The 288,358-nt window shown below is 38.9% G+C and overlaps 5 protein-coding genes across 22 annotated transcripts in view; 3 read left to right on the forward strand and 2 right to left on the reverse strand.

The window, feature by feature from the left end:
- Window positions 1-60,163: 60,163 nt before the first annotated feature.
- GAPVD1 (GTPase activating protein and VPS9 domains 1) lies at window positions 60,164-161,236 on the reverse strand. 5 transcript variants are annotated; one of them, XM_069082747.1, is made up of 27 exons: window positions 161,064-161,236; window positions 127,646-127,862; window positions 125,923-126,766; window positions 119,317-119,403; window positions 118,692-118,826; window positions 116,515-116,704; window positions 114,480-114,560; window positions 107,108-107,268; window positions 103,371-103,500; window positions 102,423-102,548; window positions 101,752-101,925; window positions 100,327-100,467; window positions 97,522-97,656; window positions 96,452-96,571; window positions 93,266-93,343; window positions 92,215-92,582; window positions 90,268-90,355; window positions 89,179-89,259; window positions 84,540-84,662; window positions 81,951-82,080; window positions 78,782-78,891; window positions 76,661-76,820; window positions 74,950-75,137; window positions 73,879-74,092; window positions 72,239-72,311; window positions 68,384-68,581; window positions 60,164-65,129 (listed from the first exon to the last, which is right to left on the reverse strand). In XM_069082747.1, the coding sequence occupies exons 2-27, from the start codon at window positions 127,828-127,830 to the stop codon at window positions 64,989-64,991; spliced, it is 4,461 nt and encodes a 1,486-aa protein (XP_068938848.1). In that variant the 5' UTR covers window positions 127,831-127,862; window positions 161,064-161,236; the 3' UTR covers window positions 60,164-64,988. The 5 variants fall into 5 exon arrangements, with proteins under 5 accessions (XP_068938848.1, XP_068938844.1, XP_068938843.1 ...); XM_069082743.1 differs by lacking the exon at window positions 114,480-114,560 and having other exon boundaries at window positions 103,434-103,500; window positions 161,064-161,234; XM_069082742.1 differs by lacking the exon at window positions 114,480-114,560 and having other exon boundaries at window positions 161,064-161,234.
- A 26,845-nt stretch (window positions 161,237-188,081) lies between these two features.
- On the forward strand, window positions 188,082-193,836 carry HSPA5 (heat shock protein family A (Hsp70) member 5). Its single transcript, XM_069082748.1, has 9 exons — window positions 188,082-188,231; window positions 188,435-188,679; window positions 189,072-189,303; window positions 189,965-190,102; window positions 190,801-190,913; window positions 190,997-191,387; window positions 191,515-191,752; window positions 191,973-192,140; window positions 192,913-193,836. The coding sequence occupies exons 2-9, from the start codon at window positions 188,546-188,548 to the stop codon at window positions 193,470-193,472; spliced, it is 1,974 nt and encodes a 657-aa protein (XP_068938849.1). The 5' UTR covers window positions 188,082-188,231; window positions 188,435-188,545; the 3' UTR covers window positions 193,473-193,836.
- Window positions 193,837-199,476: 5,640 nt separating this feature from the next.
- On the reverse strand, window positions 199,477-232,361 carry RABEPK (Rab9 effector protein with kelch motifs). Of its 6 annotated transcripts, none has more exons than XM_069082750.1 (9): window positions 231,921-232,358; window positions 225,275-225,318; window positions 222,507-222,565; window positions 218,933-219,090; window positions 215,508-215,660; window positions 209,429-209,590; window positions 205,733-205,882; window positions 202,799-202,948; window positions 199,477-199,783 (listed from the first exon to the last, which is right to left on the reverse strand). In XM_069082750.1, the coding sequence occupies exons 3-9, from the start codon at window positions 222,557-222,559 to the stop codon at window positions 199,497-199,499; spliced, it is 1,113 nt and encodes a 370-aa protein (XP_068938851.1). In that variant the 5' UTR covers window positions 222,560-222,565; window positions 225,275-225,318; window positions 231,921-232,358; the 3' UTR covers window positions 199,477-199,496. The 6 variants fall into 6 exon arrangements, with proteins under 6 accessions (XP_068938851.1, XP_068938850.1, XP_068938854.1 ...); XM_069082749.1 differs by having other exon boundaries at window positions 225,275-225,321; XM_069082753.1 differs by lacking the exon at window positions 209,429-209,590 and having other exon boundaries at window positions 225,275-225,321; window positions 231,921-232,361.
- A 353-nt stretch (window positions 232,362-232,714) lies between these two features.
- PPP6C (protein phosphatase 6 catalytic subunit) lies at window positions 232,715-280,853 on the forward strand. 5 transcript variants are annotated; one of them, XM_069082755.1, is made up of 9 exons: window positions 232,715-232,852; window positions 233,008-233,155; window positions 259,445-259,540; window positions 264,856-264,921; window positions 266,598-266,739; window positions 272,471-272,550; window positions 275,296-275,505; window positions 277,380-277,500; window positions 278,079-280,853. In XM_069082755.1, exons 2-9 carry the CDS (start codon window positions 233,081-233,083, stop codon window positions 278,213-278,215), a joined length of 927 nt encoding a protein of 308 aa, XP_068938856.1. In that variant the 5' UTR covers window positions 232,715-232,852; window positions 233,008-233,080; the 3' UTR covers window positions 278,216-280,853. The 5 variants fall into 5 exon arrangements, with proteins under 5 accessions (XP_068938856.1, XP_068938858.1, XP_068938861.1 ...); XM_069082757.1 differs by having other exon boundaries at window positions 277,380-277,554; window positions 278,063-278,192; XM_069082758.1 differs by lacking the exon at window positions 232,715-232,852 and adding an exon at window positions 254,965-255,070 and having other exon boundaries at window positions 233,011-233,155.
- A 3,382-nt stretch (window positions 280,854-284,235) lies between these two features.
- SCAI (suppressor of cancer cell invasion) overlaps window positions 284,236-288,358 on the forward strand; it is a 206,783-nt gene continuing 202,660 nt past the window's right edge. For 3 of the 5 annotated variants that reach the window (XM_069082772.1, XM_069082773.1, XM_069082774.1), the window contains exon 1: window positions 284,259-284,377. Coding sequence is in view for 2 of the 5 variants with exons in the window: in XM_069082770.1 (XP_068938871.1) it covers window positions 284,328-284,377 (50 nt within the window). In the remaining 3 variants the exon portion in view is untranslated. Of the gene's footprint in view, window positions 284,378-288,358 lie in introns of all 5 variants that reach the window. The other 2 variants (XM_069082770.1, XM_069082771.1) reach the window with 1 other exon arrangement.

Genomic DNA, 288,358 nt, shown 5'->3' on the forward strand with positions numbered 1-288,358 from the left:
GTGTGTCAAGTATCTAAGGTCTGATTTGAACTCAAACTCTCCTGACTCCAGGGCCTCTATTCACTGCACCACCTAGCTGCCCCTTTCTCCAGCTCATCTTACAAATAAGGAACTGGGGCAAACCTTGCCCAGGGTCACAGTTGGTAAGTGTCTAAGCTTGGATTTGAACTCAGAAAGATGAGTATTCCTGCCTCCAGGCCCAGCACTCTATCTACTATGCCACCTAGCTGCCCTATTTCCATATTAGCTATATTGAAGAAAAAATAGAGAAAGTGAAAAATTATATTTTAATTTGTACTAAGAGTCCATCAGTTCTCTCCCTGGAGATGGATAGTATTTTTCCATCAAGAGTCCTTCCTAATTGTCTTTGGATCACTGTATAGAGCAGAGGAGCTAAGTCTTTCCTAGCTGAGCATTATTACAAAATGGCTGTTTACTATGTAAATGTTCTCCTGGTTCTGCTCACTTCACTTTGCTTCACTTCATATAAGTCTTCCCATGTTTTCCTAAAACCATCCCCACCAGGGGACTTTGGAACATGTCCAGATTACCTAACATAGAGGCCCTCTGTATCCCCTACCATATAAGTAGGTAAAACCTCCTTGATGGGCTGCCTGAGTTCTTAAAAATGGTAAGACTAAAGCTCTCAGTCTCTTTTGGGCCACTCTCTTTTTCTGCCACTCTTTCCTGCTTTGTCTAGCAGATGAAGATCCCAGTTCACCCACAACATGAGTGCCATGAACTGAGTTAATAAAAAGGAAAGGACTTCTTTCTTCAGCTCTCCCTTTTTTTACCTCAATTCCTGGGCCTGGGGATGCTTGTTTCTGTTCTGTGTTATTCCTCAGTTTCAGATGCCATAGGTGATCCTTACTAGAACAGGGAGTTTGAGCTATGGTGACCTTGGAGCCTGGAAACCAGGCAGGCTGGTGCAACCATCATGGAAGCCCTGAGAAGTTAGGAGACCTGGGACTTGGGCCCAAAGGGAATTTTGGACTTGGAACTAGGACTATGCTCTATAGGAACTTATATAAACTATGAACCTAATTCCCTTACTCTCCCCAAAGACTGATGGGATGCAAGGCAAGGGCAGGAGTGATGATGGCAGGATTCTCTCCCACATTGTGGGAAAGTATGTTTGTATATTTGTGATCATATCTTAAATGCAAATGAATGTTTCTTTGTAAAAACTAATCTGATTGTCAGTGACTGGGGTGCAAAGGACCATGGCCTACAATTAAGGGAATAACATCAAGAAGGGCTGGAGCCATTTGCAGAAAGCCTAGATACCTCTATACAGTCTCCTTAAGGATTCCAGAGAACCCTGGAGAAGCAACAAAATGTATATACCTGGCCTTTGGGTGGAGTAACAAAAATAAATCCAACTGGTACCACCAACTGGTACCACTATGAAGCAGGAACCACAGAAATAAGAATTTGGTCTGAAGCTGTGTCTCATGGTTAAGCACCTTGGACAGCATGTGTTAAGCAGCAGTGGCAAAATTACCAGTTCAGCCGGCTTCCTCCATAGTAATTATTGAGGATCCCACAGCCCACATGGAAGATGGAAGGGGGGGAGGCAAGAGTGAGAGAGAGAAGCTCACAGAACCCTAGAAAGGGGTTGACAGCAATCCTAATGAGGAAGCCTTAGTATAGTCACTTTAGATCACAGCAACAAGAATCTGCCAAATCTAATGTACAGGCAGGCAGAACAACAGAACAGCATGTGTGGAAGCAGAGAGATCAGAACTCTGCTCCTGGGGCTAAGACTTACTAGCCGTGAGACCTTGCACAAGTCACCTAACCTCACTGAGTTTTAGTTCTCTTTACTGAAAAATTAGGATAACAATGAGTGGCACTGCTTACCTCTAGGGACTGTGATAAGGAAGTATCTTTGTAAACAATAACATGCGATAGAAAAGAGTCATTGCCAGTTACCCAGCTCAGACTATAGAAAGGCCTAAAATGTCACCTCGGCTAGAATCACAATAACTCATTCCTATTGCTAAATGCACTTTCCTTCCTAATATCCCAGTCATGGGAGGATTGTTAGGTAGGTAGGTGGGACAGTTCACGAAGCATTGGTCTTGGAGGTCAGAAGATACCCACCCCACTCCCACTACCACCCAGTTCAAATCCTGCCTCAGACACTTACTAGTTGTGAGTACCTGACCAAGTCATTTGACTTCTCTCAAATTTGGCTTCTTCATCCATAATGGAGATAATAAAAGTAGTACTGATCTCACAGAGTCGTGAGGCTCAGTTTGTTAACAGCACTTGGCAAGTTTTAAATGTCAATTGATGTAATAATGATGATGACAGATAACAGATACCACTCTAACATACAATATCCTAATATTCCATATTCTAAGGTCCCTTCCAGTTCTAACATTCTATTAGCCTCTTTTTTTATTCTATTCTAAGATTCACACTGGTCCCTGTCACCCTTAATTGGTCTGCCTTAGTCTGGACCAATGCTCTTTCTCGCAGTGTTAAGACCCAGGCTAGCTTATGCTCCCTCTGCTGGTATAGGAAAGCTCTGTCTCTCTGGCTGCTTTTCCATCAATTTTGTTCCTGGAAGTTTGGGTCATTTCATTTGAGGAATCAGAAATATGGGTAGCCTCTCCTCATTCTAGCCCCCAGACTAGTTGTAAGCCTGAGGGATGGAACCTTTAGCTAACTTTACTGGGCCTTACAACCTAGGAATCCCAGCCCATTCCCTGTCACTAATTTCAAATGATATTTTGAAATATACTTTAAGGCCTCCTGAAATACCTATTTCTCCTGGAGTCTGTAATTATTTCCTATTGGTTAATATATAATTAGAAGGCTTCAGAGAGGCATATTTTTTGACATGATAGACGGAGCTATTATGACCTATTGTGTTGAGACCTTCAGCTCCTAGCGACTTTTCTGTTCACGGATCATTGACTCAATAGACCATAATGGCTCCATCTACCGAGGTCAATACAGGGACTTGTGACACATGATAGACAATAATTGCTTCTGCTTAGAGACTTTTTAGTTCATGGATCACTGACCTGAGGAGCCCTACCTAAGAGGTCTGGGCGGGGGGAGCCTTCAAAGCAAGTCAACCTAGAAATCTTCAGAGATTCATCGAGGAAAAAGAGGCAAGGCAGGCCTGCCAGCCCTGGCCCACCAATCAGCTCAGCCCATATCTAGAACCCTGGTTCTGGTGCTAACTAGTTGTGTGGCCCTGGGCAAGTCACTGCATACCTCTTCTGTAAAATGGAGCTGATGTTATTTGCACTAGTTACCTTACAAGATTGTCACACACACACACAAAAAGAGCTTTAGAAGTCTGAAAACACTAGAAAAACTGTGAGTTGCTATCACTATTATTTTTATCTTCCAATCCCTGGCAGCTATCTAGGAAAGAGAAGAGGAACTCTAGGAGAGGGAAAAAATAACTGTTGCCTGTCCTCTTCCCCTCCATTCACCCCCTGATCAGCACAGAAGGGGTTCCCTTTCCAGCTAAGGATATCTCTGAGGTCATAAAATCATAGATTTAAGGCCAAAAGGGTCCTACGAGGTCATTTGGTCCAACCCCGTGATTTTATAGGAAACGGAAGCCCAGAAAGATTAAACAATTTGCCCCAGGTGACACAGATAGTAAGTAGCAGGGCCAAGAATGAAGCCTGGGTCCAGGGCTCTTTCCCCTACACCACACTGCCTCCAAAGTTCCCTTTCAACCTAGAGATTCTGTGAGTCTGTAACCCTGCCACCCCCAAGGCCTGGATCCCACCACCCTGATCTCTGTCATCAAATGGCCAGTGAAGTGGTAGACTCTGGAGGAAGGGCACCCCCACAGAGGGCATTTTGGATGCATGGGAAGTCTATGGGTGGAGGGCTAAGTACCCACTACATTCATCTTCAGGATGTCGCACTTGCTCATTGGCCAAGAGTGAGCCGGATAGTGGAGAATAGACCAGTGATAGGGATCTTGAGAGTCCACAAACTCTAATACTAAATTCAATGAGAGGCATGTTCTGAGAATAAAGCTATCATTCTTTTCTGGGGGCTAGCTCTGCCTGACCTGGTAGGAATGAGGATGAAAATGTTCCTTAGTTTTGCTGAACAGTTTTTTTTTTTTGATTATTCTTTGTTATAAGGGATCATGCTCTGAAGGGGGAGGGCAGTGGAATATAGGGATATAAAAAACAGAAAATATCAATAATTTTTAATAACCAAATGTTCTCTGCATGAATAAGAGAATTTATTTTATCCCCTGTTCCATGGGGTAATCTCCATTAGGCCAGGGATTGTGTTTTATCTAAGCTTTTCATCTCACCCTCTGTTGATTCAAGTTGGATAGAATTCATTCACACAATGCTATACTACATACCTAATACGTGTAGAGCCCTGTGCTAGACCATATAGATAAGGACTGATCACTACCCTCCTGATACTTACAATCTAGCCTGGGAAATGAGAAAGTGATACAGATACACAGAAGATATAAGAGGGGAGAGATTGGGGGAGGAGAAGGAAGGAAGGGAGGACAAGAAAGAGGGAAGGAAGGAAGGAAGGAAGGAAGGAAGGAAGGAAGGAAGGAAGGAAGGAAGGAAGGAAGGAAGGGAAGGAAGGAAGGAAAGAAGCATCTTCTATGTGTCAGGCACTGTGCTAAGCACTTTACAAACATCATCTTTAATCTTCACAACAACCCTTAGAGGCAGTTGCTGTTATTATCCCCTTTTTACAGTTGAAGAACTGAGGCAGACAGAAGTTAAGTGACTTGCCTAGGGTCACATAGCTAGTAAGTGCCTGAAGCCAGATTCCCATTCAGGCCTTCCTGACCCCAGGCCCAGCACTCCACCCTCTGCACCACCGAACACTAACATTAACAGAGGCAGGATTTTGATTTTTCAAGGTTTACTCATCACAGAATTGCATTTACAAGGGTTGCAAGCACAGACTCGCATGCACCCACCTCATGTGGGTATGCTCACACATTCACACACACAGTTACCAGTCTTCATCCCCGTGGAAAACCTCATGTTTTCTGCAAGAATAACCCTGGATATTCTTGTGTCCAACAAAGGAAATCCCCAAATCGGGTTGAATGGACATTCGCGATATGGCCTTACAAGCTGAGTGACCTTTGCAAGCCATTTGCCCCAGCTGGACTAGGTTTTTTCTGTAAAATAAGGATGTGGGACAGGATGGGCTTTAAGATCCTTTCCAGTTCTTAAGTCATACTCTATGACACAAATATAAAACACACTAAAGGTATCAAAGAACTATATGCACTGTCTCCTGTAAGGTCTGAATCAGGAAAAGATGCTGCCAATGCCAAAGGTGGGAGTGGAGGCACAGGAGGTGTGGTTCAAGTTGAGCTTTGAAGGCTAAGAGGAATTCAGCAGAGGAAGAGGGAGCCCATGCTAGACAAGAGGAACTTTATAAACCAAGGCACAGAGGGAGGAGTATGTGGGATGTAGTTGGAGGTCAGCAAATGCTGCAGCTCAGCTCTAGGGCAAAGTGAAAAGAGGATTGGGATGAAATGAAGCTAAAAGGCTGGATGGTGCCAGATCATGAGGGACCTCGATTACCAGGGACAGAAGAATAAACTTTACTCAGGAGGTTTTGATGAATTTTAAGTAAGGGAACAGACCATCAGAACCACATGTGGAAGATGAGTCTGGATCTCAAAGCAAGTCTTGGGATGGGTCAACAACAAAAATAGTGTATCTACTGTGTGCAGAAGACTATTCTCAGAGTTGGGGGCAGGGGTGTGCTGGAGTCAGGTCAAATGCTTGTTAAATTTTTTATTATATTTATACCTTGGAAATAGATTAATGCTTGCTTTATTGTTTTGTGCAAGGCACTAAGGAGACAAATTATTTCAATCAATCAGTAATCATTTATGAAGCACCTACTATGTGCTAGGTACTGTGCTAAATGCTAGGGATACAAATAAGAAAAAACAACTCTACCCTACCCTGAAGAAGCTAACGATCTGATGAGGGGAAGCAACACACAAAAGGCCAAAGGAAGCTGAAAGGGGGCGAGGGGAGGACTCAGGAAGGTAACACACCCCAGGGGCACGATGGAAAAGTCAGAGAAGTCCCAGAGAAGTGCAGCCAGGCAGGTAAGAAATCAGGAGTCTTATTCAGTATTATCACAATACTTTGTGATACAGTATTATTTCAATACTTTCAAGCATTTGTATTCTCATAGATGTAGGTACTTCTTCTAGTGATACAGATTGCAATCCAGAGTCAGGAAGACCTGTATTCAAATCCAGCTTCATACTTATTAGCTGTGGAACCCTGGTCAAGTCACTGAATCACTGAACCTCAGCTTCCTAGCCTATAAAACAGGGATCATAATAGCTCCTACTTCCAACCTCCACAACAAGGGTTATTATAAGGATAAAATGAGATAATATTTGTAAAGCATTTAGTACCAGCCACACAATAGGTACTAAATTAATAAGTATTAAATAGGTATTAAATTAATGCTTACTTCTTCCCTTCCTTGTGATCTTGTTCTTATGATTCCATAACTCCTCCCCACAGGGTCCAGTTAACATGCTGGGGGACTTCCTTCAGTTTTCTTGATACTGAGTGAATACTAAGGGGGCACATGGACTGTGAGATGCCCCTTGCCTGCATCATGTAATTGGTCCTGCTTATACACATCCTTAATGATATCTTTTATGCTGTTTTTCTTGAGCAAACCTCAATGCGTAATGTCATAGCCCACTCCCAGGCACCATGATCCCCTCCACTACCTTTTAAGGGACCCTCAGTTTCATGGTCTTCCATGACACATGGCACACATTCATGAAAAAGCATTGATGGGCCAGGTATTGTCCTCAGCTCTGAGAATGCAAAGGCAAAAATTAAACAGTTGCTGCTTTAGCTCATGTTCTGTAGTGGGAAACAATAGGAACACAGATCAACAATTACAAAATAGCTAAGAATAAAATACAAGTAATTTGAGGAGGGGTGAGGATAGGCAATACTAGCAACTGGGAGAAACAGGATAGCTCTCAAGTAAGAGGTGGCATTTGAGATATGCCATGAAAGAAGCTAAGGATTTCGGCAAGGCAAAGGTGAAGAGCGAATGCACTCCAGGCACAGGGCACAGCTTGAGCGAAAGTATGGAGATGAAAGATGGAAGGCCAGGGGGGCAGCTAGGTGGCACAATGAATAGAACACCAGCCCTGGAGTCAGGAGGACCTGAGTTCAAATGCGACCTCAGACACTTGACATTTACTAGCCGTGTGACCTTGGGCAAGTCACTTAACCCCAATTGCCCTCCAAAAAGCAAACAAACAAACAAAAACAAAAGATGGAAGGCCATAGAAGGGGAACAGCAAGTATGTTCATATGTCTGGACATATCCTGGCCCTAAACAGAGCTTAAATCAGACTGAGGGGATACAAAAAATTGTAAAGGGCATTAAATGCCAAACATGCAGACAGGTTTGGATAATAAAAAGTGGGAACAATGAGGCAAAGGAGGAATCATTCCATCACCTTGCATTAATTCTGCCTTCTGAAAGTCCCTTTCCTTCTCTCAGTCTGTTTCCTCATCTACAAAATGAGAGCCATACTATGCCCTCTCACAAGGTTGCTGCAAGAATAGTGCTTTGTGTTCCAGAAAAGGAACTATGAAGTCTGAATACAGATTGAAGCATATTATTTGCTCTCTCTCTCTTTTTTCCTTTTTTGTTTGTTTCTTCTTTCTCCTGGTGTCTCCCATTGGTTCTAATTCTTCTTTGCAACATGACTAATGTGAAAATAGCTTCAATACGAATGTATGTGTACAGCCTATATCAAATTACACGCCATCTTGGGAGGTGAGAAATGGGAAGAAAATTTGCAACTTAAAATCTTATAGAAGTGAATATTGAAAACTAAAAATAAATAAAGAAAATTTAAAAAAAATAAAAGTGCTTTGTGAACTTAAAAGTTCAATTAAAATATAATTTTTTGCACGTATACATGTAGCAAATATTCTGGCCCTATTTTCTCACAGTCAAGACAGTTACATTTTCCCCTCAGCTTTCTAGGGGTGCCCATGAGGGGTTAGGGTGTTCTTCTCTAACATTATTGCTCTAGCTCCCATTTAGGTATATTCCTCCCACCACCACTGTGAGCTGCCAGTGATTAGTAAGTATCCCACTTCCATTTCAGCAAATAACATAAATCAACATTCACAAAGAGATGTTCACTTTGAAAATATAGCAAGAACAGAAGCTCCGGCATTTCCCCCAACACCGTGGGCACACACTGTTTGTTATACCACTTTGGTCTCTAGGAAGAGTGGGCTCAAACTTAACACCATTTCTGTTACTGGTCCCACCAAGTTCATGTCCAAATGCTGCATCGCAACTGAATGAACCCTTGTCTCATCTGCGGCTAAGCTGGTCTCAAAGGTTGCTCCTCACTCCTTGAGACCTAAAAGTTGGACCAGCTGGCTGCAAACCCCAGCATGAAGTACACACCCAGATCCATTGGCAGCTCACTCCCTTGACCCTTTGAAATTCACACTGTTATAACTTCTAATCTCTTTCACCCAAAACAAAAGAACAAACACCAAGGCAAAGAACCAAGGCCCATATTCACAGGGCATATATCAGTCTTGGATAGGAAGGGCCCAAGGCCTCTACCCTTACAATATAGTGTCTCTTCTTTCATTTTGGTCCCAGAGGAGTGGGGGCCTCAAACTTGGAGCATCTGGATGAGACAGTGGATAAAATGATAGACTTGTTATCAGGTAGACTTGAGTTCAAATCCTACCTCAGACATTCACTAACTGTGTGATTCTGGGCAAGTGATTTATCCTCAATTTTTCAGGTGAAGGCATCAGGGCTTTACTCTCCCCACAATGGTTGAGTCAATATAGAGCACCAGCATTTCTGTTCCTGTTGTGGGTATGCTTTCCTCCTTTAGGTGAAAAAGTATTGGAGACAAAATGGATTAGACCAGGGGTGGGGAACTTGTGGCCTTGAGGCCACATGTGGCCTTCTAAGTCCTTGGGTGTGGCCTTTTGACTGAGTTCAAGTTTTACAGAACAAATCCTTTTATTAAGGAACCTAGGTCTTCCGACTCCAAGTCCAAGGCCTCTTCCACAGCCCCACACTGCCTGCCTCCCTAGAACTCCAAAGTTTTGGAATTCAGCAAGTAAAAGAAAATGAGTTGTAGGGAATCATGCAGTACTTTCAATTAGCCTAAGCTGTCTCTTGATACAGATACATCTTTAATCAATATTCTCCCAGGGGTATTATTTGACTATAAATTATGGAATACCATGATCACTGAGCAATCAATCAATCAAAAAGCATTTCTTATATACGTGTCATGTGTTCTATATTGTGCTAGAATTATTTAGTCAAAAACAAAACAATCTTTGTCCTCAAGGAGGTCACATCCTATCAGAATGCCCACATAATATGCACATATATTTATCCAAAGTAAAGGTGATGTTGTGGGCTCTCAGAGAAGATAAAATAACAGCCCCACCAGCTGTTGGGGCAGAAGGGGCTCAGGAAAGGTCTCAGGTAGAAGATGGCACTTGAACTTAGTTTTAATGGAAGCTAGGGTATCTAAGAGATTGAGGTGAGGAAGGAATGTATTTGAGGCAAGAGGGTTGACCCATACAGCAGTGTGGAGATGGATTAAATGAGAGGAACACAAGATTAGCTGTACTGGAATAGAGAATATATGAAGAGCAATAATGTATAACAAGACTAGATTGGAGTCAGGTCAAGGACTTTAAAAAACAAATAGAAAAGTTTATATTTGATCTAGAGGTAAAAGGGAGCCATTGGAGTGAAGTGAGCAGTGGAACGACACAATGCTTCGGGAATATTATTTTGGCAGTTGTGTGAAAGTTGATCAACGTGGGGCAGGGGACTGAGTCAGAAAAACCAATTAGGAGGCTAATCCAAGAGTCTAGGTGAGTACTAAGGAGGGCCTAAAGTAAGATGGTGGTCATGATCAGGAGAGAGAAGGGTATAAATACAAGTGCTGTTGTGAAGGTAGAACTGACAAGATAGGAGTGGATATAGGAGATAAGAGAAATATGATTGGATCTATGGGGCAACTTTTTAGGTAAACGGGGTAAGAAAGAATGAGGAACCAAGGCTGTGAGCCTACACAACTGGAAGCACGGTGGTACCCTCAACAGAAACAGAGAAATCTGAAAGAAGGGTGGATCGGGTCGAGACAGAGCACGAGTCTGGTTTGGAGTGGGGTGAGTTTAAGATTCTGACAAGACATCAAATGAGGAATTACATAGATAGTTGGTTATATGGGACTTTTGGAGGTGATCCAAATGGCAACGAAAAGAGTTAATGGTGGGTACAAATAGATTGCATATCAGTTATCAGTGAAGGCCTCCAAACAAGAAGTAGCATCAACAACATCAGCAAAGACATGGAATACTGGGAAAGAGATAACCACATAGGAAGAGTGAGGCAAAACTGCAGCATAAGTATTCATGAAATATTAAAAGACTTTGAGGAAAGTTGTCAGTAGGTTAGAGATATCTTCCATGAAGACTGATGACAAAATGTGAACAAGAATGTGGGAAGGTGGTGATGTATTACCATCTGCCTTGGTGGGGGGAATACCCATTAGTATCATTGAGATAGCAGGTCTCTCAAAGTATCCTGGGATGATGATGATGGTGGTGATGGTGATGATGATGATGATGAAGAAGAAGAAGAAGAAATAACAATAATAGCTAGAATTTATATAGTGCCTTAAAGTAATATTATCTAATTTTATTCTCATGACAATGAGGGGTGGGGAGGGTAGGTGCCGTTATTATCCCCATTTTTACAGATAAGGAAACTGAGGCAGGCAGAAGCCAAGTGATTTGCCTAGGATCACACCACTTGTAAATATCTGAGGCTGGATTTGAACTTGGATCATGTAGTGCTCTACCCATTGCTGCACCTAGTTGCCTGAAAGCAATACATTGTCATGGAAAGAAGACTAGACTTGGTGTCAGAAGACCTAAGTATATATTCAGACTTTCTGGTTAAACCTGCCAAATGGCTTTTAGAAATTATAGCACATTTTCCCAACTATGAAATGGGGGGTGGGATGAGATCATATGCATGTATGTAAGTACACTTAAGTACACTAACATTCTATGTGCTAAGGTCCCTGGCAGCTCTAAAATTCTACAATCTTAATAATATGAATAATCCTCCATTGGCATAGGGGAAGGAGTATTAGATTTAGAATCAAAGGACCTGGGTTCAAATTCTGCCTGTTATTTACTGTGTTACCTTAGGCAGATCACTTAATCTCCCTGGGCCTTGGTTTCCTCATCTGTAAAAAAAGAGGGGGTTGGACTGGATGGCCTCTGAGGTCTCTTTCAGCCTCAAATCTATGATGCCTTTCTTATTACTCAGATTCCAAGTCCAATGCTTTTCCTACTACTCCATAATGCCTCTCACCTGTACTGAAAATGCTGATTGTCCATGAAGCTTAGAGACGCAGATGTTCTCCTTCCCAATTTCCTCTCAACCTTCTCTTAGATTGGTTGGGCTGGTTCCAGCCCCAGTTCCCCTCCTTGGTCCCCCCTGACCCTTCCTCACTCCCATGTTTGGCCCCAGCCTGAGTGATTGGGGTGTCACGGAAGGCGCCTGTGGGGTCAAACTGCTCTTCTTGGCAGCCTGGCAGGGGCAGCCGCCTGCCTGTCTGCTCAGCATGGGCACGACGGTCACAGCTGCAAGAGCCATGGGGGACCAGTCATTAATGACAGGGCTCATTATTAGGACAGCAGGTGATGCTCTGGAGTGGGGAGCCTTCCGCCCAGCTCCCACACTCATCAACTCCAAAAGGAGAATCTATTAATATTAGCATCTGTTGAGTCCCCTCCCCACCCCAAGCATGGTGAGAACATCTTGGTTGGGGCAGAAATGATGAAATAAGTAAATGATTGGTGGTTTCATATATGAGGCCACATTGGGGGGTTGGAGGGAGAGGAAAGACCATGGACCCTGTTTCCTCTCTGGTCCAGGGGCCAGCTGTGATTGACAGGTCTAAGGATTCATGAGCCACAATGGCTGCCAAGTTGTGTGATGGCTCCCAGGAATACAGCCAAATGTGGTCCGTGAAAGTGAGAAGCAGCTTTGGGTTTTTCCTTAGCCCCATGTGATTTTACTTCTCACCTGACTTTCTAACTACAGTGTCATTTTCAGGGAGAAGGAACCCAAGATCATTGGACAAAAATACCTATGGGAATCAGGGTTCAAATTCCAAATCACACCTTACACATCTGCTTTCATTCTGGAATAGTCGGGTAGTTCCCTTGAGAGCAGAAATTCAGGAAGTTTTACTCAGAGGAAAGCAAAGTAAAAGAATGTTAGAGCTGGGAGAGACCTTAGAACAAAAAAAGTTGAGGCTGAAAAGGACCTTAGAACCTAGAATGTAAAAACATAAAGTTAAGTAGAACACAGAATGTCAGCACATTGGACACAGAATGTTTGTTACAGCTGGAAGGGACATTGGAACACGGAATGTTAGAACACAGGACACCGAATGGATCTTTTCCTTCCTGTTTTCTTGCCACAAACATCTTCTAGCTTAATGTGTTTGGCTCTGTCAAATGAGCCAATGGGTCTAAAAGTCAGCCAATTCCAGTGTGCTGGACATGGGAATAGACTGGGAAATGCCTAACAGGAAGACATAGAAAAGCAGAGACTAATTTTCTAGCTTGGTGATAATAATAGTATTAAAAATTCATATTTATAGAGTGTTCTGAGAAGCAGCATTGTCTAGTGGTTGGAGAGCTGGCCTGGGAGTCAGGAAGGCTTAGGTTCAAGTCTGATCTCTGTCAAGGACTAAATGTGATCCTGGACATTCGACTTAACTGCTCAGTGCCCCAGGCACCTTAATAAAATGATAAATAGCAGAAAGGGGTCTGCAGTGGTAGAAGTTCTTCACATGGAGCTCCCTATACAGCTGAAATTACAAACATGACTTTAAAAAAAAAAGGAAGGAAGGAAGAAATGCAAATAAAAGGAAAAGAAAATTTCTTTAAATCTTACAAACTACATTTTTCACAATAACCTTGTGAAGCAGGAAATTACTGTTATATATTACTACATATTATTGCACCCATTTTACAGGAAATGGAGGCTCAGTCAAAGAAGTTAAGTGACTTGCCCAGGATTATACCTAGAAAGTAAAAGTCAGGATTCAGTCTTGTTCTGGGATCAAGGTGGCATTTACTTTGTGAAGAGTTATGTATTCTTATTATAACCAGGATATTTCAGCAAACATTTATTGAGTGTCCAGTTTGTGCAGGACCCTGTGTTGGACCCTAGGGGAAATACAACATTTAGATGCCCATCATGGAATAGCCAGATCAACAGATAAAGCATTTATTGAGGACTTACTGTGTACCAGGAAATGTGCTAAGTGCTGGGAATACCAAAAAAAGCAAGGAAATAAGGCAGTCATTACTCTCAAGGAACTGATATTCTAATAGAGGCAGACCAAAATAAAGAGAAGTTGGAAAATGGGGGGCAGGGAATGGAGAGGAAGACAGCTCCCACAGGCAGAGGTCAAGCAGATAGGAGAGGGAATACACACAAACACAAATAACTGGAATATCCAACATTCATTCAATTCAATCAGCCTTTATTAAGCGCCTACTATGGGCCAGCCACTGTGTCAAGTACTTGCAGTACAAAGGCAAAACCCAGTTATTAGAATGCTGTGTAGTCTATACAAAACATGGTGTAGTGATAGAGAAGTAGTCTCAGAATCAGGAACACCAGGATCCAATCCTGCCTTTCACCCCTAGCTGGCTGTGGGAACTTAAGTAATTCAGTGCCCCAGGCAACTCCTGTTTTGTTGACATTTGTGATTTCTTCTGTTCTGGGGAACTCAAGGCTGAAACTTTCTTCACCCTTGTAGAGCTTTGCAAATTATTGACCCAGGTGGTTGCCTGGAGCACTGAGAGATTATATGACCTTGCCCAGAGTCACACACCGGTCCATCACAGAGTAAGATTTGCACCCTGATCTTCCTCATTGGAAGGTCAGTCCTCCATCTTCTAAAACACATTGTCTCTTCAAAAGATCCTTACAAAAATGGAAGAAATATAAAATGTCTTTTGAGATCCAAGGAGAGGGGGAAATCATTTTCAGCTAACAGGATCGGGAAATTATCCAATCTTCTATTTTATTGGCATTTTGTTATTTCGTTGGAGACGCACAACACTCTGATGAGGTAGGTAGAACAAGTATTGTTATACCCCTTGCATATGGAAGGAAACAGACACAGAGAATCTAAGTGACAAGCCCAGTAAGTGACAAGTAGCTGATAACTAGTAAAAGCTACTGGACGTAAGCTCCATGAAGCCAGGAGCTGTGCCTTCTCTAAAAGCAGTATTCTCCCCAATTCCCGGCTCTACAAGTAGTAGGTGCTTAACGTTTGTTGAATTTGACTATAGTCTTAGAATTGAATGGAGCAGCTAGGTAACCCAGCAGACAGAGCACCAGGCCTGAAGTCAGGAAGACCTGAGTTCAAATATGGCCTCCAACACTTACTGGGTGTGTGACCATGGGCAAGTCACTTAACCCTAATTGTCTCAGTTTCAAATGAGCTGGAGAAGGAAAGGGCAAACCGCTCTAGAATCTTTGCCAAGAAAAGGCACAATAAAGAGAATGAAAGGCAGAATAAAGAGGCAAGATAATTATGATTTCTAGCTCATTATCATGGTATCCTTATTAGTCAAATTTTTGTTTTGAATTTGAATCCAGGTCTTTTGACTCCAAATTCAGGGTTCTTTCTAAACTTATGGTTGCCTAAAATAGTCAAAAAATTAATAAAAGGTAATATTTCAACAGATCCTTGAAGAATGTGGATGGGGCTATTCCAGGCCTAGGAAAAAGTGTAAACCAAAGCAGAAAGATAATAAATCAGGAAACTGAGTGGAAAACAGGAGAGTCAGTATGGCTCTTTAAAGATTAAACAGAGGCTGTTGAGAAGACAAAGAGCTGTCCTTTTGGATTGGAGCATATTGGACATGGAAGAAAATTATATGAAACAAGGCTGGAAAGGAATGGTGCCTTGAATGCCAAAGGATACTTTGTCTTGTTCATAATAGGGAGTCACTGGAGAGGTTGGGTTTTGTTTTGTTTTTTCCATTTTTTAGATCCTACTTTTTTTCTTTTTTTTCTTTGCCAATTACATGTAAAAACCAATTTTTAACATCTGGGAGTTTTTAGTTCCACATTCACCTCCTCTCTCTGTCTCCGTCTCCCTCCTTGAGAAAGTAAGCAATTTGGTATAGATTATACATGTGTAGTCATGCAAAATATATTTTCATATTAGTCATGTTACAAAACACAGATCAAAAAACAAACAAGAAAAATTTAAAAAGTAAAAAAAGTATGCTTCAATCTACATTCAGATTCCATCACTTCTTTCTTTGGAGGTGGATAATATGATTCATTATAAGTCCTTCAGAACTGTCTTGGATCATTGTATTGTTGAGAACAGCTAAGTCATTCACAGCTGATCCTCATATAATGTTGCTATTACTGTGCACTGTAATCTCCCAGTTCTTCTTACTTCATTTTGCATCAGTTCATATAAGTCTTCCCAGGTTTTTCTGAAATCATCCAACTCACCATTTCATATAGCACATTAAGTATTCCATCACAATCATATACCACAACTTGTTCAGTCACTCCCCAGTTGATGGGCATTCCTTCAATTCCCAATACTTTGCCACCACAAAAAGAGCTGCTATATTTTCATACATGTAGATCTCTTTTCCTTTTCTTTTAACTATTTGGGGTAGAGACCTAGTAATGTATTGCTGCATCAAAAGGTATGCACAATTTTATAGCCCTTTGGGCATAGTTTCAAATTGGTCTCCAGAAGAGTTGGACCAGATCACAACTCTACCAACAATGCATTAGTGTCCCAGTTTTCACTGAAGGTTGTCATGCATGTGAAGAAAGATATTATAGAATAATTGTTCTAGGGGCATGCATTTCAGAGAACAAAAGCAAGAAATCCCAGTGTATGTACTGGGGAAGGTAAAGAGTCTGGTTTGACTGGAGCATTGGAGGGTAGGCTAGGAAAAGATTGGCGAAGGCCCTGAATGGCATGCTAAGAACTTTACATGGCCATAGAAGCCATTGAAACCTTTGAAGAAGAATAGGGACATGATCAAATCTGCGTGAGGAAGATTAATCCAGCCATGATGGGAAGAGATGATAACAATTTATAGTGTATAGGATTGTAAGGTTTAAGAAGCACTTTCCTCACAACAACCCAGTGAGAGAGGAAGGACAAGGATTATTGTCTTCAATTTTGGGGGATAAAGGACCCAGACCTTCAACCATAGGGAACAGAACTTCCCATGAGGCACTTCTTCCAAAGCAGACCCATACCTTCTCTGGGACTCCAGAGTTACCTTCACTTTACACTTGATGGAAGGGAAATTGAGGCTCCTAAAGGGAAAGTGACTCATCCAGGGTCACTCATCAAGTGTCAAGGCCTCCTTTGTAACCCAGATCCCCTGCCCCAGTGCCTTTTATTACACTAGGAGAAGCCCTCATACAAATGGGGACAGGTCCATCCTATATGTCTTCTCATGACCCAAACTTTTCGGATAGCAAAGAAATCCAAAATGGTGAGGGGAAGATTCTGTTTTTGTCTTTTCCTTTTGCAATCACAATCAGTTTAGACAATCCTGTGCCAATTACATGATCTCAAAGGCCTTTTCCTGCTCTAAAAACCAATGATCCTCCAATCCTCCTTTCCCAGGTTTAAAACGCAACTGGAATTCTGTCTGGTGCTCACCAGCTTGTGACCGAATTCCAGGTATAGGATTAAATGAAAGGCACAATAAAAAGGGAAACAATTAGAATTTCTGCCTCATTATCATGGTAATCTTATCAGTCGGATAATGAGGTATTAATGGAGATTTAATGTGCATCTCATAACAGAACCCCTTGGAGAAAACACACAGGGAAATGGCTGTAAATCCACTTAATGATGGAAAGGTCCCAAAACACCATATTCCAAAGGATGAAAAATGTTGGATGCAAATGAGAGAGAATCAAGGTCAATAACACCGCAGGGACCAAAATAATGGCAATTTGGGAGATCGACGTAATAAAAATTGCATGTTGCTTTTAAACCTCACCCTCTGTTGTTTTCAAATGTACATTTCAACTAATGAAATAAAGAGCTGGACCCAGAATGATTTGTATGTTTTAGAAACAATGAGGGGAGGGAAAACACTGTTCCTGGGCCCCCTGTCCCTCACAGGAAAGGAATGGGAAATGTAGTAATGCCGAACCCTGGAACATTAGAGCTGAAAGGGACCTTGGCAATCATAATAACAGCCCCCATTTCTACAATGCTTTACAGATTACAAAGTACTTTCCCCACAACAGCCCTGTCGGGGGCGATACTAACAATATTATTACATACAACCTTAGAACCTCAGAACATGAAATGTTAGAACATAGAAATGTTAGGGCTGGAAGGGACCTCAGAGACCATCCACCCCAAGCCCTTTCTGAGCATAAAGCCCCTGTCCATTATCTCTCAACAGGAGTTATCTGGCCTCTCCTTAAAGGCCTCCAGAGATGGGACATTCATCATTTCCCAAGGCAGCCCACTCACTATACTTTGGGGCAACTCTGATTGGTAGGAAGTCCTCCCTCACATGGAGCCAAAATGTGCTGGGCTATAACTGCCACCCATCCCTCTAGTTCTGTCCTCTGGGGGAAAAACAGAATAAGCCTAATTCCTCTTCTCTATGACATTTCTTCAAATGCTTAAAGAGAGCAACCATGTTTCCCCTAGGTCTTCTCTTCTCCAGGATAAATATCCCCATTTCCTTCAACCAGTCCCTGAATGATGTGGTTTCCAGTCTCTCTCCGTTCCCCCGCCCCCATCCTAGATAACAGATTCATAAAGAGCTGTAAAGGGAAACTAGGGATGTTTGAATTTTTTGAGCAGATGCCAGAGAGGAGCATCAGGCCTTTCCCTAGACCAAATATCACTGTTTCACAGACCAGAGGTCTGATCCAGTGGGACTATTCTGGTGGTCTCACTTGGGGCTGACTCTCACTCTAAATACTCCTCAACCCCACATGCTTCAGGACCATGTGGGCCCCTGAGAGCCAGATAACCTGCCCTAGATGCATCCTGATCCCTCATCCTTGAACTCTGATGAGTTCCCTCCTTCTCCCTCCTATGTGACAAGTTCTTGTACACACAGGCACCAGTTCCTTGGTAAAGACAGAGAAGAAATATGATGGGCGTCTTTGAGTAGCTAGAGGACTCCCATATAGAAGAGAGATTAGGTTTGTTCTACATGGCCCCAAAGGAGAGAATACAGAATTGTGGGTAGAAGTTGCAGAGGCAGATGTCAATTCAAAATAAAGATCCAAATAAAACAATCAAAATTCATTTGCTTTTATGCAATTTGAATGTAAGCTTCAGTCCTCTCTGACATTCCCTGGTTGTGTGACTCTGGGCAAGTCACTTAGCCTCAGCTTCCTAATCCATTAAATGGGGGTGATAATACTAGCACCTGACTCACAGGGGTTATGGTGAGGATCAAATGAGTTAACATATGTTAAAGAGTTTTTTGAACCTTTAAGTTACATAAAGGGGTGCACCAGCCCTGGAGTCAGGAGGACCTGAGTTCAAATCCAACCCCACACACTTAGCACTTACTAGCTGTGTGATCTTGGGCAAGTCACTTAATGCCAATTGCCCTGCCTTCCCTCTCCAAAAAGCAAAAAAAAAATAGAATAATAAAGTTACATACAAATGATAGTTGTGATGATGATGATGATGATGATGATGATATGGTGCCAGGAACTAGGCATACAAAGATGAAAATTAAATAATCAAGGAGCTTGCATTCTTGAAGGGCGGGGATTGGAGGGGAAGGAAGAACAGCATGTGCATGTATAAGTAAGTAGAAAATATAGACAAAATAAATATAAGGTGATTTCTGGAGCAGGAAGCACTAGCAGCTGGGAGTGGGGGAAATCAGGAAAGTCGCCACCTAGGAAGTGATGCTTTGGCTGAGCTTGAAAGGAAGAAGGTAAGGTATTCAGGAGGGAGAGGTGAGGATGGAGTACATTCCAGGCATGAGGAGCAGGCTGTACAAATGGATGGGGAATGAAATGTCACAGAAGGTGAACTGAGAGTGGATCAGTTTAGCCAGAATATAGAGTGTATGATGGGGATTAATGTGTAAAAAAAAATCTGAAAAAAAATGAAGTCAAATTGTGAAGTTGTGTTTGATTGTAGTGTCGAAGGAATCTGTACTTGATCTCACAGGCAAGAGGGAGCTACTGAAGTTTCTTAAGTGAGGGTGACATGGTCAGATGAACACTTAAGAAACAACACTTTGCTGCTCTATGGAGAATGGGTTACAGAGAGAAGAGATTGAAGGCAAGGGGCCCAGTGAGGAGGCTGCTAAAACCTTCCAGGTAAGAGGTTATGAGGGCTCAAACTAGGCGATGGTTATAGTAAGTGGAGAGGAGAGCCACGCGAGAGAAGTGATGAAGGTAGAATCTACAGGACTTGGCAACAGATTGGATAGAGGGAGTGAGGAAGAGGGAAGAGTGGAAGATTTCACAATTAGGAACCCAAGGGCCTGTACCCTATGGTGGGACCTTTGGCAGATAAAACAAAGATGGGAAGAGGCATGGATTTGGGAGCAAAGATAATGAGTTCTGTTTGAGATGTACTCAGTTGGAAATGCCTATGAGACAGCCAGCTGGAAATATCCAAGAATCAGAAGTGTACAAAAAGGTTATGAGACATTTTATAAAGTAGTGAGTTCCCTGTCACTGGTGGTCTTCAGGTATGGACTATCTGACTACTTGTCAAACATGTTGCAAAAGGGATCTCTCCTCGGGTACTGTTTGAACTAGATGCCCCCGCCAACCCCCTCCTGCCTGGATTCTGTGGGATGCACACAGTCCATGCACCCTCAGATTCAACCTGGGGACCATTAAACCTTAGCAGACAGCTTGGTGTACTGGAAAATGCCTTGGCCTTGGAATCAAAAGAACTAGGTTCGAATTCTGGTTCTGTTATCTGTCAACTGTGGATCCCCAAGAAAGTCACTTCACTTCTCCATATGTCAGTGTTCTAATGTTTAAAATGAGGACAATAATATTTACATTCACTACTTCATTCAACAAACATTCCAGAAACATTTATGACTCATCACATGTGCCAGGCATAGTGTGAAGCATACAAACATGGAAATGATCAAGTCTCTGCCCTCAAGGCAGGTAAGAAAGTCTCCTGGAGGTGAGGAAGGGAGGAAAATAGAACAGCTAAACAAACAAGTGTGGGTTGTTGGGTACTTTCAGCTGCGGGAATCAGAGGTTTCACAGAGCATGTGGTGACTGAACTGAGTCTTAGAGGAAGATGATGATGATTCTGAAAGAGTGATGGGGGAGAAAGTGCTTTCCAAGAAAATACATGGACGTGAGAAATGGTATAACAAGTTAGAAGAACCATGTGTATTATTACAGGTTGACTGGGACTTTGAGTTCATGAAAAGGAGTAAAGGAAAATAAGAAGTGAGTAAATGATGAGGAATTGGGAGGGAGAACAGACTTTCTTTCTAAAGGTTTAGCAGAGAAAAGAAATATCAAAGACAAAGGCTTAAGGAGAAAAGCAAGGTCAAGGAAAAGTGGTTTTTCTGTTTTCGTTTTTAAGCAAGGGTAACCTGAGCATATCTGTAGGTCATGGAGAAAAAGCCACATAAGAAAAGTTGGAACCTGAGACACAGAGAGAAAGAGAAAAATGCAGAAACAGAGGCAGAGATAGAGATGATGGAGTAAGTTCCAGAAAGAGATGGGAGGGGGAAGGATCAAGGGTAAAAGTGGAAGGGTTAGCTTTGATGGAGAAAAAAGACATCTCCTTCTCAGAGACTGGAGGAGAAGAGTAAAAGATGATGGGTAAAGAGGCAGAGAAGTTTGGGGGTGAGGAGCAGAGAGGGAGGAGCTCAGGGTGGACGAATTCCTCACTCTGGCATTTGAAGACCTCTGCACTTTGGCTTATCAGCCTTTCCAGACCTATTTCTTATCACTTCCTTTCATGCCCTCCACATTTTTAGCCAAATTGGCCTCCTTTCTGTTTCTTGAACTCCACATTCCATCTCCAGCTTCTCCCCATGCTTGAAATGCTTTCTCTTCACTTCCAGCTCTTACAGTGTCTTTAATTTTCCTCAAGGTTTAGTTCATGAGCCACTTCATCAGAGCTGTCTTTCCTGATTCCTGGAAGTCATTCATACTTATTGTTTCCTCAAATTATCTTGAAATTATTTATCTGTAACTAATATTCTTTCTTTTTGTTTACTTATTGCCAACCTTTTTTTTTTAGCATTCTTTCCTTTTTAAATTTTGAGCTCCAAATTCTCTCCCTCCTACCCACCAAGAAAGCAAGAAGTATCATCTCAATTATACATGTGAAATCATGCAAAACATTTCCTTATTAGTCATATTTTTTAAAAGCAAGAAAAATTAAAAAGGAAAAAAAGTTATACTTCAATTTGTACTCAGTTCATCAGTTCTCTTTCTGGAAGTGAATAGTAATTTTTCATCATGAATCCTTTGGAACTATCTTAGATAATTGTATTGATTAGAGTAGCCAAAGGGCCGGCCAGGTGGCTCAGCGAGTAAGAGCACTGGCTCCAGTATCAGGATGACCTGGGGGAACGAATCCGGGCTCAGATACTTAGCACCACACCCAGAAATAACTGGCCGTGTAACCTTGAGCAAGTTACTTAACCCCGATTGCTTTAAAAAAAAAAAAAGAGAGAGAGAGATTAGAGTAGCCAAGTCTTTCACAGTTGATCATCGTTACAACATTGCCATTACTGTGCACAATGAGCTTCTGGTTCTTTTCGCTTCACTTTGCATCAGCTCATATATGTCTTGCCCTGTTTTTCTGAACGCGCTCCCCTCATCATTTTTTTTTTTAATTAAGCAATCAGGGTTATAAGTAACTTGCTCAAGGTTACACGGCCAGTTATTATTTCTGGGTGTGGTGCTGAGTGTCTGAGCCCGGGATTCGATCTCCAGGTCGTCCCAACACTGGAGCCGGTGCTCTTACTCGCTGAGCCACCTGGCCACCCCTAAGCAATTGGGGTTAAGTAACTTGCTCAAGGTTACACGGCCAGGTGTTTCTGGGTGGGTGCTAAGTGTCTGAGCCCGGGATTCAATCTCCAGGTCAGTCTGACACTGGAGCCGGTGCTCTTACTCTCTGTGCTAGCTGGCCGCCCCCCCCCCCATCATTTCTTATAGCACGATAGTATTCCATCACAATCATATGCCACAACTTGTTCAGCCATCCCCTAGTTGATGAGTATCCTCTCAATTTCCAATTCTTTGCCACCACTAAAAGAGCTGCTGTAAGTATTTTTGTACATGTAGATCCTTTTCGTTTTTCTTTGATCGCCCTGGGATACAGATCTAATAGTGGTATTGTCTGGTCAAAGGGTACGTACAACTTGTTCACCCTTTGGGCATAGCTCCAAATTGCTCTCCAGAATGGTTGGATCAGTTCACGACTTGATCAAGAGTGCATTAGTGTCCCAGTGGATATTAAATAACATGAACTTATAGTGGAACAAGGTAGCACAGTTAACAAAGGGAACAAGTGTGTCAATTGTATCAAATAACACGATAATTTTTAATAATTTGTTATAATTTTTACAACTTATAACTTCTCCCATCTGTTCAAATGCATTTTAAATATAAATAATTATAAGTAGATATTAAGATTTGGACTTGAAATAAATTTTTTTTCTCTTACTATCACTAATATATGCAAATGCACTTCATCAATTGATAACTTGGTCCTACAAGGTATTCTTAAATTCTGGTTCCTCTAGTAAATATCTTCCTCCAGAGGGTAAGAAGCAAAAGGTAGATGGTGGAGGTGAGGCAGCACTGAGGACGTCCAGCAGTGAATACCCTAAGGATAAGGAGACAAAGGAATCTAAGGTGGGGGACAGTGCCCTCCCAGGGCTTCCCTGTGCTTTGTAAACTATAAAGGCTCACAGATGTGGAGTATCCTTACTCCAAAACAGAAGCAGGTTTTAATCAGCAAAGGGGCTGCTCAGCAAATCAAGGTAGATGTTTTCAGGACCAGTCTTCGAGGTTGGGAATGGGGAAGGGGGATAGAAGTATCAGGGTTGCGTTTTCTAGAAGATGGCTTCTCATCTAGACATCCCAACGACTTCCAAATGGTATCTCTTTCCATTTATTTTTTCAAACTGATCATCTTCAAGTAGGCATGGGCAGGATGCAGTAACTACATAAAGGTTCTTCATCAGGTCGCAGAACTTGGAGCTAGAAGGAACCTCAGAGATTACATAGGTCCCTCTCTCAGTTTCAAATCAATTCAACAAACATTAAGAAACCTGCTGTGGGGGAGGCTAGGTGGCGCAGTGAATAGAGCACTGGCCCTGGAGTCAGGAGGACCTGCATTCAAATCTGGCCTCAGACACTTAACACAAAAACTAGCCGAGTGACCTTGGGCAAGTCACTTAATCCCAATTGCCCTACCTTCCCCCCTCCAAAAAGCAAAAACCAAAAACCTACTGTGAGCAAAGTCCTGGGACAGGCTAAACTGAAGAAACACAAAATTCAGATGAGACAAAGAAATTCAGAGCTTAAATGTCTATTAGTCCACAAAACACAGCCCTTGCCCTTATGGAGCTCACAATCTAGTAAAGGTCTAAGTTGTTATTGTTTAGTTGTTTCAGTCATGTCCAGTTCTTTGTAACCCCATTTTTTATTTTCTTGGCAAAGAAAGTAATTTGTCATTTCCTTCTGAAGTTCATTTTACAGATGAGGAAACTGAGGCAAACAGGTTGAGTGACTTGCCCAGGGTAATACAGCTAGTAAATATCTGAGACCTGATTTGAATTTCATAAGATGAGTCTTCCTGACTTCAGGCCTGGAACTCTATTCGCTTCAGACCTAGAACTCTATTCACTGTGTCACCTAGCTGCCCAAAGGTATAAGAACACCCAGATAAATAACTATAATACACAACATTACATGAGAAATGTAAGTCTGCACTGTATGAGATCTGAAGGGAAAGGTGGTTACTGGTAGGAAAAAAGGGAATCAGGGAAAGATTCATAGAAAAGTTGACTGTTGAATTGGGCTTTCAAGGATGGCAGGAATTATTCAAGTGGAGAACTGGGGATTCCAAGAAAAGGTGATAGCCAAGGTCTAATGGCAGTAAGGCTATTATGGCCAACCCCTCACCTTAATTCTATGAAACCCATGTAACATACCAAATTCCATTTACCAGGGACCAAGACGAGCCCATTGATCCTTGCTTCCTTCTCTGATTGACCCTGTTCCTTTCCTCAAATTCATTTCCCCTGTCCCCCCACTCAAAGCCATCCCAGGCCCTGACTCCTCTTATTGTTCTTGTGCCCTGTTTGGACCATGACCACCCCCCAGGACCACCACTGACCCTTCCCCTTTGAAGGAATCCCTTCCCAAAATGTTGTTCTTAAGGCACTAACCGTCTCCTTTAGGCTCCCCCTAAAGTCTTATTTTAAAGGAAAGGAAAAATGATGGACCTGCTGAGCAAGTGAGGGAGGCACTCTGAAGCAGCCAATTCCTGCCAAAATACCATGTATCATTTTATTCTTTAATGAGAGTCTGGTGATTTTCATTTTTTTCCCCTTGTTTCAGCACTAACAAGGCGGCTCTCACTGCAAAGCCTTATCCTAATGTTTCCCTGAGCAAGGGCTGGCGGGAGGCCTCTCTGAACAGGTATCAGCCTTGATTATCCACAGATTTTCTGCCAAAGGGGTTTCCATTTATCTTCATCACTGTTTCAATCTGCAGTCCTTAGTGGAGGCAGCCACCACCGAGCACCCCCTCTTTCCTTCTCCCTCCCGCAACAACTCGGTCACCTGGCAGCCAGCTCATCTGTTGTCTCCGATTCCTAATTCCATTCATATTCCGCAGGGGGAATCTCTCCAGCTTGCTTCCCCAAGGCTTGGCAAAGGGCCCTCACAGCCAAGCCCCTATTCCCAGCACTGCCTCCTATCCCCTGATTCTTGAGGGAGGGCCACTCCCTTGCTGCGTGACCTTGGTTGGGCAAGTCATTCCCCCTTTCTCAGCCTTGAATAACCTTTGGGAAATGAAGCAGGGTGGACTAAGTGATCTCTAAAGTTCCTTCCCTCCAGCCTCAGCTTCTCTGCTACAATTAAAAATAATGACAAAGAGAATAAATAAGAACTGCTCCCATCTCTCCAGTATTTTTTTTTTGGAGGGGAAAGGGCAGGGCAATTGGGGGTAAGTGACTTGTCCAAGGTCACACAGCTAGTAAGTGTTGTGTCTGAGTCCAAATTTGAACTCAGGTCCTCCTGACTCCAGGGCTGGTGCTCTATTCACTGTGCCACCTAGCCACCCCTCTCCAGTACTTTTAATATTTGTAAAAACACTCCCCTGTCAAACACCCTACATGATAGACAATTTGATGATCTTAATCCCCATTTTGCTCCAAAACTTCAGTCTTCAATGGATCTAGGTCCAAGGGTGGGGAACCTGAGGCCTCTAGGCCACATGTGGCCCTCTAGGTCCTCAAATGCAGCCCTCTGACCAAAACCAAACTTTACAGAACAAACAACAGAAGGATTGGGAATTTGTTCTGTGAAGTTTGGAGTCAGTCAGAGGGCCATCCTTAAGCACCTAGAGGGCCACATGTGGCCTCAAAGCTGCAGGTTCCCCACTCCTGGTCTAGGATCCCCTTCACTCAACCAGCCCCTCCAACAATGTGGATCCCAGTGGACCCTGGCCTCCTCATCTGGTGAAGCCCTTGTCCAGCTCCTCCCATAAATTCACCACACAAGACCCACCCAACATGACAGTGGCCTTCTCACTTTCTTTTCATGTTTCCTGACTTTGCACTGGCACATCAATGCTGTCCACTGCTTATCCCCAGCTCTCACCCCATCACCAATCCTTTTTTTCCCTTTCTTATGCATTTTTTGGTGACATCAGCATCTTCTGTATAACCCCTTTTTTTGTAAAGTGTTGCAGCCTGAGCACATGGACCACATGCTTTTCCATTGCCGTTTTAGTGATTGTCAACATCAGTTCTTTGGAGGATGTAGTGTTTCATGACTCGCTGACATCTACCATCACTTGTGGTTTCAGAGAATTCCTAGATAGGAAAACTCCTTCAGTCAACACAAGTTGTCCTCTTCCCTACAACTTAAAATCTTAGAGGGTTACCCAGCACATTATGCAATGAAATGACTTACCCAGAGTCACATGGCCAGTACACGTCTGAAGTGGGACTTCAGTCCAGGTTTCACTGGCTCCAAGCCAACTCTCAATACAATATTGTCATTCTGTCTCCACCACTAGAAGCATACTGGCATTTTTAAAATGTGTCTTTGGGGGCGGCCAGGTAGCACAGCGAGTAAGAGCATCAGCTCCAGTGTCGGGATGACCTGGGGATCGAATCCCGGGCTCAGACACTTAGCACCCACCCAGAAACACCTGGCCGTGTAACCTTGAGCAAGTTACTTAACCCCAATTTCTTTAAATAAATAAATGAATGAATGAATAAATAAAATGGGTCTTTGTCAGGGAAAAACTTAGAATCATTTGTGATTTCCCCAAAGGCAATTCAATCCACACTCCTCTTTTTAAATTCCGGGTGTAACTCACTGTCCATTTGCAATATATGACCAAGAAATATATAATGATGGATGAGTTCTATTGGTTACCTGTCCAATTGCGTATTACAGTCTAGACAATAGGTTCTCTTCATCCATTTGGTTTTCTCTGTGTAAACAGTTCAAATAAAATCTTCAGAGTAAGGCTCTTCTGAGTTTCTCATTTAAGAGGCTCTACAATGTTCTGGGAGGTGATACAATAAACATAATATCAATTAAAGCTCAAAAAAAGGAAAATGGATGTATGAACTGATGCAAAGCCAACTGAGCAGAACCAGTAGAACATTACACACAGTAACAGCAACACTGTACAAAGATCAACTATGAATGACTTAGCTGCTCTCAGCAATACAATGAAGCCAAGACAATTCCAAAGGATTCATGATGAAAAATGCTGTCCACATCCAGAAGAAGAACTGATGGAGTCTGAATGCATATTGAGGCATACTTTTTTCTTTTTCTTTATTTTCTTCATGTTTTCCCCCTTTCGTTTGTTTCTTCTTTCATGAAGTGATTAATATGGAAATATGTTTTGCAAGATTGAACATATTTAACCTATATCAAATTGCTTATCATCTGAGGGAGGGAGGAGGAGGAAAGTTTGGAGCTCAAATTTTTTTAAATGGATGTTAATATTTGTCTTGACATATAATTGGAAAAAATAAAATACTATTTTAAAAAAATATTCATTAGAGGGAAAAAAAGGAAAATTGAGAAGTTCAAAATCACAAAGCCAGGATTCGAACCCATCTCTTTATTCCCACTTTAGAGCTGAAAGCGACCTTCAAAGTCACCTATTCCAACCCCTTCATCTGAGAGATAAAGAAACTGAGGCTCAGAAAGGGTCATGCACAAATAAACACAAATAATGAGTATCAAAGTCAGGTTTCAAAATCAGGTCTCCTAACTCCAAGGAGAGAAGAAGAGAGGAACAGAGAGAGAGGCAGAGGGATTCAAAGACACAGTGATAGAAAAACATACTACTAACAAAGAGTCAGAGAGAGAAAGGTGGAGGAGAGACAGAAAAAAGGAGGGAAGGAGAGAGAGAAAGAAGGAGAGAGGGAGGGAGGGACAGAGAGAGAGAGTACTTTTTCCATGATGCCACTGACAAATGCACTAAAGAGCTGCTTGTTGATTGGAATTGAAAATATTCCTCAGATGAGGAACTAATAATGGAAGGAAGCTAACAATAATGTCCAGACCCTATCACAACTCCAGAAACAATAAATAGGGAAGGGTCCTTGGAGGTCATCTTGTCTAATAGGCCTTAAAGGTCTCCATCCCTTCCCAGTCTAAACCCACGTAATGAAGTAGAAGGGTACTTGAATTTCTTGGAATCAAGAAATCTGAGTTTGAATGCCAGTTCTAACACTCATTGGCTGGGTAGCAACAGGCAAGTCTCTTCCACTTTCCAAGACTTGGTTTCCCCATCTGCAAAATGAATTGTTGGGTGAAGCCAAGTTGGTAGAGTGGTAAGAAGCTATGCAGTGAACTCCCTTCCAAAAAACTTGGAACAGATCTAGAAAATGAGCCTGACTGAATCCTGATGGGGAATTCAGAAAAAGTCACATTTGTCCAGCCCAGCTCAGCATAGGAAAACAGGGAAGTCTGAGGACACAGAAGATCAGTAGACACGCTGCTTCAGCCAGAGCACTGCAGCTCCCAAGGAAAGCCTGTACACCAGGACATAGAAGATCTCAGATTCATCCTAGGGCCCTCCACAACCACAACAGAGCATTGCAACAGGGAAAGGTGTCAACCGGTAGTTTGGTCGACCACTACCCAGTTCCAAGCCACAGATCCAGGGCAGAATAAGAAGGGGAGGGGTGGCCAGGTAGCACAGCGAGTAAGAGCACCGGCTCCAGTGTTGAGAAAACCTAGAGATCGAATCCCGGGCTCAGACACTTAGCACCCACCCAGAAACACCTGGCCGTGTAACCTTGAGCAAGTTACTTAACCCCAATTGCTTAAGGGCGGCCAGGTGGCTCAGCGAGTAAGAGCACCGGCTCTGGCTCCAGTGTTGGGATGACCTGGATCAAATCCGGGCTCAGATACTCAGCACCACACCCAGAAATAACTGGCCGTGTAACCTTGAGCAAGTTACTTAACCCCAATTGCTTTAAAAAAAAAAAAAAAGAATAAGAAGGGGACTTGCACAAAGACATAATATCCAGCTCCCAACAAGACGGCTATGTATGGAATGAAAAAGGAGAAAGATCAAAAGCAGTGATATTACTCAGAACTTAAGCTCAAAGTAGTATTTTACTTTTCCTAGCCCAGCCTTCAAAGGAACATCCAAGGCAGAAATCTCAGACCAAAAGGGAGCCTATAAGTCTGTGATTCTGAACAAACAGAACTTTCTAGCTGGTAGATACAAGCAGCGTCCAGAAGCAATCTACTATTGCTCAGATCCAAACACAGACCAGAAACCTGGAAGCTCAGACCAGCGAGGCAGCAAGCAGACTTTACCCCAAATCAGACCACTTTGGGAGCACTGAAAGTTCATGGTTCCCCAGTCCATTCCCAAGATGCTCTCAGGGTTGATACTCAATACCCCAAGAAAACAGCGAAAGGACCAATCCAGACCCTCCCTCCAGAATTATGGCAGAGACCATCCCTAACATCAAATCCAACATTAGGAATTAGACTGAAAGAATGGACAAACAAACAAATAAGGATCCCACTATAACTACTACGGCAGGATGCCCAAGACCAAATACAGAAGAGAAGAAGGACTCTAAAACATCTACAAGCAAAGTCTCAGAGAAAAACACAACATGGGCTCAGCTAGAATTCCTGGAAGAAAGGAATCAAGAATTTTAAAATATTTTTATAAATGGAAAAAAGAGCACTTAAAGGGAAAATGGAAAAGAAATGAGAGCTATGGAATAAGAGTTAGAAAGGGAATTAGTAGCTTGACATTAGAGGTTTAAAAAACTTTACCCAAACAACAAACCTCCTAAAAATTAGAATGGATCAAATAGAAGCCAATGACTCCATGAGGCAAAAAAAAATTTTTTAAGTAAAAAACATGAAAAATATAAAAGAAAACAAAATATCTCATAGCAAAAACAATTGACTTGGAAAATAGTTCAAGGAGAAAAATTTAGGAATCACTGGACTCTCTAAAAACCACAGCCAAACAAAGGAAGCTAGACATGTTATTTCAAGAAAGCTGGAAAGAAAACTGCCCAGATCTCTTAGAATCAGAGAGCAAAGGTGGTTGGTTGGCTTTTGTCTTTTGTTCTTAAAGAGGACCAAAATGGCCTCACTATGTTAGAGCCACGTTTCGGTGTAAACAATTGTAGCTGGTCAGACCAATAGGAGCTCGTAATGCTCTACCACAAGCCAGACACAAATAGTCCATGTGAACATTTGGGGGGGACTCTCTAAATTTGCACATCTCACATTTCTTTTGAGCTACTTCAATTCTACTTTGCTCATACACCTTCTCTGATGAGGACATTGTTTTATACTAGGCAGTCCTATGCCAGTGTCTCCCAAGTCACACAATCAATTCCAAAGTTCTTAAGACGGACCTTGTATCACTGTTTCTGACCACCATGTGAAGGCTTGCTCTGTGTGAGTTCTTCATAAAACAGTCTCTTTGTCAAGCACACATTTGGCAGCCCATCAGAGTAGAAATAGAAAGAAATCACTAACCACCTCCTGAAAGAAAACCCAAAATGAAAACTCCTAGGAGCATCATAGCAAAAATCCATATTTTCCAGGGCAAACAAAAAATGCTGCAAGCAGTTAGAAAAGGAAAAAAAAAGACTTCAAATGCTAAGGACTCACAATCAGGATCATACACAATTTAGCAGCCACAACTATAAAGGAGTGGCAGATTTAGAATATTATATCCCAGAAGGCAAAGGACATAGGCTTACAGCCAAGAACAACAAAATAGTATAATGCTTCATAGAAGTGGGAGGAAGACCCATGTGTACAAAAATATTTACAGCAGCTCTTTATGTGGTAGGAAAAAATTGGAAATTAAGGGGGTGCCCATCAATTGGGGAATGGCTGAACAAGTTGTGGTATATGCATGTTATGGAATACTATTGTGCAATAAGAAACGAGGAGCAGATGGACTTCATATTTACCTGGAGAGGCTTATAGGAACTGATGCTGAGTGAGAAGAGTAGAGCCAGGAGGAATTTGTACACAATTACAGACACAACGTATGTGTGATGATCAACTTTGATGAACTGGACTCTTCTCAGAAATCCAGAGTCACAAGTAAACCCCAAAAGACTCATGATGGAGAAAGATATTTACATCCAGAGAAAGAACTGAGATTGAACCCAGATTGAAGCAAACTACCTGCCCTTTTTCGTTTTATTGTTTGGTTTTGTTTCCTCTTTCCTGTTCTTCATTCCATCTGTTACAATCCTTCTTTATAACCTGACTAATGCCTAATGTGAAAGTATTTGCAGATACTATACTTGATTGTATGCCTCCATGGTGGGTGGGGAGGGAGAGAAAATTTAAAACACAAGGAACTGTGGTGATGAATCTTGTAAACTAAAAGTAAACAAATTAATAAAGACCAAAAAAAAAATAGTATAATGCTCAGGAGGGGAAATGGGAATTTAATAAAATAGAAGACTTCCAAGCATTCCTGAAGAAAAAACCAGAACTGGAGAGATATTTTGAAGTTCAAATACAGGAGTGAAGAGAAACATTAAAAAGTTAACATGAAGGAATAAAGATAAAAGGACTAAGAAAGATAATACTGCTTACATTCATCATGGGGAAATGATACAAGTGTCCCCTCCAAATCCTGTTATCATCAGTGTTCACTAATGGTTCTGCTATGTCTTGGTGATCTTAAGAAAAGAATGAAAAGAAAGAAGAGAAATACTTGGGGAAAAGGAAAGGAAGGTTAGGGGAAATTACTTCACACATCCAAGTGAACACAGATAGACCTTTATACAAAAAGTAGGAAGTTGGAGAGAGGCTGACACTTGAAACTCACTCTTATTTGAACTGATCAAAAAAAGAAAGACATCACACACACATACACACACACACATTATTGAGTAAAGAAATATATTTCACTCATCCAGAAAATAAGAAGGAAAGAGGAGAAGAGAAGAGGGAGAAGAATTAAAGCATAGATAAGGGAGGAATTAGTCCTAAGAAAAACAAACTCTAAAGAGATATATAGTCTTTATATATAAATATATAAAGATATAGAATATATATAAGTGTGTATTTATATATATTATTTATATATAAATATAAATAAATATAGATAGATAGATAGATAAAAACATATAAAGATATAAATAGTTCTTTTTGAGGTGATAAAGAATGGGAATTTGAGGGAGCTCCCATAAATTAAGGAATGGATAAACAAATTATAAATATGATGCAATACTACTGGGCTGAAGTCTTATCAATACCATAGCCAACCAGGATTCCAGAGGACTAATGATGAAACATACTACTCACCTCCTGATATAGACATAAAAGTCTCATAATGCAGAATAAGACAACTTTTTAAAAATATGGCCAATATGGAAATTTATTTTTATTGATTATACATATTTATAAAGAGTTTTGTTTTTCTTTTATTCTCAATTAAGGGTTTAGAGTAGGAGAGCAAAAAGGCTTGGATGATTAAAATGAAACTTTTTTTTAAAAAATGAACATTTAAAATAAATGCTCTAAAATATTCCCGTTCAGCACTTTTTTAAAAAAACATTCAATAGTAATTTATTTTCCAATTACATGTAAAGATAGTTTTCAACATTCATCTTTATAAGATTTTGAGTTCCAAATTTTTCTCCCTCCCATCCTTCCCTCCCCCTTCCCCAAGACAGCAAGCAATCTGATATAGGTTATCCATGTACAGTTATGTTAAACATATTTTGTACAATTCGTGTTACACATATTTCCTTTTAGTTCTAAAGTCTATGATTTATGTGATCTGTAAAACTAGATAATAATGCTAGTCCCCATAGGGGTGGTCTGTCTAAAGCAGTGGAGTGTAGTAGAAAGGACCCCACTACTAAGACTCAGAGGACTTATGTTTCCAGTACCTAATCTGCCATTTACTGTCATTGTGACCATAGGTAAGTTACTTCCCTTGTCTGTGTTATTTGTAAAATAAGAATAAAAATCTACTGCCCCTCTCACAGATATGTTGTGAGGAAAGCACTTCGCAAACTGTAGTACTATACAAATGGGAGTGACTATCATTTTTTATTGAATAAATAACATGTTGAAGACCCTGGACCTGCCCAATGAGGCTACAACCACAGGAACAGGCAATAAAAAAATAGAGTGCTCATTTGGGTAGAAGTCTATGAATTTCAGAATGACTGAATTAAACTGTCAATACATACATGAATATATTGGGATATAATTGTAAAGTAAAAAATGAAAAATAAAAGGAATTCAGAGACACATGGGAAGATTTTCTCATACTGCTGCAGAGTAAACTAAACAAAATCAAGAAAAATTATAAGATGATTACAATAATGTAAATGAACAGATCACTAAAAGGAAGCTACACTCTGAATTAACTGAAAAACCAGTAATAGTCCTAGACAAGGAAGAATGAAATATACTTCCATCCTCTTATTAGAGAAGCAGGGAACACTGTGGCAGAATGCCATATACTCTATATCTAATGTGGTTACTTATGTACCCATGTTTTTTAAGGGAGAGGGAGGGAGAAGAGAAAGGTGGAAGGGAGGGGGAAAGGAAAGAGGGAAGGAAGGAGGGAGGGAGAAAAGAAAGAAAGGGAGGAAGGGAGAGAGGGAGAAGAGGATGAGGGAGAAAAGACTCAAAAGCAGGAGAGAGGGAAGGAAGGAAGGAAGGAAGGAAGGAAGGAAGGAAGGAAGGAAGGAAGGAAGGAAGGAAGGAAGGAAGGAAGGAAGGAAGGAAGGAAGAAAGGAAGGAAGGAAGGAAGGGAGGAAGGGAGGAAGGAAAAGAAGGGAGGAGGGGGGAAGAAAAGAGAGAAGAAAGGAATACAGTAAGCATGCAGGCCACAATAATAGTACAAATAATAAAGGTAGAATAATATAGAGAGAAAGTTGTTGTATCTCTGCAAAATGCCAAAAAAAAAAAACCTCATTTGAAATTCTGGCATAACTTTAGGGTGGTTGGGAATAGACATATGTTCATAATACTGACAGGCAGTCCAAAAAAGAGAAAACACTATGGTCATTGATGCGTTTCCTATAGATTATTATAGAACTGGAAGGGCTTCAAAGGGCACGTAGCCCACACTAAACCTGAGCAGGAATCCCCCCTCCACCCTCAGACAAATGGCCGTCTGTCTTTCAATTTAAAACCTCCAGGGAGGGAGAACTCCTGCTGTAATGTAAGGAACATTGTCTGGAGTCAGGAAGTTGGGAGTACTCAATTCGATGCTGACAGTTAATAGTGGTGTGACCTTGGGTAAATCATTTTCCTTCTCTAGGCTTCAGTTTCCTCAAGAAAAGTAAGGGTAATAATAGCTATACTCTACCTTGCCCATCCCCACCCCCCTCCCCCAACCAGGCTATTGTGAGGAAAATGGATTGCAAACTTTAAAGCTTCCATAGAAATCATCACTATACTTCTTTCTTCCCTGAAGTTCCATTTCAATCTGACTATTCTGATTGCTGATACCAAGTCTTTCTTTATATTGAAGAGAAACCTATCTTTGCTGGAACACCTTCCATTTTTATTCTTGTGTATTCTTCATATTTGTGGCTCCTGGCTGAAAATATCAGTTCCCAGGAGAAGGCTTCCCCAAATGCCACCCCAGAGTCACCTTCTGATAGAAACCTCCAAATCCCTCCTTCCCTCTCCCTGCCACATGCAGAAGAGCCCTTCCTGGGGACTGAACTTGTCATTTACAAACTTGGCCACAAGATGTCGCCCCAGGAAAAGCTAAGGTGAAAAGCAATAGGAAATGTGTATGGAAATTAAAATGGGAGAAAAAAAAACACAGCAACACATGACACTGGTTCCGTTTCTATGGTGCTTTGCAATTTACAAAGCACTTTCAGTCAAATAGTATTTATTAATCACTTCCTATGTGCCAAGCACCATGGGGAGCACTAGAGGAGACAAAGGCAAAAATAGTCCCTGCCCTCGCGGAGCTCATGGTCTAATGGGCAGTGGGGTGGTGCCTGCCAGTGGAGAACGTGCACATGACCGTAACAAACAAGTCATGTATAGAATAAATCGGGGGGGGGGGGGGGTGGTCTCAGAGAGAAGGGCACTAAGATTAAGGAGGACTGGGAAAGGATGCTTGCAAAAGGTGGGTCGTTAGCCAAGACTTGAAGGAAGCCAGGAAAGCCAGGAGGCAGAGGTGAGGAAGAGAAGCCCAGGGAAAATGTCCAGAGTCAGGAGATGGATGATGATGTTTGAGAAGCAGCCAGGAGACCAGAGTCACTGAATCCAAGAGTTCATGGAGGGGAGAATAAGGTATAATACAAAGACCAGGAAGGTAGGAAGAGCCAAGTTATGAAGGGCTTTGAAAGTTAGAGGATTTTATATTTGATCCTGGAAGTAATAGGGAGCTAGGGAGTTTATTGAATGGGGGTAGGAGGACAGAAAGTTGATTAGACCTGAACTTTAGAAAGATCACTTTGATAACTGAGTGGAGGGTGGATTGGAGTGGAGAAAGATGAGGCAGGGAAACCAATCACTAGGCTGTTGCAATAGTCATGAGGTGACAAGGGTGGTGGCAGCCAGGAGAGAGAAGTGGGCAAAGAGAAGAAATGTTATGAAGGTAGAAAGGACAAGAATTGACTACTGATTGGATGTAAGGGGTGAGAGCGAGTGAGGAGCTGAGGATGGTACTTAGGTTGTAAAAGTATGTGAACCTCAGCAGCACTAGGGAAGTCAGAACAAAGGAGGGTTTTGAGGAAAAGATAGTGAGTTCAGTTTTGGACATGGGTTTAAGATGTCTATGAGAGAGACCTCCAGTTCAAGAAGTCTAAGAAGTAGTCAGAGATCGGAGGTCAGAAGAGAAGTTAGAGCTGAACAAGCAGATCTGAGAGCCATCCGCATAGAGATAATAATTTAAACCATAGGAGTTGATGAGATCAAGTAAAATAGTGGAATAGGGGGAAAAGAGAAGAAAGCCCAGAACAGAGCCACCATTAGTGGGCATTACCTGGAAGAAGATCAGCGAAGGGAGGCTGAAGAGTGGTCAGAAAGGCAGGGGAGAAGCAGGAGAGAGGAGTATCATGAAAACCTAACAGAAGAGAATATCCAGGAGAAGAGGGTGCAAGATATTGTAAAAAAATGCTACTTTCCTCAAAACAAGCTGTAAATGGAAATAAAGTATCTGTAAAGTTCATAACATAAGTATTATTATTCCTTCCCTCTTTCTAGACAAGAAATGGGTTCAGAGAAGGAATGTGACTTGCTCAGGGTCACATAGGTAGAAAATACTAACAAGCACAATACTAATAAATAATTATAACAAAAAATTCATTACTCTCATGCGCTAAGATTCACACAACACTTGCCTGAGATGCAGTGGATAGAGGGCTGGATCTAGAAGCAGAGAATTAGGTTAAAATCCCAGCTCTGCTCCTTACTATCTGGATGACCTTAGGCAAGTAATTGGCCTTTCTGGGCCACAGCTGGTCTCAGCTGTTAAATGGGAATAATAACATATACCTCCACACTGTTGTTGTGAAGATCAAATGAAATAAAACTTTGCACATTTAAAGTGCTACAGAAATGATCATTGTTATCATTCATCATCATTAGTATTACTACCACCACCACAATCTGGGTGTCTTCAGGACCAGGTGACTCCTGAGGTCTCTTCCAGTTCTGAGTCTCTGCTCCTATGAATTTATATTTCACTGACACTTCCAGGTTTATAAAACACTTTCTTCGCATTAATCTTCTGAGGTAAAGAAATCATTTTGCCCACTTTAATGGTGAGGTGAAGGGTCAGAAAAGTGAATTGCCCAAGATCATATGGCTAGTAAGTGTAATAATAAAAGGAACAACTTATGTTTCTATATGTGTCCCTAAAGTCTGGATACATAGGAAATCTCATTAACTATGCATATTTTCAAGAAATGAAATGAATGATATTTTCAACAATATTTTATTTAATTAGCATAAATTTTAGCCATAACAATTTCATATGGAATAAAAGCTTTCATTAGCTATTGGGGACTATTTTTCCATATTAATGAGATTAATTTAATTAATTAATGAGATTTCATATGTGTTTCGTATGTCTTCCTATGAAATCTCATTTATGCTAATTAATCAGTCCATTGCCAGGGACTCTGCATCAATCTAGGGATATAAAGACAGACAGACAGAGAAAGAGAGAGAGAGAGAGAGAGAGAGCCCCTGTTCTCAATGAGTATACATTCTGTAGAGGAGGAAATAGGTACATATACAAACACCCATATATGTGGCTCATGGGCTCTAGGACTCTCTCCCAAATGACACTCAGATTAGCAGGTTGGATCCCCAAATCATAGCTGGCATCATCTCCCTGTAGAATTCAAGGGGTAACCCGGAGAAGCTGGCAGAGGGGAGCCTCGAAGACTGGCACTCACGAGCCCCGTCTGGTGTGTTCTCCCCAATATCGATTGTTAGTTAATATCTTCCCGATATCATTAAACCAATTAATATCTTTAATTAACTTATTTATTTTTAATAATTAATTAATTTATTATTAACAATTTAATAACTTTAATTAACTTTAAATTAAATTTAATTTAATAAATTTAATTAATAATTTAATTAATACCAATAGCTTTTACAAAAGAACATTCACTGAGAAGGTATAGCAAAAAGGAAAGAACAACGAGCTCTAAAACGACTTTCCTTCACCACCTTGGGTCTGCTAGATGTGGCACAGCCAATATAGCGATGCACTCCCCTCCTTACAGGTCGACATGTCTCAGCTGCTGGGTCAGTTCGATGTTGGGTTGGGGCAGGCAGATCAATCCTTGGGGCTGGCTCCTTATCAGTCTCAGTTGCTGGGGAGACAGACTCCGCCAGGGACACTAGTTGCTGGACTTCTGGTGGTTCTTCTGAGCTTTCACATTTCACAAAGTTGTAACCTGGCTTGTGCTGTCTCGGACACTCACCGAAGAGGGAGAATTAAACACAATGGTGATTGAGGCACTTTCGTGGCCATGTGCAGCCAGGTTGGGAGAGAAGAGAGACAATCACTACCTCTCCTCCATCCTAAAGGCTCCCAAAGGTTATCATGTCTCTCAATGCCAGGATGGGAAAGAGAGTTTGTCTATCCAAGCCTTTTGTATGTATTCAGTTCCATTTAGCAGACAAGTAGAAGGCTTCTTCTCACTACTCAAGGTCAACAGAAAAGAGAGAAAAAATGTGCCCCTCTGAAGCAGAGAGAGGAAGAGTCCTTTCACCACACGTTTCCAAAAGCAGGCTCACCAAGGCATCACTGGATTAATAATAGAAAGAATATATTGCACATGCTCTAAGGACTACAAGCTCTCACTGACCTGTCCCATCCCTCATTACATTTTCAAAATATATATTTATCCCCAATTGATCAATGGTCAAGGGATATGAATAGACAATTTTCACTGGAAGAAATCAAAACTATCAATTTTGTTCAGGCATTTTTCATTTGTGTCCCACTCTTTATAACCCTATTTGGGTTTGAGGTTTTGGTTTTTTTTTTTTTTGCTTTTTGGAGGGCAATTGGGGTTAAGTGACTTGCCTAAGGTCACATGGCTAGTTTTTGTGTTAAGTGTCTGAGGCTGGATTTGAACTCAGGTCCTCCTGACTCCAGGGCTGGTGTTCTATTCACTGTGCCACCTAACTTCCCTCTATTTGGGGGTCTTCTTGGCCAAGATACTGGAGTGGTTTTCCATTTCCTTCCTTAGCTGTCTAAGATGAGGAAACTGAGGCAAACAGGGTTAAGTGACTTGCACAGGGTGATGCAGCTAGTAAGTGCCTGAGGCCAGATTTGAATTCAAGAAGATGAGTTTTTAGGGCGGCCAGGTAGCACAGCCAGTAAGAGCACCGGCTCCAGTGTCGGGATGACCTGGAGATTGAATCCCAGGCTCAGATACTCAGCACCACACCCAGAAATAACTGGCTGTGTAACCTTGAGCAAGTTACTTAACCCCGATTGATTAAAAAAAAAAAAAAGAAGATGAGTTTTTCTGTCTTCAGGCCTGGCATTCATCCACTCTATCCACTGTGCCACCCAGCTGACCAAAAGCTCTCATATGGAAAAAAATGTCCTAAACCACTAATAATTAGAGAAATGCACATTAAAACAACTTTGAAGTGCCACCTCACACCTATCAGATTGGTTAAGATAACAGAAAAGGAAAATCACAAATGCTAGAAGGGATGTAGGAAAAATGGTACACTAATACACGGTTGGCGAAACTGTGAACTAGTCCAACCATTCTGGAAAGCAATTTGAAACCGTTCCCCTAAAAGCTATAAAACAGTACATACTTTTTGACCCAGCAATATTGCTAGAGGGTCTATACTCCAAAGAGATATAAAGAGAAGGACTCCTATGTAAAAAATATTTATAGCTACTCTTTTTGTGGTGGCAAAGAATTGGAAACTGGAGGGATAGCCATCAGCTGGAAAATGACTGAACAACTTATGGCATACAAACGTTATGGAATAGTATTCTACCTTAAGAAATGATGGAGAGGATGGTTTCGGAAAAACCTGGGAAGACTCGTCTGAACTGAGGCAAAGTGAAGTTAGCAGAATCCGGAGAACAATTTACACAGTAACAGCAATATTGTAAATATAATCAGTTAGGAAAGATTTCATAACCCTGATTGTTGTATTCAATGACCCACTACACTTCCAGAGGCCTCAAGATGAAAAGTGCTATCCACCTCCAGATAGAGAACTAATGGGCTCCAAGTGCAGATTAAAGCACATTTTGTTCTCTTTCTCTTTCTTTCTTTTTTTTGGGGGGGAGGGAGGGAGGGAAATATGGCTAATATGGAAATATATTTTACATGATTTAATATGTGTAATGAACATATACTCTGCCTTCTCAATGGGTGGGGAGGGGTAGAGGAAAGGAGAAAATTTGGAACTGAAAATAAAATAAAATATTTTAAAACTACATATACATATGTATGTAATATGTGCATATATATTTAATACATATATACACACACATAAATAGATAGATTCCCAAACAAAGTAACTTTGCACTAGTAACTTTGGGGATCAGGAAAGGTTTCACATAGGAGGTGTTGCTAGAATTGAGTTTTTAAGGAAATGCGTGATTCTAAAAATTAGGGATTCTCTCAGTCTCAATTTGCTCTTTGTAATTAGGGATTCTGAATTAGGGATTCTAATTAGGATTTCTAAAAAAAAAAATAGGGATTCATCTAAAGATGAGGAGGGAATGAAGTCAAAGCCTGGGGGACAGCCTGGACAAAGGCAGAGTAATGGGAGATGTGTGATGGATAGCAAGAAAGTCAGTTTGACCAGACTATAGAGTGTGTAAAGGGTTTTAATGGAACGGAAAAAGCATCTATTGTTACCAAGCACTGTGCTAAGTACTGGAACATGAGAGTCCCTCCTCCCAAGGAGCTCTTTCTGATTGGAGGTTTCTTGTTCTTATTCAGTTCATAGCAGATAGAAAGGTCGGACAGTACTGAAGGGACAGTAATAGGCAAAGTAGGGGTTTGGTGTCAGCATCCAGCAGACAGTGGACTACTGGACAACGGGACACTAAGGGTCAAGTGGGGAAAGAAAGGGTCCATAGCGCCTCTCAGTTGCAGCGGGCAGTGCTGGTCCATCTCTAGATCTATTGTGAAGTGAGAGCATAAGGCTTTTCTTCATGCTCCACAGGGCCAGAAGTGATGATATACAATAAAGCTGGAAAGGCAGGTTAGCAATTATTGGGAAGCACTTTAAATGCCAAAAGAGTTTGTACTTGATCCTTAATATAATAGGTAGCCCTGGCTTTCCTCAGTGTCTTTTAGCCACCACCCTTCTCCACAATCAATACTTAATTCTAGTCCCTGTTAGCACATACAAGTAAATTATTCAGCTGGTGTAAGTTCAGACCTCCCAAAAGAGATATTTCATTCTTTTTCCAAACCTTAAAGTGCTCTGGCAGTGTGAGCGGTTGCTATTCTGTCTCAGAGGAGACAGCAGTAACCCCCAAAGAGTTTGGAGCAGGAATTAGAAGACTCCATTTCCAATTCTGGCTCTGACATTTACCCCATTTGAAACTGAACACATCGGGGCAGCCAGGTGGCTCAGCGAGTAAGAGCACCGGCCCCAGTGTTGGGATGACCTGGGGATCAAATCCGGGTTCAGATACTTAGCACCACACCCAGAAATAACTGGCTGTGTGACCTTGAGCAAGTTACTTAACCCCAATTCCTTAAAAGAAAAAAAGAAACTGAACACATCACTTGCCTCCTCCAGACCTCCCTCGGGTAGCTTGTACCACCTACCATACAGGGTTGTTGTGAGGCTCAAATGAAGGAGGGAGGATTGTGGACACTAGTGATGAACTTGGGGTCAGGAAGCTTTGGTTTGGAATCTTGACTCTATTGATACTACTGTGTGACCCTGGGCTAGTCATTGAATATCTCTCAGTCTCAATTTGCCCTCTGTAAATTGGGAATAACAATACCACTTATGTCACCAGATTGATATAAGAAATAAATTATACAATATAGGTAAAATGACTTGCAAATCTGAAGTATTATATCAATATGGATTATTGTTATTATTAGCCCATTGAACATAAGCTCCTTATGGACACCCCTAAAATGGTGCTTTGAACATAATGGTTGCGAAGAAATTTTTTGTTGAAATATGTCCAACAAACATAAATTAAAAAGCTCTTTTTAAATGCCAGATATTGTTAAAGGCCCTGCCAACTCTAAAATTCTATGATCCCAACAATTCTTGGTTATTTCAGTATGATGCATGATCCTTGAGGGAAAAGATGGTGTTGATTTTATTTCTGCATCCCCAGCACTTAGCTCAGCACCCAGGACACACTAGGAGCTTAAAAAAATGTTTGTTGATTGATTAGAATCATAGAATTTTCAAGTTGCAAGGGACTTCGGGCAGCAATTATTCAGTTGGTAGCATGATGTCATGAAAAGAGCATTGGGAGGGGCAGCTAGGTGGTGCAATGAGTAGAGTACTGGTCCTGGAGTCAGGAGGACCTGAGTTCAAATCAGACCTCAGACACTTAACACTTACTAGCTGTGCAACCTTGGGCAAGTCACTTAACCCCAATTGCCCTTCCTTCTCCCCTCCAAAAAGCAAAAAAAATTTTTAAAGTTTTTTTTTAAAAAAGAAAGAAAAAGAGTCCTGGGCTTGGGAGTCAGGAGACTTGGGCTCAATCTAGCTGTATGACCCTTGGCAAGTAATTTCATCCTTCTGAATTTCAGTTTCCTCATCTGTGAACAGAAGGGATAATAATATTTGCATTACCTGTATCACTTGAAGCAATCTGGAGCTTTAAAATGCTAGAATGGGAAGGCTTTAGAAACAGAAGTAGATAGAACTAGATATAAAGATATATATCAATATATACAGATATATACATATCAAGCTAGCCAACAGGAAGTAGTTGCCAGGCTGGGTTGTCACAGAAATCACTCCAAGGAGGTTTTACTGATATAGTTAATTTTAGCTTGTATCCTTGTTCCAGATTTTACTATCTGTATGACCTTTTAAAAAGTCACTTAACCCAGAAAAGGAAAATGATAAATATTGGAGGGGAAATGGGAAAATTAGGACACTAATGCACTGTTAGTGAAGTTGTGAACTGATCCAACCATTCTGTAGAGTAATTTGGAACTAAGCCCAAAGGGCTATAAAACCATGCATACCCTTTGATCTAGCAATACTACTACTAGGTCGGTATCCTAAAAAGTTTTCTTTTTTAAAAGGCGGGGGGAGAGAGACAGGAGAGGGGTTATGTATACAAAAATATTTATAGCAGCTCTTTTTGTGGTGGCAAAGAATTGGAAGTTGAAGGAATACCATTAATTAAATAAATGGCTGAACAAGTTGCAGCATGGGATTGTGATGGAATATTATTGTGCTATAAGAAATGACAAGCAGCTCCCCAGTTGATAAATGGTCAAAGGATATGAACAGGTAGCTTTCAGATGAATAAATTAAGGCTATCTATAGTTATATGAAAAAATGTTCTAAATCACTATTGATTAGAGAAATGCAAATCAAAACAACTCTGAGGTACCACATCACACCTATCAGATTTGCTAACATGACAAAACAGGAAAATGATAAATGCTGGAGAAGATGTGGGAAAGTTGCAACACTAATTCAGTGTTGGTGGTGCTGTGAATTGATCCAACCATTCTGGAGAGCAATTTGGAACTATACCCAAAGGGCTATAAAAATGTGCATACCCTTTAACCCAACAATACCACTTCTAGGGCTGTATCCCAAAGAGATCATAAAAATGGTAAAAGAACCCACATGTACAAAAATATTTATAGCAGCTCTCTTTGTGGTAGCCAAGAACTGGAAATCAAGGGGATGCCCATCAATTGGGGAATGGCTGAACAAGCCATATATATATATGGCATATAAATGTAATGAAATACTATTGTGCTATAGGAAAAGATGAACAGGCAGACTTCAGAAAAACCTGGAAAGATTTATATGAACTGATGCTGAGTGAAGTGAGTAGAACTAGGAGAACATTATACACAGTAACAGCCAGAGTCTGCAATGACTGATTTTGATAGACTTAGCTGTCCTCAGTAATGCAAGGCTAAAGCACTTCCAAAGGACTCATAATGAAAAATTCTATCCACATCCAGAGAAAGAACTATCGAGTCTGAATGCAGAGTAAAGAAAGCTATTTTCTTTTTTGTTTTGTCTTTTCTTTCTGATGGTTTCTCTCATTCATTATAATTCTTCTATGACTAATGTGAAAATGTTTAATAGGAATGTATATGTAAAGCTTATATCAGATTGCAGGCCATCTTGGGAAGGGAGGGGGAAAATTTAAAATTTGTAGAAGTAAATGTTGAAAACTAAAAATAAATAAATTAAATTTAAAAAAAAAGAAATGACAAACAGGATGCTTTCAGAAAAACCTGGAAAGACACAAACTGCTGCGAAGTGAAGTAAACAGAGCCAGAACACTGTACACAGTAACAACAATACTGTACAATGATCAACTGTGAGTGACTTAGCTAGTCTTAGTACTACAATGATCCGAGACAATTCCAAAGGACTCTAAAGGAAGAATTCATGGAGTTTGAATGCAGATCGAAGCATACTATTTTTTTTTTTTATGGTTTGGGTGTGTTGTCTATTACATGATGACTAACATGGAAATATATTTTGCATGATTGCACATGTATAACCTATATCCAATTGCTTACTTTCTCAGGGAGAAGAAAGGGAATGAAGGGAGTGAGAGAACTGGGAACTCAAAATTTTTTTTTTCTTTTTGGAGGGCAATTGGGGTTAAATGACTTGCCCAAGGTGACACGGCTAGCTTTTGTGTTGTGTCTGAGGCCAGATTTGAACTCAGGTCCTCCTGACTCCAGGGCCAGTGCTCTATTCACTGTGCCACCTCACTGCCCCAAAATTTTTTTGAAAAACAAACACTAAAATTTGGTTTTATATGCAATAGGGAAAAAAAAAAAGAAAACATTGTTATTGTTAAAAAATAAGTCACCTAACCTCTCTGGGTCTCAGTTTCTTCATTTGTAAAATGCAGATAATTTACACTTTACTACTTATCTCATGGGGTTATTGTAAGAAAAGTACTTTGTAAACCTTAAAGTGCTGTGGACTTTACAGAGGCTATTATTTTTCTTTTTTAGCAAAGAAACATCTAAATAGGCACTTGGAATTCAGCCTTTCTTTTCTGTAGAGACGGCCAAGGGGTGGAGGGATGTGTATCTGTGTGTCTGTGTTTATCTGGGGCTCAGATCACAGTAAATTATATACCTGGACAAAGGGTGGGGTCTCACTCAGTCAGTCTTCAATGGAATCTTCCGGTGAGCAAGAGAGTGGGGAAGTCAGCAGGGAAGACTACTGAATAGAACATGGCCTGGAGTCAGGAAGACCTGAGTTCTAATTGGGCCTCAGACACTTATCAGCTGTGTAACCCTGGGCTAGTCATCCTAAAGCAAGTCCTGTAGCCCCTCTCTCCCTCCCTCCCAGAGCCTGTGCTTTAGTATGGTGGAAAGAACACTTGGAGATCCTGGGTTCAAATCCTGCCTCTGACACTCCCTCTGTGATCTTGGGCAGGTTACTTCTCCCTGGGTCTCAGTTTACTCACTCATAAAATGAGAGGATTGAACTAGGAGATCTCTTTCAGGTCTAAATCTCATCATATGGTAGAACTGAAGGGGAAATGAAGAGAGAATGTCAAGGTCAATTCAAACCCCAGTTCCTGGGGGAAGCTGGAAAAGTATAGATGTTATGGTGGGATTTCAGACTTGAAAGGGACCTCTAATACAACCACACATGAGTAAAAGACCCTTCTACACCTCTAAGTCATCATTCAACCCTTGAAAGACCTCTAACAAAGGAAAAACTCATTGAGTCCAGAAGCATCCCCTTCCAATTTTAGGTACCTTTAATTGTTAGGAAGTTTTACTTTTACAATTATCCTAAATCTGCCTCCCTACATACATGCACCCAGGAGAGCTAACATACCATTTCCCTCATGAGAAGCTGTTAGCACAATGAAACAGGAGCATAGTGGATAGAGCCCTCCTCTTGGAGTGAGGAAGACCTGAGTTCAAATCTGTCCTCAGACACTTACTTGCTGTGTAGGCCTGGGCAAGTCACTTAACCTTTTGTCTGACTTAGTTTTCTCATCCATAAAATGGGCACCTACCTACCAAAGTTGTTCTGAGGATCAAATTAGATAATATCTGTAAAGCACTTTACATAGTAAGCAAGCACTTCATAAATACTTAAAAACAGTAACTACAACGGCAAGTTTAAGACCTAATCTCCCAGGCCACTGAAATTTGCTATCAACTCATTTGTACGTGGTATTTGGCACTGCTGATTGAAACAAAAAGATACTACAAGATGGAGTTTCTTTTTGAATTCAGGGTTCAACTTGGCAGCAACTTGGCAGCCTGAGACAGCTGCCTGCTTGTCACTTGCTAGTTCCTTAGCAGTCCAGCTCATGGCTGCCATTTGCAAAATATCAGAGTCCTGGATTCCAAACACCCAGGTGAGAGAGACAAGGCAAGCTTCATCATAGTCATTTTACAGATGATGATTAAGGTTAGAGTAAGAAATGAGGCAGAGAATGGCCTCTTTTACCTAGCCCCCCCCCCCAAAAAAAAAGTCAATCTCGGTGGGGAAGACCCTCAGGGCTTCTGGACAAAACAGAAACAATTGTTATTCAGTCAGCTTGTAGCCTCAATCAAATCAAGACTCGTTGAAGACCTTAGTTTAAAAAGGTCAATGTCTCCCACTACATCCAGGGCCATCCCATCATCCTGATTGAAATCTCACCGCTGGACTCAGATGGCTCTGGAGGAGAAAGTGAGGCTGGTGACTTTGCACAGCCCTTCCTCACTTAAATCCAATTCACTTGAGTGTTGTGGCATCACCTCCCTGATGTCATGACCCTGCTGGAGGACTATTTGTATTACATTCCTCAGGGGGTTATTGTGAGGATCAATGAGACACATCGTGGAGGTAATGTAGTTTGTGACCACAAATGTAAAGGGTTATTCCTTGTTATCCTTCAGATGCTTCAAATATTAATTCTTCTAGGGAAATAAGAGGGTCTTTCGCTTCTCTAGTCACTGCAGATGAATCATAGATTTAGAGACAGAAGCAGCCCCTCCTATAAACTACCATTTTACAGATGACAAAACTAAGGCCTTGGGGAAGCCACTGTAGGCCTCAGTTTCTGTAACTATAAAATGAGGAGGTTGAACTTGGCTTCAAAAATCCCTTCCATCTTTAAACCTATGACCCCTGGAATGGAGCTTAGAGCAGAATTTTCGACCTTGGGGCAGCTAGGTAATGCAGTGAATAGAGCACCGGGCCTGTGAGTGAAAGAAGTGAAAACTTCTCAGACTATACTCTAAAACCTAGTAAGGCCCGAGTTCCCCTTCACCGGAAATCACATGATCTACAAGGACTCAAAACTCAGAGCAGTAGGGAGTCACCCCTCTCCTCAGTGACACCTCAGCATAAGATATGCCAAATAAGGACAGAAGAGCTTTCTCAAATGTACATTGGGTGGTCTACTGCTTCCTTATTCCGGTACTTGAGGTAGATTGCCGTACTTAGATTGTGTACCTGACTTCCAGCCAATGGAAGAAAAGGGTCAGAAGGAGGGTGGGGGAGAATTCTGCATTAGGGCTTTATAACTTTGCCATTTCCTTTTGTAAATTGCTTCTCCTCCCTGACCATTTGTCAGGAGGGTGGCCCTTTCTCAAGATCGTAATAAACCATTCTTTTCTGCTTCCTAGAAGCCTCTGAGTATTATTTGGGTAAGGATCTCTGTTGCACAGTTTTTGGGTGCACACACCTGGAATCAGGAGGACCTGAGTTCAAATCTGGTCTCAGATACTTAACACTAGCCATGTGACCTTGGGCAAGTCACTTAACCCCAATTGCCCTGCCTTCCCCCCTCCAAAAAAGCAAAACAAAGGAATTTTTGACCTAAAAAGGGCTTTAGGAATCATCCTCCTTAGTTGAGGAACCTAAGGAGATACAGAAAGCTAGGGACAAGGTCAGGATTTGAACCTAGGTGTCCTGACTCTCCATCCAATGCTGTTCATACTACACCACCTCACAGCCTCTGTGTTGACTGATCCCTTAGCAGGCTGAGATCCCAAGATGGGGCTCTCAGACAAGTCTGTGGCTTCTTCAGTCTAATAACAGGAGGGCGGCAATGGCAGACAGCTCATCTGTGCATTTTTTACCTATCGGTTTGAAAAGTTCCCTGTGCACCTGGAGACATGCTATTAGTTTCTGCTTTGGTTCAGTCTGTGGTCAGGGAAAGTTTCCATCTCAGTCAGCTAACACTAAAGCTTGGTGCTTTCTCACTATGATGAAAGTGAGAAGAAAAAAAATCAGGAGAGCAGTTAAGCTAAAAAAAGACCACATTAACAGCCGTATTGAGCGACAATGTGCTACTATGAGGTGCAGGAGACCATAAACAAAGCACTGTTTGGGGATCAGGGAAGGCTACCCAGAGAATCCCTCAAGCTCAGCTTTAAAGAATGCATAGAGGGGGCAGCTAGGTGGCCCAGTGATAGAGCACTGATCCGGGAGTCAGGAGGACCTGAGTTCAAATCCTGTCTCAGACATTTGACACACTAGCTGTGTGACCTTGGGAAAGTCACTTAAATCCTGCCTTCCCCCTCAAAAAAAAGAATGAATAGAAATTCAGCAAGTATGGTTAGACCTCCTCTCTAAGGCTCATTTTACATTCAATAACATTCATTCATTTGTTAAGCATCTACTGTGTGCAAAGTATGACACCAGACATCTAGGATGATATCTGATTAAGTAAAACAATTAGCTACTGCCTGTAGAGATGACAATAGAGGAGAAAAAGATAAGACTAGGTAAGACATAGATCAATTGATGAGGAGGAAGAGGATATGGGTCCAAATCCTTTGCCACTCGGTGTGACTGACCATGGACAAATCGCTTAACTTGTCTGGGCCTCAGTTTACTCTCCTGTAAAACAGAAGTTAAGGGCGGCCAGGTAGCACAGAGAGTAAGAGCACCGGCTCCAGTGTCGGGATGACCTGGGGATCAAATCTGGGCTCTGATACTCAGCACCACACCCAGAAATAACTGGCTGTGTAACCTTGAGCAAGTTACTTAACCCTGATTGCTTTAAAAAAAACAAAACAGAAGTTAAACTAAAATGATCTCTGAGTTCTCTTCTAGCTTCTATGAATAGCCCCTGAAGAATTGTGAGAAATATACTTAATCTAGAAATATCAATATTTGTTGGAAAACCAGGAAGTTTTCCATTACCTTTATTTGACATTTATTCTTTCTGAATAAATGGGTAGTCTCTTTCAACAGACTACAGAGAATCAGACAAATATGAGTCTTTATGTTGCTAGTCCTGCCTGGTCCCTCCCTTCAGAACTGGGACTGGTTCCAGCTCTTCTGGGTTACAATCTTTCTGACCTGTCCACTACCCATGACTCCTTCACATGTCCGCTCCTCCCTAACATGGGCTGCATGTTCGAATAATGAGGCTCTAATTCTATTGAGGGTATGTCAGTCAGTGTGCATGAGGCTAGTTAAGCATTCGTCTTAATAAAAAGTCAATGACCATCCCTTGACCCTGGTCAATTTGGGCCAGTTTAGCCTGGACCTCCTCCAAGAAGAATTCACATATTTCTTCCAGCTATATGATTGGACAGGGTTGCTTTGCCCTTTCTTCCCTCATCCTGATTTACACCTTCCTTCAGGTGCTGTGCAACATCTGTCTTTGCAACATCCATTGTTCCTACAGAATTTGTGGAAACCAAACTGTTAGCATTTCTCACAGAATGCCGAGTGTGGGCATGAAGTGCTGAGAGAATAAGAGGGACATCAGGTGCAGCTATCTGAGTCTTAGATGTCTATCATTCCCCATGAAAAACAGAAGCAGATTAGGAAAAAGTTAAGCACTTTAACCAATTAATATATGACGGTCTTCCTATAATCTCAGGTCGAGCAGGGACCTAAGAACCCATTTAGTTCAACTATCTCCTCACCAGGATTCATCACTTCTACTGTGACTCCCACAAATGGTCATTCAACCTCTGCTGGGAGCCAGTTGGGAGCAAGGCAGCCCATTCCATTTTTGGTCAGCTCTCATTGATAGGGACTAGAATATTTTTCCTCCCTTTTGCTGTTTTTGAGTCATTTTTCTGGTTGTGTCTGACTCCTTGTGACCCCATTTGGGGTTTTCTTGGCAGAGATGGTAGAACGGTTTGCCATTTCCTTCTGTAGCTCATTTTACAGATGAGGAAAATGAGGCAAACAGGGTTGAGTGATCTCTCCAGGTCACACAGCTGTTAGTGCCAGAGGTTTTTGGACTCAGGAAAATGAGTCTTTTTCACACTTTATCCATTGCACCACCTAGCTGTCTTACTTTAGTTCTTGTTTTTCCTCCCGTCCTCGACTAAATTGAACTGAATTTACTCGCCCTCCCTTCAAGTGGGTCTCAGAGGTCTCCCTCCCTTTCCCTTTCCAGACACCGATTCTGGCACTTTACAATCGTTTTGTAACACTCATAACCCTCAGGCTGCCAACACCAACAGTTTTAGATCCTGGAATAGATTGTACGACCTAGTGACTGAGACCTAGTCACCATCCGAGGAAAATGACCCGAGGGTTCCATCCAACAGGTGCGTCTCCCAGCTATGCAGGCAGCTTGAACATGCATGAACGATTCCCCTTTTCCCTTCTTCTGCCCCCAACCCGAGGCCCTAGAAGCGCAGGCAGCACCCCCTTTCCTTGCCACCATGCCCATAGCCTAGCTCCAGTCGTCCGTGTGGTCCTGGCTCCTACAGAAGACCCCAGCTACAGCCCTAGAAGTGAAGCAACCAGCCCACGGAGGTCTGACTGACCGCTACCCGGGGCAGGGGCCAGGACCGCGGGAGCTCTCAGAAGCTGGATTCATGCCCCAAAGCCCGGGGCTGCGATCACCAAAGGAAGGCGGCTTCTTCCATCTTTGCCGTTTTTGGTGAGTGCAAAAGAAGGTTAGCCTTTCCCTAAGCCTCCCTCTTCCCCCCCCCCCCCCCCCCCCCCCCACTTGAGCCCTTAACAGAATCGCTGTTATCCCTTCCTCCCTCTGCGCCCAGGCTCTGTGTAGTCCGGCTCTGCAGGAGGCCTCTGGCCGCCGCTCGGGTGACTCAGGGAGCCGCGAAGCGTACAGACTGATCCGCAGGGTTCGGTGAGAGGGCCAGACAATTGGGTTGGAGGCGCGGGGAGAGCTGATAGGGTAATAAATTTTAGAGCTGGAAGGCATCTCAGTCCCCAAACGCGAGTCTTACTGAGAAGGCATTTATAGCCTGGGGGGTTATGTGATTGACCCAGTCACCCGGGTAGGGAAGGTGGGATTTGAACTCGGGGCCTGTTACTCCAAATCCATTGCACTTTTCACTGTGCCCGAGGATTCACCACCCTTGTAGTAGTGACGGAAACAAATGGGGCCAGCGCTGGGAGCACTTGGGTCTTGCAAGAAGGCGGAAGCACCAGGCCCCTTTTGGAAAGTGGGCCACAGGCTTGGGCATCAAAGAAGACGGTACGGTTCCTGACCCACCTGTACCCGCGGGAGCTGAAGAACCCGGAGCGGACTCCCTTCCCACTGCCCAGACCCCGCCCACAGACAGGTAATCTGGGGATTGTGGGTAGGGGAGAAGCCTTGCCTGCTTCTTTCTTATATGTTAATGAACTGTTTACTGGAAAGGCTTCAGCTCAATTCAACAAACATTAATTAAATGCATAACTGAACTGAGAGCAATAGAAAATTCGAAGGTCTGCCTCCTGATTTCATGGCGTTTACATGCTGGTGGCAGAATACACAACAGCCACAAAACTACACTCCTGTAAACCAGTGTGCCAGGTTTGGAGTTAGAGGTCCTGGGTTCAAATCCCAGCTCTGTGCTTACTATGTCTATTACCAAGGAAATCCTCCTTGAACCAAGTGTAAAATAAGGGGGATGGGCTAGATGAATTTATACAACAAGAGCTTATTAGCAGTTATGTTCCAGGCACTGTGCTAGAAAATGAAAGCCCCTAACCCTCAAGGAGCTGACATTCTATGGGAAATAACATGAACCCATGACTACATATAAAGTAATGGGGGGAGGGATGAAGAGGGGAAAGGGGATGTTTTCCAAACATGGGAGATAGTTTGTGCCTGACGCACTGAGGCTTGGGGGATGGAACGTTGTGTAAAGTGAACAGAAAGGCCAGATCCACTACAACTTAGTGTGCAGGGAAAAGTAATCAGGGACCAGATTGTAAAGGGTTTTAAAAGTCAAACAAAAGAGATTATATTTGTCTAGAGAGGAGAAAGCCACTGGAGTTTCCTGAGCAGAGGAGTGACTCAGTCAGACCTGATATCGATTTGGACTGATCTGAGAAGGGAAAAGACAGGAAGCAGGGAGATAGGCAAGTTGTTAGTCATGTCTGACTTCTTGTGACCCCATTTGGGGTATTCTTGGCAAAGATGCTGGAGTGGTTTGTCATTTTCTTCTCCAGCTCATTTTGCCGGTGAGAAACTGAGGCAAACAGGGTTAAATGACTTGCCCAGAGTCACACAGCTAAGTAAGTGTCTGAGGCCGGATTTGAACTAAGGGAAGATGAGTCTTCCTGACTCTAGGCCCACCATTCTATCATGTCCAGTTGTGTCACTTGGCTGATGAAGTCATCTTGATGACAGGTGATTAGGGCCTGAATTAAGGCAGGTGTATGTGACTTTGAGCAGAGAAAGAAGAGGATGGAAATGAGAAATGTTCTAGAGGAGGAACCAAGACTGGGTGACTGGATGATCCCTAATGTACCTTCCAGCTCTAAATCTATGACCCAAAGTACACAGTGGTACCTAATAAATGCATTTGAAAGGTGGGGGTTGAGTAAGGGGAGGTAGTAGGCCTAGGGAATTAGGGAAGTCTTACTGGAGAAGGGGGCTTGGGTGTTAGAAGGGTGCCTGGGAATTCAGGTCCTACTCTGAAGCCTGACCTGAGTTCTTGAGGGCTATACTAGCAAAATAAACACTGCCAGGTCCTACCAAGATGGAAAGAACAAATTGGAGATCATGAACACCCACAAAGGTGTGCAAAGATTGTGATCTATAGATAGGTTGTCATATCCAGACCAAATAAAGTCACAGGTCTTTTTAAGTCTTGAACAAGCTTCTTTGCTTTTGCACTCTCCTGGCCTTTGCACAGACACAGGGTCTATAGCTGAGACTCTCCTTGAAACTGCAACTCAAATGACATCTCATCAATGAAGTCTTTGCCTGAAGTTAATGACCTGCACCCTTAGACCTCACATAACCCTTAGTTTTGCATTCTGATGCACCTACTCCAATATTCTGGAACTGGATTTAGAGCCAAAGGACCTGGTTCAAATCCAATCCCTTCCATTTAACTTCTCTGGATCTGTTTTTTCATCTGTAAAATGAGGCTGTACTCCCATGACTTCCAAAGCCCCTTGTAACAATAAATGTGTTCTCACTGATGTGAGTATTCTCTCCCACAACATAGAACCCAGTCATCTCTGCTTAATCAATTTGTGCAATTGCTGTCTTTCCCTAAGCTTGCCAAATGGGGTTCACCCAACAAGCTGGTGAATTATCTGACCAGTGTAAAACATGAAACAACTGATTGACTAACTCTACGATATTGTGTATTATATTCTTCTCTGTCTTATCCCTCTGACTTCAGATCCCATGTGGGCAGGTAATATTTTTATCTTTGTATACGAAGTCAATTGCAGTCCCTTGCACATAGTAAGTCCTCAATGAATGTTGACTTTGAAAATAAACTTAGTATCTCCCCCAGTCATTTGCACAGTGCCTTCCTTCTACATGGTAAGGGCTTATCAAATGCTTAATGAATGGTAGGACCTGACAGCTTGGCCACCTAGATTTCTCATTTAAAATGAACATATGGGCTGAGAGGCCATGCACATAGTGATTGGATAGGGGTTCATCTGGAGGTCAGGAAGGCCTGGCTCAAGTTCTGCCTCTAAGACATACCAGCTGTGTGACTTCCAGCAAGTTATTTAACCTCTTGGTACCCCCTAGGCAACTCTCTAAGACTTTGGGCACATTAAAGTTGCTGGACTGCATCAGTGGGAGATTCAAGACCAAAATACAAAAATTACCCTGTGGAAATGAGAGGAACAAGGAGTCACTGGAGAAATGAAGGAGGTTGCCCAAGTTCAGAGAGTTAAGTAAGATCTGTGAGGTAGGAAATCTACTCCTGGCATACCAAGATGATCTGGACAGTGGGCTGCTGGAAGGTAAGAATGCTAACTGAACTACATTCTTCTTCTTAAAGGCCTGTCCTTGGGGCGGCTAGGACACATGGACTTATTCCCTAGAAATAGTTAGTTATATATAATAATAAATATTATTTTAAATAAAAAATAAATAAGTCTATTCTAATGAATAGAGCACCAGCCCTGGAGTCAGGAGGACCTGAGTTCAAATCTGGCCTAAGTCACTTAACACTTGTTAAGCTTGTAAAGCCATGTGACCTTGGGCAAGTCACTTAACCCCAATTGCCCTCCAAAAAATTATAAATTAAAGGCCTGTCCTTTCTGTTAGCATGGGTTGAATTGTTCAAACTGTCGTCATGTGTATTCTTGCAAACACAGAATCTGGATGTTACAAACTGAATGATTCATAATGGAAATAAAATAAACTTGATGTATACAAGTTAAGATTTCCCTCTCGGCAAGTTCTGTACCACTTCTGTCACTCACTTCAGCCAAATAATTTTCCACAAAATGTAATGTGATGTAATGATAAAAATTCACATTTGCATAGCACTGTAAGGTTGGCAAAGCACTTTCCTCACAACCACTCTGTGAGACAGTGTAATTGTTATCTCCATTTTATAGAGGATGGAACTGAGGCTTAGACAAGTCCCCCCACTTGCATGTGATCTCATTCCATCTGTTCTAGAAGACTGCCCCCCTCTGTCACCTCCATGCTTACTTATCATCAATCTCTCCTTGTTACTGGATGCTTCCCTACAACCTACAGATAAACCTGTTGCCTCCATATTCAAAAAACCCTCACTTGATCCATTCATCTCTACTAGCTATTGTCCCATTTCTCCACTTCCATACAGCCTAGCTTCTGACATCATTAATTAAAACTACTCTCAGCAAATTACCACTGATCTCTTAATTGCCGGATCTAAAGGCCTCTTCTCTACCCTTCTCTGCAGTCTTCTTCTTGATGCTCTCTCCCCTCTAGGATTTCATGACATTCCTCTTTTCTAATTCTCCTCCTACCTACCTCACTTGTCCCCCGGCTCCTCTGGTCAATCTTCATCCACATCACACCCATTAACAGTGAGGCTCTGCCCTGAGCCCTCTCTCCCTCTATACTGCTTTACTTGGTGGTCTCATCAGTTCCCAGGGATTCAAGATGGTGTATCTGCTGGTAATTCTCGAATCTACTTGTCCAGCCCTAAGCACTCTGCTGCCCTCCAGATGCCTACCAGAAGTCTCAAACTGGACGTCCTGTAGGCAGCATACCCAAAATTAAATCTTTCTTCCCCAAACACTCCCCTCTTCTTACTTTCTCTATTACAGTTGAAGGTGCCATCATCCTCCAAGTCACCCCGCCGGAAAGCAGGTTGTTGTCCTTGGCTGCCTTTCCCTTCCCCGGGATGAATTTTGCTCCTGTAACGTGTCACGTGTGCCCTTCCCTGTTGTTCCCACATTAGAATGCGGGCTCCCTGTCTTTTGTTCTTCTTTGTACCCCCAGTCCTGCTTGATCCATAGAGGACACTTAATAAAAGCTTATTGACTGACAAGTGATACACCATGGTTACACCCTTCCCAACTCCCAGGTTAAGAGCAGTGAGTGGGTCAGGGATCAGAGAACTTGTGCTCCCAGCAAGGTCATTTAACGACCCTGGGCCAAAGTTTCTGCAGCTGTAAAACAAGGGGGTTGGACTAGATATTCTTTAAAGTCTTTTTTATCACTACATCCCTTGAACTTCCTCCATTCCTTGCCTTTTTAGAGGCAGCATGCTGAACTTTTGTCCCGAGTACCCCTTTGCCCATCATTGTACAACTTAAGTCCTTCTCTAGCTCTCCATCAAAAAAGTGATACTGGGTTCCTTCAAGTGTTTCCTTATAAAGATGCCATTGCTTTGAAAAGATTACATATTCTCCTAGTGTCAGCCTCCCTGCCACTACTGAGACTGTGGGGGAATTCAATGCCTTTATAGATTCCATGGTAGGATTAAACTCATTTGGGGGTTTGGTTTTGTTTTCTTCAAGATGGATTTTTATTCTGAACTTTCTACTTGGTTCTTAAGAATTACTTTATACCTACCTCCCTTCCCTTGCTATCTGAAGCCACAAAGGCATAGGGGGAAGTAAAAGTTGTTCCAGGTAGCATGTTTTACTGCAGATACATATCAATATGCTTCATTAAAGTCCTTATTTCAATATTTAAGTGAACCTGGGTTCTTGAAGGTTCTGCCAGACAAACTTGGGCCCTGTCAGATTTGATTTTTTTTCTTAATTGTTGAATGAATGATTCATGTCCAGCAACTGTGGACATCAGGTAAACCAGAGACAAAAGGGGAATGAGGGTTTTTGAAGAGCTAAGCAAAAGTACAAAGGTAGGACACACTAATAACACCTCTATCCATACCTGCTTCAAATTACATAATAATAGCAGGCAACATTTCCATAGTGCCTACTATTGCAGGCACTAGGCTAAGTGCTTTATAAATATCATTTAATTATCTCCTCACAACCTGACAAGCAGGTATTATCCCAATTTGATGGCTGAGGAAACTAAGGCAAAGCTTATGGCCAAAAGCCCTAAGTGTCTGAGGGCAGATTTTATCCAGGTCTTTCTGACTCCATGCCCAGCACTATTCACTTGCACCACCAAGAACTCGTCCCAGAAATTAAATTACCTTCCTTCAATGCCTTTTATCAGCAAGTCTCAAATGAAATGAATCCCATACTCACAGTAACTTTTAAACTGTTCTTGGGTACACTGGCGGGTTGAACACTGGAGTTGGAATAAGAAGACTTGAACTGGAGTCCCAGCCCAACCATTTAGTCCATTGCCTATCACAGGCCTGGCCCCATCAACTAAATTATGTGCCCACAAGCAAGTTACTTCACCCTTCCAATCCTGTTTCTTCTGACGAGGTTGTTACCTACACTATTTATTTCATATGGCTTTTGTGATGGCAGCACCTTACATATTCTAAAGTATGAAGTAAATGATTGCTACTACAATACAATTTCCTCTGCAGTGTGGTGTAGTAAAAACAGCATTGGTCAGAAGACTCAGGTTCAGGCCCCATTCTCAGACTAACTGGTTAACACTTCAGCACTTCCACCTCGGAAATCAGCAAATGCTATAAATCAGGTATTTCTTGTTTTGTTGATTATCTAGATTTAAGAAAGTAGAGAATGTTAGTAATGCAGAATAAACTTTAAGGTATTTGCAGCACATCTCCCCCACCCACCCACGAGCTGGTTTTTAAACATTTACTAGCACAATTCTGACTAGAATCATAGGGCTTTGCATATCATAGGTGCTCAACATGTATTAAATAGAACAACTGCAGTCCTCAGAGCTCCAGCAGAAAGAATCTACCTAATTCCCAGCTTACCTGTAATAAAGTCAAATTCAGTTCCCTTTCTTCCAAGAATGTTTCCAAGTTTCATAATTTCCTAAATGCACTATTTCTTAGTCTTGGAAACAACAGCTATTTTCATTTTCATCATGGCACAGAACAGAAGGGATACCTTCGGGGGCCCATATTTTAAGATTTTTCTACCTTTGTTGCCAATTCTGGGTTGAATGAAGATATTACATGAATATTTATAGCTCTGGGAAATGTCATTCAAGTCACTCTAGTATCTGGCTCTGACCTACCTGTCAATGCTTAGTTGGTACTATTCCTCTTAAGGTACACTCCTATCTCTGTGCCTCTGATTGTGCTACCTTCTATGCACCAAGGGCCTCTCTGATCCCCCTCACCCCAGCCGAATCCAAATCACTCTTCTTCCAAGGCCCAGCACAAATGTCCCATCACCTCTCCCATGAAATCTTACCCAAGCCCTCCCATCATCCCTCTAAATAAGTGAGCTCTCCTCCCTTGGCCTTCTGATGGCACTTGGCAGACAAAGTTCAAACATTTCTCTTTCCTTTGTATCACTGTAAACTTGTTTCCCATTGGGTATAAACATATTGAATGCGAGCCGTTTAGGAACCCCAGGTCTGAACACTGGGCTCTGCACAACTGAGTGCTTAACAGACAGTTAGTTGAACTTATAAACTGGGATTCTGAGCCTTTTATGTGGATCTACAAAGGGTTGTGATATATTTCCTTAACAGCATCCATATTTTCACTTTGAGAAATACTGATAGGTCTGGCTAAATATCATCAAGTAGCAGTGAGCAGGCACTCAATTAACTGTGTGACCTTAGGCAAGCTGTTTAACCTCTCTGAGCCTGTTTCCTCAGCTGTAAAATGGGGATAAAAATAACACCTAATTTTCAGGGTTGTTTTTAGGCTCAAACGAGCATTTTGCAAACCTTAAAGTACCATATAAATGCTATTATTGTTATAAGATCAACCAACTAAATTCATTCAGTAGTCAAAACATAAAATGCCCCAGATAAAAAAAGCTAATGAATAGCTATGGGTAATAAATTGGCAAAAAAAAAATAACTAAGTTCTTAATATAAAGTATTGCCACATGTAAGGAGGATGTAGCATTAACTTTAAGATTTAGCTCTGCTTGGGTCCAGAGAGAGTAAGGAGCTCTTATCAAGCAAAAGTTCCTTCCTATGTTCCCATTGTGCTGTTTTTATCAAGCCCAACAATGTTGGAAGACCTTCTCAATGATATATGTTTGGCCTTTAAAAGAAAGTCTAGCAATCCACACAGGAAAAATCATATGGGTAAGAATGCACATTGTCCAAATTCTATTGAATGAAGCAGCTCACTGACTTGGTCCAATTATACACATATCTTGAATAATCACTGCAGACAATGAGCTGGTCAAGAACCGAACAGGCAAGCAGGGTAGATGACATCTGGGAAATTAAAGAGCGCTTTCACAATGATCTCAAACGTCTTACTTTCACAAAAGCCTATCTCTAAATAATATTCCCCCACGTGATGCAATATAATTGCCAATCAGATACTATAGTATCAGATAGAACAAAAATTACATGATCCAAAAGACAATGGAAAGCTGCATTGTGGGTCTCAAAGTACAGTATGTTACCACTTGTATGTAAAAAGTGGCATAGAAGATACTATCTACTACATACATGCCCAGAAAAGAAGGTGGCAAAGCCATACAGGATGAGTGAGGGATAAGCTATGGGCAACCCTAGTGCTGCATTTCTACTCACCAGATATTAGAAAGAATTACAGGAAGGCTTTCAGTGTCTTGACATGCTTTTCTGTAGATTAATGGAAAGATAAAATCACAAAGGATGGGAAGATATAGATGTGCCTTGCTGGAAAGTGTTCACACCAATGAGTTCCCAAATCCATTCAAGTACTGGAGCTTGAATTTAATTTAATTTTTAACCGTTCCCTTCTAAAACTATGTGTATTCCATAGAAAGGAAAATCTGTGAAGGCACAGTTTTAGATTTTTCCCCATTTCCTTACCTTCCCCCATCCCCTTATGTCTTATCTGAAAGGCGGGCTTGTGTCTGAAGGGAAGGGGTCCTTATCTGTAGTTTTTCTTGGCTGAAAAAACCAGCTGTGGCTTCAGAAAATGTAGTTATGATAATAGCTCATATTTATAAAACACTCTGCATACTTTCATTGTTATATGAGCATCACAACCACGTACAGTAAGCAGGATGAACATTATTCTTTCTCTTTCATAGATAAGGAAACTGAAACTCATGGACAATTGATTTGTTCAGGGTTATAGAACTACAAAGTGACAATGGTACGACTTAAAATTAGGCCTTCTGATGCTAAAAACCAATACTGTTTCCATTAAACAAAGCTGCCTCTAATGGTGTCTATCTTTTTAATCAGAACTAAAGCATCCAATTTTAACAAATTGGATTGCTTCAGGGCTTCCATAACTAGGGACAGAAAGAAACTGTGGCAAAAGTGAAACATTGATCTTTATAGGATTTTAAAGCTTGTAGGAACTTAAAATTATAAAGTCCAACACTTCTCCTCCCTCATTTTATCGAGGAGGAAACTTGAGGCCCAAAGAAGAAATCTGACCAAATTCAAGGAGGAAGAAGAACTGGAATGTGAAGCCAAGATTCTGAGGCAAGTCTCAGGCCGGTGTCTCTCTCCATGGCAGCTCCCTGATCTAGAACCCTAGAACATTAAAGGTGGAAGGGAGTTTGCTCAGGCATTATTCATCCAGGCAACCTTCCCCATGGATAAGGGAAGCAAAAACAGAGCAGTAACATGGTGTAGTGGAAAGGCCACTGGATTTGGAGTCAGAAGACACCTGAACTGGATCTATATACTCACATGGAAAATTAGAAGTAAAACCATAACTAGTACTTGGGTCTCTTTTACTCCCAGGTCAGTGTTCTCTTTCCCCCGATACCCTCTGTCTCTAATTTCCTTCTTCCAAAACATCTGACATATACTTTCAAGTGTTCCTATGGAAAAGATAAGTGTCAATTCATGAAAAAGAGCAGTAATATTTACAACTTAAAAAGAATTTTCAACATTGCTTATAAGACAAACTACACATATGATGATGGAAACAAAATCCAAGGAGTTAAACTGCTCTCCTTTTTTAATCAGTTTTACAGAATGATATAATACATTAATAATCACATTAGAGACAAGACGAGTTTCCTGTAGGTATACAAGATTGTGCAAGCTCATTAATTTAGATTTATAGAAAGGCTTTACCAGTTTCAAAGAGGAGAGGCAGTACAAAGCTTTTTAATACAGGAGAAGCACACGATAGATACACGACACAGAATAGTTCAGCAGAGATGAAGTCTAAAGCCATACAGGCTCAGTCATACTGACTGTTGTTGGCTAGATACAAAATACCCTCTTTCTGAAGTCCACCTTCCTATTTGGCTGCTACCAGGAATGTCCTGCCACATCACTGGCCACACCACCAATATCTTTTTTGACTTCATTTACATGCAGCTTTCTAAAGAGAAGCAAAGCTATTCTTGACTGAGGAGCCATTTCTGGTATTGTTTACATTCTATAATATATTCAGTTACCATTAATCTGGCAAAGAGCTCCCAAGCGTTTTGGCATTCAACATTAAAAAAAAAAAACCTGTCAATCTTTAAAAAAAAAAAAAGAAAAGAAAAAACCTTCAGCTAAAAAAGATTATTTTTGAAACTCTATTCTCTTAAAATTATGGCAAGTTAACATTCAGAATTCTTCAGAATAATCTTGCATGAATAAAAGAAATTAAAAATAGGGCAGACACAGACTTTCCCTCAAAAAAAAGGGGGAATAGAGAAGAAACATTTAAACAACATATTTAAAAAGTATACAGCACATCAAGAGGAACAGCTCTAACAAAGGAACTCCTGGGCTCTGATAACCCTACAGCTCTTAGGCAATTGTGAGAAGAGCATTGACACTGGGAAGTTATCCACTCAAGCTTAGGACAGGAGAACAGAGAAGAGACCAACAAAGCCATCACCCTGGGCCAACTCTATGGAATGACTGGTCAGTTCTCTGGGTCAATTCCCTTAGGTTGACTGGCCAATACAAATATCCACAACTAAAAAGACATATTAACCTTGGCAAATGCAAGTAACCAAAGACCTCTTGGGGTACCCAGGGTGGTTCATGAAGGACCTTGACCCCAAACCTAGCTTTCACATCATATTGGTTAGTTCTCCTGGTAAATTTGGTCTACAACCAGAAACCACAATAAATTCCTTTTTTTTTTTTTTACACCTCAGGATCTATCTTTTAAATACCTAGCCATCCTATTAGACAGAAAGCTTATTTTTACTGAGAGCCACTACAATAATTTGTCAAGTAATCAGGTAAACAAATTCCCTACTCTTTCTTCTTCCACCTTTACTCCCATCTAGAGGGAGTAAATCATTTTTATACATTTCATTGACCTTTGTTTGGCCAAAAAAAAAATCTAATGGCATTTTAAACATGGTTATAGCTCCCCAAGTTCTGCTCCTGTAGTGACAGACTCTTGTAGTAAAACATTCTTTGCTGTTATTGTTGTTTGGGGGGAAGAGGGGCATTCTTATAGCTTGTTGTTTATTTTTTTCTTTTTGGTTTAGATAGTGTTTCTGTTCAATTACAAGAGGTAAAACAAAATGAAATCTTCCTATAGATATATAATATGAAGAATATTTTAAAATCACATCAAGAAAAGACATCTGAGTCTAATGATTCCTCAGAAAGCCTAATTCTTTGATTATAACTATCAAATAATATTTATATAAATGGCTTTCAATAATCAAGGGTTTTTTTTTTTTTAAGAAAAAAAAAATCAGGAAATGGATTAACAGCTCTTGTTGAAATTCTGATGTAAACCAGAGGCAGTAAACTCATTTTACAGAAGGGTTGGGGAAAACTCAAAATCTTTCATTATGTTTCTTCAACTCAATTCTCAGAAGCAGCAAATAAACAGAAAATCAGTTTTCTTCTCTTTTTAATTGGGAAAAAAAATCAGGCCTGCAAAAGGGGTCTAGAAATCACATTGACCAACCCCCTCATTTTACAGACAAAGAAACTAAAACCTAGAGAGAAATGACTTGCCTAAAGTCCCACAGCTGCTAAAGAGAAGCATCAGGGTTCAAACACTACTCGTCCAATCCAAATCCAACGCTCTCTCTACCATGTTAATTTTGAAAAACTCCACTTAAAACCAGTGTCCCAACTTAACCCCCACTGTGAATTCATTCCAGCATGAAAAAGCAAGAGGGTCTGTGCTCTTTCACACTAATGCTCCACTTTAAATTATTGAGAGAAAGCTCGGTACAATTCTTCAGAGTATTCTATTACTTTGAAAAAGCAAAGCCAAACCCATACTACTTTTTTCCTCCCCTCAAAACACACACACACACACACACACACACACACACAGCACCCCCCCAGATAGCATACTGACTCCCATGCTTAAATATCAATAAACTAACAAATCCTAACACTGAACACAACCGGGTCACTGTTGATCCTGAAGTAATTCTTGCCTTTGAAGTTTCTCAGAACGAATATGTTAACTGTCTTTTGAACAAGCTCTACTATGTTAATTTGCTAAAAACCCCCACTTGTCAGGCCTAAGAATGCAGTCATCATCTCTATCACAAATAAAAAAAGAATGTATAGCCACAGAAACTGAACTTCTATGGTATTCCTACTATGGGCTCAAGCATTTGCATTACTACAGGTAGGCAGCACTAAATAAGGCAAATTCTATTGCTACCAGCACTTTAACACTATGCCTCCAGTCAAGGTTAAAAAGAGATGAAACACTTACCCCACCCTCCACTCCCTCTCCAAAACAATAACTCTATGTAAGTTCATTTCTGAATCTTATAATTTCCACATTGATGACATAGAATAGATTTTAACAGTCCCTGGGGGGAGGGAACAATCAGTGCACAAGGAAACAAATATCTTTTGTTAAATTATCAAAATCAATCACATTACAATTGACTCCAAATTTTTAAATACCAATGGAAATAAGTTGACCAGTTGAATCTTAGAAATCTTATCATACAAATGTCTGGGATTTCATTTGGTTTTTGGTAATGGAATACATAACAGACTTTGACCTACAATAACAAAGGCAACTGTGATAGGCACAGCCTAGGAAACAGCACACTGTACACAAGTTTGTATTTTGTTGATTTTTTTTTAACTTAAACAAAGGATGAAAGTTTAGCAGTATTAGTTTAATGTGTTCACTCATTAAAAACAAACACCTAACTCTATACCTACTTCTATATTACTTGATATCTTCAAGTAAATGAATGGAAAAGGGAGAACAGTGGAATAAAGAAACTGATTTTCCCTCAGTATTTTGTAAATGCTTAACAGCACATCTTAAAGAAAACGAACAGACCATGTCTTTCCTTGCCCACAAGAGGCTGGCTATTACATCCTTACCCAACTGCCAGCAATAAAAATACTTTGCGGAGTGGGGTGGTACTATTAGCATTAAGAAGCTGACTCAGCTCTCCATTATGTAAAAGAACAGATTATTATCTATATTGAGAAATAACACAGGTACAAAATAAAACCAGTCAATGATCACTTATATTCAAGACATGTGCTTAATGCTGTCAAGCGCCTGCTTAGTCAACTTCTCAGGCACCAAGGATACTCTGTCAGTTTAGTTTTCTAAATGAAAAGAAAGCCATATTTTGTTAGAAGACAGGAGAAAATAACAGAAATCTGCCCAAATACCCTGACATGGTGCCTAATTGTGAATATATATGTATGTGTGTATATATATATATTATATATACATATATATAAAATATATATATATTTTTATAAGAACAGTGTGATTTGTTAAAATATTTTATGACTAGTAAAACCTGCACCACTAGAGCAGACGATACAAAGAACACTTAGTAAAAAAAACGCCATTCACTGAATCCCCTGGCGTATGCATTCAATGTGAATAATCAATCAAAACATATATTACAATTTAAGGTTCATAAGGAGCTCTGTCTGGGGTTTGTACAGTATACACAATAGTTCAGAAGAAAAATATTACAATAAGGTATCTGATATTTACTATTCCTTTCTATAGTCAGTGCTTATCTCTAGACACAGTCCATCTCTTTTATGTGCAGCTCCCAAACCTCCATGGTGAAAGATCCAAAAATTTCCACTTGCTGTCAACTTGTAGCACTGCATGTATCAAACTCTTGGAAAGTTCAATAAACTGCACTGTATTTTAATAAATATTTATGGTTTTTTGTTTTAAGCTCAGCTTAAGTTCTTTTGAGGAAACCATATCACAACAGGGTTATGGCACAACCTACTGTCAAGACACAGAAGTTCCTTGTTTATGAAAGAGTCTGAAGATGTCCATAGTACAACAAATATAAATATATATGTATATATATATTATATTTACATTTCCTTCTCAGCCTCTCAATTTAGGTATATATAGATTTAGAGATAATGCCACTAATGTTTCAACTATCATAAACCTTCAGGGTCAGTAGGTGTTTTCTTACCAATATTAGATATCTTAAAAGAGGTGACCTGGTCTTTTTTTTTTTTTTTAAGAAAAGGAAAGAATGGCTATCCATGAATGGTGACCTAGGAATTTTCCCGAGAGGTTTTTAATATTCCAAAATACCTGAAAAATGTGGTCCCTTGTTGCAGCACTAGCCTCTACATAAGAGTGGGGAGAATAAAATATGCAACCCAGAAACAGGAATGGGGAAAAAAACAAAGAAAAGAAAACCTGCTAGTTAACTCATTAATCTGTTTAGTAAAGATCTGGTTGAAAATGCCTGAACTCTGTACAATATACAAGGACAATCTTCAGTCTGCTAAGCAGCTGGTGAGTATTATGTAAGAGATTCTGCTCCCCTAAACAGTCTGCCTGCCCTAGCAGGCTTCAGAGTAGGTCACTTCCGGTCATCAATGGTTTTAATGAATTCAACTGCCGCTGTGAATTGCATCCACCAATACGATTCTTCTCCAGACAGACAGCTAGCATAAAAGCTACTGATGTACTGAACAGTAGACAGTAAACAAGGTGGGTTTGCCTGGAGGAAAAATGACAAATACAAATTAATCTAAAGATCAACTCACATTTCTTCAGCACTTTAAGGATTATAATAACATGCTTTTTCCCCAGGAACACTTTGTGAGGGAAGCTAAGTATTACTCCTAGCCAAAGACTCCTCCAGAGGGTTATCTTTCTTTCTATTCAGAGTGCCAGGCCTAGAGTCAGGAAGATCCAAATTCAAATCTGACCTTAGATACTACAACTCTGTGACTTGGGCAACTCATTTAACTTCTGACTGCCTTAGTTTACTCATGTGTCAAATGAGATAATACTTGTGAAGTACATAAAACAATGGGCACACAATAAGCACTATATAAAGTTAGCTCTTACTAAAATTATTACGTTATCATTCTTATTGTTATTGAACAGAATCCAGATAAGATTTTTTTTTCTCTCTGTTCTATAAAAAGCCTTCCACATGGTTTAAAAATTCAACTTCAGAAGTACAAAATGAAATAAGTATTTCTGCTGGACTTTTCCTTTTTGCTTTTTTTTTGGGGGGGGGGGAGGCGTTAAGTGACTTGCCCAAAGTGACATGGCTAGTAAGTGTGTCAAGTGTCTGAGTCCGGATTTGAACTCAGGTGCTCCTGACTCCAGGGCCAGTGCTCTATTCACTGTGCCACCCAGCTGCCCCTGCTGGACTTTTTCAATGTTACACAGGAGGGTTAAATCTGAAGGGGTTCTACTCCCTGCCCTCCTCAGAAATTTCTATGTTGCAAAGACAAAGGTATGAAAACTAATTTTCTAAGGCAATCTGGGAGTTTTACTGGATTACAAGGTCTATAAGCTATATCAAGCTGGTGTGACTAGCCAAAAATCCAAGAAAGTTAATGGGGCCTTAACTGACATTAAAAAAGGTACAGTGATTAGCAAAGAAGTAAGGAGGTGACAATCTTGTTCTACTCTGCCCCAGTCAGGTCACATAAGATAAGTTCCTTATTAAGATGAAGGTTATTTTAGGAAGAATACTGGTAGATTACAGTTTCAGGAGGAAGGTAATCACAATAGTGAATGGCCTCATTATACCTTATGAGAAATCAATTGAAGGAAACTGTAATGTTGAGTATGGAGAAAACTTAGAATAAAACAGCTGTTTTTAAGTAAATGAGAGGCTCTAATACGAAAGAAGTAAGAGATTTTTTCTTTAAGGCAACAGGTGGAAGCTGAAAAAGGAAAATTTGGGTTTAATGAAAAGGTTCTTAACTATCAATACTAAGTGGAATGGGTCACCTCAAGAACACCTCTCTCACCCAAAGTCCTTAAGCAAAAGCTGGATGACTACTTGGGGCATTATTTGTATAATAAGAAAATTTTTCAACTATGTATTTGGAATGGATGACCTCCAAAGTCCCTTTTATCTATGAAATTCTGCATTCTTCTCCTCCCCCAAATTAGGTGGTTCCATCTTAGTTCACTGCTAGTTATGTACCCTGGGTACAATAAAAAAAGAATTCCTTTCCTAGGCCTAGCAGCAAGCTATACTAACTTGTTTGTGTTCAAACCAATGAATGAGTTATCCTCTAATTCCTTCCACTCATGTAGTTCAGATTCATAATAGAAAAAAAGAGCCCTTTATCATCCATCCCCCCCACAAATAAAATATGGATAGAATCAAGGTACCACAGAAGCTATGGGACACTAAAACTTAGCTAAGCAAAAATCTGATAATAAACTATTGGGAAAGGAAGGCTTCTGACTCTAAGCTACAACCATTTAGGTTATTAGTAATTTTAAAAAAGGAGTTAGTGAAAAAGTACCTAAGTTGTACTGTAGATATTTAATTAAAAGCTATTTTAAATTATCATTGAAATATTTGTTTACTACTATTAGATTCCACTGGTTTAATAACATTTTTAATAAAGTATAAAAAGCTCAGAGATGTAAATTTTTTTTTGCTTTTTTGGGGGGGCAGAGAGAGGAAGGCAGGGCAATTGGGGTTAAGTGACTTGCCCAAGATCCCACAGCTAGTTTTAGTGTTAAGTGTCTGAGGTCAAATTTGAACTCAGGTCTTCCTGACTCCAGGGCTGGTGCTCTATTCATTGCGCCACCTAGCCGACCCCAGAGGTGTAAATTTAGAGGAAATTAACACTAAAAGATCCAGGTGCAAAAAATATAATTTTATTTCAGAATAAAATTTTTCATCTTACCTATTTACCTTAAAGATTAAAAAAAAAAAATCAGCACATCCATTGATACAATTTGGTCCTTTAAAGTATTCTTAAATTCTGGTCCTTCTAAGAATTACACAGGCAGAACAAAATCTAAACTATGCAGCTAATACAACATTGCCCAAGCATGTACCAGTGCCACCAAAGGCATACCCAAATATCAAATGATTCTTTCTAAAAAAAAAAAAAGTACATAAACATTCTGAAATGTTAAAATGTAAAAATAAGTGACAGCAAACATGATTATCTATGCCCTAGAATTTAAAGTAATAAATAGTTACGTTCCTAAAATTAACAGGTGAGAGATCTAATAAATTCAACATGTGTGGCAAGTAGCACAAAATAATATTTATACATGTGAATTAACAAAGGCAATAAGTGAAATAAGCATGATCTATTTATCTATAGGGCATAGATTCTGACATTGTTTTTGAAAGAAAGAATATTTAGTCAGGAGTCTAGGATTCCCATCCTTTTTTTTCTGAAATCTCTTACCCATCATCTAACTTCCATTTAATAACAGACCTCAAGGACACAGTCCCAGTGAACAAGAGGTAAAATATCTTTGGGAGTAAATTAGACCCTGAAACTTGTGAATATGGGCTTTTTTTACTACCATCACATAGATCAAACAATAATCCAACGAGATAATGTACACAGTGCTTTGTAAATATCATATTTTATCTTCATTTGCACCCTTCATTTTACCCAGCTTCTGTTGTTTAACATACCTTCTAGGCTATTATTGTATTTAACAGTGGTGATTGAGTGGTCTTTATAATAAATCATCAATGACACAAAAACCAGAAAGACTCAAGCTAATCATATAGTGAAGAGTACAAGAAAACAGATAGTTTAATGCTGCTGCACAGGTATCCTCAAGATACTGAAAGACCTCAAAGAAGGTCGGTAGGGCATTAGGTGGCTCCTCAAAGGGGGACTTACAGAAAGAGGTAAACAAAAATCACACCACAAAGGAAGGCAAGGAGGGGCTATGATTTGCATCAGTAATCTTCCCCAAAGATAACACAAATCTATGGAAGTATATAAGTAGCTGGCTCACCTTTATCAAAACAAACACCAGAACAGGAACAAAATCATCTGCTCCAGGGACTGAATCTTCATTGGCCAGACTCAGCAGGTTCATAATTGTGGAGCACATTCTCAGGATGCACTGCACTTTGTCCCTAGGGGTCTTATAAGCACTTATTGTGCGGATTTCAGATTGTGCGGATGGCCATGGTGCCTCCCGAAGATAGACCTATAGGGAAGAAGAAATTCACATTCTGATATATAAGCCTGAACAGCAATAGACAATGGAAGACTACAGTATACAATACAAATGTGCTACTTTCACATCAGTAACTCTTAATAAATACAAGTACAGAAGAATAAACTTTTCATTGGCAGAACAAAAAAGATCTGCTTTGGTCTGTAAAGGAGTTTCTATGGAAATTAGCTTTTCAATCACTGGTGACAGAATCTCAGACTTGAAAGAAACCTCATGTGGCCTTCTAGGTCCTTGGACGGGGCCTTTGGACTGAGTCTTTTTATTAAGGGGATTTGTTCTGTGAAGTTTGGATTCAGTCAAAGGGCTGCACTTCAGGACCTAGAGGGACACATGCAGCCTTGAGGCTGAAGGTTCCTTACCCCTGACTTAGAGAAAAGTGCATCTAGTCCTTTCCTGAAGTAAGAATCATTTCTACAACATCACCTACTGGTGACTACCTAGCTTTTGCTTGAAGATTTCTAATAACATTTAAATCCATTCTCTACGATAACAGGCCATTCCATTCTAGGACAATTCTGAAAGTTTTCATTACCTTGAATTAAAATCTGCCTCTAGGAAACTCCTCACAATTATTCCTATTTATGCCCATGGGATCAAGCAAAACAAATTTAATCCCCCTTCCACATAGTAACCCATAAGTACAGCTATCATGTTCATAAGTTTCTCCTTTTCCAAGCTAATTTGTTGTTGTTGAGTTATTTTAGTCATGTCCAACTCTTCATGATCAAATCTGGGGTTTTCTTGGCAAAGATACTGGAGTGGTTTGTCATCTCCTTCTGCAGCTCATTTTACAAATGAGGAAACTGAGGCAAACAGGATTAAGTGACTTTCCCAGGGTCACACAGTTAAGAAATGTCTGAGGCTACATTTTAACTCCAGCTTTCCTGACTCCAGGCCCAGTGCTCCATCCACTGCATCCCTAGCCACCCTTCAAGTTAAACAAATTTTTAAGTGCTTGCTAAGGCCTCTCTCTTCTACAGGCCAAACTTCCCTAATTCCTATAACCAGTCCCACACAACATGGTTTTCAGTCCCTTCATTGTACTTGCTACACTCCTTCGCATATGTTTCAGCTTTCTCTCCCCTTCCAAAAATGTAGAGCCTAGAACAATATTCTAGTTTTGGTCTGACCAGATGAGAGGACAAAATTACAATCATTTCCTTTTTTTTTTCAGCCAATTAATAATAAGTTCTTACTATATGCTAGACACTGTTATATATACTGGGACTATAAACATAAATCAAAATAGTCTTCACCTAAAGGAGCTAATATTTAATTGGAAAACTAAAGAAGCATTAATTTAAGAGAGAAAAGAGAGTATGTATATGTGTATGACACAATGTAATTTTAGAATAGAGACACTATCAACTGAGTGGGTCAGGAAAGGCCTCATGAAGGAGGTGGTTCCTGAGTAGTTTTGAAGAAAGATGGAGATTTCAACATGTGGTAGTGAGAAGACAGTAATTTCCAGGCCTGGAGGACAGCATGTACTAAGGCACAAAGAGGCAAAATGGACTAGGATGTGTAAGGAACAGGGAGAGGGCCAGAGTGTGAGGACTGTAGAGTGAGGGTACAAAAGGGCATAATCAGCAGGAAGTCCAGATAGGTAGCTTGTCAGTAGGTTTTAAGGGCTTTAAATGCCAAGGAGAAGTGTCTGCATTTGTTACTGTAGGTGAGAGGGAAGCTCTGGAGCTTACTGAGCAAGGGAAGAACATGTCTGTTTCTGAACACCAGGCTCCTAGGTGGCACAATCTAATATCATGACTATTGTGGTTACTGCAGCATACCTCTTTGAGGGAAGCCTATTTAAAGCCATAGTTCTTTTTCACATGAACTGCTGACAGTTACTATCTTCCTCATTCTGTACCTATACAACTGATATTCTTTAACTTCAAGTCAACTTTATAGTCATTCACATTTAATTTGATCTTATAAGATCTGGTTCATTTCTTCCAGTCTTTTAAAAAACATCTTGCTAATAAGTACCAATTTTGTCATGCAATGAAATAGTCTGTAGAATGTACTATACTTTTTAAAATGTTCACAAAGGGGCAGCCAGGTGGTGCAGTGAGTAAGAGCACCGGCCCTGGCGTTGGGAGACCTGGGATTGGTTCCGGCCTCAGATACTTGGCACCCACACAAAATAACTGGCCGTGTAACCTTGAGCAAGTTACTTAACCTCAATTGCTTTAAAAAATAAATAAATAAAATAAAATGTTCACAGAGCTATAATTCATTACTTCAAGTTTCATGATTTTGTCAGTGAGAATACCTCCAACAACACTGCTTCTAACTCCTCCATGTTTTAGTAGGTTATAAGTTGCTATGGACAAAAAAAGAAAAAAGGAAATCCCCTGGTGGCCAAATTCTAGTAGCTCCCCATGCTTAATACAGATTGGTGCTGAAACAACCTTCACACAGCCAATCCTGCTGAGAGCATAGTATTTGAGTGCCTGAGATTACACACAAGTCATAGAGAGGTATCCAAGGGGAGACTTCAGTGGAGGTATGTGTCTAAATAATAAAAGTACAGATGACTCTGAGCCTGGGGAAATGAGAGCTCTAAGGAACTAGATCCCTTATGCCATCAGACTGGAACTTATCCCATTTTGGAGAAAGGAATCAAAATGTATTTAAACAAGTTACTAGCATAAGTTGGTAAATGATGGACATGTTTAAGTGCTATCTCTCAAATAGGGGAGATCTAAGTTCTCAATCCAAGTTTTCCACTCAAATACCCTTATCATCTCTTTAACACTGTATTATTCCAAGAGCCCTTCCAACTCTGAAATTCTATGTTCTAAGTTTCCTTCTAGCTCTAATATTCAATGTTTCATGTTTCAATGTCTTCTTCAGGGCAGGGCATTTTGTGCTTATTATTCTAATATTCCATTTGGTTCTAATATTCCATGATTCTATAAAACCAGAACACATAAATATTTGGAATTATATTCTATATCTTCTGTTTATGATAAAGATAAGTGACAAAAAATATGTTAGGGAGGGGCAGCCAGGTAGCACAGCGAGTAAGAGCACCGGCTCCAGTGTTGGAATGACCTGGAGATCGAATCCTGGGCTCAGACACTTAGCACCCACCCAGAAACACCTGGCCACGTAACCTTGAGCAAGTTACTTAACCCCAATTGCTTAAAAAAAAAAAATGTTAGGGAATTAACAAAAAAACAAACAAGTTTTAGATTATGTCACCAATTTAATCTGTTCTCCTATATAATAATAACAACCCCAGAACTACCTTATATATTTAAACACTAGTAAGGTATTTTATCCCTATTTTACAGATGAAGAAATGGACTCTAAGAGGTTAAGTAACTCCCTCAAGTTAAATGGTACCGAAGTCATTACTTAAACTTCATCTTTGACCACAACTTTTTCTACCAGACCACAATGTTTTTCTGTACCCAAGGTATTATTTGATGGTATGTGGTGCTCAGAACAACTGCTCTAAGGTACAATAGAGTCTTGAAACCTAATGAGCAATTTAAAAAATTAAATAATAATGCTATAGATCCTAGAATATTAATTATTGGGAAACTGGTCATCTAAAATTGGTAAATAATTTTTGCTAACACCCAAACATTCTAGATAAACTGGATTGTATTATATTACCTCAGGTATCTGAAGTGCTTTATGATTTGCAGTCACTACTTTAGACAATCTCTGGATATGCTCATGAAGAACCCTAGAAACAACAACAAAAATATTTCAACAGTTGTAACTGATTTCTTCAGGTTTATACACATCTTGTTTGTAGATATGGATTAGAGTGATCACATAAGTTGCTTTTAAATTTTATCTTTCAAAAGATATTTAAAATACAGGATAAAAGACAAGTATACAAACTACTTGGAGTGTAATAAGACTCATTTACAGATGGACCAATATTATCAATATCATTACTATAAAATGATGACAATTACCCAACTATTTTCCAGAAAGCAATTTGAAATTATGCTAGAAAAGTAACTAAAATAGCCATACACTTTGTCCAAGTGACTTCACTCACTATGAGGCACATAACTACCTCTTGTGAAGTGAAAGACAAACAAAAAGGTCCTACATACATAAAAATATTCATAGTGTCACCTTTTGTGATACCAAAAAACTGGAAACAAAGCATATCCCTATAGATGAGGGAATGAAATAAGTTGAGCTATATATTTAAATACAAAGGATTATTACTGTGCTATAAGAAAGAAAATATGAAGAATGAAAAAAAAACATAAGAAGACATAGGAACTGATGAATAGTGAAGTAAGCAGAACGAGGAAAACAATGAAAACAATATAAAAAAATTAAGAAAACCTCTAAAGTAAACGGTTTGTAGAAATGATGAACAAGCTTGGCCCTAAGAAAAAAGTTGAAAAAGTGCGCCTCCCTTCTTCCACTCCAGAGGTGGCAGTCTATGGATGGAGAATGTAGTTCATGCTATCAGTCATAGTTGATGTGCTGATTAGTTTTGCTGAACTGTATTTTTTCCCTCTCTCTTTTAATCTTTGTTATTTACAAAGAATGTCTTGCTAAGTAGGCAAGGGGGGAAGGAATATATTCAGAAACAATATATTCAAAAACAAAAGATTTCAGTAAAACGCTAATTTTTTAAAGCCTTAAAGCACTCTAAAAATAAATAATGTTAGGGGCAGCTAGGTGGCATAGTGAATAGAGCACTGGACCTGGAGTCAGGAGGACCTAAGTTCAAATCCAGCCTCAGACACGTAACTAGCCGTGTGACCTTGGGCAAGTCACTTAACCCCAAATGCCCTCAAAATAAATAAATAAAATAATGATGGCTTGTATCACAATTACAAGGTATTCTATACAAATTATGTAATCTGATCTTCAGATGAACTTTGTGACATTGGTAGTACAAATATTTTTAGAAGGATTATAATATGCTTTTTTTCTTCAAAATAAGTCTTTTACTTTGTAAGACAAGATAAATACTTTGCATGCTGGCTGGCCTGCTTTGAGTCTCATTTAGATGGTACAATAATAATTACTCTCATTCTTTTAGAAAAATCAGAATTTGCAAAGCATTTACCTCACAATAGGTTTGTGAAGCAGGTACGGTAGGCATTATTATCCTCAATTTACAAATGGGGAAACTGAGGCTCAGAAAGGTTACATTACTAATAAAAAGTGGAACCGGGGCTCAAACTCACAGGCTGTTTATAATAACTGTTCCACTATTATCTCCACAACTCTCCATAAAGATACCTAGCTGATCAGAGAACAATGTTATTACTCACTGGTCACGGAGAATGTCTCCATCTTGGTTAGGATAGAAGGCAAGCTTGAAAATTCGGTTCATCACACTTCGTTCAATTGCCATCTGAGCATCTTGGAGCTGTTCCTCACTAGCATTCTGCCAGATGACATCCTGAGCCATGGCACCATATAAAAATTGCAGGAAATCTTCTACCTGAGCTGTTTTATCATCAGCTGCTGTGAGCTTCTGAAAGTCTTCAATGCAAAACAACCCACAAAGTGGAAATTAGGGAGGAAAAAATAAACCTAACTCTGGCTACAATCCCAGGTGCCAGCTAAAAAAAGATCCCAAGCTCTCTGGTAGTCCCAGGTCTCCATGTTTTCCTGATTTTTAGAATAATTACAATAAGGTGGTGAGAGCAGGGCAAAAGGTAAGTATATAAAAACTTAAGAATGCTACAAATACAAACTTTCTTGCTCAGAAATCTTCAGTGGCTCCTTATGCCTAAAAGGTGAACTACCAACTCCTTGGCCTAACATTCAAAGCCCCTTAAATTGTAGCTCTAAACTGTCTGTCTAGCTTTCTCTGACTCTAGATTTTGGCCAAACTAGACTACCTGTTCCCCTTTCTCCTCCTGTCCTCTATTGCTTGCCTACATTTTAACCTCAACATTTCCCATGCTTGACACATACTCCCTCTCTTCATCAACATCCACTGCAATCTTTCCTTTCCTTCAAAGGCACAGCTCAAGTGCCCAAAAGAACTAATACATGCCCCCCACCTTCCAGTTAAAAATGATCATTTCCCCTCAAATTTTCCTAAAGTACTTCACATTATTCAGTTGTTATGACATTCAACCTTTTCTCACACTTATTTATGTGTACCTATCTCCCCTATTAAGACAGGGATGATGTTGCTAATAGTACTTAAATATCTAATAGCACTTGTGTGCTTAAGGCATCTTTACTGAAGGCCCTCCATCACAGAGTTAGAAGCATTAAGCCTGGGATATGAACCTTATTAGGTCTCTGGTCTTTTAACACAGGTTCCATGCAGTCTCCTGTCAGCAGACAGAACCACAAATCTCAAACTCAAATTCAAAGTCATTTACCTTGAATGAATTCCCGAATTTTCTTCTCTTTGCTCTCCAGCAATAATCTCACACAAACTGTGGTAAAGTACCGGTTGGCCACCTCTTTGTCTCGCAAAACCCTCTGCAACAGCCTTTCCAGATGGGCCTGTGTGGTCTGTAGCCCCTGGCGACAACGGGTGAGGTAAGCGATATATGGGGCTCTTTTCCTAAAAGAAAAAATGATTTGAAAAACACTAGATATAGACTAGCATAACATACAAAATGTCTGTAGGGACCAAGATTTTCTCTTCATGAAGAAGTTGTTTGTTAGGCATTTGCTAATAATAGGCTGCAATACAACCACTCTCCTTGAACAATACACAGAGATCATCAAAGATGGAAATGGTCTTAAAGCATCAGAGATGATTCAAGGTGGGGAAGAGAGATGATTTCTACCTTTATATATCTGAAGGACTTTCATAGGGGAAAACTTCCTATCAATTAGAACAGACCAAAAGCAAAATGAGCTCTACCAGAAAGTAGGTTCTAACGCTCAGAAATCTTCAAGCAAGAGACTATAGAAAAGAACCTGGCTTGGCCAAGGGTTAAACTAGATTATGATATCCAAGGTCCCTTCCAACCTGAGATTCTATGATTCTTTGAATTTACAGAATCAGAAATCAGTCACAAGACCTGAATTCAAGGCAGCTCTGTCACCAGTTAGTTGTGTAACCCTAGGCAAATTACTTCTCTTTTCTCTTTTCAAATGAGTAAAATGAAGGGGTTGGTCTAGAAGATCTCTAGGATTCTAATATTCTGCCAGAGATGATAAAAATAAAGCCGAGAGGTAAAGTGACTTGCCCAAAGTTACACAGTAAGGAAGCAGAAGAGCTAGGAAGAAAATTTAGATGTGATTCAGCTCAGTCCTCTTTCTGCAGGCTATGGCACTAAGTCAAGCTTTGCTATCTTGCAGAACAGTGAAGAATACCACAAACCAACACAATACTTTGAGACTGACTCATTAAACTCATTAAACCCTTTAGTAGCCTTCTCTCTACACTGTGGGGCTCATGTCCTGCAAAAAGGAGATAGCAAAAAGTCAATCTATAGGAGCCCAGAGTGATTAAACAGCAGTAATATTAATACAATTCTGGGTTACTTTGGCCCAAGTGGAGTAAATCTGCTTCATCTTCCCACTCCAATAATCTCTTTTCCATACCAAAGCCCTCACACCCTTTATCATTATTATTTTTAATAATAATTCACATTTCTACAGTGCATTCAGGGCAACAAAGTACTTCCTTCACAATCCACGCTTATTTTAAAATGAGAAACCTGACTATACGTTTAGGAATCTCAATTCAAACTCAGCCCTCCTATCTCTAAATTCAGTGATTTTACAACTAATACAATACAACCTTTGTTTTGGGCAGAACTATTCACATATGAATAGCAATTTTTTTAAATAAAGGGAGAATTTCCCTAAATGGTGCATCTATTCCAGCAATGTTGCTGTCCCTCAAACATCACCTTGAAGGAAGATATATCCTAGGCTAGCTGCTGCCAAAAACAAGCACATCTCTCCATAATGACCTCACTACAATACTAACGAAAGCAAGTCTACCAATTCCTTCCATATTAAAGCTAAAAACTACCACCTGGATTCTTTTCTAAAAGATTTGATAGAGGAAAAAAAAATACACAGGGAGCTGAAAACTGAGTTTAAAAACTGAATGGGTAGAAAAAGTACCGGTAGTCCTCTGCAATAGATGCCAGCAGTTTCCGACAAGTTCTATTATCAAAACGTCCCACGCAGCGAATGGTTTCTTGAAGTTGAGCCATTAAGTTCTTATCTTGCAAATTAATTGCTTCAGCTATCTGAACTTTTAGGAAGCATACAATCTCGTTGTCTAATAATTTTAAAAAAGGCAATTTACATTAGTGTCATGTATTTCCATGAGCTTGCATAAGACAAGAATATCTAACACAGCCACTGTCTATAGAATTCCAGATTGATAAGGAATATGCTCTACCACAATGCCATGCCTTAGTAGGCATATTGAGTTGAAGTGGTAAAAAAAAATTTCATCATTACAGTACAACCCCTGTATTAATAAACCTCTATACACTTAGCTAGGAGTGGGGCTCTTGACAACACAGGATTCATTGCCAGGTTCATATTCAAAGGTAGTGCTGGACCAGGAATCAGGAAAATTTGAATTAATCTAGCCTTAAACACTTACCAGACGTGTGACCCTGGGTAAGGGATAACCAGCCTCAGTTTCCTCATCTGTAAGATGGAAATAATAATAGCAGCACCTATGTCCCAGGGGTAAAGTGAGGCTAAAATGAAATAATATTTGTAAAGTGCTTTGCAAATCATAAAGCGCTATATAAGTGCCAGCTGTTATTATATAAATATTATAAAAATACACTAGGTGTACTCTGTTGGCATAGCTTTAACAGAAGCTAAAGTCGCTTGTAATAATGATGAGTTATCAGAGTAAGGTTTTTAAGAGAAAAGTGCCTCTCATATTATGCATATTAGTACAACCACATAATTAAAATCCTCCTCAGATGACTCATTATGACATGGTAGTAACATTGAGCTCTTGAAGGCTACAGTATTGAAGCACAAGCTTTAGCAGGTTCCAGCAAGCTAGAAGAAATTCAAGTACAGTTAAGATAATGGGGCTATATGCCTATTATCTGAGGACCAAAATGCCTAAGAAGAGAATTAATAAATGATCAATTTTAGTCACTAGATGATGAAAATTTTCAACTAGCAAATGTACATTCAATATATTTTACTCACAAAAATCATCTACTAAGACATGAAGGACCCTGCCATCTTTTTCAGCAGAGTAGTATACCAGTGAAATCAAAGACTCTTGGACTTTTTAAAGTAAACAACTCAGGAACATAGGAGTTAATTAGGTTTTTGTGGGTTAGATGGAGTACCTAATCACTGTGTATGACATATTGTTCCTCAGGAAAAAACATACACCGTCTTCCAAGTCATCAATTTACAAATTCGCTTTAGGAACAAAACTTATTCACAAGTTGGGAATTATATTTATGATAGTATGTTTATTTCCATCACCTCATTACAGAATGCTCTGTACAGAAAGATAAAGCCATCCTTCTCTGTGAGCATGTCCTGACCATGCTCACCAGTCTGGAAGCTCCTGGAGAATGGAAATCATACATTATTCCATTTCTGCATCCTTTAGCAATTGGCAAATTTCATAAATGCTGATATGAATTATCCATGATTCAAAGACAAAAGAACTCTGATTATATCAGCACGGGGACTCCCTCTCCACTTTAACACAAATAACAATCATTCTACTTTTTTTTAAATTACTGTGGTCAAAAAAATTACCCTCTAGTAATAATAACAACAACTGACATTTATATAGCGTTTCTGTCCTAGGCACTAGACTAAGCACTTTACAATTATAATCACAGTTGATGCACACACCAGCTCTGGGAGGTAGGTGCTGTTATCACCTTCATTTTACAGGTGAGGAAACTAAGGTAAACTAAGGAAATTAAGAAGTTAAGTGACTTGTCCAAGGTCACACAACAGCTAGTAAGTGTCTGAGGTCAGATACGACTGCAAGTCTTCTAGGCCTACCACTCTATCTACTCTATCCACCATCTAGCTGCCCCAGTAATTCATTTTCTGATGAACCCTCTGAACTTCCTTATACTGGTCCTTGGCTAAAGAACTAAAGGCCACTTCTGCACCAGCATGAGACAGCAGAATAGGTCCTCAGTAAAGGGAATTATTCATAAAGCATGGTGTTATAAGTATTAATTCAGAGGAAAAAACATGTCATTATCCACTGATCAAGCAGCATCTTACCTTCTGGGTCTGTATGGTCTGGCAGACCATTCCTCGTCGAATGAGTCAACACTGGGAAAGCAACAGAATCTGCTGAGCAAAGTGCAAGCCTCAGTTTCTTTTTGGCATCCCTAAAAGGATATAAAAATACAGGAAACTGGTTTCAATACTCAGGGACTTAAGCCGTGTACTATAATTCACTGCACGAATAAAAAGCTGAGATGATGCCTCTCATTTCAATTCAGAACTGGGCAGCTAGATTCAAAGAGCACATATTAATTAATGTTCAATGTCAACATGGCAGGCCTACTGCAGTGGAGAACCTGTGCTTGGCTTTTCCTGAACATTTTTATCAGTAACTTAGATAAAGGCAATGATGGCCTGCTCAACCAATATGGAGATGAAGTGAAGCAAACACACTAGGTGATATATAAATAAGTTCCAAAAAGAACTGGCAAAATTCTGGGCTGAAATTAATATGATATAATTTAATAGGGACAAACATAAAGTGTAGTATGTGGATACAAAAAAATCTGTTTCACAAGAACAAGATGATGAAGGCATGGCTAGACAATAGTCGTGAATAAGATCTAGGGGTTTTAGTGGACTGAAAGCTCAATATGTGATATGGCAGTTAGAAAACAGCTAATATTTTTATTGAGAAAGACAGATTAAGATAATGGTAACTAAAATAATGAATCCTAACATACTCTGCCTTCATCAGAGAGCTGATGAAGTATGTCTTCTCTTCTTGGTAAAATAGGTTTAAGAATGGCATTGTTAAGGTGGAAAATGTCCAGAGAAGGGTAACCAGAATAGCAAAGGGCCTTGACTCTGTCATAAGAGAATAATAGACTGAAGGAACTGGGCATGTTTAGCCTAAAGAAGAAAAGACTCAGGTAGGACATGATAGCTATATTTCAATATCTGACAGCTATTTTCAAACCTCTGAAGAGCTGACTGTCATTTGGAGGAGGGATCAGACTTGTTTTGTTGGGCCCCAGAAGACAAAACTGGGAGTAATGGGTGGTAGTTGCAAGGAAGCAAATTTAGGCTAGATGTCAGGGAGAAGCTCGTGACAATTATTTGTCCAAAGGTAGACGATCTGCCTCAGAAAGTGACGGAATCCCTCTCCCTAGAAGTCTTCAAGCAGAAGCTGGATGACAACATGTAGTGTATGTTATAGTAAAGATTTCTTCTGTATATGAGTTGGACTAGATGACTGATGTGGTCCCTCCTAATTTTCAAATACTGTGATTCTTTAAAATAGATTTTAACTGTGAAAACATCCAAGATAGTTCTGACTAAAGGAATCCCTTGGTTAATGGGCATAATTGGAAGAAAATGATGTTCTGATGTGGTGATGGGAGAAACCAAATCTTTTTTCCAATACCTGTAGAGTTAGCCATTTATTTTTTCAAAGGTTTTTTCTTCCAAAATCACGATCATTAATAGAGAAAAAAATACCACTTGTGCCTTTAAATCCTTCAGAGTTTCTAGAAATTTATTCCAGGTTTGTTTTGACTGCATCATTGTTTTCCATGTTAATCAGCAGAAATGGTTAACAAGTGGTAGACTGAGAAATCTTGGTAGGTCCTACTCCCATCTTGAATAGATACTCAATTAAGAGAATACACCTGTCATTTTGTCATATCAAGCATGTACATGCCTGAATCCACAAAACTCTAAAGGATCCTTCAAATAAATAATAGACCTTCCCCCTACTTGAATGCAGTAACAAGATGTTCTCATCAGCCAACTCTCAACAAAAAGATCATGCATCTTCACAAAATCCAAAATCATTTCCCATAAGAAGAGCTGGTACTGTCCCTAAGAACCCCATATTTTACAATATAAGAAAATCAAGATATACTAGAAAAAACACTGGATTTGGAGTAAAAGATCAGTATTCAAACAATAGTCTTAGAAACATTCATGCTAACATTAGTTAGATAAGCTAAAAGTCACAAACACACTAGGCGATATATAAAGGTTCCAAAAAGAACCAGCAAATCACACTGCCAGTGATATAGAGAACTACCAAGCCTTATCATCCACCTTACCAATCTATTGGAAGGTCTTCTAGGCCTTACCATCTACCCTGATACTACACCCTCCAGGACACCGCTATTTGACTTGCTGAAATACCTAAGAACCCCTGGGCCTTGCCATCTACCTCACTGCTAATCTGTTAGAACTTCTGGGTCTTTCCATGAGCCCTGCAGCTGAACTCCCTTTTTTTTTCTTTTTGGATGGGGAAGGCAGGGCAATTGGGGTTAAGTGACTTGCCCAAGGTCACACGGCTAGTTTTGCGTGAAGTGTCTGAGGCCAAATTTGAACTCAGGTCCTCCTGACTCCAGGGCCAGTGCTCTATTCACTGCACCACCTACCTGCCCCAGTTGAACTCTTATATATGTTGTTTCCTACAATAAGAGTGTGGACTCCTTAAAAGCAAGAATTTCCTCAAATTTTCATTTTGATTAATCAATAAAAATTTATTAAGCACTTAATATGTGTTAAACACAATTTCTTTCCTAAGAACCTAACACAATGTTTGGAACACAGTAAGCCCTTAATAAATGCTTTTAAATTCATTCATCTACTAGCTGTGCAAGACAAACTACCTTATCTCAATGAAATAATACAACATTTATATAGCACTTACTATGTCCCAGGCACTGTGCTAGTAAGTACTTTACAATTAGTGATCTTATTTGATTCTCACAACAATCCTGGGAGGTAGATACTATTATTATGTCCATTTTACAGATGAGGAAACTGAGGCAAACAGAGGTTAAGTGACTTCCCTAGGGTCACACAGTTGGTAAGGATCTGAGGCTGGACTTGATTTCAGCTCTTTCTGACTCCGGGCCAAGAGTTCTATACACTGTACCACTTAGCTGCCTCTTAACACTTTTTCTCCAAATTTTTCCTCATCTTTAGTAAATGAATCAGCTAAAGATTTGAATTGTTACATTCATCATTATCCTATTTTTGTATTATAGTTATTGGTATAAATAACCCATCCCTGTCACTAGAATGTATGAGTCAAAAGAGCTGAATTTGTGAGTTATAGAAACTTTGTTTCTCATTACACCAGAGTAAATAACAACTAAACAAATACATAACCAAAGTGATCATGGCAAGGTTGGCAGAAAGCCTAAATGCAGCCCCCGAGGGCCCACTGTACCTGTAAGAAAAAGGGGAGTCCTGTGGGGGTGCTGCCTGGCTGGCTGAGTCCGGGAGATCATCAGCAGAGATATTCTGCAGGGCTTCATCGCGAGGAGAGTCATGTACACTTTCACCATCTCCCATAACTTCTAAACAAAACCCAGTCCCCAAAAAGTACAACCCCATTAGTTTTAGAGGCTCTAAAGAGTCAAAAGTTTTCAAACAAAATTATGTTCTGAATTGTTAATGCATTTCTTTGAGAAAAGCAATATGGAAATCGCACTTCTCTGTTACAAAAGAAAACTTCAAATATTAAAACTCATTTATTTTAGGATTGGCAACTATCACTACGGTCAGTTCTACTGGACTAAGGTCCACGCGAGCAGTCTACCTCCTATCTAAACTGTGTACCTAACCCAGCAGACAGCACAATGTTCTGAACATGGCAAGTACTTAATGCCTACTTGCCGAATTACTATTTGAAAGATTACTAAATGGGACAGGGTCAAAGGAGAGAATAGAATAAATGAGGGCAGGATAGAATGAAGGGAAATATAGTTAGTCTTTCACAACATAACTATTATGGAAGTGTTTAGTATGACTATACATGTATAACCTACATCAAATTGCTGGAGGGTAGGTGGGGAGGGACAAAGTGAGAAAATTTGGAACTCAAAAACTCAAAGTTTTAAAAAACAAATATTAAAAATTATTTTTACATGCAACTAGGAAATAAGATACACAGCAATGGGTATAGAAATCTGTATTACCCTACAGGAAAATAAAAGGGGAAAGGGATAAGAGAAAGGGGAGGGGGGGCGGCTGATAGAAGGGATAATGAAAATGCACACAGTCACGGAGTGAGGGGAGGGGAGAGATGGGAATAAAATTTAGAACTCAAAATCTTGTGAAAGTGAATGTTGAAAACTTAAATAAATAAATAAATTGGGGGAAAAAAAGAAATCCAACCCACCCCCCAAAAAAGAAAAAGAAAGATTACCAACACTAATGAAGTTTTGAAATTCTGCATTAATAACTGACATTTCCTAGAATTCTGAAGTTATAAATGCTCTATATACATTATATCTTTCATTTGATTATCACAACAATCCTGTAAGTACATGGAAGAAATAGTATTACAAAATTACAGGGTTACTAAGTGACAGAAAACAAGATGGCCTTAACAAGTCAATGCCCCACAATTACAGCACTATAGCTGGCCTACAAGAGGCCTTATGCCTCATCAAATACAATCCCTTCAATTCAGAGATGAGGAAAGTGAAGTTCCATAGAGATTAAGTGACTTATTTGCCTAAGATCACAAACATTATTGCCAGAACTGAGACCTAAGGCTGGACCTCTTAACTCTTTATTGCCTTCTTCACTACAGCACACCCCCTCTCTTAATGTGTGTCAGGAAGAGAGATTTATAGACAACAAAAAGACATATTCCTTTCACTTTTCCTAATATTCAATTGACACATTTCAATTTAAGTCAGGTAAATTGTTTTAACAGGGTTTGTGCAGGACATGTGGCATAACCCTCCCTTATTGTGACACAAAGTCCATACCTAGCCAAGTAGGTTGGATTAAATTATCTCTAAGGTCTTAGAAACTTCTAAAGCTATGATTCTATGAAATCTTAAGATCATCTCTAAAAAGATTTTTAAAATCAATTGCAAACTTCCACAAGAACCAAAACTTGAAGCCATTGGAAGGGGGCAATATCAATTCACTATTCAACTAAAAGTTAACAGTTTATTCTTATTTTTAAAAATAAAGATATTATTTCCCACTTTCTTCTCTTCTCTTCCCTAACTTTACTATGAGTCCCTTTTTTAATGCCAAAAAATTTCATGGCACTCCATTAAAATAGTTGTGCTATTTATTAGTACACATTTATTGAGAAAATACATTGTGATTATAGACTACTATGTATGCAGTAACATTTTTAAATCATTTCATTTATATTTTATAATTCATAAAAGCATCTATACACATTTTAGACTGTGATCATATATTCAAAATATTCAGTCTATAGAAAGTCTGTTTATTATACTTTATAACACTATTTTGTTAGAGCTAAATAAATAAATTGACAATGCTGATGTACATATGGATTCCTGCAATACCTTCACAGTTCCTCAAAGGGCAGGTGCTCTAAAACACCCAGACACTAACATTTCCTACACCTCCACATCAATGTGATCAAAGTCAATGTAAAAGTCAGTCTAAAATTTTTATCATGTTTAGAATCGCAATCATTAAATCTTAAAAGCTGAAAGGGATCTTACAGAACAAAGAATAATAAAACAGAAGACAAAGAAGTCATCTTAGAATATAACACTGTTTAAGTTGGAAAGACCTCAGAAATCATTTAGTCTAATCCCTTCACTTTCCCCTAAGGAAGTGTGGGATAATGAAGACACCTTGGTAAGTTAAATGACTTGTCCACAATCAGAGGAGGTTAGTGGTAAAGCCACAACTTGAACCTCCCATTTCATAACCTCTAAAGTTCTTTCTTTTGCTCTAATCTTCTATGACTGAGAAAAGTCTACTGGACGAATGAAACTTATGCGTGGATGACTAGCCCAGGGATAGTTCTTACCTGCACCTTCATAGTTCCCCACAGCTCCTTCACCAGGACTAGTTCGTTTAATGGCATTCCTGTATTTGTCCAAGATATCCTCAGCAACCTGGGCCTGTGCACTGAGTCTGGGGGCAGGATCATCTGAGGAACCAAGGAGAACATGCACAAGAACTGATTCACTTCCATATGCACTGCCTTTAAAGTTAGTACGATACCAGTAACAAGAAAATCCCAAGGGCGAATTAGGAGGCAAATCTTAAAAAGAGCACATATCTCAATGTTAAGAGGCACCATGCAGCTGCCTACTCATCCCCATTTCTAATAATCAGAGCCTTGCTCAAGCAGAAAATTGGGATGAGCAGCTCCACATCTCATCATCGCCAGCATTCTACACAATGAAAGTTCAGTGAAGACTAGAGGGTGAGAAGCATTTCTAAGTGGTCACACCCAAATCAACTGGATTAGGAGGTGCATATTGAACAAGACTTTCAACAAATGCCATTCTATATGTAGATTCCATTTACTCAGAGACATCTCCAGGCTGAGGGGGAAAAAGGTAAACTGTTCAGACCTCAGAATTAAGTTCTTTTTAATTCGGAAAAGAAAATACTTCCTCCATCCTTTATTTACAAATGACTCTTCCACACCACTTCTGAACAAGGCTGCCTCACATTTCAACGAAATGAGACTATGTGGTTGTGGGGGTACAGCATAATTGTACATTTAATGCTACTGGAGGCATTCTAAGATCAGCTTCAGATGTTCAAGGAATGCTGCTGTAAGTGCACCTGGTATGAATCTTATCATCAAACTGTAGTTCTACTTACTAAGGGGGCAGTCACTTATCCAGCAAAATAAACCAATCTAAAATGGGTTTATAGCTGAAATGAAGGTAGGAGTCACTCATTAATTGATAATTAAGAGATAAGTACTTCAAGTCCCTGGGACACAATACACCTTCAATAGTCACAAACACAGTATCTTGGGACATCTGGGAAATGCAGTTAACTTTGAAGATCAATTTACAAGTAGGATCCCATTTTAACAAATTCAAAGGGACATCAGAATCATTATATTACATTAAATAATTAAAGAATCTGCAATTTTAGCTGTGTGGGTACTTTCTACCAGTACAGACTGCAACCTTTCTATGCCTTACTAAACAGTTTAATACCTTGATATAGCCAAAATAAAACAAAAAAATCTCTGGGAAACCAAGCTTTAAACAAATCTGTACACATCCAGTTAGGATTGTCCTCCAATGACGCCAGTTCTACACCTGAAGGCTTTCCAGCTTGGTAAAACTTGACAGAGTTTTTGCACTGCTAGCAATAGTTTTTTGAGAACTCAGGGTGGCTACTTGAGGAGTTGGGTGAAGAACATTAAACTCAGAACAAAAAAAAAAAATTCTAACAAGGCTACAGAGCTGGAAATTTTTAAATTTTTATAAACACATTTACCAGTACTGTATATGTAAAACAACTAAATGAGGAAAGGAGGGGAAAGGTAAAGCTCTGTTTATTTCATAGAATCTGAGTTGGAAGGGATTTACAACTTAAACCTCAAAGGTCATCTAGTTCAGGGCTATGCAAACTTTTTCCACTCACAACCCCTTCAGCATTTTTTTTTTGCCTTTTGGAGGGCAACTGGGGTTAAGTAACTTGCCCAAGGTTACATGGCTAATTTTTTTGTGTGGGTGTTAAATGTCTGAGGCCGGAACTGAACTCGGGTCCTCCTGACTCTGGGGCCAGCACTTTAGTCACTGCACCACCTAGCCGCCCCCCCTTAAGCATTTCTTATACCCATAGGGGAATAAATCCACAGTTTAAGAAACACTGAATCCTACACCTAAAAACGAATCCCTTCCAAAATATCTTTGACAAATGGCCCTCAAACCTCCACATTAAGTCCTCAATTTTGTTATCAATGGTAACAAAATCATTACCTACTGAATTTCACTTCATTTCTGTATAGTTATCATGGTTAAGAAGCTGTTCCTCACATGGAAATGTAAGCCCTATTTTTATTTATACCTTCTTAGGTTGTAGAAGTCTATGCCAGAGGAGGACAATCTCTTTCAGGTCCTACCATAAAGGCCAAGTGACAGACCATTTATTTGTCTGTCAGAAAAACAAAGCCAGCAAGAAAACTGGAAAGGCTTTGAGGTCAGACCCAGTGGTAAACTATTTTGTTATAAACTAGTTTGTTATTAAAGGACTAGCCTAACTAAAGCAAAGAAGCTCAGGATTGGTCACCAAGGGATTAATATTTCTGGCCAGAGTAATTCTTGAAGATTGTCTACTAAAGCAAAGAAGGGCCACAATATGGGGGGGGAGGGGGGTGGGGGAGAGGGGAAGCACCTATATGCATAAAATCACAGACCTTTTGAAATACCGCAGTAAAATAAATTTGTAATAAAACTGGACATTTTCCAAAATGTGTTGATGATTCTTTTATGATAAAATATTTTGTTTTTAAAAAAAAAGAATACTTCTTGGCTTTTGGTTCACATGATGATGAAAATTATAAAAATGAAGCACAAGTCAGTGTAAAAAAAAAGGATTTGGATTCAGAAGAAAACTGTTCAAACCCCAACTATGCTTTTTACTAGCTATGTAACCCTAGACAAGAGTCATCAAAATCTGGGGTTCATTAAGGCAACTGGTGGTGAGTACTGGACCTAGAGCCAGGAAGACCTGAATTCAAATCAGGCCTCAAAAACTTACTAGCTAAGTGACCCCTGGGCAAGCCATTTCACCTATCTGCCTCAGTTTCCTCAACTGTAAAATGAGAAGATGAAGAAGAATAGCACCTACTTCCCAAGGTTGTTGCAAGGTTCAAATGAGACAATAATTGTAAAAAAAAAAAGTGCTTATTCCTTCCCTCCCTCTTGTCTTCTAGTATGCTTTTGTGAATCACAGATTAGAGGTAAACAAGACCTTAGAAATCATCTAAAAAAAGCTGCTTTATTTTATAGATGTGATCATTAAGACCCTGAGGAGAAATAGCTTGTCCAAAGTCATAGAGCTACTAAGTGGCAAATACAGAACTTAGCTCAATTCTAAATACTATTTCCACTACTCTATGTTTCCTAGTACTACTTTGTGAATTACCTAACTATAAGCTTTGATACCTAATTTCACAAAGCTACTCACAGCAGCACTTCATTGTCCTACTAGCCTAGGCACCAAGAGCCAGAGAATATTCTTTATCCTTCCCACCCAATTTAAACCTGAAATTAATAAAATTAAATACAAACTCCCAAAGGCCATCAACACAATTTTTAAAATCACTTAACATTTTGTAACTACACATAATTACATAGGTATTTATATTTAGGTACTGTGCACATACTTTATGAAGAGGACAATATTAAATAGATTGTGGAATAGAACCAAGACTTGGGAAAACAGGTTTTACAGGATTTCTCATTTAAGAGAATTTACCGTATCCTGATCAACAAAGCAAATGCTGATATGACCTACCTAACAGGATGTCTAAATAGTCATTAAAATGGCAATCATTAAAATAGGATTCTATTTGTACCCAGGATAGATTTTTTTCCAAAAACTACCCATTTTTAGTTTTTTAAAAATTATCATTCTAACTCAGTATTATAAAAAAAAAATCCAGAATGGAATGAGAATAGATGTAAACTTACCCTAATTCTCTATAGCCACTGGAATTAAGTGAAAACCTTTCAAACTCCAGGTTAATTAATTATATAGGCACAGCCTGCCTAATAACATCACTAAAGAGCTCTTAGAAAACACAATGGGGAAAATCACTGAGGTGGGGTTGGGGTTTAAGAGTAAAGGTTAGTTCCATAGGAACAATCAACTTCACAGGTGGTTGGCTGTCAAATGAATTGACAAGGAGGTGTCTCAATATTATGGTGGGGTTTGCATCCAGTTGTATTACTGACATCACTGTTAGATGACATTGGCCCGGGCAACATTATGTGGGATACGCCTCTATGTGGACTCTCTCATGGTTGATCTAATCATTCATCAAGTATTGCTGAAGAAAGGAAAATATTGAATCTTAAATAAGATAAAAATACTAAACTTATATACAGTGCAAATTAGGTGAAACATAAGCACATTTTACTAGTTTTTTATCTGCTACTTGGGCTGAAATCCCATTATGAAAATTCTAGTTTGACACAGAAGTATTATACTAAGTATGAATAACTTAAAGGACAAGCTATTGATAAAACAAATTTAGGGTTCTAAAATCTAGGGTAGTCAGTCAAATACATGGGCTAAAGATGTGGTGTGGACCTTATTCTTGAGATCTGCTAGGGGTTTTCCAAGAGGAAATGTGTCTTTTTTGAGAGATAACAATTTGTGTAAATGCGCCTAGAGGTTGAGTTTTAGAAATTTCATCATAAATTAAAATTGATGACGATGACGATGATGATGGTGGTGGTGGTCTGCAGCAAGAGCATACTAATAATTCACTACAATCTTCTATTAGAAGCTACGGAGCTATGAAGGAAATATTCCCCATCATTTCACACACATACAGACACAGACACACACACACACACAAACATACTTTTCTACAGAGGTAACGTTTATGGCACCCAAGAAAAAGTGTTATGGAATATGTGCTCTGGGAATGAAGGAGCCAGGAAGTCCATGGATCTACAAACCTGTAAGTGTTGAGAATCTGTCAGGCCCCAGATCATCTTTGTCTTTTTCTTGTTTTTCTTTCTTTCTAAATGGTATAGGAGCTGGAAATTAAATAAAGTCAGTAGTGTGACATATAACATACTGCACTGTACTCGGAAGACAGTAGTCAGTCATTTTGGAGATACTGGTGTGCCAACAGTTCTAAATGAAAGGAGGCTTTAAAAGCTGAAAACCTAAGAAATTTTCTGTGTAAATACTTTCCACAGACAAATGTTCTTGAAAACAACTGAACTTGAGTCTAGTTGAAGATTCTCTTTTACGAGAAAGGATTAATTAAGAGGTAATCAGAGATTAAGCTGAATCCACTGCACTCTGAAACCTGCCAAAAAGAAAAAAAAAACCCAAAAAACAAAAAACACCACATTCAAAGCTCGGAACACCATTCTCTCCTCAGCAAGAGGCCCTAATCATGAATGAAAGGGGTCATCCATAGCTCCGGAGTCCCAGGTTACCAAGAGGCCTGTGAGAGTGGCACCTGTATCCACTCCTGGTGCTTCTCCTTTTCAGGTATAAACACATGTGCAAACTTAATTAAATATTAACATATCTACAACACCAAGTTGTTCATAGGAAAAGCACCTGGTCTCATACAACTGAATTTCAGTACCAGCACACTAAGATATAAGGAATAGAATTCAAATTATCAAGATGAAAAGTTTAAATTTAACTCCAGGTGTCGAAATTAATGTTGCAAATTCTAAAGATCAATCCCATAATGGGATAAAATTCTTTTTCATTCAGTTTAGGAATGTGATATTCCTGTCCAAAATATCTTCAAGTGAACTTCAGCAGTATTTTGTATTTACACATCCCAATCCTACATACTCTCCTAGGTATATGAGAAATCCACACACCATGAGTCGCAGAGCAGCAATCGTAACACATCCTAAAGCTCTGTCTTTGCATCCATCTAAGATGAGCCACTGAAAACATATCAGAAGTCGTCATACTCAAATTCCCACAAAACCTAGAATACTGACTTACTGAAATCAATGGACTCTATTTCTCTGATCCTAAACCATAGCATTCTAATAATTTTGTGAAATTACCTTTAGGCATAGCTGAAACAAAACGTTTTCTCCACCAAGGTTTGTTTCTGTCTGACTTCTCATCATCACTATCTTTTCGTTCTTCAGTCTGCAGAAAGATTTTAGCATTTTATTTGCAGTCTAGATAGGTATAAAATGTTTTCAAAACATCTATGGAGTATTAAAAATTCCTGGGATAATGATTCAATAGAAAAATCATTACTGACTCTACCTTACATATAAAATCGCACTAACTATTAAGGTACGAAATTTTATACATATTTTGGGATTCCAAGGGGAAAGGAAAGGGAAGTAAAAGGGGAAAGCACCAAAAGAGTAAGGAGATATGGGGTATGGTCGCCTCTCTGTTATTAACTCATACCATAATCTTGGGAGGCTATTTTGCCTCCATTTAAACCTTAGCTTCCTTATCTGAAAAGTTAGCTAAAATTAATTCTTCTGCATACCTCAGAAATATTATAGGAATTAAATGAAGTTAAGACATGGGAAAGTGTTTTAAGAAAAGTTTAAAATCTTTTTTTTTTTTTTTTAAGTTTAGGGGCAGCTAGGTGGCGCAATGAGTAGAGCACCGGCCTGGAGTTGGGAGGGCTTGAGTTCAAATCCAGCCTCAGACATTTAGCACTTAACTAGCTGTGTGACTTTGGGCAAGTCACTTAACCCCAACTGCCCCTCCAAAAAGCAAAAAAAAAAAGTTTAAAATACAAATTTAAAGCACTATCATTAATAATCATTTATTTTATATCCATGGTCTGAGGATCAGATTTTGGAAAGAATAAAAGTCAAACAAGCCACATGAGGGTTCTATCCATAGAACCTCACAGGGGATGTGAACTGAAGTGTGGAGGAGCTATAGTCTATAGCAGCAGCAGGAAAGCTCATGATAACAAAATCATGACTCTTGAAAAAGTCATAGACTTATTTGAGGACATCTTAGGTTCCCTACTAGATTTTAAGTTTCTTGAGGCACTGGACAGTGTCTTATTTCATTTCTATATGTCAGCATTTAACATATTATTTCATAAATGTTTACTGAGGGGCAGCCAGGTAGCACAGCGAGTAAGAGCACCAACCAGCCCCAGTGTCGGGATGACCTGGGGGATTGAATCCGGGCTCACACACTTAGCACCCACCCAGAAACACCTGGCCATGTAACCTTCAGCAAGTTACTTAACCCCAATTGCTTTAAAAAAAAAAATGTTCACTGAATTGAATTGTGGAATTACTACCACTTCAAAAAAGCCAAACTGCCTTGGTATCCTGGGTGTCAGGGTATTTAGTATAATAAGGAAATGTTTCACTAGATCAATGGGTCTCAAAGTGAGATCCACCAACCCCTGGGTGTCTTCACATTCAAAATTATTTTCATAATAATACTAAGATATTATTGGTCTATTGAAATATTCTTCACTTTTCCAATTACGTACCTGTATGAAGCCTAGATTTTTTTATATACTTCAACCAAAACAAAATATCACAATAAATTGAATGAAGCAGATACAAAAATCTGGCTGCCTTCTATTGAGCCAGATATTAAAGGTATTTGCAAAAATATGTAAAACAATGCCATTCTTCTACTTTTTGTTTCATAAGTTATTTTTCACAAAAAGTTATTTGTTAACATGTAATGGGTTTATTGAAGTTAATAAGTATTTTTAAAATTTTACAGCTTTAATTTCAAATACAATATCAATATAACCCACAAAAGCAGTGGGTTATAACCTCATTGCCCAGCTTTTTGGGGTCCTTAATAATTTTTAAGTCTAAAGGGGTCATTGGAACAAAAAGCTTACAAATCACTGCTCTAGGTCATCAAGTTACACTTAATCAAGATATATACCATCTTGATCAATAGACGCCATGTTAGTTTGAGAGGGCAACAGTGGTTGCTGAGGTCATTCAAACCAACAGTTACCAAAATATTGTTCTGCTAAATCAGGGGCTCCTCACCTCTCCTCTCAAGGAATCTTTACTAGGAGATGAGGATGATGATGGAGGTGCAGCCACTAAAGGAGATCCAATGGCAGCTGAAGGAAGTAGTTCTCTGTCTTCATTCCCAGGACGCCGATTCCAACTGGGATCACTCATGGGTCTCCGGGCTGAAGATACGATATCAGAACTCCTGCTGCGGACTAATCGCTCAGGATAGGAATGTCTCTGTTTGAATGCTTCTGCATCCGTTGGAATCAACACATGAGAGCCAAATCCTGGTAACCTGGCTTCATTCCCTCCCATTGCTCCTTCCAGGATTGGAGGATCTGGTGGTGGGTGTGATGGTCTAGCATAGTGAACTTTTGGTCTTACTACAGCAGAAGCCCCTTGGATAAAGAAAAATTTCCCAAATGACATACAAAGGCTTTCAATTACATGATGCATTTTTGTCTTTGGTTAGAAATAACCTGCAAAAGTTAAGGAACCCAGCAAAATTATAATAATCAAATCTGGCCCCAAAGAAGATGACAATGTAGCTCTTTCAACTTCTCTGCAGAAGTGAGGGACTAAACATGTAGAAAACTACATATAACATTATGATTTTTTTTCAATATGCTAAGATTTACTCAATTGTTTTTTCCTCCTCTTTCTAAGGTTGAGGAGGATGATGGAGCAGGTATAAACTGGGAAATGTAAGTGATATAAAGACAAAAGACAGCAATTTTTAAAAATTTTAAGTCAAGAATCTATATTTATTTTCTTCTTTATAATCATTTCAATCCTATATTAAAGTTCTCCTTGAATGCTTCACAGTAATAAGTAAAGTACCCTGGGTTCTTCCACAGAAGCACAAGCTTTCACAGGATCTACTTAGTAGGATTAAAGGCTTCAATTCTTTAGTACAGGCCTAATACTGTACTACATGTCTATTGTCTGAGGACCAAACCAGCTAAGTTCTGAAAGGCTCAGCATCAGAAAATTGGAAACCAAGTATTTAATTTCTTTATCAGCTGTTGCTAGAATGAACAATGAACTCTTAAGAGCTGAAGAAATCATTTCAATAACTTACCTTCATGTGAAGCCAATGGGTCAAACATTGCAAGCAAAGACTCTGATTGAGAGGGAGGAGAAGTCAGCTGGTGGGCTCCTGAAATACAATATGAAACTGAGTCAAAAGTAAACATATTCTAGCACTTTCACTTCCCCCACTTACTCAGATAAGTGTTTATTTACTTTCTGAGAACGTTTCAAAGATCCAATAAAAATTCATAAACAATCCATACGGGAGACATACTCTCACTAACAGAGTCTTATAGGAAAATTCAAATACATCTGTGCTTTGAAAACTTACTTTGTAGGAAAATTCTACCACGCTATGAAGGTTATTCTACCAACCTATGAAGGTAAGATATATTGTGTGAGGGCCAGCCTCTAGCTAAAACTAGGAGTTCATCTCATGGGTTCCTAGGTAATAAATTATTTTACCCACTCTAATTAAAGATAAAAAATAGAGAAATATGCCCATTCTGGTGTATTCCTTCCCCTCTGCCTATTTCCAGAATAACAGCAGGAGAATAATGGAAAGGTCCTAAGAATCACCCACAGTAACATAGTTTTAAGACCACCTATTAACATGTTAGTGGTATCAATGGACTTCAAAAACCATAGGAAGACAGGGTAGGTAGCATGTGGTCAAGTTATACAGCTAGTCTGACATCAGATAGGGCAAATTAAAGGAAAAAATAGCAAAGATGAACATGTCATACCATAAAACAAAATATGGTGGCTAGAAATATAACACAACACAGAGAAACAGTTATTGACTTGGATAGATACAAGCACAAATAATGTGAAAAGGAAATGCTGGAGGTAAAAAGGGGAAATCCCCAAACATATCAAATAAATCAGTTACTATAATTCAAATATTTTTATTCTAAAGCTGGTATCAACTTTCCACATGTATTTTCATAGATCACTGATGTTTTGTTTTAAAATGTAAAATGAATAAAATAAAATAATTTTAATAAATTTTAATAAAATAAAAAAAATGTAAAATAAAAAAATACTTTTTCATTTTTAATGCTGAGAAATATCACAAATGATATTGTTGAGATATATAACTGGAAAAGGAAATGGACTGGTCCTCTTGCAAAAATGAGAGACAAGGCGGCTGGGTGGCACAGTGAATAGAGCACCAGCCCTGGAGTCAGCAGGACCTGAGTTTAAATCCAGCCTCAGACACTTAACATAAAAACTAGCTGTGGGACCTTGGGCAAGTCACTCAACCCCAACTGCCCTACCTTCCCCCCTCCAAAAAAAAGCAAAAAAAAAAAAAAAAAGAATGAGAGACAACAAAGAAATGGACAGCCCATGTACTACAATGGCAGAACCTCCAAAACCCTAAAACTGGAGTGTCTATCATGAGGCCTCTGAGACTTTTCTGCCAAACCCTTTAAAACATAGTTAGAAAGCATAAGGAGGCGGCTAGGTGGCGCAGTGAGTAAAGCACAGGCCAGAGTCAGGAGGACCCGAGTTCGGTTCTGGCCTCAGACACTTAACACCCACACAAAAAAACTAGCCATGTAACCTTGGGCAAGTTACTTAACCCCAATTGCCCTCCAAAAGGCCAAAAAAAAAGTCCTAAACACCTCAAATTTCTAGCTATGTGACTAAACTTTGGGTAATGTTTGAATCTACCTGGTTCTATGAATTTGTATTCTTTATGAAACTGCAAAAAGCCTCTACAATGTAAATTTAAGAGTCAGAATTGAAAGCACATAGGTCTTGAAAACAGTTCAGCTGCCAAGCATGATGCTGCATCCCTGTGATCCTGGCTACTACAGATGCTGCAGCTGGTAGATCACTTGAGTTTTGGAGTTCTGAGTTTCAGTGGGCTAAGTCACTTAGGAGCCCTTTAGATTTAGATTGGGGGGGTGAGGGGGAGGAAACCACATTGCCTAAGGAAGAGTAAACTGGTCCAGACTGGAAAACATAACAGGTCAAAGCTCTCATGCAGAGCAGCAAAGAGGCCTATGAAAGACCATCCTGAGTGGCTACTTCATCTGCCTCTAGCCTAGTGAAAGAAAAAACAAAGTTTTAAAAAGGAAAAAAACAAAATAGTTTGGCTATTACTCCAATATTAAAAAAAAAAAAAGGAAGAGAAACATGAACAAAAATATTTTTATCAGCTTTTTTTGTGATAGCAAAGAACTGGAAATTAAGGGAGTACCCATCAATAGGGAATGGCTGAATAAGTCATGGGATACAAATGTGATGGATTATTGTGCCATAAGATGAAAGAGACTGTTTCAGAGAAACCTGACAAGACTTGTAAAATAAAGTGATAAAAAGTGAAATGAGCAGAACCAAAACAATTTATATGATAACAAGAAAACAGTAAAGACAAACAACTCTGCAAGACTAAAAAACTCTTGTTCTATACAATAATCGTGATTCCAGAGGACAAAGATATAAATCACCTGTGAGAGGATGGACTTATATACATACAGACACATATATACAGAAAGGTATATATGTGTTTATATATGTACACACACATATTTTTAACATGGCCAATGCAAAAATCTGTTTTGCTTGACTTAACATTTAATTTAATTAACATTAAATTTGTTAAAAGGGTTTTGTTTTTCTTTTTTTTTAAAAGGGGAAGTAGGAAGAAAAAAAATCTTTATTAGTTCAAAAATTTTTTAAATGGTATTCTCACTAACATAATTAAGAATCTGTCATTGGTTAGCACAAAGTTTATAACCCGAATTTTTGTATGGACAAAACTGACTAAAATGTTTTGAGGGCAACTTCTTTGTTATAAAATGTACATATCAATGTACTATTAATAGACACCACATGTCACCACTGTCATGAATATAAAATTCTTGAGGTCTACAGACATATGGTTTTCAAATCAATCAGGCTCCTATTGAAAAAAAGTTGATACCTCTGAATTAAAAAAGATAAGAGAAAATGCCTCCAGAAAACTGGGTAGATGCTCTCTGCAGTATTTGTGAGAAAATACAAATAAAACTGAAACAGAATTAGAAAGCAGAGAGAAGCTGTTGTGTTGGTAGAGATAAAAAGCCACACCAATGAAATTGTCTATCTCTCACAGAATCAAGTATCTCTAGGTAACAAAGTCATGAAATGATGGTGAGAATAAAATTAAATAATGACATATTTGGGGCACCTGGGACAAGAAGTAAATGTATTTGTACGCCTCATATACATTTGCCTTTCTTACCATGGACTACTTCATCCATATCTGGACTAGTGACTGAATCTTTGCCACCAAAGTCAGAACTGCATTCAGATCTAAGGTCCTCAATCTTATTAGGAATATCCTCAGAGGTTGCACTGATGCCTTGCAGAAGAAAAATACACACACAAAACACAAGAAAATTATTAGAAAAGCTTTAAATATTAACAAATTCTTCATGTGCTGGCTAGACAAACTGATTAGTACTATAGCTTTTATATTTAGGCTTAAGCATAATGAAACTGATTTGCATAACATAAAGAGAATTAAGCTGTAAAGGCAGAATATAATAGCAAGCTACTGGTATTTAGAAATAATACTGCAATAATGAAAATAATTATATTAATATTAATATGATAGTTGACATTTGTATCTTAACCATTGCACAGCATTTCACATGGATTGTCATCTACATTGTGCCTTGCATGTACCTGAATCATTTCATGTGATCACAATTCACAATACAAAGTAATTTCCTCACAGTAACCCCATTAAGTAAGTAGTATAATCACCATCATCTCTATTTTACTGATTAAAAAATTGAGGCACTGTCTGAGCTTACAATCAGCAAGTGGCAGAGCCTCAATCTGAACTTCAGTCTTCTGACTCCCAGACTAGTGATATCAGACTGTCACTCACTGACCATCAAAGTACAAGAAAAACACAAACACCAGGTTCAAAATTAAATGGAAAACTCATTGATTTAAAAAGTAAAACCATGGGGTGGCTAGGTGGCGCAGTGAATAGAGCACAGGCCCTGGAGTCAGGAGGACTTGAGTTCAAATCCAGACTCAGACACTTAACACTTGCTAGCCATGTGACCTTGGGCAAGTCACTTAACCCCAGTTCCCCAGCCTTCCCCCCTCCAAAAAGAAAAAAAAAGTAAAACCAGCTAACAGCCTGTAAGACCCCTGAAAATCAGTTTTAGTTTTAAAAAGGGAAATTTTCCTGATGCAACCCTTAAATTAAAATATCACGTTGACATCAACAGAAAACTTAATGAAAAATTTTTTTAAATCTTAAAATACTTCTTCCATAAAACAAGATAGAAATACCTGAGACAACACTGAGGCCTGGAGTGCTGGGGCGGGAACTGACTTCCCGGACATCTGTATCATCAGATGTGCTGCCCAGGCCAGAACAGCTTTCTAGCTCTTGTAATCTCTCTTCCTGTTTGAGATCTGGGGCCTCTGGATGGAAAACAGCATGTGATCATATTAGTGCTTCAGCTAGTTCCTCATGGCTTCAATTTCTACAACCCACATAAAAAAAAAGCCCATCTAAGGATTAACAAAACCAGTGTAAATAGATTTCTATATCTGGGCCAGTTACTTCAATTGCTTAGACCACTGTGTTAATGAAGCCAGCGTTAAAGATTCCATTCTTCTATAGGTTGGTTAGTTGTGCACAGATGAAAACTCTGTTTCAAGGCAATAGACTATGTCCCAATTCCAACCAGCCACATAAAAACCATGTACTGGTACATGTGCATGGAAGTTTGGACAAGGATGTGTGGATAACAGGGAGTAAACATATCATTAATATCAAGTATTATATCATATCAAACATATCATCAATCATCAAAAGCAATAATAAATCTAATTTCAATAGTATTGAACATCTATAAAGTGCTTTCCTCACAATCATTCTATAAGAGAGGCAGTGCAAATACTTTTATCTCCATTAGAAGGATAAGGAAACAGGCACAGAGAAGTTAAGTGACTTGCCAATAGTCACATACCTTGTAAATTTTAGAGTCAATATCTGAACTCAGGTCTTATGACCTCAAGTCCAGGGCTCCCTCCACTAGAACATATTATCTTTAGAAAAACAACTCAAGCATATGTCACCATAGTCAATTAGTAGCATCATCTACTTATAAAAATGACACTGGTATAGCTAAATTTCTGAAAAGTATTCCAAAATATCCACATTTCAAAATAAATCAATTGTTCCTTAATTAAAGGAATCAGGCCAAACTTTGGTTGAATACAATTTTACTTAATATTGTGATAACTATCCTCTAATAAGAGACACAGGATGTTTTATAAGCATAAAAAGGAAAATGTCACTCAATATGTAAACTAAAGTACTACATATGGATTTTCAGTAATCTTACATAAAAGAATTTCTGGAGGCCTATTATTCAAATTCAAACTTTTTACAAAAGGTAGGCAGTTAACTCTTCCATTGGGACAAACCCAATGGTGACTGCAGGACATCCTCCTACCCAATCTCTGAAAAGCACTGCTAATCCTGTGCTACATCTGTGATGCTAGAATGAGACACACAAAAGTAATTCTCTCATCTTGAGTGATCCTAATAATAGTAATTGCTTTTTAAAAATCCAGAATTTATGGGGCTGCTAGGTGGCACAGTGAGTAAATCACTAGCCCTGGAGTTGGGAGGACCTGAGTTTGGTTCCGGCCTCAGACACTTAACACCCACACAAAAAAACTAGCCGTATAACCTTGGGCAAGTTATTTAACCCCCATTGCCCTCCAAAAAAAAGGCAAAAAAAAAAAAAAAATCCAGAGTTTAATCATTTAGAAGAAAATCTGGGGGCAATTAGGTGGCACAGTGATAGAGCACTGGCCCTGGAGTCAGGAAGACCTGAATTCAAATATGGCCTCAGACACTTAACACTTACTAGTCCTATGACCTTGGGCAAGTCACTTAATCCCAACTGCCCTGCCCTCCCCCTACAGAAAGCAAAAAAACCCAAACAAAAAAAAATAATAAAACAAAGAAAAAAATCTGCCCAGGATTATTCAAAAGTTCCCAAAGAGTTCAAAATCACTGATTAAGAGCTATGCGTGCTTTGGAGATCATCTTGTCCAAATCCCACATGAATGTTAAAGAAAGCAGAGTTCAGAGAGGTGAGAGAATTGTCCAAGATCATACAACTAATAAATTGAAAAATTAGGACTTGAACTTCAAGGCCTTCTGACTCCAAGTCCAGGTTCTCTTTCATATTAATGGACAGAAAATGTCACAAATGAAAATATAGTTTCATATTCAAGGCTATCCGCAATCTAGTACCACCCGACCTATCCAGTCTAATCAGGTATCACTCCACACTTAGGTTTGTGCAAGTATATAAGTGAGACACATGTACACATATACAATGTTCCTTCCAGGTAAACTAGACTAGTGCTTGCTTTCCCTCCTCTGTGCATTTGCTTATACTTTTCTCTATGCTTGGCATGCCTTCACTTTCCCTCTTTACCTCTCATGTTTCCAACCACACTTTAAAACTTGAATAAGAATGCCATTTCTGCCATGAAGAATCTTCCCTATTAATAAAATGTTCTTCCCCCGGGATCTCAAATAAAACTTTGCTTTGTAGCTCTCTAATATACTTAGCTTACAATAATTCAATGCACATTAATTGTCTGATATGCTCAAGATATTATATGCTAGATTCAGAGGCCACAAAGGCAAAAATAAAACAATCCCTTCCCTCAAGGAACTTATACTCTACTATGAGGAATAATTTGTACAAAGATAAATTAATACAAAGTAAATACAAAAGGGGCTGGGAGATGAGGACAATAATAACTAGAGAAATAAGGAAAGGCCTCATGTAGAAAGGGGTACTTAAGCTGAGTCTTAAAAGGAACAATATATTTATGTAGGGAGATATTATTCCCCTACAAACCACCAGTGAGTTCCATGAAAAAAGGGACCATATCTTAACTAAACTTTGAATCTACCCAGTGCCAAGCAGAGTATACTGCACACAGTAGTTGTGAAAAATGTTTGTTAAATAAATGTACACTCAAGCCATGTATTTAAGTACCTTAAATTGATTGCTTCTGTGCAAAAGAAAAAAAAGGAAATGAGGACAGGATACTAACCTGAGTCACTTGGTAATACCTCTACACTCCAAGCTTCGCTGGTTGTTTCTGATATGGTAGAACCAGTGCAGGGGTCAAGAAGCACTGACCCTGAACCTGGCAGACACAGCAAACTGCCTAACATGTTCTCTGCTGCCGCACCTGTACAACCAGTGGGGAGCAAAGGGTTAACAAAGGTCTGGATGGAAAGAGCAGTGACAAAAGGAGAAAGACCCAACACGAGCCTTACAGAATTCTTGAGCCTATATGCAATGGACTGAGAAAAGAAAGAATGCTTTGAACCATAATCACCACCAAAAGCAAGGGTTTGCTAACTATAAATCATGGCAACACTCAAATTCCATGGACTGGTTTCCTATTTTTCCATACTTTCCTCTCCTTGAAGTGAACACACATCATTCAAGTCATTGTGGCCAGCTGCCAATATTACTGATTCAGCTATGAAGCTCCAGCTTGCAACATCTCTCTCCATGTACACTACTCCACAGGTAACAAAAGCACTGCAGAGACTCCAAAAGTTCAAACTAAGAGATTCAACCGCAGAGGAACACATTGGCCAAGTAAGCTTTCTTCTGGCACCTTATCGAACGACGGAGTACACAGAGCGATAAAATGTATTTGCAGTAGAATACACACCTCCTCTACAGCAGTCATTCAACTGCAAATATAGCTTATTGCTTCATATATTCCAATGCCAGGAATAATACTCCTTTGGCATCTAGAACAGAGTAATGCAAGACTAATTAAGAAATCTATTTACACTATTTAAGAATACATGTAAAAAGACTCAACATTACTACATGGCTGTATTAAAATATACAACTAAAAGAGGGTCCATGATTTTCAACTTAGTATAATGAAAGAATTGTTCCAATTTTGGTTCATGTGGGAAAAAACTTTACCATTTTTAGTACATCAGTGATCCATTAATACACTGGCACTGATCCAAAGATAAACAAATTATTTTCTAAGAATAGAGAGATCACCTTTTCAAGCTGAATAGCACTTTCAGAGGTGAATTAATTCTTTCTGAGATCCTCCATGCTACCAATTGCACTGGAATTTACAGGTCCCATACTCAGAAAGAGTTAATGCACATCTCAATGACCTGGAGTTTACTCTTGGGGAGGAATTTACTAAAAACAGACTTATAGACAGATACCAGTTCCTAAAAATAAGAGGAAACTGCAAAGTAATTCAGGAAAGTAGTTATTCTCTTTTAGAATGAAGTAGAGGCAGGAAGAACCATGCCTATGTTTAGATAAATAAAAAACACAGAATAAAATGATTCACTTCAAAATTAGGTTTGCACGCAATAAAACAATACCAATTTACCCTAAAATGTGATACTTGTTAGAGCGTAACAATGAGGTAACAACTATATAAATATCAGCAGACAGCTTACCATACACCCTTATCAGTTACCTGCAATCTCCTGTAATCGATCTTCATCAATGTTAGGATCAAAATCACTGCCCAAGACATCTGTGCTCCAGGTCTCACTCACTGTTTCTGAAATATCCCGATCGTCTGTCAGCCCCATCATATCACGAATTTCAAATTTCCGTAGTTTATCATCGAGGTTGTCCTGTGTTGTAGCTGTGAAAAACAATGAGAAGCCCCTCTTCACTATAAAACAGGCATCCATTTGGCTATGGTCAACTTAAAAGAATCTTTCTTTGAGTTACAAGTTAAAAATGCTTTTTCATTTACCCTTAACATTTTTAATTCATGAAAAATCCATTCTTCTCAGTAAGGTGAGCCTACAAATTTTACTTACTGACAAAACTGAGTGCTTGAAAAAGAAGGAAATAGCAAAAGGGGAAATTAAGTTAATAGTTACAACATATAAAAATTTTTAAAACTGAAATCAACATGTATTTATTTATTAACTGTTATATGCAAAGCAATGACTCTCTAAGCAGAGTCAGAATTTGGCACACTGAAAATCAAAATTACAATCTGACTCAATAAGCAATTATCAAGTATCTATACTGTAAAAAAGCAGCTGGAAGATAAAAAAACAAATATATAACATGGTCCTTGGCCTCCAAAAGTTTAAGGATGTTTTTTTACAGTTGTTTTTATCTATTTACCTTGTTCATGTTCCAAAAGCTGTAGAGCTTCAACTCCATTACTCCCAGAAGGCCCTGCTCCAAGTTCTGATACAGATTCTCCTTCCAGGTCCAGAGAAGATACCGAATTAGAACGATTTGAAGGACCTACAGAAATTTTTTTTTCCTGTTAGTGACTGTCTTTACGTAAGACACATTGCCATTGCTGAACCACATGCAAATTTTCATGCTTTGATAAGTGATTAAAAACTGTTAAGATACTGCTCTGAGAATTAAATTGAAATACTGAATCTGCAATCTCAAAATTCGGGTAAGCAGCCTTTTTTCTGATAGATAGAATGACCAAAACAACTACTCTGAGAATTAACCATTCAATTTTTTCATTCATATTTCTGTTGTATGTTCCTGGATCAATAAGGTGTATGAATGGTGCAGTGCAACCTATCACTCTTTAATCACTTATATGCCAAATGTGATCAGGAGTAACAGCCTAACAAAAATAACTATGAGCAGTTTGTCATCTAGAGTTATAATGACTTAGCTCTAGTTTAGAAAATATGTAGAAGTGAATATGGAAGAAAAAAATAACAAAACTTAAAACTATAAATGCTACTGACACAAAGTGCTAGTTTGTTTGTTCTAGTTAGACATGCATTATTTATGTACCTCTAAAGGAGCTATAGAGTCTAACAGGCAAATACTTTCATGGCCATTAACAGGAAATACACAAAACTGCCAAAGATTGGGACAAGTATTCAGATTTTAATGAGGCAAACTTAGTTCTCTTTTTTCCTCATTTAAACTTTTTAACAATCTCTTGCATATCAAATTATAGAGATCTCTATAGCCAACTGTAGCACACTTACTAAAAAGCAAAGATGGTATAAGCATACTTTTTAATAAAGCTCCTTTAAAGAAAATTACAAAATCTACTTGAATCACAATTCCTGGAATAAAGTAACCCTTCACCTTCAGATATTCCTTCCAGATTATCACTGCAGAGGGAAAAGCGCAAGGTTTTATCAGGTTTACCGTGGAGTTTGGTTTCATCAACAGGGACATCTCCTTGTCCTCCATCTGAAAGCTGCATGTTTAAGACCTAAGAAATAAAGTCATTCTGGTATTGAAATTACAACAAATGAAAAGGAGATGGAATTTTAAACAAATAATAACCACAACAAAAAACTCATACTTCTATAGCACTTTAAGGTTTATGCTTTATTCTAATCAACTCTGAAAGGCAGATAATACAAGAATTCTACCTATCTACACAAAGGATGAAGAAACTAAGCTCACAGAAGTAAAGCAAGGTTCAAGAGTCACACAACTAATAAGCATCAGAGCCAGGATTCCTAGTATTATCAAGCTTTAAGCTGAAGAGACTATCTAATACAACTTTTTCTTATAATATACCAGGAAACTGAGGGAAAAACGATTTGCCTTTCGTCACATGGATAGCAGGCAGGAAAGCCAACATTTAAACACAAATCATCCAATTCACAGTCCTGTATTTTTTCTATTATACTGCAAGCCAAAGTCTCCTAATTTCAAGTTTAGCCCTCTTTCTACTATATAGTGAAACCACTATTTTGAGGTTTTTTTCTTAATTAGCAAAATCAATTTTCAAAAATGTAAGTCTGGAGGTGGCTAGGTGGTGCAGTGAGTAAGAGCGCCAGCCCCAGAGTCAGGAGGACCCAGGATCAGTTCCGGCCTCAAATACTTAACACTCACACAAAATAACTGGCCGTGTAACCTTGGGCAAGTTACTTAACCGCAATTGCTTTAAAAAAAAATTTAAGTCTTTTAGTACTCTTAGGATTTTAGTACTAATAAACTTACTGGTTTATGACCACTTTCAGCAATTAGGATCTCTAAGGGAGGAAATTAAACCCTATCTTATAACTTCTCTAATAATTTTCCTCAGAAATGAACATCAACAGGAAGGCTGGGCTCCATTACACATTCTTGAAGTTCTACTTCTGGGAAAGCTGAGGCTTGACTCTAGGGATTTTGAGCTGCTGCAGCAAGGCTAAAGTCTACTGGGTGTCCTCACTAAATCTGGTACCAAAACATGAGACCCTAGGAGCAAATGGCGACAGGCTTGACTAAAGAGGGACAATCTGACCCAGGTCAGAATAATGGAGCAGGTAATTAAAGCCTCTGTGCTGATCAGCATTAGAATTAGGTCCAGAAGAGGCCATTGCACTTTTAATCTAAGCAATCTAGAGAGTTGCTGTTGTTCAGTTGTTTCAATCAAGTCTGACTCTCTGTAATCCCATCTAGGGTTTTTTTTTTAAGCAATTGGGGTTAAGCAACCTGCTCAAGGTTACACGGCCAGTTATTTTTGGATGTGGTGCTGAGTATCCGAGCCCGGACCTGATCCAGGTCATCCCGACACTGGAGCCGGTGCTCTTACTCGCTGAGCCACTTGGCCGCCCCTAAGCAATTGGGGTTAAGTAACTTGCTCAAGGTTACATGGCCAGGTGTTTCTGGGTGGGTGCTAAGTGTCTGAGCCCGGGATTGGATCTCCAGGTCTTCTCAACACTGAAGCCGGTGCTCTTACTCGCTGTGCTACCTGGCCGCCCCTCCATCTAGGGTTTTCTTGGCAAAGATAACAGAATTGTTTGTTATCTCCTTCTCCAGCTCATTTTACAGATGAGAAACTGAGGCAAAGAGGGTTACTTGTCCAGAGTCACACAGCTAAAAAATATCTTAGGTCAGATAACTCAGGAAGAGGAAATCTTCCTGGCTGCAGGTCCAGAATTCTATGCACTGTCCCCACCCCAGCTACCACAATGAGAGAGATTCAGTGTCAAGACAGATAAGTAAGTACAAATAGCTCCTGCTTCATGTAAACTCACATTACACAAATTCAACTTTACATGAAGAATTCTGAAAGGCTTGGGAAGATGTAACAAAAACATGTATGAAGACAGTTTGAAAAAAAGTATGGACTTGACAAAGATAAAACATTCAAAGAAGTGAGTAACAAGATTATAAAATTAGCCTAAGGAAGTGGAGGAGAATGTCTTTGAAGAGTCTTCCTGACTGCGGGCCCAAAGCAATCTATCCCTTCTACCACCCAGCTGCCCTATTTCACTTCTAGACTTCTCTAATTATTTAAAAGCTTTTTCTACTAACTAGAGTCAAAATGTAAGGTCTGCCTCAATTTATCCTTTCTTAGGTTCTAAAAGGTCATAGTAGTGGACAGGAAGCTCAAGCAGCCCCTATACCACCTTGTAACAGCTTCATACAAGCCCAGAAACAGACCACGTATCTGCCTAAAGACCAACCCCGTCAATTATAGAAAAGGTCATCCACTACTACAAAAACCACAAATCTTTTTTTTATATATTTTTTTAAATTTTTATTTGGTTTTTTTTTTGGAGGAGGGAAGGTAGGGCATTTGGGGTTAAGTGACTTGCCCAAGGTCACACAGCTAGTTTTTGTGTTAAGTGCCTGAGGCTGGATTTGAACTCAGGTCCTCAACTCCAGGGCTGATGCTCTATTCACTGTGTCACCTAGCCGCCCCAAATATTTTTATAAGAATAACTAGCCAAGAATAAAAAATTCTTAATAAAAATTTACAAATGATATGCTTTGTCTGTAAAAAGAGAATAACACTTCTTGCCTATTTTGTTCAAGTGTCCATAAAAAGCTTCAAAAGGACACTAGATGGCCAGGCAGCTAGGAGGCAGCGTGAATAGAGTACTGGCCCTGGAGTCAGGAGGACCTGGGTTCAGATCCGACCTCAGACATTTCACACACACACACACACACACACACACACCTAGCCGTGTGACCTTAGGCAAGTCACTTAATCCCAACTGCCCTCCAAAAAGCCAAAAAAAAGGACACTATATGTTCAGAGTGATTTCAAAAGATGCAGTTGGTATAATGGAAAGAACCTTAGTCTTGAATCAGAGAAACATGAACCACAAAGCTAGAAAGTCACAGAGTTATGACTCCAACTCAAATTTGGGTCTTCCATTGCTAACATCAGTTGCTATATTTACAAGGCAGCCTGAATTGTCAAAACCATCAAAGATCTTTGTAATAAATAACTCTTCATGAACCATGTCTCCCCCAAGAAAAATAGATGTGGAACGAATATAAACAATTATATAGCACAATGAAAAAAGTAATGAATGTGGGGGCAGAAAACCTGTTTCAAGTTCCACCTTTAACACTAAGTGACCATGGAAAGTCATCTCACTTAAGAACTTGTTTCTTAGGGGCGGCCAGGTGGCTCAGCGAGTAAGAGCACCGGCTCCAGTGTCGGGATGACCTGGAGATCCAATCCCGGGCTCAGACACTTAGCACCCACCCAGAAACACCTGGCCGTGTAACCTTGAGCAAGTTACTTAACCCCAATTGCTTAGGGGTGGCCAGGTGGCTCAGCGAGTAAGAGCACCGGCTCCAGTGTCAGGATGACCTGGATCAAATCCGGGCTCAGATACTCAGCACCACACCCAGAAATAATAACTGGCCGTGTAACCTTGAGCAAGTTACTTAACCCCTATTGCTTTAAAAAAAAAAAAAACTTGTTTCTTTTGTAAAAAGGGGTAATAATCCATGTACTTCCCAGGGTATTTCACAGGATGATTGAAATAAAAGCATTCTATAAACTTGAAAGCACTACAGAAACAGGAATTTTTATTACTATAAAGCTTAACACTATCTAATATTCAACAAAATAGCCATACCTCATTTTCTGACATCATGCCTGGAGTAAGCTGGGGGCCCGTCCCCAAAGAAATGACCAACACTTCTTCTGGCTGCACTTCCTGAATCGTCTCTTGGGATAATCCATCATGGTCTGGGTGCTGGTCAATCAGCATATTGGTACGACTTCTGCTCCGAGTTGCTAATAAAAAATTTCAAATACAACTTTTGAGAAAAATTTTTGAATGACATAAATGGCTCACAGATGAGAGAAATTTTAAAAATAACATAAAAGGCTCACAAATTAAAAGTCAAAATAAACTTAATATGGAATGCTTGCACATGCACGAAAAAAGTGGACAAAATACAGAATATAGTTTATGGACAACATAAAAGTAGGACTACTCTGCTAATCTATCAAAACGTTACTGGCTCTTTTTTCAAGAGTTCAACTAGAAATTTCTAATCATACAAAACAGAATTCAAAATTAAACATCCCGGTACAAAAGACAGAAATACTATGCTAAGTAGCATGCCTAAAATATGAAATACGATCTTCCTCCCTCATCTCTCACAAAGCACTCAGTCAAATATTACTATATAGTACAACTATCCCTACATATGTCTTAGCCTCCTATGAGATCACAAGCTGTATAACATCAAGGCCCAAAATAACACCAGGAAATATAGTATAATGGAAAGAGTATTGGATCTGAATTCAGAGAACCTAGATTAAGATGCCAAGTTTGCTACTTTCTACCTGAATAAGCTGTTTAAAGACTCTTTGGGTCTTAGTTTCTGTTACCTGTAAAGCAAAGGAGGTGGACTAGATATACTGCAGTTCTAAACTATCATTATGTCTTATTTAAACTCTGTATTCTCCTTACATCAAGCATAGAACTCTGAACACAGTCGGTGATCAATAAATGTTTGTTAACCTGAAATGAGCAGATCTGTTTCACAGTCAATGTGAATATAGTCAATGTGAATATACAGAAAGATTAGATGCAGTCTTAAAGCTCAGGCTCTAGGAGAAGGGAAAGACACAAATACAGATAACAGTAATACACAATAGTCCATTGTAACTCACTTAAGAGAGGTACAGAACAGAGTGCTATTAAGGATATGAAGGAGAAGATCATTAGCCAGGCTCTATTATACAAATGAGCTAAACTTTAGGTTTAATAGCATTGTAGAGAAAGAGCTTTAGAACTGGGGTCAGAACAAGGTTCATGTCCTAGTTCTATCCCATTAGCCCTGTGGCCATGGGCTAGTAACTTTGTTCCTTTAAAATTCAGTATTCTCATCAGCAAAATGTAAATATAAAGAATACATGCAATACTCCCCAGAGCTACTCTGAGGAGATTACATTATAAAATATATATAAAGCATTACAGAAACAGAAACTATTCAAACTACTTTTTTTTTTTTGCTTTTTGGCGGGGGGAGGGCAGGGTAATTGGGGTTAAGTGACTTGCCCAAGGTCACACGGCTAGTAAGTATTATGTGTCTGAGGTCAGATTGGAACTCAGGTTCTCCTGACTCCAGAGCCAGTACTCTATTCACTGAGCCACCCAGCCGTCCCCAAACTACTTTTTCAAATTCAAATTTAACAAGAATTTAAGTGATTACTGGGTGCCAGCCACAGTCAGAGTCCCAAAGGCTTGGAAGACAAAAACAAACACAGTCCTTGCCTTCAGTAAGGAGTGAATATTCTGTTGTTGGGAAATAGCATGTACACAGATAAATCAATATAAAATATAAGCAAAATCAATACAAAGTATTCTCAGGAAGGATAAGCAGCATCCTAACAACTGAGGGAATGAGGAAAGCCTCTTGTAGGAGGTGGTACATAAGCTGAGTCTTGAAGAAAGTTAAGGATTTCAGAAGTCAAGGTGAGGAAGTAAACTATGGAAGGAGGAGATGAACCAGGAACTAGGTCAATTTGACTGAAATATCTCATGTGCAAGAGGAAGCAATGTGCAAAATCAGCCTGAAAAGAAAGGCTAGAGCAAGACAGTAAAGGAGTTTAAATATCAAACAGATGAATTTGTATTTTATCCTAGAGGCAACAAGGAAGCACAGAAGTTTCTTGAGCACATAAGAGACATAATCAGACTCATGCTTTAGTAATACATTTTGGCAGCTGTGAAGAGGGGAAGAGACTTGACGCCAGAGGTTACTGCAACAGTCCATACAAGTGGTGATAAGGCCTTAAACAAAATAGTGGCTGTGTGAATGGAGGGAAGGGATGCAGTAGAAACAAAATCAAAAGGACTTGGAAACTGTGATAGGGCATAGGGAACAAAAGGGCATGAAGAGCCATGCATGACTCCAAGGCTGTAAACTTGTACAACAATGGTGGTACTTTAATAAAATCAAAAGGAGGGGTGAGCTTAGGACAAGAAAAAATGCTGAGTACCTTGGGAGGCAGAGGCAAGATGGTGGAGTAGAAGCAGGACCTTCCCGCAGCTCCGGCTTCCACCCTCCCCAATCCATGTAAAAAGGGAACTCTATAAACAAACTTTGGAGCTGCAGAACCCACAAAATGACACAGAGAAGCTAACCTCCCTCTGAGGACAGCCTGGCAGGCTGGCAGGAATCCAGCACAGCGCTCTGGGAGCCGAGCACAACCCCACCCCACGCTGAGGCTTTAGCCCCAGGGCCAGCCTGACCAGCCCCTGGCCAGAGGGACTCCAGATCAGCAGCAGCTGTGGCCGTTTCCAGATTTATCAACACATAGACAAAAAGGACAAAGTGAGAGCTCAGTACAGTCTGGACTTTGGGACCAGTAAGTGGGAGTGCATGGCTTTTACCCCCAGGGTGAAAAGCCACTGAGACGCTGGCACAGCCAGCCAGCACCACTTGGCGGCTTCAGCTCCTGGCCTGCAGAGTGTAGGGGGACCAAGTACCAGTCTGAGGCGTAATCACTCTTGCTTTAACCTGCTTGGATCTGGATTGCAGTATAGGGTGGAGGTCCTGGGGTGTGTGTCCAGCTTGCCAGAGGGTATGGAGACCTCAGAGAGGGCACCCATCTAATACCTCCGGCAGCTGAGAAAACCCCAGCATTTGGGACGAAAGCTCCCCTGTCTGGTGGCAGAGTCCTACTGTGGCAAAAAGCCCAAAAGTCAAGTAATTGAGTGGCAAAATGAGCAGGCAAAGGAAACAAAGCAGACAGAAGATTCCAACAATACACACCTATTTGGGGGACAAAAAGGAGCAAAGCATGGAACAGGAGGAAAACAGTGAAGTCAGAACTCCTGCACCAAAAGCTTCAAAGGAAAATACAAGCTGGTTACAGGCCATAGAGGACCTTAAGAAAGATTTTGAAAACCAAATAAGAGAAGTGGAGGAAAAACTGGGAAGAGAAATGAGAACAATGCAAGAAAATTATGAAATGAGAGTCAACAGCCTGACTGAGGAAAATAATACCTCAAAAAACAGACTAACTCAAATGGCAAAAGAGGCCCAAAAAGGCAATGAGGAGAAGAATGCCTTAAAAAGTCAAATTTGCCAGATGGAAAAAGAATCTCAAAAACTCAATGAGGAAAATCATTGCTTCAGAATTAGATTGGAGCAAATGGAAGCTAATGACTTTATGAGAAATCAAGATGCTGTTAAACAGATACAAACAAATAAAAGAATAGAAGGCAATGTGAAATATCTCATGGGAAAAACCACTGACCTGGAAAATAGAGCCAGGAGAGATCATTTAAAAATTACTGGACTGCCTGAAAGCCATGAGCAAAGTAAGAACCTAGAAATCATCCTCCGGGAAGTTCTCAAAGAAAACTGCCCTGATGTTTTAGAACGAGAGGGCAAAATAGAGGTTGAAAGAATCCACCGATCACCTCCTGAAAAAGATCCCAACAAGAAAACTCCTAGGAATATTATAGCCGGGTTCCGGAATTCCCAGATTAAGGAGAGAATATTACAAGCAGCCAGGAAGAAACAATTTGAATATTGTGGAAACACAATCAGGATAACCCAGGATCTGGCAGCTTCTACACTGAGGGATTGAAGGGCTTGGAATATGATATTCCAGAGGGCAAAGGAGCTGGGATTAAAACCAAGAGTCACCTACCCAACAAAACTGAGTATCATGTTTCAGGGGAAAATATGGTCATTCAGTGGAATAGAAGACTTTCAAGCATTCTTGCTGAAAAAACCAGAGTTGAATAGAAAATTTGACATTCAGATACAAGAAGCAAGAGAAGCATGAGAAGGTAAACAGGGAAAAGGAATCATAAGAAACTTATCAAAGTTGAACTATTAACATTCCTACATGGAAAAACAATAATCGTAATTTATGAAACTTTTCTCAGTAGTTGAAGGGATTAGAAATATATATGTTTGTCTTATATGAGGGTATATGGGCATATGAATACATATGTGAATGTGTATATATATGTTTACAGGTATACATAGATAGAGGGCACAGGACCAATTTAACAGGAAGGAATGATACTTAAAAGGTGAAATTAAGAGGTGAGAGGAATATAATGAGAGGAGATGGGGAGAGACAGATTGGGGTAAACTATCTCATACAGAAGAGGCAAGGAAAAATGGTTACAATGGAGGGGAAGAATAGGAAGGCAAAAGGGAATGGGTCAAGCTTATTCCCATTGAATTTGGTTTGAGGAGGGAGTGAAATACACACTAAATAGGGTATCTCACCCTACAGGAGAATAGGGGGTGAAGGGGATGAGAGGGGGGATGATAGAAGGGAGGGGAGGCTGGGGGGGAGGGAAGTTGGAAGCACTCACTTTTGAAAATAGACAGGATCAGGGGCGGCCAGGTAGCACAGCGAGTAAGAGCACCGACTCCAGTGTTGAGAAGACCTGGAGATCGAGTCCCGGGCTCAGACACTTAGCACCCACCCAGAAACACCTGGCCGTGTAACCTTGAGCAAGTTACTTAACCCCAATTGCTTAGGGGCGGCCAGGTGGCTCAGCGAGTAAGAGCACCGGCTCCAGTATGGGGATGACCTGGATCAAATCTGAGCTCAGATACTCAGCACCACACCCAGAAATAACTGGCCGTGTAACCTTGAGCAAGTTACTTAACCCCGATTGCTTTAAAAAAAAAAAAAAAGAAAATAGACAGGATCAAAGTAGAGAATAGAACAAGTGGGAGGTGGGATAGGAGGGCGGAAAATATAGTCAGTCTTTTACAATATATCTACTATGGTATTGTTTTGCATTAACCACACATGTACAACCTATACTGAACTGCATATCTTCCCAGTAAGGGTGGGTGACAAGGAAGGAAGGGAATGAATCTGGAATTGAAAGTTTTAAAATCAAATATTCAAATATATATATATATATATATATATATGTGTGTGTGTGTGTGTGTATATTTATATATATATTTGTATATACTATTATTAATACCATCTTACATGTAATTTGGAAATAAGATATACAGGCACTGAGGCATAGAGATCCACTGGAAAAGTAGAAAGGGGTATGGGAGAAAATATGGGAGAGAGCAGATTGGAGGAGGGGATATCCTGTGGGACTGCTATTTTGGGGCAGTGGGTAGGGGGAAAATGGGGAGAAAATTTGTAACTCAAAATCTGGCGGAAACGAATGATGTATATCAGAAGTTAATAAAGCATTAAAAAAAAAAAGAAAAAATGCTATTCTCTAGACGCTGACTTTTTAGATGCCCACAGGACAAACAGGTGGAGACAGCAAGCACACAGTGATAGAGGGTCAGAGTTCAAAAGAAGCCTGAATGTATATATTTGAAGGTAATTTACTCAAAAGTGATAGCTGAATTCATGAGAGTTAGTGACCAGAGGAAGAATTTAAAAAGAGAAGAGAGGAGCCAGACAGCTCTTCTGTCCCTCTCTCTTCACAAATCCTCTCAGAGGGCAAATCTAATAGACTAATGTACAAAAATATAAGCTGGAAATTTTTCCTCTGTTCAAATTTAAAGATTGTAACTTCTTGTCAAATTCAAGTCTTTAAGAAGGATTCCTTTTCCTCTCCTATAAGTCGAAAACTGACTACTAGCCCATCAAGTAGGCTCCTAAAAATCAAACCACTATCTATTCTGCTTCTAGAGTTGACAAATCCAATGGTTCTTTTGAAAATTACTGGTCAATATTATAATGTAATCATCATCTTAAGAGTTAGAAGGGTCCTCAGAGGTCATCTAGTCCAACTTTTACTCAGAGTAGGAATTATCTCTACCACTTCATTGACAAATGGTCACCCATCCTCTGCCTCTCTTTGGTGATGTGAAATTCACTTACCTCAAAAGAAGTCTTAGAAGATATCAGATGCTAAACTTATGAAATCTAATCTTCACAAGATAACGGGTCAGCCTTCTTTCAATGAATATAAAATTAAACATAATAAGTAAACTATAAAACAAAAACTCCTCTTCCAATGCCTATTATATAGTACACTGAAGTACACAATTGGAAAAAAAAGGTTTTCCAATATTCCTTTGATCAAAAGTCACCTAACTTCCAGGATAAGATGGAAAGGAATAGAAATAAAGACAAACTAACTTATTATATTGACATCTTTCAGAATTAAATATTAAAAAATTAAATCCAATCCTTTTGTCACATGGAAAAGAGATCCTACCTGCTCATCTCAGCTCTAAAGAGATAAACTAAGAGCAAAATGAAAGCTTCAGAGAGGTAGATTTTGGCTCCATTTAAGAAACATCTTCCTAACAAAGAGAGCTATTCAAAATTTGAGTGGGCTATCTCTGGAAATAGTGGATTCATTTTCAAGCAAAATCCCAGATGACCTTTTGTTAGAAATGTTGTAGAAGAAATTTGATTAAGTACAGGTTGAAGTAGATGATCTCTGAGGTCCTTTCTAGCTCTAAAATTCTGCAAAATGCTTTAGGTGTAAAGTTTGGTTAAGGCGATAAAAAAAACAGCAATTTCTATTTCAAAATTCAGAGTACTTAATTAACCAAGCAAACTCTAATTGTATTTCAATTTAGGATAAAGTGTAACATATAGCCTATGGCAATATTTGGTGTACAAGCATATTTTAAAAATTGACTTAATTATCTATGTAAACCCTGCTTTTCTTACACGTACTGTGATACAACAGATAAATATCATGTGACAGTACCTCATTATTTTGTAGATAAAAGATAAACCTTGATAAAAAATTGCACTACAAAAGGAGACAAAATTCTCCTTTAGTTACTTATTTCACAAAGGTACAAAATAAATACAATGACATAAAAAATGAACTCAACTTAAATACATTCCTTAGACCAACATGTTTGAATTTTAAGGGACAAATGCCACGAGGACCATAAAATATCTAAATCTCAAACAGCCATTTACACAAAACAATTAAGACATGCACATGAAGCATAATTTTGTGAAGTAATTTTTTTAAAGTAGAAGAAAGAGAGCCTATTACCCACCAAATGGGGTTACTAGAGTAATGTGAGCTGTGAGATTGGTGGCTGAGGGATCCCATGCAGTGATGGCTGCTAATTGTTGTCCTGGGGTTCGACAGCATTAAACAGAAAGAAAATCAACCCTTTGAACAACAGAAACATTTTTAGAAAGTGAAATAAAATGCAATGACCTGGTATCAATTTCATAAAAGAATTACGGGGAAACACTTAAAATTATTTTCTATTAGTTTTAACCCTAAAATAGTTTCAGAGTATAGGAAAAAGCTGTTACACTGAAATAAGCTACAGAAATGACAAACTCCAAAATTGAACAGTCATCATTTCTTTCTTCCTTCTTAAAGAACAGGAGCCCTTGATATTCTAATCTCACATAAAGTGCAAATACAATACAGTGGAAAAAATAGATGATCCAGTTAGAAGATAGAGGTTCCACTACTTAGCTATACTATTATCTGCATGACATTAGGCAAATCACAGACTTGTTATCTTCATCTGTAAAATATAACATTTGCACTACACAAATGACTAAACACAATATTGTAAGCAATCATTATTATTATTCTACTTCAGTAATTTTCTAATGTTTCTTTGCAATTTATATGGCTGATGTCAACACAAGCTCCAGCAAGGTCAAGTAACACAGAAGGAGTACAAAAACAGGATAATAGATTTGTTTCTACCATCTTGAAGCCTATTACCAGAAGACTGGCCATCAGGAGATGATTTTTCCCCGCACAGCCATAGTGACTCAAGAAAATGGTCTACTAAAACTGACAAAGATTGGGTTCTACATCAGTAGAAGGAAAACTCACACCAATGAAATCATAGCTCTCTGAAGTATTACTATAACTAATATTATCTAATATGACAGATAACATGATGATACTAGTTACTAATAAGAATTAAAATACTAACATTCCTAAAATACAACACAGCAATGCCCTGAATTGGCCAGAATTAGATTAAAAGTTGGTAACAAATACCAAGACATTATTCAATAAATGAGCTGCTTTAGAATAAACTGTCATTTTATTTTCAGCCTCAGAAAGTCTGATTTCATTAGTGTGGATTTTCCCTGTACCAACACAGATAACAACCATCCACCCCATAGGGAACAAGGTGATAAGACCAAAATAAAGCAAACAAAAAAATTCATCTTCTAGAGGTCAACTTTCCAAAATTCAGAGAGGAGGTCCTCCATCCTGAGCTAGGTTAGCCTTGGACTACAAATACATAAAGCTCCAAGGAGAACCATACTTAAAGACTTTCCAGCTTTTCTCCATAAGCCAGACTTTATGGAAAACTACTCTTTTCTGACTCCAGAACTGGAGTTCTTTTCACCACACCACAGCTATAGCAAAGACAACAACTAAAGAATACTAAATAAAAACATTATCATACTCTTACCATCTACTACTTTATTTGCAGGTATAGTTCCGCCTAACACTGTTAACTGGTTTAGCAAAAAAGAAGTACTGAGCAAAACAATATATCAAGGACCAGAGGAGTAATGTTAAAAGGGGGAGAGTAAACATATTGTCACTCAGGTGACTTAAGGACACTGAGGCCCAAATGCTAACCTCTATTTTGGATAACTACAAAACTATATAATGAGATTTTACAATATCAAAATAGGGTTTCGTTATAATTAATAAGTATCATTCGATAGGCAATGCCTAAATGAGTTAGTTACAAGTTACCCACTAGACCACGGGTGGGGAACCTGTGACCTCTAGGGCACGTGTGGCCTTCTAGGTCTTTGGGTGCAGCCTTTTGACTGAGTTCAAGTTTTACAAAACAAAGTCTTTTGAGGAGATTTGTTCTGTGAAATTTGGATTCAAACGGCTACCCTTGAGGTCTAAAAGGGCCACTTGTGACCTCAAGGCCAAAGCTTCCCCTGAACTAGACCATAATCATCTTTTATATACAATGCTAAACATCCTCCCAACAAAGAAGATACTCAATGAATGTTTGTAGAACTGACCTCAAGTTAGAACAAAGCTGGGCTAAAAGCAGTTCCTCTCTAACCTATACTTACCTAAGGGCAAGCGATTTTTTTTATTAGCTGGAGTAGTTGCAGGAGACAACTGAGGAGTATTATATGAAGTCATTTCCAAACTGTTACTTTTCCCTGGCTTGGCCTGGGGTAGGTTTGCCAACAAGTTTTCAAGAGCCATTCGATCTTCTCTCAGTTGGTCACCCAACATGACATTCTTCATAAAACCAACCTGCAAAGGGAATAGGTCCTTAGTCAGTATTCTAATACATAGCCTCTTTTTCATGTATGTATGTATGTATGAGTGCGTGTATGTGTGTGCATGCGTGTATGTGTGTGTATGTATGTATGTATACACCCATATTATATAACACTGCCACCACCAAGACCATTTTGCAGTAAAATCATTAATACATTATAACTGGGGAGGCCAGGTAGCACAGCAAGTAAGAGCACCAGCCCCAGTGTCAGGATGACCTGGGGATCGAATCCAGGCTCACACACTTAGCACCCACCCAGAAACACCTGGCCGTGTAACCTTGAGCAAGTTACTTAACCCCAATTGCTTTAAAAAAAAATACATTACAACTAAACCATACTATAATATCTCAAAATCCTGCTATAACATCTCTCTGCTGAGAATCTGAGATGCAAAATAATGGTTAATGACACCTCCGTGACAATCCAAAAAAAATGCTCTTCAAAATCCATTAAGGTTCACTTGTAGCAGACTGTCTCTGGTCTAGAATATTTCTGATATCTAACACTTAACCACTTTTATCCATCTTTCCCCACAACTTCCATACTAAATGTTTGCTTTCTTCTAATTCACTGGCCAATCCTTTGTCTCTCCTTGTCCGAAATCAGCAGAAGAAAGTTGACTGGACACACTTGAGTAATAAGCTCCCCCTATCTTGTAAAACTTATGGATCTGGTATGAAAACCATGTACCTGACATGGCCTGCTCCACACACTTCACACACACACACACACACACACACACACAATCTTTGGCAACTGGAAAATAGTTGTATCTGACCTCTCTCCTCTCTGAAGATGAAGACAAATACAACCTTCCCTAAATTTGTATTTCTCCATGTCTCAAGTATTTCATTTTATAACTTGGGCCTTCCCCTTGTGTGAGTTAAAGCACACCATAACTAAATCCTATTATATTATGTACTATTGACTTCTCTGACTTTTCTGTGACAAAAAGTTCTAAAACTGCTAGTACACTGATCTTAAACTGTCTTTTCATAGAATCAATAAAGGATATCAACTGGATGATTCCTATAATTGCCTATGCCCTTTACTTTTTAAAAAATGAATTATTTTTTGGACAGGATTTATAATCTCATTGGTATGGGAAAATCCTAGGACAAAAACTCCCTTTACTCATGAAGAAAGGCACCCACAGTCTCACGGAGTTGCCTTAGGCACCAAGAAAGTTAAGTGACTTGTCCAGGGTCACACAGGCAGTAAGTATTAAAAATACAACTTGAACCCAGGTCTTCCTAAACTCCAAAGTCTACACTCTATTCATTATGTGACAATTCTGCTATAATATGAATTAGTATTAATATTCATAAGAATAGTTGACTATCTGAACACCTCCCACCACCACTCAAAAATCTTCAATAGTCCACTATTGCTTCTAGGATAAAATATCAATTCCTCAACATGTCATTTAAAACCCTCCATAATCTGGCTCCTGCCTACCTTCCCAATCTTATTTATCATTACTCCCTTTCATATGCTCTCTATTCCACTCAAACTGGTCTCACCGTTCCATAAACATAACATTCCACCTATGTTTTTGCACATATTCAGAGTGTGAACTCCTTTCCCTCACCTCTGTCTCATAAACTCTCTCACTTCCTTCAAAGCACAGCTCAAGTGCTATTTTCTACTTTGGGCTTTCTCTGATGCCTTCTACCCCTGACCCCCCTATCAGGAGGCCCTCCATACTGAAATTACTTTGTACTTATTTTCTATTTACTTAATTGTATATGTGTTGATCCCTCCCCCAATAAAAGGTAATATTCATGAGGGAAGTGATTTATCTGTATTACATTTGACTCACCAGTGTCTGGCATAGAGAAGACAATAAATACACATTGGATAAATTAAGCTAAATTTCATAAGGTTTGTGATTATATTATAAAGCATTTTACAAATATGATACCAAAAGAAGTCCCAACAAAGAACAAAGTTATTACCAGAGCGATGAGCTGGCTATAGGTCATATACACCACAGTTCTACTCAACCCTTCTAGAAGGTTAACTGAAGACATTGGGGGAGTCTCCACTGCCCGGCCACCAATTACAACATCAAGAAAAGCAGCAACACAACTCTGTTGACAGAAGAAAAGAGTTCAATTAAATACTGACACTAAAATTACAGAATGATACTTAAGAGTTATTGCACAAAGTGTGCTTCTTCAAATGGCTTATAAAAAAAACCTAAAAAAGGTCATGTCAAAATGAAATACATGTATTATTTGTACTTAACTTTCCTATATATGATCCAATAGCAATTTCTTTTTTTATAAATCAGGTTCTTTTATATAAAAGAAAAGGAAAGTTTTATAAAAGCACTTTTTTATTTCATTATCTTTCTTAAATTGCATAAATTTAACTCTTTTTACATAGCAGAGCTAGAAACTTTTTTAAATGATCTTTTCCATTAATGATCTTTTCCACAAGTAGTACTAATATCTAAATATAACCTCAATCAGACACTAAGAGGATCATTTACTATATAACTTATAAAATCAAAGGATTGAATGTCTAATAAGACTTCTCAGACTCCCCAAAATAATACACAGCCATATTTATTCTTACTTTGTCAAATTTACCAAGGCTGCTCTTTGCTCGAGGATCACCCTCCTCAGAGCCAGTCATTGCCAGCTGCTGCAAAAGGCGGCCAACCTGAAAAAATCAGGAACAATATTAGGGATATATACTCTGTAACAAAACATTATCCACTGATGAATCTAGACTGGCAAGTCATCAGCTGTGTGACCTCAGACAAGCCACTTATTATATCTTAGCCTTAGTTTTCTCATGTATAAAATAAGGAAGTTGGATTAAATGATCTCTAAGGTGCCTTTCAACTCTAAATTTTATGACCTATGACCTTGCAACAAATAAAAGAGATAAATAAATACAAACCAATACGTAAGGAAAGTTAAGAGAATAGAATTAGAAAAGTAAATACATTGACTGTGAATTGAAGTCAACTTGAAAGGTCTTTGGTGGAATGCCCCAGAGATCTGTGTGTGGCCAATTGCTTTTTAACATTTTTATCTAAGAACTGAATAAAGGCACAGGTGACATGCTCATGAAGTATAAAGATGACAAATGAAGATGAGAGAAGTGGTTAACACAATGGATGATGAAGCCTTGATTAAAAAGAAGATAATGATAAACTGAAGCATCAAGTCTCAATCAATCAAAATGAAATTCAATTAAAGTCCTGGACTTGGGTTCAAAAATATCAATATCAGAGAAAACATCTTGGAACCAAAATGGCATATTAGAGGAAGCCCAGCTGAACTCTCTCAATATTCTCCTCCAAATAACTTTAAAATGATGCCTTAAATCATATTTTGGAGCAGCAGAGCCAACAAAAGGTCAGAGGGAGACTTTTTTTGGCCTAACAAGTTTGTAGGATATTCACATGAAAAGTCTGTAACACTGGGGTGGAAGCTTGTCCAGAGCCCGCACAAAGCGGCAGAAACAGCAGAACCTTCAGGAACTCTCAGCCCAGAGATGCTAAGGGCCTTGGACAACTTGACAGAAAGATATTACGAGGTACTTTTTGCTACTACTAGATACACAGCTGACACTGACTGACAATTCTATTGCCCATATGCAGTTCTGGGTCACAATTCCAGGGTAGAGAGGAGCACTGGGGGTTGGTCACAAGGGAGCAGAGGCCCTGGTCCCAGTTCCAAGGCAAAGAGGAGACAAAAGTGCTAGTGCTTGTGTCTACAAAGGACAAAGGATCCTTCCTAGATAAAGACAAGAGTACAGACCAGGAGACCAGTATCCAGACCTCTTCCAGGATCATACCACCCTGGAAGTACCAAAAACTTCCAAACCTCTAGAATCAACTTTGAAAACAGCAGCAGGAAAAAGTCTGAAGCTTGGGACAGGTCTCAGCATCCCCAGGTGAGCAGAATCCAACTTTAACATAAAGTTCAAAGAATTCAACCATAAAAAGCTACTATGGTGGCAGGGAAGACCAAGACATAACCTCAGAAGAAGACAACAATGTGAAAACAACTACAAACAAAGCTTCAAAGAAAAATGCTAATTGGACACAAGTCCAACAATAATTCCCAGAAGAGTTAAAAAAAGATGAGTGATAGAGGAAAAACTGGGAAAAGAAATCAAAGTGATAATTATGAAGAAAATTATGAAAAGAGAATTAACAGCTTGGTAAAAGAGGCACAAAAAACAAAATTGGCCTAACACTAAAAGAGGCACAAAAATCCACCAAAGAACTGCTTAAAAGTAAAACAGGCCAAATGGAAAAATGTACAAAAGCTCACTGAAAATAATTCTTTAAAAATCAGAATAGTGCAGTGAGTAGAGTGCCAGCCCTGGAGTCAGGAGGACCTGAGTTCAGATCTGGCCTCAGACACTTAACATACACACACAAAAAATAAGCTAGCTGTGTGACTTTGGGCAAGTTACTTAACCCCAATTGCCCTCCAAAAAGCAAAAAAAAAAAAAAAAAAAAAGCAGAATGGGATGGGGCAGCTAGGTGGCACAGTGAATAGAGAACCGGCCCTGGAGTCAGGAGGACCTGAGTTCAAATCCCAGCCTCAGACACCTAACTAGCCACATGACCTTGGGCAAGTCACTTAACCCCAACTGCCCTGCCCTCTGCCCTCCAAAATAAAAGCAAAAATAAAATCAGAATGGGGTAACTGGAAGCTAATGACTCCATGAGACATCAAAAAAACAATGAAACAAAGTCCAAAAAAAAAATGAAAAAATACAAGAAAATATGAAATGTCTCACAGGAAAAACAATTGACCTAGAAAATAGATCAAGGAGAGAAAATTTAAGAATTATTAGACTATCTGAAAGTCATGATCAAAGAAAGAGCCTACATATACTATTTAAAGAAATTATAAAGGAAAACTGCCCCAATATCTTGGATCCAAAGGGTAAAATAGAAATTGAAAAAAAATCTTCCAATCATCTCATGAAAGAGACCTCAAAATAAAAACTCCCTGAAACAGTAGAGACAAATTCTAGACCAACGATCAAAGAGAAAATACTTCAAACAGTCAGAAAGACACAATTCAAATATTAGAGAGTCACAGTCAGGACTGCAACAAGATTTAGTGGTTTCTAAGTTAAAGAAGCAGAGGGCTTGGAATATGATATTTTGGAAGGCAAAGGAGCTAAGATTACAAGCAAGAATCACCTCCCAGAAAAATTAAGTATAATCTTTCAGGGGAAAAAAAATGGATATTTAATGAAATAGAGGATTTTCCAGCATTCCTGGTGAAAAGACCAGAGCTATTAAACAGAAAATCTGACATTCAAACATAAGACTCAAGAGAAACAGAAAAAAAACATGAGAACTAATATGGGACCCAATAAGGTCAAATGGTTTACATTCCTACATGGAAAGATGATACTTGTAATTCCTAAGTACTTTATCATTATTAGGACACTTAAAATAAGTTTACATAGTGTGATAGTAATGGCATTTAAAGATTCCCCCTGTATTGGCTTGGTTTTCAAATTGATTTGTGTTAAAACCCAGAGTTTGTTAATCCCACCTGTGGGATGGGCTTGTTGATGTGAAAAGAAAGTCCTGAACTGGGAGGAGCTGGTGAGGTAGATTTGGAGAGACACTAGAGAGAGGCGGAAGATCTTTTTGGAAGCAGCACCTCGTGGAGAGAGAGAGACTAAGAGAATTGCTGGTGGCCGCTTTGAATTGCCCTGGACTTTTGAGACCTGCCCCCTGAGCTGCCAAGGACTGAGGAGACATGGCTGTTTTGCTGGTACTTTGTCTGTCTGTTTTGATGTTGTTTTGCCAGATTTGTCCACTGGTGAAAGACAGTCCTTTTGTTGAAGAAGTCCTGGAACCTGGCTGTTCGCTAAGAAGCCCTGAGACTGTCCTGCAGACAGAGAGTGAATACTGTCCACTGGTGAGGGACAGTACTGTTGTTGCAGGGGTCTGGAGACTGTCCTGCAGACAGAATGAATACTGTCCACTGGTGAAGGACAGTGCTATTGTTGCAGGGGTCTGGGAGCCTTTCTGTTGGTTCAGAAGCCCTGAAGAAGGATTTTCTTGTTGTATGTTTACAGAAATCCTGGGAGAGGGCTTTGCTAATGTGTTCAGGGGTTCTAGGACTGTTCTACCGACAGAGGATAAATTCATGAAGGGACTGGCAATGTATCTTATGGCCTTGCTAAGCCTTGTCTCTCCAGGAACTAAGATTGCTGAGAACTTGCCTGGTGTCAAGATGAAGAAAAGACCTCCATTTGGGTATTAAGTGCTGTGTTTAAACTTGATGTAACTCTGGGGTAGATTCAATTGTGATCCTGGGGGTGGGGAACTTTTGACCTTATTGTGTTCTGTGATTGACAAATGAAGGTACTTTACCTATGTTTGGAAACTAATCTCCATTTGAGAAGAGGGGTTTTGTGGTGGACTTAATTAAGGTATAGCCTAGGGGTGGAGTAGTATTTAGAACAGGGACTTTGTAATTGATTGAATGATTGGAAGATCCTGGGGTGGGGTAGTACTTGGAGATTATTTAATCACACTTAGTAAATGCTGTATTTTGAATGATGTCATGTTTTGATCTTCTCTGTTCTTGGTTTGTCACTGAATAAAATAGAGAGCACCTATGCTGGTATTTTGAACCTGGGAAGTTGCCTTTCTTTTGGCATTACATTACACATAGAGAGCATGGATGTGAGTCAATTATGTTAGAATGATCTACAAAATAAAATGAAAGGGTGAGAAAGAGGGATGTACTGGAAGAAGGGAGAAAGGAGAAGTGGAACAGGGAAAATTTTCTCACATAAAAGAAGTACACAAGGAAGAGCTTTTACAGTGGTGGGGGAAAAGGAAGATGAGGTAGGCAAGGCTTGAACCTCACTCTCACTGCAATTGGTTCAAAGAGGGAAGTATGTATATACTCAGTTGTGTATAGAAATGTAACTTGCCCAATACAGAACTAGGAAGGGAAGGGGATAAGAGAAAGGAGGAAGGGAATAATAAAGATTAAGAGAGGCAGTAGTTAGAAGCAAAACAGACTTTTGAGGAGGAACAGGTTAAAAAGACAGGAAAGAAACAGAAATGGGATGGAGGGAAATTCACAGTTGGTAATTGTAACTATTAATATGAATCAGATGAACTCACCCACAAAATGGAATCAAATAGCAGAAGAGATTAGAAACCAGAATCTAACAATATGTTGTTTACAAGAGATGCTCTTGAACAGAGTTAAAATAAAGGGCTAAAGCAGAATCTAATATGCTTCAGCCAAATTTTTTTTTTAAAAGGCAGGACTAGCCATCATGATCCCAAGCAAAACAAAAGCAACAATATACCTAATTAAAAGGGATAATCAGGTAAATTACACTTTGCTAAAAGGTATCATAAACAATGAATATCAAAAATTTTCATAGCAAATTTTTCTAATAAAAGGACTCATTTCTCAAATATAAAGAGAGAACTAAGACAAAGTTATAAAAAGACAAAGTATTCCCCAATGGATAAATTGTCAAAGGATATGACAGTTCTCAGAAGAAAAATACTAGAGTGGATAAGGGAAAAAATAGGTATACTAATGAAATGTTAGTAGAATAGTGAACTGAAAAAGCAATGTTGTAATAGTGATCAACTGTGAAAGACTTGGCTACTCAGATCAATACGATGATCCAAGACAATTCCAAATGACTTATATCCATTTCCAAAAAGAGAACTAATGAACTCTGAGTGCAAACTAAAGCCTAAGTTTCTCACATTAATTTTCTTGCTTTTTTAAAAAATATGGCTAATATGGAAATGTTATGCATGATTTCACATATATAAACTGATATCATATTGCTCATCTTCTCAGAGTGTGGGGGAAGGGGGAAGGAGAGAAAGAGAATTTGGAACTCAAAATTTAAAAAAGAAAAGAATGTAAAAAATGAATAGTAAATTTAGGAAAAAAAAATTTTAACTATCAATTTCACAAGAACATGATGTGAAAGGCATGAGGAGATGGCAGTTTACCTAAAAAATATACTGGAATCTTAATGAATCAACGGTATGATATGGCAACAGGAAGAAAAAAAATTAATATATCCTTAGGGTACATTAATAGAGGTACAACTGCCCTGATTCTTCCTTTATACACACATCTCTGGTCAGACCACATATAGAGTACTTTGCCCAGGTCTGAGTGACACAGTGTAAGAACAATGATACAGTATAGAATGTCCAGGAGGGCAACTAAGATGATTTTTCACAATAGGGGATAGTCTATTATGATAATAATCTGAGTCACATAATTTTAGAGCTGGAAGATCCCACAGGAGAACAAAGAATATAAGATCTAGAAGGTATCACATTACACAGAATATAATAACACAGGATCAGAAATTTAAAGCTAGAAGGGACCTCAGAAGTCATCTATTCCAAATCCTCTCATTTTACAGATGAGCAAAATGAGATCCAGAGAAGTTAATGACTTGCCCTGTCAGAAAGGTAATATTTACTAAGTGTCAGAGCCAAGACTGAAGTCAGATTAAGACCTGTAGTGATGGCAGTTAACCACACTGATGAAATCACAACTCTTCTTAAATACAATAAATAAGGGATAAAATTTAAGGAAAAGAGATGACAGAAATAATATCTTACCTCAGAATATTGCCAAATAAATTGTACTGATTTCCTATATTACAATATAATAGGGGGAAAAAAAACAACCAGATTTGAAGTCAGAAGGTCTGTGCTCAAATTCTAGGCTGTTCCACTTATGTGACCACCTCAGACTGTAAAATGAAGATAATAATAGCACCTATTTCAAAGGGTTGTTGTGAGACTCAAATGAGGTAATTATGTACAGAGCTTTGTAAATCTTAAAAGCACCATATATACAAGCTACCTATTACTGTAATGGTTAAAGTGCAGATCTGAAACCCAGAAGACCAGTTTTCAAATCCAGCCAGAGACACTTAGTATTTGTGTAACCATGGACAAATCATTTAACCTGTATGCCTTAGTTTCCTTATCTGTAAAATAGGGATAATAATAGCACCTACCTCCAAGCACTACATAAATGCTAGCGAACTACCTACCAGGGTTAGGTTGTGGAGTAAATGATTAATACATATAAAGTACTATATATCAGTACTTATCATTATAATTTTTTCCATATAAGACTGTATGTCTTATTAAAGTTATCAGAAAATACACACCTGCATCAAATTAAATCTTGCCACCTCATTTATGGGAGCATCAGAAATTATTCCATACTGTTCTGGGTTGACAATTGCTGGGCAAATGAAGCAGGCCAAGAGGAGATCAGTACACATTGCCCTCACTTCCCCTATATCAAGCCGATCTACACAGGAAAGTGTCTTATACATTTGCGATACAATCCACCGCAAACTATGGGGAAAGCAGTATGTGTTTTGTTTGAGATAGCCAATAAATTTGTTCACCAAAGCCACCAGTTTGGATTCATTTAACTCCACCATCTCTTGGACCTTTTGTCTGAATCTATCTGAACCTCTCTCTCCAAAAAGCTTTTCCTGCTGGGATGGAGAGAACCTCTCAATCAACTTGTTTGGATCTGTTTCCAGATGGTCTTCATCTTCAACCAACAACTGCATGATTGGCTCATGTAATGTTGCTGTGAGGAAGAGTTTGGCAGAAAAGAGTCCTTCAGAAAATAGCTTGAATAAAATGCTGAATGCACAGGTTCCTCTCCTCAAAAGACGCCTAGGGTTATCACTCTCTTTGAGTTCAAATTCAATCAGATATCGCAAAACCTGAAGAAGGTAGCTCTCATCTTCTTGCATGATACAGTTGCCATAGAGAGAGGTAAAAACTGTGTGGATAACACTCTGAGTGTTATCCTGGTTCAGTTTCTCTCCAGCAACTAGAGAGGAGGCAATGAGTCGAGGGTTTTCCCTTAACCTATTTAAGAATTCTCCATAATAAGTCTCTTGAAATCCCAGCTGCTTATATCCATCAACAAACTGTGTATCTTCCAAAATCTTGGCATGCTGGCAACATTCAGCAGGGGAAGCTTCAGCACTAAAAGATACACATAAAATATACATCAAATTCCACTGAAATAGGTGAATAATGCTTTCATTTATCAAGTAATATCATCTGAAGTTAAGTCATTTAAGCCTTTTAGCATTTGAATCAGTAAGACCATACACCCAATGGTGGTGGAGGAGAACTTTCATGTTATCAGGAGTAATTTTAAAAAGAAAGAGCATGGAGTACTGGCAGGTACTGCATACCACTATTCTCTCTGATATTAACTGAATTTAAATCAATCATTAGTCAACCAGCAAGCATTTTATTAGTTGCTTAAAATAACACTGCCCATTAACTGTCATTTATGAAAAATAAGATTATTCACTCTGCTATGCGTACTTAAGAATTGAAAGAGATAATTCAAACTAGGTCCATATGAACTTTTATTGCTGGTTTTTACTGCTATTTCTCTTAATTCTGAACTTGCTGAACACCAAAAAAGGAACATTTATACATACAAAGTAGAACATATAAACTTGCCAATAAACAAAAATCCCACACAGCAAGTACTGAGGGAAGGATAAGCAATCTTGTTGTGCGAGTACAAAAGTGGATGTTTTTTTATTATGATAGTATAAATGCAAATATTTGAAAATTCCACTCTCCATGCTCTGTGAACAATATTTTAATATATGATGAGTCAAGCACGTATGATACAGCAAAGGCTCAAGTCTCCAGGGGAGAGTAAAACAGAAGGGCACAAGTTCTAGGCTGGCGTGGAATAACCAGTTCTGCTAGAACCCTCTTGATGCTGAACAAAGAAAATATTAGTGACATCTGGAGCATATTCATTTGGTATGCCATGTAATTTAGAAGTAGAAGATAATTACTGTGTCATAAATGTTAAGAGCTCAAATACATTTATACCTTGTTATGATAAGCCTGTCCAAGTTAATTCTCTGCTGCTTGGCAATCCATGCTGTGCGGTACAACTTTTCAGCAGTCTTAAGCACATCTGCATTTAGCCTCTGGATCAGCTGTTTCTCCGAATTCACATAGAGTCGTTCCTGCTTAAGGTGATGAGCCAAAGTATGAATATCCAGCTTCACCATCTTCAAATGTGAAAGAAGTACACAGGCAAACACTAAAGAGAAAACAGATAACATTTTTTTTTTAAATGTTAAGGTGCCATTAACAACTCTTAGCCAGGTCATATTTCTTAAAATACATATAATGTAGAAAAGTAGCATAATGAAGCAGAAAAAGCACTGAACTGGAAATCAAAAGACCATGGTTCAAGTTCCACTTCCACTACTTAATGACCTAATGTAAGTCACAATCTCTCTGTTTATCAGACTTAGATGATAAATTGGTTGGTTTTGCTGAACTTCTTTTTATTATTCTGTTACAAGGCATGGCTCAGTGGGTAGGTGGATAGAGGAGGGATATATTCAGGAATAAAAGTGATATAAACGCAAAAAAAATAAATCAAATACTTTAAGATGTAAAAGTTTTATAACAATAAACTGACAAATTTGCTTAACTTTTCTTCTCTGCTAAAAGAAAGAGTTCCATGGATGGAGACTTTTTTTAAACCTATAAACTGCAGCTAGAGGCAGCTAAGTGGCTCAATGAACAGACTGCCAGGCCTTGAGTCAGGAAGACTCTTCTTCCTGAGTTCAAAGCTGGCCTCAGATACTTACTAGCTGTGTGATCCTGTGAAAGTCACCTGACCCTGTTTGCCTCAGTTTCCTCATCTGCAAAATGAGTTGGAGAAGGAAGTAGCAAACCACTCCAGTATCTTTGCCAAGAAAACCCAAAAGGGGTCAAGAAAGGTCAGACACAACTGAAACAAGTGAACAACAAAAATAGCAACAACATGAATTACATAGAAAAGAAAAACCAAAAGGAAAAAGAGAACAGCTCTGAAAGTTACATGTTGATTTTTATACACTTTTTAAAAATTAAGTCTACATAATAGAAATTTGCAGCTTCATGTACAATACTTTCACTGGTCTACTATCAATAGAGAAAAATGCTAATTTTATCTAGTACTTAAGTTCTGAATTTTGTTACAAATTCCCAAAAAGAACTTTAAAAAGGGTTAAAAAATTAAATTAAACCTATGAACAGAGCTCTATATCTTAATAATGCAAATCATAGAATCTCAAGGGTTGGAAAGTTTGTTCAGATCCAAAGACAAATGAATCATAGGTCTTCAAACCAGAAGTCTTTTGTGATCATCTAACAACTCATTTTACAGATGAGTAAACAGAGGTCCAATAATTAAGTGACTTGCCCAAGGTCATAGATTAAATAAGTATTAGAACCAATATTTGAACGTTAATCTTCTCACTACAGCTCCCACTTGTTCTTTCTACTATGACATAATCAGGCTTACTATGGCTGTACCTGCATAGAGCTACAAACTTCACCACAGGAGTGGATCAACTAATCTAATTTGTTTTGCCTACTGTCTAATCAAGGCAATTAGTAGTGAAATGGATAAGTCCAATGAGTCCAGAGTCAGAAAGATCCCAGTTCAAATTTGGCCTCAGACACTAGTGTGATCCTGGGCAAGCCACTTAATCTCAGTCTGCCACTGTAAAATGGATATAACAATAGCACCTATCTCCCAAGGTTGTGAAGATCAAATAAAATAATATTTATAAAACACTTTAGCATAGTGTGACACGCAGTAGGTACTTAATAAATACCTGTTGCTTCCTTATGAAGCACTGAAGTTGGTAGTCAGAAAACAAGATTCAAGGCATATTATAATACCTAGACATCACAAATTACCACAGGACTATGGGTAATTCACATGACCTCTGATTAATCCCAGCTTCTTTATTTGTAAGATAGGGATATTTGCTTATATATTTATCTCTCCCTTCTTCATACTTCAAAACCATTCCACAACTTCATAGATCACTTCCTCTTTTATTCCGTATCTCACAAACCCTTTGATCCTTTCCATTTCCTTCTAGCGTTTGTCCTATCAATCATTCATTCAATCTCTAATTTTCAGTCTCTGCCTATATACTGTCTTGTTCTACACTGACTACAAATATATTCAAGTCTTTCCTATACTTAAAAAAAATTCCCTTGGCCTTACCATCCCCCCAAAACACTGTCTTGGAACACTCCTCAACTCCTACCAGGAGTAATCTATACTCGCTATTTGTACTTCCTCACCACCTATTCACTACTCAATCCTTGCAATCTATCTTCTAACCTCTAATTCCAACCTGTACTTCAAACCGCTACTAAAAATTCTTGATTAAAAATTACCACTTACTTTTCCCCTGCTAAATCTCTTAGCCTTTTCCATCTTCATATTCCTTGACTTTTCTGCAGCATCTGGAATAAGTGATCAGTGACACCTGTTGGATATGTTCTCAACCTCAAGGTTCCTAAAGACATCATGCTCTGAATTTTTTAATGGCATTACTATTCTCCAATAGTTAATTGTGTTTTTTTTTTAAATCAATACAATTTATATCCTCCCTTCCTGTTCAGGAACATCTTCTATCAGCCAGCCATGGAGTTTGACCTTTCTGCAGCCCTAGGTGCTGATTCCAAGAAGACTGAGAAGAGTGGTCTGCCTGCCAATTCCCCACATGGCTTCCCGCAAGCCTCAGGTACTTGGAGAAGGGGTTACTGAGAAGGCCAGGGCAGGGCATAGCAAATCCTCAGACTCCAGCACCATGACCACCAGCAGCTCCAGTGATTCTGACACAAACGGGAAGCCTCCTGGGCCTGGCCAGGGCTCCCAGGAGAAGAAAATAAAACTGAAAGTGAAGAAGACCAAGGAAAAGTGAGAGAAGGAAAAAGGGAAGAACAAAAAAGCAAAAAAGGGGGGGAGGGTGAGGGAGGTTGGAAACACCCACTTTTGAAAAGGTACAGGATCAAAGTAGAGAACAGAACAAGTGGGAGGTGGGATAGAGGGATGGAAATATAGTCAGTCTTTTACAATATATCTACTATGCTAACGTTTTACATTAGCTACACATGTACAATCTATACTGAACTGCTTATCTTCCCAGTAAGGGTGGGTGACAAGGGAGGAAGAGAATGAATCTGGAATTCAAAGTTTTAAAATCAAATGTTTAAAAAATATATATATATATACTATTATTAATACTATTTTACATGTAATTGGGAAATAAGATATACAGGCACTGGGGCATAGAGATCCACAATGCCCTACTGGAAAAGTCAAAAGGGGTATGGGAGAAAATATGGGAAAGAGAAGACTGGAGGAGGGGATATCCTGTGGGACTGCTATTTTGGTGCGGTGGGTAGGGGAAAAATGGGGAGAAAATGTGTAATTCAAAATCTGGCATAAATGAATGATGTAAATCAGAAGTTAATAAAGCATTTGAAAAATGAAAAAAAAAAGAGTTGGACACAACTGAAATGACTAAACAATAACACTGAACTACAACAAGCTGATTAGTGCAGATAAACTGGATGCTTAATAAATACTAAATTAACAAAAAAAAAAGGCAAAAAAGGGGGAGAAAGGGTCAGCCCCCTGAAGACAGCACAGACCTTGGAGATAAAGCATGAGCCCTGGCCCACCCCTGCAAGCCACTGCCCCAGGCATCACAACATGTGCCCACCCACCCCCAGCCAAATAAAAGGCAGGGACTACTGAAAAAAACCATAGCACATGCCTCCGTAACTAATAATCCCGATCGAGTACATTCCCCAAACGTTATATAAAACTGACTAAAAGAATAATTGTGAATAACTAAAGTTTACTTATTGTTATAAGGAGATATGTTTTAACTTTATTCATTTCATATTAACATTGTCTGTGATATTTAACTTGAACTTTATTGCCTTTTACTGCGGGTTGTACTTATACTATTTCAGTCCTGTGTATTGTTCTTTGGCTTTGCTTTCTTCACTCTGCATCACTTCCACAAATTATCTAAACTTCCTCTAAATTCTTCATATTCATCATTCTTTGTGACCCAGTAACTTTTCAATTTGTTCATATAACATAATTTGTTCAGCCATTCCCCTATCACTGGACACATATTTCAGTTCTAGCTTTCTGTTATTACAAATGAATAACTATAAATATTTTCTCTATGTTACAGGTCTAAATCCAGTAATAAGACCTTCTTTCGCCTTCCACACTTCGTCCCTTGATGATTTCACCTGACCCTATTAGTCCACCAAAGTATCCAAAATACAGGAAGAAATAACAGTCCTGTGCTCCATATCAGATCACAACTGAAACTCAGCTCTGGGTGACATATTTTAGAAAGGACATCAATAAGCTTAGAGATATTCTAAAGGAGATTAACCAAAATGGAAAAAGAAGCACATGATAACTGTTTTCAAGTATATAAAGGGCCATCACACGTAAAATGTTTAAACAATCACAAAACAACTAAAAATGAATAATGCAAAATTAAAAAGAAACTTGGCCCCAAAAAAGTGATATGAGAAGACACCTCCTTTCTCTCCCTAAGCCTTTGGAGAGGTTATGGGGCAGGAGAAAGATCTATGAATGACAAACATTGTATACAATGTCAGATTTTTTTTTTCACCATACTCATAAGTGTTGCTGATTTTTTTTCTTCTTCCTCTTTTCCAATTTGCTTTAAAAAAAAATCTTTGTTATAAGGGACAGTTTCTCAGAGGAAGAAGAGAGCAGGAAATTTTGGTAATATAAAAACAAAGATATCAATAAAAAGTTGTTTATAAGACAAAAAGGAAGAAAAGGGGTTAGTAGAACCAAGAGAATATTGTATATGGTAACAGCAATACTTTTAAGAACAACTTTGAGCGACCAAGGCATTCTATTATAAATACTTAAATTTACTGCAAAGATCCTATGAAGGAAGACACTGTTTGCATCCAGAGAAACAAATGATACATACATAAATAATCTGTATATATATGACATATAACATACACATATATATAATCTGTGTTTATATATATGTATGTGTATACACATATAAAAAATCTGTATGTGTATGTATACACACACACACACACAGATTTGTGTCTAATGGTAGCCATCTCAAAGTTTTTGGAGGGGAAGTTACATGATAACTTTGCTGTATATTTGAAAGAAATAGCAAGTTGTACATAATTGATCTGCAATTTTAGGTGTAATCCTCCATTTCTCTATTCCACTTTGCTTTGGAAATGCTTATTTTATTTCTTTAATTCACAATAAAATAATTTTAAAAAGTAAAAGGGTTGGAAATTTGTTCTGTTGGTCCTCAAAAGTTAGACCTAGGAATAATGGGTAGAAGTTGCAGAGGCAGATTGAGGTTTGTTGTAAAGCTTGCATCGAAACTCTTCTCTCCCTAATCCATCCCCTGAACAGTTGCCAAAATAATATTCCTAAAGCACATATATGATCATTTAATTCCCCTGTTCAACAAACTAAAATGCCCCCTATTCTCTCTCACATAAAAAACAAATTCCTCTGTCTGGCATTTAAAGCCTTTCATCAATTGGTTACACCCTACCTTCTTATACATTACCCTTCCTCACACACCCTACAATTCATTCAAACTGGCCTTTTTCCAGGTCTTTACACATGACATTACATCTCTTTCTCTGTGACATTACACTGGCTGTCCCCACTCCATGCCTTGAATAAATTCACTCCATATCCCACCCTCTTTGAATCCTGAGTCTCCTTGTAAACTCAGCTCAAACACTACATTAGAAGTACATGAATTCCCTCTCCTATTAGTGCCTATGTGTAAAATTACTTTGTATTTATTTTATGTGTATTTTGTATACTCAGAGAGGTAGCATAATATAGTACAAAAACTCAGTGCCTGGCAGTTTTCAGATGAAGAAATCAAAGCTATCTATAGTCATATGAAGAAGTGCTCTAAATCACTTTTGATTAGAGAAATGCAAATTAAAACAGTTTTGAGGTATCAGATTGGCCACTACTAGATCTGTATCCCAAAGAGATCATAAAAAAGAGAAATGGACTATATATGCAAAAATATTTATAGCAGCCCTTTTCATAGAGGCAAAATATTGGAAACTGAAGGAATGCCCATTAATTGAGAAGTGGTTGAACAAGTTGTGGTATATGACTGTAATGGAATACTATTATACAATAAGAAATGATGAGCAGGCAGATTTCAGAAAAACCTGGAAAGACTTCTACAAAATGAAATGAGCAGAACCAGGAAAACATGGCACACAGTATTAGCAACACTGTGTGATGATCAACTATGAATGATTTAGTTCTTCCCAGCAATGCAATTATCCAAGACTAGTACAAAGGATTCATGATGGAATATGCTTTCCATCCACATCCAGATAAAAAAACTGATGGATTCAGAATGCATATCAAAACATACTTTTTTTTACTTTATTTTTTTCATGTTTTTTTTTTCCCTTTTGATCTACGTTTTCTTTCACAACTGTTACCAGCATGGAAATATGCTTTACATTACTGAACATGTATAACCTATATCAAACTGCTTGCTGTTTTGGGAAGAGAGAAGGGAAGGGAAGGAAAGGAGAAAAATATGGAACTCAAATTCTTGTAAAAATCTTGCTAAAAATTGTCTTTGTATATAATTAGGGGAAAATACTATTTAAAAAAATCTCACACAGAGAGTAAGAGCGCCGGCCCCAGTGTCAGGATGACCTGGGAATCAAATTTTGGCTCAGATACTTAGCACCTACCCAGAAAACACCTGGCTGTGTAACCTTGAGCAAGTTACTTAACCCCAATTGCTTAGGGATGAACAGGTGGCTCAGCGAGTAAGAGCACCGGCCCCAGTGTCGGGATGACCTGAGGATCAAATCCGGGCTCAGATACTTAGCACCACACCCAGAAATAACTGGCTGTGTAACCTTGAGCAAGTTAACCCCAATTGCTTTAAAAAATATATATATCAGAGCCTAGGTTAAAATCTACATGTATAATCCAGACAAATACATAATGACTATGCAAACACACATCAGGCAAGCCACCACATATCTCAATATTCTAGTAACTCATAAATTGTATAGAAGGTACAAAATTGGATTGATAGAGGAAGTTTCTTCATCAAAGAATTATCTATACCACAGGTCCAGTCAGTTCACAGACCCTATATTTTGTATATACTCATCTGTATACATGTTGTTTCCCCCAACAGAATGCAAGCTTTTTGAGGACAGGGACTATTTCACTTTTGTCCTACTATCTCCAGCACCTAGGACAGTGCCTACCTAGCACACTGGAGATACATAATAAATGCGGGAAATGTTCCTAATAATTATATCTACATAAAAATGGAATAGATGCCTCAGGAGGTAGTGGGTTCCTTTTGACTACAGGCCTTTGTTATTTGTCCTTCATTTTGAAGAGGACCAATGACATCATGCCTTGACTTGAGTGTGAACTGGATTTAAGTGAAGCTGAACTGCACTCACTCACTCTCTTCCAGAGTCATCGAAGTCGAGAAGCAAGATGAAAGTCAGGATGACTGGCAATGGCCCAGAATGCAGTGGATGACCTTGGTGTCTTTCATGTCTAACTAAGCTCTAAGGGCCCTACAGTCCCTGCTTCAGCTGCCCCTGGAATAAATTATTCTCATCTTTCCATTCCACTGGGAGAAGTCTTCACATGCTTTCAGTTAGACACCCCGCTAACTCCCTAACATATTGTAGTGTAGAGGCACCCACAACCTGGTTTGGCACATCTGTCGAGATGGTATTACCAGACACTATGCATGCTACAGTTTTTTGGAGCCACAAGTGAGAATAGGGTAATGGTGAACACCAAAGTTGGATGAGCTGCCCTAAAAAGGGTTCAGTAAGCCCTCAAACCAGAGGCATGAAGCTCTCCCTGAACACTCCATACAGACCTTAAAGTCAATGCTAGATAATGGCTTGTCGGGTATATCGAAAAGTGGATTCTTGTTTGGGTACAGGTTGCACTGGTCTCTTAGAACCTTTCAAATTGTGAGATTCTGTGCTTCTATGACTTTTCTAACTATAAATCCAGTCCTAATCTCTTTCCTGAGATTCAGTCCTATAAATCCAAGTGCCTACTAGTCTATTCCACATCAATATCCTCTAAGCACCTCAAACAATATGTTCAATAAATCAACACTTATTATTAAATACCTACTATGTACCAGGCAATATGCTAGCCTGCCTTCATAACGTCATTCTATTTGGAAGATGAAATATGTATATGGATGAGCAAATGAGATGTATGCTTGTTAAATAAATATAGAATGATGTTATAAAGAGTTGGTAGGAATAACTAGAGAAATCAGGAAAGATTTCTTGAAAGAGGTAGCTCTTGAACTAAGCCTTGGAGGGAACTAGGGGTTTTAAAAGAAAGAGATGACAAGGAAGAACATCCCAAACATGAGGATGCCTGTACAAAGGGATTAAGGTGGGAAAAAAGAACATCATGTACAGAGAATAACAAGTACAGCATTGTGGCAGGAACATTAAAATGAGTAAAAGGGAGCAAATGTGTAATGAGTCCAGAAAGTCAGGCTGGAACTAGAATGAGAAGGACTTTAAATGCCAAAGAAAGCTGTTTGTATTTTACTCTAGAAGCAATAGGGAGTCATTAAAGCTTGAGCAATGAAGTAATCATGTGCTTTAATCTCAATATAACAATGATTGATAGATTTTAAGAGCAAAGAAGATAGAAGCAAAGAAATTAGCTAGAAGTCCAAAACTGAACTCATCTTCCTCCCATATACCTGCCCCTCCCAAAAACTTCCCCATTTCTCTTGATGGCACTGTTATCTTTCTAGGCACCTAGACTCCTTCCCTTAGAATAAGCTTAAACTCCTCTCCATCCCACCCTCCTCTCTCTTCCTCTTTCTCTCTGCCTCCCCCCACATCTAATCAGTTGCCAAATTCCAATTATTCTACCTCTGCTAGCATTCTGCTGCATATCCCCTTCTTTCCACTCATGCTGTCAGCCTAGTCACAACTCACCAGGACAACTCAACAAGCTCATTTACTTGTCTTCTTGACTCTGGAATCTCCCCAAACCAATCTACCCTTCACACAGCTGGCAAAACTGTCTTCTTAATTTAGATCCCTAACCATATTACCTTTCCCAAAATTTTCCTTAAGTGGATCTCTAATTGCTTATGGGATAAAATATAAAGTCCTTTTCCTAGAATTTTAAGGCCTCCACAATTGTCCAACCAAAATGGACAATGAACTATTCCCTGAATTTGACTTGCCTTCGCCCACCTGCATGAATCAATGAAGATCACGCTATATGCTTCAAATGCACTCAATTGTGCCTTGTAAAATCTTTCAAGATTCAGCTCAAGTGCCACCTCTTCCATAAACCCTTGTTCTAATTTCATCAAGCTAAAATGACTCTCTCCCATCTCAAATTTTCCTAAATCACTTTGCCTGGATCTCTTCTTTTTGCCTTCAGAGCAAGCTGAAGCTTATCATGTTTAATGCTCGTACAAATTATAGGGATAGGGACAGGACCTGTGATTTCATTAATTAGGGGGATCTCCCTGATTATGAAATTCCCTCTACCAACACAGATCAGTATTGTTCTCTGCAACTTAGTACTGTCTATTTTATTATCCTCTAGAACAGAAAATAAACTTGCAGGAGGTTTTGTAATTTTTTATCAACAATACCCTACCACGGTGCTGTAAAAACAATATGGATGTAATAAATGTTAGTTGAATTGAACTGTCAACTATATAATGCCATAAAAATTGGAATTACTGTAATTACTAGCATCAAGGGACCACATTTGGAGCTGTGGCTCCAAAACTTTCTGGTCATATGAACCTACAGTTTAAAAGAAAAAAAAACAGGGCAGTTAGGTGGCACAGTGAATAGAGCACTGGCCGTGGAGTCAGGAGGACCTGAGTTCAAATCTGGCCTCAGATACTTAACACAAAACTAGCCGTGTGACCTTGAACAAGTCACTTAACCCCAATTGCCCTACCTTCCCCCCTCCAAAAAGCATAAAGAAATAAAAAGAAACTACACATTAAAAAAAAAAAAACCCTTCCTGAGCCTCACTTTCTCCATCTGTAAAATGGGAATGATAAAACTCAAACTGCCTACCTTACATAAGTGTTAAAAGTGCTTTGTAAATTACAAATTACTTACAGAAGTAGGAGTCATTATCTCTTCCAAAGTCCCTGACAAATCAGGAGGCAAATTTAATTAAAATTAAAAGATAAAAAGCAAATAATTTACCTCTTTGCTAATATCAACATCAGCAAGAAACTTAAGTGCCTACTGTTTATAGATCACTGTGTTAAATACTGGGAGAAATTCCAAATTTGAAGGATCTGAGTGTGAAGATAGTACAAATTAGTACCAGTATTAGAATTCCCTCTTTATCATACTTTTAAATATATGTAGCTTAAATATGGCATAGTATTTCTAAGAAGTTTCTGGTCTAGTAAGAAATAAGTCTTAAAAATTGAAATTAAAGTCATCCAAACTCAATTTGTCAGGAGCATTAACAAACTAATACAAACACACATAAGTATAAACATGAGCTTGCTTCTGACATTTTAATGAAGTATGCAACAGGCAAATGAACTGCTTTTCACCTGATGTGGCTAAGGCAAGTATTTTACATTTGTTGCATCCAAAACTAGCATCTAAACTAATAAGAGTTTGCTTCAGAGAGATACAATGTAAAAATTCAAAGAATAGGGCATGTCCATCAATTGGGAAACTGCTGAATAAGTGGCAGTATATGAATGTAACAGAATGTTATTGTGCTATAAGAAATGATGAACAGGGGCAGCCAGGTGGCTCAGCAAGTAAGAGTACCAGCTCCAGTGTTGGGATGACCTGGGGATCAAATCTGGGCTCAGATACTTAGCACCACACCCAGAAATAACTGGCCATGTAACCTTGAGCAAAGTTACTTAACCCCTATTGCTTTAAAAAAAAAAAAAAAAAAAGAAAAGAAAAGAAATGATGAACAGGTTAGGGCAGCTAGGTGGCGCAATGAATAGAGCACTGGCCCTGGAGTCAGGAGGATCCAAGTTCAAATCTGCCCTCAGGCACTTAACACTTACTAGCTGTGTGACCATGGGCAAGTCACTTAACCCCAATTGCCCTACCTTCCCCCCTCCAAAAAGCAAAAAAAAGAAAAGGAAAGGAAAATGATGAACAGGCAAACTTCAGAAAATCCTGGAAAGACTTATATGAACTGATGCTGAGTGAAGTAAACAGAACCAGGAGAACATTGCTCACATTAACAGCCACAGTGTGCAATGACTGATTTTGACAGACTTAGTCCTCAGCAATACAAGGACCTAAAACAATTCCAAAGGACTCATAATAGAAAATGCCATCTACATCCACAGCAAGAACTATGGAGTTTGAATGCAGAGCAAAGCAGACTATTTCCTTTTTTGTTTTATTTTTTCTTTCTCATGGTTTCTCCACTTCATTATAATTCTTATATGCAACATGACTAATATGAAAATGTGCTTAATAGGAATGTTCTGTGTATAGCCCATATTAGATTGCATGCCATCTCGGGGAGGGAGGAGGGAAGGAGGGGGAAAAAATTTAAAACTTATGGAAGTGAATGTTGAAAACTAAAAATAAATAAATTGGAAAAAAATTCATTCAGAAAATAAATTCAATAACCTGACTAATGCCTAATGTGAAAGTATTTGCAGATACTATACTTGATTGTATGCCGCCATGGTGGGGGGTGGGGAAGAGAAAATTTGAAACTCAAGGAATTGTGGTAATGAATGTTGTAAACTAAAGGTAAATAAATTAATAAAGACCAAAAAGAAAAAGAAAAGAAATTCAGACATTGTAACTTAATTTTTTCTAACAACAATCAGTTAGAAATGTAATTCTCACCCATCTCATCCATTTGCTATTAACCATCTGGTAAAAGATCACAGTCTAAATCAAAGAATGCTTTTAGTTCCACATAACTTGTCAGAAATCAAACACAGAAATTTTTACCTAATATAAAGCTACCTCAAATCTACATTCACACAGTATTCCCCAGAAAGGTCTGGTTAATTAAAGCAAATACATAATTTGTTTTGTGTATGAACATATACAATGTGTCCCCAAAATTTTAATGTTTATACATACATACACTTACATATGTATGTAGATGTGTATCTTTTCATCTTTGAAAACTCAAATTAGGCAAGTGGGAGATTATGAAATTTTCATTTGACAAAACCTAGGAAGATACAACTAATACAATAAATAACAGCCTCAAGATTCAAAAGAATGTGACATGCTAGATTGGTAGGATATCTATAAAAGCCTATATTTGAGTTTTAAAAAATAAATTTAATATATAAAAGATGAAGATTTGTCTAGGAAGCAGTTTGAGTTGGAAAAAAAAGAAAAAATATCCCCATTCTCAAAGGAACAAAGTACATGCCAACTATGATGATAACAATTGTTCACATTCAAACAGTGCTTTAAGGCTTGCAAAGCATTTTACATGCATCATCTTTTTTACATTTCACAACAACTACCAGGTACAATTGTCACCACTTTACTAATGGGGAAACTGAGGTTCAGAGGGGTTAAGTAAATTGCCTAGGATCACTAATAAGTGCTAATAAGTCCTCCAGACTCTCAAGTCCAGCACTCCAACTACCAGGTTGCCTCTCAATGAATGAGTATGAAAGAACAAAGATTCCTGATGAAGAATTAGCAAAAAGGACTAAAAAAAGAGTATTGATACTTTATCGAAATTAACTTTTAAATAGCTTTTTGTTAATGTTCAGTTTTAACTTTCTAATAAAAAATGTAGTTTTCAAAAGACCAGGAAGTTCTAGCTATTTGCAAGTTCACTATGAGTCCACAGACAGCCAAAAGAGATGTTATCTTAGGTTGCATTAAAATAGGATCTAGAGAAAGAGAAGTCAGTTATCTCTCTCAGTCTCAATATCCTTAACTGTAAAATGAGGGGGTTAGGAGTAGACAGGTTAAGGTCCCTTCTGGGTCTGAGATATGATTCTATAATCCCAATGAACTCTCTGCCCTATATATGAAAGTGTACAGTACTGAATACCAAACTTTAGGAATGGCATAAACACCTGGAAAGCTTCCAGAGAAGGGTGACCAGGATTAGGAAGAGTCTCAAGATCATGCCATCCTAGGATTGGTTTAAGGCACTAGGAGAGTTTAGTTTAGAGAAGACTCAAAAATGATATTTACAGCTGTCTTCAAGTTTCTGAAGGGTTATTATTTAGAAGAAAGATTAGACTTGGTTTTTCTCCAGACAGAACTAAGGTTCATGTAAGTGGTAGAGGGTACAGGGAATCAAATTCTACCACACAATAAGGAAAAACAGTCAGGTTACTCCAAACAGAGTGGGTTTAGGAAAGGTTAGTGAGCTCCAAGCTAATATGAGCATGTATTTGGGATGTAGTAGACAGTACTCATGATTTGAGCAGATGTTTGACTAGATAAGGTTCCTTCCAGCTCTAAGAGGCTATGATTCTATCTCCTACAAAAGATTCTTCTACAAATAAGAGCTGAATTTCTAAGACAGCTTATAACTCTTAAAATACAAGATAATAACACTATAGATTAAAGCTAGAAAGAGACTTATAGGTCATCTCAGTGGTATTAAAATCAAATGGAAATGGATCCCTACAGCTACATATTGACTAAGAAAACCACAAATGAGCATCATGTCATATTGTTTTAATTTGCTTTGTTAAATATTTCCTAATTATAACTCTGGCAGGCCCAGGCTGCCAGATTGACACCTCTGATATAGCCCAATCTCCTCAGTTCCTTTGACTACAAAAACACTCCTCTCTCCATTGGTGACACAGCTCATCAATAAAGACATGTCATTAAAGTGAGAATACCTATATTTTCCAGACAGCTTAGATGATTTAAAAAAAAAAAAAGCATTTACTTCAAGTATACAAGACAAAAAGTGGGCATCCACAACTTTCAGAGTTTTACAGGCTTCCATCTATTAAATTAATTAGCCCATAGTTAAGTCCCAACTAAATCTAATTCTCTCAGGGCATAGAGTATGCCCATAAACTAGTTTTCTCCTATCCATCAAATTTTTATAATGTTAATGAGTATTTATCAAATTAGACTAAATATGAAAATAAACTAAACAATAAAAGATGAATACTTTCAAAACTGCCTGGGTACTTCTTAGGAAGACTCTATACTCCTAGCTTGAAGAAGCTAGGATAAATTTTGTTTCTTCTTTTTTTTCCTTTTCTTCTTTTTTTTTTGGAGGGGTAAAGCAAGGCAATTGGGGTTAAGCGATTTGCCTGAGGTCACACGGCTAGTAAGTGTTGCTTGTCTGAGGCTGGATTTGAACTCAGGTCCTCCTGACTCTAGGGCCGGTGCTCTATTCGCTGCATCACCTAGCTGCCCCTTGTTTAAAAACAGTAAACAAACAAAATTAAGTACTGGTTAGCAAAAAAAATGAAAAAAGAAAATGCTGTCAAGAAACGACTGAGTTTCAATCATATTTTCATTGAGATTCAGTACTTATAAATCCAAAAGTTATTTTGGAATATTCTACCTTCCTGAGTGGGGGGAGGGGAGAGATAACCTTCTCATTTCTATAGCACTTTAAGATTTATAAAATTTTTTCTTCATAATCATCTTTACTAACCATCACAAAATTTTATGTAATAAAATGAAGCTAAGATGCAAATTGATTTGCAAACTATTCTCTACGAATTTTGCAGAAGAAGAAAAATTGAAACTGCTCCAAAATTATTTTTCCCTTAGTGTATCTTGGAAATGAGACCTCTATCCAATTTATAAGGTTAAGAGTTATTCTCCAAATAAGGATAAAGATTTAGATAAATGGTCTACGGATAAGGAATTAGAAAAAAGGACTAAAAAAAAGTATTGATGCTTTATTTGTTGAAATTAATTAACATTTAAATAGCTAATAAACAATGCCATTCCCAAAGGGAAAAGTTCAAATTATGTCCATATGAAAAAATGTTCCAAATTACTAATAATCAGACAAATGGAAAATTTTTAAAAAAAAGCAATTCTGAGGTTCCACCTCACATCCATCATTTTAGCTAAAGTATGTGAAACATTTTGGGGTCCCTGTAACCTGAGAAAGGCCTAAAACCAGATTGGCCAATCAGGAGAGAGACATTTTGGGGCAACTCTGAGCTTAACCTACTATAATGTCTTACATGTTCTGACATAACAGACATGCTTTGCTTTGCTGAGTGAACCCAAAATGCTCTTTCTTGTGTAAGCAACTACAACATCTGATGAAGCTGACAAGCAGCACTGTTCTGTTAATGAATACCAAGGACAAGGAGCCTTGAACCACACACTACTTTGAATAATAGGACTTTTCCTATTATTTTATGGACACATGCTATGCTGTTATGATATATTTATACAAATACACACACGCACACAAAATGCACTCTATATATATATGCATATATATACACACATATACATAAATGTACGATGCTTGTCAATGTGGGCAAGTCACTTCATTTATATGAACCTCAGTTTCCTCATCTGTTATAACTTGATTGGTCTTACCTCAGATGGCTGTGCAGAAAGCCTTTTGTAAACTATCAAGTGGTAAATAAGTGAGTTATTACTATTACTCACAGAAAAGACATCCACCACTATGTAATTATTGGATTAAAATCCAACACAATTGAAAAAAAAAACCAGACTCCGCCAATCAAATGTGCTCAAAATATTTGAATCTAAAGACGTTCACTGTATAGAAGTTACATTATTATGATAATAATGTCCTAAAATGATTCAACTACTTTGTGACATTATAAAAATGTATTCAAAAAAGGATTTAAAGGCACAATGTAAAGGACAGGGAGAAGAGAGTTGCACAGTACTCCTCTCATCAGACCACATATGTAGTTTTGTATTCAATTCTGAGCACCATATTTTAGGTAAGATATTGATAGCCTAAGAGAGTATCCAAAGGTGGGCAACCATAATGGTGAAAAGTCTAAAGATCATACTAAATAAAGCTTAAGGATTAGGTGAAGTAAGTGGACATACTCAGCCAGAAGGAGGACATGATAGCCTTCAACTATTTGAAAGTCATATAGAAGAGGAACTGAACAACTTTTAGTGATTCCAGAGGTCAGAAATAGAAACAAATGTAAGGAAAAGCTCCCTAATAAGTAGATATATTTAAAAGCAAAATGTGATGCCTCAAGTAGCTGGATCACCCTCACTAAAAGAATTCAAAGTTTGGATCACTATTTACAATTGCTGTTAAAGAGGGTTCTTGTATGCCCTCCATTGTCTTTTCCATGTCAGAGATTTTATGCTCTGTGATTAGACAAACATTTGGTCAGACCATGTGATTTAAACATAAAAGACACCTTAAAGATCATCTAATCCAAATCCCTCATTTACAAATGTCATAATGGTAAACCTTTACCAGTATGGTCTAATGGGGAAAAAAAAAAACTCACCCAACTCGGTTAGGAGCAGTGGTTTCTAGTCCTGGCTGTATTATTAATTTACTGTATATCTTTGGTAAAAATCATAATCTTTCTAGGCCTCAGTTACCTCTTCTGTAAAATGAACTTAATAACATCAGCCTTGCCTAAATCATTCAATAAAATGAAACAATAAAAGTTAGAAAATCTGAGCGTATTTATGGGATAATATTTTGAGAAAATTAAGTGCTATCTAAATGCAAGGTATTATTTTGTGGCTAGTTTTTGCCTAAAGGTAGCAAGGGCTACACCTACACACTGCCAATTTTAAAATTACTCACTGTAATGAAGTCGGCATTCCCTGAATAACTGCCAACTGTGACCTACGAGTGTGTTGAGTGACATAATGGTAATAGCCCAGACTTAAACATGTAGTGCAACAGACAGAGCACAGGGTCTGAAGTCAGAGAAAACTTAAGTTCAACTCTGGCCTCAGACACTAGCTGTGTGACCCTGGGCAGGTCACTTAACCTTGTTTGCCTCAGTTCCCTCATCTGTAAAATGAACTGAGAAGGAAATGGCGAACCACTACAGTATTCTTGCCAAGAAAACCCCAACTGGGATCAACAAAGAGTTGGACACAAATGAAACAACTGAACAACAAAAAAACACGTAGTAAAAAGAACACTAGATTTGGAGTAGAAAGTTTAAAAACCAGTTTTGCTACCTGTGCAATCATGGAAAATGAATACCTGCAAAATCATGGAAAACCAATTAACCTCTCAGCCTCAGTTTCCTCACCCTTAGAATGAGAGGGTTGGAACAGATGACCCCTGAGGTCATTTTCAACCCTTCTTATATGCAGTTCGGAATGGGGAAGTGACTTTCCAGTTAAAGAGAGAACAATGATGAAATGTCCTGACTGAGAATAATTTTAAAGTACAAAACAGAAAAATATGCTTTGCTCTTTCAAAGAGTCGGGGGGGTGTGCGAGGCACTGAGAACTTTGGATTTCTAAATAAAAAGGCTTAACCCCTTTCATTACATTCAGAGTGGGTATATTGCCTCTGTACAGGATTAAGCAAGCACTTGTCATAATAGACAACTTAGGCTAATGAACAGGCATCCTACCTTTGCTTTACTAGTAAAACTTCTTTTAAACTCAAATGAGAAAAGCCTTAAAGGACACGATCTAAAGGAAAGATTTGTCAAAATCATAATGCCAGTGCTCTTCCTGGTATTGCCTAACATGGCTTGGAGACACAAGTGCTCATTGGACATCATTCAGTTTCCTATATAACAATGAATCCTAACAAATATTTCTGTGAAAAAAGGTTAGACAGTCAGGTCACATGATCAACAAGATGAAGGGCTCAACATTTTCTCTGATCCTTTCAACTTCTCAAATCTCTCTCCTTAAAATAGAAATTATGTATAAAGATAATATAACTTCAGCTGTCTCCATGGTCTAGGATACCTGGAAAACCAAAGATTTCAAAGAAAAAAATGAACTGATGCCTACCCTGAAATCACACAGCACCCCTCCCTCACCACATCACACTACCAGCAGCAAGACTATACCACCCAACTCAAAGACACAACACATGGGCTTGCAACAAAACCCAAGGACTTGAAACATGGGCTTACAACAAAACCCAACCCTACATCCTTATCCCACCTCCTTTTTTTCCAGTGCCATGGAGATCCCAGAACCAGGCTACTACAGATAGCTCTCCAGGTTGCATAAGTTTGTTGGGCCCAAAGACACTGCATTATTAACAGCATTCTACCCTGCAAAAGGTCTCCGCAGGAGAGTAGAGGAACAGAAAAAGGGGCATATAACTAGACTTGAAATAAAGTTCAACCCCACATCCTATAACATTCTCCTCCTAGAGCCATGGAGACCGAAACTACAGAAACCAGTGCCATATTACTAGTGTGGCAGCTCTCTGACATGTTGGTGTTATGCTAGAAAAATGAGGAATAGAGGAAATAGGACACCATAGTTGCTCCACCAGGGTGCTGTGCTAGGCTCCATTAAACATAAAGTAAACAGCTCAACATCCAGATAGGGACAACTGTACCCACACAAAAGTCATTTGGGGCAGAGACATAAGTTGGTGAATTGGAAATTGTCCAGCATGGGAGGAGGCTGAGACACTTTGAGATCTAGCCTCCAGGAAAACCATCAGCAAAGGATGTAGTCAGAAAATTAGCAAAAGGGGAAAACAAAGGGTTAAAGGATGAAATTACCAAAAATCATCACAGCAAGAAAACTCAAAGACCTTGAGCATAAGCAAACAACCAACAGGGAAAACATTAAAAGCAGAAGGAAATATGGCCTCAAGATCTAGTAAACAAATTCAAGCATCTACACTTGATGAGACAGAGGACACTGTAGAATGTGAAAACATGAAACCACAAACATGCTGTTCCTGAGTTGTTAAAACAAGAAATTAAAATTGAGAGCAGAATTTATGGCCTGCATAGCAAAAAGGGACAAAATTAAAAAAAAAAAAAAACTTGAATTTGCAATGGCAAATCTCACCAAAGGAAAAAAAGAGAAAAATAGACTGTGTATGCAAACACACAGAGGAGATGATTAACACAAAAGAAAAAAAAATAACATTTAAAAAAATGCTCACCAGGGAAGCTAGATGGTGCAGTGAATAGAGCACTGGCCCTGAAGTCAGGAAGACCTGAGCTCAAATCTGGCCTCAGATACTTAACACTTACTAACTACAATACCTTGGACAAGTCACTACCCCAACTGCCCTGCATGCCCCCTCCAAAAAGACAAAAAGAAAAAAAATGTTCACTATCCAAGCAAAGCCTACTGATCTCAAAGACAGGAAGCACAGAGACAACTTAAGATTCACAGGTCTCCCAGAAGAACATGACAAGTCAAAAACTTTATTTTTTTAAGTCAAAAACTTTAACACTATAATGAAGAAAATAAGAGAACTGTACAGCATTTCTAAACTTCTAAACATACAAAATGAAATACCAACTGAAAGAATTCATAAGTTGCTATCAGGGGGAAAAAAACCCCAAGACTGCAAAACTCCAAAACATGGAGTGGTTAAATTTAAATTTTTAATTCAGAAATAAGTTATGCAAGCAGTCAGGAGAAATACTTTCAAATACAAAGGAAAAGAAATTTGAAAAACACAAGACTATTCAGCACCCACCAGAAGATGTAAAAGAGAACAGAATGTATTCCAATGAGCCATGGAGCTCAGGATAGAGCCCAGGATGACCCACCCAGCAAACATGTACTTAACTGTACATGAAAAAAGATGGGTGTTCAATAATAGATGATGGGGGAGGGGGAGGGGTTTATGGGCGGTGCCATGGTTGTTTTGAATGAATATGTATAAGTTTGATGGGGTGATCTCCATATAAGGCCATGGGGGTGATCACCATATAAGGCCATAAATGTAAAACTGCGATGTGATTGGCTCGGATTCGCTATATATTTTCTTGTGTGAGAGGGCGCTCTCTCTCTCTCTCTCTCTCCGCCATGTAACTGCTGAAGAATAAACCACCCCGCTTCACTCCTCCGCCTTCTGTCTGGTGTTTTTCCCCGTGAGGGGCCGGTGACGACCGAAGACCCGGGATGGGTAAGTGAGAGGGCCGTGGGGCTAGTCGTCTAGATCTGTTGTGAGGGCAAACGCCCGCAACAAATAGACATTTGAAACATTCTTATAAAGAAAACTAATTTGAAGAAATTATTTGCTTCTTGAACACCATAGACAACAGAAATGCAGGAAAGGTAAACAAATGCAACAGTCAAGGCCAACAGCAACAGCTAAGAGAACAGTAAGAGACTTCTTTCCAAATGTACAGTAGGAGACAAAGGTAAAGGTGGATGTCAGATGGAAAACAAAGAAGAGACAGGCTTGGGACATTATGAATAGAATCTGGGAACACCTTAAATATAGGTGAATTAATGGGGTGGTTTTGTTTTCGTGGGGCTACCTTTCCAAAACAGGAGAGTGAATGAAAGGGAGGAAAGGGAGGAGAGAGTAGGGGAGAATGAGATGTACTGAAGTCAAATCAAAGCCAACAATGAAGGGAAGAGGACTCAACCCCAGTGGTCTCAAGAAGAGAAGGGCCTTCAGGAGAATGGGTAAGGATGATAGGGAAAGAACTGAAAGGAGTAGAGGTAGAGGAAGGAGGCCTTACTTTAGCAGCACTGATGAATGCTCCTATGGGTGAAGAGATATGTTCAATAAAAAATAAATGAGTAGATTAGGCACGCAATACAGAGTAGTAAATGGCTATAGCAATGATCAAAGTTTTGAGGACAACAATTCACCACAGAACAAAAACTGCTAGGAAAACTGGAAAGTAGTTTGGCAGAAACTAGGTATAGACCAATATCTCACACCATATACCAAGATAAAGCCAAATAAGGTACATGATTTAGACTGGGGTGATATCATAAGCAAATTAGCAAAACATGGAATAGTTTATCTGTCAGATCTATGGACAAGGAAAGAATTTATGACCAAACAAGAAAGCGAGAGCAGGATGTAGGATGGATAATTTTGATTACATTAAATTTGTAAGATTTTGCATAAACAAAACCAATGTAGCCAAGTTTAGGAGAAAAAGAGAAGGGGGGAAAGAAAAGATTTACAATAAATTTCTCTAGTAAAGGTCTGATTTCTCAAATATATAGAGAACTGAGTCAAGTTTATAAAAATACAAGTCATTCCTCAATTTATAAATGGTCAAAGAATATGAACATACAGTAATATAATAATGACAAGAGACTTTAATCTCTTAGTTTTGGATAAGTCTAACAGAAAGATAAATAAAAGGGAAAATATGGAACTGAACAAACTGCTGGAGAAATTAGAGTTAAAAGACTTATGTTGTCTTCTAAATGGGACAGCAAAAGAAACTCAGTTTGATAAAATTTAAAATATAAATTACCCAGTTTAAAAAAACCTTATTTGATAGAAACTACTGAGAAAACTAGAAAACAATCTGGAAGTAATTAGGTTTAGACCAATACCTTACACCATATTCCACAATACATTCTAAATAGATGCATGACCTTAGCAATAATATTTTTTTAATTGAAGTAGGTTATATATTTCTCACAGCTATGGGTAGGAGATATATATTCACTGTGGGGTCAGCAAAACTCCTAAGTGAGGCTCAACCAGATTAAAATGTAATTGGGAAATGTTCAACAAAATAAATACAGCATAGATAATGTTAATTTGTGGCTTTCTAAGTCACTAAGCTACCATCCTTTCTATTTGAGTTTGACACCACTCTTCTAAACAGATAAGAGGCAATTACAAAAGATAAAATATATTACTTTGATTATAATGAATAGAACAAGATTCTGCACGAAATTAAAGTGCCTAAGACAAAAAGTGAAGCAGTCAAATAGGAAAAAATTTTGTATTAAATTTTTATGAGAAGGGTTATGTATATAAAACTATGTATGTATGTGTATATATATATATATATATAAACTATACACAAACACACGAATAACTACTCTTGAGTAGACCAGTAGTCAAAATATATGAACAGTTCTCAAAAGAAAAACTGCAACATATCTACTACCACAAGAAAGATTGCTCCAAATCACTAATAACAGAGAAACACAAATTAAAACAGCCTTGATGTTTCACTATACACCCTGCAAGTTGGCAAAGATGACCAAAAAAACGTCAATACTCAATGGAAGATTGTGGGCTGTCAATGGAGGATTGTGGGCTGACAGACAAACAAATATATTGTTGATGGAGCTGAGAAACGGTACAACCATTTTGGAAAGCATTTTGGAAATATGCAAATAAAGTGACTAAAATATCAATATCCTTCATACCAGAGATTCCATTACTGAGTTTATACTCCAAGGAAGTCATCAATAAGAAGAAAGTCTCTTCATACACAAAATATTTATACCAGAATTTTTTTTATGATGGCAAGGAATTTGAAACAAGTAGAAGCCCATCAACTGGGAAATGGTTAAACAAATCATGGTATATGAATACAATGGATATAATGTGCTATAAGAAATGATGTATGGGTCAAGATGGTGGAGCAGAAGCAGGACTTCCGCAGGGGTCCGGCTTCTACCTTCCTTAATCCATGTAAAAAGGGGACTCTGAACAAACTTTGGAGCTGCAGAATCCACAAAACGACACAGAGAAGCTAACCTCCCACTTAGGACAGCCCAGCAGGCCGGCAGCAAGCAGCCAGAGCAGCGCTCTGGGAGACGAGCCCAGGCCCAGCCGCTGAGACGTCTGCCATGTGACACCTTCAGCTCCTGGCCTGCAGAGTGTAGGGAGACCAAGAGAGCAGTCTGAGGGGTAATAGCTCTTGCTTTAACCTGCTTGGATCTGGACTGCAGTCTAGGGTGGAGGTCCTGGGGTATGTGGCAGCTTGCCAGAGCATGTGGAGGTTTCAGAGAGGGCACCCAACTAATACCTCCAGCAGCTGAGAAAACCCCAGGGTTTGGGGCAAAAGCTCCCCTGTCTGGTGGCAGAGTCCTACCGTGGCAAAAAGCCCAGGGGTCAAGTGACTGAGGGGCGACATGCCCAAGCAAAGGAAACAAAGCAGACAGAAGATTCCAACATTACACTCCTATTTTGGGGACAAAAAGGAGCAAAGCATGGAACAGGTGGAAGACAGTGAAGTCAGAACTCCTGCACCAAAAGCTTCAAATGAAAATACAAGCTGGTTAGAGGCCATAGAAGACCTTAAGAAGCAGATAAGAGAAGTGGAGGAAAAATTGGGAAGAGAAATGAGAATGACGTAAGAAAATTACAAAATGAGAGTCAACAGCCTGACTGAGGAAAACAACACCTTAAAAAACAGACTAACTCAATTGGCAAAAGAGGCTCAAAAAGGCAATGAGGAGAGGAATGCCTTAAAAAGCCGAATTTGCCAGATGGAAAAAGAAACTCAAAAGCTCAATGAGGAGAATCATTCCCTCAGATTTAGAATGGAGCAAAGGGATGCTAGTGACTTGATGAGAAATCAAAATGATGTTAGACAGATCCAAACAAATGAAAGAATAGAAGGCAATGTGAAATATCTCATGGGAAAAACCACTGACCCGGAAAATAGATCAAGGAGAGATAATTTAAAAATTATTAGACTACCTGAAAGCCATGAGCAAAGAATGAACCTAGAAATCATCCTCCAAGAAATTCTCAAGGAAAATTGCCCTGATGTTTTAGAACCAAAAGATAAAATAGAGTTTAAAAGAATCCACTGATCACCTCCTGAAAAAGATCTCAAAAAGAAAACTCCTAAGAACATTATAGCCAAGTTCCGGAATTCCCAGATCAAGGGGAGAATATTGCGAGCAGCCAGGAAGAAACAATTTGAATATTGTGGAAACACAATCAGGATAACACAGGATCTGGCAGCTTCTACACTGAGGGATCAAAGGGCCTGGAATATGATATTCTGGAGGGCAGAGGAGCTGGGATTAAAACCAAGAATCACCTACCCAGCAAAACTGAGTCTCATGTTTCAGGGGAAAATTTGGTCATTCAATGGAATAGGGGACTTTCAAGCATTCTTGATGAAAAAATCAGAATTGAATAGAAAATCTGACATTCAGATACAAGAAGCAAGAGAAGCTTGAGAAGGTTATCAGGGAAAAGAAATCATAAGTCACTTATCAAATTTGAACTATTAACATTCCTACATGGAAAAACGGTAATTGTAACCGATGAAACTTTTCTCAGTATGAAAATAGTTGAAGGGAATATAAATATATATATATGTCTATATTGGAGGGCATATGAATACATATGTGTATATATGTTAACAGGTATACATAGATAGAGGGCACAGGACCAATTTAATAGGAAGGGATGATACCTAAAAGGTGAAATTAAGGGTGAGAGAGGAATATAATGAGAGGAGATGAGAGAGACAGAATGGGGTAAAGTATCTCATATAGAAGAGGCAAGGAAAAATGGTTACAATGGAGGGGAAGAATAGGAAGGCAAAAGGGAATGGGTCGACCTTATTCTCACTGAATTTGGCTCGGGGAGGGAATGACATATACACTAAATAGGGTATCTCACCCTACAGGAGAATAGGGGGGAAGAGGATGAGAGGGGGGATGATGGAAGGGAGGGCAGGCTAGGGGGGAGGGAAGTTGGAAGCACTCACTTTTGAAAAGGGATGGGATCAAAGTAGAGAACAGAACAAGTGGGTGGTGGGATAGGAGGGAGGGAAATATAGTCAGTCTTTTACAATTTATCTTCTATGTTAATGTTTTGCATTAGCTACACATGTACAACCTATACTGAACTGCTTATCTTCCCAGTAAGGGTGGGTGACAAGGGAGGAAGGGAATGAATCTGGAATTTAAAGTTTTAAAATCAAATGTTTAAAATTATATATAATATATATATTATTATTAATACTATTTTACATGTAATTGGGAAAGAAGATATACAGGCACTGGGGCATAGAGATCCACCATGCCCTACTGGAAAAGTCGAAAGGGGTATGGGAAAAAATATGGGAAAGAGAAGACTGGAGGAGGGGATATCCTGTGGGACTGCTATTTTGTGGCGATGGGCAAGGGGAAAAACGGGGAGAAAATTTGTAACTCAAAATCTGGCAGAAATGAATGATGTAAATCAGAAGTTAATAAAGCATTTTAAAAATGAAAAAAAAAAAGAAATGATGTATGGGGGCAGTTAAGTGGTACAGTGAATAAGTTCAAATCTGACCTCAGACATCTGACACACTAACTGTGCGACCTTGACCAAGTCAACTTAACCCCAATTTCCTTGCCTTCTCCCCCATCCCCACAAAAAGAAATGATGTATTGTAATAAATACTGAAGCATCAAAATATCTAGAAGAACTGATGCAGAGTGAAGTAAGCAGAGCCAAGAAAATACTATATACAATAACTACGATGCTTGATTTTCATAAATACAATTACACAGCAAAAAAGTTAAAGGTGAATGTACCATGTTTCCCCGATAATAAGACACTGTCTTATTAATTTTTTTGGACAGAAAACCACCAGAGGGCTTATTTTCAGGGGAGGGCTTATTTTCAGAGGAGGGCTTATTTTAATGAACATTGACAGCAATTTTAATAAACAGGTAAATGTGAACAAAAAAATTTACCTTTATTCAATAAGCAAATCACTGGGGAAGAACAGGATGACGCGCTCACTGCTGCAGCTCTGATTGGCTGCAGCTCGGATGCGTCTCACGGGGGGGCGGTGCATACAGAGGGTAACGTAATGTAGCGTGTAGCACAGGGGATCACCTTCACTACAGTAGCAATCTCAATAGGGCTTATTTTCGGGGGAGGGCTTATTTTAGAGGAATCTTACACAGTAAGAGGAGGGCTTATTTTCAGGATAGGTCTTATTATCGGGGAAACACGGTAACAAAATTATAAAAATCAAGCATAACTTGAAAGAAGAGACAAGAGATGATATCTTCAACCCACCCCTTTGTGGAAGTGGGACATCCACAACTGTTACATATTGCTCATGTTTTCAGGCTTTTTCAATGTATCAATTTGTTATGCTGATTTTATTTCCTTTTTTAAAAATACTGCTTCTTATACAGGATGGCTCTTTGGGAAAGTGAGTGGAAAGGGGAAGGCTACTAATATAACTATGATAGTGTAAGGAACAAAACATCAATAAAAAATTAATTTTTTAAAAAAGGAAAAGAGGGACGGCCAAGTAGCACAGCGAGTGCCCCAGAGTCGGGATAACCTGGGATCTAATCCAGACTCAGACACTTATCACCCACCCAGAAACACCTGGCCATGTAACCTTGAGCAAGTTACTTAACCCCAATTGCTTTAAAAAAAAAAAAAAAAGGAAAAGAAACTGGCTATACATCTAAACATAAAAGCTTTATTTAAGAAATTACTACAACTCATTCAAATACACTAAGGAATTCATGATTTATATTAAAGAGTTCAAAATACAGTCTCAACCTATTAATCATAAAGAATTAACCTTGATGTCTAAGCATATTTCTATGAGGTATATAACAGATCTGAATCGGTAATATTCCTTCCTAATAAAAGAAACATATCAGAATTTCCACAACTAAGTTATTTGAGTTATTTTTCAGAGCTGAACTTATAAAACAAATCTAACTTCAAATCCAAGTCTGGGTAGTTCATAATTAGAATTATTGGAAAGATGACTAGATTTAGAGTTAAAGGACCCAAGTTTTAATCTCAATCCTGCTACTTATGCCTATCTGACTGGAACAGATAATTTCTCTAATGCCTCCTCAGTTTCCTCATCTGTGAAATGAAGATTTTTGTTGAATTTGTTGGATTAGTCTCTCAGGTACCTTCTAATTTTAATCCAATGAGAATATGCAAGGAAAAACTGGAACCATCCCATTTTAGAAAAAGATTTCCAATAAGACAAATTTTTTCAAGAATTTGTCTCTATGAAAAAAAAATCTGTTTATACCGTGTTTCCCCGATAATAAGACACTGTCTTATTAATTTTTTGGACAGAAAAACACCAGAGGGCTTATTTTCAGGGGAGGGCTTATTTTAATGAACACTGACAGCAATTTTAATAAACAGGTAAATGTGAACAAAAAAATTTACCTTTATTCAATAAGCAAATCACTGGGGAAGAACAGGATGATGCGCTCACTGCTGCAGCTCTGATTGGATGCAGCTCGGAGCGCGGCGTGCGTTTCGCGGGGGGGCAGTGCATACAGAGGGTACCGTAATGTAGCGTGTAGCTCAGGGGATCACCTTCACTACAGTAGCAATCTCAATAGGGCTTATTTTCGGGGGAGGGCTTATTTTAGAAGAATCTTACACAGTAAGGGGAGGGCTTATTTTCGGGATAGGTCTTATTATCAGGGAAACATGGTAGTTCAAATTTAAACTTAAAATTCCAATGCAAATGCTACCTCCACATGAAGCCTTCCCTGGTATTCTACATCCTCTTATTCTCCCTTCCCCATCCTGAAGACAATTTCACGTTGTCTTCCACAAAACACTTTGCTTGTACCTCTCTAATGTACTTGTGATTTCTTGTTATAGATATTATATTTGTTTGTGTGCACATCTGATTTCCTGACCACACTTTAAAGTCTATAAGGACAGTAATTGTGTCTATGTCTCCCCCAAACTTTGTCTCTTCAACTTATAACCTGGTACAGTGCTCTAATTCAACAGACACCTATCTATAGTTTGCTGAATCAAATCAATCCATGTTTCCACAAGTAAGAGAAAAATCAACCAATTAAATTAGTTTCAATTAAATTTTTAAAATAAAGTCTTTCTGAAAGTATAAGGGAGAAGAAAATTTCCCTTAAATCCCTTAAAATTTAAGAGAAAACTGCACACTTGGGAGTGGGGGGATACGGGGGGGAGGACCTAACACTGTATTCCTGGGAAGTCTTTGACAAAGTTCATAGACAACTAAAAAGTTCTACTCACCTTTATGACTACTAAAACTAAGGGTCCTGGAGGGAAAAAAAAAAGCTAAAAGATCATTCTTATCAAATAGGTCAAAACTTGTCAAACAGAATGTCACATTTTTAAGAACTTCTGTGGGCCTCAATTTCCCCATCTGTCAAGAAGGGGCCAGACTAAATTAACTATAAAGTCACTTCCAATTATAAAAATCCTAATCTAAACTAAGAGTTAGCTTTGACGAAATAAAAAATGTCACCTGTGTAAAAAAATTCAATTTTTTGTCGATGCTGATATCTCTTAGTTCAAGGCAAAGACCTGTAATAGGAATGAAAATTTGGAAGATCTTCCCTGCCCCTAGGCTAAAGTGCACCTGAAGTCTGGGGTGGGAGGCTTGTTTTTCAGTAGATACTTTTTGATTGGCCAGTGGGTCCAAAAGGTTGTTGTTACATTCTCTGAGCCAGGAGAAGGCTATATAAGCCCTGATGTATAGCTTTGTTTTGGGGGCTCACTTTGAGAAGTGTTCTGTGATTTGATCTGTATTCTGGGAAGCCATTGTCCAGGGCCCCCCCAGCTTTGAAAAACCCAGATGTTGACTGGGTATGGATGTAATGGTTGGACAGTTTGGAAATCTGTCTACTTGATCTGTTTCTGTCTTGATAATTCTGCCTGTATACTTTGAAGTTCGGGGTGCTGACCTTTTCCCCTGAACAAGGTAAACGATATATGTCTGACTGATTCAAGTAAGCTTGTTAACCCATTTTGAGTTGTTTTCCTTTAACAAAGTAGATCCAAGAACCTGTGAGCAGCCACCCTGGGGATGCTTGGGGTGCTTGCTGCTACAAGACCTGACAAAGTTTCTTCAAAAATTTCTATGCATGGTTCTGTGGAAGACGGTAAACGGGCAGACTTTTAGCTATAATATCACAGTGCATTTCCCTAATATAAGCTTATTTTTACCTAACATTTCTACTAAGCTCAAAAATCTCACTAAATGTTCAAAAAACAAATAAACTGAATTTTCTGTCACCCACTGTTGACTAGTAAGTAAAAGTTGTTGCTTAAGGTTTATAAAAACAACTCCAAAGATAAAATATTGCAAATTATTTAAAGTTAAACTTTAATTCTTAAATGTTAGCACCAATACTCTTCTACGGTTTCATTTATTCTGGTCAAGGTACTGGATGAACCTCTATGAAGCCTTTTAGCTTTAAAACTATGATCTCAAGAAAAGGATACAATGGAAAGAAGATATTGTTTTTAAATAATAGAGATTTGTATGCTGAAAAAAGTACTGGGTTCAGAATCAAAGACATCAGGGTTTAACCTCTGACTCTTAATACCAGTTGTGTTACTTTGGGCAAGTAACTTAACCTCTTTGAGCCTCCATGTCATTTATATAATTAGATAGCTGCTCCCATATCCAGTTTGAACACATTCTATTTTCCTTTTGGCAAACTGAAAATAATTCAGAGTTTATGGTTTTATATATTATTTTATTCCTTATCTGATTGTTTTTCTTAAGATGACATTAGTAACGAGAATATCAACCACCAGTTAGGGGAACAAAAAAGGACTTAAGTGAGAGTCAGTAAGACTCCAATGCAAATGCCAGGTCTGCCACCTGCTTTGCACTTTAACTTTGGACAAGCAGCTTTCCATCTCTAAGACTCATCTTCTTTTTTAGGATATGTTTTGGGATAGACATAATACATGTACAAGTTAAATAAAACATAGTACAGTAGAAAAGAATACTTGATCTGAAGACTGAGGTCCTGGGTTCATCTCCTTACCTCCTTAACACTAGGTAGATTACTTAACTTCTTCCAGTCTCAATTCCTTATCTAGAAGATGAAAAGGTAGGATTAGATACCTCTAAGGTTCCTTCCAATTCTAAGTCTATGATCTCAGCTCAGACACGAAATGAGTTAGTTAAAAGTGATATTTGAGATCACTGAGTCAAAGGGTTTTTAACAGGAAGTTCATGGAACCCCAGCAGGTCCATAAATAAATTTCAAGAAGAAAGTATTGTCCATGAACTTGGATGGAAAAAAATTACATCTTAATATTAACTAATACTTAACTAAAAATCCAGCATTTCCTTCAGTTATGAACATAGGCAATAGAACAAACTGAGAAGAGGTCCACAATTTTCACCAGATTGCCAAAGTGGTCAAAGACACCAAAAAAAGGTTAAAAACCTCTGATTCAGTTCAAAACCCCATCATTTCATAAATAAAGAAATGGAGGCCAAGACTGACAAAGGGATATACCCAAAATAACACAGCAAGTATCATGGTCTGACATGGATTTCAGGTTCTTTGACTCCAAATCCAATGCTCTTCCCACTACACCTCTTCACCTACCCCTTCATTTCCAAGTCTTTAAACTGAACCACACCATAAGTGGGAGATAACAATCCTCTACACCCACAATGCAGTAAGCCTCCCATCTACTAATGATGTGTAAGATTAGTTCCCCCAAACCAAATCTCCATTAAAAGCACCAGGTGTCAATAAGTATATAAAATGAATAAAAAAATTCAAATTTCAACCTGTTAAAATATTTATGGAAAAAGAACAGTGATATATTTTGCTTACATAAATAAAAACATTAGGTCTTAGAAAACCATTTGACTCTATTCACTTCAACGTACATTTATTAAGCAATTATGTAAAGAGTACTATCTGTGAGGTAGATGGTCCAACTATTATAATCTCCATTATGTAAACTAGAGACAAGATGCAGTCTCTCTCCTCAGAGAACTCACTCAATATTCAATTGTTTGAATCACATACAGTAAAATTCTATTCTATCACCATTCTTCCTTTTCTTCATGAAGAACTGGCTTCACTCTTTTTCCATCATTATTATTATTTTGAAGGGGAGGACTCTCACTCAGAGTGTTAATTATTCTACTAAGAGTTGCAGCAGTAAACTCATCCAGATATTGAGAAAATAGTAAGAGTTATTTGCTGGTAAGAAGGTTGATCCCAACATGATGCTGAAAAACAATAAAACTTTAGAGAGGCAAGAAGGGAATTTTAAGAGAATGACTCACCAAACCTATTTACCTTCAAGTCTGCCTCCTTACTGAAGGGCAGGCTAACAGCAAGACTCAATAAAGAAAAAGCATTCTGTCTTTGAGAGTGGTTGCATGTGTCTGTCTATAAATCACTGCATTTAAATTAAGACTAACACTAAAATTTTTCTGCCACCAACTCCCAAGAGCCCTCCCATATCTCAGAAGGGGCTTCAGCATAAAATCTAAATGCAACAAAGTCATTTTATTATCCTCCTCAAATTCCTACCCTAGCTTACCACTGTAACCTGGTATAATAAATGTATATGTTTTTTGCTAGCCTTCAAAACTGTAACTCAGCTGTGACCTAAATCTTTTCCTTCCCCTAATTAGCAAACTATTGTGGATGCTGATCCCCTCCTTTTAGTCATTCTGTGATTTATGTATTCTTATTTACTAAGTTATAGACAGACTGCCATCTACCTTGATAAAGGAAAATTTTAACAATGAAATAACATCCCATATATACCACATCTCAAGCCAAATTTCTCAAAAGAGTTTCTACTCAGAACTCACTTCTTCCCAGAAGCCTTCCAAAATTTCCCTAGGCCATTCCAAAGACAAAGTTTCTTACTGAGTTCTTTCTTGATGTAGATGACAATATGCCAGCTATAACAGAATGAACAGTTCTGACTATGATCCTAAGAACAATTGAAAGAACACAAGTCTTAGTATTCTAATAATTTACAGAACTTCAAGTTTCCAAATCATTTTACATACATTTGAATCTACAACACTGGTGAAAGTACTACAAACATTATTATCACCATTATACTAAGGTTCAGAGAAGCTGAATAACTTTAACAGGCTCATGGCCCCATAGCTAGTAAGTGTCACCAGCCAGATAGGAACTCAAAATTTCCTAACTACAAATGCTAAGACTTCGTCTCCAGTTTCTACTAGAGTGGAAAGTGAATTATGAATCCAAAGAATCAGTTCATGTAGGCAATGACCTGGAAACAGGACACCTGGGTTCAAGTCCTGACTCTGATACTTACTAGCTGCATGACAGCCAAATTGCTTTCCCTCTCTGGGTCTCAAATGAGGGCACTGGACTAGATAATCACTAGGGTATCTTTCAGTACTAACAGTGTATGAAATTTGTAGAATATAAGTTCATCCACAACAATGGATGTATTACATGGGATAAGAAGCTACACCTTCCCTGCCCTAACCTAAAAATCAAAGGTTCTTTCTACTCCCACAGATCCTAACACTAAGACCCCAAACATGATCAGGAAGAGTCAAACAGGACTGAAACAGCAACAACCTCCTCTGTCTTTCATTAAAGGCCCTCCAGAGTCTAGTTCCAATGTTCCTTATTAATCTTATTTCATACTATTCCTCTTCATGAACTCTTTCCAACCAAAATACACTAGATACCTCCTTTTCCATTCAGTCCTCTCCTGCCTCTGTACATTCATGAACCAAGCCCAGAAATCACTCTCTTTACATCTAGGCTGGATGAAATCTACTCTTCCTTCCAAGCCAAGTTGGATTCGACCTCCCTCACACAAAGCTTTCATTGCTTCCCCCTCGCCACTCCAGATTTTCCTAGAGTAGTCTATCTATAGTTCTTCTTTACCTCTTTCACTCTCTTACAGCATGCTCATGTGTCTAGGTTGTAGCCCTCTGTCAAATTTCACCCTTGTAAACCCACTGCACAGTCAGGCAGTCAATAAACAGTTACATAGCGCCTACTATATGCCAGGCACTGTGCTAAGCGCTTTACAAATATTATCTCAGCCGATCCTCACAGCAGCCCAGGAAGATGGGAGAGGGAGGAGAGGACGACAAGAAAACCAACTATGTGCCAACATGATATGTACTGAGGTTAAATAGGAGATGAGCAGGGGGAAGGCCCGATTATTAATGAGGGTCTAAAAGGCCTTCCTGCAGAGGGTCGACGTCTATTTCTCAATTACCAGTAAGGGACCCTCGGCCCCCCCACCTCCTGCTGGCTCCACCTGCTCAGTCTTGTTTATTTTCCCCAAAGCCCTTTCCTCCCTCCTCCGTCTCCCTTCCCTTCCTCCATCCCTCACCCCTCCCTCCCTCCCAACTCTTCCCCGGCCAGGCCCCGGCCCCGCCATGCAGGCCGCCCTCCTCGCTCCGCCCGGCTGGCTCTCCCACCTGGCCGCCCTGGCCCCGGTTCCTCTTTCCGCCCCCTCCCCCCTCGCTATCCCCATCCCCCCGCGCTTCCCCTCCCCCTCCTGGTGCGTCCCCACATCCCCCCACCCCCGCAGCCGCAGAGGGCAGGGCCAGGCCTCGCAGGGCCTGGCACCGGGGCCCAGGCTCCGCATTCCGGGCTCCGGACTGGCCGTGAGGCTCCGGCTGTGGGCCTAGGCCCAATCGACCGGGACCGGGCCTGGGAAGGGCGGAGGGAGCCAAGGCGTGAGAGGGCCGTGAAGACCCACACTCACCAGTGGAGACCAAGGTGGGTGGGCAGAGGCAATCTCCGAGCAGGGGCTGGGGCTGAGTCGTCGCCTGTCTCTGCTCCTCCGGCCGCTGCCGCCGCCGCCGCTGCAGCCGCCACCACTGCGCCCTGCTGCCGTCGCTGCGTCCAGGGGCTGCCTCCCCTCACTCAGCCGGGCCAGCAGCCTCCGCACCGATGTGCATGCGCAGAGCGGGACAGCCCGCGTGGCCGCCGGGACTTGTAGTTTCTGTCCTGCCTTTTTCTCCGGGTTTCCTTCCTAGTAGTACTTGATCACAGCTCTACGACCTTGGGCGTTTCACTTTCTCACTCTGTGCCTCAGTTACTCCATCTGTAAAATGTTCTTTTTGGTTCGAGCCTCTGTTTTCATTGGTATTGGGATCTTCTGGTGATGAAATTTTCTCTACCAATGCAGATGGTCAAACGGTAAGTCAAAAATCATCCCTGTGGATTGTGTTCAGCTCTGGGCTGTATCTCATAGAGTCAGACTTACCTGGCGTATTCAAAGTTTAAGTGATTTGTCCAGTATCAGACGGCAAATAGGTGTCAGAGGCTGAACTTGAACCCAGACCTTCCTGATTGACTGATGGCCAGCTCTCTTCACTCCCCCCTGCCTCTTCTTCGTAATAATCCTTCCAAGTTCCCTGTGTAACACCTCCGCCCACAAAATCCTTGAATCCTAACTCTGTGACCTTGAACAGGTCATAGGATCGTAAATTTAGATTTGGAAGATAAATCTTATAAATCATCCAGGCCAGCACCCTCGTTTTACAGAGGAGGAAACTGAGGCCCAGAGAAGAGAAGCAACTTCTTTTAGTTAACTCCAATAGAAAGAAAAGGAGGAATATGAACCCAGAGTCTCTGATCCTATATCAGAAATCAATACAGATTTAATGAAAAGTCAGTGTTTTGTTTGTAACAGGTTTTCCCCCCTTGCTTTCTCACTGAAAGTCAAAGTTTTGTTTGTACCAGGGGTTTTTCCTTCTTGCTTTCTCCTCCCAAAGAGGGGGAGGGGGAAGGGGGAAGAATGCATATCTTTATTATATTTTATTTATAAATTTTTAAATAAAAAATTTTATTTATAAATTTTTAAATAAAAAAGAAAGTTAATGTTTAAGTGATCTCATATCACACTACTTCCATTCATTTACTGCAGGTTCCTGCCTTTTCCCATCTCAGAATGTTTTCTACCCCCATCTACCTATAATTGAAATAAATACAAGGGATATTAAGAGGCTCAAATGAGATAAGAGATGAAAACACTTTGCAAACCTTAAAGCCAGTCACTATTATTATTTGCCAACATTCACCAGGCATCCAGTTTGCTGATGACTTCATTCCCTTGCAAGAAAACAGATGGATAGATAGACAAACAAATAGACAATATATACATATACACACTTCTAAACTTAATCTGGATTATTAACACTTTATTAAGTCTAGACAATCAATAAATCAATCCCTGATTTGTAGTGACAAATTTCTGAGGTATAAATGCACATGTGAAATTTTAATAATGGGTTCATGGGAGCCAGTTAGAGCTTGCTTCAGCTAAACTCTGGATATGACCACCATACCTTAATCTTCTTATCTACTTTTCATCCCTTGGAGCACTTCCCTTCTTAAAAACCCAGACTGGGTCCTACCTTTTGCTTGAAATCTTCTCAGAAATTCTTGAGTCTCAGAGTAGAAAGAGCCCTCATGGGTTATCACTTCCAATCCATACCTGAATAAGAATCCTTTTTCACAACAACGCCAAGAAGTAGTGATTAGCATCCATGTGAATCCCCACCCTACCCCAAATGGATTGTACAAGGAAAGAAGGAAGCAGAACTGCATTTTTTTTTTTATGCATCTTAGGATCATAGAGGCTTTGGGGAATACAATTTCTGTCCCACAGGGTAGTGGAGGAACTGCCACAATTCACTCCTCCTAAGCTTGCAATCCTTTAAAAAACCCACATCCTTTTCACAGGACCTTTTATCTAGTCATGTCTAAACCAAGCCCTATTCATGAAGCAGATTTTTTGGAGCCAAATATATGGCTTCACATTATCTATATAAAATTTAAGATTTTTACACTTAGCACTTCATGCTATAGTCTATCAAGATCTCTTTGAATCCCAGCATGGTAGCTAGACCATTCAGCTTAGCCCACCCAAACCTGCAAATTTGACAAGCATGACACCTATACCTTCAACCAAGATCTCTGATTAAAAAAAAGATTAAACACCACAGCACTAAAACCAGATTGCATTGATATTGACTCACAAATGACTATTCTGGGGCAGCCAATCATTCAACAAGCTCTGAATCCACCTAACTATCCTACTATCTGGCTCATGTCTCTCCACTTTATCCAGGGAAGGGAAAGGGAATAAGCATTTATATAGCACCTACCACATGCCAGGTCCTGTGCTAAGCATTTTTTTTTTTTACAAATAATAGATCATTTGATCCTAACAACAACCCTACAAGATAGGTGGCCATTTTACAGTAGAGAAAACTAAGGGAAACAGAGATTAAGTGACTTGTCCAGGGTCACAGACCTGTGAGTGTCTCCCTGACCATGTTCAGCTTATGCCACAAGATTCAGAGAGCATGAAATATTTTGTCAAATATACCTCTAATCCTGTTAAAAAAGGAAATGAGGTTTGGTTTTGTCTCCTCTTTACCATTTTTCATTTCATCTGATACAATCCGTCTTTATAACCTAACTAATGTCTAATGTGAAAGTATTTGCAGATCCTATACTTGATTATGTGCCATCAAGGGGGGCAGGGGAGGAGGGGGAGGGAGAGAAAATTTGAAACTCAAGGAATTGTGGAATTGAATCTTGTGAAATAAAAGTAAACAAACAAATTAAGACCAAAATAAATAAATAAGGAAATGAGGGTAATCTGACATGACTCATTCCTGTGGAAGCCATGCTGACCCTTAGTTATCTCTATTTTCCTTTATTATGTTCCCGATTCATCCCTTTGATGATGTATTGTGGAATTTTATGGGAATTAAAATTTGTTGACTGTACCAATCTCCCTTTTTTGGAAAATCTGGACAAAATTTACCTTTCTCTAATCTTGTGACTTCTTTCCAATTCTCCAGAATCTTTCAAAGCTCACCGCTGGACCCTCAGCAATTCTAGGACCTGATGAATTCAATTCATTGAATGCAATTAAGTATCCTCTTATCATCTCCTCATTTTTCTAGGATTTTAATTCTCTGTCAAACATTTTTGCTCCATCCTTTCTAGTCCAAAGATATTCCCCTTAGCAGTGAAAATAGGAGCAAAATTAGAATCAAGTACCTCTACCATTTCTCTGCACTGTTACTATCATCCCATCTAATCTGAAAATGGGCCATATCCCTTCTTTGATCTTTTTGTCACCCACACTCAGAGCACCTATGATTTCATCCTGATGTGAGAAGTCTCCTATATAGATCTCAACCCACTCAGGACTTAGTAAATGAGTCCTAGGCATTTGCTTGAAGCAAATAAGTAAGGGACTTGTTCTGGGCCTGGGAATTAGTTATTTATCTTGGAGAAGAGAGTTTATTGTAAGTTCCTAACATCATTTTTTAAAATAAAAACAAACTATTTTTGTTGTCCTAACATTCATGAACAGCTGCTAAATTTCATGTTGAACTGTAGCGCTCCTAGCAGTGTTTTCCCAGGATCTTACTAATATTTTATAATCATTCCCCACTCCTGATCTCTACTTCTAGTTTCTGTGTGTCTTTCAAAAATCTCCATTGGTAGATCCATTCATCATAGGTCATAGGCCATAACAAGTTCCTTTTTTTTCCGCAATCAGAATTTTTTTTTTGTTTAGGTCTTATTATTTACTTGTTTGTGAATTTACACTATCACTCCATTAGAATATAAGCTCCTTCAGGACGGGGACTTTGTTTCTGTCTTTGTGTCCCTAGCACTTAACATAGTATCTCCCATGTTATATGCTCAATAAATGCTTGATGAATTGTGTCTTCAATATTTCTTTATTAAGTACTTCCCATTCTTCTTTGACTGACTCTCCATACAGAATTTAGGCCATGGAGTCCTATCCAATCTTTCTTTAGTCTCTTCAAAATATTCTCTGCCAAAATTTATCATACACATTAGACTATACCCATCAGTCCTCTCCTTCTCTTTCAAAAAAATCCACAATGAAGATGTACAATCAGCACTTAAAAAACTTTGTTTCTTGTTGGTCTCAATAAAGTTCAAAATGGTTATTCTTCTTTCTTTGTCCCTCTTTTGGTTTTTTTGCTTTTTGTTGGGGGAAAGGCAGAATAATTGGGGTTAAATGACTTGCCCAAGGTTACACAGCTAGTGTTAAGTGTCTGAGGACGGATTTGAACTCAGGTCCTCCTGACTCCAGGGCCGGTGTTCTATTCACTTAGCCATCTAGCTGTCCCCTTTTTCCCTCTTTTGAAGAATAAATTCTTATTAAAGAAAATTAAAAGTAAAACAGCTGTTTTGCTCTTAGCACATATCTAAATAGTTGAAATCCCCCATTGCTACCCTATCATACTTTTATGTCAGATTTCTGAGCTATTTCTAGACTCCTTCTGTTCAGGTGGTCTAGAATATATTTCTATGACAACATGACTTCTTTTTCTCCTTCCTTTGATTCCCCAAAAAAAATACATTCCACTAAGTTACCCTCTTCAGGTTCCTGAAATTCTTTCTATGTATATATAGCAATGTTTGGTTTTGGGGGGTTTTGTCTTGTTTTTTTTTTTTTCAACCCAGACATAGCAATCCCATGGTTGAGGGTGTGAGCATATGTTGCAAGATGAGAGTAACATTTCTAAGGTGCTGTGGAGGCCAAATATGCCAAGCCCCATCTTCAACCTGGTATTTGACATTAATTCTTTCATATCAGATTCATAAGCAAGCAATATTTTCTGATATTTCTTTTAAAATTACACTATAATAACAATAAGAAAGATTGCTAGACCCAGGGAGCACTGCACCTTCTTTGACTAAGGGGCTCCTCTCTTCTGTACCCATGTGCTCAGACCAAATTCAAACCTAAGGGAAGCTGGCCTCTAATGAGAATGGTTAGACTTTTTTTCTTAACCCTTAGCATTCAATAAAAGCTTAAAGGGGGAAAAAAATAATAGCTTAAAGGACCATACTGCACATACTAGAGGTAGTAGAAAGAAAATTTTTATTTCAAAGTAAAATTATAATATCTTCTTGTAATTATTTGTATTTAAGGTACATTTACACAGGTAAATTATGGTAAAAATTATTTTAAAATGCTTCCATCTGTTGATCTATATAATATTAAGATATAGTAAATCATAGTAAAATATTTAAAATTATTTTTAAATTATAAAAAATTATTGTGACAGTTGATGTTCCTGGTTCTTCTAGCAGTAAAAGCCTTGGGACTTCCCCAAAGGATAAATTAAAAATTACTTAGTGTGAAATATAGATCAGGAATAGAATTGTTATTTATTACCTATATACCAGCCTCAAACATTTTGGTGTCAGGAACCTTTTCTTTTTTTGCTTTTTGGAGGGCAATTGGGGTTAAGTGACTTGCCCAAAGTCACACGGCTAGTAAGTGTGTCAAGTGTCTGAGGTCAGATTTGAACTCGGGTCCTCCTGACTCCAGGGCCAGTGCTCTATTCACTGCACCACCTAGCCGCCCCCAGGAACCTTTTCTTAAAAGTTATTGAAGACCTTTCAAAGAACTTTTGTTTATGTGGGTTACATCTATTGATATTTACCATATTAGAAATTATAAGAAGGGAAGGGAAAAAGCATTAACATAGTGTCTACTATGTGTCAAGGCACTATGCTTAAGTGCTTTACAGATATCAATTAATTTGATCCTCACAAAAAATATGCTAAGTAGGAACTGTTATTATCTTCATTTTATAATTGAGGAAACTGAGGCAAATAGAGGTTAAGTGACTTGCCATACGTCACCTAGCTAGCCAGTGTCTGAGGCCAGATTTGAACTGAGCTCTTCTTCACTCCAGGTATGGCAGCACTCAAACCACTTTAGCGCTTAGATGCTGATAAATTTTTAAAACATTTATCAATTCATTTAAAATAATAATAGATTCATTAGATGCTAACATAAATAACAATTCTATGAAAAATAATTATATTTTTATGAGTGTAATTTTACTTGTTTTTGCAAATCTTTCATATCTGACTTAATAGAAGACAGCTGGTTTCTCATATCTGCTTCTGTATTTAATCTATTGCAATATGTTGATTTGATTAAAGTATATGAAGAAAATTCAACCTCAAGTAGATAAATAGTTGGAAAAGGAAGGAATATTTCAATAGGCAAATAATATTTTTATTTTGTAAGGCAATTATTTTTGACCTCGAGGAACTCAGTGAAAAGGTCTTGGGGAAGCCCAGGAGTCAACAGACTACTCTTTAAGAACTGCTGCTCTACACAAAAGAAATGTCTAATACATGCAAGACTTCCCCAACTATGCAATGGCAGCAAAACTTAAACAAGCAGCTGTGACATAACTACTGTTCTCTCCCAAGAGATAAATATATCAAATATCAAGACATGATAGTGTTTGCCAGACTGATGATCAGGCATTTTACATTTTGCTTTGGCTCTGCACCATCCAAACAATTTCCCTGTCTTCTGGCAAGAAAAGTCAAGAGTCCAGCCCCTCCCCTTTGTCAGTGGGTATCTCCTCCAAAGCATAATAATAGCTATAATAGCTACTATTTACGTGGCCTTAAAGTTTGCAGAACACTTTATAAATATTATCTTATTTGATCCTCGAAACAACCCAGGGGATGGGGTACTAATGATGGACCCCTGAAAGGCCCTGGACTTTCCTATGTGACCCAGGTCCCTGGCATTGCCTGGGACACCCTGCCCTTCCCAGTTAATTCTTTCACCTGCCCTTTCATAGTGGCCCTCATTATCTGCACCTAGCCCCACCCCCGATCACCACTCCTTGATTCCATCTAGACCCCTTCTCTGTTACCTCCCAGTCACCCAAACTATTATCTACTCCTAGATCACTTTCAGATCTTCCCACAGTCTTCTGTATACAAGGTCCATCTTGCCTTCACTAAAGTGCTCAGATTCCTCAACAGTCTGGCCTGCTTATCAATACAAGTGTCATAATATCGAGAATTCTTAAAATCCACCTCAACTGGGGGCCGCTAGGTTGGCTCAGTGAATACCACTGGCCCTGGAGTCAGGAGGACCGGAGTTAAAATTCAGCCTCTAACACTTAGTACTAGCCCTGTGACGTTGGGCAAGTCACTTAACCCCAATTGCCCTGCCCCCCCGCTCCAAAAAGCAAAAATAAAAATAAAAAAATCCACCTTAACTGGTGTTTTAATAAACTTTGTCTCTGACTGAAAGCTTGGGTCAAATTCATTCAGACCCTTATTGTTGACCCTTAAATTTCAGGATTCCCAACATCCTTAGATCTCAACATTATTGCATTTTGCAGGTGAAGAAACTGAAACAGATTTGACCAAAATCACAGTTAATGTATCAGACAGTGGATTTGAATACAAACATTCCTGACTTCAAGTCCAGAGCTCTCTCCACTGTACTACCAATTGCCCATTTTATTTATAGTATAAACACTCCCTATTTCCAGTCAGTTCTAACCAAGAGACCCAGGATCTCTGAACTTGTAGAACTCACAAGGATGCCTACAAAGACTGACATAAATATAGATGTACATTTATATAGAGATATATGTATGCATGCATATTTATATATAGATATTGATATCAGTAACCTTTGTTACTGCTGTTAAATAACTTATGCTGAGAAAAGGAAACACAAAGCAGAAAAGGCAACCTGGGAACCCAAGCTGTTCCAAGGTGGACCAAGGCAAGACTTTCATAATCAAATAGGTGCCACATGGAAGTATTCCTTGTGCCGCTAAGAAAGTTTAATCCCACAATCCACTGACCACAAGAAGGCCAGAAAAAGTCTAAAGAAAAGCTGGAGCCCAAAGTTCTCTTTCTCCTTTTAAAACTGAGGGGCAGTCTCTCAAACTCTGTCACAGGTCTGGTGGACCAATAAGGGATTGATTTTTGGTTATGGGAGGGCTTGGGGAACTTTTTTTTGGTTGATTGGTTGTTTTGGGGTTTTTTTTCCATTCTAAATTGAAGAGTTCTTCAGCATTTAGCATTTATTTTTCTAGTTGTGGCCAGGACACAGATTCAGGATTCTGTGGGAAGTGTCCCAGTCAGGACACTTATTACTAGAAGTGACCAAAACCCAAAACCTATCTCCATGAATATTTCATAGGATGGCCACCATTACATCATTAACACAGAAACTATACCATTACTTAATTAGCCCTGCAGCCCCCCCACCCCAGTTTATTAAATACTCTTTTTCCATAAGCTTTCTCTCCTCTCTCAATTTCAAACCCCATTCTCTTAAGCTTAGACAAGCATCAGTTACTGTACATTTATTAATAGTAAGAAATAATATGAAGACATAAATTAATACTTCAACAATGTATTTATTGGCTTTGAGAAAGGTGACTAGAGTCACTTCTACTCATGATGTCGGCTGCTAACTTTGGGTTTTTTTTCCCTCAAGGCAATCAGGGATTAAGTGACTTGCACAGTATCATACAGACTAGTAAATATCAAGTATCTGAGGCTATATTTGAACTCAGGTGCTCCTGACTCCAGGGTCGGTGCACTGTGCTGCTAGCTGTCCTAACTACTAACTTTTAGAAAACACAAGAACTACAATCAAACAATCTAGTTCTCTCAGCATGGCAATTAAAATCTCTCAGGAATTCTTCTCAGAGTATATTCTCCCCAGAATGAGTTAAGCTCAGTCCTCTCAAAATGTCTTTTCAGATTTTCTCAATGACAGTTAACTCACTCCCCAAGAGTCTATTCCCTCTGGGTTGTAGATAAATGAACAGTATCCAAAGTTTCTCTGAAAGGGGCTATTTAAGATAGGGTTACATTTGTATTTGTAGCTTTTAAAAAATATACTGCACCACAATGAAGAAGTTACCTACTAAGAAGGTTAGGGTTGCTCTGGAGACCCCAAAATACCAACACACCAGGTCCTGCCAAATGAATTCTACTTCAAGTCTTTTCTCAGCCTAAGAAAAGTAAAGCTTATTAAAAGTTTGCTTGTATTAGACACAGAGTAAGCCTGTGCTAGGTCATTCTATGGCACTCTCACAACCATGAAGACAGGATGGGGTCTTATATACAGAAGGTTGTGGGAAGAATCTATGGGTGGTCTAGAGGAGGAGTTTGGGGAGGGTCTTCAGGAGGAGTTAATGAGGTCAATGAGTGATTAAGGATGGCAAGGTGCTGGAGGCCACAAACAATGGTGGGCTTGGTCAGTTCAAGGGTGGGTTGACACTTTGATTGGGAAGTCTGGTAACTGAGGGTGGGAAGTCTAGTAACAGAAGCTTGGGCTCAGCCACTATGTAAGGGGTTATTGCCTCATGCAAAGGCCTCATCAAATGAGATGATTTAATCAGAGTCCAAGGGAGGTTCCCAGAGCCTGTACCTCAAGGGCTGGCTCAAGGAGAGCTGAGGGGGCTCCTAGAGCCCATACTTCATCAACAACACTGCCCCTTTTTTGTCTTTTGTTACTTTTGATAATGTATATCCTTTGAGAGTCATTTAGAGTCTTCAGTCCTTTCCCCCCACATCTCAGTGATATCTGTGAACTCCAGTAGCCTCTGTTCTTCCAGACCTCTAGTTCAATCTTTACTACCCTTACTTGACACATCTGTGCATAGACATATGAAGCTATGTTTTTGTTTGTTTTCTTGTATTCATTGCTAATTCTCTTCTAGGACACTGCTGTCTGCAAAATGTGCTAATCTTCCCTACTGATTTTATTTTTTTATCTTGTTTCTGCTATCTCTTACTGTATCTGTCTTGGTAGAACTACGTAGTTTAGGGCTTTTTAACCTTTTTTGCATCGAGGCCCTCTTTGGAAGTCTGATGAAGCCTAAGGATCCCTTCTCAGAGTAATGCCCCCCCTTTTTGGAGGGGTGAGGGCAGGACAATTGGAGTTAAGTGACTTGCCCAAGGTCACACAGCTAGTTTTTGTGTTAAGTGTCTGAGGTCAAATCTGAACTCAGGTCCTCCTGACTCCAGGAGCAGTGCTCTATTCACTGCGCCACCTAGCCACCCCTCTGAGTAATGCTTTTTAAATAAATGAAAGAAATTTCAGTAAGAGGTTAGCGAAAATAAAGATCCATTCAGCTTTCATGGACTCCTTGAAATCTATCCATAAACTCCTTAGAGTTAAAAACCCATGATGTAGAGATTTTTTCTTCCTCTTTCATTTTCACGATAAAGGTTTCTTTTTCTGATAAGATTTTTATTGGCTCTCATTAGGTACATACCATCCTTGATGAACAGCCCTGATCTTTTGAATGGAAATGATCTTTCTTCCTCAAATTTCTCATAGTATTTTGCCTATACTTTGAATTTGCATCTATTCTAATTCTTCCCTTTATCACACTTCAGAGGGTCATACAATGTTAGAACTAAAAAAGTGTTTAGAGATCATCTTCTCCTAATTTCCTTATTTGCAGATGAGATAATGTTTTTGGAAGTGTTTTCTAATCAGACCCCATCACAACCAACACCATCAGACTTAAAGGTCCTTGAGATCAGAGTCTGTATTATATTGTTATAGTCCAGCATAGAGGTTAAACAGGGTTAAGTGCTTTGCCCACAGTCACATAGCTAGTAAGAATCAAAGACCAAGTTTGAACTCAGGCAGATGAGTCTTTCTGACTCCAGCCTGGCACTCTATCCAATACACCACCCATCTGATCCTCCACTAAAAGGGGAGAAGAGGTTGAGGAAGGTGGTATTGAGGCTTGAATTAGCAGAGTCATGATGAGCTTAGAAGAGAGGAGCTGGGAGGGGCATTTATTCCATGGAAATAGCTTAGATGGTTTGAAGTCTTTCAATTCCAACATTAATCAAGCTCCAAGATTTCCTATTTTTATATAAATTAAATTAAATTTCTTGTTGTAAACACAATCATGCACTAATTTTAATTATACATAAACAAGATTTTCATGATAAAAAAAATTTCAGCTATATTCAGAGGTCACAATAACACACAATGATGACAGATAGGAGGAGGCAGGTACTGGACCTGGGATTTCATTGATATAGAGAACTCCCAGATGAGGAAATACTCTCCACTAATATAGGTTGGCACTTTTTCTTATAGTCTAATAGGTTGGCACTAGCTCTTACAGTCTTAGAGAATTGCCTAGAGCAGAAGTATCAAGTATCTGTTAGCACATATATGTAGCCTGTGACACTGCTGAGTGTGGTGAAAACCAGATGAAAACATAATTGAGAAATATTTAACAAAAGAAATAAAAAGAAATGAAACATAGATAATGTTAATATATGGTTTTCTAAGTCAATACTATGCCCACAGTTAGCTATATGTATAGTTTAGTGGCTCCACATTTCTCTCTGAATTTGGTATCACCAGCCTAGATCACTGAAAGGTTAAGTGACATGCTTAGAGTGACATAGACACTACGTGTTAGAGATAGGACTTGAATTCAAGTCTTCCTGAATTAATGCCTTTCATAAAATCATAGAGTTGGAAGGGAATTGATTTAATTTCCCATCCAATAGAGGAATCTCCTCTTTAACATCCAGGGATGTGCTGACACCAGCTTGAAACAGCTCTCCAGAGACAATTTAAAAGATTTTCCATTGTAAGCACTTACACCTCAGAAATTGGCAAACCTTACAAATCAGGGGTGATTTATTATTTTGTTGATTGTCTAGACTAAAGAGAACCATGGAGAGAATGTAAATAGTGCAGTTTAAACTTAAAAGTGTATCACATGTGCATTTGTAGGGAAGGAGGAGTGCCAGTTGTTAAACATTTGCCAGGACAGCCCTGATAACTTTCCCAAGGTGGGGCTATCTGGCCTCTATTTTAGTGTTTCTGGTCACAAGGAGCTCACTCCTTTGCAAGACAAACCATTCCATAACTTCCATTCAGTGGTTCTAGTTCTGCTCTTTGTTGCTACTAAGAATATATGCACTCTTTCTTTCATAGGAAATATTTTAAATAAATATTCAAAGATAATTAAACATATTGTTCCTATGTAATCTATTTTATAGATTAAAATTACCTTGTTTCTTCCATAATGTACAGAATCTTTACCATGCAAGTCATCCTCCCATTTTGACTTTTAAAAGTAATTTCAGTAATGATTTTTAATTTTCATAATTCTATGAAATGGATAACAAATTAATTGCTATTACTAATATTTTCATTTGATGGAAAAGGAAACAAAAGTCAAACAAAGCTAAGTGATCTTCCAGGGTAAGCATCAGAGTTAGGACTCAAATGTTGAGAGCATTGTTTCAGAACTAAATGATACCTTAGAGGTCATTCCAATCCTACCCTCATTCTAGGGGACTTTAACATACATGTTAATATTCTTTCAAATACCCTAGCTTTCCAGTTCCTCTCTCTACTTAGTTCCCATAATCTCCTCTTCCATTCCATTTCAGCTACACATAAAGATGATCTTATCCTTGATTTTGCCATCACCCACAAATGTTCTGTTTCCATATTCAAGAACATTGTATTTCCCTTATATGATCATAATCTTTTATCTTTCCATTTCTCACTATGCCTCACTTCTCTTTAAGTTCTCCTAAACCTTTGTTCTCACAGTTGAAGAAGTTACCCATAAAGAGGGTTACGGTTGCTCTGGAAACCCCAAAATACCAACGCGCTGGGTCCTGCTGAATGAATTCGACTTATGCCTTCTCAGTCAAAGAAAAGTAAAGTTTATTAAAAGTTTGCTTGTATTAGACACAGAGTAAGCCTGTGCTAGGTCATTCTATGGCACTCTCACATACATGGAAGGAAGATGGTATCTTATATACAGAAAGGTTGTGAGAGGAATCTAAGGGTGGTCTAAAGGAGGAGTTTAGGGAGGGTCTTTACATCCCTGCCGACTATCATCCTGTCCTTCTCTTCATCTTTTTGTTTAAAATCCTTTAACAAGCTATATACAATTGTTTCCTAAACTCCTTCTTGGGTTTTTGGTTTGGGGTTTTTTTTTTTTTTTTGGAGTAAGGAAGACCCAATTGCAAAGCAATTGGGGTTAAGGTACTTGCCCAAGGTCACACAGCTAGTAAGTGTCAAGTGTCTGAGGTCACATTTGAACTCAGGTCCACCTGACTCCAGGGCTGGTGCTCTATTCACTGCGGCTCTCTCCTCTCTTTTAAAACTCTTTGTAATCTGACTCTCAGGCCTATTGTTCAACTCAAACAGCGCCACCTGGCTGCCCCATATTTATCTAGTACTGTTTCTCTGTGTAGTCTTCACCATTATAATGGTAAAGGTTAAGGGTAAGGACTGTTCTTGCTTTTTCTCTGTTTCCTTAATATTCAGTGGAAGAGCCAAAATTCCAGGGCATCTTATCAACATTGTCCTTGCCATCATTATCAGCATCACCATATTCCACATAATAAAATCATGTACAAATAAAGAGGTGGCACATTATTAGAGAAGAGACACTAGATGAGGAATCAGAAGACCTGGATTCGAATTCTCATTTTTTCCACTTCCTATGTGACTTACGATACATCAGTTTACATTTCTGACACTATTTTCTTGTATATCAGATAAGTATATTGTACAGAATTATCTCTATGTTTAACCTTCAGCTCTAAAGCATATGCTCCTCTATATTAGTTCCATTAAACTAATTTTGGGGATGGAGAAAAAAAGGGTCCAGGTTAGTGATTTTATTGGTATAGGGACCTCCTGGTATGGAAACTCACATCACTGATATAGATTGCTAACATGCTTTACAGTCTTAGAAAGTTACTCAGGCTTAGATTTGAATGGAAATTTACCTTTTTGTGTGGAGTTGGGGGAGGCAGTCAGGGTTAAGTGACTTGCCCAGGGTCACAAAGCTAGTAAGTGATTGATGCTGAATTTTAACTCAAGGCCTCTACTCTATCCACTTCACTACTTAAATGCCTAGAAGTTTCCCTGACAGGAAGGCCAGTTCTTTATCAATTACACTATGCTGCATCTCTTGGTTTCCCATCTTTTATACCTTCCTTTCCTCTAGTTGCTTTTCAGGCTAGTCACACTGGCCTCCTTGCTGTTCCTTGAACAAGACTGTCTCTTGACTCTAGGCATTTTTTCTGGCTGTCCCCATACTTGGAGCTCTTTATCTCCTCCTCCTAGCTTCCCTGGCTTCCTTCAGGTCTCAGCTAAAATTCTATTTCTGCTAGAAACCTTTCCCACTTCCTCTTAATGCTAATAATGCCTTCCCCCTGAGATTTCCTCCAATTTACCCCTCTCCGTATTAATTATATGCTTCTTAATTTTATGCCATTAAATAGTTAGATTAAAAGACTTCTTGCTGAGGCCAAGTTTCAATAAAAGTACAGCCTTGTTCTAAGAAATACATGTTCAGTTTCTAAATGTTTTTGATATTTATTCTGTCCTTTACTCTCCCCTATTGTATAGCTCAGAAATTTAATTCAATGTGGGAATTTACTGAATGAAAAAGGCAGGTCTATAGTTATTAAATTAATCTGAGATCTACAGAAATTGAATATTGAATATTGAAAAATTGAAAAAATATTGAAAAAAATATTGAAGTATTGAAAAAAACGAAAAAAGGAAGAAATTGCCACATAGCAAAAAAAAAAAAATGTGACTAGAGAGTCGAGAGTTCTTTTATTGCCCTACTGTTTCATATCCTGCTTCCCACCTGACCTCAGTCTTGGAATTCCTAGCTCCTTCAAGGCTTAGATCAAAAGTCACCTCCCTCATAAAAACTTATCTCGATCTCCTCAATGTTCTCCCCATAAGCCTGTTAGTGTTCTCCTTCACCAAATACATATCTTATACACTTTGTATTTACTTCTCTGTGTTCCTGTTCTATACACCCAGTAGAAGTTTTGCTCCTTGAAGGGAAGGATTACTTCACCTTTACTGTATACAATGTTTTCTTGGTTCTGCTCATTTCATTCTTTATTATTACATGCAAGTCTTTCCATGTTTTTCTAAAATCAACCTCCTAATCATTTCTTTTTTTTTTTTAAGCAATCAGGGTTAAGTAACTTGCTCAAGGTTGGGATTCGATCTCCAGGTCATCTGACACTGGAGCCGGTGCTCTTACTTGCTGTGCTACCTGGCCGCCCCCTCATCATTTCTTACAGTAAAGTAGAATTCCATCACAATCATATACCACACCTTATTCAGTGGTTCCCCAATTGAGGGGCATCCCTTCAATTTCCAGCTCTTTGCCGCTGACTTACATTCTAAGTTCTCGTCCTTCTTAGACTTTTTCACAACTTTTGGCACTGTTGACCCTCTCCTCCAAGAAGTTCTCTGATCCCTTGGCTTCTGAGACCCTCTTTTCTCTTGCTTCTCTTTCTACTTGTCTAATTGTTCCATCTCAGTTTCCTTTTCTCACTCTCCATTCATTTCTTGTTCCCCAAAGCATAAGTATCCCTCTGGGCCCTTTTTCTCTTTTCATTTCATCATTGTTTGAGAAGCTGGAAAATATTTCTTCTGCACCAACACATGCAGAAAACCCCATCTGAAATTCATACAGTATGGATGGTGAGCTTGCAGCAAGAGTTTATAGGACTTCAGGTTGAGCGACTGATCTGGGTAATGTGAAATCTCTGAGAGGACCCCAGGTATCTTCAGGTGCCAAAGTTCACTTGGAGATTAGCAGGAGATCAACACCTGCATCTACTAGAGTCAGAATCAGGTCACCACTCACATCATAGAGTGAAAGAATAGATTTTCCCCTATGACTGTGATGTTGGGGATAAGAATGAATGACAGCTGTCGTCTGTCAATGGTCTATGGGAGCTTTCATTACCTTAAGAAGAGTGAAGTGGGGGCAGCTAGGTGGCGCAATGAATAGAGCACCAGCCCTGGAGTCAGAAGGACCTGAATTCAAATGTGGCCTCAGACACTTGACACTTACTAGCTGTGTGACCTTGGGCAAGTCACTTAACCCCAATTGCCCTCCCTTCCTCCCTCCAAAAAAAAAAAAGCAAAGTAGCTAAATTAATTTGGTGTACAGATCTATCTAGCAGCATTAGAGAACTAGTCACATTGGAATCTCAGCATTTTCCTTTATTTTCTTTCTATTTCATATTACGAATGTTTTATCATTTCTAACTATAATTTAAATGCTTCCTTCTAAGTCATGTGGGGGAAGAGATAAGAATCTAAATGGCAAGTGAAGCAAGAACTATACCATTCTTTAGACTTATATACCTCGAACCTAGCATAGCACCTGGTATATAGGAGGGTGTCTAACAAATACTTGTTGATTGATTAACAATCAATATATATTTGGTAATTTTCTCATGGTATATATAGTCTAGATGGTGAAATAACAATTCCAAAAGGAGATGAATTTATAAAATATAATTTGCAAGTTATTGAACCTAGAGGAACTGAGGTTAAAGTAGGAGAAAAGATGCTTAGGCTCTCTTCCTAAACTAACTGTATCCATAAAATTCACCCCTACCCAGGGAAAAGGGGCAGCTATATGTGTCACAGTGAATAGAATGTTAGACCTGGAGTCAGGAATACCTGAGTTCAAATCTGACCTCAGACACTTACTAGCTGTGTGACCTTGGGTAAGTCACTTAACTTTGTTTGCCTCGGTTCCCTCATCTGTAAAATGAGCTGGAGAAGCAAATGGCAAATCACTCTAGTATCTTTGCCAAGAAAGCCCCAAATGAGGTCAGGAAGAGTTGAACACAACTGAAAAATTACTGAACAACAACTCTCCATTCAAATGAAAGACAAGGCTTGAATTAGCAGCAGGGTGATAAGATTAGAAGAGTTTTATCCCAGAGGGGCATTGTGTTCTGTAGAGTCCAATTTCTGCACTAACTGGTGTTCCTTTTTCCAGTCACTACTCTACAATTTGGCTTTCGCACAGCTGCCAAAATAATCTTAAATCCTACAAGTAGGATTATTTCACTCCTCTGCTCAAAATTATTCAGTGGTTTTCTATTATTAGCTCCAGGACTATGAACTCCTGGCAAAAGCCTGGCATTCAAGACTTTTTACACCCTTTCAGTTTTATTTTATATTATTCTCCTTTATATATGCGACCTTTCAGAAGAACTGGGCTATTCACTGTTCCCTCATCTTGGCACCCCACCTCCCACCTTTGTGAATTCTTTGAAGTTGGATCCCATGAATGAACTCTTTTCCCCTTATAAGGCTTTCAAAGATCTTATCTTCAAGGTTCAGCTATTCTTCTATAGAACCGTTTCTAATACACCCTCTTCAAATATTTCTAAGGCACCATTTGATCTCACATCTGTTCCAACACTTCATCTTTTACTCTGCCAGTCAGTTAACAGGCATTTATTAAGCACCTACTGTGTACCAGACATCGTGCTAAGCGTTGGGGATAAAAAGAAAACCAAAGACAAATAACAAAACCTGAGAATGAACCAAAAACGCCTATTCTTAAGGGGCTTCCCGTCTAATGGGGGAGACGGCATGCAAACAGCTATGTACGAACATTATATATGTGTGTATACGTATAGAGAGAGAGAGAGAGATAAAGTGGAGATAAGCAACAGAGGGGAGGCCCCGAGGAGATCAGGAAAGGCCTTTTGTAGAAGGTAGGGTGTTAGCTGGCACTTGAAGGAAGCAAAGGAAGCCAGGAAAGGGACATGAGGAGGAAGAGAATTCCAGCCAGTGAAAATTCCCAGAGACTAGAGAAGGGGTATCCTATGCATATATCGTGTTCCCCCATAAAATATATATATATGTTCCTTGAGGGAGAGAGTATACTGTTTCATTTCAGTTTTTGTACCCCTCGTACGGGCTTGGGGAACCTGTGATCTCGAGGTCACGTGTGGCCCTCTAGGTCCTCAAGTGTGATTTTTTTTACTGAGTCCAAGTTTTACAGAACAAATTCTTTTATTAAGGATTTATTTTATTAATGTATTTTTATTAAGGATACTATACTATGTAGCACAGAGTAGGTGCTAAATAAATATTTGTTGAATTCAATTGACGATCAATAAATATTTGACACATTGCCTTAGACTTCACTTAAACATCAATTGAACCCAAGAGCAATTTTAAGTTTTTAAATTGTTGTTTTCCTTTACTGTTTTTTAGAAATATATTTTGAATTTCATAGAATGATTAAGATTCAAAATAGGACCAGACTTTAGGCAGATCCCTCATTTTACACATGAAGAAAGTAAAACCCAGGAAGGGAAGGGACATGCCCAAATTTCCTTCGAGTCCCAAGGTCTAATTTTAGAGCTAGTCAGGGCCACAGAGGTGATAATCCTACTTTCTTTTACACTGGTTAGTACCAACTGGAATATTGTGTACAACTCTGAACACTCTAACTTGGTTGTAATATTGACAAGTTAGAACATATCCTGAGTAAGATGACCAGGATATTAAGGACACTGCTTGGGGCAGCTAGATGGCGAAGTGAATAGAGCACCGGCCCTGGAGTCAGGAGGGCCTGAGTTCAAATCTGACCTCAGACACTTAACACAAAAACTAACTGTGTGACCTTGGGCAAGTCACTTAACCCCAATTGCCCTCCAAAAAACAAACAAAAAAAAGGATACTATTACCTATGCCGAGATGAGGATTAGTTGAAGAAACTGGAATATTTAGCCTGGAGATTATTTAGCAGGAATCTCTTCAAATATGCATTAGGTTGACACGTAAAAGAGAATTACATTAGTTCTGCTTGGCCCTAGTGGGTAGACCAATGGGTAGAAGGTCAAAGAGAGGCAGATTTTAGTTTCCTCATAAAGGAAAGAGGTGGAATTTCATTAATGTTAATGCTTTCTCTACTAATACAATTCATAACCCTTCCATGGCTATGGATTTGTGAGTTGCTATGGCCAAAAAAATAAGCCATTTGGTATCTGATTTTCTGGTGTTATGACTTCTCAAATATAGTTATACTACATCTTTGGACAATAGTTTGTTATTTAGCCTGCCCTCAAAGCCTTTTTTAGTTTTACAGAGTCTGACATAGCTTGTGATCCAATGATAAATCTTTGAGACCTTAAGATCACTTTTATGTTTTAATGAAGAATTGAAGGACAATCGGTGGAGATCTTAACATAATGATGAAAACTGCCTCAAAGTGGAATTGGTGGTGGAGGCAAGTCAATAAGTTCACCATCACTGTAGGTATTCAATTGGAAATTGAAAGATTATTTGCTAGAGATGTTGTAGAGGGAGCTATTATTTATGTAGAGGTTGAGCTAGTTGGCCAGTGGGGTAGATTCCTTCCAACTCTGGAATTCAGTTATTTTATAATTTCAAGGGATTTTTATTCTATATTCAATTTAATAAATATCTATAAGAATTATGTGCCACTTTTTTTTTAAAGCATTTGGGGTTAAGTAACTTGCTCAAGGTTACATGGCCAGTTATTTTTTGTGTGGGTGCCAAGTATCTGAGGCCAGAAGCGATCCTTTATTTTTTTCATGCTTTTTTTCTTTGTGTTTGCATCTTCTTTCATAAATTGACTAATATGGTAATATGTTTTGCATAATTGAACATTTACAACCTGTATCAAATTACTTACCATCTCAGGGAGTAAGGAAGTGAGGGAAGGAGAAAGAAAATTTAGAACTTAAATTTTTTTTTAAATGAATGTTAAAAATTGTCTTTAGATGTAATTGGGGATAGGGGCGGCTAGGTGGCGCAGTGAGTAAAGTGCGGGCCTGGAGTCAGGAGGACCGGAGTTCTGTTCTGGCCTCAGACATTTAACACCCACAAAAAAAACTAGCCGTGTAATCTTGGGCAAGTTACTTAACCTCAATTTCCCTCCAAAAGGCCCCCCCCCAAAAAAATTTAAAAATTGGATGTAATTGGGGAAAAAGAATTATGTGCCACATATATAACATATCAAATTTTTTGCTTTGTCAGTGGTGGGGAGGAGAGAGAAGAAGGAAAATTATTTGGAACTCAAAATTTTTAAAAATGAATGTTACAAATTGTTTTTACACATAATTGGAAAAAATAAAATATTTTTTTAAAAAGAATTACGTACCAAATATTTAATGAAATAAAAATATATTTAAAAAATTAAAAAACAGAAAGAATTATATGCCAGAACTTTTGCTCAGGTTTAGGAATAACAAAAATTTAAAAACCTGAGTCCTTACCGTCAAGCAGTTTATAATATAATGGGGGGGAGGATGAAAGAAAGTATGATATATACCTAAACAAATATGATACAAAGTAGAATGTGATAAGACCAAAGAAGAGCCAGGTTGTGAGCTATGAAAATTTTGAAATGAAAAAGATCACTTAGTTCCAAATTCTTCCTTTAAAAAAAAATCCCACACAGGTTTTATATGAAGACACTAGAGCAACAGATGGATTTAACATAATACCTCCAATATTTCTAATCTCCTAGAAGAAGGGAGTGAAAGAAAAGGGAACATGCATTTATTAAGAATCTACCATGGGAGCAGCTAGGTGGTACAGCGAATGGAGCACTGGCCCTGGATTCAGGAGGACCTGAGTTCAAATCTGGACCCAGATAGTTAACACGCACAAAAAAACTAGCCATGTGACCTTGGGCAAGTCACCCCAATTGCCCTCTAAAAAGAAAAAAAAAAGAGTCTACCATGCTAAGCACTTTACAAATAGCTCATTTGGTTTTCCCAACAACCCTGTAAGATCAGGTTCTATTATTATCCTTATTTTGCACTTGAGGAAACTGAGGCAGCCATGACTTGCCTACGGTCACATAGCTAATAAGTGTCTGAGGCTAGATTTGAACTCAGGTTTTCCTTACTCCAGTGCCTTCTTTCTATCCATTGCACCATCTAGCTGCCTCAGAAGTATGTGTCATGAACAGAATTAGAGTTAGTGGAACTTGGGTTTGAATTTCAGCTCTCCCATTACTATGCATATGATACTGGGAAAGTCAGTTCTTACAGAATTTAAGCTTTGGAAAGAACTATAGGGGTCATCTAGTTTCATTTATGCCTCAACAGGAATTTTCTACAAGATCCCTAACAAGTTTTTATCTGGTTTATGTTAAAAAACAAAACAAAACAAAACAAAACCCAAAGATAGGGAACTTATTCCTGGGGAAAGATAGTCTATTCCACTTTTGAACAGCTCTCATGGTTAAGAAGTTTTTCTTTATTATGAGCTGACATCTATCTGTCTTTGCAATTTCTCCCCTTGTTCCTATTGTCCTCTGCTGGGATCAAGCACTTTAAGCCTTCTTCCACCTGAGAGCCCTTAACCATCTTCTCTTCCCTAGGCTAAATGCCCCCAGTCCCTTCAAATCCCTGATTGTCAGAAGACCTAGATTCCAGTTTCCTCCCCATCCTGGTTTCCTTCCTATGGTGCATGCCAATATCCTATTTGTATGGTGTCCAAAACTGAGACTCAATGTCTTCATCTTTAATACAGAGCTAATAGTACTTCTACTATCTCTCTCAGAGAGTTGCCCCAGGAAAGCAATTACTAAATTTGCAAGCACTACTGAGATGGGAACTGTTGCTGTTGTTGCTGTTAAGCAAGGTCTTTTATTTGGATACCTAATAGCATCCTCCGAAAACAGGAAGGGTTTATCGAAGCAAAAATAGGGAGTCTAGACCCTGGAGGTATTATGCTGGAACCTTAGCTATGTCAAAGCTCTTTCCTTGGCAATATAGTGTCTCCTCCAGTCAATGTAAACCCTCTATTGTTTCAACAGTCAGGTCCCACAGTCTCACCCTCCAAACAAATGAACTCTATAAATGGCTTTGGGAATGTCTCTTTCTCTACTTCTCTTCAGCTGAGGGAAAGTTGGTGTTACAGTGAAGAGTGCTAGCCCTGGAATCAGCAAGAGCTAAGTTCAAATGTAGCCTCAAACACTTACTAGCTGTATAATCCTGGGTAAGTCACTTAAACTCAGTTTCCTCAACTGTAATATGGGGATAATAGTAACTACCTCACAGGGTTTCTGTGCAGATCGAATGAGAAATTTATTTAAAAAAACCAAAGCACTTAGCACAGTTCTGCAATGTAGCAGGAGCTTCTCAAATGGGTCCATTTTTGGCTAAACATTACTGTAGTTCATTTGAGTCCACAGTCATGTCTTTTTTCTCTCCTCACATGTCTAAAAGTTGTTTCTCTAGTTTAAGAGAACCTTCCCACTGTCTTTTGGAGTAGAACAACAGCAACAGTACTTAAGTGGTATCTCCATTTGTCTTTCTTACTCCATTTTCCTCTGCTGAAGCTTGAATGGGCTCTGCTTATGATCATGGGCAATTCTTCAAAGATCTTCAAAGAGAGTAGAGAGGGGTTGATATGGTCTTTTCCAGAGGTTGGAGCCGGGAGCCCAGAGGATTCAGAGGGAGAGAGATTACTCCTTTATCTACATATATATAATTTGATTTCAGCAATGCTATGAAGTAGGTCTGAGGGCTTGGAACTAGAAGGGACCATAAAAAAAATCATTTGGTCTAATTCCATCTCTTTCCTTTCTTCCACCCCCTGCCATTTTTAAATTTTTGGTCCAGATCTATGATTACATCTACTTAGTGAGCTCCTCATTAAGGAACCTTACTATCTACCAATGAAAATCAGCAACTGCTCCTGTAATTTATAGTCTTAGAAAGTTTCTAGGGGCTCTGGGAGGTTATGTGACTTACCCAGGGTCACTCAGTCATAGTGCCACACGTAGGCTTTGAACCTAGGTCATCATTACTTTGAGTCTGGTCTCAATTCCGTATTTCTCACTCCACTTACCTGTCACATTTAACAAATGAGAAAATTGAGATCACTTGAGAAGAAGTCACATAAGTGGCAGAGCTGAGTCAAATTCAGCATTTTGATTACAAATCCAGTATTTCCCACACCCCACTGTACCTCAGAGGGCAGAAGCAGGAGGCAATAAATGGAAGATACAAAGATGCAAATTTTGTCATCTTTAGGAGGAAAAACTTTTTGAACATCAGAGCTGGTAAGCAGGGCAGATATTAATTTAACAGATGAAGAAACAGAAGCTTAAAAAGGATAAGTTAATTGCCCAAGGACACAGACTATTAAGTAGAAGAACTGAAATTATGGCATTGGTCTTCTTACTATTAATCTGATACTGTCTATCATATCAACTTTCAATTATTTAGGACTGATTATTAAATTTTTAACTATACCAGGGGAAACCTTTGACCTTAAGGCCACATGTGACCTCAGGGCTCAGGTTTCCTACCCCTGTACTAAGTGTCTTTTCCATTCTAATTTTATTTTACAGATTGCTAATCATATTTCTAGAGGCAAAGGAGGTAAAAACAGAGTGGAATAGTGAGAATAGCTGAGGACTCCTGTTTTAATCTTACTCTGCTAATTATTACATATATGACCTTGATCAAGTCATTTCCTTTTCTCTGGACCTCAGTTTCCTCATTTGTAAAATGAGGACTACATGACCTCTAAAGTCCCATCTACCTTTCATATTCCTCGTTTTACAGTCAGGAATTCTGTGTTCTATATATAACCTAAAACAAATTGCTTACTGTCACAGGGAACAGGGAGGTGAGGGAGAAAGAAAAGTTGGAACTCAAAGGTTTTTTTTAAATGAATGATAAAAATTGTCTTCACACATAACTAGGGAAAAATAAAATATTATTAAAGGTCAAAAATGTCTTTGTTCTAAGGTACTAATGTTAATATTCTATATTCTAAGGCTCCTTCCTACTCTAACTTCCTATATTCTGTATTCTACTATTCTGTGTTCTGAAGTCTCTTCTGGCTCTAATGTTTTTATCAGTCTGTGATTGTAGGTTTCTGTTTAGTCAGCTAAGATTGCCTACATATTTCCTATTGGATCTTCAAAATATTGCCTGAAAATTGCATTAGATATTACACATTATACATGTGATGAATCATGTTTTCAAGATCTCCATCATGATTAATCACCTAATACATTTTACATTCTCAAGGGATTAGGTTAGTATCAGCATTCTGAACTTTACTGAAAGGAAGTATGATTAGTTTGGGTGAGTCACTATAAGACAACACATTATTTCAGGGTGAGTCTGGGACTACCTGCTTTCTCTCTTCAATTTTGCCCTTATTTAATATTAGAAAATCATCTGAGATTTTCAAACAAAACTTTCTTATAAATTTTATTGTCATAATGTCATCAATTAATCATATTGATCTAGGAATCTATGATTGAAATGAAGGAGTTGGGTTAGATAATCTCTAGAGTTTCTTTTAATTTTAACATTTTTTTTTTGTTCTGTGTCCTAACATTCTGTAGTCTAAGTCAGACTTCTAATTTTATGTCTTTAACATTCTTGACTGTAAAGTGCCTTACAGCTCTGACATTCTAAAGTCTTCTGATGCAACAAGAAGAGGGGTCATTGTTACAGGAGTATTGCAGGACCAGCACAATAAAAGGATGATGCAATCATCAAAGTAATTTAGGAGCCAAACCTGTGTGGAGGAGTATAATTGGAGGGAACTTTTTAGAAGAAAGAAATTTTCAGCTAACATGTGACCAGAATGGGATCTCAAAGAGAACACTGTGAAAAAAGTTTCAAGTGCCATGTGATCAGCCTATACATAGAAGCGAAGACTCACAAAGTTGAAAAAGATCTTAAAGATGATCTAGTCCAACCCTTTCATGTTACAGAGGAGAAAACTGAGGTCAAGGGAGGGGAATTAACTTGCTCAAGAGATAACAAGGAGGAAAATTGGGACTCAAAACTACAACTGAACTTTAATTCTTCTGGGAGTACATGACACCAAAAAGTCCCATTGTTCATTTTATCAGTATAACCTGGTGTGCTGGTCAGTAAAGTGGAAGTCAGATATTCTTGACAGTATCTGATGGTAAAACGGAGATTCTACCAAGATCTCACTCCCTATCTCACAGAATTGTTGGGAGAAAAGTAAACATTAAAGTATTATAGAAATGTGAGGGTCTGTTTGTTTTGTTTGTTTTTGTTGTTTTGTTTTGTTTTGTTTGTTTTTAAATGTATGATCCTGGAGGGAAGAGCAGGAATCACAAATAAAGGTATTGAATGGCTGACAACCCTAGAGTATGAAACAAAGTACCTATGAAATGTGTGGGAGGATAAAGGACTCATTTCTAAGTGAGAACAGCTTTCTCTGGAGATTCAAATCTTCATAGTGGCAGTAACAAAGTCATAGTGGTAAAGCAGCAAGGAGTCAAGTTATAACTACTAGAGGCAGGTGAAATAATGACTTACTATATGGGTAGTGGACCAGACCCATCACAATGTCAGCTGTTGGGTAGAAACATAATAGCACTGGCAGAGAAAATTTAAAGGGTTCTCTTGAAAGAAAGAGAATCCTGAGAAACTTATCCTGCTTAGAGAGGAAATAAAAGTAAAAATTTAAAAGTAAAAGTTTAAAAAATGTCATCTCAGGGAGGGCGGGAGGGTTGGGGAAGTGTGATGTGATGTTTAACTTGGAGAAGAGAGAAAGCTGTGTGGTATAGCAAAAAGAACAAGGCTAAAGACCTAACCCTGAGTTAGGACTCTGATACCGTGTGTCACCTTAAGAAAGTAACCTTTGCTTCTCTGACCCTCAGTCCTTCCCTAAGGAAGGAGGTTGAACTAAAATGAGCTCTAAGGTCCTTTCCTGCCTTTATAGTTTTGCTGTCTTCAGGTATTTGAAATGGATAGAACACTGGGCCTGGAGTCAGGAAGACCTGAGTTCAAATCCAACTTCAGACACTAATCGTGGCAAGGCACGGTTTGCCCTGTTTGCTTCAGTTTCCTCATCTATAAAATGGGTGGGAGAAGGAAATGGCAAACCACTCTTTGCCAAGAAAACCCAAGCGGGGTCATGAAGAGTCGGACATGACTGAAACAATGTTAACAACATATGGAACAGGGATTAAAGTAGTCCCCGTTGGCCCCCAGAGTGGAATACTGGGAGCAATGGCTAGAAATTAGGGTAGACGGATTTCAGCGGCAGACAAATTACCTAATAATTGGAATAATTAGCGCTGTGCTGCAATGTTGTTAGGCTGCTTCAGATTTAGGTTTTGTTACTAGAGCAAAGGACGTATCATCACTTGTCAGCAATATTGCTGGAGGGATTCCTTCTCCAGTGGGCGTTGGACTAACTGCCTTCTCAAGTACTTTCAAACTATGAGATTCTAGGAAACGTAGTGCGGTAGAAAAATCCCAGGGCTTGGAAATGGACCATTTGGTTCTACCCCATCTTACAGAGAAAAAAACGAGCCCAGACAGGTAAAGTGATTTGTTAATTCCACAGCCGATGAGTTATTTAACAGTCGGGGCATCTGAATTCTACTCTGAATAAACCAAACCATAATTTACTGTGCCAACACAAGCAAAACTCCTGCCCTCTCTGGGCCTCAGTTTCTTCATTCATAAAATGAAAAAGTTAGAAACTCTCTAGGGGTAACTTCAGTTCTAAACATTCAGCGAGTCTTCCCTAGATGCTAGGTACTGATACTCGCCGTGGGAGGGAGGCACTAGGAGTATAAATGCTCCAGGGTAAAAATATTTAATGCTCTGAGACTGCAGCACCAATAGGCAGCGTAAAGAAAGATCACAACACAGAAGCGAGGATCGGGGGAGTCAACGGGAAGGCGGGGAATGCTTGAAGGGGCGGGGATCTGAGCTCCCAACACCCCAACAGGTAACCCGGCTCCCAGCCGACACCCACACAAGCTCCATAGAAGCTCCAGAGAGAAGGTGGGACCAGGGCGGCAACCAGCGGAAACTGCCCTGAGGATTGAGAGGCCGGCGCGCGCCACACTCAGGCGATGGACAGCGGCTAGACCAATTGAATGCTTCCGCAGGGCCCAAACGCCTCTTCAATTGGTCCTCTTGGGCGCAGAGCAAGGCCAATGAGACCCTGGGGGGAGGGTCGAGGCAGTGACGTAGGCTGCGGCTGCGGCCGCCTCGAATCGGCGGTGGCCAGCTTGGTGTTTGAGGCCAATGAGCGGCGTCCAACGCGCGGGGACTCCACCAATCGGAGGCCTCCACGACGGGGCTGGGGGGTGGATATATAAGAGAAGTCGGGGCCGGCTCAGGGCCCAGACTTGACCAACGGACTGATAGAAAGCGTGTGAGACTATTGAGAGTTCCTCCAAACGAGCCGTGCGAGGTAAGCGCCACGACCTTGGGCCCTAAGCTAGGGAAGGGAAGGAGGGGAAGGGAACCGGACTGAGCTAGGCCTCACCCAGATCCGCCGCTGCCTCTGCCGCCTGGGCCCGGCCGGCCCTGGGGGGAGCTTCCGCTCATAAGCAGCCACGATGGGCCCCGGAAGGGCCCCGGCCTCTTTAGCGAGCGCGGCCCGTGTTTCCGCAGGTTGTCCACTGTTCACACCCCAGTCACCCCAGTTGAGGGAATCTTCTCGAGCGAGTGGAGCGGCGGAAGGAAGCGCAGAGGAGCAGGAGGGCGGGCGGACCTACGGACAGGATGAGGCGCTCGCTCGTGGCGGTGGCGGCAGCTCTGCTGCTCCTGGCGGCCGTGGGGGCACGGGCCGAAGAAGACGACAAGAAGGAGGACGTGGGCACTGTGGTGGGCATCGATCTGGGCACCACCTACTCGTGGTAAGAGCAAAAGTCGAAACATCCCCGAGTCTCGGGAGTTTGGGGGGGGGGGGTGGCCCCAGAGCGTTATATGCAGCCCCGGCTTCCGACAGCCATTTCTGGGCCTGGGTTAGTGGTTGGGTGGGTCCGGTATGGAAAATGTCCACGGGCCTTTGTTAGGCCTTGCTGCCCTGGAAGGTGTTTTTCTTTGGGACTGGGGATGGAGACCGGAGACGGGCTCCTGGAGGGGGCGCAGGCCCGGGCAGGTGTCTGGCCAGAAACCCGATTTCTCAAGGTCGGGGCAGGGGGAGGGTAAGCGGGGAGGACTCGTTTCCAGCCTTTTCTCTATAGTAGTGGCTTCTTTTTCAACAACTGTGTCTAATTGTTTTTCTCTGACATGTTCCATTCTCTAGTGTTGGCGTGTTTAAGAATGGCCGCGTGGAAATTATTGCCAATGACCAGGGCAATCGAATCACCCCCTCTTACGTGGCCTTCACCCCAGAAGGAGAGCGGCTCATTGGTGATGCCGCCAAAAACCAGCTTACTTCAAACCCGGAGAATACCGTCTTTGATGCCAAGCGGCTGATTGGCCGCACATGGAATGACCCGTCTGTGCAGCAAGACATTAAATACCTGCCTTTCAAGGTTTGTTTTTCTCTTATTGTGAGTTAATAATATATTGGTAGGATGAAGGAAGTTAAACCTCAGCTCTGTTACTGAACTTTGATTTCTTAAAAGAGTGATTTGAGCATGTGGCATCTTCCCTGAGCCTTACTTGATATTACTTTAATGTGATAATCCTTGTTTTGAAGATCTCAGAGCTTGGTGGTTTGTTTTGGGGTTTTTTCTAGTTCTATGATATCTAAAATGATTTGTCATTAGAACTCTTAAGGGTTCTTGAACAAGCAGTATTCTAATAAAACTAAGCCTAGGAAGAACACAAGTTCTTTGTAAGGCAATAGTATTGGTCCAGCCATATTACAAAGGAGCTCTTTTTAGAATGTGATCAGTATTGGCTTTGATTAAAATTACCAAAAGTTCTTGGAAAGTATATTCAACAGAAACTTTATATGACTTTTGAACCGCATAGTACTGGTACTAGGGGAACAAGTTAGGATAGTTCAAGTTCCCATGGTATCTAGTAAGTAATTTAAGACACTAATACCGAATTCACTTATTGGGAGAAATATAAAGCTATATAATGTCTTCATAATATATTAGATTCTTGTAACAAAGCAGACATGTGCCTATATTTAATACAATTCATTTGTGTATAAATAATCAGATCTTAATCCTTTTAAAATAGGTGGTTGAAAAGAAGACCAAACCATACATTCAGGTGGATGTTGGGGGTGGACAAACAAAGACATTTGCTCCTGAAGAAATTTCTGCCATGGTACTAACTAAGATGAAGGAAACAGCTGAGGCATATCTAGGCAAGAAGGTAATAACTGTAGAAAATTGATAGTCATTTGGGAAAATGTAGAACTCATTCATAATATTTGACATTGTTATAACATAGTCTTGAAGAGAGGTAAAATGGCATACTACATAAAAAGCTGGCCTTGAATGATGTGCTATTTCTGACACATGAGCTATGTGACCTGTGGGCAAGTAACTTAACCTTTTAGTATTCTGGGCAATTTGACTTTTAAAATCCCATCAGAGTTTTAAAGCAGGTGCTTGCCTACACTGGAAGAGGGAATTTCTTATGCCAATAGTGTAACACCTTGAAACTGGTTTAATTGGTGATAGAAGGATGGGTAGGCAAGATGCAGCAGTAGAAAGTTCCCTTTACTGAAGTCTAAAGTACTAAAGTACTTTACTGAAGTACTAAAGTCAAGAGACATAAGTTTTTATTTCAGATGTAGTACTTGTTAATATTTTTGGAAAGATGACTGTTTTTCCTGTAAAGTGAAGAGAATAGATCCAATAAGATCCCTTTTGTCATGATTCTATGGTGGTTGCTGGCATACCATGGCCTCAAATGAATGATTCCTTCCCAGCGCAGTATGGCCCAAAACAGAAGCTTAGGCTAGGATGATATCTATGTCCATGCCAGTTCAGAACTTTAATTATGAATAAATAAAATCACAGTGGAACTGATGTGAAAGCACTTAAAAGGACAACTTTTTGTTCTAGGTTACTCATGCAGTTGTTACTGTTCCTGCTTATTTCAATGATGCCCAGCGCCAAGCAACCAAAGATGCTGGTACTATTGCTGGTCTTAATGTTATGAGGATCATCAATGAACCGTAAGTATTTAAAACCTGGGAGATTTAAAATGTTTTGGAAATAGGAGGAATCCTGATCTGACTTAGACTTCTTTTCTCACCAGTACGGCAGCTGCCATTGCCTACGGCCTAGACAAGAGGGAGGGAGAAAAGAACATCCTTGTGTTTGATCTGGGTGGTGGCACCTTCGATGTGTCCTTGCTCACCATTGACAATGGCGTGTTTGAAGTGGTGGCCACAAATGGTGACACTCACCTGGGTGGAGAAGACTTTGATCAGCGAGTCATGGAGCACTTTATTAAGTTGTACAAAAAGAAAACTGGAAAAGATGTGAGGAAAGACAACAGAGCTGTGCAGAAACTTCGACGGGAAGTTGAGAAAGCTAAACGGGCCTTGTCTTCTCAACATCAGGCTAGAATTGAAATTGAATCCTTCTTTGAAGGTGAAGATTTCTCTGAGACACTGACTCGTGCCAAGTTTGAAGAACTAAACATGGTAGGTTTATAGTAGATGGGAGAGTATGGTATTGTGAACTATGGTGGGATAATGGATTTTACTTACCCTGTTAATTATGGTATGATAAGGACATCCAAGTGATTACATATTACTGGTTCTGTTTTAGGATTTATTCCGGTCTACTATGAAGCCTGTCCAGAAAGTACTAGAAGATTCAGACTTGAAGAAGTCTGATATTGATGAAATTGTTCTTGTTGGGGGCTCTACTCGGATCCCTAAAATACAGCTATTAGTGAAAGAGTTCTTCAATGGCAAAGAGCCATCCCGAGGCATTAATCCAGATGAAGCTGTTGCTTATGGTGCTGCTGTCCAGGCTGGTGTGTTGTCTGGTGACCAAGATACTGGTAGGTCAACATCTTAGCATTTCCAAAAAGACTAACAGAATTCCCAACATGTTTCCCTTTGGGGCCATTATCAAGAACTAGCTTATAATTTGTGACCCGTATTTGATTCAGGACCATTGAGATAGATTAGAAATAATCCACAGGGCTAACTGGTGATAGGGTATGCTAAAGGACTATTACTAATGTATATCTTTAACCTAATTCTTATTTTGTCTCGTAGGTGATCTGGTGCTCCTTGATGTTTGTCCTCTTACACTTGGCATAGAAACTGTTGGTGGTGTCATGACCAAATTGATCCCAAGAAATACTGTTGTGCCCACCAAGAAATCTCAGATCTTTTCTACTGCTTCTGATAATCAGCCAACTGTCACTATCAAAGTCTATGAAGGTAATATATTTTAATATAAAGAAATAAACCATACTAAGTGAACTTGATCATTTATCAAGTGTTTTCCTTAGAATAGTACTTAAATTAGAGATGAGAAGATGGAGGATAAAGAAAAAAACTTGCCTATGGCCCCAGCTAGTAAAGTATCAGTAAGGGATATAGATACCTGTATACTACTCTGCTGACCATCTTGGGCTCTGAGAACTAGGATGTTGCTCCTCTGTAATTCCCAGGTACTAGGGTGGGGAATATATATACATATCCAAAGTTCCTACATCTCATCTTCTTCTAATTGAAACCATACTGCCTTTAGCTAGTAACTTTTTGAAATAGGATACTAAGCTAAGTATTTTGCTTATACAAAAACAAAAGATTAGAGCCTTCTATTTTGATTGGGCTACTTTTGGGGAAGGTAGTTCTTAGCAGTGCTATACTTGGAGCTAATGTTGAATAAAGGTATTAACTCTGTAAGTTGGAAGACTTGGGTTTGAGTCAGTTATTTTGATTAACCATTGGTTTGTCTCCCTTCTCAGTTTGCTTACCTGTAAAATTAATTGTTAGACTAATAAACTACACTTAGCAATTTGTTAGGCCTACTGTAGAAGGAATAGGGGTTAATCTAGAAAAGGTGATTTGAAAATTAAACTTTTATTAAATTAAATTTAAAAATTAAATGTGATGTTAGTAACCTTGTACCAATTAGTAGTTAGTAGCAACTTGTACCAATTTGTGTCATAGCAGCATTGTAAGTAATGTTGGAATATCTTTGTAGGTGAGAGACCTCTGACCAAGGATAATCACCTCCTGGGAACATTTGACCTAACGGGAATTCCTCCTGCTCCTCGTGGGGTCCCTCAGATTGAAGTCACCTTTGAAATAGATGTGAATGGTATTCTTCGGGTCACAGCTGAGGACAAAGGTACAGGGAACAAGAACAAGATCACCATCACCAATGACCAAAACCGTCTCACGCCAGAAGAGATTGAGAGGATGGTAAATGATGCAGAGAAGTTTGCTGAGGAGGACAAGAAGCTTAAGGAGCGCATTGATAGCCGAAATGAACTGGAGAGTTATGCCTATTCACTAAAGAACCAGATTGGTGATAAGGAAAAGCTGGGTGGAAAGCTCTCCTCTGAAGACAAGGAGATTGTGGAAAAAGCAGTGGAAGAAAAGATTGAGTGGCTTGAGAGTCACCAGGATGCAGAGATTGAAGATTTCAAAGCAAAAAAGAAGGAACTTGAAGAGATTGTCCAGCCTATTGTTAGCAAGCTCTATGGTGGTGCAGGGCCTCCTCCAGGGAGTGAAGAAACAGGAGAAAAAGATGAGTTGTAGACACCACTTGTGTGTGTTGTAATATTGTAAATACTGGACTCAGGAACTTTTTGTTAGAAGAAAATGGAGAGAACTCAATCTCGAATGTAATTGGAATCTTCACTATGGAGTGGAGTTGAAAATGCTATAGCCCAAGTGGCTGTTTGCTGCTTTTGTTAGCAGTTACTCATGGGGGGTGGGGGGAGGGTTGGAAGGGAAGGGGATAGGGGACTAAAATTGGCTTGAAGGGGGGAGGGGCAAAGAAACCTGGGTTGGGAAATGTGTTCACCTTGAAATGTTCTATTTAACAATTGGGTCATGTGCATTTTGGTGTAGAACTTTTTTTCTACCATTAAGTGATACCAATAAATGTTTGTTATTTACACATTGGTTTTAGTGACTTAAAAAAAACTGACTTCTATGACACATTTGAAGTTTACAAATAACCCAGTGAAAAGTAAGAGATTGCTAGTATTAGGACTCATTTTATAAGAGCAAGTGATAAATCGGCTTTCAGTCTTCAAGCCTAGTGGTACAGGTTGATACACTGGAGTCACTGGAGTTTAATACCTCAGGGCTGCATGAGGACTTCATCCCCTTACACACAACTAGTCAGTACTGGGCAGAAGTAATAAAACAGGTTTTCAGAGTTCTAGGCTAGTATTTTCTATTCTTTCAAATGGATTAGAAGCATGTGGTAAAAAGGTTTCATTCACCTTCTAGGATAAGGATTCTTAATCTGGGATACATGACTTCAAATGGGGAAAAAATTTTTTCAATGCCCAAAGGGTTTTCTTTTGTAATCTCGTGTATGTGTATCCATTTAAAAACATTCTGAAAAGGGGTCCATAGACTTTACACCATATAACGAAGGAGTTCGTGATAAGAAACAAAGTTGAGAACAACTGTTATAGGAAAGGCAGACCCAGTATAGAAACATGGTATGTGATGAACTGATAGGACAGTGAGCAAGTTGATTATCTTTAGGTTTCTGTCATGAGGGCTTGGACTAGATTAATAAATAAGGTTCTTTTTAGTCCTGCTCTTGATTTTTCTTTTCAGAGATTTTTCAAAAAAGGTAACATTGAAGAGCCAACTAAGGTTAGACATGGCTACATACTCAGAATTGTTAAATTTTTTCAACTAGAAGGACTTGAAAAAACATCTATGAAACTCTCAAAGGGGAAAAAAGACATGACAGCAAAGGTTAGTTAACAGTTGAACATGGATCATAACTCGACCTGTTTTACTCTGCCATGGCAACCTGGAAAATTACAACAAATACTTCCATCTTAAAAGTGCTTAATATTTATTTTGGTACTAATTCTTTAAACAATCTTCAAAAATAAATCTAAGCATATAGACATTAACATTCGGGGGGAAAGAGATAGATGACACTGAACTGGGGGTTGATATCTTAAGTTTTTTGGAGGAATACTGAGTGAGCATAGATAATTACAAATACCCAAAAGTTTAACTTTGAAATAGTTTTTAGGATTTGCATCTAACTTTCACATTTCTGTTAACTGAAAGTACAGTCATAAAGCAATAGTGGGGTTGATTAAAGCATGTTAGTTTTTAAGTTCCCCAAGACCTGTTTCTAACAAGTTATTTCAGAAAATGCTTAGAAGGACCTGGACTTAAATATTTATGTGTAACAAGGCAAATTAGATAATATCTGAAATTCAAGTGATCTGGTCTTAGATCACTAGCTTTTGGATATGATACAGAGTTTTAAGTTTTTTGACAACTAGAACAAAGGTATTATCCCAATTTTCTACATAAGAAAAAGGCTATTGAGTTTTATGACTTGCTAATTACAAATGAGATCTGCTTTTAAGTTCGCATAGTAACCTTGAGGAAGAATATAGATATTCCCCTTTTTACAGGTATAGGAGTTTGTAAGTTGCCTATGCTCAAATATCTAGGAAACTGCAGAAGCAGAAACTGAACCCTGCTCTCCCCAACAGTTGGAATGAGAATTCACATTTAAATTACCCAAAGCTAAGTTCCATGCTTTTTCCTCTATAGCTATCTTACCAGATGTAACTTCTTAGACTGTTTCTTATTTTGTTGAATTCTTGTTTAAAAAAAATCTTGAAACTAGACTGGCTGCTGCTAGTATTTTCAATTCAAACTAGTAGCAGCAGCAACATGACAACTTTCAAATTCTACCATTACTAACATGTCCAAATACAACTCAACATCTCCCTCTCAAGCCATTTCTTTCCCAAACTTTACAATTTCTCTGGACATCACCATCCTTCTAGTCACCCAAATTGCTTGACTTCCCTTTCCCATACTTCCTATATCTAGTCAGGGAACAAATCTTGTCAATTCTACATGTACAATATCTTAATCCCCTCCTCCCCACTCTGACACTACCCATCTTTCTCCTAGATTACTGCAATAACCTCCCAATTAAAGGAGCTTTTAGTCTCCTTTATGTTTATCCACATAGTTCCCCAAATAATCTCCATTGAAAAAAAGATCGAGTCATTTCCCCTGCTCAAAGAATTTTCAGTGATTTCCTTATTGCCTCTAGGATAAATGCAAACTCCCCAACTTGGCCTAAATCCTTCACAATCTGACACTAGTTCATCTTTTCAGATACTTTATATTCTCTTTCATAGTACTTGCCAGCAAAATTGTCCCAGTAGCTCTTCCCCAAACCCAACATACATATCTGTCCCCTACTTATATGTATAGATTGTCCTAAAATATGTTCCCTCTTCATAGCTACCTCTTAGAATCTTTAGTTTCCTTCAGTCCTCACTCAGGTGGCACCCCCATGCCAGTAAGAAAGCCTTCCTAATCTCCCTCAGTTGTTAGCACTCTCTTTGAAACCATATTTATTAAACTGTTTACTTGTTTGTATCTTCAAAAGAATGTAATGAGGGAAGACACTGTCATTTATATTCTTAATATCTACCTGAGTGTCTTGCACAGAATAGATGCTTAAAAATGATTATCAAGTTAAAGCACCCATCACACTCAACATCCTGTGCTAAACTCAGGGATTACAAAAATGAGATATCAGCCTTACTCTCAGAGTTTATCACTACAGAGAGGGTGGGAGTTAGGGTTAGGGAGGTAAAACCATGCACAGAGAGTTTTTTTTTTAAATGAACATTAAGTGAAATTCCATTTTGAGTGGAGTTTTTCGGTTTAGAAAAGTGAGTCATCCTTATGAAAATAAAGTCAGATGCTTAAAGAGTATATATTTAAACTGGTATGGAATTGTGTGCTTTGATGCAATCTATGGGAACTCAGGGAAGGGGGAGATCAATGTGATTTTCTCCTGAACTCCAGAACATATCTATTAACTCCAGAACATATCCACACACACACAACACAACACACACACACACACACAACCCCTGATGAGGTAGTGTGTAACAAATAAATAGATTTAGTCAGAGGAATAGGATTCAAATCCACACTGCTGCTTATCTGTGTGACCTTGAGAAAATAATTTAGCCTCTCTGGGACTCAATTTCTCCATCTATTAAATGGGGGTGTTAGACTAGATAGCCACTAAGGTATCTTCCAGTTCTAAATGTACGATCCCGAATTCTCTAATGCTTACAGAATATTTCCACCGGGACATCCCATTGGTCCCTCAAACTCAACATACCCTAAATTGAGTTCATTATCTTTTCCCCTTAAATATGCTCCTCCTGTCTTTACACCTCTGCTTCTTAGACTCCCTAGTTTCCTTCAAGAGTCAAGTGACACCTGTGTGAAGCCTTTCTTTTATCCTCACCCCCAGCTACTGCAGCTACAAGCTAACCCCAAATTATCTTGGATCTTTTGTAAATACCTATGACATGTTGTCTCCCTTGATTAAACTCCTAAGGGCAGGAAATATTTCTCTTGTTTCTTCATATTTCTATTTCCTCTAGCATTTGTCACATAGTAGGAATTTAATTTGCCACACAGTGAGCTCTTTTCAAAAGCTTGTAGATTATTTCCATCTGCAATAGCACCATTCATTCAATTTTCCATGTTCATAAGCATGAAGTTATTTTCCTTCCTTTACCTCTCATATATCATCCATAATCCAGTCCTGTCAATCAGACCTCTGCATATCTCCTTCTGTTCTGTTCCCAGTAACACCAACCTTCATAGTCATCTGCCCAAATTACTGTAATACCTTCCTAGCAGATATTTCCACTCCCACTCTTTGCTCCTACCAATACATCCTTCATATCCTGCCAGAATACTGTATTTTGTTTTGTTTTTACAAATAAATTTATTCATATTATTCTCCTCAAAAATATTCTAGGACTTTCTATTGCATCTTGGGTAAGATTAACTCCTTTGCCTGGCATCCAAGGGGTTAAGTGACTTGCCCAAAGTCACATGGCTAGTAAGTGTGTCAGGTGTCTGAGGCCGGATTTGAACTCAGGTCATCCTGACTTTAGGGCCTGTGCTCTATTCACTGCACCACCTAGCTGCCCCTTGAAATCTCTTAAAAAAAAAAGAGACAATTGGGGTTAAGTGACTTGCCCAGGATGAAATAGCTAGTAAGTGTCTGAGGCTGGATCTTAACTCAGGTTCTCCTGATTATGAATTAATACCTGAAGCAGAAAGTTGGTGTCTGGAATAATGAGTTTATGTAGATGAGGGCAGAACTGGAGTCTTGAAAGTGAGGTAGAAATTTATATTTGATATGCTTATCAATAGGTATCAGTTGTTGGGGTGGCTAGGTGGTGCAGTGAATGGAGTACCAGCCCTGGAGTCAGGAGGACCTGAATTCAAATCCAGCCGTAGACACTTAACACAAAAACCAGCTGTGTGACCTTGGGCAAGTCACTTAACCCCAATTGCCCTACTTTCCCCCCTCCAAACAGCAAAAAACAAAAAACAAACCAAAACCCAAAAAACAAAAAAAAATTAGGTACCACTTATAGGTTCTTATGTTTATGGAGCTATAGGAACCAGAGCATGAATGGTCCTTAGAGATCATCTAGGCTAACCTCATTTTGCCCTTGAGGAAAATGAGACCAAGAGAGGTTAAATGACTTCCTAAGGTCATGAAGTAAAGCAGTTCATGATTTGACACAAGGCTTTCTGATTCCAATATTCTTTGGGCCAAACCATCCTTGTTTCTGAGAACTAAATTGTCTAAAGGCAAATTTCATAGCTATGTGCAAGATGTGGGACAGGGAAGGAGGAGAGACAGGAATTATGGAAGAGAACATTACTTTGAAAAGAGCTATCCTCCCAAGAACAGTGGGTCCAGTCCTATCATACAAAATTCAGTTCAATCCCTCTCCTTGAATGAATGGTCTTTTGCTGAAAACTGTTAAGTAATTTGATATCTCTTTTCAGTTCAAACTGCAATGAATGTGTTTGCTGCAGAATTGGAATTTAATACAAATCACCTGACTGTATTGCCTTTTGTGAAACACAGACACATTGATTGATAAGCAGCTCCTGCAACTATTGGTAGTTGGCCCCATTGCTAGTGCAAGATAGGATTTCCATGATCGTAAGGAAAAAATGAGGTAGAGGGGGGAAAGTACTGGTCTAGGTGTCAGGAAATGATGAAAGCCCTAGTTCTCTTACTAGTTGGTATGACCTCGGGCAAGTTACTGAAGCAATCACCAAGTCTTAATTTCCTTATAAGTAAAATAAGAAGGTTGGACCAGGTGATCTCTAAACCTGTTTGGAATTCCAGCATTTTGTGTTTCATGTTCTAATAGTCTATATTCTAAGGCAGAGGTTCTTTACAAGGAGTTTGCAAACTTGTGTTTTGTTTCTTTTTTAAAGTATCCATGACACACACAGAAAGTTTAAGAACTAGCCCAAGGTCCTCTTCCATCTCTAACATTCTACAATTCTTAAAAGTTTTTTTACTTTTATAGATAATTTCTTTATCTGGTCAATCTGATGGTGCCAATATGGAAACATTGTACAGTATAAAACACTTCAGTTTCTAGTATAAAATTGTCACAGTCCTATCTGCCCCTAACAGTTGTTCACTTCTAATTTCTTAAAATAGAAAATTTGAAAGGTATTAAGAAAACATGAATTTTATTAGTCAACTAGTGTTACAACACAGTCACTGTAGATTTCCCCTTCAGTATTCATCCCACCAAACACTAAGCACAGGAATGTTTTGGTCTCCTTATAATCTAAGTCATCACCTTTCACAACTTCGTCAGCTAAGCCTTCTTTCTCTACATTGCTATTGACACCACCTATGTTTGTATGTTCTTCTGCAGAGTCAGAAGCCACATGCCAAGGAATGATGCACATTGAATGATCCAGTCGTCCAGGGGGTGAATATGTATCAAACTTAAGCAGGCTCCAGTGTTGTTTTACTGTGTTTGAAAACAAAAGCAAAAAACAACAACCCAGAAACACTCATTCATTATTACTGGAATTGAAAACTGATAGAATTTTTTCAGAGGGCATTTTGGTAATATGCAAACATCACAAAATGTTATCTGTTGTTCTAATAATTCCATTATTGAGAATAAACCCAAAGTATTATCATAAAGAGAAAAAATGATATATGTTGTTCAGTCATTTTCAGTCATGTTGAATTCTTCATAACCCCATTTGGGACTTTCTTGGCAAAGATGCTGGAATGATTTGCCATTTCCTTCTCCAGCTCATTTTACAGATGACGAGACTGAGGCAAGCAGGGGTAAATGACTTACCCAGGGTCACACAAATAGTAAGTGTCTGAGGCTAGATTAGAATTCAGGAATTAGTCTTCCTGACTTCATCTGGCACTCTATTCATTGCACCACCTAGTTTCTCCTCTGTTTACATATCTATGTATATATTATCATCGTTTATAATTAGAAACAACTAGAAAAAACCTAAATACTCCAAAATTTAACTACTGAACAAGCTATGAAATATCAAAGTAACACTACAATGCCATTGAAATGACACACAAAGAATACAAAAAGCAGCACGGTATAGTGGATAGAGGGCTAACTAAAACCTAGCACAGTATCTGAAACATATGAGACGTTTAGTTAAATGGCTACTGAATTGAAGAAGTAGATGTAAGTCCTTTCCCTACACATCCTAGCTATGTACCAAGAGCAATAAATATGTTTAACCTCTCAGTGTCCAGACAGCTCTCTAAGACCACAAATTATGGATGAGCCACAAAGCTGCATTAAAGGAGGGAGTTCCATACTGAGAGCTCTTTATTTCAGTGAACTCATAGAACTCCTTCTTCCATAAAGAAAAAGAGAGGAATATAAAGACAGCTGAAAAGACATATAAAATAATGTGTAGGGAAGGGAAAGTAGAACCAAAACAATAATCACATTGATTAAAACCATATTTTTAAAAAATGTATAAACAAATACAGAAATTGATGGACAAACAGAAAAGAATATGGAGTGAGTAACACATTAATTCTTATGTATAGGTTGTGTAGAAAGGAAGACGGCCTGCCTCAGAGTCAGGACCATGTCCATTCAAGTTCCACCTTTGACACCTACTGGCTGTGTGGACCTGGACAGGTTACAACTTCTCAATGGTACAGGCAACCTCTTACATGGACAAAATGCAAAACAGTTACCATTTGCATTGGTAGAGGGAATTTCCTTAAAGATTTCTGTACTGATAAAATCACAGGTTCAGACAAAAATTTAAAAGGGATATATTACATGTAGAAAGTATTTTTAGGTATAAATAGATGCAAATGTATTTAACTTGGTGTTTTTGTTGTTGGAAATTAAGACATTAATAAATTATTTAAAAGTAAAGAACAAAAAAGAGAAATAGGGGCAGCTAGGTGGCGAAGTGAATAAAGCACCAGCCCTGGAGGCAGGAGTACCTGAGTTCAAATCCAGCCTCAGATACTTAATACAAAAAACTAGCTGTGTGACCTTGGGCAAGTCCCTTAAGCCCAACTGCCCTACCTTCCCTCCTCCAAAAAGGAAAACAGAGAAATAAACAGAGAAAAAGGGAGAAAGCCAATTCTTAACTAGTCCATGAATTAAAAAAAAATTTATAATGGTATTTCAATATAATTGATTTCCTTTGTAATTCTATTTTTATGATGGTATTTCAGTATAATTGATTTCCTTTGAAATTCTATGTATTTTATTTCATGCATTTAAAAATATTATTCTGAGAAGGGGTCCATAGACTTCACTAGAGCAAGGGATCCTGGGCACAAAAAAAGGTTGCAAATCATAGGATCTATACAGCATGACACCCACCCCCTTCCCAGTCCAGGTACTCTGGGATTCACTGCATAAGCCAGGTCTCTAAGATCTGCACAACAGTAATAAAGGAAAAGGTCTATAGTAGTTCCTTTTATGTCAGAATTTCCCCATAGAAGACTTATGTAGGAGGTGGCTAGGTGGCACAGTGAATAGAGCACCAGCCCTGGAGTCAGGAGGACCAGAGTTCAAATCCGGCCTCAGACACTTAACACAAAAAAAACTAGCCATGTGACCTTGGGCAAGTCACTTAACCCCAACTGCCCTCCAAAAAGGAAAAAGAAAAAAAGACTTATGTGGACTGATGCAAAGTGAAGTGAACAGAACCAGAACATTGTAGGCAGTAACCTCAATATTGTAAGGATGAGCAACAGTGCAGGAATTATCTACTCTGATCAAGACAATGGTCCAAGACAATTCCAAAGGACCTATGATGAAAAATGGCATCCATGTCCATAAAGAGAACTGATTAATTCTGAGTGCAGACTGAAGCACACCTCTGTGAATTTCTTTATATCTCCTGGGGGATTTTTTGTGTGTGTCTTCTTTTGCAACATGGCTAATATGGAAATAGGATGGTGGTGTAGGGGATAAAAAGCCAAGTCAGGAATCAGGAAGTCTCATCTGCCTGAGGTCAAATCTGGCCTCAGACATTTACTAGCTTTGTGACCCTGGGCAAGTCACTTACCCCTGCTTGCCTCAGTTTCCTTATCTGTAAAATGAACTGCAGAAAGGAATGGTAAACCACCCCAGTATCTTTGCCAAGAAAACTCCAAATGGGGTCATGAAGAGTTGGATATTACTGAAACGAATGAACAAAAATAAAATATGGAAATATGTTTTACTTTACTTCACATCATATTGCTTGCCTTCTCAAGGGGTGAGAGAGAAGCAGAGAGGATAGAGAAAATTTTGAACTCAAAAAATTTTTAAATGAATCTTAAATTTTTTTACATGTAATTTGAAAATATTTAATGAAATAAATATAAATACATTACCAAAAAAATTTTTCCGATGCACCTTCTAATCCCTCAGACTCATTGCTACTCAGACAGCCCCATTGTAAAGTCAAAGTAATATAGCATTTTCCAGAGTAACAATTGAAACATTGGTTTAAAGAGGTAAAATTGAACTTCCTACCAGTGTGATATTGATACATTGTAGCCAGTGCCCCTGTGGGAGCCATTCCTCCAAAGACGTATATGTACTTCCCCATGGCCACAGCAGAATGGGCAGCACAGCCTGGTGGGACATCCCCTGTGGTCTCTAACTTCTCCCATTTCATGTCATCTACCAAGACAGGGGACATTATTTCAGAAGCAAATGAGAAAACAAGTGATTCAGTTTAGGTAGATTTCCCTAATTCTCCACCCAGCTGAAAACATTATCTCATTCTTCAAGTCTTCCCAGAATACTTTGTCTCTCTCCTTTGCTACTATCACTCCTTACTTTATATTATACTTATCCTCTTTTGTAGAGTTTAAGTTTCTTAAGATCAGGGACTGTTTTACATCTCTAACACCTAGAATGCTGTCTTGCCCATAATAGGTTCTTTTTTTGTCTGTTTGTTTTTTTGAGGAGAGAATGCAAGGCAGTTGTGGTTAAGTGACTTGCCCAAGGTCACACAGCTAGTTAAATGTCTAGTGTCTGAAGCCAGATTTGAATTCAGGTCCTCCTGATTTCAAGGCTGGTGCTCTATTCACTGTGCCATCTTGCTGCCCTATAATAGGTTCTTAATAAATGTTTTCAGGATTGAATAGACTATGTACAACTAGAATTTGAACTGAGACATGTTTTGCCACACTGCCTAGAGTTTACAGATGATTTGGGGGCTCGAAAGCTGTCACTGGTGATTTTCAAGTGGAATGATGGAGTAGAAAAAAACACTAGTTTTGGAGTTAAAGTACCTGGGTTCAAATCCTGCCTCTGATGTTTACTTACTTGTCTGTGGGCAAGCCTCTTGACACTTTGAACCTCAGGTCCCTCATCTACAAAATTAAAGAGTTGGCCCATGAGGTCCCTTTCAGTTCTAGAATGATTTTCCTAGGAACTCTTTGTTTCACAAAAGGCAATATAATCAGGTGGTTTGAGTTAAACTGCAATTCTGCAGTAAACATATTCATTGCAGTTTGAATATGGCCCTCAAACTACTTATAGTTTCCAGCAAAAGGTCTTTCATTCAAGGAGAGGGACTAAACATTCATTAACTTTATTTAAATTGTTTTGTAGTATAGAACTGGGTCCACTGTTCTTGGGAGTATGTCTCTTTTCAAAGTAATGATCTCTTTTCTGATTCCTGTCTCTCCTTCCTCCCTACCCCGTATCTTGCACACTACTATGAGATTTGTCTTTAGACAATTTAGTTCTCAGAAACACGGATGGTTTAGTCTAAAGAATATTGGAGTCAGAGTCAGGTCATCTACCTGGCAAAGAGGTGATGCTTGACTAGATGATCAGTTTGGACATCTCTCTTTCTAAAGTAGAAATGACTTAGAAATAGATTAATGTTAATTTAAGTAAAATTTTCATAAGTCTCAATTGCAAGTTACAGTATTAGTATTACTAGTTTTTCTTTGACACTATGAAGGGACACAGACAAACTAAAATTTATCACATAGCCAGAATTGTGAGGAAACCATATCCTTTAAAGTCATTTGAAAGAATTGGGAAAATATTGGGATGGTTGAGGGGAGAAAACAATAGTAGGGAGGAGGTGACATGATGCCTGCTTTAAAATAATTGCATGCTTATTTTTAAATATTTTATTGTTCCACAAAAGAATGAAGAGGTTCATTTTGCTTGACCCCAAATGGCAAAACAAGGGCCAATGGGCACAAAAGTTATAAGGAATACTAGCTGTGTGATCTTGGGCAAGTCACTTAACCCAAACTGCCCTGCCTTCCCCCCTCCAAAAAAAAAATTATACGGAGGAAGATTTTGGCTCCAAATAAGGAATAACCTCCTAACAACTGAACAATTATTTCAACCCCAGAGTTGAATGAACAACTTTGGGATATAATAAACTCTCAGACACAAAGAGTCTTGAAGTAGCACCTAAATGTGAACATGGATTTAGATCTAGAAAAGACTTTAGAGAGTCCCTTATTCATTTAAATCTTTGTTCAAAAAGCCACCAGTTCTATTTTGCCTGCTGTTTGCCCAAGGGAACAAACATGACACAATGAAGGGACACTGACAAACTAGCCAGAATCATGAGGAAACCTAGGAGATGGCTAAGGGTGGTTGTTGGATTGTCTTTATGTAAAATCTGAGCTCCTTCCGGCCTCATCAGAGCAGAACAGTGGGTCCTAAAAGCTATTATGCCTAGCTTTTTAATGGGTAGAGTTCTCTCAACTACAATGAATAGTAGTGAAAAGAATGCTGGAACTTGGGAGTCTGAAAAAGTGGGCCAAATGTACATCTGTAAAATTGGCAAAATTAGACTTTTTCTACACATTTTGCAGGGTTGATGAGACGAAAAGTCCTTTATAAATTTTAAAACACTATAGGAAGTAGCAGCACAGTGTAGTAAAGGGGGCACTGGCCTCGGAGTGAGGAAAGAACCAATCCCATCCATGAACTTATTAGTAGCATAACTATGGGCAAGTTGCTTAACTTCTCTTAGCCTCAGTTTTCTTATTCGTAAAATGGGGGGAAATAATGCCTATAGCACCTATCTCATGGAGGTGATTGTGAGGCTTAAGAAAGAGTATACCTTAACAGCTTTGCAAATCTTAAAGTCTTATAATATTATCAGTTATTGATTTTTTTTAAATTTTTTTTTCCTTTTGGAGGGCAATTGGAGTTAAGTAACTTGCCCAAGGTTACACGGCTAGTTTTTTTTGTGTGGGTGTTAAGTGTCTGAGGCCGGAACTGAACTCCGGGTCCTCCTGACTCTGGGGTTGGCACTTTACTAACTGCGCCACCTAGCAGCCCCTCAGTTATTGTTATTAAGTGAAGATTAAAAAAATATTCAGTATGTTTACTTGCTTGCAAATTTATATATCTGGTACATCACAAACTGTTTTTAAAAGTCATTGCTTCCATTCCCACCCCCATTTCTACTCCACTTACTTGTATCTATGCAATACAGATCATTATAGAATTCATCCCCTGCCAAGCCACCATGAACAAAGAGCTTTGGCCCCAATGCCACCATCACATGGCCATGACGGGGTGGGGGTGATTCTCCACAGGTTTCTGGCTGTGACCAGGTCAATGTTGCTGAAAATATAAAATACAATGACGTTAGGCAGCAGTACTTTGGAAACACACGGGCACCCCTCAACTGCCTGTATATTAGCATCATTTGAAAGAGCAAACTTTTAAAGTTTACAGAGGCATCCTCTGAAAATAGATGGGCCTCATTTCATGCTGAAGGTCATTCCTGAAAAGTTGGTGAGTAAACTGTCAGAGCGGAAAGAGCACAGGACACGGACTCAAATGAACCAGCTCCAACTCTTGGCTCTGGCATTGCTTGGCTATGTCGTCAGTTCACCCCTTAGAGGCAGGCTTCCTCTTTTGTAAAGGGCAGATAATACAATTTGCAGTGTGTACCTTACAGGGCTATTGTGAACAAAGTGCTTTATAAACATTAAAGGGTTCTGGAAATGGGAGCTGTTATTATACCCACAGATTTAGAGCTAGAAGGTAACTTAGTATCTAGAGACCACCCATGGTCACAAAATTTGAAGAGGAAGAAGAAATGTTAGAAAAGATTGTCACCATCATAGCACTTTGCTTGGCTTTCATCTTCCTCTAAACATTCTACTTTGCATCCTACTATTTGTGTGAATGTAATTTTTTTGGGGGGGGATAGGGAGTGGGGAAGGCAGGTGGGTGTCAGAGTCCTAGCCTTGAAATCAGGAAAACTTGCATACAAATTCTGCCTCAGACACATGTTAAGCTATGTGACCTGAGGCAAATCATTTAATCTTTCTGTCTGCTTCCTCATCTGTAAAATGGGGATAATAATAGCACTAACTCTCAGAGTTGTGAAGATCACATGAGATTATATATATATATATGTGTGTGTATACATATATAAATAGGATTTACAGACCAAATGTTAGCTATTATTATCACTGTTGTTATTTTACCAATATAGAGCATGACAGGTGTGGAAATTCTTTCTGCTGATAAAGATTAGCAAATGGTCTGTAACTTGTAGTCTTAAGGAGTTGCGTGGAGGCACTGAGAGGTTAGATGGTGACAGAAGGTAGGTGTATGAGGTAGTACTTATACTCAATTCTTCCTGACTCTAGCTCTATACATGCCATATCCCCTCTTTTTAGACTTGCAGGCCTTTGAAGGCAAGAACAACGGCACTTTTCATCTTTGAATTCCAATGCCTAGCCCAGGGTCTTGCATAAGTGCTTACTAAATGTTTGCTAAATTATTATTTAAAATTATTCTATGCACATGTCTATTTATCAGTTCTTTCTCTGGATGAAGATAGGGTGGGGGGAGGGAGAAAAAGGAAAAAATATATATGATAAGTTTTTGTTTTGTTGCTTTTTTGGAGGGGGGAAGGTAGGGCGATTGGGGTTAAGTGACTTGCCCAAGGTCACAGCTAGATTTGTTTTTTTTGTGTTAAGTGTCTGAGGCCGTATTTGAATCCAGGTCCTCCTGATTCCAGGGCCAGCGCTCTAGTCACTGAACTACCTAGCCGCCCCTTCATGATAAGTTTGTTGTACATTTGAAGGGAATAGCAAGTTATTGTACAGTAGATGTGCAGTTTCATATACAATCATCTTTTTTTGTTGTACAATGTTATGGAAATGTTTGTTTTATTCCATAAATTAAAAATAAAAAAAGTGATCCTGGACTTTTGGAAGCTTTCTCAATGATGGGCAAGTTCTGTTAGCTTTTGAGTATAGAATCAAAGAAGGACCATACTTCCACAGTTGAAGGACCAAGTAAGCTAAGAGCAAAGAGGCTCATCGGTAGAAGGCTGGCTGAAAGGTGGTGAGTTGTTTTTTTTTTTTTTTTGCCAAAGCCACTAATGAAATAGATTACTGTTGTTATTATGTAAATGAACCCTATAGTGGGGTCTTTTTTGAAAGTGAGAGAATCCTTTGGTGATGTGAACAAATCCCTCTATTTCCCTCCACCAAATTTATTGTAGCTTAAGTTTTTGTCTGTTAGGTTTTCTCTAAGCAAGCCCCACCTGGGATGGAAGATGCAAATGAAAATTATATTTCACTTGTGCCATCATTCTTTTTAAGTCTCATTCAAAACTGCCCACTGCCAATAGAAAGAAATGTAAATGAAATCACTGATGGGAGTTTCCAGTGAGAACTTGAAAGCAGGTCTAGATCACAGGTGACAAGAGTATTAGAGCTGGAAGGGATCTCTGAATACACAATGTGAGAATATAGATCCTAGAACATGGAATTTTAAAATATAGAAAAGAGAAGGTACCTTGGAAGGAACCTTAGAAATCATCATCTAATCCAGCCTTCTCATTTTATAGATGAGAAATCTGAGACAGAAATAGAAGAAAATCTATGTTCACCCAGCATTTAATTTTGTGGCTGAGGCTCATAAAGCTTTCCATAAAAGACAAACCTCAGAGTTCAAGTATATTTGAACTTTATGTCCAAAAGATGCCAAATGACTTCCCTAGCAGTCAGTGGTAGAGTACAGATTAGAAATCAGACCTTCTGACACTCCAAACAGGGATCTTTCCAGGCTATCTTACTTTCTGATATTTGTATTCTGTCTCTCTAACTCAACTGTAAGCTCCTTTGATCAGAGACCAAGTGCCCTAGATCTGTTTCCCTCATAACAACTAATACCATGTTTTGCAAAGGAAGTACCCAATTTCAATTCAATAAATACCATTTAAATGGCTATTATGTGTTCAGCCCTGTAGTTAGCACTATAGATACAAAGATAAAAAACTGACAGTTCCTAACCTTAAGAAATTTTCAGTCTACTAGGGGTTTGGGTGGGTATAGAATAATGATGCAAATAAATGTGAAACAAAGCGGAAAGAAAGATCCAAAGTGTTCTAGAAAAATATGAGGAAGGAAAGACTACTTTTAGCAGAAGAAATCAGAAAAGGCTTCACTGAGGAGGTGGTACCTAAATTGGACCTTGAATAAAGAAAAGGTTCTCAAAAAAAAAAATAATAAAATAAAAGCTAGGGGTGGCTAGGTGGCACAGTGAATAGAGCACCGGCCCTGGAGTCAGGAGGACCTGAGTTCGAATCCAGCCTCAGACACTTAACACTTACTAGCCATGTGACCTCGGGCAAGTCACTTAACCCCAATTGCCCTCCAAAAAAGAAAAAAAAAGTTCTCAAAAAAATAATAAAAAAATTTTTAGAAAGATTCTGAAAAGTTGGAGATGAAGAGGGGCACTTCAGTCACTGGGCATAGCCTACACAGCAATACAATAAAAGGAAACAAACAACTGCACAAGACCAGGGAACAGCTGAGTAATCCAGTCTGGATTGCACCTACAATGTATTAAGGGGACATAATATGAAATTACTCATTTGAAACCATGTTGTAGAAGGTCATGAATGTCACGACATTTATATTTTATCTTATGGGAAATGGGGAATCACTGAAGGATTTTGGTCAGGGGAAAGTCATGATCAGACTTGTACATTAGAAAGATTATTTTGGCAGCAGTATGAAGGACGGATTCAGGGGGAGAAAGTTGAAGTAAAGAGGCTATTCAAAAATAATATAAGAAAGAGGTGATGAGGGCCTGAAGTTTGTTGTATGACTGAATAAATGAATCATTTGTTAGCCATACTTGCGTCAAATACGTGGAGTTGTGTGTCCTGAACGGGCTTGGCGCCTTTCTCCCCACCACCAAAAACATAAAGCTGGTTTCCGATGACCGCCGATGCTGTATGAAATGTTCTTGGGGATGGTGGTGTGCCAGTCACATTAGGAGTGCTCCATATCCTGGTTTCTGAGCCACATGTAATTTTTGCAAGACAATTTTGGGTTAGCAGGATTGCTATATCATCATCATCATCATACTGCAAGGCTGTGAGCCAACTCTATATTTAATAAGAGCTGTTTATATATCAGTTTAAAGTTTGTAAAGAACTTTACATATATTGTGTCATTTGATCCTCACAACAAACCTGTAAAGTAGAAATTTAAATTTATCCCTATTTTGTCCATCAATTGGGGAATGGCTGGAAAAGTTATGGTATATGAATGTGATGGAATACTATCATGCCATAGGAAATAATGAAGGGGATGATTTCAGGAAAACCTGGGAGCTCCTGAACTGATGCAGATTTAGGTGAGCAGAACCAGGAGAACAATTTACATAGTAAATATATTATTTATATTATAAAAATAATAAACTCTGAAAGACTTAGTGAATCTGATCAATACAATGATCTACCACAATTCTAAAATTCATGATGAAAAATGCTGTTTTCTTCCAGATAGAGGATTGGTGAACTCAGAGTGAAGACTGAACCATATTTTTTTTCTCTGTCTTCCTTTTTCTTTTCTTTTTTCATTATTTTATCTTTTTTTGGGAACATAACTAATGTGGAAATATGTTTTATGTGACTTCATATTTATAATGGATATTGCAATTCTTGTCTTCTCTTTGGAGAGAGAAGGGTCAAGGGAGGAAAATTTGGAACTGAAAATAAAAATGAAATGGAATTTTAAAAATTATCCTTATCATGATGAGGAAATTGAAGTTGAGAGATTATGTGATTTCCCCAGGGTTACACAGCAACTAAATGTCTGAGGGAAGATTTGAACTTAGGTCTTCCTGACTCTAAATGCAGCACTCTTATCCACTGTGCCACCTAGCAGCCACCAATAGTATTTCAACATTTTAGGGATTTGTGCATCCTCTACTGATGTAAGACACAACCCCTCTGTACTTTAGTAGGTGATCATGAGAAAAGAGAAGATCATAATGAATCACTGTGGGCAAAGACATCCATTCCCTGGTGACCAACTCCCTAGTGATAAACTTCTCTGCCCTCAACTGGTCTGGTCCTCTGACAGAAACACAGTCCATTGTTAGGACTAAACTTGTAGTTTTTCTAGCTTTGTTTGCATGTTGCTGGTACAGTCCTTGACAATTCATGGCTCTTATTATAAGCAATAATAAAATTATTATTCAGTTTAAAGAATGAACCTTTATTAAGCTTTTACAGTTTGTAGAACACTGTGCATGGTGTTGGGGGGGGGAGAGACATGAGTACCTCAAAGACTGCTCTGCACATAATAATGTCTTAATTAAAGTATTGTTGAATTTATATTTTAAAATAGGGATCAAGGGAACTAATTATCTTTAAGGTAGAATTCTAGACAATGGGAGGTAGGGGTATAAGAGTTATGGTGGTGACATTTTAATAGCAACTCACATTTCTATTGAGTTTAAAGGTTTATAAAATGATTTCCTTCCAACATCCTTAGGAGGCTGGTAGTACAAAGATTATTATCTCCATTGTACTGATGAGAAAAGTGAAGTTCATAAAGCAAAATAACTTGCCATGGGTCATATTGATGGGGTGAATGGCAATAGGTTATACAGGGGTTCTGAGGACCAGAGTCCCTGCTGTGCAGTCTAGAATGAATTCAGTAGGCCCAAGCAATCTTGAAGTCAGGATTGTAAAAGTTTATTGTTACGCTTTACAGCGGGCAGGGGTTCTTAGGGAACCTGCAAACTTAAAGAAGACATAGGTATAGTTTTTAAGGAGTCAAGACAGTAAATCAGTAAATTATAAAATCAGGTGTCAATAATACTAACTAGGTGAGTAAGGGTGGGATTAGGAGGGAGTTAAGGAGTAGTCAGTGCTTAAAGGGACATGCACTTTTAATATCAACTGTGCAGGTGTATTGCCCATAATTTACTGGGAAATAGCCCGGGGGGGAGGGGAGGCCTACCTAGAGGTGTGGTTTTAGGCTTGAAACATCACTAACTCAACTAGTGGTCAAGGCTGACTGAGAAGTGCCTAGTCTGCCACCCATCAGATGACAAGATGGATGCTGGGAACCAAGGCTAATAGAGACTCAGTATGTGTATAATTGGTGAAGGAGTTAACCTATAGATAGTGCACTGAAGGATTCATAGACGCAGCTGGCCGTTATACTAAGGGAAGATAACATTTGCCTAAGCTAAAATGTTTATAGATGGTTTAGTGAAGGATTCATAGGTGTAGCTTGTTATTGTTCCAAGCAGAAATAAACAGTTCATGAATTGTTGCTGGGCAGAGTGCTGGCAGGGGGAAGGGGCAAAGTTAATGCTCTGAGGCTGGGGAGGGGGAAATGTGATTTTACAGACTGGTTTTACAAATTGATATTACAGGCTTATATTACAAACATAGACCCCAAGCACCCCATCAATATGACTAACAAATATCAGAGACAAGACTTGAACTGAGATCTTCCCATTCGAAATCCTGGTAACTCACTATCTCTTACCACCCCTCTTCCCCCCCCCCCCAATAGCCAATCTGTTGCCAAGGCTAGTCAATTTCACCTTTCTCCCCTCTCACACTGCCACCACTCTAGTACAGGTCCTCATTACCACATACCTGAATTATTGCAATAACATGCTGGTAAGTCAGCCTGCTTCAAGTCTCACCTTACTTGAGCAGATCCTCCATTCAGCCACTAAAGTGATTTTTCTAAAGCACAAATCCAGTCATGTCACCTACACACACCCCTACTTAATAAACTACAGTGGCTTCCTATTGTCTCTAGAATCAAGTATGAAATGCTCTGCTTGGCATTCAAAGCCCTTCATAATCTAGCCTCTCCTACCTTTCCAGTCTTCTTATACCTTTCGTCCCTAACACGTATGTACTCTTCAACCCCATGATCTGACTGTTACACAAACAAGACATTCTGTTTCTCTGCTCCCAGAATTTCCTCTGGCTGTCCCCTTGCCTGGAATGTTCTCCCTCCTCTGCTTTAACTACTGACTTCCCTGGCTTCCATTAAGTCCCAACTAAATTTTCACTTTGCACAGGAAGTATTCCACAACTCCTCCTGATTTCACTGCCTTCACTGTTAGTTATTTCTTTTTTAAATCCTGTATTATAGCTTGCTTTGTATATACTTGTTTACATGTTATCTCCTCCATTAGATTGAAAGTTCCTTGATGGCAGGGACTGTCTTTTGTCTCTTTTTGTATCTCCAGCACTTAGCACAGTGCCTAGGATGTGGTAGGTATTTAATAAATGTTTATTGATTGATTATAAGACCAAGACTTGTATATATCTTGTATAACCTAGTTTTTTGCATGCTCCTCATTAAAATATAATGTACTTGATGTCAGAGACCGTGTTTTTGCCTACTTTGTATTCTCAGAGCTTAGCACAGAATATATCATATCAAAGGAGTTTGATAAATGCTTGTTAACTGATTGACTCTCATCATTATACAACAATGCCTCACTTAGTGAGAGAGACAAAGAGAGAGAGAGAGAGAAAGAGAGACAGACAGACAGAGACAGAGAGACAGAGAGAGACAGAGAGAGAGAGAGAAAGAGAGAGAGAGACAGAGACAGAGAGACAGAGAGAGACAGAGAGAGACAGAGAGAGAGAGAGAAAGAGACAGAGACAGAGAGAGACAGAGACAGAGAGAGACAGAGACAGAGAGAGAGACAGACAGAGAGAGAGAGAGAGAGAGAGAGAGAGACGTTCTGGTTCCCCTCAAATTAGAACATGTAGGAAATCTTCATATTTATCTTATTGTCTCTATGGATGCCAGCTCTTGTATCTATGGATACCCTCACAGTCCAATTTATTCCATTGATGGGTAGCTGTAAACTCCCAGAGTTCTCTAAAACCCATAGTTGTTATAAAGTTGAACACAATCTTGATAAAAATCCTGTGTATGTGTGTGTGCATGTCCACAAAGCTTTAATAGCTTAAAACTGCATTAAGACTTTTTGTGATATACAAAGATACACACACATGCAGGAGCGTGCACACACATAAACACATATGTATATAGATACAAAAACATACATACATGCATATGTATACATTACATATACATATGGATATAATGATATGTGAATGTGTGTAGTGATTTATGAGTACAAAACAAAAACTTTCAACATATACTACTTTATTTAATCCTCACAACAGCCTCTAATGGAAAGTGGGAAGTCACTGATAGTTCAGAAACTCAAAGTGATTTGGCCCAAGTCATGCTGTTGTCAAGTGTCAGAGCTGGCATTTGAACACAGGTGTTCTAATCCAGAGCCCATTGCTAAGGAGACACAGCACAATACTGTGGACAGAGCACTGGACCTGGAGCTTGAATCTTGGCTCTGAAACCTGTTACCCTTCACCCTCATTTTTCTCATTTGTAAAAAGGATACAATCTCCTTTGTACTGTCTCCATTACAGGAATGTCTCGTGGAAGAATGCTCTGCAAAGTTCTGAGAAATGTGAGTTGTCATCGAGGGAGCAGTTCCTGTCTCTCCTACTTACCAGCTTTGTGATACATGTATAAGCCACTTGCCTTCCTTGGGCCTCAGTCTCCTAGCATATAAAATGTGCCACTTGGCTGTCTTTAAGTACAACTCTCATGTTTTTTCTTTTATCCCACACTGAATCTCAGAGTACGGTGCCATCTCTCCAACTTGTCTTAATTATAAAATTCATCCACAATGTTCTTCATATTTGATATTTCTTGGCCTAGTGTCAAATTTATATTTTCTAGGGAAGGGACAAGAGCTGATGCAGGATCAGTTCCTTTAACAGGACATTTCAAGGCTATCAACATCTATATTCTCCCTACTACAACTCCTACCAGAGTTAGCTTATATAAGGTGAAGGCCCTAGTTCTGTTCTCTATCCTGACCAGTTAGATTTGCATAGGAGGAATATTATTTCCCTTTTCCTTAACCTTACAAATAATTTACAAGTGACTAAAGGAAGTAGGTGAGTGGGTGGGGCTAAGACTTGGATCCAGGGAGGCATAGGGAGAAAAAGGTCCCCCCTTAAAGGGGGACCACTTGCCTGGGGGTTGTGGGTTCTTGTTCAAGGTTGAGTTGACCTTCCAAAGTCTCTTATAAACCTAGAATTCTGTGAAGAACTGCTCTGTGAAAGGGGGATGCAGAAAAACATTCAAATCAGAGCTATCCAGAAACAAGATGAGTTGGCTTGATAGGTAATGAACTCCCTGTCCTTGGACATTTTTTAATAGAAGCTAGATGATTACTTGTGATTCTTTCTGGCTCCAAGATTCTGAAAAATATATTGTTCACAAAGGAGACTGAGTAAAATTGTATGAACGGTTTAGTATATTCCATGCCCTTGACTGGAAAACCAACTCAGATGCAACCGTTGTGATAGCTGATTAACAGAGAGTCAAAGAATCCTGGAGTTGAAGAGGACTTTAGGGGTCATTTAGTCCAACCCCACCCCCTACTCAGGGAAAGAATTCCTTTATCCTGCCACATACTTGAATCATAGAATTTAAATCTAGAAACAATTCACTCTAACCCCTTTATTTTATAGATGACAAAACTGAGGCCTAGATAGATTAAGTGACTTGCTGAGGTGAGAGGCAGGATTCAAACCTCTATTTTCTTTAAATTCACTACATTACCTACTGTCTCTCTCCTGTGTATATACTCTGGTTTTTCAATGTTTTTCCAAAATGTAGAGAACAGAATAGAATAAAATATGTGAAGTACTGCACATTTTCTCAAACATAAATCAAGAGAATCTAATCTACTTTCAGATTATTTTAGGAAATACAATTCTTATTTTCTGTAATATCAACTTTGTTATACACTTATTGATTACAATCCAAATAATTTCCTCCATAAGAAATGAGATGATTTCCTCATCAGAGAATGAAGATAGACATAAGACACTTACCAAGATCCAATACTTGTAAGCAATTTCGGTTCCCTGACTGGTCTGCTCCTCCAAATACCCAAATCCTGCCAGGGGTGCTGAGGGGAAGGAAGCTGGCATGTTCATAGCGGGCCAATAGGCCCTCACAGTCCACTTCATTCCATTGATGGGTAGCTGTAAAACATTTTCAACAATTACTGGGCTTGCTGGTCAGTCTCCTCACTGGTTTATGCTGCTTGTGGCAAAGAAGTAATCTTCTGTGTACCAGTGTCAATTGTAAATGCAGTCAGCCAACTGACCTTATATATAACAATTAGCACATATTCATTGAATTGAAGTGATCCAAATAGTTCACAGGACAAGAAGGCATCTGCTAAGTGTATGTTAATAATGATACAGAGTATAATTTACTGATAATACTTTTTCTGGTTCTATAGAAGATAAAGTTCAACATCCCAATACTTTTAACTCGAGTACAAAAAATAGTTATTTTATTCATCTGCACAGTCATCCATAGAAAATTAAATATAAAAAATAATAGGTGAGTGACTGATTCCAGGATTGTACCTGTCTGAAATCCTTTAAACAAAATGAGAACGTTGAATTTTCTATAATAATAATAATAGCTCATTAGAACCAGGACAACATTGTACACAGTAACAGCAACACTGTACGATGACCAACTTTAATAGACTTGGCTCTTCTCAGCAATACAATGATCTAAGACAATTCCAGAAGACTCATGATGGAAAATGCTATCCACATCCAGAGAAAGAACTATGGAGTCTGAATGCACAGTGAAGCAGACTATTTATTTTCTCTCTCTTGGTTTTTTTTTCCTTCTTGTGGTCTTTCTCTTTTGTTCAGATTCTTATTTTACAAGATAACTAATATGGAAACATATTTAATACAATTGTACATGTATAGCCTATATCAGATTGCCTGCCATCTTAGGGAGGAGGAAAGGGGGGAAGGAGAAAAAAATCTTATAAAAGTGAATGCTGAAAACTATCTTTACATGTAATTGGAAAAATAAAATATCATTAAGTAGGAAAAATAATAAAAGCTCACACTTATATTAGTATTTACTAGTTCTTCTATAATATGAAAAAGACTAGAGGTAAGTCTCCAATATATTGGGTAAATCATCTTTGGAGGTTTTAGGGAAAGACATGGGCAAGAATTGCATAACATGAGGTGAAGAGTTTGATCTTCAGTAGTAAGGCTATCTGTACACACACTGAGATTCATTTGACATTGAAAGCTTATTAAGAGTTTTATGACCATTATCTAATTTGAATGAATGAATAAATGAAAAAGCATTTATTGTTTCCTATATGCAAACAATCCTGGAAGGTTGCTAATAATATAATAATGATAGCTTACACATATAGAGCACTTTATTAATTAAGCATTTTTTTTTTTTGCTTTTTGGAGTGGGGAAGGCAGGACAATTGGGGTTGAGTGACTTTCCCAAGTTCACATAGCTAGTAAGTGTTAAGTGTCTGAGGTCAAATTTGAACTCAGGTCCTCCTGACTCCAGGGTTGGTGCTCTATTCACTGCACCATCTAGCTGCCCCAATTAAGCAGTTTCTCAGATTGTTTCTGAGAGATTAACAGTGCAAATATTACCCCCATTTTACATATAAGGAAGTTGAGGCTCAAGGAAGCCATGATTGTAGGATGTATAGCTGCAAGGGAACTTAGAGATCATCATGTCAACCTCCTCATGTTATGGATGAAGTAACTGAAGTCCAGAGAGTTACGTGACTTGTCCAATGTCACACAGGTAATAAGTAATAGAGCTCGGATTCACCCTCAATATATCTGACTGCACTAAAATATACAGAGAACTGAATCAAATTTATAAGAATACAAATCATTCCCCAATTGATAAATGGTCAAAGGATATGAACAGGCAGTTTTCAGAGGAAGAAATTAAAGATATCTATAGTCAAATGAAAAAATGCTCTAAATCACTATTGATTAGAGAAATGCAAATAAAAACAACTCTTAGGTACCACATCTCACCGGTCAGATTGGCTAACATGATAAAACAGGAAAATGATAAATGCTGGAGAAGATGTGGGAAAATTGGAACACTAATGCATTGTTGGTGGAGTTGTGAACTGATCCAACCATTCTGGAGAGCAATTTGGAACTATACCCAAAGGGCTACAAAAATGTGCATAGCCTTTGAACCCAGCAATACCACTTCTAGGGCTGTATCCCAAAGAGATCATACAAGTGGGAAAAGATCCTATATGTACAAAAGTATTTATAGCAGCTCTTTTTGTGATGGCAAAGAACTGGAAATCAAGGGGATGCCCATCAACTGGGAAATGACTAAACAAGTTGTGGTACATGAATGTAATGGAATACTATTGTATTATAAGAAATGAGGAGCAGGGGACAGGCAGGTGGTGTAGTGAATAGAGCACCGACCCTGGAGTCAGGAGGACCTGAGTTCAAATCTGACCTCAGACAGTTAACACTTACTAGCTATGTGACCTTGGGCAAGTCACTTAACCCCAAGTGCCCTGACTTTCCCCCTCCAAAAAGAAAAAAAAAGAAATGAGGAGTATATGGACTTCATAATAACCTGGACTTATATAAACTGATGTTGAGTGAGGGGAGCAAGAACTAGGAGAACATTGTACTCAATTACAGACACATCGTATCTGTGATGACTGATTCTGATAGACTGGGCTCATCTCAGCAATGCAAGGTTATAAAACAACTCCAAAGGACTCATGATGGAAAAGGTTATCCTCATCCAGAGAAAGAATTATGGAGTCTGAATGCAGATTGAAGCATACTATTTTCTCTCTCTCTTTTTTGTTTTATTTCTTCTTCCTTGATATTCATTACATTGGTTATAATTCTTATTTACAACTTGACTAATGTTTAATATGAAGGTATATGTAGAAACTATATTGGATTGCATGCTACCATGGGAGGGGGAGGGGGGAAGAGAAGGAGGGGGAGAAAATTTGGAACTCAAAAACTTGGGGAATTGAATGTTGTAAACTTAAAGTCAATAATTTTTTTTTAATCCAGAAAAAAAATATACCTGACTGCAAGAGAAACATGTCATGAACTTTTTCCTTACCTCTGTAAAGAACATCTTTATTTTTTCAGCGTTTTCTCTCGTTTTAACTTTACAATCATATTAGGGCTGGTCATAAGATCCCAGGATAACAGAGCTGAAAAAGACCTTACAGCTTATGAATCTAGCACCCTCACTTTACAGACAAGGAAACTGAGGCTCAGAGAGTTTAAAGGATTTGCTCAAGGTCACACAGTAAGTGGCAGAGCTGGGTTCAAGACATAAGCTCAATTCAAACTAAATTGGCTGAGAATTTTATAGAAATTCCTCTTTGGCAACCCTAACCAAAGGGACAGTAGAGTTTGAAATCAAGACACTGTGCAGTTCCTAATCTTACCCAGATCAATGCAGTACACATCCGAGAAGCTGCCATTAGGATTTGCTCCCCCAACTACGAAGACTTTTCCTTGATCTGTATCTTGACCAGGGGGAAGGTAGAGGCAGTTATGGCCAACTCGAGCACAGGGGCCATGTCCAGGAGGAGCCAAGGAGTACCTGCCAACAGGATTTTGTGTTCAAGAGACCAGGGTGATAAATAAATGAAGTGGTGTGTGCTTTCCTTCACCATTAAATATGCACCAGGGAAAAGAGTCTCGGGCACAGTGTGACTGTCTAATTCAAAGGAGCATTTTCCATGTGGGGTGGTGCAGCAGAAAGAGAACTGGAAGTGGAGTCAGTGGAGCTGGGTTCCTCCACCTATTTGGTCATAAAAAAGTCACTTGATATTTTTTGAGCCTCAGTTTTCTGTGAAATGGGGGAATACAGCTTGAATCATCCATGTCATAGGGGTACATATACACACATACATACATATGTACACACACATATTCATTAGAGCTAATTTACTAACTTCTATATAGTAATATCTTTGTATTTTTTTTAGTGTTGTCACTCCTTTTCACATTACAATAACCAGTTAAAATTAGTCATAGGATCCCAGGGTAACAGATTTGGAGTTGGAAGGCAATTTTAAAAAGGCCATCATCTTGTCTCACTCCCTTATTTTACAGATAAAGCACCTGAGGTCAAGTGATGACATAAGGTGTATAGGTTTAAGTCAGAATTCAAACTCAGAGCCTCTGACTCTCAAATCCAGCTTTCATTCCTGGACTTCTCATTTTGTAAATGGGGAAATTCAGGTTCAGAAATGTCAGACCAACTTACTCAAGGAACATTTATCTAGGATGTACTGGAACCAGTCTAGAACTGTGGCTTCTTGTCTCCTCTGGGCCCAGGGAATTTTCATTAAAATGAACTTTGTAGGACCACCTTTTCTCATAGACCTGTATGAGGGAAGTACTTTGTAGACCATAAAGTACCAAACAAATGTCTGTTATTACTATTGCTAGACCTTGTTACTTTCTATTAACGATCTTTTTCATAGGTGACCATGACAAAAAAAAACAAACAATTTACCTAGTGGCCAACTTTAAATACTTAGCTAGATTGGTCCTTGGACGGAAGACAGTTTTTTGGGCGCCCCCCCCCCCCGCCAATTTTTTTGTCTATGCATATATATCTACACATCTACCCCATAGAGTGCAAGCCTCAAGGGCAGGAACTGTTCACTTTTTTGTCTTTGTATCTCTAGCAACTAGCATAGTGCCTGATGCATAATAGGCTTAATTAATGCTTGCTGGGTGATTGATTGAGATGAATGCACATGCAGTTGATTGACTGGCCTTTACCCAAAGCCTTTCCAGTTTGGCAGGACCTGCCAGAGCCTGGATTTTGCTGGAGTTGCCTTCAAGAACCCAGAGGCATCTCTAGTACATAATGAGGCATCAGAGGAGGATATTAGCGTAGGCTTATTAACCCTCATGTCATAAAATACTACCTGAGAAATACTAGTCAATATGTTTCCTGAATAAGTATAAAGCAGAAACTGAAGAATCTTTAACAAATGAAATAAGGGATCCATTTATTTCAATTGTAAAATTATTTTGAATGTGGATATCATTCAGTTGTTTTTAGACACGTATGACTTTTTGTGACCCCATTTGGATTTTTTTTTTTTTGGCAAAGATCCTGGACTGGTTTGCCATTTCCTTCTCCAGCTCATTTTTACAGATGTGGAAACTGAGGCAAACAGGGTTAAGCGACTTGCTCAGGGTTACAAGCTAAGTAAGTATCTGAGACCAGATTTTAACTAAGGCAGATGAGTCTTCCTGATTGAAGGCCCCAAATTCTATCCACTGTTCTACCTAGCTGCCCTTTGTTCTCAGAGAAGACCAGGACATGGGGAAGGTGATGGATGTCATGACTTGCAAGTGAATTGTATTTAAGTGAGGCAGGGCTGTGCAAAGTCACCAGCCTCATGCTCTCCTCTGCAGCCATCTGGGTCCAGTGGCAAAATACAGATCAGCTAGTTAGTAGAGAAAGAAAATCAGCTAGTGTAGAAGAAAGGTACATGTTTTTCCCTGCATCCAAAACCTTTTTCACTGACTCTGGTCACACAGTCAGGAAGTGCTGGAGCTGGGATTCCAACTAGGAATTTCTGACTCTAAATCCAGGGCCCTTTCTACTACATCATACTGCTTCTAAAGAGAACCACATTGCTATTCTGAGCAATGGGTAGAGGAATAATGATACCAATTTAAGTGAAACCATATTCTCATGCTGGAAAATAGATGAAATGGGTAATAAGAATCACCATCACTAGCTTTAGAACCAAGAACATTAAATAGTAATTGATTTAATTCTACCCAATAAATGCACTTTAGTAAAATAACTGTCTGCTTTGCAATAATTATGACTGATCCTCTTAAAAAATCAGTTTGAATCTAAATACAGAGGGTACTCTTCATGAGATGTAGAATGGAGTAGTAGATAGAGAAGTAGGCTTAGAGTCAGGGAAAACTAGCTTCACAGTCTTCATTCTGATACAAAAGTAACTTTGTAACCCTGGGAAAGTTCCTTAATTTAAAAAATTTTTAAATCACAGATATGCATAAGTAAATGGAATTTCCTATACTGATGAAATGATAAGGCCAACCAAAATTTATGACTGCAAGAAGACCTACAGGGTCTAGAGAAGACCTATAGAGTTCTACAGGGTCTCTATAATCTTTTTTTTTTTGTAAACTATTTAATTTAAATCACAGTGCTTTGGAACTGGAAGGGACCGTAACCCTCTGATTTGACTGGTGAGCAAACAGGCCCACAAAGGGGAATGGTAGGATGGAAACAGACTTGTGAGACAGATAGAAAACCTGAGTTCAAATTAATGCCACTCCCTTGACTACCTTAGCTGTATGACCTAGGACAGAGATGTCAAACAGCAGCCTGTGGGCTACATGTGACCCACAAAACTTCACAGTGCAGCTGAATGAGATTGGAATGTAATTGGGAAATGTTTAACAAAATAAAATATAATAAAACATAGATTTTTGGTTTTCTAAGTCAATATGCAGCCTTTAGGGATCCATATATACATATAGTAGCCTCCTATTTCAGTTAGATAGCACTGACCTTGGACAAGTATTTTCTCCTTTCTCCTCAGTTTTCTTATTTGTAAAATGACCAGGTTATACTACTGTAGATGATCTCCAAGGTCCCTTCCAGTGACTACTGACTCTGTTACTAGCTAGCTGGCTATATGACTTTAGGCCAGCTACTTTACTTGGTTTTCTCACCTGAAGACTAGATGCCCTCTACGCTCCCTTCCAACTCCAATATTCTCTAAAACCCTTTGTCCAATATGCTATAGTTGGTTATTATTATTATTAATATTTTGCTTTTTGGAGGGCAATTGGGGTTAAGCAACTTGCCCAAAGTCACACGGTGTCTGAGTCTGAATTTGAACTCAGGTCCTCCTGATTCCAGGGCCGGTGCTCTATTCACTGCACCACCTAGCCACCCCTATAGCAAGTTATTGGCAAAAGTATGAACTCAGATCTTCCATTACTGACCATGTTGCCTTCTGGGGGCAGTCTCCAGGCTCCAAGACTTGAAGTAGCTTCATGGTATCCTAGAAAGGAGAAATGGAGGGACTGTTTTAGCAACTCACTATTGTTTCCTGTAGCCTTGTGATAATGCCGGGCTCAGGAAAGCTTTGATATGAGGATTTTTGTGCGACCGTTCATGCCCATCGTGACATTAAAAAACAAACAAGCAAACAAACAAGACCAAGTCCTGATCTTTGTAGACTTTTATTGCAGAGGACCCCAAAGATGTAGTCTCCAGTAAACTACAAAGCCATATTCCTTCTGGGGGAGGGGGAATCAACCACTTTGGACTTGTGGGATTAAGGAGATAAAAGAGTGAAGGAGGTGGTATGTGTGCTCTGCTTAGTAAATATGCAACGGCAGAAGGGATAGCCTGTTTCTAAGGGCTCATCCCTTAATAGGCTGCTCCCCAATTCAAGTATCAATCGCCCTTCTCCCGGCTCCAAGCTATCCATTCTTCGTGGTCATCTTTTCAAACCTTTCAGTTCCCGCCTCCCCACCCCCACCCTCACCCCCAATGCCGTAGCTCCACCCCACTCCCTCCTGGTCACCTCCAAATTGCCTCCCGTGTATTGAGCTCTCGCCCGCGAGCGGCTCGATCTGGGGGCTAGGGAAACTCCAGAATGTGTGGGGCCCAGGACCGCGTTACCACGATACCTGCCTTGTGCGGACTTGCGAGTGGCCTCAGTCTCTCTGGGCCACAGGATCCACCCCACTTAGAGCCTGGGGCTCCACCTTCCACAAGCACTGATAAGACGGGGGAGGGGTTTGGCCTCTGTGGTTGAGGGTAAAGCAGTTGCTTTGGTGGTTTTGTAATAATAATAACTCACATTTCTAGAGCACCTTAAGGCATATAATAATAATGGCTCTTATTTTTTGTAGAGCATTAAAGTTTGCTAAGTGTCTAGCCTACACCATCTCTTTTGATCATCAGAATGATCTTGTAAGGTTACGTGTGCTTTGCACTACTGAAAGCACTAGAAATGTGAGTTAGGATTTCTGTTGTATTTGAACCATATATCTATAGTGCATGGTTCTTGAGGCATGAAGAGGTCCCTGAAACCATTTTAGGGCTCTGGAGGTAAAAATTGTTTTCATAATCATACTAAGACATTTTAGTTTCTAATATATAGTAAATATCTACAAATATACCCCATACAAAGCTTTTTGGGAGAGGGCCTTCAATAAAATCTGAAAGTAAAAAGGAAACTGGAGATCAAAATGTTCTAGAACAGCTGTAATGCTTTAAGGTGTACAAAGCATTTTCCTTAAAACCCTTACAAAGAGACAGATAGTGGAAATGTTGTAATGTAAATTTTATAGATGAAGAAACTGAGAGAGAGAGGTGAAATGCTTTGCTGGTGGTCAGGACTAAAATCATCCTCCCAGAAAGCTGTAAATACAGTTGGGGTAGCCAGCTACTAAATCCTTCCTCTTTGCACCTCTCCTTCCTGGGGTGTCCCTATTGAAGAAATATTTGGTTGACTTTTAGGACCTGGCAGCCAAATACGTCCACAAGAAGGTTTAGAGCTGGAAGGGACTTTAGACATCATCTAGTTCAACCACTCATTTTACAGGTTAGGAAACTGAGGTTCAGAGAGAGGGCTTAACAAGTAACTTGAGAATTGTCATTAAGTAATGGAAAGAGCACTGTCCAGTTGAAAAAAAAAAGCCAATATCTTTCTAGTCTTCAGATCCCTAGGATTCTAATGAGAATATTTCCCCATTTGGAAAAAAAATATTGAGGATTATCCCAAAGTAATTCTTCTGTCTTTCAGTAACTTTAGGGCATTGCTTTTTTCATGTCTTTTATCAATTCACTCAAAAAACATTTAGTGCCTACAATGAGCAATGCTCTGTGGTAGATTCTGAGTACTAGGTACTGAGCAAGACAAAAGGCTAATTAAGACAGGTGCTACTTTCATGTAATTTACCACAATCCAGTAAGTCACATATCTCATATGGCAGCCTGTTGTCTGCAAATAAAAATATTTAAACAGAGCTCTATGCTATAATAACATATTTCTAGAACAATTTTAAGTTGACTAAGAGTTTTTCCTCAAAATTATTATTCTATTATTATCCTAATTTTCCAGTTTAGGAAACTGAATATCAGGGAAGAGAAATACCTTTTTTTTAGGGACATAGCGTTAGTAAACGTCTAAACTAAGTTCTCTTGGCTCCAAATGCAGGGCTTTTTCCCTTGTCCCAGTGTACTTTGTAGTATGTCTGCTCTCCAGAGTAATTTTAAGTCAATTTTTTAAAAAAGGAACTTAAAAAGCTAGATGAAGCTTGAAAGCAATAGGAACAACCTATTTTCATGATACAATGAAGACTTTTATCATCAAGATCATCTTTGAAAGAGGGGAACCAGTTGCTGCATATGGCATTCAATAAAGTTGCCCAAGTTCAGTCATTCAATGTTATGATAAAAATAACAAATTATATATAGAACTCGTTACCCTTGTCATGCTGTTTTTAATTATCATGGCTTCCTTCTGAAATATGAGGTACATGTATTATCATCCCTGTTTTACAGATGAAGAAACTGAGGCTCAAAGAGATTATTCAATTTACCCAAAGTCCCATGTCTGGGAATTGAACTCAGGTCTTCTGTCTCTGGAACCACCATGTTTTCTACTAAGTCACACTGCTTGCACAATTTACCTCTCTACCAAACAACCTTGATGTGTCTGTCACTCACTGTCACATTCCCCATCCCATGCACTTACCTGCCACTCCAGAAGACTTTTCCCTTCCAATTTCTAGTTAGTATCTGCTGTAGAGAGAGAGAGATACATCTTCCTGAGGGACCTTCACATTGCAAGGCACTTAGGAAAAGTGAGTAATATAGTACTTTGCTCAGGGACAAAAAGACACCTCAGCCTTTAGTTGCCAAAATGGTAACTGACCCAGAGCCATCAAGGAGGGGGGCTTGTAACAGTAATCCTTCACACTGTATTACACTTTATATTTTTCACAACTATTTCACAGCTAACATCTTGTGTGATCCCTATAACAACCTAGTGAGGGAGGCATTCAAAACCCTGCCACTTTACCTTTCTTCCATATCTCATATTAATAATCCCCTCCACCTACTTTCTACTACAATCAAACTGCACTCTTCTCTGTGCCCTGAGTATGCCTTGCCCTTTCCCTGCCTTTGGGCATCTCCTTATGATGTTTCCCATGCTTGGAATACCCTCTTAAGCTATTTAAATTTATTTATTTTGCTTTTTGGAGGGGGGAAGGCAGGACAATTGAGGTTAAGTAACTTGCCCAAGGTCACACGGCTAGTAAGTGTTAAGTGTCTGAGGCCGGATTTGAATTCAGGTCCTCCTGACTCCAGGGCCAGTGCTCTGTTCACTGTGCCACCTACTCGCCCCACTATTTCACTAATAAGAACAGATACTACACTTGATTAGGCCAAAAGGCCTAGAAGCGATTGCCCCCCTGTTTCAAATTTTTGCCCCATCCAATCTATCCTCTATATATCTGCTAAAGTGGTTTTCCTAAAATGCAGGTCTAACCATTTTATTCTACTACTCTCTAAAATCTCATGTCTTTCCCTTTTATCTCCTCTGCTACTTAAAATCCTTCAAAACTGATACCAACCTACTTTTCCAGGCTTGTTATACATCATTTCCCTTCATTAATAATAGTAGCTAGTATTTATATAGTGCTTTAATGTTTGCAAAAGCACTTTATAAATCTTATCCCATTTTATCCTTACAGCAACCCTGGGAAAGATAGAAATGTAGCATTTATTAAACATCTATGTACCAGTCACTGTGCTTAGTATGTTATAAATACTATCTGATTTGATACTCACAATAGCTCAGAGAAATAAATGCAATAATTAACCCCATTTTACAATTGAGGAAACTGAGGTAGAGGCAAAATACCTTGCCCAGGGTCACAAAGCTATAAAAAGTACCTGAGGCTGAATTTGAACTATGGTCTTTTTGACTCTAGGCTGATTGCTCCATCATATTCATTCTTTCTATAGTTCAGTCAAACTAGTATTTTTGTTGCTTTTAATACATGCCACTCCATCTACTATCCTTAATCCTTTGCACTGACCATATTCCACATGTGGAATATACTTTTCCTTGGAGAGAGGAGGCACTGGGCTAGAAATATATATATATATATATATGTAAAGGAACAGATATTATATATATATATATATATATATATATGTTCCTTGATATATTATTAGTTTAGGGGATGTAAATTTTTGGTTTAAAAATTATCAATTTATTTATTTTTAGTTTTCAACATTCACTTTCATAAGATTTTGAGTTTTAAATTTTCTCCCCCTCCTTTTCCTCCTTCTCCCCAAGACAGCATGCAATCTGAACTATTTATACATTCATACTAAACATATGTTCACATATTCATGATATAAAGAAGAATTAGAGCTAATGGGAGGAACCACAAAAAAGAAGACACAAAACAAAAGGAGAGCAAATAGTATGCTTCCATCTACATTCACACTTCAAAGTTCTTTTTCTGGTTGTGGATAGCATTTTCCATCATGAGTCTGTTGGAGCGGTCTTAGCTCCTTGCATTATTGAGAATAGATAAGTCTATCAAAGTCTGTCATTGCACATTGTGGTTGTTACTGTGTACAATGTGCTGGTTCTTCTCATTTCACTCAGCATCAATTCATATAAGTCTTTCCAGGTTTTTCTTAAGTCAACCTGCTTATCATTTCTTATAGCACAATAGTATTCCATTACATTCCTCTACCACAACTTGTTTAGCCATTCCCCAATTGATGGACATCCCCTCAAGTTTCCAATTTTTGGGCACCACAAAAAGAATTGCTATAAATATTTTTGTATATATGCGTTCTTTTCCCATTTTTATGATCTCTTTGTGATAAAGCCCTAGAAGTGGTAATGCTGGGTCAAAGGGAATGCATGTTTGTATGGCCCTTTGGACACAGTTCCAAATTGCTCTCTAGAATGGTTGGGTCAATTCACAACTTCCCTAAGAATGAATTAGTGTTCCAACTTTCCCACATCTTCTCCAACACTTATCATTTTCCTATTTTGCCATGTTAGCCAATCTGATAGGTGTGATGTGGTACCTCAGAGTTGTTTTGATTTGCACTCCTCTAATCAATAGTTTTAGAGCATTTTTTCATATGACTATAGATAACTTTAATTTCTTCCTCTGAAAACTGCCTGTTTGTATCCTTTGACCATTTATCAACTGGGGAATGACTTGTACTTTTATAAATTTGACTCAGTTCTCTATATATTTTAGAAATGAGGTCTTTATCAGAGACACTGTAAAAAGTGTTTTGCAGCTTTCTGCTTCCCTTCTAATCTTGGTTGCATTGGCTTTGTTTGTGCAAAAACTTTTCATTTTAATGTAATCAAAATTATCCATTTTGCATTTCATAATGTTCCCTATATCTTGTTTGGCCATAAATTCTTCCCTTCTCCATAGATCTGACAGGTAAACTATTCTTTGCTTTCCTCTTTTAGCTTATAGTATCAGTCTTTATATCTAAATCATGTACCCTCAAGCTAAACTCTCGATTGCTATTTCTTTTTTTTGGAGGGGGGAGGGCAGGGCAATTGGGGTTAAGTGACTTGCCCAAAGTCACAGGGCTAGTAAGTGTTAAGTGTCTGAAATCAGATTTGAGCTCAGGTCCTCCTGACTCCAGGGCCGATGCTCTATTCACTGAGCCACCTAGCCACCCCCTTGCTTGCTATTTCTTAATGGGAAAGGAGTACTTCCTTTATATTCAAGGCTTGACCCCTTTCTCACCAGATGCCAGTTCCACAATGAACTCATATAGCAACTGGAAAAGAAATCCATTTATCCAAGTCTCTAGAAAAATAGAAATCTTAGAAAGCATACAGGTGAGAACACATACCAGACAATAAAGGTTAAAGGAGCTTTCCCACTGGGAGAGATAGCTCAGCTCAACCAAGACAGAGTTCTAGATCTCACCCAATGGAAAATTCCCAGCTCACGTAGCAAGCTAAAGAAAGCCACATGGGGGTGGCTAAGTGGTGCAATGAATAGAGGACTGGCCCTGGAGTCAGGAGAACCTGAGTTCAAATCTGTCCTCAGACACTTAACACAAGAACTAGCTGTGTGACCTTAGACAGGTCACTTAACCCCAATTGCCCTCCAAAAAGCAAAAAACAAACAAAAAACCAAACCAAAAAACCCCAAAGAAAGCAACATGATGGAGACTGTCAGCTCCTCTCACATTGGCTTTTTCCCAGAGTTTTCTCTTCATGGCCATGAAGAAAGGTTGGAATCCCATGCATCTTCACTCTAGATGCAGGAAGCTGAGAGGAGCTGAAGAGATTCAAGAGCCCAAAGAAAGTGAAGAGACTGGATCTCTCAACAACTTCTACCCCCTCCACGTAGGGAGGGCATTGAACTTCATCAGCGAAGACAGAATCCCACACAACTGGCCCTTTGACTCAGGGTTATACACATATACACACACCCCACAAGTCTCTCTGTGTGTATATATGTATGTATACATATTGTCTTTTCTAATGGAATGCAAGCACCTTAAAGTCAGGGACTGTTTCTTTTTTGTCTTTGTATCCCTAGTATTCAGCATTGCTTCTGAAACTGCATCTGGAATACAGCAGGCATTTAATAAATACTTGTTGATTGATTTATTAATAGAAGGAGTTTCTCTTCAGATATGGGTGAATGTCTTCTGTGGTGTCTTTTGATTCTTAAATTCTGTAATTACCTAAACTTTAACTCTTCCCCAGCTCCAAGTACAGGCCTCTGTACTTAGTGGGCTTTTTGGGTGTATTCTTATATAGTTTCCTTGAATATAAGAAAAGTGAAATGACTTCCTAATAATGAAAGTTGCCTTTTTTTTTTCTTTTGGAGGGCAATTGGGGTTAAGCAACTTGCCCAAGGTTACATGGCTAAGTTTTTTTTTTTCGTGTGTGTGGGTGTTGTGTCTGAAGTCAGAACCAACCTGGGGTCCTCCAGACCGGCGCCAGCACTTTACTCACTGCACCACCTAGCCACCCCAAAACTTCCCATTTCTAAAGTGCCTAATTTAATCAATCCAGGAGGACTTGAGTTCAAATCTGACCTCAGACACTTAACACAAAACTAGCTGTGTGACCTTTGCCAGGTCACTTAACCCCAATAGCCCTACTTTCCCCCCTCTAAAAAGAAAAAAAAAAATCAATCAATAAACAAGCATTTATTTAGTGCCTACTAAGTACCAGGCAACTGTACTAGGTGCTGGGAATACAAATACAATAAATGAAACAATCTCTATTCACAAGGAATATTTACAAAAAAAGCTCTTTCTTTGAAACAAACCCTATGGGATATGTATTATCCTCACATTACAGCTGAAGAGGCTGATGCTGAGAGAGAGACAGACAGACAGACAGACAGAGAGACAGAGAGAGAGACATAGAGAGAAAGATAGAAAGAAGGAAAGGTGGGGGGAATTTTGAGCATCTTTCCAATGATCACATGGGTCACTGCTAGGGCTAGAATTTGAACCTGTGTATCCCAGGTCAGCACTCTGTCCTCTTCACCCTGCTACCCAAGATAAAAAATACTAGAACATTTTTTTTCCCTGAGAAGTTCAGAGCCTTCTGAATATAGACTACTTTCTCCTTAGTAATCAGAGAATTTAAAGCTGTAAGTGTGAGCCTTTCATTTTAAAGGGGAAGTAGGGCCTAGAAATGAGATTTGTTCAAGGTCACAAAGGTAGGAGGTGGCAGTAAAGATATGAACTCAGATCTTCTGACTCCAAATCTATTGACAGTTTGATTAAAAGACCCTAAAGGCCACAGTCCTAAAAGCCACTTCAAAAACGACTTTGGCAAAGTGGTAAAAAAAAGGGTTTAAGGGGAGCTATGCATTATGCAATTTTTAGATGATTTGCAAATTTTAATAATAGTTTCAATCCCTATTTCACAGGAATGTTGTAAAGAGCAAATGAGATAATGAATGCAAAGCTTTAAAAGCCTTAAATCTAAATGTCAAATGGACAACTCTGAGGTACCACATTTCACCAGTTAGATTGGCTAAGATGACAAAACAGGAAAATGACAAATGCTGGAGAGGATGTGGGCAAACTGGAACACTAATGCATTGTTGGTGGAGTTGTGAACTGATCCAGCCTTTCTGGAAAGCAATCTGGAACTATGCCCAAAGGGCTATAAATACTTTCATACCCTTTGATCCAGCAATACCACTCCTAGGGTTATATCCCAAAGAGATCATAGAAATGGGAGAAAGACCCATATGTACAAAAATGTTTATAGCAGTTCTTTTTGTTGTGGCAAAGAATTGGAAATTAAGGGGGTGTCCATCAATTGGGGAATGGCTGAACAAGTTGTGGTATATGCATGTTATGGAATATTATTGCGCTATAAGAAACGGGGAGCAGGCGGTCTTCATATTTACCTGGAGAGGCTTAAAAGAACTGATGCTGAGTGAGAAGAGTAGAACCAGGAGGAATTTGTACACAATTACAGACACAATGTATGTGTGATGACCAACTTTGATAGACTGGACTCTTCTTAACAATGCAGGGATATAAGTCAATCCCAAAAGACGCATGATGGAGAGAAAAACGTGCATCCAGAGAAAGAACTAGAAAGAACTAAATTTATATCCAGGTGGAAGCAAAATACCTGATCTTTTTCGTTCTCTTATTTGATTTTATGTCCTCTTTACCATTTTTCATTCCAGCTGGTACAATCCATCCTTATAACCTGACCATTGTATAATGTGAAAGTATTTACAGATCCTATACTTGATTATAAGACGCCATGGGGGGGTGGGGAAGGAGGGGGACAAAATGTGAAATTCAAGGAATTGTGGCATTGAATCCTGTAAACTAAAAGTAAACAAATTAATAAATTAAAAATTGAATTAAAAAAATAAATGTCAAATGGTATATAAATGTCAACTGTTATTATACCTATCAAAAAAAAAAAAATCACAGAGCCCTAGAGCCTCTCTTCTATCTCATCCTTGTATGTTAAAAGGGTAGTACACCCCCTGGAATGAGGGTCAGCCATATATGGAGAATCCAGAGTGCTAGATCTATGTACTTATAGACTGAGGGGACTCATTTTAAAGAGGCAAAAACTGAGACGCAGTGAAAGGAAGTGGCTTGCTGGAGTTGATTGCCGACCTGGGCAGAATGGGTAGAATGTCTGAACGGGAGGGAGCTTGAAGATAATACGGTCCAAACTCCTCATTTTAAAGATGAGAACAAATGAGGACCAGAGAGAGGAAGTGACTTGTCTACGGTCACACAAAGAGCATGGAGACCAGTGCAGGGACTGGAATCCAGGTCTCATGCCTCCTAGGACTCTTTCTATGATGCCACTTGTTTACCTGGATTAGGATCCTGGTCCTCAGTCAGTCAGTCCTCTTCCGCATCTGGGGCTGTTGTAGTCTGTTTAGCGTACCCAGGAAGGACACCTGCGACCCTAGTGCATCCCCAGGACTACGACGAGGAGGGGATTCCCCTCCCCCTTCTCCTTACCTGGAGATCAGTCAATCAACCCACAAGTTCCTAATACGTGCCAGGCATTTGCTAAGCGCTGGGGATAAAAGGAAAGGCAAAAACAAACCAAAAAGCAACCCAACTCCTGCTCTTTAGGAGTTCACAATATAGCGGGGAGACAGTACGCAAACAACTATGTATAAACAAGATATATACAGGATAAATTGCATGTAATCTCGAAGGGAAGGCACTAGCAATAAAAGGGATCGGGAAAGACTTCTTGCAGAAGGCGGAATCTGTGCTGCGACTTGAAGGAAGTCAAGGAAAATAGGAGGCGGGGACAAGGAGGGAGAGCATTCCCGGACGTGGGGAACCGCTTAGTGCAAGTGTTCTGTCTCGGGAGGAGTGTCAGGTCGGAGGAAGAGAAAGGAAGCCAGTGTAACTGGATCGTGGAGTACACGAAGGAGAATAATGCTTAGGAAGCCGGGAAAAGGACGAAGGGGCCAGGGTGTGAACTAGGCTCTGAGTTGGGGGACGCGGGGTTAACGGAGACGAGGGACAGAATCTCGCAGGGCGGGGAGGGGCGAGGTCGAGGGCTCCAAGGCTTGGATGTCCAGAGAAGGTTCTCCACGTCACAATTCAGCATCGATCCCCTGCACGGGATAAGGCGGCCTTTGCTCTGTGCATGTAGGTGTATGTGCAAGTCTCTCCCTAAGTGCGTTTATGTGCATAAAACAGAGGTATAAGAAGCGCTGCTTGACATGGGAAACTACAAATCCCAAGCGGCTTAGCGGCTCCTGGGAGGACCCTACGGATCCTGGTAAGTTTCGAGAGACTCACGGGTCCTTTTCCCCGAGTAACTCCCGCGACTTTCAGTCTTAAGCCATTCAGGAGTAGGGCTGTAGGGGCGGGCAGAAGGAAGAAGCGGAAGGGCAAACTTTCACTCCCTGACGTAGAGACGCTTTGCGTCTACAGGAAGTGACGCTGTACAGAGTTCCGGCTTCGGCCTTCTCCGCCGCCGCCGCCACTGCGGGTTGTTATTCCTAAAATGGCGCCCCTGGACTTGGACAAGTATGTGGAGATCGCGCGGCTCTGCAAGTATCTGCCGGAGAACGACCTGAAGGTAAGGGCTGGGCTTCTGGGCCGGGCCGGTGGGGCCGCGGGGCGCTGATTCCAGGGTCCCGCGCCTTCCGGGAGCGGTGCAGCTGAGAGTCCTCCCGCCCTTCTTCCCTCCTTCTTTCCGTCCCGGCCCCCGCCCCTGTCAGCTCCGGGAGCCCCGGGGAGTGGGGGCGACGGCCGCGGCGCCTCCCCGCCCCCCGGCGGCTTCTGTCCCCCTTCCCACCCCTGATCTCGCCTTCCGTCCACCTTGTCCCCACCGGTCCTTGGAGCCGACCTGCAGAGAAGGGGGGGAACAGCCACTGAAAGTCAGAACTAGGAGGGACTTGAGACATTATCTGGTCCACCTCACTTTCACAGATGGGGGAACTGAGGTACAGAGAGGGAAGGGGACACGCGAAGTCAGCGGCAGAGCTTGGCACAGGGGTTAGGGGGTGGGGGGATGGACAGTCCCCTGAGGTCGCCTGGGGCCTCCGGGGTCGGATCTTCAGGCTAGCATGCCTAGCAGTTTCCCAGCTGAGACCTGGGGATGCCCCTTCCATTGCTGGTCCTACGTCGGGGCGGGATACCTGCTTGTCGGCGATGTGGCAGGGGGCATGCCTGCTCCAGAAGGGGTTCTGCGGGATGATTCGTAGAGACCCTTTCAGTTCTGAGATGCTCTGATTGTGTCATTTAAGGGGAAAGTTACAGTTCAAGTGTTTGGAGGGTTGTCATGTGCGAGAGGTATGGAACTTGCTCCGCTTGGCTCCCGAGAGCAGAATTAGGAGCAGTGGATGGAAGTTGCAGCTATTGAGCCTCGATGTAAGGAAAAACTTGCAGCCAGACCACAGCTGACCAAAAGTGGAATGGGCCACAGCAGACCTCCCATTCTCTAGAGGTCTTCAAATAGAGACTTGATGGCTCAACTTCTTGGGGAAGCTGTAGCAGTTATTGCTGCTCAGGTATGAGTTGATTCAGATAACTTCTGAAGGTTTTCTAGTTTTTAGATACTGGGGTTTTGATAGCCGTTTGTACGGAAGAATTTGAAGGTTCTTAACACCTCCCCTCCCCCACCGAATAGAGATTAGGCTTGTTCTGCTTGGCTCCAGGGGGCAGAAGTAGGAACAAATGAGTACACGTTTTCAGAGTGGCATATTTTTGAAATTTCATAAAAATTAGGAGAGGTATGGGGCAATGTTAGGGACAGAGAACTAGGGTCCAAGCCAAGAAGATCAGGGTTTAAGTCTTAAAAGAATCTTTGACACACACACACACAGTGCTTTGGCTTTGGGTAAGTCACTTAACCTTTTAGTTCTCAGACAGCTGTTTAAAACTATGAATTGCAGAGAAGGTGCCAACTTAAATTGGTAGAGAGAGTTTCCTCTTCTGGGATTTCTGTACACCAAGTCAAAGGCTCAACCATTCTTCCTTAAAAAAAAAATAGACCAGTTCTGTAATGGAGTCTACTCTGAATAAGTGTGAGTTCTCAGGTGCTGTATTTTTTTCAAGCAAAGACTAAGCTCACTTATTGGGGAAGATTTAGAGGGAATTTATGTTTCAGTTATGGTATGTGATTCTACTGTTGTTTCCCTCTCCTTATAGAGGGAAAGGCCATTTTCTGATTCTTTTTATTTTTTTATATTTTGCCTTTTGGAGGGCAATTGGGGTTAAGTAACTTGCTCAAGGTTACACGGCTAGGTTTTGTGTGTGTGTGTGTGTGTGTGTGTGTGTGTGTGTGTGTGTGTGTGTGTGTGTTAAGTGTCTGAGGCTGGAATCGAACTCAGGGCTGGGGCTTTCCTTACTGCTGCACCTAGCCGCCCCATTTTCTGATTCTTGAAGATTTAGAAGAGTTAAGTCTTTTATCACTGTTTCAGATTCTAGTAGCCTGCCTTGTTTTAACTGAGCAGCTGATGATAGACTCTTTATACTTAACAATACTTGCAGGGAAAGAAAATTTTCTACTTTGTTGCAGAGTTTGTGTGTACAATATTCAGGTTATTGTTAAATAGAGATTGTAATTTAATTCGTGAAGGTGAAATAAACCATGTTTCTATATTTTTCAACCTTCCCCCAAATTGGGGGCGGCTGTAAGACATAACAGGACAAATTTACTTGGTGGTGGTATTTGTTTAAAGGTTTGGTAACATAAGCTCCTTTGTTAGAATGTAAGATCCTTGATAGCACAGATTGTTTCATTTTTTATATTTGTATCTTCAGTTTCTCAGTGCCTAGTATAAGCACCTATAATAAATGTTTATTGATTGACTGGTGCCATATTTAGCTGTTTTAAAGTTTAGTTCCCCCTGCTCCCCCCCCCCCCCAAGTTGTTCCTGGTATACTGCCATGTTTTAGTAATTTGAGAATGAAGGAATTTAAATCTCTGGAATATTGGGGTTTTTCCTAAGTGGTTTCTATGTTTGTGTGGTGCTTAGTGTTTGTGCTTACAAGTAGGTACTAGTGCCAGAGTATTGGTTTACTCAGTAAACTTTGATCAGCAGTTTGCTAAGTGGTTAGCTGTAGGCAGGCTTCAATCCCTTTTTGAGATATTAAAGGAATTTGTCAATACAAAATGCATAAATTCTGTTTTCATGAGAAAGAGGAGTCTTGCTTCTTTTGCTTTGTGAGTCTGCCCAGTTCATGAAATTTACACTGAAGTGTAACAATTATGTATAAGCTCACTATTATATTTTGTTTGGAAGAAATTTATGGGCAACTTATTTTTAAACAAGATGTTTAGAAACAAGTGAGAAGTCAAAAGATTGTTTCAATAATTATAGTTGTGCACTTTTTATAGGTAGTACTTTGCAACTTAAGAAGCACTTTCCTCATAACACTCTTATAAAGTAGGTTATATAAATACTATCCCAGTATACTCCAGAGAAGTGAAGTGACTTGTCTGTAGTCATGTAACTAGTGATAGAGTTGTGATTGCAACTGAGGCCTTCTGACTTCCATTTCTGGTGTTATTTCCTTAACAATTTTGTATTCAGCATTAGATGCCATTGTCTACATTTTCTTTCTGAATATATTCTTCTCCTTTAGCTTTAGAGATTTCCACACTTTTCCTGGTCTACCTTTCTAACTTCTCTATTTCTTCATCTCAGTGTCTTAAGCTATACATCCCTCAAGGTTTTATCCTTGATTCTCTTCTCTTGGCAGTCTCATTTCCACAGTTTCAGCTATTATTATAGTATAGATGACACCCAAATCTTTTTCTACTCCTGGCCTCTCCTGAATTCTGGATATACATGAGTCCTTCTATGGCTTATCTACCAAGACAGAACCTCTCACTGGCACTTCAAACTCAATACACCCCAAATTGAATTTCTTATCTTTTCCCCAGTGCAGTGGAAAAAGCATCGATTTAAAATTCGGGGACTTGAATCTGAGTCTGACTTCTTCTGTATATCAGCTATGAGACCTTGTTCATACTTCCCTAGTCCCTGGGCCTCAAGTTCAAAGTCCTGAGTTCAAATCAACCTCAGAGGTCCTTAATAGCTTTGTGACCTTGATAAGTCACTTAACCTCTCGGGTTAATTTTCCTCATCTGTGCAATGGGGATAATAATAGAACCTACCTTACAGGGTTGATATGAGGATCAAATGAGAAATTGTTTGTAAAGTGCTTAGTATAGTGCCTGGTACATGGTAGCAGTTTCATAAATGTTCTCTCCTTTCTTCCTCTCCCTTATGGACTTAGGTTAATTATTTGTTGTTTGATATTGTAATTGTAGGTGTATATATGTATTAGAGACAGATAGGTGGTGAAGTGGTTAGAGTACTTGACCTATAGTTAGGAACACCTTGAGTGCAAATCTAGCCTCAGACACTTACTGTGTGAACCCAGGCAAATCACTTAACTTTCGGTCTCATGCATCATCTATAAAATGGAGATGATAATAATAGCACAGGGTTGTTATGAAGGTAAAATGAGATGACACTTGTAAAGTGCTTCCCAAACTTTAAAGTGATATAGAATTTTTATTTATTATTGTATCTATTATCATGTTCTAGACTCTAAACTGTGTAATCTAAGGCACAGATTGTTTCTTACCTAAATTTTGCAACTCCTCCTAGTTCCTATTTACAAGGTGCTGCAGCTGTTCAAATAAATTTTTGTTGAATTGAATTAAGCTTCTAATTTAATTTTAAACTAGGTTGACTTTAGTTGGTAGCATTGCCCAGACTATGCCAGACAGTTTAAATTTTTATCAGTGGTGGAACTTGTGATAATAACTAATAATAATATCTCATTGCTTCTAGAAATGGGTGTCAGTTGATTTGCCTTATGGCTGGACTCACCATCTCTTTGATTTCTCAGTCCTAAACACCTATCCTTTCACAGCCTCTACATCCTTCTATGTAGTCCCTTCCGTTAGAATGTAGGAATGTTAGGGACTGTTTCTTTTGTATTCCTATCCATAGCACTTAGCTATATGCCTGACATATAATAACTGCTTAATAAATGCTTTTTCATATATTCTTTAGCACTTTAAGGTCTATAGAGCACTCTCAGGATAACCCTGGGAGGTAGGTAGTTTAAGCCTTTTATCACCATTTTACAAATGAAGAGATTGAGACTCAGAGAAGTTAATTGAGTTGCCCAAGACCAAGTGACAGAGCAAGGATTAGAATTTGTCTCTTGGATCCTATCAAGAGCTCTTTCCTTTCTACTACACTGTTTCTATTAATAGTATAAAATTTACTATTAAATTTAAGAACAGGGAATGGATGTGAGGTTTGGTTTTTCTTTTTCTTTATTAGATACAAAACTATTCTAATAATTATATTTGCCAGTAATTATTACTTCTTATATTTAAGTTAGTCCTTCTTTGAAGTCTGATACCATCTTGAAATTGTGCATTAAAATATTTTTGGAAATAATCTGTTATTGTCTTAGACTTCAGAAAGTCCTGATATGCTCAACTTAGGTTTCTGTCCCACCCCTTCAAACTAAGGAAAGTACAGTTGTCATCACATTTAATTTCCTTTTCAACCCAGTTATTTTCTACCTAGTTAAAACTGTCATGACTTTTCTGGGTAACAACAGATAAGGAAGTTTTGTGGGTTTTCCTACAGAACAAGAGATCTCCCTGTTGAAAGGGCTTTAGGATTGCTAACTTTTTTGCTTGTAGAAACCAGCATTTCATGGGTAACCATGGTCAAAGAATTGCATGATTCTTCCCCCTATTGGTGATGAGCTAGGTTGTACTTAACTGGGCTAGTCCAGGGATGGCAGACAGTCTAACTGTTACTGGATTTATACTGGAAGTTCTTCCAGGTTGGTGGGATTTGTCAGAACTTGCATTGTACATATATATATGCATATACACACAGACACATACACATATCCTTTAGGTGTACAAGATCATCTCTTTACCACAGTCATCGTAATATGACTTGTATAGTTCGACAAATTTCAGTTTGTTTCAGTTCATGAAGTTGATGTACAAATAAGAATTGTGGGCCAAAGAAAAGGTTCAGAGTACTCCAAGCCTCAGTTTCCATATCTGCAAAGTTTGGACTAAATCTTCTCTGGGCTCACCTTCTTATCCAGCACTACTGCCTAAGGGATTCCAACACCAATATGTGACTGTATTAAAGAGAAGGAGGCAGATAGATGAACATTAAAGATCAAGTAATGATCATAGATGCCATCCCTTGCATGAAGGCTTCCCTGATAGCCGTCTTTTTTCATTCATCACTCAAGTGGTTACTTTGCTCTAATTAATTTGCAAAGTAATATGTTTTATAGTTACCTATAGTTTATAGGTCTTATCAATCAATAAACATTTATTAAGTGTCTGTTGTGTGCGAGACATTGGATGTACAAAGAAAAGAGACAACCTCTTCTTTCAGTGAACTTGTATTAGAGGGGAGAATATATTCACACATGAAAATAATGGCTACCTACAAAACAGTACACAGTAATGGGCAGTACTAACAGTTGAGAGTAGACAGTACTAACAATTGAGGTACTAAAACTGAGGGTTTTTAGGAGTTGGTGCTCGAGGAGGGAGGCTATTCCAGGCAGGGGAAACTGTCATTGCATGCAGACAGGAGATTGGAATGCCTTGTGAGAGGAGCAGCAAGCAGATCATTCTGACTGAAGTGGAGTGTGTTTGAGGTGGGGGTAGTTGGAGAGGTTAGAATAGTATGTTTTCAGTTTGGCTGTAGATTGGAAGGAGACTTTTAACAGCCTTACAAAGGAGTTTAGTTTTGATCATTAGAGGCAATTGGGAGCAACTGAAGCTTTTTGAACCAAGGTAACATGGTTAGGAATATCAGTTTGGCAACTATGTGGAGGATAGAATGAATATAGGATATCCTGGATGCAGGATGAGCTTAGATAATATTGAGAACCTTTATTTAATCTTTGTATCTCTCTGGGGACCTATTGCAGTAATTTTGCATGAAGGTGCCTAATAAATATTTGTTGAATGAATGAATCCTAGAGGAAAAAAAAAGTTTGTTCTGATAATGGAAATTAAGTGAACTTCTTACCTAAATTATTACTTGATTCTTGAAGTGGCTAAATCAGAGATACCTACTAGTCTTTAATGGATCTGTGCCTTCATTGATTGGGAAGTTCTTTCCCAACAAGCATGGAAACCCAACCATGCTGGCCCATTCTGTTTGATTTTTGTCCATGCCTACTCATAAGTTTGCCATGAAGAAGTCCACCCAACGTTTTGGAGGCCTTCCTTACTTTTCCGTGTTGGAAGGACTAGAATAAAGTAAATGCCAGGGTATTTAGGCTAATCAACAATATGTAGATATCCAGGACTGAATGGAAGTATGGGAATCTCTCAGGTTGCAATGTGTAGGACTGTAGGCCACAATCTTTATATCCTGCTTTACAAATTACTTGTGTATGGAATAATGGATTATATTGTTAAACATTTTTTGAGGGGAGGTGGCCTTGACCTATGACTTAATTGATATAAAGAAATCTTTGGTGGAAACTCCCTCTACTCTACTCACAGCTGTACTTAAGCTTAGAGTTTGAGTATTGCCTAGAGTACCCAGAAGTTAAATGATGGGAGCCACTTTGTCAGAGGTGAGACTTGAACTCAGTAGGTCTTCTGATTTCCTGAGGCCAAATCACTGTTCACTTAGCCCTGTTGCCTTTCCTACCAAACTTTTAATTAAATATATATTTATTAAGCATCTCATACACAAAGCAGCGGATTTAGACAGGATGCAAAGAGGACATGTCCAATTCAGAGTGTTAGAATTGGCAGAGGTCATAGAGACCATCTATTCTAGCTTCATCATTTTACCAACAAGGAAAACAAGACTCAGAAAAGTGAAGTGACTTGCCTCGTTCACATAGATATCAACCACTATATTTGAACCCCAGGTCTTCTGACTCTTATCAAAGACAATTTAATTATACTATCTCTCCTGCCCTAAAGGTGCTGATATCTTTATAGTGTCTATTATAATCCTGCTGGATTGAAAACTATGAGGAAAGAAGCCTTATTCATTTTTGCATCTTCTTGCAGTCAGCACCATGCTCTGCACATAGTATATACTTAATGAATATTTGCTGCATTTCATTGTTCAATATGACTATGATTCTTTTTTATTTATTTATTTTTTTTTAGCAATCGGGGTTAAGTAACTTGCTCAAGGTTACACGGCCAGTTATTTCTGGGTGTGGTGCTGAGTGTCTGAGCCTGGGATTCGATCTCCAGGTCGTCCCAACACTGGAGCCGGTGCTCTTACTCGCTGAGCCACCTGGCCTCCCCTAAGCAATTGGGGTTAAGTAACTTGCTCAAGGTTACACGGCCAGGTGTTTCTGGGTGGGTGCTAAGTGTCTGAGCCCGGGATTCAATCTCCAAGTCTTCTCAACACTGGAGCCAGTGCTCTTACTTGCTGTGCTACCTGGCTGCCCCAAATACAATTTTTTTTTTTCCTTTTTAAGCAATCGGGGTTAAGTAACTTGCTCAAGGTTTATTTCTGGGTGTGGTGCTGAGTGTATGACTATGACTCTTAAGGTTTCAGAGAGAGTCTTGGGAATTACTGACCATAGTTTCTCATCAATTTCTTATCAGTTCCTTCATATCAGACAACAAGTGAAATAAATGTTAAAGGAGAGCTCTATTGAATAGCTTTTTAGAGGGAAGCAGAATAATTTCTGTAAGGGAAAAATCAGTGCCAGACAACTATTAAAAAAATCTTAATTAAGTGAGAACAAATGGTATGGTGGAAAAGTAACTGTATTTGGGGTCAGAGGACCTATGTTAGAATTATGTCTCTGTTACTATCTGTGGGACTTGGCAAAGTTACTTGCCATCTTAAAAACAAACCTTTGTTTCATAGCTATAGTCTACCACTTTCCTAAAGTTAGGAGGGAGACATGTTTCACCTTAAATCCTCTAAAGTTAAGACTGCTCACTTACACAATGTGATTATTATCAATCAAGCAGGCAGTAAGTATTGTGTCTTTTATGTGCTTGGCATTGTATTAATTGTTAGAAATACACATGCAAAAAAAGTAAAAACAATCCCTATCCTCAAGGAGATTTTATTTGAATAGTAGAGATGACAAATAGTTATATACAAGATACATGCAGAAGAGCAGGAAGGTAACCTTAGGGAGGAAGCCACTGGCAACTTGGGGGAACCAGGAAAGGTCTTGTGTAGAAGGTGTCATTTGAGCTGAGTCTTGAAGGAAGCTCAGTGTTGTAAGAGATGGGGGTGAAGAATGAGAACATTTCAGGAATTAGAGATGGTCCATGGTCCATAGGAGATGAAACCTATGTGAGGAACCAACATGGATCAGCATGGTAAAGTACTTTAAGGGGAATAATACATTATAATTTATTTACTTATTTATTTTTAGTTTTCAACATTCACTTGCATAAGATTTTGAGTTCTAAATTTCCTCTCCATCTCGGAATAATACATTATAACCCAAACCTGTATGTATCTTGTATAAATGTATAAATATAGCAGTTCCTAAGGGACTATACACCTTGTAACACTGTTCAGTTAATATTGTATTTTAGCGAGTTTCTATCAGAAGTTGCTGGATCAGTGTGCTACTGTGTCCAAGAAACCATCAGGAAGGGTATGAGAAATGACAGACAGGTAGTCTTATTCCTGTATGAAAAAAAGGTTTGATCAGAGTTCTGAAATCTTTCAATACTATTTTCTTTGTGTGATTGTGGTAATTGTGTTCACTTAACCTCTTCAGATCTTAGTTATTCTTTCAAATGATATTAAACTAATTGATCTTTTTAGATCCTTTCCAGATCTTCAATCTTATAATTTTGTGATTTTTTTTCGGGGGTGGGCTCAAACATCCAAGTTAGTATTTTCTATGTTGGAGGCACCAAATGATGCTTTGGCAGAGAGTGTGGTTGTCCTACATCTGAAAAATTAAGGGAGTCAGAAATTTTAGATTGCCTTAGTGTCCATTGTGACTCAGTCATTCAAACCAGCATTTTTTGGTATATATCCCTTCCCATTGAACTTTATTTTGTTAGAATGTAAGCTTCTTGAGGGCAGCAACTGTTTTTGCTTTTTCTTTGTATCAGTTCTTAGAACAGTGCCTGGCACATAGTAATAATAATTCAGTATATGTTTATTGATTTGTTAAAGAAGTACACTTGATTATGAAGTAGCAATTCTCTTTATTTGTTCAAAGCTTACCTCTCCCCAGCTTCCAAAAAATGGCTCCTTGTTCTTGTATTCTGGAATTTGGTTAACAGATGGGTTTTGGTTATAATGTATTATTTTGAAAAATGTTTTTAATTGGTATTTTCTGTTTCTTACGTCACCATTGTATCCTATGTTTCTTTCCCCTCTCCCAGAAACCCATCCCATATGACAAATAGTATTTTTAGAGAGGAAAAAAATGTCGACATAACTTACTAGTTTATTGAAAAAGTCTGAAACTGTGCAATGTGTAACACATGTGGACCTCCCACCTTCATGTAGGAGTAGGTTGGGGGTATCTTTTCCTATCTGTTTATTTGAGTCCCACTTGATCTTTGCAATTTTGTTACCTTTGCTTTTGATCTTTTGGTGTGTCATTCTTGCCATTTACATTGTTGTAGTAACTATATTCTCCCTGCCCCTCTTCCCTTTGGTTAATTACTCTGCGCCCCCCCCCCCCTTGCCCCCCCATGATGTCGTCCCATAAATGAAACGTTCAACTGTAGGCAGTATTGCCATTTTCTGTCCCTGATGGCTTCCCATCTGACTCTTCACTGTTACTTCTACATTTCTGCCTTAACCCATCTCCTTGTTGACATTTTGAAACAAATCTTTTGGTGGTCCCTATTGTTGTTACTCTGTTGCTGTATTTATTCCTTCTCACATTTCTCTTGTTTGGTATAGCTGAGAAGTCAATTTCTTCAGTTCTGGTTTTCTTTATAAAAATGTTTCAGACTTGGGGTGGCTGGGTGGCACAGTGAATAGAGTACCAGTCCTGGAGTCAGGAGGACCTGAGTTCAAATTTGTCCTCAGATACTTAACACTTACTAGCTATGTGACCTTGGGAAAGTCACTTAACCCCAGTTGCCCTGCCTTCCCCCCTCCAAAAGAAAAAGCAGCAAAAAAATTTTTCAAACTCTTTATTATTGAATATTTATCTCTTGTTCTGTATGGTTGTTCAGATTTGTTGATAGGTCAATCTGGTCTGTATTCTGAGCCCCACTGCTCTTTTGAACACATTATTCTATTTCCTCAACCTTTTTCTAGTTCATGAAGAATAGTTTTGTGTTCTTTGAATATTCTTTCCCTTGTATTTGAAGATCTTTTTCCTGATATCTCTAAGAACTTGTTTCTGAGTTGAATCGTTAAATTTAACCACTATGTGTCTTGGAGTTTGCAACCTTGGGTTTTTTTTTTCCTTCCTGGAAGCAATCTATGAATTCTTTCCATTGGAATTTCATTTCCTATGTTCAGTTCTTGTCTATGATTTCCTTTGTTATGGTGTTAAGGTTTTTTGGTCCTGTTGTGTTCTTCTGGGAGACCTCTAATTCTTAGGTTGTCTTTGCATCCTGTCTTTGAGCTCAGTCTATTTTGCTTGCATACTGGGCATACTTTTTTATGTTATTGTTTTTTGCTTCTTTTCTTCTAAGTTGCCCTTCACTTCTTTGTCTTTGCATTCCCAATCTATTCTCTCTTGTGAATCTTTGGTGAGACTTGCCATTGTAGATTTCAATTTGTCTTTCTGGTCATTGTTTCAACTTTGTAGGCCATAAAAGTCTGCTCTTATAATTGTCATTTCTCTTTTAAACCACTCAGGAAAATCGTGTATGGTTCCATGTTCTCCTCAAATTCCTCAGGATCCTCTGTCTTATCAAGTGTTGGATCTTTTTTCTTTATTTTACAGTATTTATTCATAGATTCCTGAACTTGTTTACTGGAACTTGAAATCATATTTCCTTTTGTTATTACTGGAGTTTTTTTTTTTGGTTGATTCAGTCTTTGAGATATGTTTATATTTATCATAGTCTCTGAGATTTATTTTTCCTGAAATCTTTAGTACTTTCAGTATCCTCCCCCCATTTCCCATATCACTCATTTTCTGACTCTCCCCTCTGGTTGTGGTTTCCTTGGGATCTGGATCTCAAATAGTCTCAGTTTCTTCCCACACTACACAATTTATGGTTTACCAGCCTGAGTGTCTAAATGGTTAGAACTGACCCCAGTTGATTGCAGTGGTCCATTCCTCCCCCATACAAGGTATCCTGTACTGGTGACCTGTCCCACTTTCTCTGTCCTCAGTTCTCTGGCCTGGCACTAGCAGTTCAGAGCCTTGCCACATTGGTGCTTCCAGGTTACCACCTCCATCAGACTTTTGCTCTTGAAGGGCTGTGGTCAAGCTGGCTATCCAGGCCAGCAAACTTCTGCAACCTGAACCCAGAGTTTCCAGGTACTGGGGAAAAAAAGGAGGAGGGACTTGGGTGTAGAGGTAGGTTTAGATATAAACCTGTATTTTTTGTTTTTGTTTTTTTTTTTTTAAATTCTGCATGCCCTACAGTAGAAACAGCTAAAATTACTTTATCTTTCATGCATAATTTCTGTTTTTGGAGAAGTTTGAAAGGTCATGGTGATTGAAGAAAATATCTGGTTCTCCATCTTGTTGCTCATGTAATCTAGACATCGGTTATAATGTATTAAGAACAATCATTACGACTGTCTTGCAAAAAAAAAATCAGCCTTGGTTGGAATATGCTGGGTGTTCCTGTAAAGTTCCTTTCCTGCAGTAACAGAATTTCCTACTCATCTCCATGACTTTTTAGATTCTCATCTGTTAACAGATTGAATTCAGCACACATTTATTAAGCATCTATCATGTGCAAGACATTAGGGATACAGAAACAGAAGCTAAAGTCTCTGCTCTCAGAGGCTTACATTCTACATGTCTTTAGCTTAATTCATTTAAACTTTTTCTTCTCCATATAGTGTCACTCTGTTCTTTTAATCATTTTATTCACACCTCTCTGGATCACTTACATTATGTTTTATCTTTCTTGAGGTGGTACATTGGAAACTGCATGTCTTATTCTAGGTGTGGGCAACACCTTGCATCCATATGACATTTTCTTTGTTATTTCCATCACTCCTTCTGATTTTTTCCCCTTTTTTGGACATAGTAGCACATTGAGGTATGAAATGGGAGATAGAATGTCAGGTTCAGGGAGTTTGGCTGGAATGTAGACTGTGTGATGAGAAGTAATGTGAATAAACTTTGAAAGGTGTATTGGAATCAGATTACAGAAGGCCTTAAATGTGTTATTTTATCCTAGTAGTATCCAAAAACCCTTGAAGGTTTTTGAATAATAGGGGGCTGACACGGCACATTTTTGCCTTAATTTTTTTTTGGACAGTTATTCAAATAATTATGGATTGCAGAGTGGATTGACTAGAATACAGGAGACTGACTAAATCAGTAGACTATCACAGTAGTCCAGGTAAGAATGATGAGAATCTCAATGAACATAGTGTGATTGGAGAAAAGGAAAGAGAATTTGTGGAGGGAAAATTGGCAGTTTGGCAAGTAACTTCCATGATGAGGAAGAAGAAAGTGTGAACTTCTATAGTACCAGGATCTTTGATTGTGGGTCCTTCATGCTAGGTCTTGAAGCAGTCTGGTAGCCCCCATTCCTGCTTACTAGGATATAAATAGTAAGGTGACTTAGGTGTTTTTTTTAAAATCACATATAGCACTTTAAGGTACGCAAAGTGCTCATAAAGCAATAGTGAAACAGGTAGTATTGATAAATACAGCTGGGTGGTTCAGTGGCTGGAGTATGAGGTCTCAGAATTAAGAAGATTTGCATTCCAGTCCTGTCTTGAACCAGCTGTGTGACCCTGAACAAGACATTTGTCAGCTTCACTTTTCTTAGCTGTAAAATGGGAAAATAGTGCTGAGTTCACAGGGTTGTTGCGAAGCTCAAAAGAGATAATAAATGTTAGGGTAGCTGTTATTAGGAATTATCATTTCTATTTTACTGCTGTGGAAACAGGCTCTTAGAAACTATGACTTGCTCAGGACTACATAGCTTAACCTTTAAACCCACGTTTCCTGATTCTATGTTCTATGCTCTTTTTACTTTCACTCATCTTTGAGTATTTAAAGAACTGTTTATGTGGAAGGGGAATTAATTCTGCTTGGTCCCAGAGTATAGAGCTAGGAGCAATCGGTAAAAATTATGCAGTGGTAGATTTACAGTTGACAAAGAAAAACTTACTAATAGTGAGAGCTATGCAAACATCAAATGGGTAGCTTCTGGAGGTACTAGGATATTGTTCACCAAGGGTCTTTAAAACAAAGGGTGGATGGCCATTTGTCTGGGATCTTTAGAGGGAATTCTTCAGGTTGCTTCTGGGGTTTCCTCCAATCTTAAGATTCTTTGATTCTAAAACTCCAGGATTAAGAACTTGGGTGACTTGTGAAGTCTGCAGAATCTCAGTGACTGAAGAAACAAATACTGTGTTTTAGTTGAATTTTTGATCTTCAGTGCCCAGCAATGCCCAGGACTTTGTACACAGTACTGGCTTAATAAATATTTGTTGAATGAAATAATCAATCTTATTGTCTTGAATTGTTGCCTAGATCTCATATGATTTAAATTTTCTGTGTTATTGCCCCTTCAGCAATTCAAGAAAAACATTTTTTGAGCACCACCAAGTTTAGATCCGCTATAGGTAAGGAGATGTTGTCTCTTCCCAGCTAGATTTTAAGTGGTCACTTAGAAAGTAGAGAAAATATTTTATTCAACTGTGTATTATACCCCACAGTGTATGGCAGAGTACTTTGCACTTACTAAAGATGAAACATCATTTAATGGAAAAAAACATTGAACTAGGAGTTCACTGCATCGCAGAATATGGTGGAAGAAGAAGGAGTAAAAAAGATCAGAAAGATGCCAGGTTGTAAAGGGCTTTAAAAGCAAAACAGAGGATTGCATATTTGCTCCTGGAGGTGTTAGGAAGCTGCTGAAGTTTATTGAATTGGTGATGATGGTGGATGACATGGTCAAATCAGTGCTTTATAGAAAGACCAGTTTGACAGCTGAGCAGAGGATGTACTGGAATGGAGTGGGGAGAGACTTGAGGTAGGGAGACTAACTGGAAGGCTATTGTAATTTATCTTTTTGTTTTTTTTTTGCTTTTTGGAGGGCATTTGGGGTTAAGTGACTTGCCCAAAGTCACACGGCTAGTAAGTATGTCAAGTATCTGAGGCCAGATTTGAACTCAGGTCCTCCTGACTCCAGGGCTGGTGCTCTATTCACTGTACCTAGCTGCCCTGGCTATTGTAATCTTTCAGGCAGGAAATGACATGGGGTCTACACCAGGGTGGTGGCAGTGTCAGAGGAGAGAAGGGGGGTATATGAGAGATGTTGCAAAGGTAAAACTTGACAGGACTTGTCAACTGACTGAAAATGGGGGAGAAAGGAAGAGTAAATAGAGGATGACACCTAGATTTTGAACCTGGATGGCTGGGAGAATGGTACCCTAATATTAACAGGAAAGTTAGGAAACGGGGAGGATTTAGGCATGAAGATATTGAGGCTAATTTTAGACAAGTTGAATTTAAGATGTCTCTTGGACATCCAGTTTGAGATGTATGACAGGTACTTAGCATGCTGCCCAGCACATAATAGTTTCTTTTTTTTTTTTAATATATATACATATATTTGAATATTTGATTTTAAAACTTTCAATTCCAGATTCATTCCCTTCCCCCCTGCCACCCACCCCCACTGGGGAGACAAGCAGTTCAGTATAGGTTGTACATGTGCGGCTAATGCAAAACAATAACATAGTAGATGTATTGTAAAAGACTGACTATATTTCCCTCCCTCCTATCCCACCTCCCACTTGTTCTACTCTCTACCTTGATCCCGTCCCTTTTCAAAAGTGGGTGCTTCCAACTTCCCTCCCCACCAGCCTGCCCTCCCTTCCATCATCCCCCCTCACATCCCCTTCCCCCCCTATTCTCCTGGAGGGTGAGATCCCCTATTTAGTGTGTATTTCCCTCCCTCCTCAAGCCAGATTCAATAGGAGTAAGGTTGACCCATTCCCCCCCGCCTTCCTATTCTTCCCCTCCATTGCAACCATTTTCCCTTGCCTCTTCTGTATGAGATAGCTGCCCCACTCTGTCTCTCCCCATCTCCTCTCATTATATTCCTCTCATCTCTTAATTTCACCTTTTAAGTATCATCCCTTCCTGTTAAATTGGTCCTGTGCCCTCTATCTATGTATACCTGTAAATGTATATACACACATTCACATATGTATTCATATGCCCGCATACCCTCATATAAAGACATATATATATATATATATATATATATACACACACACACATATTTCTAATCCCTTCAACTACTGAGAAAAGTTTCATAAGTTACAATTATTGTTTTTCCATGTAGGAATGTTAATAGTTCAACTTTGGCCAGGTGGCTCAGCAAGCAAGAGCACCGGCCCCAGTGCCGGGACGACCCGGATCAAATCTGGGCCCAGACACCCAGCACCACACCCAGAAACAACAACTGGCTGTGCAACCCCGAGCAAGCCACTCAACCCCGATTGCTTAAAAAAAAAGTAGTTCAACTTTGATAAGTTCCTTATGATTTCTTTTCCCTGTTTACCTTCTCATGCTTCTCTTGCTTCTTGTATCTGAATGTCAAATTTTCTATTCAACTCTGTTTTTTTCAGCAAGAATGCTTGAAAGTCCTGTATTCCACTGAATGAACATATTTTCCCCTGAAACATGATACTCAATTTTGCTAGGTAGGTGACTCTTGGTTTTAATCCCAGCTCCCTTGACCTCGGGAATATCACATTCCAGGCCCTTCGATCCCTCAGTGTAGAAGCTGCCAGATCCTGGGTTATCCTGATTGTGTTTCCACAATATTCAAATTGTTTCTTCCTGGCTGCTTGTAATCTCTCCTTAATCTGGGAATTCCGGAACCTGGCTATAATATTCCTAGGAGTTTTCTTTTTGGGATCTTTTTCAGGAGGTGATCGGTGGATTCTTTCAACCTCTGTTTTGCCCTCTCGTTCTAAAACATCAGGGCAGTTTTCTTTGAGAACTTCCTGGAGGATGCTTTCCAGGCTCTTACTTTGGTCATGGCTCTCAGGCAGTCCAATACTTTTTAAATTATCTCTCCTGGATCTATTTTCCAGGTCAGTGGTTTTTCCCATGAGATATTTCACATTGCCTTCTATTCTTTCATTTGTTTGGATCTGTTTAACAGCATCTTGATTTCTCATAAAGTCACTAGCTTCCATTTGCTCCAATCCAATTCCGAAGCAGTGACTCTCCTCAGTGAGCTCTTGAGATTCTTTTTCCATCTGGCAAATTCGACTTTTTAAGGCATTCTTCTCCTCATTGCCTTTTTGAGCCTCCTTTGCCATTTGAGTCAGTCTGTTTTTTAAGGTGTTATTTTCTTCAGTCAGGCTGTTGACTCTCATTTCATAATCTTCTTTCATTGTTCTCATTTCTCTTCCCAATTTTTCCTCCACTTCTCTTATCTGCTTCTTAAGGTCCTCTATGGCCTGTAACCAGCTGGTATTTTCCTTTGAAGCTTTTGGTGCAGGAGTTCTGACTTCACTGATTTCCTCCTGTTCCATGCCCCGCTCCTTCTTATCCCCAAAACAGGAGTGCAGTGTTGGAATCTTCTGTCTGCTTTGTTTCCCCTGCCTGCTCATTTTGCCACTTAATGATTTGACCTCTGGGCTCCCTGCCACAGTAGGACTCTGCCACCAGACAGGGGAGTTTTCGTCCCAAATGCTGGGGTCTTCTCAGCTGCCGGAGGTATTAGATGGGTGCCCTCTCTGAGGTCTCCACACGCTCTGGCAAGCTGGACACACACCCCAGGACCTCCACCCTAGACTGCAATCCAGATCCAAGCAGGTTAAAGCAAGAGCGATTACCCCTCAGACTGGTGCTTGGTCCCCCTACACTCTGCAGGCCAGGGGCTTAAGCCTCCACGCGGCACTGGCAGGCTGTGCCAGCATCTCAGCGGTTTCTCGCCCCGGGGGTAAAAGCCACGCACTCCCACTTACTGGGTCCCAAAGTCCAGACTGCACTGGCCTCTCACCTTGTCCTTCGCATCTATGTATTGATAAATCTGGAAACAGCCACAGCTACTGCTGCTCTGGAGTCCCTCTGGCTGGAGGCTGGTCAGGCCTGCCCTGGGGCTAAAGCCTAGGCGTGGGGCTGGGCTCGGCTCCCAGAGCGTTGCGCTGGCCGATTCCTGCCGACCTGCCGGGCTGTCCTCAGAGGGAGGTTAGCTTCTCTGTGTCATTTTGTGGGTTCTGCAGCTCCAAAGTTTGTTTAGAGTCCCCTTTTTACATGGATTGGGGAGGGTGGAAGCCGGAGCCGCTGGAGGGTCGTGCTTCTACTCCGCCATCTTGGTTTCGCCCCCACATAGTAGTTTCTTAATAAATGTTTATTGAATTATAGATAAGGAGAGAAGTTGAAGCTAATTTGAAAATCATCTGCATGAAGATAATAATTGAATCCATGGAAACTAATGAGATTATCAAAGGAAATTGTAGAGAGGGAGAGCAAAAGAAGGTCCAGCACAGAGCCTTGGGAGACACCCACAGTTAGTAGGAAAGACTTAGATAAAAATTCTACAAAGAAAAACTGAAGGAAAAAAAAACCCTGTCAGATAAGTAGGAAAAGGAATCAGGAGAGAGAACTGTCACAAAAGCCTAGAGAGTATCACGAAGAGTACTGAGTAAATTAAACTTGTTATACATACATATGGTGGAAAGCTAATGTAGGTTTATCAAAAGATGAACAACTTAAGTATTTCAAATAAGTGTTGGGCAGGCAGCATGGCATGGTTCATGAGATTCTGGACTTGACCTAAGTCAGATCAGGGATGCGGTGACATAATCAGTTTGTATAGTTTGTGTTATGTGCCAGCCACTGTGCTAAGTGCTCAGGATACAAAGAAAGGCAAACAAAACAAGTTAAAAAAACAAACCCCCAAGAGTCCCTGCTCTCAAGGAGCTCACAGTATAATGAGAGAGACTACATGCAAACAACTATTCACAGACAGGGTATATGTAGGATATTTGGGGACTAATTGGGGCTAATCTCAGAGGGCAGGCACTAAACTTACAGGGGATTGGCCTCCTTGCCATTTCTCTTACCAGGACTCTTCTGATTCTGTGTATTTTCACTGACTGTCTCCCATGATTGGAACTCTCTCCCCCCACATATCTATTTTCCTACTTCCTTCAAGTCTCAGTGAAAGTCCAGCCATCTGTAAGAATCCTTTCCTGGTCCTCCTTGCTTAACCTTAGTGCCTTTCTTTTGAGATTACTCAAAATAGCCTGTATATATCTTGTTTGTACATAATTGTTTTTGACTTGTCTCTCCCCCGAACCCCATTAGACTGTGAGCTTCTTGAGAGTAGGAACTGTTTGTTTTTGTTTTTATATTTGTTTGCCTGTCTCTGATTTCCAGGTGCTTAGTACATTTCATTGCTTGACACATTCTACGTGTTTAATAATGCTTGTTGACATACTTCCATCAAGGTACGATGCTAGGAGCTTTCGGAGCTATAAAGACCAAGAGAATATGACATACACAGAGAAACATAATACAAGATATGATGTGAAAGTGTATTTAGAAGTACAAAATATTTAGAGAAAAAAGAGACAACATCTGGCTAGGGATGTTTCAAATCAAAATCTGTCAGTGACAGTTTATTAATATGCAAGCATTTCTTCTGGAAAAGGGTCCAGATGGGCAGTTTCTCCTACTAATTGAAATTCTCCGTAGCTCAAACAATTTCCAGCTTATTTTGCATAGTGATCATGAAACAAGGGGTAAAATTCCACTACAAAGTAAAACCTAAGTTTAGAGTTTTTACTTTACAAATCAGAACAGTAGTGATGTTAATACAAGAAACTGTTGAAGGGAACTAACTATATATCCCTGAAACCAGTTACTTTTTTTCAGTACTTATTAGTTTCCATGGATTCAATTATTATCTTCATGCAGATTTCCCTTTCAGTCTGGTCCTAGGTGAACAAAGGGATCCCTCTTTTAAATTGATTAAATAAAAAGACACTGCCTTTCTCTTTTGATCATCATAACTAAGTCATTCTCTTTGTATAATTGTAATTCACCTTGCAGAATATTTGGGCTAATTCATAATTCTACCAGCTGTGCATTAGCGTACCAGTGTCTCTGCAGTCTCTCTAACATTGACTATTCCCATCTTTTGTCATTGTCAGTTTAATGGATGTATGGATGAGGCTTGGAGTTGTTTTGATTTGGAGTATTCTTTCATATGGTTGTTAATAGTTTGTATTTCTTACTTTGAGAAGAATTGTTTATAACTCTAGACCATTTATAAGAAAATAATTTTCATAGTCTTTATTTCTGTTTGCTGTATAACTGGATATAAGACTCATATCAGAAATATTTGATAGGAAGATTTCCCCCCCTGGTGATAGCTTACCTTCTTATCCTAGTAGTGTTAATTTTATTCCTGCAAGTTTTTCGGTTTTATGTACTTGAAATTATCTGTTTTATCTTTTGTAATTTCCTCAGTCTGTTGTTTAAGAATTCACCCTCTGTACCTATAGACTTGAAAAATATGATCAACTTCTCTTCTAATTCTTTTTAACAATATGAACTTTAATGTTCAGGTCATATAATTTTTAATTTATTGTGGTCTGTGGCATAAGATGTTTTTTAGAAATATACTTTCTGCCAGATTACTTTGCAATTTTTGCATCAGTCCCTACTCCAGTAGGGAGTTCTTTCCTAGGTAATTTGTTTTCAGTTTTATAAAATACTAAGTAATTGAATTCAGTTATATTTGATTCTTCTTTGTGTAGTCATTTCCACTGATCTAGTTTTGTTTTTTTTTTAAATCAGTACTTGATAGTTTCGAAGATTATTGCTTTATAGTATAGTTTGCTGTCTTGAAGTCATAGTGTTCTTCTTATTCTTACCTTTTTTGTTCTTCCAAATTAATTTCATTCGTTTGCTTTATTTCTTTAGCTTGTTTTAGCTAGCTTAATTTATTTAATTATTTATTAATTAATTTTATTTAGTTCTTGTAAAGTATCCCTTTGATAGTTTGATTGGTCTAGCACTAAATCTGTAAATTAACTTTGGTAATATTGTCATTTTATCATATTGACAGGGCCTAGCCATTAGCACTACGTATTCCTGTAGTTATTTAAGGTGTTTATTTCTTTAAGGAACATTTTTGTAATTGTATTTGTTAGAGTGACACCCAGGTATTTTGTTTGTATTTTATAGCTATTTTGAATGGGACTTCCTTTTCTATTATTGCACCTTAGATTTTTAATTGAAATGTTGATTTTTTAAAATGAGTTTATTTTGTAATTTTTACAGGTTTACTTTAACCTTAACAGTTCTACTAAATCCATTGTTTCAGTTAGTATCTCTGCTGATTCTCTAGGATTTTCTAAGTAAAAACATTTTCCAAGTAAAATCATCAGCAAATATGAATTGTTTTATTTCATCTCCGTGTATCTTAATTCCTTTTTTTTTTTTTTTTTTGCTTTTTGGAGGGGGGAAGACAGGGCATTTGGGGTTAAGTGACTTGCCCAAGGTCACATGGCTAGTAAGTGTTAAGTGTCTGAGGTCAGATTTGAACTCAGGTCCTTCTGACTCCAGGACCAGTACTCTATTCACTGTGCCACCACCTAGCCGCCCCTTTTTTAGTTCTTTTTTAAAAAATATTTATAATTTTTTTCCCCCCGTGCATATATCTTTATGACTTTAATTTCTTTCTCCTGTTTTACCGCTATCACCAGCATTTATTTCTAGGATCACATCAAATAGGGACCAGGATAATTAATCTCTTTTATAAGATTTTTGATTTGAGTTTTCTTTTTAATTAAACTCTTTTTTGGGAGGGGGGAAGGCAAGGCAATTGGGGTTAAGTGACTTGCCCAAGTTCACACAGCTAGTAAGTGTGTCAGGTGCCTAAGGCCGGATTTGAACCCATATCCTCCTGATTCTAGGGCTGGTGCTCTACTCACTGCACCATCTATCTACCCCTTGATTTGAGTTTTTGAAGGAGAGAAATACTATGCAAATCTAGGCTATTACAGTGCTTTTTAAAAAACGATATGTAGCTAGAGAAACGTCTCCTTTTGATAGAGGGGTCCGTGGGTCTTAACAGTCTGTCAAGACCTAAAAAAAGTTAAGAACTCCTTTAAGAATTCTTGTAATGCCCCATTTTGCATACAAATTACCCTTAATCCTTGAAGGCTATATCTATGAAGTATAAGTTCTAGAATGTCCTACAAAGTTGAAAAGGCTTCCATTATAGGTCTCTGTCTCCTTCCTTAGGACCAGCCTGTCAGAATTTAGAGAAGCTTACGATCAAGTATCAGTGACGAGGGAATGAATTTTTTAGGCCACAACAACTCATGAAGATTGCAGAATGCATACGAAGGTAGGAAGAAAGTAACTATGCTTAGGAAATTAGAGATCTTGAAGTAAGCTTTCAAATGCAGTTAAATAAACGAATATACTAAAAACTTAGTACAGATTTGGCCAGTATTAGCACTAGACTCTATTCTGTTTCTTCCACAAATGTTTTTTCTTTTTTCTTCTTCCCTTTTTAACAACTAAGTCCCCTGTATCTCATCTTCCTTCTGAAGGATTGATAGTTCTCATTGTCCAGAACTCTTCTGTTTTTAGGTAACACAGTAGACATTTTGATCTTCCTGGATCTCTGTACATAAAAATCATTTAGCAGTCATTCAGAGGCAGAGGACTACAAGTAAGTTTTCCACCAAAATCCTTTTACTAAATCCATTGTCTTTTAGAATTTCATCTGTACTATTATGCCCTGCTTTGTGTTTCTCATTTTAAGAAGGATAACTCTGAGTGCGTCTTGAGAAGAGGACTTAGGATAGTGAGGTAATTTGAAATATCATTTAGGGTTCAATCCAGTGCTACTTCTCTGTAGCTTTCCCTTTCCCTTTTTCTTCCTGTTAGTGTTCCCTTTCTCCTTGAATTTTTCTAAAGTACTTTGTCTGATTTCTTCCTTACTCCCTTTTATTTTTTATGCTTATTATGCTTATCTGTGTACAGGAGTGGTAGCATGCTGTAGTGGTTACCATTTGGTGATTCAGGAGTTCCCATGATGATCCAACGGGTTTGCACTAAAAATTCTGTAATGATGCTTTACTCAGTGAATAACTGCCCAGTTAAGTTACAGATACATTTTTCCGACAAAAAGTATATGTGTGCTTGAAGCATTATAGATTTGTTTCTTCAGGGATTTGTAATCATCATGATTGTGTGCCCAGTGATTTTGGTGTTTGTTCATTGATTGCAGTAAGTGCAATGTATTTTTGCAGTTTCTCAGCCTGTCACCAAATTTTTTCCACAACTGCCATAAGAGTTCAGTATTCCAGCTCAAGCCAATTCTCAACTGATAGTCAGATACATGTTCATACCCTCATTTTTGTACTGTAAGTTACACCAGAGTATATATATATATATCCCTTTCTCCTCTGTTCCCCCATAATTGTGTCTCATAAGCTGTGTAATTATTTGATCGAGATGTTATGAACGATTGTGTTTATGAAGGACAAAAATCAGGGTGTTTGAAAGCTACTATTGCTGGGCATGTGTATCATAAGCCATCCTGAAACCATCGTAAATAACAGAAACAAATTTAATGTTGCCTCTTAATGTACTATTAAAACTTTTTTGTTTTAAACTTGTTCTCTCGTTATCTTACTGTTCTGGTAAATGGAGGATTTTCAAGTCATCTGGTTGGCAACACTGGTTGTTTGTTCAGTTTTGTATCTGTGAGAGTCCAGTTGATTTACTAGCTAAGTGGTGCTATGGAGGGCTGACTCCATAATCAAGAGGGTCTGAATTCAAATTCTGCCTCAGACACTAACTGTGATCCTGGGCAAGTCACTTAGCCCTGTTTACCTCAGTTTTCTCAACTGTATAAAATGAGGTGAAAATGACAAACTGCTCTAGGATCTTTGCCAAGAAAACCCCAAATGGGATTATGAAACTTTGGACATGACTAATGGACTAAACAGGAAAACTGGTATGCCAGTGGTAGAAGAGAAGAAAGTCATGTCTAAAGAAATTCTTTACTCACTAAAGTTAGTTTATGTATGGAGCATTCCCAAAGTTTTCAGTTATAATAGTGTAAAACTCCACTAGGATTTTGGGACTCGCTATATAAACATCGTTAAAAAAGAAGCAATATGTGCAAATACACTTCAAGTACATCTGTCATTTAATACAGTGCTTGTCATTAGTCAGTAGAAAAGTAATTATTTTGTGAATAAATGTTCATCTTCATAGATTACTTTGGTAGCTAAATTTTTTTTTAAATGACATTCCATTTTCTCGTAAAAGAGCCTGTAAAATTATCTTCCTATTTCAGCCACATATTTGTGTGAGCAAACATTTTTGCTTGTTCTCGTTTTAAGTCAGAATACAGAAATAAACTTGATGTAGTACTAGATTTAAGATTCTATTTGGTATTGAGACACATAGTAATAATGGTAAGCACATGAAGTTTTGCTGGATTGCTTTTAATTCTTACAGAATGTCCCATATAAAATATTTGTAATTATTTTGTTATTTTATATTTAGAATTTTCTTAAATTATAGGCATAATGAAGTTTTATATATTATAATTGTATAGTGTAAATTTTAACTTGAAACTTTTTTGAGTAAAAGTTTTTGTAGTTATTGTAAACACAATACAAAATAAGTAGTATATTAAATTTCCTTGGGGATTCATACCATATCTTTGTTATTGAAAGGGTTTTTCAGAACAAACAACATTGGAAACCACTGGTATAGTGGATAGAGGGCTCTACTTGGAGCCAAGAAGCTCTGTATTCAAGTTCAGACACATACTGGCCCTATGACCTTGGGGAAGATACCTAACCTTTCAGTGCTAGTCCACTCCCTAATACTCTTTCAAGGTGTGGAGGTGCCCTGGTTGGTGTTCTTATCTGGAATTTCCCTATACCAGTAAAATCATAGGTTCAGCCCCCGATTCTGTATTTATAATAGCCCCTCAGCAGAGTGTAAGCAACTTGAGGACATTTTGTCTTTGAATCTGTAGTGCCTAGCAGAGTGCTTAATATGCACAGTATTTCACTTCTTTGAGATCAAAAACCCAAAAATGTGAGTATTCCTAGTGGTATATATTGCAACTCATTTGTTACTTTCTTACTAGAATAGATAAAGCATTTATGAATTAGGTTACTGTGTACTTTGCTAATAAGCACATGGAATAAAAATACAAACACAAAGAATGATAGCCCTTGACCTCAAAGATCTTACATTCTAATTTGAGAAGACTGTAAAAGGGGCTGAAAGGGATCTGGAGGGGAAAATGGCAAAAGTAGTCCAAAGTCTAGCTCTCAGCTCAGCCTACTTTTGAAGTGATTGTGGCTGGCCCTAGGTACTTTCCCAAATAGAGGTACTACAGAGGAATTCACCATTTGGAGTCAGGGTGGGTAGAGATGGAGAAGTAGTCTGGTGGTGAGTCATGGGGCTGATAAAGAGTTTGAAGTGCTTTTCTTGTTCAGATGTCTTTTTATAATTCCTCCACAGGGGATGGACCTAAGAGCCTTCCTCCTAGGTCTTTTACCATTTGACAAGTACCAAAGCAGCATTTAACATTTGTTGTGCCTCATTCTTTCTACATGACCAGCTAACTTACCTCCTTTTCAGTAGTTCAGATACTATCTTTTATGCTACTACTTTCTTTATGCAAGTCATCATTAGTGATATGCTGCAGCCTGTTTGTGTCCACCATGGTTCTTCATTCTTCTTTCCAGTTTTGATTCTTTGGAAATCATGCTCTACAATTATTTATAGCCGTACAATATCATTAGGAGACTGTTGTGCATAGATGCTTAACAAATATTTGTTGAATTTAGTTAAAACCATGATGAATTGTTAAATGTCATTTGTAGGATTTTAGATCTAGAGTTGAAAGGGGCCTGAGAAACTGTCTAGTCCAGGAAACTGAGACTCAGAAGTTAGGTGACTTGCTCAAGGTCACGTAGTGTTACTGGCAGGATTTGGACGAAGGTCTTCAGACCGCACAGCCGGTGGGTCTTTCTTTTATATGTGTCAGCTTTCTATCCATTAAAGGAACTAGGATCATTTAGCTTGGAGAATAGATGATTTAAGGGAGTAACATTATTGCTCAAGGGTAACATGATCGGTATCTTCAGTTTTATGAAGGGTTATCCCATGGAATAAGGATTATTCTTGTTTCGATTAGCTCTACAGGGCTAGAAAAGTAGAGAAATGGGTGGAAGTTATAAAGAAGCATATTTTGCCTCTTTAGGAGGGAAAAAAGTACCTAACAATTAGAACTGTCTAGAAATGGAATAGACTGATTTTAGAGGGTAGTAGATTCTCTAACTGGAGATCTTGGACCAGAGTGTTGGTGACTTCTTGTAGGGAATGCTATAGAAGGAATTCAGGTTGGAGTCAGGCTAGATGACTTCTGGTATCCCTTTCAGTTCTAAGATTTTGTTTCATTTTTAGTTTTATTTACCAGGTCTTTATGAACCATTCCCTCTCATTTAAAAGAAAAGCTATTAAATAATTAGTAGGGTTTTTGTATTTCAAATAATAACTAATAATATTTTTTGGGAGCCCAAATTGTAAGGGTTTTAAAACAGCTCGACCAGCATAAATCTGACAGATTAATCCATAGCAATTTCAAGTTAATTTCTTTTATGTTATGTTATTAGTGATACCTGTTCTTTTTTGTTAACATTGTACTAATATTCTCAAGCTTTCTTCTTTTTCCTAGCGATTATGTGACTACGTTTGTGACCTCCTGTTGGAAGAGTCAAATGTTCAGCCAGTATCTACACCAGTCACAGTTTGTGGAGACATACACGGACAGGTAAAAATCCCCTGAGCAGTGTTTAGCTTTTGTACTGTCCGTGTGTGTTTCTACTCGTTCTGCAAATTTTGACACATGGCAGCTTCTGGTTGTCTAGATTGCCTCAATTACTGTGATTTCCTGAGTCAATATTATGGTGAGTAAATATGTAGGGGGAGGGTCATCCCTTTGGGATATTGAAATTTAGAATCTGAAAATGACTAGAAAGAAGAATCACTCACTGGTCCTGAAGGAGAAATCATAGGATTTAGAGCTGTGATGGACTTTAGAAATTGTGTAGTTCTAATCACTTCATTTTATTTTGATGAACCAGGTGAATTGACTCATCCAGTGAGTCACAAAGATAGTAATTATTATCATAATTCACATTTATATAGTTTGATAAGGTTTCACAAACCTTTTTCCTTCATATCAATCCTATGAGATAATACCATTATTATTTTACAGATGAGGCTCAGAACTAGCAAGTGAAAGTCATGGAAATGTATGTCTTCTGAACCCTACTCTAATGCTCTTTCCACTCTATCTCATCTTCAAAAGAACTATAATATAAAGTCATCTTAATTGCCCTTTATTAAGATTGAGATTTAGTTCTAAGTATTGTCTTCCCTTATTAATTACTGAAATCTTTGAAAATCCTATAGTTTTGTTAGTGAGAATAAATGTGAAATAACTGTCCTAAACAAAAATTTTTAGCTTACAGTGCCTAACCTAGAGGGTTAGGTTTAGAAATCTTCAGTCTCTTCATTTATCTGCTGAACTGGAATAATAGAATATTCTAGCTGGAACAGACAATTGAGGTCATCTATATAGTATAAAGAAGTATGGACTGGGATTTAGGAAACTTGTTTCTGAGTTTCATCTTTGTCAACTTCTTTTTGGGAGGGCGAATCTCCCTATCTCACTTGAAGTGCAGCAGCCAACCATTCACAGGCGTAATCCTACTGCTCATTGTGCAAAGAAGCTTTGACCTGCTTGAGTTGGACCTGGTTTATCCCTTTTTGGATAGGCTGGTGACCTCTAGCCCCTTTTCATTGGCTCACTATATTAGTGCCAGACTTAGTGTGTACACATGATTGACTTTAGCCCAGAACTTAAGTGATTTACTAGCCTCCTTTTTTTTTTTTTTTGTCTTTTTGGAGAGGAAAGGCTGGGCAATTGGGGTTAAGTGACTTGCCCAAAGTCACATGGCTAGTAAGTGTTATGTGTCTGAGGCTTGATTTGAACTCGGGTCCTCCTGACTCCAGGGCTTGTGTTCTATTCACTGTGATACCTACCTGCCCCCAGCCTCCTTTTCTTCAGTAGCAGGGACTACAGGTGACTGCCTGGCAGCCATTATATTATAATGTGACCTTGGACATATCACTTCTCCTAAATTTCCTCTATTTCTTTTTTTTAAGCAATTGGGGTTAAGTAACTTGCTCAAGGTTACACGGCCAGTTATTTCTTGGTGTGGTACTAAAAAAGCAATTGGGATTAAGTAACTTGCTCAAGGTTACATGGCCAGGTGTTTCTGGGTGGGTGCTAAGTGTCTGAGCCTGGATTCGATTTCTCAGGTCATCCCAACACTGGGGCCGGTGCTCTTACTTGCTGTGCTACCTGGCCGCCCCGTAATTTTCCTCTATTGTCAAATGCATGAATTGATCTAGGTGGTCTTGAAGATCTCCAGCCTTAACATTATATGATTCTGTTATCTAGTCATAATGCCATTTTGTAGATGATGACACAGAGACCCATAAAGGTATAGTGACTTGCCAAAGGTCACAGAATTAGTAAATAAATGGCAGAGTTGAAATTTGGTTAATCATCTGATTTAAGAGTATTTAAGGGGGCGGCTAGGTGGCATAGTAAATAGAGCACCAGTCCTGGAGTCAGGAGGACCTGAGTTCAAATCTGGCCTCAGACATTTAACACAAAAACTAGCCATGTGACCTTGGGCAAGTCACTTAACCCCACATGCCCTCCAAAAAGCAAAAAAAAAAAAAATCCAAGTATATAATTTTGGGGTGGGTAGGTGGCGTAGTGAATAGAGCACCGGCCCTGGAGTCAGGAGAACCTGGGTTTGGATCCGACCTCAGACACTTAACACACACAAAAAAAAACTAGCTGTGTGACCTTGGGCAAGTTACTTAACCCCAATTGCCCTCCAAAAAAGCAAAAAAAAGAAAGAGTATTTAAGGAAATTAATTGCTGACTTGTAAGCACAACTAATTTGGAAAATAACATTTTGAGAGAGAATTGAAGGGTTATTTCTAACTTTGGGGAAAATAGAGTTGAAAGCAGACCCACCATTAGTCTACCAGTGCATGCTATTTGTATGTGTTAGGCTATGTAGAGATACAAGAAAAGTATATGACATGGCCCACTTATTTGTACAGGATTTTGGGAGTCAGAGTTCTAGAGTTTGAGCTGATAATTGACCTTGTGACATGTTGAAGATGATGTTTCTTGAATAAACCCTTGAGATGATTTTGTTTGAGTGGCCTATATTAGACTTTTAATAAATTTTGATGAATGAATGAGTTTAACTCTCAAAAAGTCTTTAACCTGAGCTCTGATTCTGTGTTCTCTATGACCAACTTTCTGTTAAACATTTTGAATCATATGTTCCATCAACATTGCAAACTCACCATGTCTAAAAAAGAATTTCTCATCTATCCTCCAAAACCTACTCCACTTAGTAATATCCCTATTTTTGTTAGGGGCACAGCCATGTTTCCAGTCACCCTAGTTTATAATTTTGGAGTCATTATAGACTTTTCATATTTCTTTTCCTCTCAGGTCCAGTCATTTAATCAGCTTTTGTTTATTCTATTGCAACAGCAACCTTATTTCAGGACCTCATCAACGTTCTCCTATGTTATTGTAGTATTGTCTTCATCACCTTGCATCATATCTTTCCCATTTCAATCCATTCTCCTCTACATAGCTGCCAGAATGATAGTCCCAAAATTTCAGTCTTTTTTTTTTTACAGTAAATATTTTTAAAAATTTGTTTATTTATTCTTAGTTTACAACATTCAGTTCCACAAACTTTTGAGTTCCAGATTTTCTCTCTCCTTCCCTCCCCCCTTCCCAAGACAGCATGCAATCTGATATAGGGCTTTACATATACATTCACATTAAACATTTTTATATTAATCATGTTGCAAAGGAGAATTATAATCAATGGAATGAGCCACAATAAAGAAGAAATAAAACAAAAAAGAGAGAGAGCAAATAGTATGCTTTGATCTGCATTCAGACTCCATAATTCTTTCTCTGGATGTGGATAGTGTTTTCCATCTTGAGCCTTCTGGAGTTGTCTGAGGTTTTTTTTTTTGTCTTTTGGAGAGCGATTGGGAGTAAGTAACTTGCCCAAGGTTACACGACTAGTTTTTTTGTGTTAAGTGTCTGAGGTCAGAACCGAACTCAGGTCTACCCAACTCCGGGGCAGGTGCTTTACTCACTGCGCCACCTGGCCACCCCTGGAGTTGTCTTAGAATCTTGCATTATTGAGCCAAGTCTGCCAAAGTTAGTCATTGCAGAATGTGACTATAACTATGTACAATGTTCACCTGGTTCTGCTCCCCTCACTCAGCATCAGTTCATGTAAGTCTTTGCAGGTTTTTCTGAAGTCGACCTGCTTATCACTTCTTATAGCACAATGGTATTCCATTACATTCATATACCGCATCTTGTTCAGCCATTTCCAGATTGATGGTGCATCCCCTCAGTTTCCTTTCTTTGCCACCACAAAAAGAACTGCTATAAATATTTTTGTACATGTGGGTTCTTTTCCTATTTGTATGATCTCCTTGGGATATAGCCCTAGAAGTGGTATCGCAGGGTCAAAGGGTATGCACATTTTTATAGCCCTTTGGGCATAGTTCCAAATTGCTCTCCCAAATGGTTGGATCAGTTCACAACTCTACCAACAATGCATTGGTGTTCCAATTTTCCCAAACTTCTCCAGCATTTATAAGTTTCCTGTTTTGTCATGTTAGCCAGTCTGACAGATGTGATATAGTACCTAAGAATTGTTTTGATTTGCATTGCTCTTAATCAGTAATGATTTAGAGTATTTCTTCATATGACTATAGATAGATTTAATTTCTTCCTCTGAAAACTGCCTATTCATATCCTTTGACCATTTATCAATTGGAGAATTAAAATATCAGTCTTACCATGCTACTACCTAGCTCAAGAAACTCAAGGCTCTCTTCTGCCTCTGTTAAATATAAACGCCTTTGTTTGACATTTTAAACCCTTCACAGTCTGACTTTAGCTTACTTTCATAGGTTCATTACATATTATTCACCTCTACACATTCTGTGTTCCAGCCCAGCCGACTGACTTGGTTCTGATAGTGTGTGATATTTTATCTCCTGTTTCTATGCCTTTGCATAGGCTGCCGCCCCATGGGTAGATTGCACTTTTCCTCTTACCTCCAACTCTTAGAATGCCTTCCCTCCCCTCGAAGCTCAGCTCATGTGCAACCTTCTACATGGAACTTTTCTTGATTCTCTAGCAGCTAGTGCCCACTCCCATAACTTTTTTTTTTTAAAACCTCTAATATACCTTGCATTTAATTATGTGTTGTTGTTGTTGTTGTTGTTTTTCCACTAAAAAAATGTAAACTCCTTGAGGGTGGAGACTGACACGGTTTTTTGCTTTGTATCCCTAGTCCCTAGCACAATGCTGTTGTATAGTGGTTACCTAATAAGTGCTTGTCGGTTTATTGATTGATATTTGAATTCCATTTTAGGCTATGAGATTTTCTTAATTGTTACAAGAAGATAGAAACTTGGATTCTTTAAGGTTCCACCCTATTAAAGATCTAGTAGTAATTGTAATATTAATCTGGTGGTAGTGGTAATAGTAGTAGTAGTAGTAGTAGTAGTAGTAGTAGTAGTAGTAGTAGTAGTAGTAGTAGCAGTAGGAGTAGTGACCCTTAAGTCACTTAGTATTAATGATTTGTTTTTTTTTCTGGGCTTAGGTTTTTAGGGGTTCATTGCTGCCATCATTCCATTGTTTTTTCTCTACTTCATTTTTATGTGTGGAAATTCTTAGGCTCTACTTACTTAGAAGACCTGTGTACTTAGAATTCTAGCTCTCTTCCTTATTATCTACATGACCCTGTACAATCTGCTTCTCTTCTTTGGGCTTCACTTTCTTCTTTTGTAAAATGTGGGAATAGTATTGGATATCTCAAAGATTTTTCAATTGTAAATTCTGTGAGTTGCTTTTGTAATTTATATATTTTAATTACTGGTTTTATAATTTTACTTGCTAGCAAGAATACATGATAGGGTTATCTTATTTTTCTTTTCTAGTTCTATGACCTTTGTGAACTCTTCAGAACTGGAGGTCAAGTTCCAGATACAAACTACATATTTATGGTATGTAAATACTGGTGATAAGTGGTTAGCTAAATTTAAGTGGGTGTATTTTAGTCATTTATATGATTACCACATGAGAGGTACTTATTCCTAGAGGAATAAGCTTTTTCTGTTTGATCCTAGAGACCAAAGGATTGATTAGCGGTCAGAAACTATAGGGAAACATATTTTGCTTCCATATAAGAAAAAGTCTTATATCAGTTGGAGCTTTCAAAAAGAGGAAACCTCAGCATTTAGAGAGTTCTCTGTCACTGGAATTCTTCAAGCAAGTAACTGGATGATCACTTGTTGGAAAGGTTGAGGAGAGAATTCCTCCTTTTTCAGCTGATTTTGGACTTAAATTCCCTTTGAGGTGCCTTTGAACTCAGAGTTTTTTGAATTTCCATTTTCATTTTGTTTTGGAGGCAGTTGGGGTTAAGTGACTTGCCCAAGGCCACACAGCTAGTAGGGTGTGTCATGTGTCTGAGGTCTAATTTGAACTGAGGTTCTCCTGACTTCAGGTCCTCCTGACTCCAGGGTTGGTGCTGTATTCACTGCACCAGCTCACTGCCCCCCATTTTGATTTTTTAATGGTACATGTCTACAGAGATATTCTGCAGAAAGTATTTTTGTTTCAGTGTTGTTTCCCTTAAGGTGACTATTTACTTATTTTCTCTTTGTGATTCTAAAATTTCTGATGCTAAGTTAATAGTAGGGTACATTTACTGTTTTCAGAGACCTAGAATTTTCTATTTAAATGAGACATTAGAAATCATCTATTTTAATCTCCTTATATAGATGAGGAACTAAGACTTAAGAAGTGAAGTGACTCGTTCAAAGTCACAAAGCCAGTTAGGGTCTTGTATCCTGTCATTTTTCTTCTGATTGTCATTTAAAATGAACTTTTACCTTTATATAATTTTCCCATGATAGGCTTCTAATCTTGCGGACTTTTAGAATACCTCCCTTTTAGTTGGTATATGTACAAAGCAATTTAAGGTTGACCTAAGCAAAACTTGAGGGTGTTGTTAAATAGGGCAAAAATGTCAAATATTTGAAAAGATGTCAGCTCAGAAGACTGAGAAATCAGGTTTTGAAATCATTCTAAGTATATGTATTTGTCTTCCTTCATTTAAAAAAAATTGTTATTCTCTTTTGTTTTTACATCTTCATTTCTGAATATATTTTCCCCTTTTCTCTCCACTGTGCCATCCCTTATAACAAAAAAGAAAGTAATTGAGCAGAACTAACCAACACATCAACTGAGTCTGCTATTAACTGTCTATGCAGTGTTCCATGTCTGTATTATCCCACCTATCCAGGGAAGGTAGGGAAGTGCTTCAAGAAGCCTCAGGATCATTGTTGACATTCTCTACCAGGGAACTTGTGACTCTACCATGTATCTTAGGAGATAGTTTGATGTAGTCAAAAATAATGTTTACTTGATAGGTTACTATCTAGTATCTCATGAGCCTCTTCCAGTTTAGTTATGTTCATGTTGATACTTGGAAGATAGACCTGCTGTTTTGTCTCCAGGTTCACCTTGTGAGCCTTTCTAGAACATCTACTTTGCTAACATAGCTTTTAGGAATTCAGGATGACTTGGCACAGTGAGGTCTATTGAATGAGAACTTTAGTAAATGGTAGGATCATCCTCACTACTATGTTGCTAATACCTGTGTGCTTTTAATTTGCAGGGTGATTTTGTAGACAGAGGTTACTACAGTTTGGAGACCTTCACTTACCTTCTTGCACTAAAGGCTAAATGGCCTGATCGTATTACACTTTTACGAGGAAATCACGAGAGTAGACAGATAACACAGGTTTATGGATTTTATGGTAAGACTTTTCTCCCATCTTTTTTTGTTTTGTATTTTTCCCTTCAAAGTATATACTTTTCAACGTTCTTTTTTCTCCACATTTTAAAAAACACTTTCATCAACTTCAGAATGTGAATGTTGTAGTGTTGTCAATTAATGTTAATTAATGAAATATTCCAGAGTTGGGGCAGTATTGTTCATTTCAGGTGTATAACTCACTAATTAAAACAGAGTTCTGTATATTTTCTGAAAGTGAAAATTTTCTTCATGTTACTTGAAGAAAAATTGTTGTAATATGAGAATCCAAGCAAAATTGTCCTGGAAGCCAGGGTCAGAAAAGTTGGACATAAAAGTCTTGCATACTAGATTTCAGAGAAATTTTGTCTTTCAATGAGTTAGCTGTCTTCTAAGTAAATCATTGTGTACTTTAAGCAGTAATAGAATAAACTGAACTTAACTTTACAACCAATTTAACTTTGAAAGAAAATCTTTTAATCCATAAGATAGTATGTTGAAGTGCAAACAGTATTGGATTCAGTATCAGAGGACCTGGGTTGGAAACCCAGTTCTGCTATTTAATACTTCTGTTACTTTGGGAAATTCACTTTCTCTCTCTGGGCCTCATTTTCTTTATCTCTAAAATTAAGGAGCGGGGTTGTCCTAGATAACCTTTAAAAGCCCTTTCTAGAACTAATTCCTCTGAGTGCTTCCCTACTGTGCCTCTTTCCATCATCTTTTTTTGTTTATTTTGCCCAATATTTGTGTGTATATTTTTCATTTATGTAATTCATGTGTAAGCTTTTTTTCACTTAGCTTTATTTCATGCCTTTATTATTTGTTTTGATTTGAGTCAATGCAACAAGCATTTAGTAAGTACTTCTGTATGTATTTCACCTTGTGGGAAATACAGAGTTTAATAATACTTAGGCCTTGCCCTCTTGAGGTTTAATGAAGACATGACACATATACTGAGAATGATGATTCACAATAATATATAAGAATATATATGAATTGTAATGCTCTAGAAATATATGTATACATATATGGGGGGGTGGAAAAGGGAGATATTCTTTTAAAATATTCTGTTATGCTGATTGTACCATAGTTTGTTCAGTTATTTCTCCATTATAGAACACTTAAGGCATTTTCAACTTTATTGAAGCTTAAAATAATGACTGTTGTAAAGGAGATCATATCTTTGTTGTGCTTTGCACATGGAGAAGGATATAAGAGCACAAAATTTATCATCTTGTTAATTGCCCACCCTCCCAATTCAACAGTTATTAGCATTTGAAGTTGTTTTAAAATGCAAATATTACATCAATTCTGATGTAAAATAGTGAATCTTTGAAAGAGCTGGTCTTATACCTATAAATATTGCAAGATATCAATGTGGTTAACTAAGATCTAAGTCCAATATAGAACAGTTTTAAAAATTATTTTGTTTAATTTTAAAATAATTTTTTATTGATGTCTCCTCTTTTTTTTTACTTCATCAGAGTTATCCCAAGTATCCCTTGCCTTCCCCCTCCCAGATACATCCCATATAACAAATAATATTTTTTGGAAAGGAAAAAAAATTAGTAATACTCATCAGTACAGTGAAAAAGTATGAAAACATGTACAGTGTTTAACACTTGTGAACTTCCTACCTCTCCCAAGGGGTGTGTTAGGAGTATCTTTTTATATCTTTTCATTAGGGTTCTACTAGATCTTTATAATTTTGTTTCTCATTTCTTTTTTTTTGGTGTGTAGTTTTTTCATTTACATTGTTGTAGTCATTGTGTATGTTGCTTTCTTGGCCTCCCACTGTATCAGTTCTTGTACATCTTTCCATGTTTCTCTATATTCATCACATAATTTCTTATAGCACAGTTATATTCCATTACATTTACATACCACCGTTTGTTTAGCTATTCCCCAATCCATAGGTATTTACTTTGTTCCATTTCTTTGCTGTCACAAACAGTGCTGCTGCAAATATTTTGGAATTTATGAGGATTTTTTTCTTATCATTCGTTTCCTTGGTGTATAAGCCCAGTAATGAAGTCTCTGGGATGAAAGGCATGGATGGACATTTTAGTTCCTTTATTTGCATCATTTCAAATTGCTTTCCAAAATGGTTGTATCCTTTCACAGTGGCTCCACCAATAATGCATCAGTGTAGTCTCATTCTACAACTCCTCCAAAATTTTAGTTTTGCTATATTTTTGCCAGTTTTGCAAAGTTTCAGAGTGTGAGGTGGAACTTCAGAGTTATTTATGATTTGCTTTTCTTGATTCCTGGTGATTTAGAGCATTTTTACCTTGCTTTACTATCCTTTTTTTGAGAATTGTTTGTTCATATTTATTGGGGAATGGCTGTTTTACACACACACACACACACACACACGTACACACACGTACACACACACGCATGCACACACACACTCACACACGTTGTTTATATATCTTGGATACGAAACCAAATCTGATAAAAAGATTTTTTCCTGTTCAGCCTCTTTCCTTTCTCTGTGCATTAATTTTTTCTGTGCATAAGCTTTTCAGTTTCATATTATTAAAGTTATCTATTTTATCTTTTGTAATTGCATTTATCTCTTGTTTGCTTAATACTATGTCTCTTGTGCAAAACTGTGAGAGGTATATGATCTACTTCTCTTCCCATTTTTATGTAGTATGATATTTAATATTAATGTGGCATATACATTTAGAATGTATTGTGGAATATGTGTAAAGTGTTGGTTGTCAACAGGCAATCACAACATAGTCAACTCTGAAAGACAAGTTTCAAGGACCCCTTGACATCCCTTAACAAATTGCCTATGCTTAATTTCTGCCAGGTTACTTTCTAGTTTTCCCAGCATTTAAAAAAAAATCAAATAAGGAGTTTTTTCCTAAATAATTTATATTTTCTACCATATCAAATACTGGGTTATTGAATTCTATCATTTCTGATTCTCTCTGTCTGGTGTGTTCCATTGATTATCTCTCTGTTTTTAAACTAATACCAGATGGTTTTGATGACCGCTGCTGTATAATGTAGTTTGAGGTTTGGAAGTGCTATTCTCCCTTCATCCCTACTTCTTTTCATCATTTCTCTTGCTATTCTAGATCTTTTGTTTTTCCAAATGAATTTTGTTATTTTTATCAAGTTCTACAAAGTGTACCCTTGGTAATTTGATTATTAAGGCATTAAAAGTGTAAATTAATTTTCATAGTACTGTCATTTTTATTATATTGGCCTAGTCACAAGCCATGAATATTCTTCCAGTTATTTAAGTTATTTCTTTATTTTCTTAAGGAGCACTTTATAATTGAATTTATACGGGTCTTTTGTGTGCTTTGGTATGTTGATTCTCAGATATTCTATATATTTAAGATCATAATATCTTACTTCTGGAATGGGCCTTAGGAATCACCTTGTGTAACTTCTTTTTTTTTGCCCGGTGAGGGGGGTGTGTGGTAGGGCTGATTCAAGTTTTATTTCTTTTTTTTCTCCTCTATTTGAATTTTCCCCTCCTTATTTAGTATTTTATTTTTCCCAAGTTACATGTAAAAACAATTTTTAACATTCCTTTTTAAAACTTTTGAGATCCAAATTCTCTCTCTTCCTCCCTTTCCACCCCTCCTCATTTGAGAAAGCAAGCAATTCAATATAGGTTATACGTGTGTGGTCATGCAAAACATACCCATAATATTTATGTTGTGAAATAAAACAGACAAGGAAAAAAAAAACTCAGGAAAAAGTAAAAAATAAATGCTTCAATCTGTATTCAGATACCTTCAGTTCTTTCTAAGGGAATGGATAGCATTTTTCATCCTAAGTCCTTCAGAGTTCTCTTGCATTGTTGTATTGCTAAGTCATTCATGCCTGATCATCTTACAGTATTGCAGTTACTTTGTACACAGTACATTTCACTTTGCATCAGTCCCTGCAAGTTTTCCCAGGTTTTTCTGAGAGCATCCTGTTCATAATTTCTTGTAGTACAATAGTATTCCATCATAATCACATACCACAACTTGTTTAGCCATTCCTCAATTGATGGGCATCCTTTCAACTTCTAATTCTTTACCCCCAGAAAAGAGCTGCTATAAATATTTTTGTTTATATAGGTCCTTTTCCTTTTTTTTTTTTAATCTCTTTGGTGATAGAGATTTAGTAGTGGTATTGCTAGGTGAAAGGGTCTGCATAGTTTTTATAGCCCTTTGGGCATAGTTCCAAATTGCTCATGATTGAATCAGTTCACAACTCCACCAACAGTGCATTAAAGTTTCATTTTTCCCACATCACCTCCAACCTTTGTCTTTATCTTTTCTGTCCTATTAGCCAATCTAATAGGTATGAGGTAGTACCTCAGAATTGTTTTCATTTGCATTTTTCCAACCACTAGTGAGTTTTTTTTCATGTGGCTATAGATAGTTTTGATTACTTCATATGAAAACTGATCATATCTTTGATCATTTGTTAATTGGAGAATGGCTCTTATTTGTATAAATTTGACTCACTTCTATATGTTTGAGAAATGAGACCTTTATCAGAGAAACTTGCTTCAAAATTTTTTTCACAGTTACTATTACTAACTGTATTTCCTTCCATCCTATTCCGACCCTTCCTCCCATACCCCCTTCCCCCTGGTTTATTCTGTTCTCTCTCTCCTTTCACCCTATTCCTCCTTAATTTAATTTAATTTAATCCTTAATTTAATTAATTCCTCCATGTTTTGCTCCTTATTACTCCTTTCCCTAATGTGCCCTCCCTTTATCACCTCCTTCTCCCTGTTCTCTGATCCCCTTCCTCTCCTACTTTGCTGAAGGGTATAAGTAAGATAGATTTCTATACTCAATTGAGTGTGTATGTTATTCCCTCTTTGAGCCAGTTCTGATGAGAGTAAGGTTCACTAACTTCCCCTCACCTTCCCCCTTTTCCCCTCCACTGTGTAAAAAGCTTTTTCTTGCCTCTTTTATGTGAAATAATTCACCCTATTCTACCTCTTCCTTTCTCTTTCTCACACTACATTCCTCTCTCACCCTCTTAATTTTACTTTTTAGATATCATCCTTTCATATTCTCTGTGCTGTCTGTCTGCTCTAGAAGTTGTTTAGTCTCATTTTTGAAAGGTTTTTGGAAGGGTTTGAGAGCTCAGGTGAGTCCCTGCCTTTAGTCCTTCATCTTAGTTCTGCCTCCACCTCATTTTATAGATGAAAAAACTCACCTTTGTAAGGTCACACAGAGAGTAAATGGCGGAGCTAAAATTTGACTTTTCCCTTCTGATTTCAAATATGTTTCTTTGTCTGTTATACCATACCTTTTCAGAACTGAGATGATAAAACAAAATGATAATGGAAATCTTAATTGCCAGTTCAGAGAGCCTCTTTATACTACTTCTTGGGAATTTAGCCATACCAATAATTGGGAGGTGGCAATAAGTGATTTCTATATACGTTCTTTGTTTAAAATTAATTAAAACATGGTGAGAGAATTAATATTTCTTTACCTCCAAATTTTTCATTTACCCCAGGTATTCCACACACATAGTAGACTAACATTTGAAAATTTTAATCCTTTATGGAATTGTTTTGACTAACCTAAAATTATGAAGTTGTAGAGCTGAAAAGAACCAAATATTTTAGCTGGAAGGAACCTTAGAACATGGAATGCTGGAGTAAAGCATTTTATCGATTTTTATCTTTCAGTTCCGGAGTTTAATCATTGATTTATGGAAGGATACTGATACTCTCATTTCTTTTGCAGATGAGTGCCAAACCAAATATGGGAATGCTAATGCTTGGAGATACTGTACCAAAGTCTTTGATATGCTCACAGTAGCAGCTGTAAGTTTATAAAAACGCTTCTATATTTTCCTTCCTAAGTCTCAATAAATGTTAATTCACAATGCTTAATGTTTAATTATTTTACTGAGGACCATAAAGTTTGAAGAGACTTAAAAGTCACATTATCATAGATTTATAGAGAGAAGGGATCTTGAGGTCATCTAGTTATAGTAGCATACATTTTGAGTTAGAAGATACAGATAAGGGAACAGGCTTAGAGAGTGAAATTGATTCCCTAGCCATGGTCTTGTAGCTGGTAAGTGTTAGAGATTAGATTTGAACCTAGGTCTTTCTTATTGCAAGTACAGGATTTTATCCATGATATCATGTCTCCATGCTGCAAATCTGGTCCTCTCATTTTATTTTATTTTTTTTCCATTTTATTTATTTATGGTCCTCTCATTTTAGAAATGTGAATATTGAGGATCAGAGTGATTTATTGAGTTGCTTAGGCTCACAGATAAGTAGCAAAGCACATTTGAACCCAAGGCCCTCTTCCTTGAAATCTAGCTTTTTTTCATGCTGCCTCTTTAATCTAACTGCACCTTTCTGGTAGATAATTCCTTTTCTCTGATTGTACAGCATTTCAGAGTCGGAAGAGATTTCAGAGGTCTATACCTAAATAATAATCTCCTCTATAACATTTTAGATAAATGGTCATCTTTGTTGGGTGGAAGACCACTGAAAGGCAGTCTCCTTAGTCAGCTAATTCCACTTTGGAGAGCTCTAATTGTTAGGAATTTTTTCCTTACTTCAAGCCCAAATTTACCTTTTTTGTATTTTCCAGGCCTTGTTTTAGTTGTGCCCTCAAGGGCTAAGTGGAACAAACCTAATTTTTCTAAATGTCAGTCTTTTAGATCTTGAAGATGGTTAGAATGCTTTCAACATACTCCCCAGGTCTTTTTTTTTCCTGTACTAGACATTTGTATTTCCTTCACATAATTCTCATATAATATAATCTCAAGACCTTTCCCTCTTGATTTTCTTCCTCTATATACTATGACATATCAATGTCCTTCCTAAAATATATCATCCAGAACTGAATCTAGTACTCCAGATGAGATCTGATCAGAGCAGAGTACCAGGTGACTGTCATCTCCTCAGGCTTGGCCTTATATACCTTTCTTAATATAGCTTCAAAATGCATTGACTTTGTTGGCCACCATTGGAAACTGTTGTATCATTTGAGTTTGTAGTCCATTAAAATTCCTAGATAATATTTTCAGATAAATTCCAGTCTAGCTACTTTACTCTGCTTTTGTACTTGAAAAATTGATTTTTTTTAACTCAACTGTACAACTTTACATTATTCCTATTAAACATCATCATCTTAGAGTGATGGTTACCATATCTGAAATGATATTCTTTCTTCCTATCATATAGCATATTAGCAATCTTCCTTAGCTTTATGTCAGTTGCTCATTTAATAAGCACTCATTATGAAAACATTTATACAAGTCATTGGTAAAAATATTAAGTATCATTGGAATAAACAGATTTTTGTTATATTATAGTAGATACCTTCTTCCAAGTTGTCATTGAACTACTAATTACTTTTTAGCAACCACTCTGAAGCAGTTTAACTACTGTTGTCTGGCCCACATCTCTCTGTCTTTTCTATAAGAATAACATGAGAGACTTTGTCAAATGCATTGCTCAAATTTAAGTCACCTGTATCTTTAGCATTCCTCAGTTTATAAGTTTAGTGACTCTGTCAGTAAAGGAAATGAGGTTAGTTGGCGTGACCCATTTTTGATAAAACTGTGCTGGCTCCTTGTGATTACTATTTACTTTTCTACATACTCACTGGGAAACGTCTTCTATTAATGCAGATTGGCACCTGACAGTTGTCTGGAGGCCCTGAGACGTACTGATATTTGCCCAGGTTTACAAAGCTGTTTTGCCAGAGTTCATTCTTTTTGGCAGAGAAAACAGAACCAAAATAATTGCTCCAAGCTGCATTCTTGCTGTTGTTTGTTTTCATGACCCTACCCACCCTGAATAGAAGGAGGTCTTATCTCTTTCTTGATTTACCTCTTTTCTTCAATATATCTTAAAGCAAAAACTGCAACATTGTGTTTTGTTGTCCTTGGCTGTTTCTTTTACCACCTTTAGCCTTTTCTGAGATTTCACTCTCCTGAGACTACTCTTAGGGAATATGTCTCAAGGGTACATGTCTCTTAAATATCCAAATTGGGTGGAACCAGGATATTTCTTTTTCACAATTCTTCCTTTTCCCGATTGAAACTGTTTCTCTTTAGTGTCTTCAGAATTTAGTACTTGAGTTTTTCCTTCTTGTACTGACTTCTTTTAATATAATTTTAGACCCTCTGACATCATTGTGCATGTTTTTGCTAAGTGGTCATCTAGCTTCTCAATTACTTCAGTAATGGTGAACTATGGTAGTGATACCTAATCAGACAGCTTTTTTAATACTGTTTTAGCAAGTTGCTTTTACTTCTTGAGTCCCCTGGAGCTAAGCAGTTTAAATCTGCTATGTCTTCTAAATGACAAGCCTTCAAATACTTGAAGAAACAAAAGTCATGTTCCCCTTAAGTCTTTTTGAATTCATGCTAAACATCTCCATTTCCTTTAATTGATCCTGGTTTGTATGGTTTTGAGTCTCCTCTTGATCTAAGTTACAAGGTTGTTAACTTGATTGCATTGGAGTCTTTCTGTAATTATAACCTTGAGTCTTACTTGAAAACATTTCACACTAACCTTTTTCTTCACATTTTTCTCCAGTTAATAGATGAGCAGATTTTATGCGTCCATGGTGGTCTTTCTCCAGACATCAAAACACTGGATCAAATCCGAACCATTGAAAGGAATCAGGAAATTCCTCACAAAGGAGCATTTTGTGACTTGGTGTGGTCAGATCCTGAAGATGTAGATACTTGGGCAATCAGTCCACGGGGAGCAGGTTGGCTTTTTGGAGCAAAGGTCACAAATGAGGTAAAAGTCATTCTTGATTAATGTAGCATAAATTGAATTAAAGAATTTTAGAGCTAAAAGGGATCTTAGAATCATAGTTCCTTCCCTCTGTTGATTGTCTCCAGGTTATTCTCCCTGTATCTTTTTGGTACAGTCATTCGCATGTTGTCTCCCCCGTTAGACAGTGAGCTCTTCAAGAGTTGAGTCTGTCTTTTGCCTTTCTTTGTGTCCTGGTGCCTAGCACAGTGCCTGGCACGTCGTAGTAAGAGCTTAATAAATGTTTCTTGACTGACTGACTTTTAGAGCTGAAGGGAACTGTAGTATATGTAATATTCAAGGTGAAAGATCTTAAGACCTTTAGTTCAGTTCACTCATTTGACAGATGAGGAGATAGATCAGTAGAGGGCAAGTGACTTAGAATCACAGTTAATAACTGGCGGATCTGAGATCAAAAGCATAGATATCTGAGTCTCCTGGCTCTTTAGATTGACCAGTTACTAATTGGTTGATCATAGAAATGACTTTGTATTGGTGACTGTGGGTAGGAAACCTTTTGTTTAGCTGAGGACAATGGTAGGACTAGCAATATACTTTATGTAGTGCTTCTTTCTTATTTTTTTGCTTTTTTTGGAGGGGGGAAGGCAGGGTAATTGGGGTTAAGTGACTTGCTCAAGCTCACATGGCTAGTAAGTGTTAAGTGTCTGAGGCTGTATTTGAACTCAGGTCCTCCTGACTCCAGGGCCAGTGCTCTATTCACTGTGCCACCTACCTGCCCCCTATGCAATGCTTCTTAAATTGTGGGTTTTGACCACGTATGGGGTCTCAAAAATTTTGGCAATAGCAAAAGGTTTCTGAAAGCACAGTGAGCAAGAATTAATTAAAAATCAAATGTGTCATGAATCCAAGGTGTTTCTGGGCAGTGCTTGCCAGTGTTGTATATTGCAACTTTGCTACAGCCTTGATTCAGAAGACCAAGCATGCGCACTTTTCACTGGGCATTGCCCTCAAGCCATGCAACACCCTGAAACATGAAAAGGGGTGGGGAGTGGAAAAAGTTTTAAGAAGCCCTGATAAGAGTGCTAGATACATTATCTAGTTGGATCCTTAGAGCTGTATTGGACTTGTAGGTTCTGGTATTCCATTTGAACAGATGAGAAAACTCTTCCTAGTGATGAATTGACCTATTGACTGGGCTCTGCCTTTTTCTACTCATTCAATGACTTTTTATAATAAATAATTATAACCTTTTTTTTTTTTATAACCCTTTAAGTCTTAGAAATTGCTTTCCTCACAACAAATATGAGGAGTTGGCAGTAGTTCAGGCTTTCTCTCTATATGGCCAGTTAGGAAACTGAGACTCAGGGATCTCTCATTGAATTTCCCATAGTCACAGAACTAACAAACATTTATTAAGTGCCTACTGTGTGCCAGACACTGAGCTAATTAAGCATTGTTGGTACAAGTAAAAAGAGCAAAATTATCCCTACTTATATCGTCATGATATCTGACATTTTTATGTGTAGTTTAAGGCTTACAGATCACTTTACATTATCACATTTGGTCATCTCAAACCACCCTTTTAATTAGGCATTGCCAATATCATCACCTCTGTTTTATATATGAAAACAATTTATTTATGAAAAAATTTCCCAGAGAAGGGAAGTGACTTGTTAAAAGTCACAGTTTGTAAGAAAGATATCTGACAACTGCTGGAGTTAACTGTAAATAAGGAGAAGACTTTTGAAACTTGATTTCCTAATGGAAAGCTTGCCTCTTTATGTAGAATCGAATAAGGATTTGCTAATTTAAATGGCTAACAGTCTAATTCTCTGTGCACATTGCATTTTTATTTTCTGAATGTTTACAAGGCCTATGTATATGTTTTGATATTGCAGTTTGTTCACATCAACAACTTAAAACTCATCTGCAGAGCACATCAACTGGTGCATGAAGGGTATAAATTTATGTTTGATGAAAAGCTGGTGACAGTATGGTCAGCTCCCAATTATTGCTACCGTTGTGGAAATATCGCCTCAATCATGGTCTTCAAAGATGTAAATACAAGAGAACCAAAGTTATTCCGGGCAGTTCCAGATTCAGAACGTGTAATTCCTCCTAGAACAACTACGCCGTATTTCCTTTGAGGCCTTCGCCCATCCTGCTGATCCCTTTTCCTACCCTCCCCCCAGATTCCTTGTATTTACCCCTCTACAATATACTTTTTATTGAGCACTTTGCTGCTGAAATGCTGCCTCTTGCCTCCCCTCCCCCCTTTTTTATTTTAAATTATCTAAATTTATTGTGTATTATGGTGTCTATAGCAATGTTTCTCTATTGATTTCCTCCCCGTCCCATCCCCACCTTGGACTTATTTGCAAAGACTTTGAGAAATGTCTTAACATCCACACTGCTGCATGTAGTTCTTGCTTATTACTGGTTTGGGGGGGAAACAGAACATTTTTCCTTTTTTTTAAAAAAGCAAATTGGAAAGAACAGACCACACCGAAATATTCCCCTCCTTTTGTATTGTTCAGCTTTTTTTTTTTTAAGTTTGGTAAGTTTTAAGAAATTTCAGCAGCAAAGTTATTATTCAGTGGGCACGATGGACTGTAAATGCCTTTGCGTTGTGTACACCTGTCCCAGCTGTAAACATTGTCCTTTGTTGGATGATATTTTAAGTGGCTATAAAATAAATTGGTCGAAAGGGCTGCCCTCTTTGTTGTTCTTTTAAATTCCAGGCAAAATGCAAATCCTACTCCAGCTTATGACTTTGTACGTTAAAATAATTGTATCAATCTTTTTCAAATTTCCTTGTATTTTTTAATAAAAGAATCTTAAATGAAATCCAGCTAGGTTAAGTATTAGAAATTTCAACAACAACCTCCATTGTTAGCTTAAAGGTATACCTTGTTTTCCTAAGTAAGAATATCTTAACTCTTTGGTTATCAGGTTTAGAACTTGAATTGAAATTCAATGGTATTTATTTTTTAAAAATCACTAAACTGTGCCTAAAGAACATAACTGCCATATGAATATTTTGGTTCTATCTTCTGTAGGTAGTATTGAAACATTTAATACTTGTAATGCTGATGTATTAATTTGATACCAGTTAGTGGATTGAGATTAACTCAGTTTACAATCCATCCAACGAGTACCATTAAGTAAAATCATGGTTTCTCTTGCTGTAACACTTGCCTTTCACCTTAAGAAAGAGTTTTGATTTGGTTGCAACTGGAAAAGTGAAAAGAGTCAAGGCTTCTCATATATGTGAAATGTAATTCCCTAAAAACCTTGAAGCTTAAGAGGAAGACAAGTCAGAGCTTTCCTTAAAGTTCTGTATCATGTTTGAGACTTTGTGTGAGTAGTCTGAACACCTACAGTGGTGTGATGATCACTTCTTAATATGCAACTGTCTGTTAAAGAAGGACAAGTGTTCCAGCAGCCCATCTCAGAGCTGTGGGTGTGAGTCATGTTGGCTTTGACCATTTTGTGAACTATCTTGGTATTCCTTGACTGTGGTTCATTTTTGTCATTCCAGGAATCTTGTGAAGCCAGCCAATTTTAATAAAGCACTTTAGTATCTGTTCAGGTAGTTTTGAAAATCAACTTTTTCCCTCTAGGTAAATAACCTCCAGGTCACCCTGAAATGCAATAAAAAAAAAAAATCACTGTAGCTAAAGTTCTCCTTGGCACATTGTTTTTCGTGGACACTTTTGGTTTGGTTTTGTGTTTGGGGAAACGAAGAGCACAATTCCCTTTGGATTTCAATTTTCTTCAGTAATTGGAGATTCTGTTTTCCTTCCTACTTCACTTCACCCCTTCCCTAACAGTTTCCTTTGTGTAGCTTTTGATTATGTAGCTATTATCAGAAAAAGAAGTGGCTTGGACACTTTTCTGCACACACTTGAACTAATGTCAGGTCAGTAGCTCTGTATTACTGACTTGACCCCAGTTGAATTCAGGGGGAAAAAAGGTATTTTTGTCTTATGGGACTATCCGTAGTTGTGTATTTTACTAATTGTGGAACACTGGAAATTGATGATCTTTTGATATATGATGCAAATAACTCCTGTTTGTTTTGAACACCTCCTTATTACAGTATTTTTTTTTCCGTTATAAATTGTATTGAATTGTTCAGCCTCTACTGCTTTTAAGTTGTACCAATAAAACTAGTTATATCTAGTACCCTGCCCTACCCTCTGACACTTCTCTTCCTATATCATTGTCATTGTTTAAATTCTCCCTCCAATGTGACTATTTCTTTTATGGGACTGCACTTGTATGTCGCTGATAAGGCATATGCTAATAATGATAATCCTACATCCATTGCTCAATTGTGGACATGCCTAATTTCTTGTCAAAAAAAGTGTAATAGCTTTTTGACAGAAAGAAAAAGGAACATTTAGATTTACTCAGTTGCAAGGAAGAGTGAATGTATTAGAATTTTGTAAACTTAAGAAGGAATATTTGGACTCCATCTCATGAAAAAGGGCTATGTACCATATAGAACAATAAATGTCATTTGGTGTGGGAGCTAATTGACAGTCTTAATATGTTTGTAGGCAGGAGGATCTGTTACTCCCTGTGTAGGTTGTTTGTGAAATCATTTGTGTTGTATTAATGGGGGTGACTTATTTTTTACTTTTTTCAACATACTTGGTTTCTAATAAAATATCCTAGGCTGTAGTGAGCACTGTCTGCTTCTAATTGCCATCGACTCCCTTTTGCTGACACCCTGTTATATACTTTAACCTTTTATTGCTTGATGCTTTTCACAGGAAAATCTTACTACTGTAAGTGGATTTAACTGGGTGCAGTGGTAAGGGGCCTGGGTCCACAATACAGGTAGTATGTAGCCTGCATCATCTCCTTCTGTACGCCCATGTCTAGAAGTGATGGAAGATGTCAGCCTCCTATGTGTTTTACACTAGCATCTACCCCAGGCATTTGAGGTAGACTGTGGTGTTTCTGAAATAGTGTTGGCTGCTTTACAAGTTATATTTCGGTGGCGCTGACTACCCTTCAAATTCTCCCTTTTTTGAGGCCGGGCCAATTTTCTTTTCTTGTCCTCTTTTTCAAACGGATGCTTGTATTGTGAAAGGATTTGGGACTATGCCTTTTTTCCAATTTGATTTATAAAACAGAAACAGGATTTGTTTCCTGAAAACATCATTGGTAGGACTGCTCTATGACAGCTTCCGGAAAATGGTGCACTTTGAATCAGAGACTGATCGCAAGACTCCTTGTTCTTTGTGTGATTGTTTTAAAATGTTGACATTTGTAAAAACACCTTCAGCTCTTCAGATGAAAGGTGCTATTATTATGCCCTTTGTAAATGAAAAATAAAAAGCTTACAGGAAGTTTGTCAAGTAAGTATTTTATCCATTGGATGGTTTTTAGTAGGTATATATAAAGACAATGCTCCTGGCGGTTGAAAAATGAAACCTGTTTTTATTCTCACCATCCCAGAATCCTAGAATTATGAACTGTTAGAGGCATTAGGTCATCTAATCCAGTCCTCTCATTTTACAAATGAAAAAACAGATACCAGGAAATGAAGTGACCTGTCATGGCTAGTAAAGTGTGGCAGCTGGAATTTGAACCCAGAACCCATGAATAAGAATTGAGCCCTCTTGGTAGATTATAGTGAGCAGAACTGAACCTACTGTACTTTATTTGGATGACCTAGCTCCTACAATTTGCTCCCTTTAGGATGGGGCACAAAGCTTTGCTTCCTCAGACCTTCAGGCTTAGCTTGGGGTTATTACAAAGTACTTTGTGTACCATTCTTTTTCTAATCCTCTCAGCCCTGTCAGATGGTTAATAATAGGCATAATTGTGAACATGTTTTATAAAGTGCTTTACTCACATTTACCCTGTGAGGTAGGTAGTATAAGTACTTTTCCTATTGGACAAAGGATGAAACTGCCTCCCATGTGAGAGCAGAGATTTGAATCCCAGCCTTCTGATTCCAAGTTCTTTGCCCTTACCACCCCATTACCCTCTTTCTGTAGTTAATTGCTATTTTGCCGATGAAGAAACTTGAAGCTTCAAAAGGGGAGATGGGCTTGTTCAAGGCCATAAGGCTAAAAAGTGTGAGAGTTGGAAGTTAAATCTGTACCCTGTGAAAATACTCCTTACCACCTATGCCATGCTGCCTTATTCATTCTGTTTCTTTTATATGTAACAGCAGTACAGTTTGGGGTTTTCCAGGGACTGAGTATGTTTAGTAACCAAAGGACTTGGTTTGAATCTGCTTTTTACAGGAAAAAAATGTCAGTTCAAGCAGTTGCCTAGATGTTTCTAAGGCTGTTGGACCATAGTATTTAGAGCTGAAGAGACCTTAGAGATATCTAGTGCAACCCCTTCATTTGACAGGTAAACACGCAAAATTACTTGTCCAAAGTCACAAAGGTAGTAAGTTGTATAGCTAGGATTTGAACCCAGTGCTCTTTCCACAACTCCATGTAAGTTCACTGTTTCAGGTAAGAGCAGTACTAGAGGTTAGAAGCATTAGAAAACCTGGCTGAGAAATAGGAATTCATTTCTTGCTTTTATCTGACTTTCTGGTAGGACAGTGGTGGAATGGGAGGGAGAAGAATAGTAGGTTACAATCTATTAATCTGATACTAAATTATAGAACATTATAAAAATGTTAAGGAACACTGGACTGTTTTCTTCTGAGCTTCAGCTTTCTTGAGTGAGGGAATGAAATTTATTCTGATGCATAATTAACATGACTCCATTTTAGCGAAATCTAACAGCCCCTTTATCAGTTCAGTTCAGTGCAAAAGTAATCAAGTACCTACTCAATCAACATGTTTCTTAAGTGCAAGGGCCTCATGCAAGGCCCTTTGCTTGCTTACTGCTGGGGATATTAAGATGCAAGAACTGTACACATTTCCTTACCTCAAGGAAATTTTAATTCATAGGTTGTGAGACATTGTACGTAAGATACAAGAAGGAGGGGAGTTTGGGGATTGTGCAAAAGTCTGAAGAAGGAACATTTGGGATCATTTTCAGTGGTGGGAAGGAGTAGTGTGTGGCATCAGTGGTGGCTTCATGAAGGAGGTGGTAGTTGAGCTGAAGCTTTGAAAGACTAGTAGGATTTTAACAGGTAGTGGTGTGGAGAGAGGGGGTGTTCCAGTTTGGTGAGCAGATTACAAAAAATGCATGAAGTTATGATGAGTCTTAATGGGTTGAATTATAGAGTGAAAGTGAATCACTAAAGACTGGAGAGGGTAGAGCCAGTGTAGAGAGCAAGGCTAAGGTGCTGTTATTTTATTTGATAGGAAGTTACTAAATCTTTTTGAGTGAGGGAGTGATGAGGTTAAATCTCTATCAGGGAGGATGTGTGATGTGAGGAATGGAATGGGGGAAAAACTGGGGCAAAACCAGTTAGGAGGCTATTGAAATAGTAAGCTAAGTTGAACTAAGGTCTCTTGGCTCCAAATCTATACTACAGAACACTTCTTCTCAAAGGATATGTAGGAAGAAGCTTGGGTATGTAAGGTGAAGTCAGACCTAATTGTTTAATCTGAGTGGAATTAACATGTTATATATATCATGAGTATAGGTGCTTTAGGCTCCCCTTCTATGTTCTGTGTGGTGATCCTTGGGTCTTTTAGTGGGTGCATTTCCACATGGGCTCTTAGTATAAGGTTATACAGTTCCTATGATGATCCACAATCGAGCACAAAATTGAAGGAGGTGTGGGAGAGGTTTTTATCTTAGCACTTTAGATAAGCACAGTAGCTCCCATTTCCTTGATATTCTACAGTTTACAGATTTACTTCCTCACAATATTACTGAGGCACATAAAGTGTATGTAAATTGCTTTGCAAACCTCAAAACGCTATACATAGTATTATTAATACAAGTTTTAACCCTTTTCACAAGAAAAGAGACTGACACCCGCAGAATTTAATAGAATGTCAGATAGAACCACCAACCCAGTCAGGAGAGGTGGGTTTAGTTTCCCCGGCCTTGTCACAACCCCACATTGTGTATGACCTTGGGCAAGACCACTAACCTGGACTTGGTTTCTTCATCTGTAAAATGAAGATGTGGGACCAGATGATTTCTTAGGAACTTCAGAATTTTGTTTGGGGAAGCCACTTGCCCAGGATCACACGGCTCCTATTAGTCAATTAACACTTAATTAAACACCTACTATTTGCCAGGTTCCGCTAAACTCTGCCAGAACTGCACCTGATTTCCCGTTCTGCCGCTTTTACCCCTACCCTACTCACTCCCAAGCCCCAGCCCCGGTCCCATTCCCCCCCTCGCTAGGGGGCAGCAGGAGGCTTGGGTAAGAACTTTAATGGGCGCATCACCTCTGGTGTATAGGGGAGGTGCAGGCAGCTGGGGGATGTGGGTATGGGGGGGCAGGGAGTTGCGCGCAGGTGCCTGATGCGCTCGTTGCAGTTCCTCTCTGGGGCGTACGATGGCGCTTTAGCTCTCTACTCGCCCCAACTCGCTTAGAGGTAGCTAAGGCGCCTTCGCCGTCACCTGCAACCTCAACCGAACCATCTGGACAGGCAAATCCGGAGGGACGGTCGCGCGAGCCACTAAGCAAGCGAGTGGGCTGCCACGCTAGTCACTCAGCCAATGGGAGGCGAAAAGAATAGGCGGAGGGGGCGGATCCACGACAAGTTCGGTTGAGGCGTGGGGGTGCTATCTCCCGCCCCTCGGCTGCCGCCGCCGCCGCCGCCGCTGCTGCCGCTGCCACCGCCGCCGCCTCCTCCTCCTCCTCCTCCGCCGCCGCCGCCGCCGCCGCCTCAGCCTCGCGAGCGCAGCGGCCGCCGGAGCAGCTCCCGCGGCGGAGCCGGGGCCGGGGACGGATGGTCAGAGGAGGCCGCCAGCAGCAGCCGCGGACCCGCCTGCCCTCCAGGTGAGCAGGGGGCCCGGGCGGGGGGGTGAGAAAGACTGGGGCGGCGATCAGCCGCGGGAAGGGGGGTCGAGGCCGAGGGGGGCGTGAGGGGCAGAGGCCGGGAGGGCGCCTGGGCCGGGGGACGGCGGCATCGGGGGCCGTGGCTGGGGGGCGGCAGCAGGCAGCGGCCAGGAGGGCGCGCTGCCCCCAGCTCTCCCAGTCAGGTCCCCGATGGAGTATTGTGCTCGACTCTGGGCAGCACATTTTGGGAAGGATCCTGACGAACTGGAGACGGTCCAGAGCAGAGAGGATGGGGAGAGCCCCGGGCACCGGGCTGCCGGAGCGTCGGGCGCGGAGGCAGGGCGGGCTGACACGGACGCTGCCGCCTTGCGGGGTCCGAGGGGCTGTCGAGGAGGAGGAGGCGGCTCAGACTTGTTCATCTTGGCCCCAAAGGGAGCGATGGGGGAAAGTGGCAAAGGTAGAGATGTCTGTAGGGAAAGGTTTCCTGACCGGGAGAGCTGTCCAGAAGTGCCTCAGGAGGGTAGTGAGTTCTCCATCACCCGAGGTCTTTGAATGGAGGCTGGATGACCACTTGTTAAGGAAGTTGGAGAGCTGGCAGTGGGGGTGGGGGTGGTTCTTGCCCTTTTTTGTGTTGTCATGGACCCTTTCTCAGTATATTGTTTATAATTTTGTAAAATAACATTTTAGGATGAGAAAGGAGAACAACTGGGTTACAATTATCAAATATATATTAAAAACAAAACAAATTCACAGACTTCAGGTCAGGAAGTGCTGTTGTGAAGGAAATTTCTGCTTTGGTACAGGTTCCATTCAAGTTAACAAACATGTATTAAGTTGGTCACTACATGCCAGTCACTGTGCTAAGCTCTGAGGATACAAAGGACAAGCCTTAAACGTGTAATTTTCTCCCTCTTCTTTTCCTGACTCCCCTGGCTTCCTTCAAGTCATAGCTAAAATCCATCCTTCTTCAAGAATCCTTTCCATACTTCCCCTTGATGCTAGCGTCTCCTCTCTGTGATGATTTCCAATTTAACCTGGAAATACCTTGATTGTACATAGTTATTTGCATGTTGTCTTCCCAGTTAGACTGTGAGCTCCTTGAGGGCAGGGGCTGTTTTTGTCTTTTCTTGTATCTCAGCTTTTAGCACAGTCCTAGCACATAGGTGCTTAATACTTGTTGACTTGCTGTCTTCTGGGTTGGATACAACATAGATACCACTAGTCTAAAACAAGTATAGAGACAAGTAAATACAAAATATATGAAAAGTAAACACGAGGTTATTTTTATGGGGAGGGGAAAGAACTGTTAACAGATGAGACAATTATGAAAAGCCTCTTGTAGACTGTGGCATTTGAGCTTCGGGTTGAGGAAAACTCATTCCACAAATGGATATGAGGAGGAAGAGCATTTGAGATATGGAAAGATACCCTTTTGAAAGCCACTGAGGTGGAAGATGGAACGTTTTGTATAAGGGACTTTAACTAGGCCACTTTGGCTGGAACATAGAGAATATGAAAGAATATTATGACATCAATTTATAAAAATAGGATAGAGCCAGGTTGTGAAGGGTTTTAAATACCAAATGGAAGATTTTAGGGTTTTTTTGTCCTAAAGGCATTAGGGAGCCACTAAACCTTCATGAGCAGAGGAGCGAAGTGGTCAGATTTGTGTTTTAGGAATATCCATTTGGCAAAGGGTGTAGCAGATTCCTTAAAGAAGGGGAGAGATATAAGCAGACAGACCAATTAAGGGGTCATTGTAGTGCTCCAGAGGTGATGAGGATTTGAATAGAATAAAGGGGGTGGTTATGAGAGATGTGGAGATAAAGTCTGTGTCATAGACTCAGTGAGATTTGACAGCTGATTGCCCATGGTGGGGGGTGGTGAGGTAGAGGAAGAATTGGGGTTAATTTCTAGGCTGTAAACCTAGGTGATTGGGTGTATGGTGGTGCCCTTGACAGAAAGGAAGTCAGGAAGAAGGATGGATTGAGGGGAAAACATAAGGAGTTCTGTTGTGGTTATGTGGAGTTAGAATTGCCTTTGAGACATCCAGGTAGAGATGCCCAGCAGGTAGTTGGTGACAGGGACTAGAACTCAGGAAAGATGAGGTCTGGGTATATAGATTTGGGTTCCATCTGCATAGAAATAATTGAACTCATGGGAGCAGATGACATCACCAAGAAATAGTACTATGTACAGAGAAGAGAAGGGGTCCCATGACAGAACCCTGCAGTACATTTCTATATGAGAAAGTAGGACATGGATGATTAAGCAAGGGAAACTGAGACTGAAAAATCAGAAAGGTAGTAGTAAGAAAACCAGAAGAGAAGAATAATGAAAAGCAGGTATCAAGAATAATGGAGTTTGATTGTACATAGTAACAGCAACATTGTGTGATGATAGACTTAGCTCTTCTCAGGAATACAGTGATCCAAGATAATTCTAAGAGACTCATGATGGAAAATGCTATCCACATCCAGAGGAAGAACTATGGAGTCTGAATGCAGATCAAAGCAAACTGTTTTCACTTTTTTTTTCTTGTGGTTTTTCCCTTTTCTTATTTTTCTTTCACAATATGACTAACATGGAAATATGATTAATATGATTGTACATGTATAATCTATATCAGATTGTTTGTTGTCTTGGGTAGGGGTAGGGGAAGGAGGGTGAAAAATTTGGAACTCAGAATCTTACAAAAGTGAATGTTGAAAATTACCTTTACATGTAATTGGAAAAAACTATTAAGTGGGGGGAAAATAGAATATGGAGTTTGTTAGTAGTGTTAAATGCCATAGAGGGACCAAGAGGAATTAGCATTTAAGAGATTGTTGCTAACCTTGGAGAGAGCAATTTCATTGAATGGTGGGTCTGGAGATGGAATACAAAAAATTAAGAATTAGGATTATGAGGAAATGGAGGCAAAGAGTAGATATAACTTTCTAGGAGTTAGGCTGTGAAGAAGGAGGAGAGGGAAAGAGAAAAGGATGGATGGTAGCTTGAAGGGATAACAGGGATAAGTCAAGTTTATTTAAAAATTTTTTTTTCAAATGCTTTATTAAATTCTGATTTACATCATTCATTTCCACCAGATTTTGAGTTACAAATTTCTTCCCCGTTTTTCCCCTACCCACTGCCCCAAAATAGCAGTCCCACAGGACATCCCCTCCTCCAATCTGCTCTCTCCCATATCTTTTCCCATACCGCCTTCGACTTTTCCAGTGGATCTCTATGCCCCAGTGCCTGTATATCCTATTTCCCAATTACATATAACATAGTAGATATATTGTAAAAGACTGACTATATTTCCCTCCCTCCTATCCCACCTCCCACTTGTTCTATTCTCTACTTTGATCCCGTCCCTTTTCAAAAGTGGGTGCTTCCAACTTCCCTCCACCCCCAGCCTTCCCTCCCTTCCATCATCCCCCCTCTCATCTCCTTCCCCCCTACTCTCCTGTAGGCTGAGATACCCCGTTTAGTGTGTATGTCATTCCCTCCCCAAGCCAAATTCAATGAGAATAAGGTTGACCCATTATCTTTTGCCTTCCTATTCTTCCCTTCCATTGTAACCATTTCCCCTTGCCTCTTCTATATGAGATAGGTTACCCCATTCTGTCTCTCCCCATCTCCTCTCATTATATTCCTCTCTCACTTCTTAATTTCACCTTTTAAGTATCTTCCCTTCCTATTAAATTGGTCCTGTGCCCTCTGTCTATGTATACCTGTATATATATATACACACATTGACATATGTATTCATATGCCCATATACTCCCTATATAGACATATATATGTATGTGTGTGTGTATATATAGATAGATAGATATTCCCTTCAACTATTTTCATACTGAGAAAAGTTTTATCAGTTACAATTATTGTTTTTCCATGTAGGAATGTTAATAGTTCAACTTTGATAAGTTCCTTATGATTTCTTTTCCCTGTTTACCTTCTCATGCTTCTTTTACTTCTTGTATCTGAATGTCA

This window comes from Petaurus breviceps, unplaced genomic scaffold (genome assembly GCF_028583685.1).
Source record: "Petaurus breviceps papuanus isolate PSGF00001 unplaced genomic scaffold, PetGlider_PUasm1.0 171, whole genome shotgun sequence".
Taxonomy (NCBI): domain Eukaryota; kingdom Metazoa; phylum Chordata; class Mammalia; order Diprotodontia; family Petauridae; genus Petaurus; species Petaurus breviceps.

Coding starts and splice junctions, on each gene's coding strand:
- GAPVD1 (XM_069082747.1), bottom strand. CDS start 127,830: ATGGTGAAGCTGGATATTCATACTTTGGCTCATCACCTTAAGCAGGAA. Junction 126,767..127,645: donor GACAGGCTTATCATAACAAG/GTATAAATGTAT, acceptor TGTATCTTTTAG/TGCTGAAGCTTCCCCTGCTG. Junction 116,705..118,691: donor ATAGCCAGCTCATCGCTCTG/GTAATAACTTTG, acceptor TTCCCTTTGCAG/GTTGGTTTTATGAAGAATGT.
- HSPA5 (XM_069082748.1), top strand. CDS start 188,546: ATGAGGCGCTCGCTCGTGGCGGTGGCGGCAGCTCTGCTGCTCCTGGCG. Junction 188,680..189,071: donor CTGGGCACCACCTACTCGTG/GTAAGAGCAAAA, acceptor TCCATTCTCTAG/TGTTGGCGTGTTTAAGAATG. Junction 189,304..189,964: donor TTAAATACCTGCCTTTCAAG/GTTTGTTTTTCT, acceptor CTTTTAAAATAG/GTGGTTGAAAAGAAGACCAA.
- RABEPK (XM_069082751.1), bottom strand. CDS start 222,559: ATGAAGCTACTTCAAGTCTTGGAGCCTGGAGACTGCCCCCAGAAGGCA. Junction 209,591..215,507: donor CTTACAAGTATTGGATCTTG/GTAAGTGTCTTA, acceptor CATGTGGCTCAG/AAACCAGGATATGGAGCACT. Junction 205,883..209,428: donor ACTCCACGTATTTGACGCAA/GTATGGCTAACA, acceptor TTATATTTTCAG/CAACATTGACCTGGTCACAG.
- PPP6C (XM_069082755.1), top strand. CDS start 233,081: ATGGCGCCCCTGGACTTGGACAAGTATGTGGAGATCGCGCGGCTCTGC. Junction 259,541..264,855: donor GTGGAGACATACACGGACAG/GTAAAAATCCCC, acceptor TTTCTTTTCTAG/TTCTATGACCTTTGTGAACT. Junction 266,740..272,470: donor ACAGGTTTATGGATTTTATG/GTAAGACTTTTC, acceptor TTTCTTTTGCAG/ATGAGTGCCAAACCAAATAT.